Source organism: Cyrtonyx montezumae, unplaced genomic scaffold (assembly GCF_038088225.1).
Source record: "Cyrtonyx montezumae isolate F1298 unplaced genomic scaffold, pur_monq_1.0 scaffold_3, whole genome shotgun sequence".
NCBI classification, from domain to species: Eukaryota; Metazoa; Chordata; class Aves; order Galliformes; family Odontophoridae; genus Cyrtonyx; species Cyrtonyx montezumae.
In genome coordinates, this window is record NW_027072034.1 from 115394252 (window position 1) to 115682609 (window position 288358).

The 288358-nt window shown below is 40.4% G+C and overlaps 7 protein-coding genes across 13 annotated transcripts; 3 read left to right on the top strand and 4 right to left on the bottom strand.

Moving 5' to 3' along the window:
- Nucleotides 1–4497: 4497 nt before the first annotated feature.
- On the bottom strand, nt 4498–20877 carry HCFC2 (host cell factor C2). The gene is made up of 16 exons (XM_065743116.1): nt 20709–20877; nt 19362–19510; nt 19076–19236; nt 17869–18077; nt 17309–17393; nt 16161–16264; nt 15430–15618; nt 13985–14170; nt 13491–13594; nt 12464–12626; nt 11595–11795; nt 10366–10436; nt 9065–9202; nt 6921–7106; nt 5721–6006; nt 4498–4805 (listed from the first exon to the last, which is right to left on the bottom strand). Exons 1-16 carry the CDS (start codon nt 20872–20874, stop codon nt 4780–4782), a joined length of 2424 nt encoding a protein of 807 aa, XP_065599188.1. The 5' UTR covers nt 20875–20877; the 3' UTR covers nt 4498–4779.
- Nucleotides 20878–24883: 4006 nt separating this feature from the next.
- Nucleotides 24884–39521, top strand: GLT8D2 (glycosyltransferase 8 domain containing 2). Its single transcript, XM_065741319.1, has 11 exons — nt 24884–25199; nt 26995–27114; nt 27335–27379; nt 28727–28822; nt 29274–29442; nt 31238–31355; nt 33320–33404; nt 35698–35810; nt 36737–36903; nt 38778–38890; nt 39347–39521. The coding sequence occupies exons 3-11, from the start codon at nt 27361–27363 to the stop codon at nt 39517–39519; spliced, it is 1053 nt and encodes a 350-aa protein (XP_065597391.1). The 5' UTR covers nt 24884–25199; nt 26995–27114; nt 27335–27360; the 3' UTR covers nt 39520–39521.
- Nucleotides 39522–40947: 1426 nt separating this feature from the next.
- TDG (thymine DNA glycosylase) lies at nt 40948–48968 on the bottom strand. Of its 7 annotated transcripts, none has more exons than XM_065743111.1 (10): nt 48947–48968; nt 47012–47105; nt 45985–46214; nt 45426–45495; nt 44699–44834; nt 44514–44596; nt 44343–44437; nt 42945–43116; nt 42687–42815; nt 40948–42128 (listed from the first exon to the last, which is right to left on the bottom strand). In XM_065743111.1, exons 2-10 carry the CDS (start codon nt 47103–47105, stop codon nt 41989–41991), a joined length of 1149 nt encoding a protein of 382 aa, XP_065599183.1. In that variant the 5' UTR covers nt 48947–48968; the 3' UTR covers nt 40948–41988. The 7 variants fall into 7 exon arrangements, with proteins under 7 accessions (XP_065599183.1, XP_065599180.1, XP_065599178.1 ...); XM_065743108.1 differs by having other exon boundaries at nt 47012–47160; nt 48947–48956; XM_065743106.1 differs by lacking the exon at nt 48947–48968 and adding an exon at nt 48841–48929 and having other exon boundaries at nt 47012–47160.
- A 133-nt stretch (nt 48969–49101) lies between these two features.
- Nucleotides 49102–49809, top strand: LOC136051744 (ubiquinol-cytochrome c reductase complex assembly factor 6). Its single transcript, XM_065741320.1, has 2 exons — nt 49102–49211; nt 49603–49809. The coding sequence occupies exons 1-2, from the start codon at nt 49104–49106 to the stop codon at nt 49696–49698; spliced, it is 204 nt and encodes a 67-aa protein (XP_065597392.1). The 5' UTR covers nt 49102–49103; the 3' UTR covers nt 49699–49809.
- A 4670-nt stretch (nt 49810–54479) lies between these two features.
- Nucleotides 54480–64747, bottom strand: HSP90B1 (heat shock protein 90 beta family member 1). Its single transcript, XM_065743113.1, has 18 exons — nt 64471–64747; nt 64052–64151; nt 62879–63020; nt 62685–62801; nt 62069–62400; nt 61226–61337; nt 60477–60596; nt 59887–60003; nt 59289–59426; nt 59129–59206; nt 58980–59045; nt 58436–58705; nt 57972–58217; nt 57646–57782; nt 57199–57277; nt 56947–57102; nt 56348–56443; nt 54480–54749 (listed from the first exon to the last, which is right to left on the bottom strand). Exons 1-18 carry the CDS (start codon nt 64718–64720, stop codon nt 54720–54722), a joined length of 2586 nt encoding a protein of 861 aa, XP_065599185.1. The 5' UTR covers nt 64721–64747; the 3' UTR covers nt 54480–54719.
- Nucleotides 64748–80528: 15781 nt separating this feature from the next.
- NT5DC3 (5'-nucleotidase domain containing 3) lies at nt 80529–98709 on the top strand. The gene is made up of 14 exons (XM_065743114.1): nt 80529–80718; nt 83995–84179; nt 87907–87981; nt 88446–88501; nt 90817–90907; nt 92180–92317; nt 93429–93489; nt 93689–93791; nt 93931–94032; nt 94949–95030; nt 95388–95474; nt 96866–97006; nt 97316–97380; nt 97972–98709. Exons 1-14 carry the CDS (start codon nt 80529–80531, stop codon nt 98231–98233), a joined length of 1638 nt encoding a protein of 545 aa, XP_065599186.1. The 3' UTR covers nt 98234–98709.
- Nucleotides 98710–102089: 3380 nt separating this feature from the next.
- Nucleotides 102090–178871, bottom strand: STAB2 (stabilin 2). The gene is made up of 69 exons (XM_065743115.1): nt 178761–178871; nt 174552–174685; nt 173692–173807; nt 169457–169542; nt 168226–168295; nt 165892–165987; nt 165492–165617; nt 163368–163564; nt 162202–162335; nt 158268–158401; nt 156260–156342; nt 155642–155791; nt 154260–154403; nt 153539–153601; nt 153326–153445; nt 152603–152656; nt 151257–151337; nt 150195–150347; nt 147527–147589; nt 146765–146848; nt 146015–146101; nt 145393–145504; nt 143491–143671; nt 142402–142495; nt 141636–141794; nt 141179–141274; nt 140366–140461; nt 139317–139364; nt 136776–136912; nt 136288–136402; nt 135410–135487; nt 135125–135217; nt 134918–135025; nt 132997–133128; nt 131843–131968; nt 130636–130692; nt 129337–129432; nt 128583–128778; nt 127960–128055; nt 126988–127033; nt 126336–126412; nt 124724–124849; nt 124119–124192; nt 123537–123608; nt 121412–121531; nt 120823–120870; nt 120079–120162; nt 119854–120000; nt 119335–119466; nt 118934–118993; nt 118295–118471; nt 118121–118210; nt 117190–117336; nt 115958–116014; nt 115449–115572; nt 113958–114107; nt 112038–112142; nt 111535–111642; nt 110888–111081; nt 109756–109897; nt 109286–109419; nt 108415–108580; nt 108183–108289; nt 107816–107935; nt 106792–106950; nt 105772–105879; nt 104419–104547; nt 103266–103385; nt 102090–102402 (listed from the first exon to the last, which is right to left on the bottom strand). The coding sequence occupies exons 1-69, from the start codon at nt 178842–178844 to the stop codon at nt 102346–102348; spliced, it is 7659 nt and encodes a 2552-aa protein (XP_065599187.1). The 5' UTR covers nt 178845–178871; the 3' UTR covers nt 102090–102345.
- Between the last annotated feature and the right edge of the window lie 109487 nt (nt 178872–288358).

Consider the following 288358-nt stretch of genomic DNA (forward strand, 5'->3'; position numbering starts at 1 on the left):
AGGGTATTAAGTACTAACAAAGTCTGCTAATCACAGAATTGCAGTGGTTGGAAAGGACCTCAAGAGATCAGACCTCAAGAGATCATCAAATCCAACCCCACTGCTAAAGCAGATACCCTATAATAGGTTGCACAGGCAGGCATCCAGGTGGGTGTTGAATATCTCCATAGAAGGAGACTCCACAACCTTTCTGGGCAGCCTGTGCCAGTGCTCCACCACCCTCACCATACAGAACTTCCTAAGTTCACATTTTAGGCCATTGCTCCTTGTCCTGCCACTACACAGCACCGACCAGGCAACAGCCTGGCCTCATCCATTTGCCTCCCACCTCCCTTTAGATATTTATGAGCACTTATCAGATCGATGTTTATATTAGCTGAGATCAGACTGCTGGCCATAGATCTGCATAGCTTTGCCTGCAAGGCATCCCTTGCCTTTGGCAGCTATCTATTACCTTGTGTATTTTCTTGGACTGAGGGCACAACTTACATCTCTCTCTCTCTCTTGCTTGAACCTTCTGAATGAGGAAGACACCTTCTATCTGACTCCTTACTTTGTGAAGTATCTAAGTCCATTCCTTAGTTGGAAGGGAGCATAGATTCTAGAAAAAAAAAAGACATAGCAGAATTTAATTCTATCAAGTAAGGATGTTAATACTTTTTGTTAACACTGTTACCCATTGATACAACTGAATTTTATTTAATCTGTATGAAAATCTGTATCAAAATTTCCTGACTGAAGCCTATGATCCCAATCCAAATCCCAAGTCTCTGGTAAATAGCACTTTGATTGCAGCTCTGCCTCTGACGATGTTCTAAGATGGATGAAAGTGTGAGGACTTGCACACAAGAACACAAAACCTGCTGGACCGTATGAAGTAATGTCAGGGCCCAGAAGAAGGTGAGAGGCAAGCCCAAGGAGCTGGGATGGTGCACACCCCATAGCCTACTTTAAGAACCACTTGGAAACAACTTCAAATTGATTACTTTCACCTGCAGCTCACAGCATTGCAGTTCTGCCAGATAGAGGAATAACTCTCACCACTATGTACCATTTGGGACACAATGAAGTTCTTGTTTCTCTTTGAAGATACCATATCTGAGCATTTAACGAGCTGCTATACCAACTCAGCAATTATGTCACATATTAAAAGCAGATGCTTGTGCAAAGCAAGAGCTCCCTCAATAAAACAATGACAGCAAATCAAAACCAGCTGCAATTGAGGAGCTTGCATTTGGGGGCTGAAGTGTGGTACTTCTCTCCCCAGGACATCCCCATAGCCAACAACAATGCGAGTTCAGCAGCTTGCCCACAGCCTCTAGCATTTGGAGCACAGTTGGATGGTAGCAGCCTTCTGAGCACGTTAAGTGCATCCTCAAATCCCATCCTTTTCACAAGTTGTAACAAAGCAATACCAAACCCTTTGCCATTCCTTTTGAACACAGCTGCTGTTTAGATGGGGAAAGTCATTTTGAGAAGTCCTGTCACAGGGGGCAGGCAGCAAAGCTGCGTGGCACAAAGGCACGGAAGGGGCAGAGAGCAGGTGGAGAGCACAAGAGAGGGGTCAGTCACGGTGGGGAACTGAGAGATCCCTATGAGATGAAATAAACCCAAACAACTGAACAAACCGTAACGTAACCAAGAAGTCCGAAAGGGAAGAACCAAAAAGCAAGGACCAAGAACCAAAAAAGGAAACGCTTTGGTAACGCTCAGTCTTCCAATGCTGATCAATTATCCTTCTGCACTCCTCCAGGAGAAAAATTCTCTCTTCTCTGCACTATCCTACTGGAAGAAGCAGACGCACACGTCACTGTTTACAATGCGTTTGATAGGACAACCACTTTATTACAAAGAACAAACAACGCTTTGAAGTAAGACTGATCAACTTTAATCGTACAAAATGTCAGTTTTCCTTGCAGAGGTCATTAAGTAACAGGCTGTAAGACTAAGTTCACGTCAAATTCGCTATCCTGAAATATCAGATATCAACAGTAATACTTATTTTATATCCAGAGTTTATGGCATGATCGTGTGCTCTACTCCAAACTACATTCAAAAGATATTGCTATAATTACTTTGAAAGCACAAAGTGTAGGTTAGCGTTCACTTCATTCCCACTTTCACAACAACATTCCGACGGTGAAGCTGCAGCGGTGTCTGCCATACCTGGCACAACATCCCCCACAACTTGAGCAAACCAAGACAACCCTACAACACGGACACTGTCACCTGACAGATTGCAGCTTGCTACACGTTGCTTAGTGACTCGTGAAACAAATGGATAACACAGATCCCCAAGGAGTTGATGACAAGAGTCCTCTTGAAATGAATCGAAAATTGAACAATCAGTATTCGCCTGGCATTAGCTGACAGGCAAACAGGTGGGATTTAGACATGTTAGCAATACAACCCTAAAAACAGACCACAAAGTGTATTTTTACAGCATGTACCACAATTGCGTTGGAAAGTAAAACCGTAAGGAACTGGATTTGCATATGATCACTATTCAACACCACCCGACTTGGACGAAGAAGAGAAAGTGACATCTCATGTCACGTCAGCTGGAGAAAGCACACTTACAAGGAAATCATACTTTCATTGAAAACGCCACAGTTTTACCCTTTGGTAGTTGTGACACACCCACTGAAAAACAAGTTGTGCAAAGCATGTGAAACCAAGTGCAAAAAAACTCCACCCAGACATAACCCAACAGATTTTATTCTTAAATAACAACTCTACGATCACGGCTATCGACCAACAAAACCAAAGCCACAAGTGTTTTCTCTAAAGGCTTCTTTCACAGTACTAATAAGGAAAACCAAGTTATATTTTTTTCTAGTTAACAGCTCATGTACAGTAAAATCTCAATTATCAGTCAGTATTGGCGGTGAGATCATACCTGATGAAATGGGTCATTAAAACACAAGTATTTTAAAGCCAGTTAACGTCCGGAAAAAAATCCTATACATTCATACTATAAACACTGCTTAAAGTGAGTCTGGGATGTCTGTCATTGTCACAAACACAAGGTCTTTCTCTGGAGTAAGACCACACGTTACTCCCGTGCCACAATTAACACTACTAGAACGATTTATGGCCCCCAGCACTTCTTAGATGCTATTATAGCATGTGATGTGTTGCAATAATTAAGGCTGCATCAGCACTTCTGTCACAACCCTGCCTTGCAGGGTAGCTCAAACTTGGCTATAAAACCTGCTCTGGGATATGTGAGCTGTTACATCTCTCACATCTCAGCGATACTTCTCCCACCAAACCAGGCACATCATTTTCTTTTCTTTTTTTAGTTTACTTATTTACAAATGCTCTTAAGACAAATTGAACGGGCAGAGGCAAGCAATCCTACCTTGATGTGTAGTTATTTTGGCATTCAGGGCAAAATTAAAGTGCAAAGTATAAACTTCATTGCACAGGAAAGCAATTTAGATTTAATTTTAAAATAAATCTCATTTAGGTGCCTCCATCTACTCCCCTAATGACCTTGTCCGACTCAGCCATTTTCCCCTACACTTTGGTAAACATAGGTTTATATATAGATACATAAATAGCATTTAAAATGTTTACCTTTATTTCACTACTGTGAACACCTTTTATTTTTTCCCATTTAGCGTAGGAATGGATCAACCTATTCCTAGAAGTAATGCTTGTTGAACTTATCAGCTAGCTAGTTAATGTAAAATGATGCATAGTAAAAGGAGATACGGAACTTGATTGATAGAATATACTGGTAAAGCAAACAAGCACTTACGAAGATTAACTGGAATAAATATGTTGATAGTTGCCATACAATATGTGCAAAATTGCTTACCGTGTATCCTAAACTTTGGTTAAGATTTTCAGATCGAAGTTTTACAGAAACGTGATGGAAGCAACACAAGTGATTACAAACACAGGAATGAGGTAAGTCATTATTAGTGCAAAAAGCAAGCATATGCTAAAAGCAAAGCATATGGATTTAAAAAAAACAAAACAAACAAAAAAAAGAGAATGAATCTCGTGGAAGTCTTAATACAAGACCAGAAAGGTCTCTTGTAAACATTGGTATTTACAAGTTGGAGATTTGTACAACTACAAAAGGTCCACTCTAAATATTAGTAGTGCATTTACAATGAATTTACACCTCTTTTTTTTGCTTTTTTTGCAATAAGAGAAATGATGAAGTTTTATCTTTTTCCTTTTAAATTTTCAGGGGATATATTTCAGAATTATGATATTTGTTACAAATAGTAGAAAAATCATTTTCGTTTTTGTCCTTTTTCTTTTTTACAAAAAGGTATATATTAAAATATTTATATGTTTTAAGTTACTATATAATAACTGGAAAATTTTGCCTTGTACTCAGACACCACAACAAAGAGTTTGGTGTGAGAAAGCGAAACCAAACAGAACTCTCTCACATACCAAACCTTCACAAATTATCTACACAAGATCTGTGGCAACCATGGGGACTGTACCAAATACTACTGCCAATTCATTCTTTCCTTTATTTGAGAGCTGATATACCTACAACATTTTAACTACAGCTATGAAAAAGAGCTGCTGGATAGAGCGTGGTCCTCTTACCCCAGCATCCTCAGTATAGTTCCTATCTGGTACTCAGACCTGAGCAAGGCTATATAACGCCGATGTTTCAAACGTAAAAAAGGTTATATACTTTCAAGATAAAAACAATGCAAAAATAAAATATTTGTAGCATTTACAAATAGTACAAGAGTTACATTAAACACTACATTCGGAACTTGAAATGTGTTAACGCTGTTTCTACTTTGAGCTTGGTGTTTTCATATCTGCAAAAAGAAGGAGACATTGTTAGACATTTCGTGATCCCACACGGATACAGTGGTAGAACACTATTGAAACAACTGCTGCACAGCTCTGGGATACGGATTGTGGCCCAACCCCTTGCCATGTAAAGGGTTAGCATGGCCCTGGAAGGCTATTTGCCAAAAGTGAAGTAACACAATCAATTGATGGCAACCAGAAACTGCCTAGATGACAAAATGGAAACCAGGAATGAAGAATCACTTCAACCCAACCTATGCTTCTGGACTATATGCTGCTGTCAGAAGCCACAGGCCCTCTCTCAGCAGTCCCTTGTGCCTCTGTGCTGGTGCTAGCATTTATGCAGCTGCACAGATGGACACTGAGGAACTGAACAGGCTGAAAATGAAGCTTAATTTCCAGTCGGTCCATTCCCATTCCCAAGTAATCATAAACCTGTACAAATTCAAGGACAGAAATGAGATGATGAAACCTATTCTGAAGAACTCTAACATGGACTTCAAAAAGTATATCAATCACAGAAATGCACCTTACGTGACTTTATGAAAAATATCCTGATACGGAAGGGCAAAAGGTTGAAAATAACTTGGTTAAATCCACGCACGGAACTGGATTCTTAATAATACAAAATTTTTCTAAGCTGAAGTGAAGCCTGGGGAAATCAGATGCTTATTAGGATTTTACTATTTGAAGGATGAGGTAAGGTTCCATAACCAACATTCACTACCCGCTTGAACGAGTATCGTTTTGTTTAATGTAATGCTAAACTGAACAGCCACATAAAACTTGTACAGAACGAAACGATACTTCACTGCTGTGCAAAGTGCAGTGCTGAGCAAAGCAGCGTTGGTTCTAGAGCCATCAACAGCTCTGCCCAAAGCTACGAGCTGCTCAGTCACTGTGCCTGACACTAATATTACCTTGAAGCCATCGAACTTGCGTGGCCGGTCCATAGCCTCGCTCATTCTTTGCAGAAATCCTGAACACTATAGCAGGCCTGGAAGTGTAATCGACGTGAGCATTTGAAAGCTGGGCAGCAGTCACTACACAAGATGTCTTGAGACCACAGTATATTCTCATGAATACAAGCTGGTTTGGGTTTTCCTGCAATTGCGTGGAACGTATTGCTAAGTAGGCAGAATATTCTAAAATATTGCCAGAGGGTGAAGCAGGAGGCTCCCAGGAAAGATGAATACAGTCAACACTCTGGAAAAAAACAGAAAATATGATACCATGCAGTGAACCATATTCAGCTACATACATGACTTATAAAGTATATTATATTTACTACATATATATATTTATTCACACACACACAAACACATTTCTCTAGCGAGCATCTTGAAATTCTATCCTATTCTGTCAGTGTTTCTGTATTCAAGCAGTAACAATTTCTTTCTACTGGTACTTACGCAGAGACAACACAGATGCCAAAGGACATTTTGGAAAACAAGAACACTCATTTTCTGATTCATACAAGAGGGAATAAAAACAAATGGCACTACACTTCCAAAACACAGCTTTTCATGTAATTGTGTACTAGTGAAAGCTCAGTACATCTACAAGGATTTCAGGAGATGACTTTTACTGTTCCATGTTTCCCATCTACCATTAAAACAAATTACAAATCTCAGACAAACAAAGAAAAACCTCTCCAAATGTTTTAAGGTGGAATTTGTTGTGGCAGTGGTTTGTGAAAGGCATCTACTTGAAAGAGAGCAGATAAAGAGATAAAAATGCATTTTAGCGTGTCAATTCATTTCCCAGGGGTGGGCTCTAAGTTTGAAAAAGGTAACTGTTTTCTTCACAACTGTTTTATGCCAAAAGACTAAAACAATCATCCTTGGGAGGCAATAATGTACCTTCTGACTTTTCTTTTCTTTTTTTTTTTAAAAAAAAAAAACACAGTTGACTCCTATGAAATTGAAAGCACAAGAAAATAAATTAATGGGAAAATTATCAGGATTAAGATATACCTTGGAGCATGATCATTAAGTCTTAAAATATTTCCATTTTAGCTTATCACACAGGGCAGAATTCACCAGTGAAGATGTTGACACTCTTCACTAGGACAATTTTCACGTAAAAAATAAAAACCGGCCATTATCTGTATTTCTCACCTTGGTGATTTTGACTGTTGAAGGAGCTCCAGGAAAACCTGGAATGCATGTTTTGAATTCACTCACTTTACTGAAAGGCCCAACACCACAGCCATTAATTGCAGCAACTCTGAACCTGTACACTGTGCCTGGAAAAAGATCCTGCTTCTTCAGTAACCTGTAGTCTGGTACATCTGCATCTTCCATCTGAAAATAAAGCAACATTAGAATACTTTACAAAAGTAGCCTAAAAATATAAAGTGGTAGCAAGAAACATGGATAAGTTTAACTGAAATAGAAGAACTGATTTTAACATTTTTGTACTTTCACTGAAACCTTTCATATAAGGGCCCTGACTGAAGCACACTGCACACCCACCCACCCCCACCCACAGACATTTAAACTGAACAGCATCTCTAGTTTTAATTGGGAAAGAAAAAGAAAAAGCAGCATTTCCAACTGCATAGATTATGATTTAATTAGTATACTCCCCTGTCCTCAAAACTATTTTTCTTTCAATAACAATCATTCCTATAGCTACAAGTTGTAGTTTTATTAAATGGTAATCACAATGTTTCTAAAGAAAAGTGAAGTTAGTAAGTTACAAGCAAGCACATTAGGGCCACCAAGATGAACACAGGGCTGCGGCACCTCTCCTATGAAGACAGGCTGAAGGAGCTCAGATTGACCGTTCAGCCTGGAGAAGAGTAGGTTGTGGAGAGATCTCATCGTGGCCTTCCAATATTTAAAGGGAGATTATAAACACAAGGGAAATCAACTTTTTACACGGGGAGAGATAGTACAACGGGGAAAGGTTTTAAGCTAAAAGAAGGGAGATTTAGATTAAATGTTGGGGTAAGTTTTTAATGAGAAAGTGATGAGGTGCTGGCACAGGCTGCCCAGAGAAGCTGTGGATGCACCATCCCTGGAGGTTTTCAAGGCCAGGTTGGGTGGGGCACTGGGCAATCTGATCTAATACTGGATCTAGTGGCAGGCAGCCCTGTGGCAGCACGGTTGGAACCTGACAATCTTTGACATCCCTCCCAACCGAAGTCATTCTATGATTCTGAAACACCACGTACTAGTGTATTTCCATGACTAACTCATGCACTGATACATCCTTGGACCTATCTACTGAACTATTCTCCTTGCAAAAAACACACAAGAAATCACAGTCTATATAAACACTGTAAAGCATGCTATGTGAAGTCTTCAAAACTGGCATGTGCTTTCAAAAAAGTGTTCTGTTCCTCATCTCAAGAAAATCCATTGGTGTAAGACAGTATATGGAATACCATCAGCAACCAAAAAACATTTTTATACTATCAATTCTACAAATACACTGTAGAAAGATACAGATACCTTACATAACAGGGCACTATAATCAGTATCTACAGAAGTAGAGAAAAGTGCTCAGATTGCCTGATTAACACATAGATACATAGCAGAGGTTAAAAATCCCTCCATAGGTTTTATTTTCTCTCAAATACTCCATCTACAAGCAAGAGACCTAAGTTGTTTGCTAACATGTGAAGTGCTGCAGGTAAAGCAGAGATCTACTCTGGCAGAAAGAAAGCAAGGCTAAATACCAGGCCATATGGTGACTGCAAGTAAGCAACAAGTCTATGCAAGTGAACACTGATTTCTGAGTTTGAAGTTAACTCAGATCTTTTTAAGAGATACAGTCTCTTACTGTAGGCATTTCTGGCTGTTTGAGTGACACAGTAATCAGTTTTGTTTCTAGGCCATAATTTACACTTCCACGCCAAAACTACAGAAGTATTAGTACTTTTAAGAATTTCAAAGTGAAGATCCTTGAGACAGAGAAGAAAGTGACTGAAACATTTCAGTGCTCTATTGAAATCACATATTGCAAAGTTCTCTACTGTTCGGTTTTCAGAGGTTTGAAAGTTTACTGAGTTGAAAATTCCTTCCTAAGGCTACAAATAGAAACATGGGAAGAATTAGCAACAGCACAATAAAATGTTCTATATAATTAGAAGAAAACAACAGAAAAAGATGCGTCTTGTTAGGATATAGATTAAAAAAAGATAAGTAGGCCAAATACATCAGTAACTTGTTGTTACATTTTGTTGTCAAGCATATGAGCACCATATTTGAAAATGCACAAGTGCAAACCACGGCAGGGAAAAATGGGCAGCTACCTTGTTAGAAGCATTCAGTGTTTCCTCTGGCAACAAGTAGAACTGGCTCACTACAGCACTGCTGTTCTTAAAAATTCCAACATCATACCACTGTCGTTCCCTTGATTTCACTGGTGCCATCTGTCTTTGCGGAGTTTTCTAGTATTTGAAGAACATGTTATGTAGACCATCCATACTTCAATACAGTATAAAAAAAACAGCTCAAGATTCTAGAGTATGCAGAATTCCCTTTCATACCGGCGAGTTATTTTTTATACTTCAAATGAATATGAATTTACTATTAACATACAGTTCAAAACCAATAGGTTCTCAAAAATTTAGGAACAGATCATCACTTAAAAAATAGAGTAACTAGCTGGAATGTCATCTCTGACATTCTAGTTGAAGCAGGGAGGGGAAGAAGCTTGAAGCTGTAGAACCAGGTGTGTGTGGCAGCATGTAGTGATGAGTTAACTCTGCTCAGAGATTAACAGAAGTGATGTGACGTGGATACCTGCAGAAAGCTGCTAAACTTACAGCTCAGAAAACAGCCTCTGCTTTGGCATAGGACAACAGCTGTAGAAGGCATGAGAACTGTTTGGACTGACCCAGAAAGACAAGCCATCTTTCTTGTTTGACTCCAGGCACCAGGAAGAGCGCCTGCACGGCCAGTGCTGTCCACCACACCTTATGGTGTTCCTGCTAGTGTGGAAAAGGGGCAGGAGTGTCAGCTGCTATTGGCAAAAGCACCCCAACTCTTAAATAGCTGCTGCTTCTTCCCATCCTTAGCTCCACTCTTTCGGTGGCAAAAATAGCACCTTGGTTTTGTGTATTAAAATGTAAGCAGGTGAAATAGGAGGCATTTACTTTTTTTCAGGAAGTATTTACAGCTTGCATAGCCAGTCCCCATCTCTTCTAGGGAAAAACATCAAGATGTCAGTTCAGTTATGTTTCAAACCTACACATCAGCAGCTAACACTACACCTGATTTAATGCATATCTCAAATTCAGCTGTGCAGACAGAAGAACATTCCACATTTGCACATCATGCAGCAGAAAGCCCACTCCACTGCTCCCGTCGATTAAAATGATTCAACAGCTGAAACACATTCCTGGATCTCCTCCCAGCTAAGCAACTGCTACTTAGACTCAAATCTAACCCACACAGTGCAATTAGTTTTACAACAGAAAATGTTTACCCCTGTGTCATTCACTTCCAGCCCTAAACATACATTTTCCTCTTTCAAAGAGACACAGTTAAAGAAAAACAGAAGAGCTCTTACAGCTAACCAACAGAATACAATTTGTTTTTGCAGACTTACAGAGGAATGTGAATCATTTGCCTGTCCAGCATTGACCTTTGTTGAAGGCATGAAATAAGCAGTTTCAGCAGCTAGAAATAAAAAGTTATATTGAAAACATTTAACTTGTAAGAAAAATTTAAGTGTCCACAAAATTGATCTCAACAGTCATTTACAACTGTTTGCTGCAAAAGTATGTCTCAGAGCTCTTTTGCATGCAGTTCTATTTATAACACAACAACTAATTTTGACTTTCTTTATATTCACATGAACCTGACAGCACAGATAACTGCAGATAATAGAGACAGAACTTGGAAGGCGGGTCTCAAAGAATCCTCAGGTGTGATGTAACTATGAAATCAATATGGAATATCATGAACAAACAATCTATGTATCAGGTTGAGGCACGTGCTGATGGCACCGTACAAACAGCCTAGCCTAGAATCTTAACACATCGTTTCTGATTTTAAGAGTTCAGACTGTATTAATAAGAGCAATTAATCTTTTAACAATACTAAGGAACATAATACTTAAATTTAAAATGTAATCTTTAAAGAATAAATCAAAGCACATGAACAATGCAAGGGGATATTAGTACTCTATACCTGTGTTTGTGTTTTGCTTTTAAAAAACAATATTGTTCAGTAAAAATTGTACTATTCAGTATCAACAAGAGAATACCATTCTTTAGCTAACACTCAAAACAGCAGCAAGCACAGCCTGTTGATTTTCAAGAAAAAATGTGAAGAATTACTGATGTGTTTAGCTTTGCTTTAGACACTTCAAACACACTGTAAAGAGGTCACCACGTTTGCCTAGTGGTGAGCCAGCCACATGAGCTGTCGTGCTCGTTACAGAGGTCAGTTATTTAAAATCAAAAAAATCCAAGGCAACAAGCTATAGACTTTTGCTGACTAAAAAAAGCAATCACCGGATGAAAGCAAACGTCTCACAAGCAACAAAACTGCCCACCACGGCTATTAATAAAACAGGCATCTGCATAAAAGACTTAAAGGACTTTTCACTTACAGAAAACAAAGTGGCTTACAAATGTATAAAAAGAACACCCTGATTTTTAGAAGTATGTAAAAATCATAGCAGAGATCATTCAGGCTGCCTGAGGTCCTCTGTAGCCCAAAGCCCTATCTCTATCCCAGGAACTAGTCAAGACAGGAATCCCACACTACAGGAACTCTGATGGCCTTAGATATATATGGCTCAAAATACAGTATGTGAAACACATTTCAAACCTTCAGATTTTGAATTGAATGTTGTTAGTGAAGTTTCATCTTTAACAACTGCCCCATTTGTACTTGATGATTCAGTTTTAACAGCCTGCTGGGTTACCATAGTTTGTGTGCTGGAGACAGTACTGGATACAGAAGCATCGGGAATTACAGTTCGTTTGTCCAAGTCATGTAATTCACCTACATTTGCTGAAGTCTGAGGACCTTAGAAAAAGAAAACATGAAAGAGAATGCAATCTAGAAGATGTGTAACACAGATCTCAATCTAAAGGCTTTAGTTTCAGATAAAAAGAGATCTAGATTAGATCTGAATATGAAATCAATATGGAATATTGTGAACAAATAAAACAAATGCTTTCCTTATGTACATAGCTTAAGAACCTGTCTGCACAGTCATAACCAGATATATGTACACAATTGTACTAAAATGGCAATTTCATTTGTGTTAGATGAATTTCATATCCAAGTAGTCAAGAAAGAACTGATTTGGGATAAAAACAAAAAAAACCATCCACACAAATGAACATCAGAGTTTTAAAACAATCAACTTCATCAACAACGCAGAAGTTTTTCTTGCTCAGCACCAAGACCCAAAATTTCCACGCAATACTTAAGTCACACTGAAGATAACAAATATGGTCGTGTCAACTAAATGGCATAAAAAGAAAACGTGCTTGGGCCTGGATTCACCGCATCCATCTTCCCTCATGTCTACTAAAAATACATACAGTACTAGCTAGCACAAGGAACTTTATAAACTACAAAGGCATCCACATTGATTTTAAATCGCAAGACAAATAATCTTACTTTGTGTTAATTAGAGTCATTTAACATTTGTTTTTTTATTAATTTGTACTCTATAGATATCTTACTTGAAGTACAAACAGGCAAAAGAGAAGGGGCATTTGATTCTTTGAATCCTGCTGCATCTGCATGGTTTTTCATAGTCTCCTGTGCAGTCTTGTTTTCAGGTGCTGCAACCTTTTCTTTTCCTTCTATTTTTAATAATGAGTTGGATGAAAGGGTAACTTGGACCTAATCAAAACAATACACTGGTTAACATTTAACTGTGCAGTTCAGAAATGTCAGTTGCACACATGGCACAAAAACACTTGCTCAAAAACATCAAATGAAAATCCTCCAAACTTAAGAATCCAGGTTTAGCCATATAAAACAAAGACTCAAGTTCTAAACTGACTTAGAAGTATCCCTATCCCATGCCACATTTTATCTGAGCATGCTCACATTCTTATTACAAGCCCACTAGGGAGAAAAGGGGGGACTGGGGGAGAGCAAAAGGACAATTAGAAAAGCTTTCAGCCATTGCTTTCCTGGTACTTATCTAAGATTCCTACTGTTAGTAAAATTCACAATACTTCTACAAGTGTTTTCAGCAAGAATACATTATGGATTCCATGCAGATCTGAGGGCTTACACAACTCAGAAAAGGACTATATTTCTAAAAATGTGATCCTCTTGCCAAAGATTTTCCTCTTTCCTTCAAACTGGCAAAACAGTGGAATATCTAAAACTGCATGAAAACCCTACCAAAGAAGAAACGTGCACTATCCTTCCTGTTTCCCATGCTAATTTCATGATCACTTTGAAGATGTAAAATATTTCTACCGTTATCAGGCTTCCATTTAGCACTCTGGAGCTCAATACAGTCACAGTTTTCTCTATGCATTACCACAAAGAGGACTTTAAAGACTGCATCAATGATTAAAATCAGGTGAACATAATAAAGCAAACAACCACTTCAGCAGCTGTCTTCTTTGTTGTTGTTTGATTCTGGGGTTCTAAAGATATGCAGTGATTTTAAAAACTGAGAAAGTGTCTGGCATTTCTCTCACTTCCCGCACCACTTTTCTACCTAGGTGTTTTTCAGTTTACACTTACGTTGTTAGGAACGACATTATTTGTTTGGCTGGGATGATCCACCTTCATTTCTGGGCAAGGGACACTAGGCAATGACTGTGGGTTTTGATGCAGAGAAGAGCCACCTTTCAGGTAAACAAAAGCAAATTCCAATCAGTTACATAAAGCTTCATATTATGCTGGGTGGAATCTGTTCCAGTAAGCAAGAATGAAACATGAAGTTGCCTAAAGGATGACTCGGCTGTTAAGACTGCACGGCCAAACAGTCAGTTAAAATCCTCACTGCCTGCTCTCAAACAATGCAGCACTGCACAAATATATTCAGCATTCAGATAGCTAACCAGAACAGAGCCAGGTTAAAGCTGAGTTCTCTACAATTATGACATGTATTTCAGGAATGGTCAAAGAAACAGGGACTCTCAAAATTATCTTACTGTTTTAAACAAACTCGTTTTAATTATTTATACAGGTATCTACTCTGCCTTTGCACAAGCATAAGGTGCTCTGACCACTACCTTGTGAACTCAGCGCTGATGCTTCAGGAATCCCAGTGCCAGGTGTTCCAGCTGCTGATGACAATGGTGAGTCAGCATGTAATTGAAGAAGATATCCTTCAACAGTAGGTACTTCATCCCATTTCACTTGGAAAGAGTTGGTTGTAGCTCTGATCAGCTGTACCTGTGAGGGCGCTGGAGGTTTCTCTACAAGAAACCAGGAAGACATAGATGCCATGTTTGAAACTGCTCTCTTTTAAGAAATATCTATATAATGCAAGCAAAACCCAAGAGTTCCCTTTTCACCTACGTATAATATATAACAAATTAAGCAGGAGACATTGTCAAAAATGTCAAAATAAGTGCAGAATTGCAAATAGCCATCCTAGACATTCAGAAATAATGACATTTTTATGCCTTGGGGTTTTAATGGCTGGGTTTTCTGCTGCTGGCATGTCTTTGGGTTGCGTAGACATCATCACAGGAATTACACACAGAAGAGATCCTTGTCTCCTCCCAGAAGACTGGACACAGCTCTGACTCCTAAAGCTTCACATATTCCTGAAAAAAATTCACAGAAGACTACACCTCTTTTTTGCTTGCTCTTTATAGCTAAAGTGAACTTTCCCTCAAACTCCTGTGCAGGCTGAAGCCCAGGCATGACTCAGTGCCCATGACCTGCTCCCCTCACTTGCCTTGATGCCTGACCCTTGCTACTCCTTTTCTTACTCTAACCTGTCAATGGGGGGAAAAACAAAACAAAACAACAACCAAAACACCAACAAAAACATGTTCTCCACTGCCCTAAACATTTCACAGTCTCCAATAACCATTCCCACACTCCTGTTTGGGTAGATAAGAACTCCCACCTGAAAGTACTATTCCAGCCCCCTCACTCCCTATACTATCTCAGTGTTCTGCCATCAAACAAATATCCATCGCTCCAGCTACTAATGAGCAAATAGTGCTCCAAAAATTCCTTCAGCCCCAGAACAATTTTGTCCTTTCTCTGATTCAATAGTATCTTTCTTTCAACAGCCCAGGAGATGAGGAAGCAGCAGCAGCAGTGACGCCTTGAGGAGAAGGAGTTGGTAAAAAAAATAAAAAATAAAATAAAATAAAGCAACAGTAGAAAAGAACACTCTAAGAAGAGATGAGAGGAACTTCAAGTTTAGCTAAAACATCTGTTAGGACCCTGTATCTATCAACTGTGGCATGAAATCTAGGCACAATGTTCTTGCAGGGGCATTAAGCACAGCTTTTATTAAGACTTTTTTTTCTTCCTGATGGAGCTACAGCTGCAGCCTTCAAACAACTGGCTGTGAAGTATGATTCACATGAATGAGCTTTAAAATTTAAAACACCCTAGTGTTTGCCACAGCTTTGGAGCTTGTGATCACGACAGCTTCCTATACATTAATAAAATACAGATAACAGAACAATTTCCTTATTTATTTCTGACTCACCAGTATCAAGGTACCAAAGGTCTTTGCAGCAAACTTGATTGTTCCAAGCTTTTCTGTAACCATCTCTACCACTCCAGATATACAGACGAGTGCCAACTGCTACAGCACAGTGTCCTGCTCTTGGCCCTGGTAACAGGTTATTTTTGTCTTCCTGGCAATCTGAGATGAGGCCTATCCATTCTGTGGTATCTAGTAAATGAAACTCAAAAAACTTAGTTTCTAGATGTTTTTCAAAACCAGCAATACATACGTTAATACACTTAACTGCTCAGAGAAAAGGGAAATAAATTACCTCTGTTTTTATAATGACTGCATTTGCATTTTTAATACTACAACGAGAAGATCACTTTCCAATTCATCTGCATGATATGTTCAACTAATGCAGGATCAATTTTCAAATACAACATCAGGGACAGTTCTGTCACAATTTAGAAAAAACATTTCAGGATCTGTCTCTTGTGTCTCACTATAAATGAAGAAGCATTAACTATATTCCTAGTACTATAGGTGTATGAACAAGGATGTGCATCAGCAAATCTGCTGAATGTTTAAAAGAAAAAAAATAACTTCTTAAGAAAGATGAAAAACATAGTTATCTTGTGTAGTCAGCTAAGTACAAGATGCAGCTGTACATCTTCTAACCTTTCTCAGCGTCTTCGTAAAGTTCATTCTATTCTGTTAGAAAAGTGTTAATTCACAATGCCCCCTCCGAGAAAGACAGAAGCACTAACCCAAATTAAGATAAGCAAATGAACCGGTACATTTCCATTCACCATCATGAGTAGAAATTTCACCTCCTGCTGACTGTGGAACCCATCCACCAAAAATATACATTCTGAAATGAAAGAAAAGAGGGAAGAGGGAAAAAGAAAAGCCAATTAACATTTCCACAGCTGCTGCATGTGCTCTCTCAAACTAGGACAAAACAGAAAACTTCCAGTGCTTTACAGGTCTGGTTTACATCACATTGTCTGCAACAGGATTCCAATACATCTAGCTTCAGAAAATTTTGACCAAGTTAACTGATTAAAAAACAAAACAGAATAGCCAAACAACAAACTCAAACAACTTCCCAGACACTGAAGTTGATTCTTGATCTTTTCACAAACCTCCAAACTGCTCAGACTCTCTGAAAATCATGCATTTACATGGAATTTCTACACTTTAATTGTAGACCTCTAAAAAAATACTTCTATAGTTAGAAGACAGGTATCTAAGTCAGGCATTGGAACTCAAAAGCACAATGCAAGCTACAACCTAATAAAACTTTCTACATTAAAAAAAAAAAGCTAAGCTCTTAGCTCGGACAACACAGAGCTTTTTCACTTCTTCCCCATCTGCTGCCTCTTTCTTCTCATCCTAGCTTGTAAACTGATATAAAATGAACTGAAATCCATCTTTAGAAGTCCATTCTATCTTGCCAAAACAAGTCATGACAACAAGAAGTGAAGTAATGAAGAACAGAGCACAGAAAAACTGGTCCACAGAAATACAGAATGGTTTTGCCTAGAACTAGTTCTATTCTTTGGGCCAATTAACTTTGTGTAGCTATTTCCTCATCACAGACAGAGAGGGACTGAAGTTGGCTCCTGACGGAGCCAGCTCAGGTCCAACTGATTCTGCCCCAGAATGTACAAAGACACACCAAGAAGTTTGGAAAAATGCCAGTGGGTTGAACAGCCCATCCCGCTGTACGGAAGCGGTGACAATCTAATAACCCTAAATTAAAAATGGTACTTGTAAATTTCCACTGAGTAACAGAAGCAGAAAAGCACTCTACAGGGCTGATGGTTTTTACTCAGTAGTAGTAGTGGATAAGCATCGTCATTCTCCTACTAGGTGTACCTTTCTATAGTTGAGCTTTTAACAACAGACATACTTGTTTCCTATTACATTGGCCGTATGGAGACTGCGAGGAAGTGGTACTGTCCCTTTAGTTTCTGGTCTTGACCAGGTCATGGTTTCTAAAAGAAAAAGAATAAAAATCCTCAAATAACTTACTGCTGTGTATTTCACTACCTGGGGTTTAGGTGGGAACATACCTCTAGAATTCAACAAAACAAAACCTCACCTTTTTTTTAAGGTGTTTAGAAAACAAAGTGCAATAACATGCACTTAAAGCTTCTTTTAAAAATCATACAAAATTCTGAACAACTGTTTTTCAAAAGGACATATTAAACCCATTTTCTTTATGATTATTCACAGCAACAGTCTTTAATGCAATCTAAGACAACAATCTCACACCGTAACTCAAATCGGTGAGAATAATAAATGTATACAACGCTGTATCTGTCTCATTTCAAAAATTACAAAAGGTTAACACCACAGTGTAATTCATGATAGCACATCTGCACCACAGAACGCCACTACTCCTCATATAATTTAATATTTATTCATAGACAGTGAGGCCCCTGCACTTCTACTGGCTAATAAACTTACCTATGTCAAGTTCCCAGAGATCGTTAAGCCGACAGCCACACATCCCACCAAAAATATACATCTTTGGAGCTCCCAAATCTTTTCTGCAGTACACAATGGCCGTGTGCGATTCTCGGGGAGATGGCAAGATCCCTTTTGTCACAGGAATACTCCAGCCAACAACTCCAGATCCATGCTGCAGCTCCAGTTCGTAGAAATCATTTAAATACCTACAGATTTATTGAAGAAGTATGAAAAGTATGTTTATAAACAAGATTATACATGAGCCTAAAACCCCTATCACTTCTATGTGTTACAACTTCTGCTTTGGAAGAGTGGAGAACTTGAAAATCCCAGAACATCTGAAGGCATTATGGACAGTACCTAAACAAAACTAATTGACAACAAAAGATGAACTATGGTAACTTCTTGCCTCTAAGATCGTAGTCTTTCATATCATAATTCACGCAGTATGGTTCAGCAAAGAACAATCCAAACTGGAAAACAACATTCTTAGCCAAAATTACTATGTAAGAAGAAACCAGGAATAAACTGCAGAGCCTTAAGAAACGCACATGGGATGTTCAAGAACTTCTGCAACTCTGAGGCAACAAAAGAAGCTGTTTCTTTTCTGATGTGTTCAGGCTGCCCAACAAACAATGAGCCAAGTGTTGATGCTGGTAAGCTATTTTTAGATAACTTTCAAATCTTGGCACTCGCTCTGGATACCTCTTGTTTAATGAGTTTCAAATTGCTCAGTGGATATAAGCACTCTCAAATGTAGGTGAACACAGTATTAAATTTCAGTGTCATAGAAGTTTTTACTGATAATAAAGGCAACTCCAGCTGTTACTCCGAAAATATTTTAACTCTTTTCCACAGCATTATAGTTGAAAATTCCATTGTGAATTCCCTGATGACCCACGAGACTTCACGCATTTAAGTAATTCTAAATGACAAGCATTCTTAAAAACATCACCCAGGGAAAATAGCAAAGTCTTCTCCGGTTTCTCTCCAAAAAAGTTAGAGCTTGTAGTCCATGCGCTATTCAGTGCAATCAGCAGAAGGAATATTTAAGCTTCTTAGCATGCAATCCCTTTACCCTACAATCAGCACATCGTACAGGACATCCTCCCTAGAATGTTCCTCTTCAAAGTTGTTGCATCTAGTCTTTTTTTTTGTTGTTGTTGCTTTTTTAAGTCATTGAGATCAATCCAAACCAGCATACCTGGGAACATTATTATTTGAATCCTCACTTTCATTTGCCAGGCCACCAAATAAGTAGCACTTGTTACCATACAAAGAAAAGCTGTGGCCAAGTCGAGGACAAGGAGGTGATCCAGTGGAAGGAGCTTGAGGTTTTACTTTCTTCCAGAGCCATCGACTTGCCTTAAAGAAATGAAAAATCAGAAATATCTTCACTCATATCATAGTTGGTAACGTAAAATGTGCTTATTCCTAAATAGGTAAATGTAGTACTCTGCCAAACTGGAACATTTTCAAACATCCCCTACCTGTAACTCATATAAATCGTTACTGTATCTTCCATATTCAACCATTCCTCCAAAGACTAGTATTCTAGTACCATCACAAACAAATCCATGCGCTGCACAGCCTGGAGGAATATCTCCTCTTACAGCCGGAAGGAACCACTGATTTGTAGCTACAGTTGGGAAAAAAAAAAGAGGGGAATTAAGCAACAAAACACAGAGAAAAAGTATATTTTTAAACACCTCTGCTGTCTAAATTACTAATTTACATGTAGATGATTGTGAATGGGCTGCTTAACACTGTGTTTTAAAATACCAGTTAATCGATTGAGAACACTTAAGAAAGAAAACCAAAGCAAATAACAAAACTAGCAAAACAATCCACCAACACTTTTATAAAACCAATGTTACACAATGTATGAGCCTGAGGTTGTCAAGACAGTTACCGAGGGTCAGCAATTTAACAGACCTGCTGAAAAAAGAAGCTAATGAGGAACACAAGTGCTGTTCCACACAAAAGAGACAACTACACTAACTCAGAGCACCAGCCCTAGAAACAGAATTATCATAGCTGCAGCAGCATGGCAGTGTGCCTGTTCTTAATAGCCCTATTGAAAAACTAATTACACAATTCTGGGACCAATGTTTGTACCTACCAAGTACTGCCCTGAAACGAGAGAGAAGAGACAAAGAGGCAGGAATGCACAATTTAGACTGCCCGATACAGTAGCACCTTGTCGTTCAAACTGTGCTAGAACTAAGGAATTACAAGAAATACTGTATCTTCCTTTTCTAAGGCTTTTTTTTCATGAATTAAGAAGAAAACTGTGAAATTCAAAGCTTCCAGCGGCCACTGCTTCAGGGGATTAAGCAGTTCTCACTGTGGGTCATGGCCCCTCCTGTTACTGGAGCAGAAAAATGAAAACGTGATGTTAAGACTCACTAAAAACAGACTTAGCTCTTGCTCTAAAAGGCATATAAAAGCTGCCCCAAACGTAACGCCTCCAATTTTACGATGTTGGCCCACAGCGTCAGAGGTGGATGTTGGCGGTACAGCAGCTGAGGTTGCCACCAATACCCCACCGCACGCTGCCGTGTGACAGACAGCAGCAAAGGGGCAGTCTGATAGGTCAGGTCATATGGTCATAGGTGTCTACGAAGGAAAGGTGCGTCACTGAATTACTCCACGCACAGAAACTCCAGCCAGCGGCCTCGGGGCAGGGCGGGAGGCGGCGGGCAGCAATCCCGAGCACGGCGCCCGAGCCCCGCAGGGCCGTGACAGCGGCACGGCGCTCTCCTCCCCGCCGCCCCGCGCTCCCCACCCCCGCCCGCGGCGGGACCGCGCCCGCCGCCCCGCCCCGCCCCGCGTACCCGTGTTGTAGACGTGCAGCTCGTCGGCGATGCCCTCGTTGCCGCCTCCGAAGATGATGACCAGTTCGCGGATGGCGACCGCGCGGTGCCCGTGACGGGAGCGCGGCACCGGCCCCGTGAAGGAAGACACCCGCCTCCAGCTCAACCCAGCGGCGGCCGCCGCCATCTTAGCGCCGCTCCCACAATGCAGCGCGCGGCCAGGACGGGCCGCGGGGAAGGAGGGCAGCGCCGAGCCCGCGGGAGGCGGCGGGGAGGCCGCCGCGGGTCACGTGATGGCGGCGGGGCGGGCGCCCTACGGCCCTGAGGGGAGCGGCGGGGCCCAGGCGTGCTTCGGGAGCGTGGCACAGGCTTCGCTTCAACTTGGCCAGTGTTTGCCACAGGTCTCCAGATGTGGCCTCAACAGGGCATAGCAGAGCAGAAGGAGCACTCCCTCGACTTCCTGGCCAAGCTCTTTGTAATGCACCCCAGGATGCCACTGGGCTTCTGGGCCATCAGTGCACACTGCTGGCTCATAGTCAGACTGCTGCTCACCAGGACACCCAGGTCCTCTGCAGAGCTCCTTTCCAGTACATCAGTCCTTCACCTGTGTGGCTGCATGCAGTTATTCCTCCTCGGATGTAGCATTCTGCATTGGTGAACCTCATCAGGCTCCTCTCTGCTCAGCTCTCCAGCCTAACTCTTCTGCAGAGTCCTGGTTACTCTCAAAACAGGGCTGGGGCTGCCACTTGCAGTGTCGCATTCTTCCCTCCACCAATCTATCACCACCAAAACATCATGTTTATACCATTTATTTTATCCTTGAGGATCACAGAGCACTCAAACAGGATGAGGTTGCAGAGGAGACATGCTGAATATGTTAATGAATGCCCTCCTCTACAAGAACAAGGGAAAGAAGCAGATTTTAGAAGCTGTGGATCTTGCAGGCATGTTTAAAATGAAAAACAAACAAAAATCCAACCAACCAAACAAACAAAAAAACTCACCACACCGCAAAGAAAAAAGGGAAAAAGAAATATCTGGTGTTCTCTGAAACTTGGAAACTTGTTTTTAGACAAGCTCGGTTGGTATTCTGGGCACAAAAGAGAGAGGCAAGGACACCTGATGGGCCCCTGTGAAGGCACAGCCCAGAGCTGGGAGCTGTCAGGAAACAGCAGTACCAGGAGAAGGGGAAAGGGAAGGGCAGAGGCTGGAAGTGCACAGTGGTAGCCCCAGACGCACGTGCAGACACAATAGCCAAGTGCTGTTGTGGGAGCAGATGGACTACGCACCCTCACTGCTCATCTTTGGGCATGAGCAGAGCCTGGCCCAGTCAGTTTTGTGCCTGGACTCCTGCTGAGCGTGTATGTGAGGCTTGGAGGCTGCATCCTGAGGCACCTGAGTTTGTAGAGCATGTGGCGGCCCAGGTGTGGGGCCAGGAGGGTGTCCTGGTGAGGGACCTGGACATTTCTTCTCTGTACCTGTGAGTGACTGACTGTGGCCTCTCTCCCTCTTTCAGCGTGCAACATTCACACCTGTGGTGCTCCTGGAGAGGAGCTCCTCATCTTTACTCCCCTTCTAGCCACAGCGTGAGGAGCATGGCAGCAGAGCAGGAATGGATATGTCCCATCTGCCATTATGTGCTCCAAGACATTACCTATGTCGTGCTGTGCCACCAGGTGTTCTGCATTGGCTGCATCCTGTGGTGGGGCAAGCAGGAGAGCTGCTTGCTCTGCAGGGGGGTCATGGAAGCAGTCAAGGTTGCTGTATATGATAATGACAGGGACCTGAACTTTTATCATCTGGCCTCTAGCACCATCTGTACCTGCTTATGTCCAGGAAGCTCCCATTTACGGCATATCTGTCCTCTCACTGTCCCCTTCTCTGTCCCCTTCGCTATTGTCAGATGCGGAGAAGGATGAAGAAGCAGAGGATTAGAACTATGATGAGGCAGAGGAGGAGCCTACAGTTGGTGGTTTCTGGTCTCAGGCCTGAACAGAGCTGTTCATGCTGCACCAGGAGGTCCTGAATCCTGTGCTGCCCTGACTACACCAAGAGCTGTGAGCCATTTTTGACATGCACTGGTGGCCAGCAATGGCAGTGGAGGGCTTAATCCTGAAACACTGCCCTGTGTGATGTCAGGCTGTGCGACAAAGAGCTGATGGAGCTGATGTAGCTTGCCCTGGAGGACCGTGGAGATGTTCATCAAGGAGCTTGTTGAAACCATTCCGCCAGTGCAGTGAGGAGGTCCATAGGCTGCTGGGTCTGCAGGGCACCCTTGTGTCGGGGGCAGGAGGAGGGCCCTGCAGTCAGGGGACAGGAAAACAGCTCTGTGGCTACTCCTGGCCCTGCAGCCTCCCCACAAGTGGACTCTATGGCAGCAGTGTAACTCTCAGCAGAGAGGAGCAGCCCAGGATAGCAGAGGCTGATGCTGCACACATGGCAATGGAAGCGAAGGAGCCCCATGAGGAGATGGAGCTGGCAGCGGCAGCAGGTCCCTCTGCCCACAGCAGCAGTCTCTCTGCTCCTGGCCATTCATCAGAGAGGGCCCAGTGGCCCTGTAAGAGAAGGTGACCAGGACCTACACCAGCCCTGCAAGAGGCTGCCCCTTTGACTGCAGTAGCAGGGCTTACACTACTCTTTAATTAAAAATAATTTCTTAAACATTACACAGAATCACAGAATTGTAAGTGTTGGAAGGGTCCTCTGGAGATCATCTAGTCCAACCCCCTGCTAAAGCAGGCTTCTTGCAGGAGGTTCCTTGTAATGCACACCAGGATACCTTTACTGCTGACTCATGGCCAACCCATTTCCCACCAGGACACCCAAGTCCTTGTCTGCAGTGCTCCTTTCCTGCTGGCATTTTTGACACACATTGCTAGATGCCCACTTTTTCAGTTTGTTGTAACGGAATAGCAGTCATTGTCAAACTTCTGGAACTATACACCTGCATTTTAAATATGTAGGTTACTCTGGAAGTGATGCCTCCTATTTATTTCTTTGGAAACTACAACATAGGTGAGGAGCAATATGACACTTTAATAGAGCATATTGTCAGCTACCAAAGACTGCTTTTCAGCACAGTCATCACCACTGGCTATGCATTTTCCCCTGCAATCAACAAGAGCTTGCATGCCACACACAAAAATCTGCCCCAGCAGATGTGACTGTCACTGTCACTGCTGTTGAAACATACCACCCACTGCCTCACTGTGCTCACATCCACTGTTTGGTCCCAATAAACATTCTGCAAGTGTCACTGAATTTCAAGGGGTGCCTTTTTCTCCACACGGTGCATTTCAGTTCCACCCCTTCGCTTCACATTCACCTCCATGACAGACACCAATTTGTCAGACTGCCTCTCTGCTTCCAACTGTCACATTGCAACAGAATGTAGCAGAATATTGGTGGGAAGGTCTAAACTCTACTGTCATACCTCCAACATCCGCCTCTGGCATTGCAAGCCAACATCATAAAATAGGAGTCATTAGTTTTGGAGCAGCTGCTGTACTTCTTTGTAAGTTTTGCACTTTCTTGTGTGAAAAATAATTTAAGATACATTATTACTCCTTTCAACAGTGATGGAAATCTTGTGTTAAAACATACATGTAATTGTAAAACATAGTTCAATTTATGTTGTTTTTATCATTTCAAAACATATAAAAGGAAGGTTCCTAAACAAGAGGGAGAGAATTTGAGTTAAAAAAAAAATGATACAGAACTAAAACTGTAAGAGAATTCCAGGAGAGCTTAGGAGGCTGAGTACCAACATCTGCTAGGTTTCTTAATCTCAAGCCCCTTTGATTCCAACTCAAACCCTTGGGTTTAGATTCTCTAATTTCTCAGAGGTTTGGAGCAGGGGCAGTTTGCAGTGTGCATGTTCAGAGTTGAAGTTTGCAAATTTTGCTCCGTTTTATGCTTGCAAGTACTGTGCCAACAGACACTGGAAAAATGTTGGCTTTCAGTTTGACTTTGGCATGGTGTTGTTTGGCTCTCGCACACTTAGTTATCTGTTCACACTTGCCATAAATAATTACTAGAAACCTAACCTGCAACTAGACAGTTTAAGTAACTTCTGGAATAGTTTGTTTCCTTCTTTCCTCTACCCTCTTAAGCTTTTTTGTCTTGTGGGACTTGTTTGCAATCTGCTAGATTAAGCTCTAAGGCAACTTTGCCAGATCTGGGGCTGCATCATCGTTCAGCACATCTGGAAGTGGTTTATGAGCTCTCTCATTCCTTTAGTGCCGCGTCTGGACTCTGTGCTATTCCTCAGCAGCAGAGAAGAGAAAACCAGCACAACTCCAAAGTAAACTTTGAAGAGCTTGAAAAAGGAATTGAGTCTTGAAACTGTTTCTGTGCCCTTTAAGGCCCTTGTACAGGGGACTTTAAAGGAGGACGATGGGCAAGGAAGCTTTGGCAAGAGAGCTGACAGCTGTGGGCTATCTAGGATCCAAGTAAAAAGCTCTGCAGCTCTTCAGGAGAAAGGAGTCGCGAATACTGTGCTGCTTTGAAGAGGTAAAAAGACTAATTATGCAGGAAATGTCTGAGCAGTAATGTCACTGTTTCTGAGTTTTCCCTTCTGCAGCCCCTCATTTTGTTGCAGATTTTGGCAGCTGAGTTACGGACTGCCAGGTTCTAGGAACCCATGTCTAAATTCAGGAAAAATGAATAAATATTTGAAGGGGAACAAATATTCCTCTCTTCCTCTAGAAATCAGTGGGTGATTAGTCTGGGTCTCTGAAACTTCAGGAACTTTGTAGTTTTGGAATGAAAACTTTTTTTTTTATTTGAGTCTTTCAGACTTGGGATTTTAACATGTAAAATGTAGTTCAATTTAAGTTGTTTTCATCATTGCAAAAGATATCTCGAGGCTGTGATTCTCCAACTGTCATTATGTGGTGATCATCAGTATTATTTGTGACTCTCGTTACCGATTTAAAATTAAAAGGCAGTAGTCAGCTGCATTGAAGTCAGTGGAAAGTTGCTGTTAGCTTGAATGAGGTGACAGTGTTACTTCAGGAGTGGAGGGGTTTTTGTTGTCTCTGTCCTTATCTAAATGAGTAAAATTTGTAATGGCTAATGCTGCAATACTTGTGTAACATGCGAGAGAGAGGCTGTCTAAACAGAAGGCTTTTGTGACTGATAAGTTTGTTTTCATATCTATGTAAATGAATGCCACATGAAGAGAGTGGGTTGCTGGAATGCAGACAAGGGCTGCAGATGTGAAAGGAACCTCTCCCAGAAATATTCCTTTCTCTACAATCTAGTCAGCTGTTGGGACCTAAATATATGCAAATGTAAGTGGCTTGTAAACAAAGCCTCATCTTTGCTTTATGTATATTTTTATTACCATTTTACTTGCTAATCAAAGAGCACAGTCTAATTCACTGTGTTTCCTCACCATCAGCATTAACCAATGGGAGAGAGTCGGGTTTGTGACTCAAGTTTCAAGAATTTAAGCTGTTCCATATTCCTTCTCAGGGAATCAGAATGAACTTCATTTTTATATGTTCACACAAACTGTTATCTATCCTTATCTAAGCTCTTCCTTCCTTCCTGCCCCAACTTCTGGTGCTGTCTCTTTACTGTTGTTTTTTTTTTGCCACAAAAACAGCACTAGTTGTAAACAATACCAGCGCTTCCAAAACTCAAGAAACTGTTTTATGTTCTGCATTTCTGTATTATAGGGATTATGTTCTTTCCTCTTGGGCATAAAGTCATGATCACCCTTAGGCCTTGATTAGAAGAGCTGTTTCAGGGAAGGCTGCTTCACTTTCCTAAGCGTCACAGATACAATCCCCAGATATGAGGGCAGCTCTGAAAGTGATGCCTCCTATTTTGTGATGTTGGCCTGCAACATCAGAGTTGGCTGTTGGTGGTATGGCAGTAGAAGCTGAACCTTCCCACCAATACGCCATTACGTGTTGTTGCCATGTGACAAATGGCAGCAGAAAGGCAGTCTGACAAAATAGCATTTGACATGGAAGTGTGTATGAAGCAAACGTGTGTGACTGGAATTCCTCCATGCAGAGAAATGGGACCCACTGACATTCACTGACACTTGCTGAGCATATATGGGGACCAAACAGTGAATGCGAGCACAGTGGGGTGGTGGTGGCTTGTTTCAGCAGTGGAAACAGAGACAGTCACCTCTGCTGATGCAGATTTTTGTGGGCATAGCATGAAGGCTCTTGCTTATTCGTTGCAAAAAAGCATAGCTAACAGTGATGACTGTGTTGAAAAATCATCTTTTGTAGCTGAGAATTTGCTCTGTCGAACAGTGTTATTGTACTCTTTCTGTCTGTTGTAGTTTCCAAGAAGGTAAACAGGAGGCACTACTTTCAGAGCGGCCAAGCCACTTTGCACAAGTTCCCCTTTTACTGTTGCTTGTAGGACAACTCCTGGCTTGGGAAGTATACTCTGGCAAGAGGTTAGTATTTGTGATTGCTCTTATGTTTTACGTGAGGTCTGAGATAGATGTAGACGTATTTACAAATTGCACTTGATGGTGTTTTGACACTGTTCTGTAAATTATTTTAAAATGTGTTAAAAATGTTAGTTATTGCTGATGTAGGTATTTGGGCTTAATGCATTAAAACATATTTTCCTCTTTTTCTCTCTCTCTCTTTTTTTTTTTTTTTTTACCACAGACCACACTTCTTATCCAACAGAACATATGGCTCTTTTAAAGAAAAGTAAGAGAGACTAAAAGCATTAAAAAATATTTGCATTTTTGAAAGAGGGCAGAGATGTCAAATGCAATTTCTCAAAACTGCTGTAACAGTTTCCTGCAAAATTATAACTCTAGCTTTGCTAATTATACTTAATTTTTATTATCAAAACAGGACTTTTCCTGTAAACTACAAAATAAGTATGGTCATAAACCCCACTAATTTGAGTTGACTCACCATTTTTCTGCGTGATACTTATGGTACTGGGCTTTCCCTCTAAGGGCCCAGGCAATGACCAGTGCCATGTGGGTGTGCCCAAAGCACCCAGCGTGGCTTTTTAACAGAGCTGTGCTCTGTAATGCTGTTCATATTTGCTGTTGAAATGTGAGAAATTTGGGTTCAGCTGTCAGGATCACTGACTGAAAATGGACCCAAAATTCGCTGAACTCAGTGGGTGTTTTCTCAGCTGATTTGAGTAAGTGCAGTTGGTGTTGTGTGTGCACCAATTTCAACTAATTCTCATGCTCTATTCTGGTCAATAACCCCTTTTGAATCAAACAGTTTAAAACTTCGTTCCCTTTGCTCTTTTGTGTACCTTAAATGTTTACCATCACCTTTGTGATGGTACAAAAGTAATGAAGAAGATCGAAAGATCTCCATAGTGTATTTCTTCCCCATTGTACCATTGAGCTGTTATGTACTCACAGTTGGTTTGTGTTGGGTGATTTAACCTTGTATGACACAAACTGGTAGCAAGCTGCAAAGTCATAATATACAGCAGAGCATTTGGTTTTGCATGTTTTGCTTTGATTTTACTAACTGAAGTGTCAAAACATTGATGTATTTTCAAATATTTTGCAATAAACCTTACCTGGTTTCAGTGGCATGCTGAGTTTATCTCTAGTACTGCTAGAATTTTGCTTGAGTATACGTTCAAGATCTGCATGTTGAAAGCAATTCTTTTTTCTTGTGTCTGAAGGAAGTGTGAAGGAAGATGCAGGCAAAAATAATTTGTTCTTGAAGTCCCATGATGTAACCAATGAAAGAAAGTTCCAGGCTTCTAGCATTCAGAAACATATATTTAATAGTAGGGGTAGCCCATATGCATTGGGAGCTTAGTGATTTAGTGGGCAACCAATCAATGAAAATCAGAGGGTTGGGAATAATTGGAAAGCAGTAGAAATGCATTTTGTTTTTATCACAGCATTTGTAGTTTGATCAAATAGCAAGAGAAAGGAGACTTTGGCAAACACAGCAAATGTATGTTTTGGTATGTAATGGTTGCAAATTGTCTTTTTTTTTAATAAAAAAAGTACAGTTAGTACTCTAGCTATTAGAGTGATCGTTAACAAACTCTCCATTTTGTTTCAGTTAACCAGATCTTACTGTTACTTCTTATATTAACTGTGTGTGCAATTCTGTACAACAAAGTTCACAAAGCGCCGTCTGCCTTAAAGAATGAAGCAGGTAAATGACTTCTATTTTGTTTATATTTCTGATTTATGTTTTTTTTCCTCTTCATTTGAGCAGTTTTGCTTTTGTTTTGTTTTGTTTTCCCCTAATTAAACCAGTTTGTCTTGCAATAGGTGAGCCATTTAAGTTGGTCTGTGTGGTCTGGGATGCAAAAGTGTTTTGCTTCTGAATTCCTCAAAGAAAATAGTGGAGGAGTGACTAAGAACTGTCATCCTGCTTCAAATTTTTATCCAGATGTCACTGATGAAGTTGGAAGCTGGGTTCTGGATTAGCGACAGCTCGTGCTTTGTGTCTTGGTGGATGTGGTGTATAGGATGTGGGAAGGAAGTGGGGTGATCGTGATATGATTCCACTGTCTGTAGAACTTTGTGCTCACTCATATGATCCAGACAGGATACAAAAGTTTTTCAATTTTGAATTATAACATGTAGTTTGTTTCTTGTAGTTGACCTGGAGAGTCCTCAGGAAATGGAGGAAGAAATCCCAGTTGTAATCTGTGCTGCTGCGGGCAGAATGGGCGCAACTGTAGCAGCAATCAGTAGCATCTACAGCAACACAGAGGCTAATGTTTTGTTCTACATAGTTGGACTGAAGAACACCATCCCACATATTAGGTGTGTACCAGACTTAATTTATTTCATGCTGTAATTAGGATGAGGTTGTTGTTCCCCTTAGCGTGAACGTAAACTTTAGAGGACTTTTCAGGAAACTGCTTCTTCCTTTTGTTTAAGTTGTGCTACAGTTCCCAGGATTCCCTACATTTAGGAATAAGGATCATTTTGCCCTATTCAAGGAAGTGACTGGTGTAAACGGGTATGAAATAACCAGACCAGATCCATAGCTGTGCCTTTCTGCCTTTTGTATGTGCAGAATATGTAATACTGCAAGTGACAAGCTTACTTGCTGCATGCCTGCTTCAGGGCACTCCACTCATGTCATGTGGAGTCATGTCTTCAGCTTCAGAGTAGCAAAGCCTGCTGCCTAAATCAAATTTCAGGTAAGATGGAGTGGTAAATGTTTGAAATAGAGGCCCAAGGAAGCTAGTAACAAAAGCATGTTTGGATGTTAAATTCAAACATTCTCTCCGAATGGAAGTGTGGTGAGAATCAAAATTAAAGTGGATTGTTTTAGTAGTTCTTGCTTCTGACTGCTTCTGTGGCTTGTGTACTCATAAAATGAGTCAAAGTGAAAAGATGTAGTCATCAGTAATCTAGAAAATAGAATGGAGTATGTTCTCTCTGAATCTGCAGTTGGCATGAAGCTGGAAGAGACATTGAGCAGCATGACGAGATGAAAACAAACTGATGGCAAGTTGGAAAAATGAGCTGTAAAATGTAATGATGTTCAGTAGAGGTGGAAAAAACTGATTGTGTTGGCTCAAGGTGAAGCAAGAATTTCACAGAATCACATAAATGTTAAGGTTGGAAAAGATGACTGAGATTATGTAGTCCAACTGCCAGCCCATATCCACTATGCTCACTGACCACATCCCTCAGTGCCACATCTACCTGGCTCTGAAACACCTTCAGGGACAGTGACTCCACCACCTCCCTGAGCAGCCTGTGTCAGAGCAGCACTTCTCTTTCTGAGAATAAATGTTTCCTAATATACAACCTGAATGGAATCATAGATTCTATTTGATAGCACTTGCCAGAGAATATAGGAACTCCAGGAGCATAGTAACACGAGTGTAATTTAAGATTAGGTGACACAGAAGCTTTACTGTGATCACAGTGAGAGAGCAAGGGTACAGAGGGATGGATGCTGTTTCAGTGTTCTCTTATTATGTACTTGGAGTCCCTATATTCTTTGATATACTCATTTAGAAAACTACAGAGCTATAACTGATAATGGGCTACATTACTGTGTGCAGACATGCACGTGCATATGCTTCATAGTGGAATGTACTTGTGGATGTATATGGCCTCTGGAAATGTGAAGAATTTTTTTCTGATCTCCTTGGCATTGATACCGCGACAGAAAAAGTATAGTATTTAGTTTTGGGTGCTTAGGGAAGGATTTAGAATAGAGATCAGAGTTGAACAACGAGCAATGATGATGAGAAATCTGACAAAATATTGTACAAAAATAGTTTTTTCCTCTGCTAAACTGAAAATATATGTGATGTCATCTTGAAGAACATAAAAGTGTAAAAGGGAAAAAACTAACCAATTCTTTAAAAGCACAGCAAATAGGATAAGAAAAAAAATGGTTCATAGTAAGAAAGACTAGGAAAATGACATTTAATGTTAGTGGTGGTGAAAGATGTGTTGCTGTAGACAGAAATGGTTCTGTCTTGGAGTCGGATAAACCAAGTGAGCTTCCAAGGCCTCTTTTTCTCCTATGAGTCTGATGAAATACTTGCTAAAAGCTGAATATTTCTTCTACTACTTTTATTTTTAATCACAGAAGATGGATTGAAAATTCAAAACTGAAAGAAATAAAATTTAAGACTGTTGAATTCAACCCCATGGTACTGAAAGGAAAAATCAGACAAGATGCATCGCGTCCTGAGCTCCTGCAGCCTGTGAGTAGATAAACACCACGTAATACTTTTTCAGGATTTTAATGCTCATTGCAGGTTTTAGGATGCCCCAGTTCTCTGTCCTATTACACAAGCTGGGTACAACTCAAAGAAGCCTCTTTGGGTCCAATGCTAGCTGTCATTCAAGAAAGAAATGTGTGCCATAACAAGCTCCTTACAACTTTTCTGTCTTGCCGGGACCTCATCTATTTGGTGGCATAAACTCAGTGATTTGAGTGCGTTGTTTAGAAGTGGAAAGGAGTAATAAGTGTTCTTCGTGCTTCCGTGATGTCTCTTGGGCTGCAATCTGCCAATGTCTGGGATTAATTCAGAAATCAGAAACTAAAATACTCCTGGCTGACAAGAGGCGAATCGGATGTTAAAGGATTTATTGTTAAACAGAGAATAATGGCACGATATAAATCCATAATTTTCCCACCACACTAAATACCATGTGCAGATTTAGTCCACTTGTCTCTAAAGGACACAGCACCACTGGAAAAGTTTTAGGTCTGTCTGTTCAGAATGTTCATTCTTGTTGCCCTTCTCTGAGCCTGTGACATTTCTGATGTTTGGAAAGAATTTCATGTGATAATTGAGAGAGTGATTTAATACTCTTTAGTCTAGAAATGGTCTTCTGTTGTGAAAACAGTAGAGATCGACAGAACTGGCATGGAGGTCAGAATAGGAGCTGATTACTTACTGTCTCACATCTGTGCCATCAGTAAAATCATTCCTGTAAGTGGAAAGATGACTACATTAACTGTGAAGTTAACACAGTCCAGGTCTAGGAAAGTTATTCTTCCTCTTTACTCAGCACTGGTGAGATGGAATAGCATTGTCCAGTTCTTAGCTTCCCAGTACCAGAAATTTACAGATTTATTGAGGGCCACAAAGATGATGAAGGGACTAGAACATCTATATGTGAGAAGAAGCAGACAGGACTGGGATCGTTCCACCTGCAGAAGAGAAGGCACTGAGGGATCTTATCAGTGTGTTTATTAAATATCTCATGGGAGGGATGAAGACAACAGAGCTAGACTCATCTCAGTAGTGCCTGATAGTAGAGCAAGAGGCAATGGGCACAAATTCAAACAATAACATTCAATCTCAAAACAAGGTAATCTTTAAAATAATAATAATAATAATCAAAAATAAAATCACTGGAGCAGGTTGTGATGTCTCTATCTGTGGAGATGTTCAGAACCCAACTGGACATAGTCCCAAGCAATCTGCCCTCGTGGAAAGTGCTTGAGCAGAGGGAATAGACTGGGATGGATCTCCACTCTAACATAAATAATCCTGTGATTCTGATGAAGGAGAAACTACTTAGGACCACTTGGTTAGGCCTACAGTAAACAAAATGGGGATATGTAATAATAATGGGGTTAAGACCTTGGTAAAGCTACATGGAGGAAGCAAACAGTAGTTGGCTAGTGCTCAATTATGAGAGAAATCAAAACAGTATTTATAGAGACGTAATTCTGGGCATGCATGATAGGAGCCTCTGGTGGTCTTAGACCCCCTACATCCTCATTTTTCCATCATCAGCTTCATCACAGTGACTTTTGGCTGACTGTTAGCTGCTGCTTTTCCCTGATTTGGCAGATTTCCATTGTTTGTTATGCCATAGTGAGCAACGTTCTGTCTTGGTGCACTATAACCCAAACAATATGTGTGAAATCAAGAAAAAGAGTCCTTGGACACAGTGGATGCAAAGACAGAAGAAGTCTGCTGTAACTTCAATGCTTCTGTGAAGCAAGATCATTGAGAAAAAGAAGGCTGTTCACACAGCAAGAAAAGATAAGCTGGAAAGTTTTAGAGCTAGCATAGCATGCATTGATTCCTTTTCCTAAACTAATATACTGATCCCTATTGCTGAACCAGCTTATACTAACAGAAGCTTGAGACTAATGCATTAAACTGCTATGACATTTAGTATTTACTGTTTTTTTCCTCTTTAACAGCTGAACTTTGTTCGATTTTATCTTCCTTTGCTTATCCAGAAACATGAGAAAGTCATATATTTGGATGATGATGTCATCGTTCAAGGTAAGCTGTCTCCAAAAAGCAGTTTCCAACAGAACTGGAATAAAACTTATTGCAGCTTTCATGGTCATCTCAAAAAACAGGACATAATGAAAAGCGAGGAAGCTGCTAAGAATGTTGTGCTTGTGAAAACTACAAGTTATCTGTTTATTTAATTAGAGGAAATTCTGAAAAAAAACCCCTTGTCTCTACATGTCTGATGAATAGTTGGTTTTGATCAGAATTATACACTCTGTTTTCATTTAAATTGGATTTGGTCGATTGCTGAAATATATCTTGGTTTTCACTTTAGTGCTGCAATATTTAATTGTGCATGTGACTTGTGTTTCCTGCTAGCATTCAAATTCCCACTAATGTTGGCAGCACCTTATCCAGAATTGCTATTTGTTCTGGAGAGCAGGAGAAATTTACTCAGCTAGGAGGGCAAAAACCTAAATACAAAAAATGAGAGTTTGAACATCAGCTCAAACTCCGTAGCAATTTTCAGATCATGACTAAAGATACTAGAGTTCCTAGACAAATAGGAGCAGTAAGCAGACACAAAAATCCTGAAAAACATATACATGTATGTATTTTTCGTACAAATGAATCAAATTAGAGGAACAGTAGCTTTTTTTTTTTCTTCTTTTTTAAAGATGAATTTCTGACCCTCCCACTTGAACTTCATTCCTCTTTCCTGCACCCATACAGACATTCGCTAGAAAGGAGACTACTTCCAGTCTGAATTAACATCCTGGTAGGACTCAAGGCAATATTCCCACAGACAGCAAGGAGGTGGCCATAGGGTTTTCTCTTTCATTAGAGTATGCCAGACTATGTCAGCTGATAGTGCTTCTGGAATCACAGAGTAAGGTGCAGTTTTACATGACAGTTAATGGTAGGTTGCTGCCTACTCAAGTGGCCTCTCCTGGCCTCAGGCAGCTCCTGTTACTTCTCTTTTTTCATATCTACAGCTCTGAAACAAGCTGCTTGGCCTGGCAGAAGACAAGCTATGTTAAAAAACAAAAGAAGAAACCAACCAACCAAAAACATAACAACAAAACACAAAACCCTTTTTTCTACTTGTTTCTTCAGTCAGCTTAGCTTTCTTACCCTTGGGCACCATAAACCTAGGGCTCAGAAGAAGAGAATAAGATTTGGACAAGTGGGAGAAGAGGTGGAGGGTGGGAGCCTCTTTTTTGGCAGCTGCTTATTTGTAATGTGAGCGAGCACTCTGATGTGTCTGGAATGGGAGGGAATGAGAGCTCTGACATGGTAAGGAGTGAATGAGGATTTCAGGGTTTGACTTGGGGTTTATTTGTTGGTCAGCTTTCTGCGGAGCAGTACGAATAAAACATGGTGCACTTTTGGAACAGGATCCAGAGAGGCTGTGTAGTCTCCTCTGAAAATTTCCACAACTCATCCAGACACTTTCCTCTGTAATGTACTGCAGGGAGCCTGCTTTAGCAGGGGGTTGGACTAGGTGATCTCCAGAGTATCCAACACATACAAGCCTGTGATTCTGTGCAGTGTTTATGTATTTATTTTTAATTAAAGAGAAGTGTGAGCCCTGCTACTGTGGCCAAGGGGGCGGCCTGTTGTAGGGTGGATGTGCATCATCATCACAGTTGGTGCTCCTCTTAGGAGACTGCTGGCCCCTCCCAGGTGAGTGGTCAGGAACAGAGGGGATGTTGCTCTGTGCAGAGACCTCAGTCTGTGGCCCTGGCTGTGGCAGCTCCCTGTGTCCCAGCACTCACCCCATTGCCACCCTGGGGGACGTGTCTCCACACAGCTCACCTCTGCTGCCGCATGTGCACTTCACGGGGCCCTGGCTGCCCAAGCCAGGCAGGCCAGGGAAATGCAGATGGTGGTTGTAGTGACAGGCACTGAGAGCCAGTGTCAGCAGTGCCCAAAGCACAGCCCAGCACCCAAACCATCAGTCAGCATGGGGAATGCACTTCCTAAGAAGTGTAAACATAGTAGTATCAGGGGAAAAGGCACTTCTGAGGGAAAGAACTAATGGAATGCATAGCTCCGAAACCATGCTTCTTAACAGGGTAATCAGCTTCTGCTTTAGTCACTTTTGTATGTCCAGACCAAATGATTATCATCAGTATTCAATACATACATATCTAAAGAAAAATACTGGACTCTAATTTGAAATCGTTCCCTTGTTGCAAAATTCAGCCTTGATTGATGCCTGCTGAAACTGTCACGTTTGAATTTAACATATATGAGAATAGAAGTTATCCTGTCATCCTATCTGTGTAGTGGTGTGGTACATTTATTCTTGTGCTCCTGAACTTTCTGTAAACAGGTGACATTCAGGAACTCTATGACACAAAGTTGGCTCCAGGCCACGCTGCGGCTTTTTCAGACGATTGTGATCTCCCTTCCACACACGAGATAGTTAGAAGTGTGGGGATGCAGGTAAGATGCCATTGTGTAATTCTAAACATGAGTGTATCGACTCATAAATGTAGTATGGTTCTATATCTTCCCCAAAGTATGTATGTAGCAACAGGATGAGGGGAAATGTTTTTAAAGTGGAAGAGGGCAGATGTAGACTAGATATCAGAAAGAGATTCTTTACTGTGAGGGTGGTGAGACACTGGCACAAGCTGCCCAGTGAGACTGTGGATGCCCTCTCCCTGGAGACATTCCAGGCCAGGCTGGATGGGGCTTTGAGAAACCTGGCCCAGAGGGAGGTGTCCCTGCCTATAGCGGGGGGTTGGAACTGAATATCTTAAAGGTCCCTTCCAACCCAAACCATTCTATGATTCTATGAAAGAGAGAGCTTTCTTTTAATTTTTTAAAATAATTTTGTTGTGATATGGGGATGTTTGCAGTCTTTTCCTGGAATCATTTAAATCTGTCACTCTTTGTATTCTACCAATTTGATGTTGGCATATTGTTAAACTGGTTTTGACCTCTTCTGGAACACCCAGTGAAGACAGGTTAGATGATGTTTGTATAATATGAATTGGGAGTGAAACTTGGGAAAAATGTTTGAAGTCCAATTCCTGAGTTCAGTTCCACAGAACTGCCCTCTGGCATTACAGCCATACCAGTGTTGTGCTGTGGCATTTGGAGTACACTACAGAAAGACAAAGATGTGGTGAGGAGAGAGCTTTATGGAATTTCCATGGTACAGTATTGTGGAAGGAGTAATTCAGTAGCTGGGAGCACTGTGCCTTTCAACCTCACATCACATGGAAATCGAGACCGGTAATCATCATCCACAAACTCAGCTTTGGGAGAACATGTTTAGTAATACAGAGCTGCACTTACTCATACATTCATTGAGATTCACAGGGGATAACTATATTTCTTTTCTTTTTTTTTTCACTTCCCAGAACACATACATGGGATTCCTGGACTACAGAAAGCAAGCAATTAGAGACCTTGGCATCAGCCCCAGCACCTGCTCCTTTAATCCCGGGGTAATTGTTGCTAACATGACTGAATGGAAAAACCAGAGGCTCACAAAGCAGTTGGAAAAATGGATGCAAAGGAATGTAGAGTATGTATAGAAATTCTGCTTTGCACTTAACTGTAAACAGAGCATTAAAGTGTCACCTTCTGTTTGTAAGCTCTTTAAAGACTGTAACTCTATAAACAGTATTTTCTTTGCTTTACAAAATCCTGAAGTAAATTTCCACATGCTTAAGTCTTATCTATCGAGTAATAGGAAATGCAACCTGGAATTTCAGTCCTGTTTTTAATCACAAGCCACACTCAATCCTGAGGGGCGTTGGGAACACATGGTTCTTGTTTTGGGTAACCAACCTCACCTTGGTTCAAGCCAATCACAATCTTCCCTCCTTGAGGCTGGTTCAGAGAAGAAGGAATATTTCCTTGCTTTTTTGGGTCTTTCCACTTGGGTATCACATTTCTTCAGCACCAATAGAAAACACTTCTTTCTCTGTAGATGAAATGAACCTGACATGAAAGGTAATTTTTTTGGCTTTGACTATGATGAAGTGTATGGGAGCTGTTGAATCACAGCCTGAACCACTGATTGATCACTGAGGTGAGCACTGAGTCAGCTGTGGGAGCACAGGTGAAGGCAATGCACTGTGTGACCGAAGGGGTGGAGTCTGGCTCCACCTCTCCCAGACCCTGTTTAACGGCTGAACACCACTGGGAATGATCTCTTTCTGGAGATTGCTCCTTTGGATTTTCCTACTGAGCCTAGGATGGGCATTTTCCTTTATTTTGGTTGTCTCTTTCCATCACGATACTCTTTCTAACTATACCGTCTGTAAAATATCTCAGCTACAATACCATTTAGCGTTATTCATTCTGTTAACCATACATGAAGTCATGAATATAGTGAAATAGTGTTCCCTTTCAGTTCAACGTTAATCAGTTTGCAAATTTGACTCTTTCTTTCCCTGCAAAGGCTTACATTCAGGAAAGCTCCATTGGAACTTCTGCTTTTGGACTCCATTCCTTATTGGTTATTTTCTGAATTGAACAAAGGAGGAAAGACACAAACACTGAGCATGTGAATGAATGAAAAACTCCTTGCCTACAGAACATTCTGAAAGGCCACTGCTGTGCTGAGGAGCTTGAAAAAAAATAAAGCCCCATGTGCATCACTGCAGATTCGCTCTAGAAAGATGATTTTGTACCACACTAACACATTCATGTTCCTTTTAGCTCAGTATTGAATCCTCAGTGAAATAAGTTGCTTTGTTTGGAGTAAGAAAGAGCTTTTGAAAGTTATGTTTTTATTTGTTGCTCTGTGGCCTCTGAGTGCCTCTTAGCTGGACTCAGCAGGCAGCACAGTGTCCTACAGGCAGTGTGGCTGCTCCAATCTGCTGCCTGGCCAGGCCTGGAGCCCTCTGTGGCCAGACATCTGCCTGCTGCCACTTAAGCCTCCCTTCCCAATAATTTGGCTTTTTTTTTCTTAACTCTGCCTTTTTCACAGAGCACCCAGGAAATTAATATCCATCAGATGCAGGTTTATACTAACTAGTCTGCCAAATTGGTGCTGAAGTTAACTTCAGGCCTCAAAGTTGGGCAGGTGGGAACCAGAGAGAAGACGGACACATGGCAGCATGTAAGTCATCTGAAGAAACCAGGCTGAAATAGGTTTGATTTCTTTACATTGACAGCTTTTTTTTTTCTTCCTAGTGTAAACTTTTTCAGCATCATAGAATACAGGCAGTATGCAGAATAGTTGGCTTCATGTTGGGTCTGACTCCCAGCACGTTGCTTTGTAGCAGCAACCCACGCAACAGTAATTGGAGTTGCAAACACAAGCAATTAACAGCGTTAGAAAGGAGTAACACTGAAAATGAGGCTGCTCAGAATACTTACATTTTTAGCTGATTTTTGTACTAAAGACTCTTTGATTGAGTTTTGAATGTTTTCTTTGTTCTTTTGCAGAGAAAACCTCTACAGCAGCACCCTCGGGGGAGGTGTGGCAACCTCACCAATGCTGATTGTATTTCATGGAAAGCATTCCACTATTAATCCTATGTGGCACATACGACATCTTGGTAAGTTGAACTTTCCACTATTTGCAGCTGGAACTCAATAAACCCAGAGGTTGGACTCCAAGAATAATTGATCTAAATTTTCCTAAATTGTGAAGAATGGATGAAAGATCTGCACATGGACGCAGAGTGAAGAAAAATAAAAAATAACAGCAGTAGTTGGCATTCACCTGACAGTGGTGACTTATCCTGAGAACGCCTCAGCTAGCACAGCAAAACAAACAGCATGATGAAGCTGTATGTAAATCCCAGCTACCAGGATGCTGCTGTTGAGAGGAGGATGAGATTTTTCAGATGCAGAGTTAAAGAGGCCTGAAATTGAAAAATGCTGCTCTATTACACAGATAGTTGCCTACTGACAGGTGAAACCATGCTAATCAGGCTTTAAAACTGTATTTAACTCATTGCTTAGTGTCTTCCAGTATTGAAAGCTGGGTTTTATTCCATGTACTCATGCAGGTTGGAGTCCCGATACCCGGTATTCAGAGCATTTTCTTCAAGAAGCTAAATTACTTCACTGGAATGGGAGATATAAACCTTGGGACTACCCCAGTGTTCACACTGATCTCTGGGAAAACTGGTTTATTCCTGACCCTTCGGGGAAGTTCAAATTGACACGTCCTGACAGCTGATACCAACACTTCAACGCACTCAAACCCTTCGGTTTGCAATATGCAAAGAGTTGGAGGAGTTGGAGATGCAACACATCAAATTGTATACCTAACTGATTGTAGAAAGTTGTTTCTTAAACACTGCCATAAAATGACCATCAGTTTTGAGGGCTTATGGGTGGAGCGTTAGTGACACAGTTCACATTTTTTTTTTCAACTTTCAAATAAGGGAACAAGTTTCCTTTACAATGAAATACTGTCATTAAATATTTCCCGAGGTGAAGTCAGACAGCGTGCTTCAATGTGAGGTCCAGTGTCTGCCAGTAGAGAAAAGAAAATCTACAAAGGAAATTGCAGTAGTAGATAAGGTGCATTTAGTCTACCAGGTGACAAGGAGCAGCTCAAAATTAAAACTTAAGCAGCATTTTAATACGTAGAATTCAGCTGGTGATCATTTTGCAGAGTTTCTCTGCAGAATACTGTATTTGTGCAGTCAGTACATTACATCATGTAGCATATTTTGGTCACCACTAGCAGAATGCAAAAGGACACTCAGACACTGATACAATTCCTGATTTTATTGTGAAACAGAGAGAGACTTAAGACAGATTTAAGAACTTCTGGATTAATGAAAAGAGCACCAGTCCCGAGGGAGTACACAAGTTGCAGTACTGAGTGAAACAGTCATTATACACTTAACTGTATTTTGCACTTAGTAGCTGTCTCTGTTCCAGAAGAGACCTTTCCCTTCAACTCAAACAGGAGAGCAGTACAGTAGCTCTGTATTACTGTGCTGCCTCATCAGCAGTGCTAGTTACATGCTTCTAATTTTGCTGAAGAATAAAATTGAATTGTAACAAATCCCTGATGCGAGGTACTTTGAGCACCCACGGGAAAGCATCCATGTAAACAGCAATATGTGATACAGTACAGTTTAAATAACAGACAAGACAAATCCTATGCTGTTTTAACAACATACGGAGCAGCTTTATGCTGAAGCTAATCAACACAAACATCACACACACTTTCTTGATTTCAGACGCTCAGAATTAAGCCACGTAATCTGGGGAGAGAACTGTAAACATCATGCCTGCCTCACAACAGGATGGCAGCGTGTGAGCTCAGCAGGATTAGTATCCACACCAGCTAATTGCACTCAGTGCACAACAACTGTCAGTGGCTGTGAGGAAAAAGGATAAAGCACCAGTACAGGAACCTCTGACCAGCACAGAGTGCAGGGACACTGTATCTATTTTTCAAGTATGTGAAGCACCTTCTCTCATAAGATCATCATAACGTGAACGTTTTGATCAGCTTATTGCTTTTACTTCACACATGATAGAAGAGGGAAAGTAAATGATGGTTAGGCAAATGCACAGAACCTCCTTTCTTTCTCAGTTGCCACTGTTGGCCAAAAGTGTGTACTGTTTGAGCAAGTTCCTCGAAGAAAGATGTAGTTCCAACAGCTGTCACCTCAATTCATGGAACAGCTGCCCTTGTCTTCAACTTAGTACTTTTTTATGCATAAGATGTGCAAGAAAAGCACCCTCTAAAGTCTTGAAGAGAAATTAACGTAAAAAACTGCTAAATTACAGTGTTCTTTCACCTTGTGCTAACTATACCTGACTCAAATAACAGAACTGCAGTTGGGTTTTTCCAGGGAATACTGCTTATCAATTCCCTGCCACATAAACTGTTGTTCACGTGCTAAAGTTCAGGAGAAGAGAATAATCACAAAGAAGGGACTGACAAATGCCACAGATTTAAGAACCACTTCTTTTTCTTTTTGTTGAAAGGAATTCCAGTTCCTTACACTACAATTTAAGGGAGAAAGAGATGGAATGATAGGAACACCTTATTCTAAGACTAGAATATTTTAGGCCCTGTCCTGTGTGACACAAATTTTCCTAACCAGTGTTGTCTCTGCTCCCTTAAACCTGACTATGGTCCAGTCACCGAATAGACAGAGCTCTCTATTCCTGCCCTGAAGTGCAAAGGGAGTCTTAAAAAGCACCATTTGTTTAACTGTGCACAATTAAAAACATCACTTCATGTAAGATAAGGGTACACTTCCCATTTTCCCCTGTAGATATAAAAGGATTATGAGACATCCAAATATCAATGCATCAATAAAAAGTATACTGCCACTCTTACTCCTACTTTACAGTTTATGGAATAAAATTAACGCCCTAAAGAAGTCTTCACAAGTGAGAAAGCAGTTTGTCAAAAACTGCAAGAAATGGTATACATTAAATATAAAACTCATATACAAAAAAGGGCTAACTTTTTGTTTTTTTTCTTTTAAAGTTTGGACAGTTCCTTAAAATTACCTAGTTCATTGATTCGAGCCTACCACACACTTAGGACTATAATAAAAGAACTAAGGGAGATAAAATACTATTAAAATACTTCAGTTGGAGAACCGAGGTACCAATCTTGATCACTGCATTAAAACTGCAGCATGTATGCATAGCTGAGAAGAAAGAGCTCTTACGCACTGCTTTCCTCTCGTTCTTGTGTCATACCAGCATTGAATTCTGGAATGTGGTCTGCAAAGGACTGTGTCATCCATTGTCCATTAGGAACATCACCAAAAGATGACCCCTCACAGTACTGTGGGTTGGTGGGTGCTAAGAAAGAAACAAAAACAAAGTACAGTTGAAAGTGCAAGTGAGACCAACAACTAAAACCAACACCACATAAAAACATCTTAAAAGTGTACTTGTAGTTTCCATCTTCCCTTGTACTTTTCAGCTACCTACTCAGGCTGCAGTTCAAACTTATTCTTTTTGAATGTCTGCTTTTGGAGTTCCAAATCATCCCCCCTGGTGGGTTTTATTCAGAAATTCTCTGAAGAATGACCTAAGGTCATTATTCACCAATAATAGAACAACTTCACTTATCTGTCACATCATTCTCTGGCTTTGCTTTCCTTAGGAATGAAACTAATGAGGTGTGAAAAAGCATGATACATAAGAGTAAACATTTGGGTTTTTTCAGCCCTCCCTCCCGCAAAGACTACACATTCCCTCAGTTATATGAGAGTCTAGCTGCTGTATAAAATATATTAAATATACTGTATGAATTGTGGAAGTTGCTGAAAGGGCAGAAAATTAAGTTGATGGAATGGTTATAAGAAATTATACAGAAGGGTTTAGAGAATGAATGCCCCAAGTGCCACTCTTTACCAGTTCCATTTGAAGAGAAATTGCACTGTTCGCTTTCATATGGTGCACGATCACAGTAAGCTCCCCCATATGCTGCTTCATAACCTGGATCATATTTTTCTTCTTTGACAGCCATCTTTTTAGCATCCTCTGCAGAGAGAAAAGACCTCAAATATTAAGAACAGAAAGCACTCACAGAACATTTTTAATAGAGACGCATGAAAAAAAAAACCACAACCAAGCATACATTTTATAAGATAATTCCAATAACCACTCTACCTTGTGCAAGTTGTAAGTCAAACGTGTACTGCACTTCCTGCACCTCTGTGTTCGGTGCAATGCCCTTCAGCTGATCCCTTAAGTCTTTTAGCTTTATGTAATAATGAACTTTATCTTGTGCACGAGGAAATTGAGCACATCTTGCACTCGACGATGGCATAACATAGCAGAGCTTAAGACAAAGAGCAAGAGAAATTGCGTTACTGATCTCTGGTATTTAATGCATCAGGAGTAATTCAACAGATAAGTTCATGTTATTGCTTTGAATTTTGCACAAACATCCACCTAAGTGTTTCGGGGAGAAGATAAAAGTTCATTTCTCCTGTCCAGCTGGCTGTCTTGCTCTAAAGAGAAGGGCTGAATATCAGCTGATGAAGCCAAGGCAGTTCTCAGCACTTGTTTACATGCTGTAGGAGAAGTAATACAAATATGTGTTGGAATAATTACAAGCATAAGCCAGTGGGTGAAGCACACTGCAGAGCTCTGTGAATGAGTGGAGCTCACAGCCATAAAGGCCGCAGAACACATGAGAATATGCAAATCCAGCAAGAAAAGCATCGTTGAGTTAATAACTAGCCTTGTTTCTTCGCCAAGCGTGTCTATGCCACACAATTTAACTGAAGCCAACTTAGGTGTTTCTGTTTCTGCTGGCAGCCCTAGCTAAAGGCTTGAAGTTAGTTCAGAAAAAAGGAATCACAGCTAATGTATTAATTACAGCGCAGTATTTATGGACAAGAACTTGTCAAGAGGGGTATTTATTTATCTTTCTTACAAGTGCATTTCCTGCAGAAGTACTTAAGAGCTACTCAAGAAGGAAGCATTTTATCACCAACAGCTCTTCAGGTTCCGATGGCAACACTCCACCATTAGAGAGGGCCAGCTTAAACTGCTTAAACTTGAAGTGCTGATAATTTGAGATGGATAGAAAAACATCCCAGAAGTTTGAACTGAGCACGTAATGAAGCTCTGGATCAAGCTGCCTTGGCAAGCAGTGCAGTAGCCTTTGCTGGGGTTTGTAAGAACGGGTTAAACAAACCTATCTTTGGTGATACATAGCTGGTCTCTTGGATACCTTCCAGCACCAGATGCCTGTGATAAACGAGTACCTTCCAGCTGTAGATGCCCATGATTAGTGCACTCTTCATCAAACTGTTGTACTTAAAGCATCCAATTTAATTTCAAGCTGCAAATCAGCTTAAGATGACTGAGGCTGCCTGAAGTGCTTGGGCATGCTCAGAACAGAAATGCTGCAGTATGTAAGCTCAATCATGGACTTCCTATTCAGTTTTCCCAGCTTTGGTGCCCAGCATCAAAATCCAGTAGTATCAGCATACAGGTAATCAGATGGAAGTGGACGACACTTACAAATAACAAAAGAAGAGTGCTCTCAGTACTTACAGTTTCTGTCTCTGGTACCTTGTGTGGTTGCAATCCAAATTCCAAGTTCTTCACTCTTATTCCAAAAACTTCTCTACTAAAAATTTCATAAATACCTACAATGAGAAGACAGGATGAGTGGACAAAAAAGGCTACTAGTAGAATAAATTCATTCAAAATAAAGATTCTCACATTTTCCATTGAAAGCTGCTATACGAGGTTTATACTTTTGTAATTTCTGCATCAGAATTCGCCCTCCTTCCCGAAACTCTTTACTAAAAGACAAAGTAAAAAAAGAAAAGAAAAAACATTACTCAAAATTATAACCACAACTATTAATGAATTAACAAGTATGATATTCTCCTGTGTTATCCTGCCTGGAGAGGTCTTTGCTTCCAGGTGTTGTCCTCTCCACCATATTTGTAAATCCAATCCCATATTTATGCGGTAAGGTGTGGTCATCCATGTGGTTCAGCTGTTCATTACTTAGACCAGACATGAAGAGACACTTCCCTACAAAATAGGAAGATAGGTATTTGCTTTTAAGAACACACAACAGCAATAAAAACCACCACCTCCAATAAACCTTTGACTACCAGGGCACAGTAACGGAATGCTGCAGGGACAGTCTATGTTAATAGAGCATCAGCTCTATGCTGCATATGCAGTTGGTTGCTGCTTCTTCACCAGGAGGAAGCTCATTCAGCAGAAATGAGTGTCTGTATAAGGAAGAGGACTTGCTGAAATGCTTCCAGGGGAAAACGTGGATAGTTTTGTTGTGAACCAGAAATTGATGCCTACTGACTTCCCCTTGATAACTCAAGAACTTGTTGTTTAATTTTTATTCCTAATGTTGCACATGAAGGAGTTACTTAGTAATACAATCCGCTAAGCTGCATTGAATTGACAACTCTAAACTTTGTATTTTATTCCTTTTTATGTATGCTACCTGTCAGAAGAAGTTATGGGATTTTAATCAGAGTGCTAAAAGCAAAATCCCACTTTCCACTCTTCCTATGAAAACCCCAAACAGCTTAACTAAAGTACCACAAGTTCAAACAGTTCTACAAATCCCATAAAAAGAAAGCAAAAGAGAATACATACAGAAATGGTTTCCAGGTCCAGGGTAATGATGCCCTTTGTAAGCTGCCATCAAGCCAGGGTTTATGCCAATCTGCAAAGCAAGATACCAGCTCATTTTAACCACTGGAACATGGCTCACTGGTCAGGAATAGAAGTTACAGGAAGGAAGCCTATTCAGTTCTCTGAAGTTACTGACAATAAACAAAAGCACATTACTCATATCTTCCATCATCATCCAAAAAAAGTGTAGGGTTTCATTGAGAGGTGCAGTGTCAAAAGAGCAGCCTCCTAGAGTGCTCCACAGCCACTGGTAAACTGCCAAGTCATGTTCTTTCACAGCTACGTACTAAACGTAAAGCTCACACTTCTCAGAAATTACAGTCACGTTACTAGAGTCTTAAGCAGAAAACACTAAGCAGTTGCACACACAGGATGCACTTGAAAAACCTGATGTCAAGATCTTGCAAGGGCTAAGTAATACAGATAAATATTGAAGGAATGTAAATCACAACGGTTGTGGCTGCACTGTAAAAGACAACGTAGACCATTGCTACCAATTCTGTAACCGTGAGTTACTCACTATTACGATGTCCAGATCGAAGGTCAAAATATCAGGTAAAGTCTTTGTCAGCAGCTCAGCTTCAGACACACCATTAAAACGGTCCACTTTTCTTTTCACTTTAAAAGTATCTGTGATCTTTTCTTGCTTCCCTTTTGACTTGGTCGGCTTTTCTTTCTTAGCAGCAGGCTTTTTGGGTTGCTTTGGCTCAGTTGCTTTGGCTTTTCTCTTTCTTCCACCCTTTTTAACTTCTGAAACATAGAAAACATGGTTTTTTGTACATTTCTAAGGCTGCAGCATGAACATTCCGACAGAATAAACTATGCATACGACTACAAAAGAAATCAAACAGAAATCTGCCTTCAAAATTCATGAGATTAAACAATTATCAGATGAATTTCAGTATTCCAGACTCAGCAAGGATCCAGCCTGGGTGCCTCCGCATCACTCACAGGCAACTATACTGACGTGGGATACAAACCAACAACAACCTCAAGGCTACATTATGTTGTTTACACTCTGCACGCAATGATCTTATGGAAATAGTTTCTCTTTGTTTTGGAGATTCTGCCAGAACATGAAAGTTCAGGTTCCAAGAATGCTGAAGTGAATTCTAGTCTACTATGCACTCCTTGGCCTCCAATTAGGAGAGTGTGTTGTTACAGATCACACAGCATACTGAGGAAGCTGACCTGCCTATCAAAGCAACGGGTCTCAGGGTAAGGTCTGAACCTGTCATGACCACAAGCATAGGGACTGAATACTGCTTCAACTGTTCACAGTTTCTTGTTTACAGAACAGACACAGCCCAATGCATCATGCAGCAAGGTAACATAGGAGAGCTTGAGGGTCTAGGGTTTACTTCTCAGCTTTTTCATTATTTGCTAACAAGTGTTATTAGCCAAATACAATCAATATTTTCTCAAAGAGTATCACAAAAAGGAAACCCAGCAGCTCCGAAGAAGGTGTTTATTGAGACAAATCCATACACATATGTTTATTCCAATCAATTTCTAAGATCTTAGCTCTCCTAGCCCAATCGAGCTACCTTTAGGAGGTCCCTGAGCAAGGTTTGGCTCTGGAACGCCCTCTAGAGTCGGCTGCTCAGTCATGGCTTCCACGGTAGGCGGTGCAGTCATCATCTGCTGGAACGGAAACGTGTAAAAAGCTTGAGCTTGCTGGAGATAAGCGTAGTATCTTAAAGAGAGAGAGAGAAAAGAGGCATGATTCATCAACAATTTAGGAATTTAGGGATGTACTAAAGGGGCTATAAACAGCTACCTTTATCGAGACTGTCAAGCACCCACTCAGGTTCTCAACTACCCTATTAACCAGGCAGTAAATTACTCATCTCCATTAAGAAATCCAGCTGCTTAGCAGCCACAAGGTGCTGCTACACCGCACACTATCAGCCCAGCTTTCCCATGACTGCTACAGAGTAGAAAAACCACAACGATTCTAAGGACAGCACAGAGCTTTCCCATAACACTAAGGAAAACTATCTGCAGCCCACATTAGCCAGGTCGGTTGTCTATCAAACATGCTGCCAATTTACAACACAACTGAATTAAAACTCACAGGACTTTTAAGTTTCCCAGCACAAATACTGCACTTACTCTATGTGGAAGTGTCCATACATAGAGAATCAACCTCCATCCATGCACACATTGCTACAAACAGCTTTGTTGTACCACATAGCCCAAAATAAGCTGTTTCATACCATCAGTCCTTTGTAGCTATGCAGGCACTTTGTCCATAGTTTCTATTGCAATACAAATTACAGAATCACAGAACTGTAGGAGTTGGAAAGGATCTCTAGAGATCATCAAGTCCAACCCCCCTGGCAAAGCAGGACCTCTAAGACCATCTAGTCCAACTGTCAGCCCACCCCCACTATCCTCACTAACCATGTCTTTCTGTGACACATCCACACCTCCAGGATGGTGACTCCACCACCTCCCTGGGCAGTCTGCTCCAGCGCATCACCACTCCTTCTGAGAAGAGACTGTTCCTAACATCTGACCTGAGATTCTCAACCTGACAGATTCCTGGGGAGGAGATTTTCTGATCACAGCACATAACTCTGTAGCTCAGCTGCTGGACCGGTTCTACTTTATATAGAACATTCACACAGTTACAAAACTGACATTCAGGTTTACACTAGGGAGCACAGCTGAGACATGAGGACTGTGGCTGACAAAGTAATCAATGCAGAACAGAATCAGCTAGAGATATAATTAACGAGATCTAAACGAGAGGATCTAATTGGAGAATGATCTCTAACGAGGCCTTCTTATGTGTCGTTATTGCATATCGAGAAATCCCTTCCTATAAAGGGAGTAAAGTTCCCTTTAAAGAGAGGATGGCTTGAGTGTATACCAGACATGTTCTCCACCCTCTCACTGGTGAGATGAAGGAGGGCCTTTCCCTTCACCTTTGACACTCATAGGAGTTTATAGATCACTTTTCTTTCACGAGTTCAGGTACTTAATGCCTCGCTAACGCCGAGTGGAACAACAAATAAACATTTCCAATTCCAAGCAGCGATTTAACCCACTGCTTCACCTCAAGCCGCACACGAAAGAAAGGACGACAAAGGCAAAAAACCACGTCCTCCACAACAAAACCAGACATTACACTTCGAAATTCCACCTTCTCCCCACAGAGGCCCGCACCAACGCGGGTCGTTCTTCACATGCAAGGATTCCCCACACGCGCTTCTATCCTCCGACCCCTCACGGCTCCTCCTCGCACAGCCCGAGGCCTCCAGCGGCACTGCCGCGCCCGGCTCAGAACGAGGGGGACCACAAGAGGCCGGCCCCGGCCGGGGGGAAGAGGAAGACGACGGCGCTCCCCCGCGGCGCTGCCCCGCGCTACCTGCCCAGCTCCTCGGCCTCCATGGCCGAACGCGGCGCCCCGCCGGCGGCCATCGGGCTATTGTCAGCGTCGCCCCCCCCTCCTCCCACCTCCGATCCCCACCGACCTGCCGGGCAGCCCCGCGCCACGTGATCAGCGCCGGCCAATGGCAGCGCGCGATTGGGCAGGCGGGGGTGGGGCCGGCTGTGCGGCGGCCGGACGTTGCGCGTCGTCGGCTCTGACGTGTGACGTACTTCCGGCGCGCCGCTGGTTGGGTGGCCGCCATGCCCGCTGGGGTTCCCTGGTCCACCTACCTGAAGACGCTGGCTGCCAGCATGCTGGCCATGTTCGCAGGAGCAGAGGTGGTGCACCGCTACTACCGGCCTGACCTCGTAAGTACTGCCATGAATTAACTAAAAGGTGCAGCGTTTATAAAAGGCAATAGCACCTCTTTCTCAGTCAGCGAGAAGATAAGTATTGATGGGAATGGCGGCCTCAAAGCTATGCTGCGCGTCCTATCAAATGGCCGAGGGCAGCTTTGTGCCTTTGAACAAACTGTCTGTGCTTCCTTCTCCTCCTTTCATTCAAAGTATGCCTCGAAATTGAAGTCAGATTCCAAAAGGACAGTAGGCTCACTAGATAAGTTTAACATGTCCTGCTTGTAAAGATTAGTATGCTCAACAAGGTGCAATGACAGTTTGGATATAATGTTATCTCTCACAGTGCTTTTGTGAGATCAGTTTTTTCTTCTGCAGCAGTGACATCTTTCTTTGCTTTTAACAGAGTATACCTGAAATACCTCCTAAGCCTGGAGAGCTGAGAACGGAGCTGTTGGGTCTGAAAGCAAGATCAAAAAAAGCTGAAACATCACAGCATTGACTGCAGTTTGTTTCTTGTGTTTTGAAAACTACATAGGTTGCCCTAAAAGTAAAGCCTATTTATTATTTGCTTCCGTGGAAACTACAGCTGATACAAAAAGCACAATACATGCGTGAGCAATTCAGTGATGAACCTTTGCTAAATATGCACTTTCACATCAGATGGCAGTCAGAGATCTGCTGTTGTCTTTTGCATGGCAACAAAACGTAGCAGAACACTGATGGGAAGGTTCAACTGCTGCTGCTGTACCACCAACATCCACCTCTGACATCGTGGACCAATGTAATAACACAGGAGGTATTATTTTTGGAGCAGCCCTCATAAGTTGGATAGAACATTTATTCAATTCAACTGCAGAAGTCTATTTGTTGCATACTGAAGCTTTTCTTCTTTCTTGAAATTATTACTGTATGCAGCATACATTACAAATAAACTAATGACAAATACTGTTAAAAGCTGTAATACGCTGTATACCAAAGCATGTATTAATTTGGTTTGATCCCGATTTGCAGTGTAAATGTGCTTCAGAATAAAACACACGAGCTCACACTTGGCTAAATTTAAGGGAGTTTGAAACTCTTAAGCTGATGTCTTGATTTCAGCTGGGATGATCTTCCTACTAGTTGCTATGGTGCTGTGTTTTGGATTTAAGATGTGAATAATGCTGGTAACAGTTGCTGAGTAGTGATTAATACCATGTCCAAGACATTTTGGCTTTTGCTGCACTGCCAACAAGAAGCTGAGAAATACAACTGGGACAGCTGCCCCAGCTGGCTGAAGTGTCAGTGTTTGTTGCACACGATGGGTCCTGCTCTCGTGGAAGTGGCTGTTGGGAGACAGCAAACAAAGCCCTTGTTTTGCTTTCACACACGACTTTTACTTGAGCTGGTGAATGCTTTTACTTCAATCCATGAGTTTCCTCTTTCCAATTCCCTTCCCCTGCACTGAAGGGTGCTGGGCTGTACCAGGGTCAAACAGCAGCTGATTAGCAAGGAGAACAAGTTTAGCCTGTTGAAAAGTCAAGTTCTATGGCCAGGCATTAGTCCTAATGAGCTTATCTGTTCCTCTGTAGTAGGACAGCACTGAACCGTTGGCATTTCACACCTCTGTAGACTATAACTGTTTTGTTCAATGTAATCCAGACAATTGTGGCATTGACAAAATAAAAGTCTCTTCACTAGAGCACACAGGGCTCCTAATACTGGTTAACTGCCAGAACAGCAGCTGGATTGGCTTTATATTATTGATAGGAAACTTATTTTGGGCTACTGTTAGTTAAAACCCCAGATTTACTGTAGATTAACTAAAATTATGTATGCATACTCCATTAAATATTATGGCTGTTTTTGACAGCCATGGGTATTCAGAACTCTGAAACAGCAATTATAGGTTTACTGTTCAGGCCTCATAGTTTCTCAACAGAATTCTTGCACCAAGAACTCAGGAAGATGCATGAAGTAAACACACTACAAAGAGGGTGTACCTACCCCCATTTCTGAATGGTACACAGCAGAAGGGGAAGACTGAGGATTGCTTTCGCATGGGAAGGGTACACCTAGAGAAAGAACAGGCTTCAGCTGCAGTTCCCACTGAGGTTCACTTGGGAAAGAAAATCACAGGCTGACTGACGACCTGTGTGGTTAGTAGGGAAAAAGCTCATGAATTATTTTTGACACATACCTTGTTCTTAACACAAAGGTCTAGAAACAACTATTGCAAGTATTTTTTACCTATATTCCCGCTGTAAAGCTGGAGTATTTTACACATGCTTGTTTAAGTTGGAATCTCCTAAGGAAAAAAGCTTTGTATAATGGTTCCTCCCCACATCACACAGCTGTTTGCAGCTGATGATCCAGAAACACAGCTGAGAAAGAACATTATCCTCTCTTTCCCCATGGAGTTCACGCTGCAGCCTGTGCTACGCATCACTACATCAGTCATCTTCAATAATGAAAGTGGTGTGTGTGGGAGCTGTTGAATCACAGCCTGAACCACTGATGGATCACTGAGGTGAGCACTAAGTCAGCTGTGGGAGCACAGGTGAAGGCAATGCACTGTGTGACTGAAGGGGTGGGGTCTGGCTCCACCTCTCCCAGACCCCATTTAAGGGCTGACCACCACTGGGAAGGATCTCTTTCTGGAAATCACTCCTTTAGGGTTTCCTGCTGTGAGCTCAGGACATGGGTGAGCATTTTCCTTTATTTCGATTGTCTCTTTCCATCACAATAATCTAACTATACCTTCTGTAAAATAGCTACAATACTATTTGGCATTATTTATTTTGTTAATCATACACAGCATAGGAAAAAAAATTTCTCACATGCTGAGCTCAAGTAAAATCAGTGTACTACTTACTAGTGTACTCCTTACAACTTACTAGGCTCAGTTGCTGTGGGACTCCTTTTGTTGCCCCAAAATGAAGGTGAAGATGAGACTGATGCTGCTCACCTCAGCACATCTGAGAACAGAGGAGCAGTTTACTGAAGAAGAGGCAATCCACCTGTATTTCATTCCTGCTCTAGCTAACAGCATTTTCAGTTATCCTTTTCAAGAGTCAGGATTTACTAAGCCTCACCCTGAGTTACAGAACATCACTGCTGTCATTCTGCCATTGCCTTACAGCACGAGATGCATTCTACTTCAGATCAGACTGAAGGGCTGCAGAGGACTTAATCACATTCAGCTAATGGAAACTGAGCAGCACGGAGTACATTTTGCTCTGGGGGAAAAAAAGTGCCCATCCAGTAGCAGCAAAGCTGCTACTTTGGTACACCAGGTCTGATGAGCAGCAGTGGCACTGCCCAGAACAGTACAACTACTGCAGAAAAAGAAGTGGCCTCAGTATGACTGCAAAGCTTTTTCCTGCAGTGATGCTGTTCCACAGACTTGACAGAAATAACTGAAGAAAACAACTGCATGCTCATGCCTATTAATAGCAAGCACTTGTCACTCCAGGGAAAAAAAAGCATCTGGACCACAGCCATGTTGCACATGATATCCTCAGTTGAGGAAGAAGCACAAAGCATGACTATGAAGTGCTCTCTTTATTATTTCTGAAATGCAATCAGGGCATCCTAGAACCAACAAACGCAATGAGAACTTCAGCCACAGAACAGAGCAAAGTTTGTTTAAAGTCTACAAGGAATTAACAAGTTGAAGCAGCAAAACAATCCTATGCTTCTAGTAACATTTGTTAGATCTTTGAGCTGCAGTAACAGACATACAGTAGCCTGAGCCACAGTTGCTACTCAGGCTGGTCAAACACAGACACATGTTTCTTACACATAATGGCTTTTTGTTTGAATTCATATTTTAAGCTGTCATGTTCCAGATGCACGCAGATATTTTTAGGAAGCAGTAAATCAAAACCTCAGAAGCAGCTGACTGTTACAAAGCACAAATGAAGTTGCACTGTGACATACTAAGAGGACTATGCCTTAAGAATAAAATACTGCCTAAAGGACTACTACAGTTGATACTGTTACCTGCTGGAATGGCACCCTGGAACTGGGCCATTCAGCCTCCTGTAAGACACTACTGCTGTGAGCAAAAAAAAAACAAAACCAAAACCAAAAACAAGCCAAAGCACTCCTTCCACTCAATAAATTAAGCTCCTGTATCAGCATCAAGCAGCATACTTACAAGTCCATGCCTCTGAATAAGCCCTAACAGTAACACCTCAGTAGCATATGGCATTTGTACTTACTATATGGAAACAGAGTGCTTTGGCAACACAAATCTCAAAGTAAATGCAAAGATCAAAAGCAACCTCTTCAGCTTGTTTAGTAGCTTCACCTAATTAGAAACTTGACTTAAATTTCAAGACTCAAATTTTACTCTCTCACATGCCTAGTTAACAGCTCTACTTGAGAATTAATTCTCTTTAGACTACTCTGAAGTACTTTTACAGAGCAAGGCTAATAAAGTCCATGTAAACACCATGCACCAACTCTGTGAAGGTTTGTTTCAAATTAGAGGCACTAGTGAGACAATGTAGTGCTTATCTAACCACATAAAGCTAGTCACATAAAGCTAGTACAATTTATGTAACAAAGTGGTGACCCCAGCTCAAACTGTCTATGTTTCACAGTATTTCATATGGTGTTAACAGATTTAGCTTGCATTAGATTAAGTACTTACAGTGGTTTGTCAGAATGGTAGAACAACAGTTAACAACTAACTGCAAAGAACTTCAACATTAAAAAAAAAAAAGGTAGTGTAGGCCCACCATAGCTGTAAAGAAATCTACTTGAGTTAACAGCAGGGTTACTACAGTGGAATATAGTGTGACCTCCCAGACACATCCAGTTGTTCTTAAGACCTTTAAGGGGAATTACCTTTACTCAGCTGTGAAAGCTTCCACTGCCTATGCTGTAAAGTGCAATCAAGTCTCACAATCCAGTATTAGTATTTTAAATGTGTTTTGAAAAGCCTGCTACAGGCAGCACTTGGTTTATCAAGTTCCTTTTCCACACAAGCTAAGCTTCAGTTCCAATACTATTTTTAAACACGCCACCAGCAGTTACGCAAGGTAAATATTTATTCTATACAACTTTCTTCCACACAGCTCTCAGATACTTGGACTCAACAGTATGAGAGGCTTAATGCAAAACCCTGCCTTCAGCATACACTGACTGAATGCACAGCAATCAGAAGTGTGGCTGTGCCAGTGTGGAAAGGCATGAGGAAAGCAAATGATTGTATAAAGGACCTGAACGCTCAGACCATCCCTTTCATTCTTTGTGGTACTGTGGAAGATGGACTTACATAAAATTTAGAGGTTTTGGTGTTTGGGAACATTTTATTTATTACATGACAAGATTTTACACCAAGTCAGTTAAATAATACAAATTTACATTCGTGAGGAATGTTTTTTTTTCTTAGAAAAGTCAACTTAAAAAAAAATCTCCTTTGCCCTTAAACCCCATACCATCCCTCAACCTTTTACAGTGGAAAACAAACCAAAAGCTAATTCACATCCTCTCTTGACCTCCCAGTGCAGGACAGTAGGCAAGTGCAGTTTACAGTTCATCTTTTACATCTGTTGATTCCTATGAAGACAAAAAGAAGAATCAGAACACTGCTTTTTCCAAGTGCCAACAGTTACAAGAGCTGTCTCAGATTAACTGCACTGCTGACACTTTTCAAAGCACTAACATATTATCGATTTTGAGTGTGAAAGCACATTTCTGTTAATAAAAAAATCACAGAACCACTGAACAGCCTGGGTTGAAAAGGACTTCAAAGATGCTCTAGTTTCAACCCCCCTGTTGTGGGCAGGGTCACCAACTACTATAGCAGGCTGCCCTGAGCCACATCCAGCCTTGCCTTGAATGCCTCCAGGGATGGGGCATCCACAGCCTCTCTGTACAGCCTGTTCCAGTGCATCATCAGCCTCCGAGTGAAAAACTTCCTCCTAACATCTAACCCATATCTCCCATTCGAGTTTAAAACCATCCCCTCTTGTCCTATCACTATCAACCCCTGTTGATACTCCTGGGCTGCTCTCCAGGAGTTCTTCCCCCAGTCTGTATAAATATCTGTGATTGTCCCAGCCCAAGGGCAGCACCTTGCATTTGGCCTCGTTGAACCTCATTAGGTTTCACATGGGTCCACTTCTCCAGCCTGTCCAGATGCCTCTGGATGGCTTTCCCTCCCTCCAATGTATTACCTGCACCACTCAGTTTGGTGTAATCTGCATTCAAATGGCTGAACTTGGCTATTTAAAGTGGGGAAAAAAAAGCTACTTTTCCAGTTTGCTCAGGTGTTAGCAGCAGATCTAGCTGACCACTTACCTTCACTATTTCTAAACTACTTTTCAGGTTCAGTTAGTACAGTTAGTAGCTACATTCTACTTGACTACAGCACTGACTAGTCCAACTACTTTCAATCAACAGTCAGAAATCTTTGTGTAGCATGCAAGTAACCTCATCCAATAAGCAGAATATACAGAATCAAAGAATCACCAGGCAAAGACAGTACTAATAGAACAATGTAGTCCTAATCCTATATTAATTCCCTTATTACTGTCACTGCATGTTTAACTGAAAGTGCAGTTTAACAGCATCAAAACCAATGCAACAGCTACAATAAGCATAGTTCTTCAAATGCATTCTTAGACAACTAGTAGTAGCTGAATATCTCTAACAGCTTTGGATTTATGCTGGTCACAAGACAAAGTTGAGGACTCTTTGAAAAGCAACTTCAGCCAGCAGATAGAATAGGGACTCCATAGTGACTTGAAAATTCATGTCACTGAGGAACTAATACTGGAAAGGTCAGCTTGTCAAGATATTAGAACTACAGACATAACCAAAAGTCAGTACTGTTCTTTAAGTCTGTACTGAAGAATTTCAGACCACGCACTGACCTGTTACTGACATTATTGCCTACAAGTTGTAGAAACAAGAGATAGCAGGAAGAGATCTGCTACTATCTTCCCCCTCACTTGCTCCAAATATTGAACATACTTGCATTTTATTAGATTATGTTGTGAAAAATAAGAAGTCCTTTGTGCTGCAATTTTTCAAGAAAAGTTTGGAGAACCCAACATTAGCAGCTGTGATTACAGAAGGTCAAATGAAGAAACCATTTACTAGATACAATTGTACATGAGTATTAAATAAACGAGTCACACTTTAGATCCTACCTTCTGCGTTTCACTATCTTCATCAGCATCCACCTCTTCTTCATCTTGCTCTTCCTCCTCAGCTGCATCTTCAGGCTCTTCAGGTTCCTCCTCCACCTGGAGAAGGGGTCACGAACATTTTACTTAGTATTCAAAGCCTTATTTGCATAGAACATTTACTAGTTGCAGCCTAGCTAAATATAGGCTATGTAACTACTGCCAGTTTGTAACATATACCCCACACTACTTGAAGGATAAACCAGGTTCTCTTCAGCACTGATATATTAACATTTTCTCTGGCAAGACACTCAGCATATATGTTCCTGCACAGCATTATGGAAAGACCTATACCAACTTTTGAATTTCTATCAGTAAAATGAGCACACGTGTTTGGTCTCTAATTTGCTCCCATAAAATCACCACGTAAAGACAGGGGGGAAGCACTTGAAAAGCAAAATGGAAAAGCAGAACCCTGAACAACTACAAAAACAACACAAATGTGAAGCAGACTCATTTCCACAGGCAGGAACTTCAACTGGGCTCCTGAGCCCACGTTAGCATAGGAAACTAGACAGATTTTATTTAAGTCCATTATCATCTGCAAGTTGTAAGCAACTAACCTTTGCATCCAGGTCAATATTTAGACTCAAACGAAGCATCCTTTCTATTCTGTCTCCATATTCCTTTGTGTCTGGTAACATATATCCTGACCTCAAAGTTGCAGTCTCAAACAACACCACTGCAAGATCTGAAACTGTTTTGTCATCTTCATTTTCCTAATGTGGAAGCATCAAAAAGAAATCACAAACACAGTTGATAATTAAGCCATACACAGCTATGCAGGCAATGTTTCACTACTGTTATTTGTTTACCTTGACTCGCCTCAGCATGTCTTTGATCAGTGGGTGTCTGGGATTTATTTCAAATGTCTTCTTCTGGCTAGCATAGTAACTGGAAAGAACAGATTTCAAAACTTAGTGATGTGAATATACCCTTAAATCCATATATGCTAATGACAAGCACACTAACAAGTTCATCCCCCCTGTTATTAGCTAAACATTGGCACAGAGCTAAGTTCATCGTGACATAAGCTCTCAATCAAATGAGAGATGCAAATACCATGGATGAGCCTTGCTCACACTAAGCAGTTTCACATACCAGGTTTTGAAACAATGATTGCCAGAAGTTGTAACCTATCTGTAAGCGACCCTAAAATCATGGAGGATCATCTGAACCAGACAGAAGCGTGGTGTGACCCCACCAAACAAGGAAGGCCATCAACTACATTTCACATCTGGTGGTACACAGACAAAGCTTACTTTGTAGATATGTCCTTTCCAGTTTGGTAAGCTTGAGCCTTCATGATTCTTTCCATGTTACCAGACCATCCGTACTGACTAGCCACAAGTGCACATGGAGACTGTGTTAAGCGTTGAGACAGCACAGCTTTTTCAATCTGCAGAAAATATGTCTGGTATTAATTCACAGAACCACTCCTATAAAGCAAAAAACTTAAGCATTTGTTAACCCAGGGAACAGAAACGTTACTGTCAGCTCTACATCCCAAGAATTTGAAAGGTGCTGTACTTTACAAATTCCCATCTGTAAATTTAGAAGCAAGTAACACACGTAACAACATTTGTACCTTATCCTTCAGAGCTTTGTCTTTCATCCAGTTCAAGAGCGGCTCAAACTCCTTTTCCAAGGCTTCTCGACTTTCCTTGGACTTTTCACTTTCCTCAAACTTAACTCCTTCCTTTGCTACATTCTGAAACCTCTTGCCATCAAACTCTGGCAGAGCCTGAATGCAGTATTCATCTACAGGTTCAGTCAGGTAGATCACTTCATAGCCCTTTTTCAGAAGGCGTTCGACAAATGGGGAAGACTCAGCCTAACACGAGAACAGATTAAGATGTCAGTTTAACAGTGTGGATACCAGCAGCTACTGGAAACTGTACAGCTATTTAGTGAACTTCAATACATGGAAAAGTGAGCAGCACTAGTAATATAAGCATGGAATAGCCATATACATAGCAAATACAGAAAGCCCACTCCATTTAATATTCTTAGAAAACAAGAAGCTGTAACTCTCCCTTCCTTTTCCCATACCTCCTTCCTGCTGGCACCCGCCATGAAATAGATTTTGTCTTGTTTCTCTTTCATTCTTTCCACATACTGGTCAAGGCTTGTAAGGTTACTTTCATGGTGAGAAGACTGGAAGCGAAGAAGTTTAGCCAGTCGTGTACGATTGGAGTGATCCTCAATAACTCCAAGTTTCACATTAGTACCAAACTCTTTCCAGAATGTGTCATTGTATTTTTCTTCTGCAATTTTCTTGATCATATCAAGAGTTTTACGAACAAGCTTCTTTCTGATCACCTAGGGAAAGCAATAGTGTCAAGTTATAGCAATAAGAACCCTCAATTCAGCCTCCCTACAAAGAATGGATTCAAGACACTGCTTCCAAATTAGAACTAAACAGAACTAGTGTGAGCAAAGCTTGGGCTTCCTATACAGTAAGGAGTGTGAACTTAAAAGTACTAAAACCAAAACTAATCAAGCTATTTGTCTCCTAAACCTTTCTAGTCACCTATTTATTCATATTAAATTGGTCCCTTATTAAAAAAGGAAGATTTAAGACCATCTATCTTACCTTTAATAACTTATGCTGCTGAAGTGTTTCACGAGATACATTCAAAGGAAGATCATCAGAATCCACCTAAAAGAAAGAAAAAATTGTTAAGTATTGCTAGCACACTCTGCATAAAAAAAACACAAATGCAAATAAGGTTTAATACTTACAACACCTTTAACAAAGTTAAGATATTTGGGCATCATGTCATGGAAGTCATCAGTGATGAACACTCTTCTAACATACAGCTGAATTACAGAAGAAAAAAGCAATTATTACTTTCTTCACTTTCAACTGCTAATTGTAGCTATAAGCATTTGCTTGTCTTACCTTAATGAAATCACTTTTTTTGGATCCATACTCATCAAACAAGCCACGTGGAGCAGAATTAGGAACAAACAAGATTGATTTGAAAGTTACTTCTCCTTCAGCAGTAAAATGGATGTAAGCCATTGGATCATCATGCTCCTGTAAAGAGGTTTTTTTTTTTAAAATCTATGTTGGCCAAGCACTGGAAAAATCAATACTCTTCCATGCATTACACATCATGTGTTGCTGCACAGCTAGCTGTACTTCGTGAATACAATTCACAGTTCAACTGAGTTGCTTTTTTTTTTTTAAAAGCCAACCAGAGATAACAATAGCTCTGTGACCAAGACATCACAATGTAGTTCTTAACTAATGTAACACTGTATTTACATGTTAAGACAATGCATCTTCTCTTTTACTGTGTAAAACAGACACCACTACTCCCACAAACTTAAGACAAAAATCATTTGTCAATACTTAAATACATCACTAAGCACCACACAAGTTGGAATACCACCACCTTCCCCAAAGACCTCTGTCAGGATCAGCATTATCACTCCATCCTCCTCCAGCAGTAATCCTCTCCTTCAGAACAACCTCAACAAGGCTTTAAGCTTACCTTGGAAAAGGTTTTGTAAAAAGCTTTATATTCATCCTCTTCAACTTCTTTAGATGGTCTCTGCCAGATTGGTTTTATGTCATTCATGAGCTCCCAATCCCAGACAGTCTTTTCAACCTAGATAAGTAAACATCACAGTAAAAACTGAACTAAGCATGGATATTTAAGTCAATTAAAGAAAATCCACTAAAGCTGAAATCACAATAGCAAAGAAAAATACTTGTTTATCTAGGCAATGAACTGGGGATTCCCATTCAAATGCATGCATTAGTCTGAGTGCAAAGAAACAAATTAAACCCACACTTCACTGCACTCTATGCACATTTTGCACTCTAGTACTGTGACTCCTGCTCACGTCAAAATGACAGAAAAGCTTCCTAGTAGGATATATTTTCAAATTAGTTAAGTCCACCTCTCACTTTTCACAATTCACTGCATGAACTCCCAAGTACTTAGAGTTAATTCCAGGACTACTGCCTCACAAGCCTGTTGCCACTCTCACCTACCTATTTTCACAAAAGTCTAATTTACCATTTTCCTCTTACTCCCTCCTCTGTTGGTCACAAAACCTCTTATCTTAGAAACCTTACCTTCTTAGTTTTTGGTTTCTTTTCATCCTCTTCTTCTTCAACCGCAGCTTCATCATCATCTGTTTCTTCTTTCTCCTCCTTTGCCTCCTCCTCTTCAACAGGTTCCTCAACAGTCTCTGTCTGAAGAGACGATTGAAGTGAGAAATGTTTAGTTTCCTACCAGGAATTGTCTAGTATTCTCTCAAATATTTCATCTTTCAGCACTGACCTCCTACAAGCACTTGTCAATAGTCAGCAGGCTTTTATTATTTGCATGCTATCCTGCAGTACACTGGGAAGTCACTGTTCTCAACTTTCAAGACCTTGAGTGTGATTTCAGGTTAGCACCACACCAAGAAAACATCCTAAAAAACGTTTACAAGGCTGTCCTATGATTAGAAGGACACCTAACCATGGCCCTGCCTGAAGGTTTAACAAGCTTCCAGCTACTAAACAAAGCTGGTGGAAGAAACATCTTTTGTAGTACACTGTGCAGTGTTGCTTCTTTGGTAGCACTCTGAAGCATAACAAATCCAAGTTCCTTTGAAGTTTGTGATTTTAGCAGTGTGTTAACCCTAGGATGGCAAATAGCTAGTAAAACATTGGTCACTTCTTTCTTCCTACTGAATTTACAATATTCAAAGAAAGATGAATCAGGAACTAGACCATTACACATTCTATAGCATGATTCTGCTCTTCTTGAAAGATCAGGGCCTTGAAGGCTATGATACACAGCTCATAGCATACAGTGCTTCGTTAAATAGACTTACCTTGCTGCTCCACACATATATGGGGAAGTTTATGAACTGTGAGTATTTCTTGACTAGATTTTTAACAGTATCCAACTCAAGATAATCAGATGCTTCTTCCTTCAAGACAAGGCTGAAGAAAAACAGAAGTTAAAATGCTGAACGAGTATTTTCGATTAGTTATACAGAAGGAAAAGCATCCTTCCACTGTTGCAGCTATTCTGATTGAAATTTATGCAGCTGTAACTGAACTACTCAGTGCTCAGCTATCTCTTAAAAATAAAGTCTCTAACTACTTCAATCAAAAGAGAAATTTTTTAATGCTCATATGGACCTTGATTACTCTCACTGACTTCATCTAGAACCAGTGCACCAAGATGAACTTTTTCCTGCCAACAAATGGCACTGTGAAAGCATCTTGAAAATGATTTCATGATGGAGCTCTAGAAGGCCCAGATGAAACAGATCTACATGCTCACAAAAATGAAGGAAAATACACGGCTTTCAAACCACACCTAACCTGAAACTTGCATTGATCAGTCTGATTACTTATGAACAGCAATCAGTTTTCAAGAGAAAACTCTACAGCCATGCTAAGGACCACAACTTCACTGAGAAATTAAACCTGCTGGCAACTGCAACTGTCTGGAACTGCCTACCAGCAATCAGCCATTCAGATGTCCATTGCTTTCTCCATTCTATCAGATAGAATGATGAATTGCATCTTTTGCATGAAGTTTAGATCTTTCTATTCAACTGGAAAACAAAGCTACAATCCAAGAACTGAACATGTCACAGTACTGAAGTCATCCATTTATTCCAGTTAAAAATACTTCTTGAAATCCAAGAAAACTTAATACTTACGTTATAGTTGTGCCACGTCCCAGAGTGTTTCCTCTTGGATCATCAATCACAGAGAACTCATTTGAATCTGACTCCCAAATATGTTGGGTATCGTTGTTGTGCTTTGATGTGACAATAACTCTGTCTGCTACTAAGAAAGCAGAATAAAAGCCAACACCAAACTGGCCAATTAACTCAGATGTTGACTGGCTATCGTCTTGCATTTCAGTCATCTTGTTTAAGAATTCACTTGTACCAGACTTCGCAATGGTACCCAGGTTTTTAATCAATTCTTCTTTTGTCATGCCAATACCCGTATCTGTAACATGAAGCATATTCTTCTCCTTATCACACTAAAAAAGAAAAAAAGGCAGCCTGACTTCATTTTGAATCTTAAGACATTACAATAGCATGGAAAAGGGTGAAGAGTGGTAGCTATTCAAACACATCTGCCAGCAGGCATGCTATTCAGATCAAAACAAGAGCAGCAGTTGATAAAGCTAATTGCCAGGGTCCTGATATGGTACTGTTAAATATTAAATTGAATAAAGTAACTATGCACCAACTTCTTAGATCCCTGTCACTGCTCTTCAGGTAAGAAAAATCAATAAGAAGTTACATAATTAATATTTCATACCTTGATTTTGACAGTGAGTTCCTCATTACCAGCAAGAGCATTCTCATCAGTCAAGGATATTAAGCGTATCTTATCCAAAGCATCTGAAGCATTTGAAATAAGTTCTCTCAGGAAAATCTAAAATAGAAAGAAGTTGCTAGAAACTCAAAAATGCAAACAGTTCTAGCAGTCCTAACATGATAAAACATACTAACCTCTTTGTTTTTATATAAAGAGTTGATAATAAGCTTCATCATTCTGTTAACTTCTGCTTGAAAGGCAAACTTTTCAGATTTTTCTCTGATTTCTTTGATCTGGGATGCATTTAGGCCATCTAGCTGGATAGCTTCTTCCTCTCTGTAAAAGTAATATAAATCTGTCAGTCCTGCCTACATATCATTAACATTGTGACCTGGCAACAGTAATAGCAGTCTAGCTAAAACAACAAAATCCTTAGTCCCTAACAGAGTGTCAACAACATCATAAAGAGATTCATAATGCAAGCTCATCCCCACTTGCACACTCTCCACCTAAGACGTGAAAAAAAACCATGCATGAAAGGAGGACTATTTTATTTTGAAGAAATTTAGGTATGTTATAAGGACTGCAATTCTCAACACATGGTATGTTACACAGAAGTTGAAGTCATTCACAGGTACAGAACTCTTCTATCAACAAGCACTTAGTTGACACCACTTACATTCAACACAGAACCACAGAATTGTAAGGGTTGGAAGGGACCCTTAGAGATCAGCGAGTCCAACCCCCTGCCAAAGCAGCTCCTAGCCCAGGGTTGCACAGGCAGGCCTTGAACACCTCCAGAGAAAGAGACTCCACCACCTCTCTGTGCAGCTATGCCACTGCTCCGTCACTGCACTGTGAAGAAGTTCCCATGCACGTTTGTGTGGAACTTCCTATGCCTCAATTTGTGGCCATTTCCCCTTGTCCCATTGTCACCACACACTGCTGAGAAGAGTCCACCTTGCTCCTTTGCCTCCCGCTCCTTAGATATTTATAGACATGGATCAGATCCCCTCTGAATCTTCTTTTTCCAAGGCTGAACAAACCCAGGTCTCTCTTACAGTTATGCCTAAGAACAGCCCTCTGTCAGCTTATACAACTCCCATGCAACTACTGAAATTAGACAAAATCAAACAGAATGTTTCAGAAACCAAGCTCTCAAACTCACCACTAAATAGAAGAAACTACAGTTTTTCTCTCACATACTGTATTTCTCAGAACTGACAAGGCATCTCTTTGGAAAGGTGCTACAACCCGTCCACTCCAACCTCTGGGGGTTTAAGCATTACTGATGCTAGAAGTGATCTTCCAAAATCAGAATAAAGCCTTAAGGCTGTAAGCATCTCCACAGACTCCCTGTTACTCACCTCTGAACAACTTCATCATCAGTTCTCGACGCTTCTCTGCTTTTACCCAGATCCTCTTCCACGGTCACATCCGCATCCACCTCCTCAGCGGTCACCGATGCTAAACAGAACGAAGAGCGAGTCCGGTTCAAGTTCTGCCGGCATCAACACCCCGACCTCGATGGGCCAGCAGCCCCACCGGACTGCAGCCTCGCCCCCGGTGACGGCGCATGAGCCGTGAACAGCACTCCCCTCCCCCACTCCCCTGAGCCGCCTACAGCGCCACTATGGGGGCAGCGCCGGTTCTCCTACGCCCTAACAGCCCAACCTTTCTTCTCGAGGCCTTCACCCCCTCAGCGCGAGATGGGTTTAGTGCCGCGAGAGAGACCAGCCCACCCCACCACCCCTCTAGACGCTTCCAGAAGGGCTATAGCACTCACCGGCCAGGAGAAGCGTGCATGCCAGAGCCAGCACCCACGCTGACTTCATGACGCCGCGGTCTGCTATCGATAAAAGGAGAACGGCCCCACGAGCCCTGCCCTGAGCCACCGAAACAAACCGCCGTCCCCCTTCGCCGCCGAGCCCGCTAGAACGGCCGCGGCCCTCCCCCTCCGCTTTATCAATGGGCCCCGACGGAGGGCGGGGGGGGCTCTTTGCGCGTGGCCAATGGGAGCGCACCACGCCAAACATGCAGCCAATCGAAAGCGCGGGAGGGTGGGGCTTGGAGCCTTCTCCGCCAATCGTGGCTTTCCATGTGCGGTTTCCTGCGGACAGAGCGTGGCCACCGTCGATTGGCTGGGCGGAGCCGCTCTCGGCCAATCGTTTCGGCGGGGGGGGTTTAACCGGGACGGCTGGACGCTGTTTTTTAGCAGGTTACCCGTGTGGGGCTGATACTATAGCTGGTAGTTTGCAGCCTCTGCAGCCGCAGCCGCAGCCAACGGCACTGAGGACAAGCTCCACCTGGGCGCGGGCAGGCTTGATTGCTTCCGGGAGCACTCGGGATGTTGACCCTGTTGCCATGGCAACGGCTGTTTCCGGTCGGGACGCCCGCAGTCCCGTGGCAAATGGGGCTGATGCAAAGCACAGCGGCTGAGCGAGCGGCAGGGAATGCGCATGCGCCTGGTGCCGCGGTGCATGCCGGGAACTGTCGCCCTCACTGGGAGAATATTGGCGGGAGTTGGGCACGGGGCGGGTGCCATTACAGGGGCTGAGAGGTGTTCCACATCCCCTAAATACAGTAGGGTTGGCGACAGCAATGCTTCTCAAAATTGTTCAGCTGTTTTAAAGCTATAGACACGCTGTCCAGTAATGCTGTCATTTTAATCAGAGGGCCAGAGTATCATCAAGGTTAGAAACAACTGCTGAGACCATCCAGTTCAACCATGGTCACGTAGTCCAGTCCTTGAATAAATCTCAGTAGAATTGAAGCAAATCTCAGTAGTCTCTTAACTTTTACTTAAAATGCATTTAATTTCTGCAATTTTTTTTTTGCTTAAAAAGGCTCAGGAAGGATTTAAAAATCTTAGTTGCACTGATTGCTACTGTCATTTAAAAGAACTCTGAGTATCACTGTTCAGGGTTTAATACCAAAGCAAAGGTGTAACTTTTAAGAGCTAATAGTACTGCAGCATAAGAATTAGCCACATTGAAGGTCCTGGAAAGCAATTACCTGTTGATCATCTTGATGATTGTGTGTATAATGATTGAAAGAGTATATTTAAGTAGTCTATTTGCTCTTTTATCTAGAAAAGCGAGAGCATGTGGTGATAAGAGAAAGAAAGTACAGGTAATGTGTTTTTCCATGCAAACAGTAGAGCAGATCTACCCAGTGCTCTGAGTGCAACTTTATCAGTTCACTCACCTGTCCAAGGGGAAACCTGCCCATTGAAACATGCTACATGACTGTGGCTTGATGTTGGAACTAGCAAGAAATGGTTGTAGAGAAAAACTGAGTGTCGTTCAGATGGCCTGAGCATTTGTTTTAACCAGCTGAATTAGCCAGCTAATCTTCCTAGGCCCCATCTGTAATAGAGGAATAGTTCTTTCAGTGTACTAGCTGTGACATATGTCAGACTCATTCCTGATCTGATTAAACTCAAGCCCAGCAAAATACCCTGTACTTAAAACAGCTTATGTCAGGTCTAGAGCCAGAGTACAGCATGGTAAACAGCAGGAGTTTATGGCTAGGGGAAGGTGATACCCTGCTATGTAACCTCTCTAGGGAACCTGCTTTAGCAGGAGGTTGGAGCAGACAGTCTCCAGAGGTCCCTTCCAATCCATACAATTCTCTGATTCTTTTGATGATGATGGACCTAGAAGCCTGGGATGTACCTTACGTAGGACTTCCAGCCCTGCCCTAGTTTTAGGAGTGGAAAATCCTAACTAAAAATGTAGCACTTTCCTACCTGTACTGTGAAAGGCTACTCAGCAAAATAATCTACATTTTTATGGACAAACATATTTAGGCCTATTGTTTTGAATATTTTGCAAATAATTATATTTCGGTTTGTAAGTTTTTTCCCTCCCAGTTATAATTAATATCATTTGCTAGATACAGGTGCATTTAATGTTTCCAGAATGCAGTGGAGTGCTGAAGGGGTATTTAGGTCTTGAGGTGCTTTGAGTGGTAGATGTATAAAATCAAATAGTAAGCACAGAGTATTTGCACTTGACTGATGCTCAAACCGAGGACAACTTCACTTTCTTAGTTTGTTTGTTTTTTTTTCTAATTGTTTTACTCATGTTTTTCTGTTTTTCTAAAATTTGTCAGTCTGTGCAACTGGATACTTGTGAATTTTTCTGAAAAGCCATAACGGGTCCACAGATCCTCTTCGTATGGTGCTGTGAATCTGACTCTTCCCATGGTGTAGTACTGTAGTTGAAAAGAGATATCCAGTGTCACATCTATCATTTTTTGATGTGATAATGTATGTGTGTATACACTGTTTTCAGAGAGTAGTAAGCATTGGAGAGCAGTATGAAACGCGTTGTAGTGGGGCCACACATCATGAGCTATAGTGTGCATCTTCATTATCCTAGGGGTGAGTTGTAATGGCTAAGAGAAAGGAGAACACATCTGATGAAAAATTATTACTACATGTGTCCACGAACACATCAAATAGAAATAGTTTTCAGAAAAGCAGCATTTTCTCTGAGCTCTGGCAGTGGATGATGATTGGCTCGATGCTGGGCTGCTGTCCAGAGTGTTGCTTGCTTGGCTGCAGCAGAGGTCAGAGTCCTGGACCCAGCTGGGCATGAGCCCTCTCCAGGTGTCCCTCCTCCCTGAGTATGGCAAAGTTTTCTGCAGCTAGCAAAACTTGCTTGTCAGTGCCAAAATCACTCTTAAAAACAATATTAAATTGTAATGTTTCTTTCTAATTGTTATAGTAGCGTCACTTGCTTTACTTGTTTTACTTCTGGTTTCTGGGGAAGCAATAATGAAAAAGGAACAAAATAATGCTGAAACAGCATCAGACCAGTCAGAATCAAATCTGGAAAGGAGCCTTGGGCACCAAAATGATCAGTCAAATTAATCCTTCATCGTTCACCACAAAAAAGGTGAACAACTGCTATGAAACATTGCAAGTTGCCTGCATTTTTTCAACTTTTTCTTCCTTATCCCCACTGTTTGTCGATCACGTTTAGGGGTGGTGAGGGATAGGAAGGTGAGTACACCAATTAAGCTGAAGTTTATCTCAGCTTGGATTAATATTTTAATCACTGATTTGCTGGACGAAAGCAGGGTAAATGCTAGGGCTACCAGCTGTTCTTTTGAAGCAAGGCAGCAGTCTCCATCCTTTTTGAAACCTGATCTATAAAATATGCTCTCAGCTTCCTTTCTGGACTGAAATCTCTCAGGCATGAAAGAGAGAGAGATCTTTGCTCTGAGGAGGTCAGGAATGAGCTAGGCTTGTCATGACTTGATGCAGTAAGTATTTAGCAGTACTAGAGATTTTCAGTGCTTGGGGAGTTCAGAATGAAAACTGAGTTGCTGATGGCTTAGGTGGCCTTAGGGCTTTGGAATTGTTTCCAATTGCTGTGGAAACTTTTAGAAGCAGCAGTTTTGGACTCAGATGTCTGAAGAGGAGTCTGGAGACCAGCTGTGATTTTCTGTGGATTCAAGCTGTGGGAGTTTCCAGGAGGTCTCTGATGTTCAGGCACTCCACGTGCAGGAGACACGGTGTTCATACTGCTACACAAGTCCCATGAGTCTGAGGAAATATTCACTGATATTAGGCAGGCTGCAGGAGTTTAAACACTTAAAGGACTGGGGTCCAAATCATTCCTTCGGACAGCAGTTTTGGTATAAATGTTTCTTTCAACATAACACCATCAAAATCATATTAGAAAGAGATCTTCATCTGTATCTTCTACTGCTTCTATGGCTTTAGTATTAAACTATGAAAGATATATTACATAGTGACTTCAGTATTATACTTCCACAATTTGTAGTTTTTATTTCTGCCTTGCTATGACTTCAGTAGAAAGTGTTTGTTCTGAATTATGCCATTTCTCATGAGGCTGATGATGGCAATGAAGCTGGAACTTGTGGTGACTGAAGCATGGACTCATGTGGATGATCCAAACCATTTATTTCAGGTTCTAACATCTCTTATATACATTCAGAAGTTTTCTTTTTTAACTTTCCCACCCACTTTTACCTATCAACAAAACACTCCACAAATAGTCCTTAACCCATGCATGCAGGCACTTATCTGTCAGGGTCATCAGTAGTTCCAAGCCACGCGCCCTTCCTCTAGTTGAGGTCTGCCTGTTTTGATCATTACAAAAACCTTCTGGGCTCTGATGATGCTGAAACCTCTGTGAGTTTCAGTATCACTCGAAATCTGCACCTGATGTAATATATTGCTGTGGCTAAGAATACAAAACATTATCTCAGGGCACATCATTGCTTCTGTCAGAAGAGTTAAGCCTTCTTTGGATCTGTAATTACTGTTTTCCACAGCAGAATAAAGTCTAAGGCTGGAGTGGTTCAGCACAAATGCACGAGATGTCTGCTACATACACAGACTGCATCTGCACGCTGCGTTATTGAATTTTGGGGGTCAGCTCCAGCTGAGGGCTTGCGTTAAAAAGCAGCGAAAGCAGTCTCATCTTTGAGGTTAACCACGTGCATTCATGCTATGTCTGACAGAATTTTGTGTGTACAACAGGCGAGAAGGGATAAAGCTGTCAAAGTCTCGGTTTGCAAAACAGAGATAAAGAGGAAAGTAAGGAGGGGAAGGACGCCATCTGCAGGGATTATGGGCTCGATTTGTTGGGCAAGAGCTCGCCCTAGCGGCCCTCGAGCATCGTTTGCATTTCGTAAACCACGTCTGCTGCCGTGGCTTTACGTTCAAACACCGAGCCTTGTTGCAGCTTTTAAGAAATATTTTACCGTCACGTTTTCCATGGGTTTCTGTTATCAGTGTGTGAATTGCTTATGTTTGGCGTTTGGTTGTACAAGAGCTAAATAACAGAGAATTGTTAGACCAAATCAGCAGAGCACATTGCCTTTGTGCACTCGTCCCCATGAGGACAACGTTAAGACTGGAAAGAGCTGTTCCTCAGGTACATCTTTTTTCAAGTGTACTTTACACACACACACACACACACATATATATATATACACATATATATAGATGTATGACCTGCGTATATATTTTTTCTCTACCTCTTTGTAATAGGGAAATGATTTTTTTTTTTTTAGGGGTTATACTGATTGGCACCTCCTTGCAAATATGTCATGACTTCTTATGTCCCAGAAAGAGGCTTGCTGAAATGCTGCTAGGGAAAATAGCAGACAACCTTTATTTGTGTCAGGGAAAATTCTTAATTCTTCCATTTGGAGACAGCATAAACTGTAATAGAGAACCCAACCTGTTGAATTTACAGAAGGGATTACTCAGCAAACAGCCAGAGGTACAGTTTATCTATGATTTCTCTCTTTTATTTCTTTTCTATTATTCAAACCTGGAAAAGAATGCTAATTAAAAAAATAACCTTTGAGCTCTGTTGTAGTAACATAAAATATTTTCTTTCATAATTCATTTTGTAAAATCCAGATCCATAGCAATGTAAAATCTGTATGCCAACTGTACAATCAAACAGGTTTAAGAAGAAAGGAAGCTCTTTATGTTGAAACTGCAAAGTGTATTTGTAGCAGAAATGCTAAGTCATGGCTGGAAGCAGTGTTTGAACACCTGATGGGAAAGCAGGGCCAACCCAGGGGAGCTCAGCTGCATGCAATGTACCCAAGTGACCGGTAGGGATGGAGCCAGGACCCACCCCTACCCAGACCTCATTTAAGGGTTGGCAATAGAGGTGATGGCTTCTTATTTGCAGATAACTGCCTGTCTAAGGAACTTACGGGACTTCTGAAGGTAAGCAGTTTCTTTCTCTTTATTTCTGTACCTGCTGCTGCTGTATCTGAGTGGTTCCTCACTTGTTGTGGTCTGGGACCTCACTGCTCTGCTATCTTGTTTTGCTTTCTGTTGTGTAGCAGTACTTTAATGATAAGCCTATCATTTTCTCCTTAATGAGAGCTCTGAATGGTTCTAGTCCATAGTGACCAGGTGGGTCTCAGTCAATCTGGGATGTTACACTGGCTAAGCCTGAAGTTTGGACTATGCAGGGATAAAGGTACACGTATGAACTTAAATGTAGATCAGGAGTCAAAGGGTGGAAGGCATGGAGGAGGCTTGCCATAACTGTTTTTGCAGCTCAATCTCAGTTACGCAGCTGTACTGCATCAGAACATAGCTTGCCTGATAGCCAAGGCCTGTAGGGTAGGGAAACGAGGGCACGTGGAGCAGGGATGTTGCACTTCTGATGGTACTTCTTGCTTTGAGATATGTGGTATTGTGTGTTTTGTATGTGGTAAATATAGAAGTACCAGGTCTCTTTTGTAGTGCTGTTATCATGTGAATTCAGGGAAGTCCGTTGTGCCCATGCTCTTTCATCACTGTTGAAATGCCAGGCAGTATGAGAAGCTTGGTAAGTGAGCTATCAATGAAAATTAAGCAAATTATTGATTGGAGCAAGGCTAATGCTTGAGTAAGTGAATATTTTACATTAAACTTGCCTTTATTTTGATACACCCAACTCAAACAGCTGCTTATTTATTTTTTTCAGTCCTGTTAGACCATTCATTCTATTTTGGGGTCAAATGGTTGAGTTATTACACGGAGAGTGGAACAGTTTTAACAGAGGTGAGAGTCTGTTTGAATATCAGAACTGTGTGCCCAGATGTTTTGCTAGTGGGCTTTTAGTCTGTTATTTTTCTCTCTTTATAAGTGCAAACTCATTTGACTTTCTGTTCCTTCTTTTGGTGTATGAGGGTTTTATCTGTTGCTACCTTGTTATCTTTTTATTCACTAGTAGTTTCTTTAACCTTTGTTAAACGTGTGTTGGTGGCAAGGCTCTTGAATTTTTTTCTTTGAGTCCGTTTGTAGGTTTAGGAATTCTTTCTTCTGATGGAGTAACTTGTATAAAATGGGATGGGATCTTTAATAGGTCATACCTTTTGTGTTCATGGGATGAGAGTGCCTTAAATTATGAGTTGGCTATGGGTTACAATACTGCTGTGACTTTATGTTTTATATTAAAACTTAATAGAGAGTCACTTTTTGGAAACCAACATTAATCAAACATAGAACTATAGGTATTGAAAGTGACCTCTGGAGATCAAGTCCAACTCCTTGCTAAAGTAGGTTCCCTGCAATAAGTTGCACAGGTTGGTGTGTGGATGAATCTTGAATATCTCTGTAGGAGACTCCACATACACTCTGAGTGCTCTCTCTCTCTTACTGTAGATAAGTTCTTCCTTGTTCATATGGAATTTCCTGTGTTCCAGGTTATTCCCATTGCCCCTTGTTCTACTGTTGGGCACTGCTGGAAGGAGCCTGGCCCCATTCATGTTATTCTGCCCTGGAGATACTTAGAAGGACTGGTAAGAGCCCCTCACCCTTCTGTTCTCCAGACTGAGCAGTCCCAGGGCTTTCAGCCATTCCCCATAATGGAGATGCTCTAGGCCCTTTGTCTTCTTAGTGGCCCTCTGCTGGGCTCTGTAGAAGTTTTCTTTCTTGAGCTGGGGAGCCCAGAACTGGACACAGTGATTCAGATACAGCCTCAGCAGGGCAGAGGGGAGGAGAAGGATCACCCCTCTTGACCTGTTGGCTGTGCTCTTTGTAATGCACTCCAGAATGCTATTGGCCTTCTAGGCCACAAGAACATGTTGCTGGTTCTTGGCCAGCCAACCTTTTGCCTACCAGGACACTCAGGTTTTTCCTTGTGGAGCTCCTTTTCAGCAGGCCATGCCTGTTTTCTGTTTTTTTAGTTCTGTCTGATGAAGACTTAGAAACTATTCTGAAAGGTGGAAAGTTGGCATGGAGTTGTAACACTACTTTTGAGAGCTAAATGCTTTTTTTTGTATGTGTATGTATGACAGATGGGAAAACTGTATAGTTTTTCTTTGATTCAGAGGTAACTGCATTACAGTACTGATGGATTCTACTATAAAGCCATCAAAGTTCTGTTATTTATCCAGAGTATTATGAAGTAGTTTTGAGACTTCTGTGTGACAGTGATTTTTTCCCCCCTTATTGTGCTTTTATCCCATATATTATCACAGGTTGTGAATGGTTATGTAACAAGAGCAGACTAATACAGTTTAGGATAGAAAAGACATTAGTGCTGACTAGATGCTGCACAGGGTAAAATGCTGTCATGTTTTGAGTGAGGCTCATTGAAGCTAAGGTGGGAGAAAAGGTGAGTCATCTGTACTCTCCTTAAAGACTGGAATAATCAAAAGAAAGATGCTAAAATTTGTTGTGATAGCTTTGTATGTGATCCAGAGTTTCTCTAGCTATGAGTCTTGGATGTCATTAAATAAGTGAAGGCTTCTTTCTGTGAGCTTGTATTAATAGCAATGCTAAGTATAGTATTTTGAAGCAGCAGTGGTGAATAATGTGTTGAAATAAGCAATCTTATGAAATTAATGGAAATCTTATGGAACTAATGAACTCTTAAAAACTATAGCCATGGGATTTAGAGTGCTTGTGTTTGTTCTTAGATTTTACTGGTGAACTTCTGTTTAATTAATGCTTTGTGAATAGGTTGCAACAGATTCTTAGCATTCACCTTAGAGTGATATTTTGGAGAGGCACATCATCTGTGTTTCTACGTATCAGTAGGCATCCCACATCTGGAGTACTGTGTCCAGTTCTGGGTTCCCCAGTATAAAAAAAAGACAAGGATCTCTTGGAAAGAGTCCAGTGCAAAGATGGTGAAGGGCCTGGAGGATCTCCCCTATGAAGAAAGGTTAAGTGAACTGGGTCTCTTTAGCCTTGAGAAAAGAAGACTGAGAGGGGACCTGATCCAGGTTTATAAATATCTGAGGTGTGGAGGACAAAGTGGCGAGGCCAGACTCTTTTCAGCAGTGTGTGGAGACAGGACAAGGGGGAACGGACAGAAACTGCAGCACAGGAGGTTCCTCATGAATGTGCGCAAGAACTTCTTTACGGTGAGGGTGACGGAGCACTGGCACAGGCTGCACAGAGAGGTGGTGGAGTCTCCTTGGGAGGTATTCAAGACCCACCTGGGAGCCTACCTGTGCAACCTGGTGTAGGGAACTGCTTTGGCAGGGGGTTGGACTCAATGATCTCTTGAGGTCCCTTCCAACCCCTATGATTCTATGAGACACTGCTCTTTTCTTCTTACCAGCAGCTCAGTTAGTGCAATGAGAATGCTTACTATTGCTGATGGCATTGGCTGTGGGCTTCTGTGAGGCTGTTGTCCTTAACGCAGTAATAGTGCAATAAGGTCTGTAACTTATGGTTTTGCTTCTTTGGGTATTGAGGCTTCCTGGCTGGGTGTCTGCTGCTTCACATATCAGAAAATAGAGAACAAAAGTGAATATGTATCTAATTGCATAGTGGAAACACAGAAGACAAAAATACTGTAAATTAACTGCCATGTACTCTTTATGAAATAGTCTGAGTGCTTTTTCCAATAAAACTGATTATAGGGTTGAGAAAACCACTTAGATAGCAGATCTAAGCTGTACCAATTTTGTTTGCAAGATCACTGTAATTTGAGCAACAGAATGACTGCAAATCACTTAGCCTGTTGCTAAGTGCTGTTATAGGCAAAGTTATGAGTAATACTTTTAAATGTACACTTCCACTCACTGTCTTCTGTGTCAGAATGACATTTGTTACTTGGATGTCACCATTAGCATTACACTGATGCAAGGCAGTATCTGCATCCTGTGTTCACTGAACGACTGCTACCTGGGAAGGCTTAACTAAGTGAGTAGCTCTGTGTAAGGAGGATGCGTGTATGTCTCCAAGAGGCTCCAGACGTGGTCTGAGGATGCTTAACTTAGCTACAAGTTACTGTGTAACCATGTTGCACTGTGATGAAGTGGATTTTGTGTGTGGCCTCCCGCAGGAAAATAGGGAGCTGTGCTGGGGCAGACAGGTGACAGATAATAATCTAATTCATGAAATGATAAGAATATGATGCACCTGTCTTTACCTTTGCCTCAATTAATATTCACCTATTCTTCTGATAATAGGTGGTAACAGCAAAGCTATCTTCAATGGAAAGCTGTAATAGAAATGAATTTGAGAATTTAATTTTATGTATTTTAGATATAGGCTGTGAGAAATACTTCTGTCTTTCAACTAGCAAACATCCCATTTTTCCAAGTCTTAGCATTGTAAGTGTTGTTACACTGCTGGGTGGGAGTCCTTCTAAACCTGCAGGAAGCTGGTGGGATCTCCAGGGAGAAAATGGCTTGCTTAGGGGTAAAGATTCTCATGTACCAGATTTTCTAAGCTCTTCCCTAAGTGGAAGACTTGTGTGGGTAGATTGGGAAGTTCTCGGGAGCTAGTCCCACCTTTCTGAGATGTGGAAAGCCAGATCTGATGGGTTTGATTCTTTGAAGATCAGAAAGGATGTGGAACGGATGTGGTTCTGTTGTCTTCAGTGAGTGCAGCACAAGAGCAGCTGAAGGTTACAGTTCTAATAGCCCTATGAAAACACTGTTGCAAAGCAGCCTGTACCCTTATTTTGGTCTGAGTTAGTGTTTTGCTCTAGGATAGAGCAAAATTCTGTTTACACTGTAAATTGAAGGAAATCTAAAGAGATGTTATGTTTTTACAATACATATATCAGTTTGAAGGCATACTTTATACCCTTACATTATCTTGACTCTGAGATATTTAAAACCACTTTTTTTTTTTTTAAAAGGCTTCTTGGATTTACAAGCCAATCCTCTTGTGACAGGACATGTCACAGACTCTATTTTCAGTTTTACCATCTGGAAAGTTGCTACATTAGGCTTTTTTCTTTATTTTTTAATTTCAAGTAGAGATAGAAAAGTTCTAGTTTAGAAATTGAAACTTGAAATATGAGGCTGTGTTCTAAGTACTGGACATGGATCCCTCTGGAGATCTGCTGGACTTCAGCTAAGCTGCAAGTCTCTCAACTGTTGTTTGCATGGGCTCAGCAGGGACTTGGAGCATCCATAGTGCATGCATAAGCATGGGGCAAGCTCAGTGTGCCCGCTGTGCTGTGTTAGGATATACAGAGCTCATATTAATCTTAAGTTGCAGTGTGATTGACCAGTTAGATTTTTTGGACAAAAAAATGGCCCATTTAGAATAATTATCTTTTGAATCTGAATTTTCCTTGTACTTATGTTTGGGAGGGAGGAGAGCTTAAATAATAGATTTGTGTCTTTAATTAAACCTTTTTGCTTAAGATTTCCTTGGGGAGAAGATACTTCCCTTGTTCTTTGTAAGCTGCTTACCCTTTGCACGGCTGAATACACACTTAGAGGTCATGGACAGCTAGCAGAGTTTTGAAGTCATCTGAACAACACTGAAAAGTCAGGGCTATATATAAGTGCTAAGCAAGAAGGGAAGTATAATTAAATGATTGCCTCACTTAAATTGTCTGTAAAGGAATTAATGTTTGAACATCATCCTCCATGATGATGAAGGAATTCTGAAGCCTGATTCAAGTTTCATTAGACTGTTTATTGGTTGGCAGCTGCTAATTGCTTTTCCTGTGGCTCTTCAAGTATGGCAGCGTGCTCTCCACACAGGTGGATGAATGAGAACAATCCAGTTCTCTGGGTGAGGAGATACTGCCAGCTAGTGGGCTGCAGCCTCTTGTATCTTACCTGCTCATAAATTCATTAAAAGTGAGCTCATAGGGTGCCCACTGAGTTCTGGGCAAGTGGGTGTAATGGAAAATAGCAGTCAGATTAGTCTCGTGACATGGCACAATGTTATGCTGTTAATGAGGCACGTACAGGGGGATTTTCTAGTGGCAGGGAACCAAGAGAGTAACCACTGAGGTCTTCTTTTTTCTTTGCCCTGACGAGATGCAAACCTTGAGAAACAAGTTTCCCAGCTGTGCTGCTGTTGCAGCTCTTTTCTTGCTTTTTCAGAGGAAGGGCAGTGTCAACTGCTTTAGCTTAGTGGAGGACACTCCAGCCTGTGCTTGCTTGTCTGTGCACTCTGGAAATATTCTTTGCTCTTTGAGCTATTCTGGTTAGTAAAATACGGAGATGTCTGAGCTATCTTTCCAGTATTTGTCAGGACTAGAAGTAGTTTAGTGTAGCAGCACCAAGTTCTATATAGGCCAGTTTCCTCTGCCTGGAGGCAGATATTTTGAATGATTAGCTAGGAGCAGAATAGATTAGCCCATTGGAACTCTATGCTGCTGCTGCTAGATTAGCTTTCAGATGACTTGGAAGCAGTCCATGTGCTAGAGACTAGGGCCACCAAACTTTTTGCTAGTTATATATGGGATGTGCTTCTTGTGGAATGCTATTTGACTACAGCATGCTCCCTGGCATTATTATGTGACAGCCAGGGGCATTATGCAGAGCAGGAATTTGTCCCTTCTCTGAGTCCTAGAGAGGGAAAGCACCTACATTAAGCAGTGACCTGCTCTCAATGTTTTGATAACTTTTTTTCTGCTGCCATCTTGGGAATAAAGTCTCCAACCTGTCTTCCAAGTAGGGGATAGACAACTCATTGTCCTAGTGTGAAGCAAGATGAAACTCTTACAGCAGCCATTGGCATGCTGCTTGGATTTCAGACTTACCCTAGCAAAACAAGGATTTATTTACACATAGCGAGATGTTTGTTGTTTCTAATGTGGAATAAATTTGATCATAGAATAGTTTGGGTCCTAAGGGACCTTTAAGATCATCTAGTTTCAACCTCCCTGCTAGAGGCAGGGGCACATCTCATTAGATGTAGCTCTGTGGGGCAGAGCAAAGCCAAGTGGACTTGGTTTAACTGTGAAGAATTGTTAATGTGCTTAGATTACCCTTCAGGAGTGGTGCCAGACAGATGTTTAGGATGTGACCTGTCTTCCTTCTGTGAAGTTTGACTATCTCTGCACTGTAACACTGGGAGTTCAGGTGGACATACCTGGCTGTGCCTGCTCTGTCAGCACAAGCATGTTTGCAGTGTGTGCCTTTGCAGAATTATGGTATGCTGTGTGTCACAGATCTGTTTGAGACATGGCCTTAAACTTAAGCTATCATGAATTCAAATGGCTAGAAATCAACTGAGAAAGATAATATCATGGGATATAGTACAGAATAATTAAAGGTGGCTTATTTCTTGGCTTTGCAAGATCAGACTCCTAGCAGACTCCAGGATGCCTCACATAATGGTTGGAATATTGCACCAGAACTTAGATGGCAAGGTGTCTGGATGGTTGGACTGTGTCTGGGTTAAACTTTCCCTTTTTGCAGGGAGGAGAGTCTGAGAAACTCAATAGGCACAATCAAAGAGAAGCTTCTCTAGCCACTTCCAGTATGGGGAGAAAAACATTTAAAGTATCAGCTAGGGTTTATAGTGAAGTATTTACAAAACAGTATGGAGACTTCAGTTTCTGATTACAATGGTTTCCCTTAAAAAATCTGTGGAGTGTTTGTTTTAGATCTTGATCACATTTTGGAGGCTGCTGCAAAACAAACAACAGTGGGACTTTGAACAGGTTATTGTTGCATCTGATAATTATTTCATGTTGTTTTTGTTAGTTATTAGTTCAAACAAGACTTCATATGGATCTAAGAACTTAATACGTCGTCTTAAGGAGAAATACTGAGAAAAATCATGGCTTAGATGGCTAATTCCGGAGCTTAGAGAAATGTGCATGATGGTGTTGCCAAGGCTTTTCCAGTTCAGAGCTTTTTCAGTTTTGTGAAGCAAAGCAGGGAAAAAGTTCATAGAAGTAAACTGCACTGGAAGGAGAAAGATCTTGAAGAGTAGGTTAAGAGGTGTGAAAAATCTTTAAGAATATGGTGAAGCAATGCTGCCCAGAGCTCAAGTGCTTTCTGGAATCAGTGCTTGGATTTGAGAACTATTGCAGAATATGAAACTACGAGAGGGGAAGGGGGAAGTTTTCCACACAGAAGTATTTGCTGGGTGCCGGCACCTATATCCTCAGTAGCTCAGGCTGCCCAGGGCCCCATCCAACCTGGCCTTGAGCCTCCAGGAATGGGGCATGCACAGCTCTGGGCAGCTGTGCCAGTGCCTCACTGCCCTCTGAGTGAAGAATTTGTTCTCAACGTCTAACCCATGTATCTTCTATTTTAATTTAAAAACTGTTCCCTCTTGTCTTTTCACAGTGAAACCATGTTGGTCTCCATCTTGCTTATAAGCTTCCTTTAAATACCAAAAGACTGATTTTTGCCCGTTCTGTCTGTCCAAGGTCACTCACCTCTGTAATAAATTACTCATATAATCTGTCAGATATTTTTATTGCTTACAGAGCTGTTCTGTTTGGAATGTTGTATTGAAGAAGCCTGAGTAAGAAGACTGTCAGCATTTTTAGTACTGCATTTTAATTTCAACTGATGGGACTTCGGTGAATCTGATGTTAGCCCCATCTTAGACTGAACTTGAAAGCTCCGCTAGCTGATTAGAAAGCTTTGCTGCTATCACTGGTGTGCAGGAGCTTCCTCATTAGCCAAACAGTTCCTGAGGTGTTGAGTGTTCTCAGTAATCACAGAAATGAGTGTGAGCTGACATTGCTGAATGGCCTGCAGGGGGACTTTGATGTTTCCCCTATGTAAACCTATGAGAAGTGAAGAAATGAGATACAGGTGTAATTATAGGTCTAACTTGTAATACATGCTCTATGTGAAACACTGAACAGATTCTCAAAGATGTTGGCTGTATGCACATTTAGAGATCACGTGCTATCTGTGCTCTGAGCCTTCAGTGATATAAACAGAGTTGGTGTTTGTGAATGGAGGATGCTATGTAACCTCTGAATTATTCCTGCTCACAAAATTCAGCCCAAACTAAAACCACTTGGTTCATAAGCATACAGTTTATTTAGAAATTGTATACATTATCCTCCGATAACCATAGCCTTCTGGTGCTATCTTGTGTGCTTCCAGTTGGGACTGGACAATGGTCCTCAGGTTCCTCTCCAGTACACTTATTTTTGCTGCCATCTGGCAGAGCAGGGTGGAAGCACTGATGGTGTCCTTTCCTCAGCCATCTGTTCCCATGGAAGCTGAGGCTGTTGATCCCGTTTCCTGTAAGTGACATAGCATGGGCACAGTGATAGGGATGCAGACTCATTTTGCAGAGCCCTGCAGGGCTCTGATCCCTGTGCAGCTTTTCTTGCCTCGCAGGGCTGTTCAGGGCAGCCCCTGGGGCTCACACCATCTGTGGCAGGCCCCATGTCACACAGGGGTTTCCTGTTGGGCATCAGCACCATGGTTGGGCAAGTCCTTGGGAAGAGCTAATGGACTTGTGGGAATCTGCTTTCCTTGGAAGACTTCACAGATAAGGCTTGTGGTTGCCTGCTCCCCACCCACAGCACCCTTCCCTGTGCAGTGCATCTCAATTGCTCACCTGTCCCCATAGCAGTCTTACTCTTCTCCAGAGGCAATGGGCAGATGAAAAATGCAGAAGTGTATCAAGGCATCTTTGAGATCCAGGTTACCCCTCCTTGGGCAAGATTGTCCCAGGGTGATGTGCAAGCTGAAGGCTTTCTGCTTCAGCCCTTCTGGGACCTTGCTGACCCTGTACCAGATCCAAGTGTGGCATTTAGAAAGGCCAAACCAGCAGGGCAGGTTGGCGGCACGGCGTTCGGTGCTACTTCACAGCTGTTCCTCCAGAAGGACGGGCTTTTTGTCCTGATCACAGAAGCCAGCGGGGGCTTCCAAGCAGCGCCGGGAGCCCCGTGTGCTTCTGCGGCGTTATTCGCATGCCGCGTCCCCGCTTCAGCACCGCTGACAGATGGCTGCGGCGCCCGGAGAGCCGCTCGCTCCCGCCGGGCCGGGGCCACGCCGCGATGCGGCGGCTCCCGCTCTGTGGGCCGGGCAGGAGGGCTGGCCGGTGCTACCTGCCGCCGGGTCGGGCCCGCCTCCCGCCTCGGCACGGCCCCGGGGCGGAGCCCGAGGAAGTGACTTCAGCCGACGGCGGCGGCGCGGCGGGCGCGGAGCATGGCTGCGGTGGCGCGGTCTGTGCTGGCGGCGGGGCGGGCGGGCTCCGGGCGGCGGGGCCGGGCCCTGCCCGCGGCTACGGCCGCTCCGTACTGCACCGTAGCCCCGCAGCGGGAGAGGCGGGAGCCGCCCGCCGATATGCGGAGCTACCTGTGGTCGCGCTACAAGGAGGCCAAGCGGGTCACCAAGGGTGAGCGGGGCGGGGAGCGCTCCGTGCAGAAGCGGCCGAAAGCCGGCGGCTGGGCAGGGTGGGAGCCGGCACCTGGCGTAGCGGGGAGTGCCCTCGGGTAGGGCGGCTGCTGCTGCCCGGGGTGCTGCGTGAGGGGAGGCGGCTTTAGGGTGGGAGTCCGGTGCCTGCTGCGGTGGACTTGACTCGCAGAGAAGTTGAAACGCTGCGAAGTTTTAGCGGTGTTCCTTCTCTTGCCTACGGCTCCGTTAAAGCTCCGGGAAGTAAAATGTGCTGGTGCTGCGTCCGCGATGCCGGCCGGTTGTTTTTGAATGCGAGGATAAGGTAAGGAAGTCCTGCCCAGCTGGGCTGAAAGTTAAGGCTGTGCGGATGCCTCAGGTCCACGGAGATCCGTGGGATTCCGTGCCCGTGTGTTAGCGCCCTGCCCTGGAACACTGCTCCGCTGCTGTCTGCCAGGCTGCAGAAGGCACCGTACAAAGGCAAATTTGGGTGGTGAGGTACTGCCCAAAGCGCCCTATCCCTGCAGGTGCTCAAGACTGGCTTGGGTGGGACCCTGGGCAGCCTGAGTTGCTGGGTGGGCTTTAAGGTCCTTCCAACCCAAACCATTCTGTGACTCCGTGAAATATAGTTTGCGCCCATCTTTGTTCTCACGCTCAGCATTACTGAGCTGCTTGGATATTACCAGTAGAAAGAGGTAGATTGTTTCAGTGCTGTCAAACAGGAAAGCGTTTCCTACGTAGTTAATGCTCATCTGAATATTGCTGTGGTCTTGCACGTTTTGCCCCTTATAAAAGGGAAACAAATGTAATTTGTAGCATCAGACAACCTGAAAGTCCTAAGCCGTGAGCTGATGATGTCTTTGGTCTGGGTGCAAGCAAAACTGGCAGTGTTGGACCAGTGAAATAGATCGGTGCTACAGGTGTCTGAAAGGTACTGTAGGCATGGGGCAGTGGGATAAGGGAAAAGGAGAGAGAATGGTGTTTTTTTTTTTTTCTTCTCTTACTTTTGGAATTATCTTTATTCCCCAGCCCACACCCTGTAATACTTCAAAGCTATGGTAGGGCAGCATAAGGGGAAATGGCAGGCTCCGGGTGGGTGTGGGTCAGTGTCGGGTGAGGCAAATGCTTTTAGAATCAGTCAGAATATATTATTACTGCCTGAACTGCCAAATGTCTTCAAGTATCTGACATTCTGTTTCATTGGGATGCTAAAATGACAAACCTATCCTGATTTTTTGATCATAGGTTGTGTCTGCGAGCCCAAATATTTAATAGCTGTTCATGATGTCTGTTTTCAGGCAGCTGCTAGTTAAAGTGTTGTTTTTCTTTTTTGTTTTTGTGAAATATCTGTTTGCAATGTGTTGTCTCACTGGGCTCCACAGTAGGTGTTTGAAAAATGCATAATACCCATTCCTATGTTACAGTTTAAATAACATCACTTTGGAAGTTCACTTAAGACTCAAGTTGGATCCTCAAGTAATTAAATGATTCATCATCTCTTTTGTAGAATAGGAGTGTTTATCTTAATTGTAGCGTGTCAAATTGCACTTGATTTTTTTTTCTCTTCACCTCAACTGAACATGACAATTATCCACTGTATTTTCATGAGTGATGATTGAAAGCAGGAGGAGGTAATGTCTTGGTTGAGACTTATTTTGTTAAATCCCCCTAGTGATTGTTTATGAAGGATATAGCTTTTCATGTCAGCTCCAGCATGGCTAATTTCTGCCATCTTGGTGAAAGAGATGCTGCACTTCATATGAAACTTGGGAGAAAACCCAGTGAAACTGCTGTTCTCTCAGTGAATAGCAGGTGTGTGTGTCTGAAGTTGAATAGTTTCAGATTACTGAAATATTGACAGTCTCTAAATTCCTTATAGTATCTTCCTGTTAGCTGTGCAGTGATCTAACACATTGCTTTTATGAATGAAATGCTATTTCCCTTCCTGTGAGTTGGCCAAATTTTTCAAAATGGAGCATTAACTTCATGAAAAGATCTGCAGTACCCATGCCTGCCTGTCTATTTTGTTTCCTTTCATGGTGGAGCTTGTAGACTGTGAGTTGTCAGAGCTGGAGATGTTACGTCACTGCTTCTGTGCTTATACATAGAAAATAACCAGGCACATTTCCTTCAAAGTCACCCTTTAAAGTGCAGTTTGATGATGAAAGCTCCCTTTTTTTCCACTAGTAGCAAAGGCTGGGTTATAAAGTCAGTATACAGGAAGGGAAGGAAGGAGAACTTGCTTTTAATAAGATGACAACCTCCTGAAGCTGTTCTTCCAAGTTTTTAAACAAGAAATACAAACATCGTTAATGATGACTTTGGTGTTGGCCTTAGAGTTATGGCTCAGTCTAAAGGGTCTTCTTTCTCAGTATACATTTCAAATAAACATCAAGAGAAATACGCTATTAAAAGCTGAAGCAATTTACACACATCAGGTATGTGTGAAGAGAATAAGCAGAGTGTTTTCAGTTTCTGACTTGCTGGAAGGTAAGCACACATTGCTATGCTTATTGAGCTGTTTTGGGGAAACATGGTAATCACTTAAACTATGCGTATATAGAATCACAGAATCATTAAGGTTGGATAAAACCATAAAGATCATTTAGTCCAACTGCCAGCCCATGCCCACTGACCACGTCCCTCAGTGCTGCATCCACGCAGCTCTTGAATGCCTCCACGGATGGTGACTCCACCACCTGTGCCTCTGCAGCACCACTCTTTCTGAGAAGAGATTGTTCCCAATATCCAACCCATATATCCACGTGAATAGAAGTTGAGTTATGTGGTACCCTTGATATGGTCAAACAAAAATTTTAACAGCATCAGGTTAAAATGATGATAGTTCTGCTTTTGGGGCAGAACCTGGAGCAAATAATGAGAGAAGACAAAGCTCTCAGAATAAGAGTGATAACAACCCTCCACTCCTCAAACTCCAGTATGCATTTTTAAAGGAATTGTTAAATACAAATAAATCAGTCAAGTTGGCAAAAGCAACATATATTGATTCTGGGGTTCTGTGTTAAGCATGATTCAGAAACACATCTTCTGTTTTACTTGTTTGAGGAAAGTCTTCAAGTAAAAACTGTGAGTCAATGGCAAAGTAGGGATAGTATTTTCAATAACGTCATTTTACTGAGAGTTAGATAATACATTAATGTGAATCCAATCCAAATAATAGATTCCATCTTCATTTATCTATATTTAGAAATTGCTAATGGTTTTCTTACATAAACTACGAGGTTGGTATAATTTTTTTTCCCCTCTCCTCTGTTCCCAGAATTAGTTCCTTCAATCATGAGTAACATGCTGAACCCGGACGCTATTTTTTCAAACAATGAAATGAGCCTGTCAGACATTGAAATCTATGGCTTTGATTACGACTACACGTTGGTCTTTTATTCTAAACATCTGCACACACTGATCTTCAATGCTGCACGAGATCTTCTTATTAATGAGCATAGGGTAAGTAAAATTATTGGAGTTGCAATAATTCTGTGATTGAAGAGTATAATGGGTCATTTCTAGTTGAGGGAGATATAACTCATCTTTTTGTGCCTCAACCCTGCCTTGGCTCCTTTGTAACACATTTTTTTTTTTTACAACAGCTAACATACAAACCACAGAAGTCCTGATTTATTTTCAGCTGCAGATTTGAGCAGAGTACAGTCTGGCAACAGTCAAGGAACATTTTGTTTTCTTCTTTGATTTTTTTGAATTTATTTTTTTATTTGCACTTCTGTGAGGGTAGTGATGATATTCTGCATGGAATATTTTCAGCCTGTCTTCTTAAGAATGAGATCTGTGATTGTGCAGTCTGCCTCTCTATACTCTCAGCATTTCAGCCCAGTTACCTAAAGCAGCGGTGTGTGCAGTGACACTGTAATCAGAGGTTGGATACAGGAGACCCAAATAAGTGCTCAGCAGTCCCCAAAGGAGTGTGTATCTGCTGTCTGGCCAAGCAGTGTGTTTGTGTCAGTTGCCCATAAACATCCAGGCAGCTTGGAACTGGGTTGGAGATGGGAGGTGTTAACTGTTTGTCAGGAGGCAAGGAAGGAGATACAGAGAGGTTGCATGGAAAATTGAAGATATTGGAGGGAAAAGGTCTGAAGCAAGTGTGGACTGGAGGAAGCATAAATAACAGCAGTGTAGGAATTGCAAGAAAATAAAAGGAAGAAGTATACGGGCTAACAATGAAACTATTTTCAAGCTGAGTTTGTATAAAATATACAAGCAGAATAACACTACCCATTCATGTTTCAATCCAAAGGTTAGCTATATATAAACATCTATAAATACCCCTTCAAGAACAAACAAAACTTCACGGACACTACAAGCATACACAATTTGATCCCCCTAAACTTGGTGTGCCTTGGTAGCAATTTCTGTAGTGTGTGTAAATACACTTTACTGAAGTGACTTGGTTCTTGAAAGGTCCTTTAGAGTAGCAGTAAGAAGACAAAAGTGTTACTCAGTCATTATTATTTGAATTAATTCAGATAGTAAAGTTATTACTGTTTGTTGTTTTGATGAGTCTCTTGCACTGTAGTGAATGAAGTTCCAATTACCTTTTGAAAAAGCTTATTGAAGTATATAATCTCTTGAAGCTTGAGAGACAACAGTTTTTGTTAATACCAACTTCTGTAGCTGCCTAATGATTATCTTGACATTAACAGTAGAAATAACTTTTAGATAGCATTGTCACTACAGTGAAAGATTTTGGTCATGGCAGTGTAATGTAATTAATCAAAAATTGCAAAATACACTGTATTAAACAAGGAATTTTGAAATATGCCCAAAAGAATAAACATCAACTTACTGCTCATCTCACAGGTGGCAGCAGGTGTGGAATGTAAGTCCTTGTTCTTAGGCTTGTGTCTCCTCTAATTTATGGGCCTTGTGTCCCATTATTTGGACTGCTGTAGCCTATATGGTATATATGTACTGCTACTAAAAGTGGTGCTTGGTTTAAGCAAATGGTGCTATTTTTATGATTATTTTTTTGGCTTGTAAGAAAGCTTTGATTTGTGTGCCAGGTTAGGCTTAGTCTTTTGCTTGCATGTACTGGCACACGTGCAGAAGACGCCCTTCTGTCAGAATACATTGAAGTGGCAAAGTCAAGCATGCAGAAACAAAATTTCCTTGCTTATTCTTGATGTGGCCACTTTAGACACATGTAGTACATTGTGGTCTTTAATTGAGCACAGTCCATATCCTCCTGTCCTCCTGTGTTTTTTCCCTTTGTTTTGCTTTATGGTTCCTGATCAGTTCTGCACATATTTACAAGCAGTTTTTAGAATTTCTATTTTTTTGTTGAAATCTGTGGCGTCCCCCATGTTCTCTGGAACCAAGAGTAGGGGGGTGACAGTTGAGAAGCTAAGAGAAAGGCACCTATAATTAAAGAAAAACAGTCCTTCACTTGGCATGAGCACAGTCTCTGCAACAGTTGCAGAGCAAGTGCTCTTCTGCAGAGATAAAAAAAAAAAAAACTTGTTGGAAAAATTGGGATTTGATTTAAAAAATAAAAATAAAAAAGCTAGAGCCTTCATTGTGGCTGTACAACCTATGTTTTTTTCCCCCCTCCGTCTTGTAAGCCAGCCATGTTATGTGTGGAGTTTTTATAGAGAAGTAGAGGATGTATGTGAGGTGCATCAAGTTCTAAGAGTGCTGCGGTGTGTGAAAAGAAAATGAAATATCATCTTTCAGGTGGTTAATCAAAAAAAGGAGTTTGAGTGGAGCATTTCTCCTTTTAAAAACAAAAGGATATAACCCTTACCTAAGGCATTTGCTGGATGTGTAATTTTTTAATGCTAAAATAACAGTCAATTGGAAATGGGCCAGTCTGATAGGAGGGTGTATTCTCCCTGTGCTCTTTATAAACAACATGATACAGAACCTAACTCTTTTGCATAAAAAAACAAGAGCATATGTGGAAGTACCCCCTCCAGGCTACTGATAATAATTGTTTTCCCACCGATGTGTAGATAAGAGATGAGGAATCTTACTAAAAACAGATGACTACTGCTTATTTGTTTTTTTTAATCAGTGCATGGTTTTCTGGAAAAGCGAGGTTGTGTCTACAGTGAAGCAACTCCCAGAAGTAATACAGTTGGGTCACTGCGATGCTCTTCTTAGGTGACTCACTTGGGTTGTGTTCAACACTCAACTTACTTTGGGATCTGATCTGTGATGTACCCTGAGAGGTACTGGTTCCACAGATGCAGGTCTGATGTTATGCTGTAGATGTTCAGGTGTATCTGTTTTAAGATGTAGCATGGTGAATGCTTGGAGAAGGTGACTTCTAAGCCTTTGTTGAATTGCACTGTTATAATAAATCACTGACTGAGTGTAAAGTGTCTATGGGCCAGGCATATCTTGCTGATGGACAGCTGTGTCAGGCAGTACCATGTGCTGTTTGAAATTCCTGGGGTCTACACTCTTACCAGCTTTGCTTTTTGGAAGTCCTCTGCAAGTGAAAAGGCATAACTATTTGTAGCCGTACTCTTCAAGCCTTGTAGTCTAAAGAGCCAGCAGACATTTTAGGAAGTCTGACATTATTGTATGCTCCAATCCAGTGCCTGGGAAGAATAGTGCTGTAATTTGAAATAGCTGATCTCAAATGTGATCTCAAATGTTTTCCAAAATATTCATTAGAATGAGATTGGGAATCTTGAATTCATAGGCTGAGGTGTCTTCAGTTTGTCCTGCCAGAGTAAAAGAAGCTCCTGGACAACACTCTCAGACAAATGGTCTTATTTGTGGGGTGTCCTGTGTGGAGTGAGGGGTTGGACTCAATGATCCTTATGGGTCCCTCCCAACTCGAGGTATTCTATGATTCTAAGCTTACATTTTTTTGGAAAAAAAATCAGAGTCCAAGGTAATACAGCAATTAAAATTTTAATTTATTTTCATGGGTGCATATATTAAAATCTCTTTGATCAGGAGACTGATGTTTACAGTTGATTAGAATGTGGATGTTCAAATACTGTGCTTGACTTGGGTTTAAAATCTTGGCTTGCCTCATGCTGTGTGTACCTTCCTGTAAATCTCATCAACTTACTTAAAAGCACCTTTAATGGCTAGCAGGAATGAGAAGCAGATAAACCACACACTCTTCAAATTACACAGAAGCATTCTTTCAGATTTTCTTCTTAAAGTAATTTAAAATCAGTTTACTGTTCTCTTCTCTTAGTATCCTGCAGAAATAAGGAAGTATGATTATGATCCGAATTTTGCAATAAGAGGACTTCATTATGATGTGCACCGGGTATGTATAAGTATCTTCATTAAGAGTTATGTAGTGCTGAGAACCTAGCTAAAGAAAACAAATGAGTCTTTGAATTCTTCCAGTCTTGTTCTGTGCTGTGTAAGGATTTTGATGGATTTTTTTTTCTTTTGTTATGAATTTTATTTTTATCTTATGTAAGAAGTGTTCTGGGTGTTTTGTGGGGAGAAGGAGTAAGTTAGAGTGCAACAGAATGAACCTAAAGTAGGCTGCTGTTATAAGAAAAGGATACATCTTCATGATTAAGCTCAGGTCATTTTTTTGCAGGCCTTATGTTGAAATCTTTACTAAAGTATTTTGGAAGCTATAACAGCAGTTGAAGGGAAGGTGCTCAGTTGGTCTGGAGTCAGAATTGTTATAGATGAAATTGGTCTGGTTTTTTTTTTTTTTTTTGAGTTTAAGATAGTTGGCACACAATTAAGGCTGACTTTTTTTTTTCTTATAAGGCATTATTAATGAAGATCGATGCTTTTCATTACATTCAGCTAGGAACAGTCTACAGGTAGGTGAAATTATTGTCTGTATTGACAAGAAACCAAGTATACTCTTGTTTTTCAATCTCCTAGTTGCCTTTATTAGTGCATGTCTTGGCACATATCGGGAACAGTGCACTGAAAAAGCACAGGCATGAATGAGAACTGCAGTCTTACTGGAGGGACCTTCTTTGCACCTCTATGTATACACACAGATGCTAGCACACATTTACCAACTCGTAGCATAGCTGATTTTCCCAGTCCATAGCTGGGGAAGCTGGCAAGCTGGTTGGTCACATAGTGCTGAGTCACTTTGTTTCCGGCTGTTAAATTGTGCTGAAAGACATCTAAAAATACACTGACTTCTTCACTGGTGCTTTCAATGTAAACAATTGCTGCAGAGTGCCTGTTAGCATGTCTTTAGCGTGGCTGCAGATACATTTGAAAGGCTTTGCTGTATTTGCACAGAGCTTTCAAGTTTGGATGTGTCATTCTGCATGGGTGATGTCAAACATACAGCATGACAGAGCATACTGAGTTCAACTCAAATTGGCAGTCTGTGCTGTGCTTTCTTACATGGCACAATCTTAGTGTAGGTGACCTTTTGGTATGAAAGTCTCTAGTGGGTCTCAGCTTGTGCAGTACATGCTTGATTAAACATGATTGATTTAAGATTACCTTTCTCTTATGTTCCAACACTGCTGTTGTCTGCCGTCTATCTAAGCTCTGTAGTTCTTCAGATTTAACCTTGTATGTGCTCTGTGTATTTGTAGGCCAGTTATACTGCTGAAAATAATAGAACTTGCCCAAGCATAAGACCTCACTTGCACTGACAGATTTTAAGTAATTCTGGTACTGTTTTAACAGTGCATGTCCAAGAGCAGCAGTGGAAGCACTACCTTAGATGAACTACGATGCATTTAGTACAAAGTTTTGAGTGGCATAAAATAAACTTAGTAGTTATACAGCTGGACTGTGAACTTTGTCAAGACTGTGGGTCTTTTAGCAAAACTGATGTCTAGCTTTACAGAAAGTCTTCTCTCCTCTCTGGATTTCACAAATGTCTTCTCTCATGATTTGCACTGAAATAGTTCTTTATTCAAAAGAGTATTTTCCTTAGTAGTACTCAAGTACTATTTGGCAAAGCTGTTGTTGGAGTAGAACCTGAGTTAATCCTTGATTCTGGTATTGTTGCTTGGTGTGCATTTTTAACATTTTTGTTGTATTTCTTTCAGTTTCTTGATGCGGAGTAGATGACACTGAATAACTTTTCTATATATATATGTATAAAATATAATGTAGTTAACTGCTCTACTATAGCACTGTACTAACTTGAATGATGTAGTCCTACCAACAGTAGCACAGAATATGTGAAAGTCAATGTCACATTAAAAAGTGCAGTACAGGAGCTAGCCAAACACAAACTCTAATAATGGAAAACATTGGGCTTATTCTCTTGTTTAAAATGCTTTGGGTTAAGACGAAGAACGAGACTTTCTGAAATAAACTGTCTTGCATACAAGACTGCAAAAAAAAAAAAGCATAAACATAAGTAGGTATGGGGAAAAGGACTGAATGATCTGACTTCTGTGTTCTTCAGTCTCAAGCAAATCATCCCTGCCTTCCCCTCCACTTATGTGTCTTCTGGTGAGAATTGCTGCATGTGCACAGTGATTTAGGTGCTTCCACGTAAGATATTTGATACTGTAAATAATTAAAAACAACAACAGAAAGACCAACCCAATCACAGAATATGGAGCCATTAATATTTTAGTAGTTGATAAAGAAAATCTGTTGATATGTCTTTTTTTCTGTATTTATTGTGATACTTTTTTTTTTTCATTACTTGTCAACAATCCTTCCAGTAATTTTAAATTTTGGGAAACTAAGCTGTTGAAGCAGCTTAAACTCTTACTTAAAGGTTGTGTGTGTTCTTCTTTCCCTTGAATCTTCAAGGTCATAATGCAGAATAGTCTGGTTTACACACTATCACATCATCAGTGCTTTAAGAAACAAAAGCAGAGTGAGGAATTACTTTAAGAAGCTGGAAACTTAAACTGCTTTCTACAAACCCTTGAGGCAGAGCTTCAATGGAGGCTAATTACCTTTTTTTCCTCTTAAGAAAGTAGAAGATTTAAATTTGGAATGTGTTTGGCATGCATCGGCCTGTTAAAATGTTACTCCTTCTGTAAGGAGAGATGCCGTTTAAATTTAGGCTAATGTGTTCCTGTGACATTGTTGGTATTTCAGTAAGCTCCAGACTTAAGTGATAATCTGATGGATTTTTATTCAGTAATTACTTCAAAATTTTAGTGCGACTTTTGAACCTTTTGTTATTTTCCAGAGGCCTCAGTGTTGTCCCAGATGAAGAAGTCATTGCAATGTATGATGGTTCCCATGTTCCCTTGGAACAAATGAGTGACTTTTATGGAAAGGTAAAATAAAAGCAAAAGAATTACTGCTGTTTACAAATGGAATGATCTTTGTGGTTCTTTTTAGGAGAGTGGGATTGTATTTTTTGTTCCTCCTGTTATATTTTCCTCAATAACTGGTTGACTTAAGGTGTTAGATAAGAAGCTTTCTCTCTGACATGACAAATACCCTTTATCTCCCACTTAGTGTAATTTCTTTTTACTGTTGCCTTGCCCAGTCACACATACAGAAGTAGAATATTGAAAAGTCAAGTGACTTACTCAGTTGCACAGCAAATCTGATAAAGGCTGGGAAGTGAACCATGTCTGATGCCTTACCTTCATACTGAACTTAAAATTTCCATTTAATTCTTACATGTGGTCTCTGGAGCAGCTGCAACAGCTCTGAATATCAGTCTGGAACTTGTTAAGGGGGTACTTTGGTCTTCAGTGCTATTCTGCTGATCTTGAAAAGGAAGGTGACAGAACAAACTTAGACTCAAGTGCTTCCCTCCGAACGTCAGGAAATGCTTTTTCAAATGTGAGGGTGACCAAGCACTGATACAGGTTGCCTAGGGAGATTATGGAGTCCTTTCCTTTGAGATCTTCCAAAGCCTCTTGGACGTGATCTTGAGCAACCTGCTGTAGCTGTCCCTGCTTGAGCAGAGGGTTGAACCAGGTGGCCTCCAGAGATCCATTCTAGCCTCAATTATTCTATGGTCTTGACCAGTGTGCTGTTTTGAAGAAAGAAATCTGGTTGTTTTACCCTCTTAAAGTATTTATTCCTACAGTGAGATCCTCTACTTAAATGAAAGTGAACTATAGTTACAACCTTTGTGGAGTGGATGCCTGTTCTTACATTAGTTATTGTAGATAGAGCATTTTATCTCTTTTTAGGAGGGTGAATTGTTTTGCAGTCCTAGTTAGCATTTAATTAAATAAAACCACTATTGTTTCCTTTCTCTCTGCCCCATACCAATGCTGTTTGCTTGTAAAATTGTGGACATCCAACAAATGCTTCTTTTGGCTTAGCTGAATGTTCTTTTATGTGTTCATGAGATAAAATATTGTTTTTAAAGCAGTGGTTCTTCATGAGAAATTTTCAGAAAAAAGGCAGTGCTTTTGTTAGTTACTTTCTTGAGTCAACATACTTTCAGTAAGAGTCCTAATACAGTGAGAAGATGGGTAGCAAAGGCTGAGTATTTGCAATTAATCTGAAATTTTTCTATTAAGTGAATGGAAGTGTTCCAATTTGAGAATCAATGTCTGACCTTTTTTCTTTTTTTTCATTTGTAGAGCTCACAAGGAAATACAATGAAGCAATTCATGGATATATTTTCCTTGCCAGAGATGACACTCCTTTCTTGTGTGAATGAGTATTTTCTGAAAAACAACATAGACTATGAGCCTGTTCATCTGTACAAAGATGTCAAGGTACTGACTTTGAAGATCTAGGTAAACCTACATATTTGTGCATCTTGTCTGTGAGCACCTCACAAAACTAATGCTGCTGCATTAATTCCAGTGAAATAACTCAGCTTTAGGTTTCCTGTAGAGTAGTTATTGCTATAAAACCATAAAAACTTAAGAAAAATGATAGAAAACCTTGGAAAAGAGGCAATAACTTCACAGTTTGTTTTAAAAATCATGTTCTGTGGCATGGGGGCGGCTAGGAGGAAAGTAAAGAAGCTCTCACATGTCAGTAAAGCTTCTTTTGCTATTATTAAAGATATACCTTTCCATCTGAACACTTCTTGTTTTTATTTCTTGAGGCCTCTTTTGTTTAGTTAAGTGTATGTGATAGGCCTGACTGTTGAACTTCTCTCTTCTCCAGTGGAGTTCCTCTCATCTCCTCCTAATTTTTCCTTCTGCCTACAGTTATGTAGTCAAAAAGCTAGTTTTTGTGACTTCTGCTGAAATGTTTGTAGAAACTTCCATACACATAACTGCTCAATGTTACCAACTTTTTTGAAACTGCATAAAAGTGACTTCTTAAAGAGTTTATGGGCTGTGCACAGTGTTAAGTGCCAGTATGGCAGTATCACTGTCATAAACAAAGCATTTTTGTTCAGAGCCAGCTCAGAAGAGATGCTGAATGCCCTCAGAGCTCCTTATGGGTCCTGTGCTTAAGGATCTAGCTTCTTTTGTCTGTTCAGTTTTTTTTAAATCAGGGAATATTGGGGTGATGATAATTTAAAGTCTGACTTGTAGCTTCCCCTTGCCCAAGGGAAGGAATGTATTTTGCTCCAGAGAACATCAGAATCCTGTGATGACTTGGCTTCTGCAAAGGGCTTTCACCTACCTTCCCTTTACCCTTCTGAGTGCCCTGTCACAGTTGTTACAAGCCCATTTCATTGTTTCCTTGAAGAACAAGCTTTCTTTGTCTAGTGCTGGTGTATGCATAATGAATACTACGTGGCATTTCTGCGAAGCTGAAAATGTAATTCAGGGAATGCAATTGTTATAAAAGCAAATTATTACTGTGCAGTTTTTCATGCTTGAAAAGATCGTTCAGTTCTTCAGTGCTCTCTTGATTTCTTGACAGGATTCAATCAGGGATGTCCACATCAAAGGAATAATGTATAGAGCAATTGAAGCAGATATTGGTAAGTACTGATGACATCATCTGTCAAGACTTTTTTTTATTTGAGATTGCAGTTTCTAAGTTGTAAAGTTTGAAAGAGATGTTACCGTTTATCTAGAGTGCCTCTATTAAGTATAGCCTCATGCTTGGAAACCTTGGTTGAACACAGAAAACTCCTCTCTAGAGAGGCTTGATTAACATTTTTTCCTTAATCCTCACAGAGAAGTATATCTGTTATGCTGAACAAACTCGTGCAGTGTTAGCTAAGCTGGCTGATCATGGCAAGAAGATGTTTCTTATCACAAACAGTCCCAGCAGCTTTGTGTAAGTGAAGTCATTTTCTGTTCAGCTATCAATTTATGAAGGATGGGGAGGATGAGATTGAGTGCAATTTATTACACTGTCCTAATAATAGTTGCACTTCTGTTATGCTTAGCTGTTAATAACCCTCTGCCCTTTTTAGGGACAAAGGTATGAGATTCATAGTTGGCAAGGACTGGAGGGATCTCTTTGATGTGGTCATTGTGCAGGCTGATAAGCCAAACTTCTTCAATGATAAGCGAAGGTAGGTATTTAGTAAAGACTGTTTCAAGCAGCTTATTTGGTATAAAACAATAAAGCATTTTATGAATTATTTTGACTTGGGGATGATATAAAATGAAATTGTATTTCATGAAATCTTGTTTTAAGGTCATTAGAAAATACAGAAACACCCCTTTTTGAAGTCCAAATATTACCATTTATTACCTGAGAAAGTTCCAATAGCTAATACAGGTCTAGTCTCCTGGACTGAGTTAGTCATAGAGGCTCTTTTTAACACATGTAGTTTAGTTAAACGTTTCTCTAAACTTGGGAGTTGTTGGTACATTTCAGAAGTTGCACTTCATCTGGAAATGTTTTATTGCTTGTGGTTTTGTTTAGTCATATGTAATATTCAAAGGGTGGACTGCTTGTTCAGTCAAATAAATACTTTTCAAATGTGTAAGCACTTCTGACACTTGAAAAAGATCTATTCCTTTAAATGTACTTAAAAGTTTGAAAATGAGATAGAAGTGGGATTTTTTTTTCTCCTTTGCTCTATTTTCCATTTAATTTCACAACCTTGCAGTCCTCAGTTCAGTGCTGCCTTCCTCAACCATTCAGTTGTACAAAGTGAGATATTGGGCAAGATTTTAAATATTTTCATTCTTTTTTGCATTCTTTCCTTAATGGCAGATCACTGACACTTTCTCCCTCTATCTGAGGAGGCTGATTCCCTGCCTTAGTTCAAAAATTGCTCTTAAACTCTGTTATAGATGTCATCAGTATACTGTGAAGAAACATTACATTTACCTGGCTGTATCTGACACTTTAAAACTTTGCTTTTCCTCTTACAAAATATTCAGCTGCTATTAAGCACATTTTCCTTCTGAAAGATGAGCGCTTTTCATAGCAGAATACTTTTAGAAACCACGTAACAATTGTGTGTAATTCTATTCTAGACCATTTCGGAAGGTGAATGAAAGGGGAGTGTTGCTTTGGGACAAAATCCACAAACTGCAGAAAGGCCAGATCTACAAACAGGTGCACTTCAGTAACTTCCAATGCTTTTGGCTCAGATTTGATGCCAATTTCTTAGGGTCCTGAACTTCAGCTATCATAAAGACTTGGAAATAGTTTTTTAAGGTTATTTTAATCATTTAAGTGGTTCAAATTGATTGTTGGTGTTGTATCCCTGCTGTTTACTTGCCACTTAAAGTACGTGTGAAAAGTAATTGTGTTACTGAAATAGCTTGTGAAACTTGGGATTCATAATACTTACACTGAGGGCAAGATATAAATATTGATATAAAAATATTTTAAAATGGGTACTAAATTATTTTATTGTGCCCGTGATAGTGCAAGTTGCATGCTGTCTCAATATATGTGTTGTTTCTGTAGGGCAACTTGTACGAATTTCTGAAGCTGACTGGTTGGAGGGGCTCTAAGGTGCTCTACTTTGGTGATCACATCTACAGCGACTTGGCAGTAAGAAGCTTACTCTCTTGAAACAGGATAAAAGCTGAGCCTTTGTTTGTGTCCTTCTCCCACAGTTATTCAATAGAATGCTATTTAATGAGAAGTTTCTGAATACAGCAAAATCTGAGTTGGTAGTAAGCCATGTTGCTTTTCTTGCATTAAAGAAAACCAGTGCCACAGAAGGCTGATTGTACTTTCCACCTGACTTGTAGCATTTAACTTGCTTACATCCTGGGCCCAGGGATTCATAGAATCATAGAATGGCTTGGGTTGGAAGGGACCCCAAGGATCATAGAGTTCCAGCCTGTCTGCCACAGGCAGGGCCACCAACCTCCAGGTCTGTTTCTAGACAAGGTTGCCCAGGGCCCCATCCAACCTGATCTTGAACACCTCCAGAGATGGAGCATCCACAGCTTCTCTGGGCAGCCTGTGCCAGAGCCTCACCGCCCTCTCTGTGAAGAACTTTCCTCTGACATCTGATCTAAACTTCCCTCCCTCAGCTTAAAACCCTTGTCCTATCACTAAAGGGATGGGAATTTGTACTCCTGATCCAGATACTGATTGTGTCAGATGTCCATGTTTACTTTCTGCTACATCCCAATGTATAGAATGTAGCTGATTTGGCTGATGGTTGATACCAAGTGTAATAAGAACGGAATGAACTTCTGTTTTGAATGGCAGGTGGTAATCCCTCTGTCACTAATGGTAAACTGACATTCTTCCCGAGATCTTGTGAGGTTTGCAGTCCTGTTGTCCAGGTGTCTTCTTACTACCTTACCAGCAAACATGCTGTTTGCTGGCACTTTAAAATAAGTTAATGTCATTAACTCTTCTGCAATTGATTGCGTATAAATACTTTTACAAAAGTGAGTGCTGACAATGTGGTGATAACATGTTTCAGCAGCAGGTGTTAATGTTTTTGCCCCGGTCTGCTTTTGCATGGAAAAGTAACCCTGCACCTTTCAGAGGCTGAGAAAGGAAGGAGAAGACTTCTCTGTTTTTTGTGCTCCAAGTAGCACTTGTCTCATCTTGTACTCATCAGGCAAAACTTGAATAGCTGGAAACATGCAATTTCCCCTAGATGCTTCTGACAGCAGCAGAGGTCTCATCTATGAAAGGAATTTTGTACTGTTTCCTTTAAACCTAATGAATTAGTGTTTATATGCAGCTACTCATGTGTTCTTTCTCTCTGAAAATGTGAGATTTGGAACATACTTTAAGATTAAAACCTATCGCATATTGGCACAATTAGTTCCTGCAGTTTAATGTCTGCTTATGCAGAAAAAGCAGTTAAATTAACACCCTTTGGAATTAAGAATGCTCGAATTCTTCAGTATTTAAGTAGGTGTTAATGGGTTTTTTTCTTGCTAATTGAATTTTTAATTCTTCTTGGTAAATAGGATTTGACCCTGAAGCATGGCTGGCGCACTGGTGCGATTATCCCAGAGTTACGATCAGAGATTAAAATCATGAACACAGAGAAGTACATTCAAACCATGACCTGGCTACAAACTCTGACAGGATTACTGGAACACATGCAGGTTTGTTCTGTGTATGTGTAATCAGTTCTGTATAGCTGAAGGGATCCAGCCATGTTTCGAAATGCTGGGTATTGATGTTCTAAGTGCCTTCTTTCCCACTGAAGTTCTGCAGTTCAACTGCAGATAAATGTAGTTTTTTGCAATTAAAAGAGTTTTCTCATAACCTTAATGCTTTTCTCCACTTAAAACATGTTATTTTCTGTATAGTGATCTTGGAAGCATTGCTCTTGTCCTATTAGCTGATAAGGGTGTATTAACAGACAGGCTCATTGATGAGGAAATCCTTTGTTACCTGTCATCACATTCCAGGTTCACCGTGATCCTGATTCACAAATGATTTTAGAAGAATGGAAGAAAGAAAGAAAGGAGATGAGGTAAAAAATAGGAGTTTTAACTATTTGCAGTATTCTTCATGGTAGCTAAGAGTTTGATGTAGTGTTTTCCACAGGTTTCTCTAGAATTTGAAAGTAAATGAAATTGGAGTAAAGCTTGGTGGAGACTATTAAATTCTTCTTCAAATTAATTCCTGTTTTCTTTGTGTATGTTAATCTAAACTTTATTTTTTATTCTTTTATCTCTTGGATGAAGAGATACCATTAGGATTTAGATAAAGACTATTATTTCATTACCTCTAGAAGTGGTAAGGAAAGTGAAAGCTTGAGGTGCCACCTTTCTGAAGAAGCATTTCCCGTTGTTTTTAGTGGGAGAAATACAAATCATAGAATATCCTGAGTTGGAATGGACCCATGAGGAGAGAATCCAACTCCTGGCTCCACACAGGACCACCTAAAAATCAGACCATGTTCCTGACAGCAGTGCCCAAATGCTTCTTGAGCTCTGTGTCAGAGCTGTTCTATTCTCTGCTATGATGACTATTTCTGGGCCATGCACGTGCAAGTAAAGAGCGTAAAGAGATGTGTGCAAGTGTGTTCCCTTCATTCTTTGTTTTCTCTCTTGGGGGACAGGGAAATGAACAGGAATTTCTTCAACACACAGTTTGGAAGCTTATTCAGAACAGACGAGAATCCCACTTACTTCCTCAGACGTCTCTCTAGATTTGCAGACATCTACATGGCATCACTGAGTTGTCTCTTGAACTATGAGCCTGATTACACATTTTATCCAAGAAGGACTCCTTTGCAGCATGAACTTCCTGGCTGGTCAGACCAGCTGTGCACCGGTACATTCAGAATACCCTTCCTACAAGAGACAGTTCAGGTCAAATAAGCACTTGCCTTGTTCTCTCTAAAATGGGCTAATTTGTCTTTTTTGGAATATAGATGCATTTTAAGTCACTTGAATCAAGTACCTTGATTAAATGTAATTCATACCAGTTCTCATAAGCATAGTACTTATTTTCTCCCCGCCTGCTCAGAGATGCAAAGTCTGTTCTTACACACAGAGGATATGCTAGACTGCCAAAATAGCTGTGGGCTGGAAGGGAGGAAACACTGACATTCAAGGGTGGTTGCCTTTGTTGATTTGAAACTACAGCCACATGATTCAGAGAGAGCTATGCTGTCCCTTCAGAACTCTAGCTGCAGCCTGCAACAGCTTTTGGCACTCAAACACTTAAATCCAGTATTAATAATGTGGTGATGTGAAGTTCCCAGCTGGGTTATGGTGAGATTTAGAGAGCTGGTGTAAGCATTTTAACTTTGTGTTGCTGTAGCTGGCATGTTATCTGGAACTGAAGTAACCAGTATCATCTGTGTGTGCATCTCTGCTGCACTGTGATGGCTGCTGTACAGGTGTGCTCAGGTTTTCCAGCCTGTGTGTCTGTTCTTGGCTGTACGTGGACCTGAGCCTAAACCTGACACTAGCAGGAAGCTTGGCCTGCTTCAGCTTCCTTCTGCTTGCTTTTAGACATGTTTCTTTCTTAGTTTTTAAACAAACTAAATATCCACTCTCTAATAACAAAGCCATTTCAGGAGGTCTCACAGAGTGCATTTTAAAACTAAAGAGAATTCCATCAGGCTTCAGATCGATCCTAAATGCTGCTTTTTACATTTCTAAGTGTCTTACAGTGGCATACAATGCAGTTTTGGAGCTCTCTCGGTGAGAATGTATTTCATGTAGCCTTCAGTGACAGGCTTCTGTGTTCAAAAGTACATACGCACAATGGGCAAATGAGTTGGGGGGGGGGGGGGGGTGGAGAGGTATATGAAGAAAATGAAAACCAGAGTTAACTGATGACATTCTTTTTATCTGAAACCCCCAAAGCTGAGCTGGGGGCAATGTAAAATTTGTATCAAGCAAAACAATTTTGACCGTGCAGGTGAAAAGTTTTTTGAATTACTAAAATGGTAAGTAAGGCATGAGCATAGACTTTGGGTGTTACCTATGTTCCAAAGATTAGAGCTGAAAATCTCTATTTTGCACAAGGAAAGCATCAGTTGATGTGTTTCCTCAAACAGGCACTTTATAGAACTGCTATATGGTTGATTTTGAACTGGGAGGCTTTCTTTTCTCTGCATCCAAAGGAAAGCTTTCTTTTTTTGTTTTTGTTTTTTTTGTCTTAAGTGGTGCTTCCTGCTCCAGTCCTCTTAGAAGGCATATAAATGATTTAATAGCTTTCAAATTTTAGTTAAGGATTCTTCTGTTAAAAGTGTAACAATCAATAAAATAAACAGAGTTTGGTATTTTTCATTTTTAGGACATCACTTGGTTCCTACCGTGATTGTCAGGTAGACAAACTTTTGGTGACCAAAAGTTTTCCTGTTTGTTTTTAGCCTGTCTTATGTGTATGGATCTGTACTGAGTTCAAGATGTGCTATCTTCAGTATCTTTAAAAGCATATTTGCAAGTAATGAATGTATTTTAGCCTGCACAATTTCGTATGAGGTTTTCCTGTATGCTTGAAATCAGTCTGAAAGCCTGGAGATGTGCTTGTAGATTTTCTGTTCATGGTTTTCTTATGCTCTTGTTTCAAACTTGACATGCAACACTCCTGAAGTGTGTGTGTTTGAACAGGTGGGTGTACCTGAAATGATTGAGCTCATCTGACAGTCCTGCTGTCCTGAGGAAAGAGAAAAGATGATTTTGCAGAGAGTTAGTTGGGTGTTATCAGGACAGGTGTTGGTGAGGCTGTGCAAGAGATTTAGCACAATTGGATAATGCAAGCTGTTCTATGAGCTGAGCTTTGGGGATGGAAGCATCTCCAGTTTGCCTTGGGCTCCTCGTCATCATGCTCAGCTGAACTGAGCTTGATGTTACTCTGTAAGCACCTTTCTTGTTCTAGAGATCTCAATGCACTGTTTAAAACGAAGCAAAATGTGTGTTCATCTTACTATCATCTTACTACCTGCCATTAACTAGCGCTGTTACTCAGTTCTGCATTATTGGATTTCATAATGCTTTGGTTATAGCTCTGATGTTGATTTCTTGAAATCTGGCTGAAAGTCACTTTGTTTGCCCAGTTTTCCCATGATCCCCAGGAACAGTTGGATGATGTTAGCCACACACTGCCCATTTTGTTTCAACATAATTGTCTCCTCTCTTACCTTAGAAATCCATCCAAAGTCTGTACAAAGCTACCTGACAACAGTTAGCTGAAATAAACCTTGTTTATATTGCATGACTTCTTGAAATAAACAGCACTGCATGACAACAATCAATTATGGGAGAGTTATGTTCTTTTAAAACTATATACAATATGAGTTTAAGTGGGAGTTCTAAAATGTGATATTTATTTTTCAGTGCTAGAATGTTAGCCTTTTAAAAATGTCTTGCATTTTTATAGTGATTTCAAAGAACTGGAGCTGTGTACCTCTGTGTTCTCTGCATTATTTATTTGAGCCCTTCGTTACTGACTTCAAAGACTTGGGTGCATTGAAAGGACAATGTCTGTTTCTATTCATTTTGGGAGCATAGTTCATTTGAACACTGAAGAAAGAATAATTTCATTTTCTGTTCTATCAAAAATGCTGAAGAGATTCAATAGTGTGGTAAAAGAAGAGTTTAATGAACTGTGGAAACATTTTGTGATGAAAATATTTAATGATTATGACAAAAAATAAATGCTTGGACTTTATCTTCTGGTTCTTGTGAGAAATGTTTTTTTTTTTTTTTTTTTTTTGTAATTTGGGAGAGGGAAAGAGCATGAATTGTACTGCTGCAAAACTGGCTAAGGAATAGTCCCTTAAATGTGTATATTTATGGGTGTGTTTCTTCTGAAGTATTTTTGTCTCCAGGGAAAATCAAGAAGATGTGGCTAAGGAGCAAGAGGAAGTCCTATGGAAGTCAGTCTGTGGCCTTCAGTCATGTATTTACAAATGAGATTTCCTTGGCTGTCCTTGATGTCATCAGTCCCTGACAGGAGGGGGGATATTCTCAGAGGGAATGAATGTATCCCTGCAGGTGCTGTCTTTCCCCTTGTTTCCCCCTCCCCCTTACAGGTATGCTGCATGTGAACATTGCTGCTGAGCAATAGCATCCTTCTTTCCTTGCAGTTTTGTGGTTTCTATCAGGCAAACTTGGGGTAATTCATTTCTAACAGTGAATAGCAGCTGCTATTGCAGTGTTGGCTGAAAGGCAGCATTCATGTGCTTGGCAAAGGTGGCTTCTGTCAGACCTGAAGATCTGGTCTGAAAATGTGGTTGCAGAATAACAAGGTGCATCCATCTTTGTTGGCTGCTTCATCCCCCAAATGGCTCAAGTACAATCGTATTACTATTTTAATGCTCTTATATAGCAACTTCAGCAAGGAGTAGGGTTATGCTTAATCCTGCCCTTTGTAGAGTGATGCGAGATATAAACCAACTCAGAAAAGCTGGAAATGCTGGAGCAGGAAACTGGTGTTGCAATTCAAGGAAAAGACACTGGGACAAAAAAAAAATCCAACCAAAAGCTATGGTTTTTCATTTAAAACTACAGATTTAACACGTTCTGTTTCGCAGCAGCTCGTTGTAATTGCACCGGAGCCAAAACAAAGGCAGAGCTGGAGTAGTAGCAAATTTAGGATACTTGCCAAGTTATCAGCCTTGTGTGATTGAGGCAATTTAAAATCCTGTGTGGAAGAATAAAAGCAGTGAGATAGGCCAGTGAAAGTCCTGCGTTTTTGGTACAGAGATAAGTCCCTCTTTCCTCCTGGACAGGTGGAGAGTTGAGCCTCACTTTGACATTTAGCACTCAGAGTAGATATTTCTCAGCTGATGTTTCTGAGGGTTGGTAACTTTGCAAACCTTGCGGACTGTGTGTTAAACAAGGCTGTACTCCTTTGCTTTGGTTTTTAATTTATAATGAGATTTTATTTCCTGACAGTTGTAGGTGCTGTGTTTTATTTTCCCCACAGTAAATGTAAATAGGAATTTATAGCTGACTAATATCAAACCGAGTCTTTAATTCTGAAGTTCCTCGTAAGGACCGCTCATCACAAGCTGCTGGTCATCTGAATCCTATAAAACAGAAGGAAAAACAAATCAGACTAACATAGTGCACGTGAAATGCACATTTGTGGCAAATTTATCCATATAGATAGAAGTTTGCAACTGCCATTTTTGCACTGAATAAGTCTTTTTACTGCATGCATAATGGTTACTCTGTTCTTTAGCTGCTGTGTGTACATGAAAGTCTTGCTAAACTGGACCATTGAGGCTATCCAGATGCTTCAGCCTTACCCAGATTTTCCTTCTCTTGTTTCCCACCCCTCTCCCACTGCATTTTGGACACTGTACAGAGCGCTAGCATGACACTCAGCTACATTTGCAGCAAAGAAAAAGGAGGACAAAACTGAAAGGCTTTGAACATCACAGCAGCATTTGAAGTCCAACTTAATTTGGCTTTCTTTGAAAGCAGCTGCAGCCTCGCTAGCTGTTACTTAGATTTGTAGAATTACTACAGTTAGAAAAGACCTCCATGGTCATCTTGACTCAATCCCACCATCCCCACTGACCATGTCCTTGGTGCCACATCCACATGCCTCTGAAACACCTCCAGGGATGGTGACCCCACCACTGCCCTGGACAGCCTGTGCCATTGCAGCACTGCTCTTTCTGAGAAGAAATGCTTCCTAACATCCACTCTGAATCTGTTCTGGAACAACTTAAAGCTATTACCTCTTGTCCTACTTGAAACAGACCTATAGACTATAGCCTTAATTAAGCTCCAAGTGATGCTACCCTATTCCTAGCGGGGCTGAGAGAGAAAAGCCAGGAGTCTGAATGATGTTTTTCCAAATACTTTTCCCAAGTGGCTGTTTTTCCTTTATAAGGTCACCCGCTCTTATTATGATCATAGTTGTGTACCAAATAACACTTACTGAGAAAAGGTCGTAAGTAGGTTCTGATGGAGTCAGTGCAGAAGAACTTTCATATGAGGGGTTGGTGATATTTGAAGGCTGGGGCTTGTCCAGTGATGTAACATCAGTGTCATCTTTTGACTACATAAAATCACACAAATATTCTTAAAATCCATCCTCCTCCTGCTGTGCATTAAGTAGGGCACTAACCTTCCCTACTGACCAGTGCAGTGCTGTGAATGAACTCACTTTGTCCTCTAAGTCTGTCTCCAGGCACGAACTCTGCTCTGGGTGTCGTATTGTCTCGGGTCACTTAATGTTGAAACACTTCCCCCCCGTTCTTATTTTTAAGCCACTGTGAAGAATGGGAGAGGAAGTACTGTGCTGGCATTGTGCATAGCATGAAAAGTACATGCTTGTTCTTAACTGTGCTCAATGCTGTGATATAAAAATATAAGCATTTCCCCTGGTTTCTGGCTCCTTTTTTTGTTTCTAGATGACTATATCTATACAGAAGCTAGAATAGGAGGGAGTTTCTGGTTGCTTTCTTTGGGATTGATTTTTATAACACTTTTTTGTCACAACTCTTTGTTTCTGGGCAGCTTGGCTGCTGCTGGCTGATTTTACATCATCATGATGCTCTGTGAGGCTAATGAAGTTAGAGAAGGAAGTAAGCATGGGAGCACAACAGTATAAGAATTCATACTTCTCAGTCTCCTCCAATTTGCTTGCCTTTTAATCCAGCCCTTTTTTCCCTATTAAATGTCTAAACCTCCAGAGCTGTAAAACTATTAGCAGTGCTGTGGAAGGGAAGGGGAGAGGTTAAGTTCACCAATTAGTGGTTCAATTGATCTGCTTCCCTAAAGCTGTTTCTGGTGCAACGAGGCCTTCTGCATTGGTGCTGTTCAGATGTAAGCTTTTGGCCAGGCCTCGCTGCTCATAGTGGGAGCCCTGATAGTACATCCCAGCACAGTGCAGCAGGCAAAGTAACAGAGCTCCCAAGCTAAACATAGGAACCTTTGTCGTGTGTCAGTGTGAACAGTTCAAGCGTAAAGTGATCTGCAACGTTTCCAGCTTAATAAATATGAGGATAAATTGGATCCTGTGCGATCTGGAAAGTGAAGTAGGTCAGAGGAAGTGCAGGCCGCTAGTTTTTCACTCCTCAGCCTCTCACCTTGAAGTGCTGGAAGCCTGTGCTTTTCTTCCTAAATCGGAGGTATGAGTATCCGATGAAAGCCACCACTCCAATAACCAGGCAGATGCCAAAGAATATCCCCGTCCCGGTACCGGCGTGGAGATGAGCCTGGAAGCATGGACAGGGTGAGCTATGGAGCGTGCACTGATTGCCTACCTACTCCCCAGCACGTGTGATGTCTCCCTGAGCTATGCCTGAAGTCCTCAACTGCTTTAGTGGTGGAGTTTCCTGCTCTGTGATCCCCAAAGACCCTTGAATACGACCTTCTGATGGTAACTGCAAACTAGAACTTGGATTCTGCACACTGGATGATGGTTGTGGTGCAGCTTCAGCTTGTTTGTGTTCCGAAATATCCAGAATAGACCATGTTATGTGTACATTTCCTAGAGAAAGAGCTGAAATAAGGGCAGAATTTTCCCAAACTAGTTTTTTGTATCAAGCCACAGGGCTGCAGAAAGCAACCAGACTGCAGTCCTGGAGGGAACTGCCAGTTTTGTGGCGGTGATAATTTTGTCTGAGGGGTACAGGATGCTCAGGATGTAGTTTCCCAAGCACTGCACTCTGCTGGTAATCCTGGGAGAGAAGAGGGGTCTTCACCAGGGAAGAATCCTATGCAGTTAGGCTTTTCCATATGATGCTTCTGTGGTGGTCTGCTTAGAAAAAAGGTTCCTGTATGTATCGTGGCAAAAGTTTATTTTCCTTTATTGTTCTGAGTAATTTTCTTGTTTTTTAGAAAATGAAGCATAGTGCAGTGGTATAGCTAACAATTAGAAAACCTTTAGTGTGTGTGTTACAAAGAAAATATAATATGTGATGCTATAGACTGACAGAAATGATTTTGAATGGGATTAAAGGAACTGAGAGCAGCCCTTTCTGCACTGTTCTATTTTGCCATGTGTATTTGGGTTTGGCTTGGCTGGTCTTCCTAGTGGATGGGATAACTAGATCCATGGCAGGGATTTATGCACGCAAAGGAAGAAAATAATCTGTTTTCAAAACACTTTGTTTTGGAAAGGAATGAGTGCGAAAACCAACAAAGGTTTTCCTTAAAAGCTTGAGAGATGTTTTTGGAAAAATTCAAAGGGAACTTTGTAAAAGCTTGGATGAGTGCAAAACAGCTGGAGATGGACTGGAGTTGGAAAAAGAAAAAAAAATACAGGGAGAACAGCTTCACTTACACTGTTTTTCAACTTCTAAATTTCTTTCACTCTAACTTTTTAAACTGAAACTGTATGCATGGGAGGGAAACTGGGAATATACGAATGTCAGTGATTAATTTGGGATATAAGCCACAGCCACCTCCCGCTACCCCAGAAGTCCCTATGTACTTACAGGTGCTGGTGGAGCTCTCAGAGGCTCTGAAATGACATGGATTATCCCATTGGAAGCAACTATATCCCACTCAACAATAGCACTTCCATCCACATATCTGGTCTCGGTCTACCGGGAGAGAGAACAGTGAGATCTGAGCTCTGACCCTCCTGCCTTTGGAGCTTATTTCCCCAGCGACTGTGTCAAATACTGACACACTGAGATAAATCACTGGTAGGCTTACACCACTGCCCCACTGGACATCTGCTTAGAATGGTCCCAGGATTGTCATGGCTCTCCCATGTGGAGCGGCCTTACCTTTATACTACCTGCAGGCTTTTCTTTCTTTATTTATTTATTTCTTTCTTTTTTTCTCCTCCCTCTACTGGGAAGTTACCAACAAACTTTACAAGTGCCAATGTCTTTCTTTACTGATAAGCTGCTGCTCTTGTCTCTCCTACCCTCACTCTGTTCTCTTTTGTAACCCTGCCTGTCTGAGAGAAGGGTTGACCCAGGGCTGTATCCTTATGCTGCGATTCTTTCAGGCTGTCTGAGCTGAATCCTTTGAGTGTGGCTGCTTACAAGTCCAATCATCAGCCCACCCCCACCATACCCACTGACCATGTCCTCAGTGCCACATCCACACGGTTCTGGAACACCTCCGGGGACAGTGACTGCACCACCTCCCTGTGCAGCCTGTGCCACTGCAGTGTCACTCCTTCAGAGAAGGAATGTTTCCCAGTATCCTACTGGAACCTCCCCTAGAGCAACTTGAGGCCATTACCTCTCATCCTATCACTCTTACTTGGTAGAAGAGACCAATCTTCAAGACTTGTGCTCCAGACCCTTTACAGCTCTGTTGCCTCTCCTTGGACATGCTCCAGTCCCAGCTCTGCCTACCCTGAGATTGCCAGGCTTCTCAGTTCAGCCTCTTCTTGCTACTGGCTGTAACCTTACAGTGTTGCTCTCTAGATTGGTATGTCAGCTGATCAGAGGGTACAGGATGAGAGGGAAAAAAGCTGGGTTTTGTTACAAAGGCACCTGTTCAGTGGTAAAAGCTTGGTATTCTTTTCCTCTGTTGTCTGTAATTAGGAGTTTTTCCCCAAGGTGAGTCAGGAGAGTGGTTCCGTTGGTCAAGTCTTCATAAAACATGATACTGGCATTAGATAAATGATACTCAATGTCTCGACCAGAAAGTGTCTAAAAATCAGAAAGAAATACAAGAAATGTTAATCAGCCTCTTTAATCTGCTGGATTTACCCCCAGCCAGACTGCCTGTGACCTTTTTCCTCTCTGCTATTAACGTTGCAGCAAGTGCAATACAGGACAGGGTCTACTGGGAAAGCTGCATGTGAACAGTGGGTGGATCTTCCAACCCTGCTGGCCTTTGGCTGCTGCAGGCTACATCTTGGCTGTGCTGGCACAAAGGATTTTACTCCCCTTTTACCTGAAGTGGTGAGCCTCAGAGATGCTCAAAATAGCTTGATGCAAGGCAGAGTGTGTAAACTCATAGGAATTGAGATCTCTTGTGTGCTGCTTTTCATAAGTGCACAGCCTTCTACCTGAGTGGCTTACTGCTCTGGGACAGGTGAAGAAGTCATGATCTCATCTCTGGCTGGGATTGCACCTCAGCTGTTGGAGGCAATGTTTGATTGAAGGAAGGAAAATAGGACAGGCACAGAAATGAGGCTAGAAACAACTGTCTTGAAGGCATTTGCAAGACATATCAGAAGTACTGCTTTCTTCAAATAACTGAGCTTAATGATGTCCGGGGAGATTTCATGTCAGACAGACACCGTTACAGCTGGGTGACTAAAATCCCTGATGGAAAATTCTCTGGGGTGACTCAGACTTTCAGTGACTTGGTATTCCTGACTGTAGAAGGAAAACAGAGTGTGAATTCGTCTCTTCCAGAAGCACAGTTCAAACTATATGGGATTACAAAGAAATCATGTCATACGAAAACTTTTTTTTTCATTGAGATTGCATCAGGATACAGAAAGCCATGAGTGGCTGTTTAGAAAGTGTTATTAAAAAGAAGAAAGAAAAGGGAAAGCACTCTTGCCTGATTTTCCCTTAGTCCACTATCATTTGGAGCAAAGAGTGTGGCTTGCACTGACAGGTCAGTGAGGTACTGCAGGAATGCTCTCCCTTTCCGAGAGCTGTTGGAGTAAGCCATGATTTTCTGTGTGGAAACAAAATCCAGCTTCAGTAAAAGGCAGACATGAGCAGACAGATGAAAAGGTGTCATGAGGAACAACAAAAAGGCTTCTTTTAGTACTAAGGTACTAAGGGATGTGGCTTAGTGGGAAATACTGGTGGTAGGTGGACAGATGGAGGATCTTGGAGGTTTTTTTCAACCTCGTTGATTCTATGACAGCATTTGGGTGCTGTGACAGCCCTGTTAACCCTTCTACCATGGCATGCCATACCTCCAGGAAGTTTGTGAGTGTGGGGAAGGACATCAGCACTTGCAGCAGGTTCCCGCTGCAGGAGGAGCCATCCCCCACGTAGCCTGGCCTGCAGGTGCAGTTCACCTCTGGAAGGCACAAACACAGATGGCTGTGTGAGCCAATGCCCTTATCTAGGAGGTTTTGGGCCTCCTTATGCTTGGCTGCCAGAAGTACTAAAAATAGGGCTACTGCTTCCCTTTGCCATTCTCACCTTTTTCCCTGTAGCAGAAGACATCCCAAGTTTCACTCAGGTTGACCCTTCTCCCATAGTCCACGATGCCAACGTATCCTGCACCACAGTTTGGCGAGGAGAAGGCAGTGGGGTAGCCCACCCTTTGGCCATCCAGCCAGCCAGCTGCACACAAGTGGTATCGTGCCTGCAAGGCCACGAGGGAGAGAAGACAGGGAGAGCTGGGTGGCAGGGCCAGGCCTTCCAGTAGAAAAAAGGGGCAGAATCTGACATCCCCCAGCCCACTTTTGGGAATCTGAGTGAGCTCCCTGCCCTGCAGCCTGCCCTACTTTTGCTGCTCCCTGCTCTTCCAGCCCTTCTGTTTCTGTAGAGAGAGGCTGGCTGTGGTCCAGACTCATATTTTGTGAAAAGTGTCTCCAAACCATGAGCTTTTTCCTTCCTTCTGCAGATGGGAAGGAGCCAGTACAGCACAATCAGTCTGGCTAATGAAAACAAGTTTTATAAACCTGAGGTGTGATGATACGCATCTGACTGACATCAACCATGTGTTGTCTACAGCACACTCAAGGAAAAGAACCTGGAAATCATTCTGCTAAATTAACAGTATAGAAGATCTTATAATTAATACCCTCATGAAAACACTCTGTAAGTCTGACTTTATCCTCTGGAAAACTGGAAACAAGAATTTGGCAATTCAGTTGTTTTCAGTGCTGTATGAGTAGACATGAGCCCCATAACCAGTCTGAAATCTGCTCCCAGCCAAACATACCCTGAATTGGCGGAGGGGAAAGGTGAGAACAGGAAACATATTAGCACTAAGCAGCCCCTTTGCTCCATATACACCGTGGCTATATCCACACTAGGGACTCCTCCTGCAGTGAGCCTACATCACCTTCTGTGCATACAGCAGCTGATTGTATGTGGCAATGGTGGCTGACTCGTTGGCACATGCCTCCTTGGCCTTCTCGTATGTCATTTTGTACTGCCCCTGGGGGGATCGTAAATGGAAAACTCCAACTGTCGTGTCTGCAAAGAGAGAGAGGGACCGGCTTTTCTTGATGGGGCTTCCATTTCTGGATTAAAAATCAACATGCAATAGCAAATATCTGTGACTTTTATAAAATACACTTAGAACAGATAGGGAATCATGGGCAATACTTCTACCTGGAATGCCTTCATCCGTTGCTTCAGACATCTGGTATTGCAAAGTGTTTTATGTTCTAAGCTGAGCTGTACTTCCATTTAACTGTTTCCAGTGGACATAGGTAGAGGACTGGGGAGCTTTCAGACGCAAGGATCCCGGCCAGACAGACAGTGGCATGGGGACAAGAACCTTCCCATCCCATGGTGGGCCATACTCACCTTGGAAGTGGAGATCAGTGCAGTCAGCATCAGGGTGGCACTGCCCGTTGTCCTGCAAGCAGCGGTCGAGAGGAAGCTGCATCACCGAGCAGTTCAGCCCATCACCAATGTAGTTGTTTTTACAGTCACACTTGCGTTTGTCCTGGTTTTGGGGGGAAGAAAAAAGGCCAAGCCAAGTATTTCACTAACATAAAAGTGGTATTTCACGCAACACATTGAACTGTTGCAAAGATGTCACTTGATACAGCCAGGAATGGGCAAACAGAAAAGTTGCTACTAACAACCGTGATTCAACAGACTGCAAACTGTCACACTGATGTTTCTTCTTTTAGGCAGAACATTTCTGCACGCACTTAGGTGTTTTGCTAAATAAATATCAAGGCATAATTCTATCCACAAAGCTAGTAACATGTGTTGGGGAATTATATGATATGTAATTAAGACAAATGGATGACACACCAATCAAAATTATATGTAAATGACAGTGTGGAAGCATGAAATGAATTTAGCAGTCCACTGATCATAATAAATTGAGAACTATAAAACAAGGAAGCTGACACAACCAGGGACTGTGATGGTTAGCAGCTGGAACAGATTAGCAGCAAGGATTTTCTAGATAGTTCCTGGAAGACATATCAGGCAAACCACCAAAATGGAACAGACAGATGATTCCCAAAAGCGTCAAGACAAATTCTGGATCAGAACACTGCCACGTGTTTTCCTCAATTGCTTTGACCTCTCCAGAATCATGTGGCTGCAGGAACTATCTAAGGGTTCAATCAGCCAAGAAGCGATGTTACTCTCCCAGCTGTCCCTAGGTTTAGCCACCAATATCTGTATAATTTCATGCCACCAAACTTGTATTGCAGTATGGATAGCCAACAAGGGAGAGCTGAAAAGAGGACAGAAAAACAAGGCATGCAAAACGTTCTGTCTACTGTAGCACCCTTTTCCTCAGCCCTCATCTGAAAGGATGCCAAATGGTTGTGGAAATTAGTCACATAATGATTGTTTTGAGAAACAGAGGGCTCTGGCAGACATAGAGTGTGATCCATCTGGGAAGAAGACTTCTGTTGGCACAGGGAAGAAGTGTCTCAGACTGTCCTATGAAGACCCAAATCATTCAACTTACAGGTCCTATGACAGTGCAAATTGCATGTTCATGGCAGCCTCCATTGAACCCATCGGCACAAGGGTTAACAGGAAGGCATGTGAAGCCATCTCCTTTGTATCCCTTCTGACAGTTGCAAAAGATCTTCACCCCAAGCTGTGTGCAGTTGGCTGCCTTGTGGCACCCGCCATTGTTTTGTTTGCAAAGGTCTGCAGCTGTGCAAGGAAAAAAAAACACGCACAAATAAAGTTTGCTTTTAAAGGGTTTGTTCCTCTCAAAGGTGAACTACCTTCAGATTTCTATTTATTTATTTATTTATTTTTAAGGCACTTAAAAAATGCTAGAACATCTCTTAGGATAAAAATACTATTTGAGTTTCCTGAGGCACTCCTGCAGTTGCACAATGGCTAACCCTTAGGGTTCTGAATCCCTTGGCAGGTATCTTTCCTTTAAGAGACATAGCACCAACACCCAGAGATTCTGCTTTGCCTCTTGGCAGCCTGGGAAAGCTGCCTTTTAGGGACTCTGCTCCATCCAAGGTGAATTTGGAGGATGTGAGAAACCTGTCTTGAATGTAACTGTTACCACAGTGATGCTACTGAGGATCTCCCTTGCCTAAAACCAGTGAAAATGATCCTATCAGGGCAATACTATGAGTGGGAGCTCACCTGTGCAAGTGATTCCATCCCCATTGTAAAGCGGCTTGCACTGGCATGTGTTGTTCTCCATGCAGACAGCGTTGGCAGAGCAGCTTGGAGAACACACTGGTGGCAAGGCTGTGGGGAAGGCAAAACAGCTGGGATGTAGCTGGTAATTGCTTTGCAATACTCTTGTTTCACACCCTCATGCAAGTCTCGCTAACCAGAAAACTTGTGATTTTTTTTTTGTGACTGACAAACTCTTGGGTAGTACTTCCAGGGAGGCGAGTGCTCATATTCCCATCTCATGCAGGGGAGACAGGGAGGTGAGGGATTTGTTCACAGTCTGAAGCAGTGTTAGGGATGCTGTTCCTATCTCCAAATCTGTGCTCTTGGGACTCCCTTAGTCACCAGTGAGAGCTTCGACATTATCAGCACTTTTTCACTCTTGTCTGTACAAACCCTCTGTTGAGTTGCAAATGCTGTCAACCTCTGTATTCAAGTAACAGAGATCAGGGAGCAGAGGCAGATACCTAGCTTGTTTTCACACAGCCGGCCAGTCCATCCCGTCTCACAGAAACATCGTCCTGTTCCTGAATATCCTTCCTCACACTGCCCGTTGTTCTTGCATTCGCAGGCTGCCAAAGAAACACACAGGGATCATTTACAGAATTGCCATTGGGAAAGTGGAAGATATTTCCCCAAAGAAGCCTACCTTAGACTCTCAGTTTAGATATAGTATTATCTAGAAGTAATTTAGCTAACTCTGACCTTACTGCTTTTCACCATGAGTTGAGTCAAACAGAGGACCTTATTGCTCAGGGCAGTTGGACAAATTCCATTCTCAGTAGTTCTCAAGCCCTTTCAGTTCTACTCTGACCTGCATGGTCTGAGCTCAGAGCTGATCCTGCTTTGGGCACAGGTTAGACTGGAGACCTCTTGTCATCCCTTGCAACATGAGTTATCCCCTGATCTTATGGCTGTAGAACTGGCATTAGTTCAACATGCCTCTGAAAATGTGTATTGACTTGCATAGTGATTGGAGTAGAAAACCTCCCAAAGAACTATAGCAGGAAGGAGTTTATGTCTGAGGTAAAGACAGCCTCATCCAGTCCTAATAAGCATCAGCTGCAAGTTGTAGGGAAGCCCTCAGCCAGAGCAGACTGTGGCCTGCAGGAAGAGAGAGTTTGGTTGCTGTACAGGATAAAGTCGGTCTGATCAAGGAAGTAATGAAGTTAGTAAGCTTTGCTGTAAAATATAGGTAAGTTATGTGTAATGTGTTCTTCAGGTTTTATGTGTTTTTGCTTTTGGCTTCTTTAAAATTTATGGTGTGTTACCCCTTGTGCCCTGGAGATTCTTTTAAATCTATAGGTGATGTTTTTCTCCACTCTTCTGGTGCTGTTATAACTTATATACTGAGTCCCTCTTAAAAATTGTTGATAGCTGTCTGTTTTATAATGTAACCAAGAACCATCCTTTCTTGCCTTGTCTCTCAAATAGTCCTTTTTAAAGAGGGTTATATGAGATTTGGTCAGGCTTTGATTCTGTGAAAACCTGTTCCTGCTGTAAAGGAGTTTCAGTCCTTTGGCTTTCTTCCATTTAGTTTGATTACCTGATTCTTGGTCAACATAAGTATGTACTGAAAAGAAAAAGGCAGTAAGACACTTTTTTTCCCATTAGTTACCATAATTTGAGTTTCAGGAAAGCAGTTCTCGTAGAGCTTGTGCTACAATGCACTGTAAAATGGATAAGCTGGTGACATGAGTATTCCTGAACACTGGTATCCAAACAAGGTATGTTACTTTAATCCTAAAGATATCCAGGTTGTAACCTCTGGTCCTATGTGTCTTGTGAGTGCCACAGGTGTATGCAATTAGAATGGAAGAGTTAACTTTGAAGCTTCTAATCTGAAGGCTTTATGTTGGGAAAGCATTTCAATTTAAAGGATGATGTTGATCCTGGTTTACCAAAGTTACATTTAAAACCATAGCTAGGTGGATATGTGAGCAGTTTCTTGGCTGCCCTCCCTCTTCACAAACTGATTTCAATTCAGAGTCCTTCTTCTCTTTTGCAAAAGCAGTGCATGGCCTTGGCCTCCTGTGATCTTTGAGGAGCCATTTTGCTAACTAAAATACTGACCTGTCTTGCATGAGGATGAGTGGGAAAGCACTGTAGGTGAAGCTGTTTGATGACAGAGGCCCTGACTCAGTTCCCTTTTACTTACATACCATGCAAAAAATAGCAGGAGCTCTGCACAGAAAGTAAGAACACCTGTGTCTCCACTGCCTTTTCCTCCCTTTTGAGACCTTGTGTCATCCTTCTGTTTAAAGAGGTGCTCAAGAGAAATGTTAGTGTTGAAAAAAGGAAGCATCTTTTTTGTTTACTCAAAACCACATCATAGAATGGTTCAGCCTTGAGGTGGGCAGTAGTATGGAAATGAGACATAGACATACGCCTGCAGCTCGAGCCGTATCTGCCTGGCAAGCACAGCTCACACGAAGTCCCATTGAAGCCACTGTAGCAGTGACACTCTCCTGTCCCAGTGTAGCCATCATCACAGTAGCCATGGCTATTGCACGGTGTCTCTGGACCCCCTGGGCAAGCTGAAAAGTTAAAAATAATAAAAGAAGGTCTGTAAAACCTTAAAAAATAATGCCTATAAATGCATCTCTGCTAGGGTTTGTAAAAGCAGCTCTGACAGCAAACTTCGTGCTCTGAGGTCCACAATGTGCTTTTACAAATCCTGTCAGAAAGGTGCAGTGTACCCTTCCAGCCCCATTGCTGTTAGCTACAGCCCACTCACTCAGGACATGCTTGTGCCAGTGGTGAGCAGCGCTTCCCAGCCCTTGCCCAAGTCCATGCTGACCCTGTGGGTGCTGGTGGGAGCCTTTATACTGCTTCTCCATGGTGCTGGCACATGAAGTAGCACACAGAACATTAGTGTATGCTAACAAAGAGCTGGGGATAAAACCACCCAAATTCTCAGATCTCCATAAAACCACAATTCCTGAGCTTTCAGCCAAGGTGGGTGTGCTTGCAGGTGGATGAGGAGCACCGCTCAGGTGCCTGCACATCCTATTGCCACAAACCTCCTGTCTCTTTTTTGGGTTGAAAAGACTTTCAGCTGGTGACTGATTAAGACACTGTGTGAATAGTTACAGTAGAACTATCTTTGCTCTTTATAGCATTCACTGAGTTCACTACTAACACGGGATTTGAAACTTGCTGTAAGTGGGGGAAAAGGATACTTTTTGCAGTGAAAGGGTGGTAATACTCTGTTCATTTGTTCTTGTGAAGGAGTCCCCTTGTCTTACAGTTGTTCTCTCCTAAAGCTTCCTATGTTGGAGGCATGGATGTGGGCCTTTTGGAGACACAAAAAGACAGGCTGAGAGAGCTGGGGCTGTTCAGCCTGGGGACGAGAAGGCCTGGGGAGACTTGAGAGCAGCCTTCCAGTATCTAAAGCGGGGTTGTAAGAAGGAAGGGAACACTCTTTATCAGGGTCTGTTGAGATAGGACAAGGGGATGTTTCAAACTAAAAGGGAGGAGATCTAGACTGGATATAAGGAAGGAATGTTTCTATGTTAAGGCACTGTAACATGTTGCCCAGTGTTGGTGGATTCCTGACCCTGGAGACATCCAAGGTCAGTCCGGAGGGGCTCTGAGCACCTTGATCTAGCTGTAAATGTCCCTGTTTGTCGCAGGGAAGCTGGGCTAAATACCCTTTAAAGATCTTTTCCAACTCAAATATTCTATGCTCTCAGCTCACTCAGTTCACATTTCCATAGCTGTTAAGCCACAGGTGCCCACTCCTCCAGAGCGCTGCATGCTCCTCATGGAAAATACTGCAGCTACTGCTGCAGAGATGCTTTTGTTCCCTCCTCCTTCCAACTGTTGCCCCAGAGAAGCACTGGCCTTCCTGTCCTACTTACTGGGTGCTGCCCTACCTTGGCAGTCGGGCCCAAAGTACCCCTTGCAGCACTTGGCCGTGTGGATGACCATGGAGCAGTTCCTGCGGCAGCCATCCCTCCGTAGCCCATAGGAATCATATGTGCACCGGTAGATCCCTTCCTGGGTGTCGTGCACAGCAGTGCAGAGAGGCAGAAAACATAGGAAGATGAGTGCCATGTGGAGGTTTGGTTATTTTTTAATCACCATTTCTGATATGCACTGAATTAAAATATATTGCAAGAAGTTACCATTTTTCCCACATAGCTTGCTAAGCTCGGCTAATGAGGGAGTGCTCTGAAGCACTTGATGCAAGAGATGCCATGTGAGACCAACAATCATCCTATGCCCAGCATGCCTTGGGACAGCATTTTGTTATCACATAAGAGTATGATTTCACTGCTGATTTTTTTCCCCTTTTTTGCCAAGTAAATTATTCTAATTTGCATGTATGAAGTACAGAGCTGAGCAAGTTAGGCAGCTTAAATGCAAGATTTTAAAGTATTACCTTTGGTTTCGTCCCTGGAGGGCATTTGGCACTACTGAAACAGCTAGCACAGTACCCCTGTTGTACAAAATGGAAAGGAAAAAAAAGCATACTGTCAACAAAAGGCTATTTGGAGGGGACAGAAAGTGTCTGTTTTGTGTGAGCAGTAAATATGAGTAGAAAAGAATGTGGGTTTATCACACTGAAAACAGAACATAGCTTTGGAGAAAGGAGAGGAGAACAACAACAAAATAGTTGCATAGATTTATTGCCATGAAATGCAAGAAATGAACGTTTGTCTCAGAACAAATCTAGTCCTGGTCTAAACAAATAAGAAAATGAGATTGTGGATATTCTTCAAATAAATATTCACATGAGGTGCATTAGGTTTGGGTATCTAATTTGAAGTACTAGTAATTGGTTACTTCTTGGGAAGCACTGATTTGATCTGGGGGAATGATATCCATTTCAATTAACAAAATAAGGAAACGAGGTAACTAACTGAAGCAGATGGACTATGAAAAGTTGTTGGTTTTATGACTGAAATATGAATTCCAATAAGATGTTTTTAGAATGTTTACACGAAAGTATATTTAATTCTGAGTGATTTTTTTTAATACATTTTGAATTAAGCTAAAGTAAATTTGGTCTTTCAACCATTTGAAAATGTTTTGGTTTGGAAATAATGAAATTAACAGAAGTTTTAGAAACAAAACCACAATCTGGGGAGCAAAGGTGCATAAGCCTAACAGGAGATCTCCGTTTTGTCACCATCATTTTGTCCACTTCTGTCATCAAATGCCCACCCTCTCAAAAATGCCATCAGTAGGGTATTTAAGGCCAATGATGAATCTCATAGAACTTCCTTCTCCACCTGGAAGCTAACATGACCCTTTCTGGCAGTGCAAGTGTGCCCTGTTTGTGCTGGGAGCATCTGAAGATCAATGGGTTTCAAAACTTCCTGATTTTAGGACATGTTGAAATTCATGGAAGAAACCTCCTCCAGGCTATGACTGTGCCTGTTGAGGTGTGTTGAGTGTTATTTCTGTGAAAGCAAGAAATGTGAGAAACTGAGAACCTGTCTCCAGCAGGTGTGACGGAGACAAAGCACAGGTGAAGGCAACCTGAAGGGACCCAACCTCACTAGTGCCAAAGCTGTTGTGGGCACTGACCCATGTCCTTCTGCAGACAGGGTTTGGCCCACGGGCTGTGTCTTCGGTGAGTGAGAGCGTGACAGGAAAAGATGGACTGACCATGATGTCCACGGTGAAGAAGCTGTCGCAGCGGCCCCCCAGGCTTGGGTCCATCAGCAGGCAGTCTATGCCATATGCAATGCCCCCATCAAACTCCAGCTGCCGCTGCACGATTTTGCATTGTCTGTCATTCAGGAATAGGGTGCCCTGAGAGAGGAGATGGGGAGAGGATGTGACAAATGCTGAGGCTGTTTTCTGTCGGGACAAACTGGATCCAGAACCTGAATGTGAATCAGGGAGGATTCTCTCCCTGTAGGAATGCTCCTGATGTGCAATTGTGTGTCAAGCTGTCCTTAGGTAATGCTGATGGCTGCAGGCTCTTGAAACCAATTTAGGAACTTCTTTTTCTAGGATTCACAGTGCTAAAATATCACTGATGGGAAGATCCTTTTCCTTTCCTCTAGTTGACAGGCTGACCTCAAGTGCATTTTGGCTTGGCTGTATTTTCAGAGGCAGATGCTTGTTAGAGAACATGTGGGTATGGTTGATATGTTTGCAGAGAACAACTGCTGCAGTTTTGGCTTGATGTGTTGTATACATATCTACTATTTCAGCCTGTAAGTGATCACAGACCAGAGTCTGCATCCAGATTCACAAGACTTCTGCAAAGCCAGGTTCATCCTAATAGTTTGTATTTCATTTTAGGAGAAATCAGTGTGCTATTGTTTATCTTTTCAGGTAACTGAGATCTGTTTTGAAGAAGTAGCATTACAGGAGAGAAAATGACAGCTTTGAAAACTCTTGCAAACCAACTAGCATGCGAAAAGGGGTAGGGTGGATGCCCCAGTTTTGTGGCTGTTGATGTGGACTGACAAGAAGCAATTTAGTTTTGGTGTCGCTCTAGGGAGTGTACACAGGCACAGCAGGGTCTGTATGAGCTGGTCTCACGGCAGAGGTGAGGGGTGAAGGTGCTGGCTTGGAAAATACTTACAATCTCTTTGTTATCCCCACAGCTAATGCTGAGGTTGGAGCCCTGCAGAGTCTTCAGCAAGGTGGAGCGGGGGAGTTGGTAGGCTAACACCTGGAAAAGAAGCAGAGAGATGTTTGTGTTCAGGCTTGCTCGTCTCAACCCTGGCAATGCTCCTAAAAAAAACATAGGTCTCACCTCAGCATTGCGGACAATGTGGAATTTGAGATACTGCACCAGTTTGTCTGTGTTGGACTTTTTGAAGAGGAAGTCCTGCTGCTCCTGGGGCAGCCCGCGGATAGCTGCATCCGTGGGCCAGAAGAGTGTCACAGGTTTGTGAATGGGATCACTGATCAACCCAAGCAATCTGTTTTTCTGCAACAGGCAAAATACTTCTCTGTGTGAGTATATTAATGCTCTCTCTGAAATAACACTGACTGTATGAGGTGAATACTGGTATAACTGGGATGCAATGGTTACTGGGATGCAATGGTTACTGGCTTGCAAGTGTTGTGACTTTGAAAACCACTGTAGAGTTGCCCAAGTTGAGCTGTACAACCCAGTTTTCTGAAGTGCTTCAGCTGTCCACCCAAAGTCGTGGTGTGGGCCCAAATTTGGGCTCAGTCACATTTGGTTCAAACACTGGCCATGTGATTTGACTTACTGTAGGACAGAGCTGAGCTGGGAGGTGAAAGCCAGCTGCAAGTTCAAGTTTTTGTCTCAACTGAGCATCATCCTGTCAGTGAGGTGTGCCATGTCTGTGCCTTTTTGTTGCTGTTTTTTTTTTTTAACCATTTTAAACATTTGCCTAATGGCTTCTGATTCTTGTGCACTTACCTCTAGCAAACTGCTGAACAGGACATATCCATGTTTGGCTGCAACCATTTCAAGGCTTTCCTACAAAGAAAGGACTAGCTGGTAGATTAATCTAATAAATACATTATATATGTATTTAAAAAACAGATACTGTCTTGATTTCCCCTTAAAGTATTGTTTCTTTTTGTGATAAAAGCCATTGTAGAAGCCCTGGGCAGAAGTCCTCTTACACTGTTCTTAGCATTAATGCAATTCCTGAATGAATTTGTAATATGGCATGTGACTTCTTTGCCAGGGTCAAACTATCTTTATAGAAGTTCTTCTTAGTATCATTACTTTATTTAAGACTTGCGTAGTAACAACAGTCACTGTTAGATAATGTAAAAGTCCCATAGCAGAGAATGATCATGAGCCACACTTACCCTCTTAGAACCTGGGGGGAAGTCCTGAATATGTGATGGGACCAGGATTTGGTTTATGACATGAATCACGCCATTTGTGCCAATGGTGTCACTGGATATGATCTCAGCTTTATTGTTCAAATACAGAGAGTTCTGAAAAAGCAATTAGAAATATTTTCTGTGGACTCTTTTTGGATGGTGAGGCTGTGCCAAATTTCTTTGACGTGGTGACCCATCTTTATGTGCAACAAGTAGTGGCTTCAGTTTTAATAAATTACCCCTTGACGTTGCAAGCATGATAAACGTGGAAAACAATGGAAATGAAACCCAGGGTTGGAAGGTAAATCTCAAAGCAAAATTGACATAACTGCAGCCTTATTGTGGCAGGTAAGTACCGTGCATTTTGGCTAAACACTTTTTGGACTTTTTAAAATACTGCATTTATTTTTATGCATCAGATAAGATAGGGAAACGATTCATTTTTGAAAAAAGGCTAAATGAGCTCAGCCTGTTCAAACCATTACCTCTTTGCCACATTACCTGAGTGTAGCTGATCTGTATGGGGTCCCCGTGCAGAGAGGTGACATTTGTGACTGTTGTCAGGTCGCTGCGCAGCAGGCTGGCACAGCCCACCATATGGTACCTGAGGATTTGAGCCATCACCCCTTTGTCAAGCCATCCCTTCACCTACAACAGAAAGTAGAGGAATTGAGAAGCAGCTGAGCAAGATGCCTCCATCTGAGCACTCATGGCCTTCTTACTTACTCGCTGGTCGCTGTTTAATACGTTGGTGTGAGGTATGAACACGGTGAAAGGGCCCGGGCCAGCCATATCTCTGATGGACAAGGCCTGCCAGATTGGATGGGACAAAAGCAGAACAGAGTCATCAGTTTGCAGCGATCACTGGTAATATAAAATAAGCAGAGAGTTCTTCTGAAGTGGAATGAATTCACCCATCTACCATGGCAGCAGAACTGAAGCTAGAATAAGTCTTTGGCTAGTGCACCAATATATGTAGATCTGTGCTGTTCTGAGATTGTGGGTAAACAATTGCTCCCGCCATTCACTGGAAAGCAGTGACAACTGGTAATCCACATCAGCATCCTGTGATGTTTCAGACATCTGGAGTTGGTGTAGGAAAATGAAAATTCAACAGTGGTGATAGAAGGTTGATATTCACTCACATCAGAATTTGAGAGAGAAGTGCTTGAAAGTCTTACACTGAATGGGTGGAAGTTCCAGTTTTATGCCTGGTCAGAAGGCCTTACATTTCCCTGGGATCCTAGGAATTTATTATCCTCTTGAGGTTTTTAATAGCAGTTAACAGTTTAAATCAGAGCATGATTCTATGATCTCTGATGTTAATGGTTTGTGATCCAAACCCAGTACCAATTACATACAAGGATTTTGGCCTAGGTCTTTGATATGCATCAGATCCCTGCCCGTTTTCCTCCTGCGTACCCCAAGGCAAAACAAACAAACAGAAAAAAAAGCCAGCACTTTTCTTACCTCTAAATGAAAATAAAATGTAGATGTGTTGGAGTTCCTGAGAAGTTCCTGCAATCAAGAACACAACCATGTAACAGTGCTGCAAATTTGAACCAACACGTGTGGAACGCAACTGTGCAGCATGTGAAAAAGTGGGAACTTGTAGCTTAGAGTTAATGCTCCCATTGCATCTCTTCCACTCTTGCCTTGCTCTATAAAATAACAAGCTTCTCCGAAACTTAAAACTACCAGTAGTAGTGTGCTAGTGCTGCACTTGTAACTATCGTCCATCAGCGTAGTGGTTTTCTCTTGAAGCTCTGTCATCATTAAAGAGATCCCGTAAGACAAACTTTAAGTAGCTTCTTAGTACTGGAGGGCTGCAAATGCACTATCTATTATAACCTTTTTTTTGTTGTTGTTATTTAGCAATACCCAGTTCCTACTCCTGGGTTCTTGGATTAGGTTAATTGCAATTTTTTATAAGTTGGCAACCCTAGCCCAGAAAAAAAATAAAATGAAAATAATAAAGGCATGTTTTCAAGAGATAAGTTTTGTATTCAATGACTATGTGAAGAGCGAGAAAGGACAGCAGATATATGCAATACTTCACCCGGTGGATGTTGCCTCGGCATTTAAACCCATCTCCAATGTAGTTCGGTTTGCAGGTGCAGGTCCGTTCTGTTAGCTCAGTGTCTTTACAGATGGCAAATTCACTGCAGCCTCCATTATTCTTGTAAGATCAAAATTGAAAATATTCCTTTGTTTCCAGGTGGAATAAAATAATTCTGATTCATCATTTTTATTTCCATATGTATTGGTTAGGAAGATTGTTTTCAAAGCAGCTTTTTGAAACCAGATTTTACAGACACTTATAACTGTATGTATCTATTCTTGCAAAAAAACAAAGAGCATTCAGTGCACCTAAGAAGCAATGTAACTCTTCTTTTACCAGATAATGTGCTTTGGAAGCAGAGGTGCACCCCAGCAGTGCTTACCCCTGGGAAGCTCTGAGCTGAGGGGTTCAGGCCTTTGGCTCATCAATAGTCTGTTGATCCCACTAAGCACCTTAGCCTACATTAAAGATTTTATTCTGGACATGACAGCAAATCAGGAAAAACCAAAGCAGTCTTGTTTTCTTTTGTGTGCTTGTTTTTGGTGTTCTTCTCCATGTGGTTCATCCCTTGCCATGGACAGAGGAGTGAAAACTCCTTTGAGAGTTCTCAGCGGGGGCCTGGACATAGGTAGTGTTTGGACATGCTAGCTCTTTTTATTTTGCTAGCTGTAGGCAAATTGTTGGCAATCTTGGGTTTGTCATAGCTTCTCATGAAGCTTTGCTGCAGAGAGGTTTGGCCATATTGGAGCCAGTTTAGTCTCTGGTCTGACAGTAACAAATCTCAAGGCTAATTTTTTAAAATGGCATGATTAGTAATGTGGAAGGTTGCTAGAACATGGCATAGAAAAAAGCATAGGACATGATGACTCATAATTTTGAGCAGTCTTTCCTGTAGCTTCTGTCTTTGCCCTTACTCTTTCATCTCAGCAACCTTTCAAGGTTAGAGAAAGTCTGCTGACAGATCAGGCAGGGAGCATAAGAATTATTGTCACTGTGCTCAGAGCACAAAGAATTAATGTGTATGGGAGAGTGGGTATGTCCTTGCTGCAGCTTGCCAAAAGACATTCAATGCAGCTGGTGCAGAGCACTGCGTTGCTTGAAAATACCATGACTTGCAGAGGATGTGTGAAATGAAAGTGGCTAAATCTCAGGTGAAAGACAGAGTGGGGAATGTCGTGGGAAGGCCTGGGATGCAAGTTGTGAGGGCTAAGAAGGAAAGTAGTTTGCCCTGAGAAGATGCTCTTATTTATTTTTATTTTTAAGTGTGCGGGGCTCTGGTCTTTGCTCCATGGGAGTTTTTCAGCTGAGGCTGGGGCCTCCACCAGGAACTTCTACTCCAGTCAGTTCTCCAAGCAACCATTTGTCCCAGTATGAATTTCACTGACAGCGATCCAGCAATGGTGAGGACTTAATGCTCTGATTTGGATACAGAAACTTGAGCCTGAAAGCAGTATGTATTCGTTGTCACTTCTCTATTAAGCTGGCTGCCCAGATGTGGTCCTATATCACACTGGAGAGTGTAGTGACTAAAGAATTCTGAAAATAAATGTTGGTTTTGACCTACCATAGGGGTTCCTTTTGCTTCTCAATCATCTAGCTCCTAGAACAGCTATAACATACCCCCTGAGCGTCCCCATTATATATGTATTCTTTTTCATTGTAGGTAAGTAATAGTTCACCCTGATTTTTTTCCTCATAATAGCTAAAATATTGGTTAGACCTTTGGGACATGGACACAAATTTAGATGGTGGCTTTTCATAGGAATTCCATCATCTACTGAGAAGGTATGATTCACACGTTGCCATTACAATCTAGGATCCATGTCTCAAGATCTGATTTAAAGTTGTTTCCAAGACTTAGTGATGAGTCCAGGCACATGTATTGTGTCCAGGCTGTGGTCCAGGAAAAACCTACACTGCATACTTTGTTTCCAAAATAGTGTCAGTATGAAAGTGAGTAGTGAAGTGAGCATGTTTTATAAGTAAACAAGTTAACATAAGTAGTTTCTAGGCATGAAAGGGCTGGTTTACCTATCTGAATTAGTTCTGGCTGCATACCAAACCTCAAAATATAATGCTTATAGCAAGATCTTAAATACTCTCTCCTTTAAGTGTTACTTACTTGTGAACATAGATTGATGTATGTGCATCTTTTACCATCTCCAGAGTATCCTTTCAAGCAATTGCAGACTGCCTACAGGAGAAAAACACACACTTTTCACACTTCCTTCCTTGCAGAGCATGCTGTACTTCTGCATGGGAGTCACAGAACACCTAGAGGAGGAGATCCTCATATTCTGTAACTGTTGTATGAGAATTATGATTCTGCCTCTTCTGTTTCTTTGTGAATACATTTGAGCTGGGAGAAGAGCTAGTCTGAAAAATACCTTTCAATAGGCAATTTTTATAACAGTAACAAAAATAATCTGTCAATACTTTGAAAATAACAGTTTCTCAGAGGAAAAACTCCCAAAACCAACTGTTCAAAACAATGAAGTATTTCTTTCACTGAAGTCCAAGATTTCATGTTTGTACAGACTCCCCCTCAGATTTACTTTTGAAGGAAGCATACACATTTTAGAGTCTTTGTTAGGAAATTCAGTTTTCTATTTAACAACAAAGTTGAGATGGGAAAATCTTTCCTTTTTTTCCCACTGAAAATAATTGGTGGACAGTTACTTATGGACACTGACAAAGTACTCACCTGATTGGGTCCTGTCTGGGTGCATTCTGCATTTTTATCACATCCGCCATTGTTCTCCAGACAAGGGTTGATTTCTTTATAAAACAAAGAGAAGCAGTTAAGAATCAGTGGAACTCATTTGATTAGCTGTTTGATATCTCAGTCTGGGTCTTGCTGTTGCTAAAACACTGCCATCAGCACTTTGAAAACCATACCTGGGGGACAGTATGGCTCAACAGTCTCTTCAAATCTTTAAGTCTGCTACTGCCAGAAGAACAGGAATGTATCAACCATTCAAGGTCAGGCTGGAGGGGCTCTGAGCACCCTGATCTAGCTGTAGGTGTCCCTGCTCATTGCAGGAGAGTTGAACTAGATGGCTTTTAAGGCTTCTTTCCAAGTCAAATAATTCTATGATTCTAACCTGCTAATGCTTGGGCTATCTATTTGTCTAGTAGTATCAACTGTGCGGTGCTGCAGAATAGCCTGTTGGGATGCCTTTGGTACGAGAGTCTCCAGTGACAGAAAAATGCACTTCTGGATCATAGCAGAAGACAGAATGTTTTCTATATACAGGAAAGCTCCTGTAATTTTCCTACTGTGATACACATGACACTGGGAATGCTTACCCAAGCAGACTACTCCATCTCCGGTGTACCCAGCTTTGCAGATGCACACTCTGTTTCCGGGTGTTGTTTTTCTACACTCTGCATTGGCAGAACAGCCACCATTGCTGGTCTCACAAGCGTCAATAGCTGAACAGTGATGACAACCCAGATTAAACCAATATGCTTATGTTGACCTTATCTTGTCAGATAAAGTGGTCTTAAAGTTCTAAAGCAATTTGTTGACAACTTCTGAATGTTTCTCATTTAAGGGGTTATAGATACCATTAGTTCCAAATATTTCTTAGCTCTTTTTTATTCCTTTTTATTACTTCTAACTATAAGAGGAAAAGCTGAGGAGATGCATCTGGTCTGGAAGATGAGAATTCATGCGGATTTGGCTTCTGTTAACTTTCTAATTTCTGATCCTGCACATTCTAATCAAACAATAAAAAAGGGCCCTTTGAACTATTCTGCAGATTAAACAGGTGTCTGAAGGTTTTCTTTAGCTTGCCCTATTCTGCACACAGGTCAAATGGCCATCTACTGTGGGCTCCAATACCACCCAGCCCTCCTGTAACAAAAAGTACTGACTGTTACTTGGATGCTTGTGATGTTGCTGCAGTTCTGAATGAGTCAGAAGGTCACAGATGGACTCTTCTTGGCTTCCCAAAATGCAGGGAGAGGGCTTTTTCTGAACTTCGCTGTGTATCAAACCAGCTCAAATATTGCTTTGGTTTTTTCCTCAAAAGACCTCAAATTGCTGTTTCAGCAGCTCTAACAACTAATCTGAGGAGATTATTTTCCTGTAGTTGTTTTTGCCCAGGAGCCCTGTGCAGGGGCATAAGGGTGAGCTCAGAGCCACTAGAGGTGACCTACATCCCCCCAGCTTTTCCTGCACTTGTGAATTTCCTACCAGGAGATTAAAATGGCTTTTGGTTGGTTTGGGTTTGGGATAGCAGCAGTTAAGAGTTCTAAGGTATTCGATTAATATCTTGCCAGCCATTGTCAGTAGACAGATATGTTTCTGTTCCCAAGAACATTAGTATCTTAATGAGCTAGGGATTAGGTAAAGAAACTGTAAAATTATAGTAACTGCAGCCAGAAACAGTCTATCCCATAAATCTTTTTCTCCCAGACTCTTGGAGCCACACACAGGATAAGCTGCTATTGCACTTTTCTGAGGGTCTCTCAGATCTGAATGCCATGAATAAGTTGATTTTATCACTCCAGAAATCTGTACAAGTTCAGAGGGCTGAGGAAATGACAGGGCTATACAGATCCCAACAGCTGAAAGTGCTGTTGTGCCCTGTGTTGATCTCTGTTTGCTGAGCTTTGCTGGATAAAGAGTAAAAGTCATAATCCAGGTTTCATTACCCTGCAAACAATGGGTTGTGCACAGGATGTTCCCTCTCCTCTGTTCTCCCTTAGCACAGTGTCCCACAACTCACAGGCTTTGAGCCCTTTGTTTGCTATGAATCTGCACCTGTTGCACTTTCACTCATTCCCAGAAAACTTGCAGCAATTCCTGTTTTTAACTGATGCACATGGGAGTGCTCCTCTCTCAGTAGCTCCACTGTGACCACTGAGCATTTCAGGCACTCTTTTTAACAGGGAGGAGACCAGGTTTGCTTGCCTGTGCAGAATGTCCCATTCCCTGTGAACCCAGCTGCACACTTGCAATAGGCCATGTCATTCAATAGGAGAAGGCAGCTAGAGACATGAAAGGAGATGGATGTCATTAAAATGGATAAATAAAACATTCAGGTCTTTCATACAGTCCCTATTGCGTAGAAAGAAATGCTTAACTGTGTATTTTGACAGTTACGACCATAAAAATAAACTCAGCCAGACCACGCTTTCAGAATGCATTTTTAGATGTGTCATTTTAAGTATTAACAATGAATGCCTTAGCCATCAAATGTCCTGTTTTCTCAAGCAGAACTCCAGAAATCAGTGCCTGCCCTCTCAAAAGCTGTGCATAAATTTTTGTGCTCATATGGTATTGCCTTCAATATGCAAGTGTAGGTTTACATTTCTTTGCCTATTACATGTAAGACGTGTGTCATTTCCCACTCTTTCCAAATCTCATTTGTTTCCCCTTTCAAACCTTGCATTTTGAAAATTTCATCACTGAATGTAATATTAACGTTATCCTTTCTCTCTGGAGTAGAAAACTTGGGTGTTATCTGCACTGCTGAGAAATCTTCAAAAAGAGAAAGGTTGTTGGTTTTTAAGGGATCCCCATTTTCTCCTCCCTCTTCCAAAAAAGTAGATTTTGTACATACTTGGCACTTGTGTGGCACGTGTTGTTACATGCATCATCTTTGATTTCTGCAAGGGAAAAAAGTGAAGCAGGGATCAGAGCTTTTCAGGTTGTTATTGTTCAAGTTTCCCACTTTTATGTGACCCTCATGCAGAGCTAGAGACTCTGGCTCCTGCACCAGGCAGCCAGCTGCTCATGAGGACTCCAGCCTTCCCTTTGGCTCAATGACTCTGTACAGATCAGTAAGTACCACTTAAATTCAGCTGCAAAGAAACTGCTTGTTAGCATATTGCCTGCAAAAACGCTTCACCTGCTGTCATTTATCTTTATTCTGGTGAGTTTTGCACATGATTAGTTTAATTATGTAAGTTTTTCAAAGTAACTGTAAGTTGCCCAAATTTCATGGAAACCCTGTCAACGTTAGCTATTGGTTTCTCTCATTACTGTTTCCCCCTGAAATTTAAAATAGATATTGAAAGCTATTATTAATGTATTTATATAATTCTTCATTTTCTGCTATTATGCAGAGTTCTGAAATAGTTATTTAATTCATTTTAATTATGTCTGACTAAATATAATTTAATTTGATAGAGGAGCTGTATTAAATCAAGACAGACTGATTTATTTGCTAGTCAATTTTTATTGCATTAGTGAGACCGTAATTTAATATCCAGTGTTGTATAGCTGAATCAACTTATTGAAACCCCTGAGAGTAGTATCTGAGGACCAAAATGTACTTGGTAACTTTGCTTTGCAAAACATATAGCCTTAACCAACAGGATGTTCTAGGACAGAGAATTAGCTAAGTATGGCATTTAAGTCTCATGAACAGCTGACTCTCTATTAGTACAGTGATTAAATCCCTGAGCACAGGCGTGTGGGAAGCTGCTGGATATCTGGTTGTGTCCTTAGGTGCCTGACACCGGTCACTTCTGCAGTTCTGACCTTTCCTAAAATGCTCACTTCTTTACCAGAAAACAAGGAGAGCACTCACCACTCTCACATGTCACTCCCCTCCAGCCAACATCGCATTCACAGGAGCCATCCCCATCGGTCCCACTGCTGCATTTCCCATGGACACATGCACAAGCTGTAGGGAGAGAGATGGGAGGAAACCAGTGTGTAGAATAAATCCAAACTCAAATCTTGCTCTGACCTTTCCTATGATCTCAAATACAGGGACTGAAACTGTATTTTAATGGGAAACATTGGTGAAGTATCAGTGTTCAAGGTGATTATTCATGGAGGATGCTGCACAAAGCCTGCAGAACCCCAGAGCAGAGGTACTGTCTCTACCCAGGGACTTCCCTGAAGAAGATAGTGAGAAAATACAAATACAGGGAAAGATAAAGTTATGATGGAAAGGCTAAGAGGGCTGGCCAGTTAAATCATAAGCAATATAGCTTTCAAGAGTATAGAATGGACACAGATAGAACTAAAGAGGTTTTACCTTTCTCTTGGAGACTTCCCTCAATCAGCTAGAAACCTTATGGACAACACCTTTCTTTTAAAACCAGTCAGGTAGTTAGTCATGCAATCCTCAAAATTTTCCTTCCAACCTCCACCCCTGCATCCCATGACAAGGCCAATAAAGGTGCAGCTCAGGCCACAGAGTACCTTGATCACAGTTACGGCCGTACTTGCCCTCGGCGCAGCTCTCACAGGCCGTGCCCACAAACCCGGTTCCACACTGGCAGATGCCACTGCCATTGATGCCATCTAGGCAGATGCCATTGCCAAAGCAGGCACTGCCTGCCTTGCCAGGGCAGGGCTGGCACTGCTGTCCGAAGAAGCCAGCACAGCACTCCCTGGTCTGCAGAGTAGAGAAAATGGATCAGGATCAGGGCAGCAGGAGCCCTCAAGCATGGTGGTTAAGTAAGAGGCTGCTGGGAATTGTCTCTTGGGTCTGAAGCTGGGTAGAAGGACCTAAAATCCTGGAGTTTAGCAGTGCTTTAGCTCTGCTGTTTTTAGCCTTGCTCCTGATTTTGCTCCCCCAACTCCCCCTGCTGGAACACAGAACCATAGAACCCTAGGATCATTAGAGTTGGAAATGACCTTTAATATCACCAAGTCTAACTGTCAAACCATTCCCACCATGCCCATTCCTAGAATCAACATGTATCACCATGGGAGAGGTGGAAAGACAAGTGCACTGTGACCCTTTCCAAACTGCTTCTGAATCCCACCCCTTCCTCTGCTTGGGCCAGCCTTTAGCCCATCTCTGCTGTGTCTAGACCCTAAATGGATACAAGATACAAGAAGGAATGCTGTCAGGGACCACACGGACAAGCTCTGTGTGTTTAATGACAATTACAAGGAAGATCATGGACTGGGGTTCCCGGCTTCTCTGTGACAGGAACAGTGTACTCACAATGATGGTTTTTGCACACTTTGGCTGGCATCCGATCTGGATGGTGTACAGTCTCATGTTGTTTTCTGAGAAGACGCAGTATTTCTTCTCCCCTGCCTTAGTGAACATTGGAGAAGCAGCTGTACTTCTGAGTAGTACTGATCAGCTGCTTTCAAATGTTATTTAAAAAGTTGCCATTAACTTTCTACACGCTGTGCACTGACTCACACATTTATAATGGAAGCTAATGAAATACAGCAATAACAATGTGTTAGATAAAATGACTTTTGCTGAAGAATATGAAGCCAAATTAATTCAGCACCCTGTGTCTCTGCTCAGAATTGAAGAGAAACTTTTTCTGAAGCTTGACAAGCTTTTTTCTTCCTGCAACATTTTGCGTTCTTCCTAATTCTTCTTGGAAAACCAAGTGCCAAAGTACATCAGAAACAGCCACTGGTACATTATCTCCCACGTCTCAACATAGTTGGGAAAGTTTGCTTTTTGGAGAAGTAGTGCCAATCTTGTTGTACACTTGTTAGGTGGCTGAGATAAGCATCTGGCTGCTTGTTGTAAATTAAATGTTTATGGTTTTGAGTTTTACCCATGAGTGCTTTAGTTGGGCTTTGCCAACAAATTATTTTAATGGAGTGGATAGGACTCTATCTCTTTTGGAATCCTATTAGTGATACAATTAGTCTAATTAAAAATGAAAATTCTCAAGGAAGAAATGTTTATATAATCCCCACAGAGGGTCTTTCCCAGAAAAATTCAGACATCAAGAGACTTTAGATCTCCTTATGGTTGATAGGGTCCTCCTAAATATCCACAGTTGCCATATGTGGGAACTGGGCACCCACAGTCATCACAATCTCCAAGTCTCTGTGTGACTTTAACCCCCAGCACAGCACAGAGCCAGGCTGATTTTTCCCTTCTGTACTTTGACCTGATGGGTAAGAAAGCTGCTTGGTGAGCAAATGTACTCAGATTGTTCTCAACTCCTGCATAGTAGGGAGTTTTGCTTGTTAGAGGTAAATACTGCAGTTGGAGGATGCTTCTCATGACAAAGCACTAACTAGGAACTGGTCTTTCAAGCCAAAACTGTCTTTAAGACACTCCTGATTCTGCTCCCCTGCCCACAGGGTGGCTTAGATCAAGGGTGGATTTATGCAGTTGACTGTAAGAAATGTATGTAGAATATCAAAATAACTATGATGACTTTTATTAACGTTGAGGCTATTATGCATATGAAAGGAGATTTAATGTACCTATGCTAAGTTTTGATTACATATATTTATTAAGAATGTATGATAAAAGACTTACTATTTCTTTTGTTCCAGGGGGGCAGCTTGATGGTTGCGAACAAATTCTGCACTTTTCCTTAAGCGTAATGGAAGGAGAAAATAAGCACATTTAGATTCTTGGCAATACTTTTGTAAAGCAATGCTTCTCAAACACCTCCCCACTCAAGCACAGTATGAAGCAAACCCTGGCCTTGGATACAGTTTGTTTGTGCCACAAGGGCAATGGCATCTTGGTGAAATCTCATATTGTCCTATGCTGTGTGTGCATGTGGATATAACCCAGAATTATTCACGTGGGAAGCCAGTTCCTACAAAACCCTTAGGTACATATTGCAGCCAATACGATATTTAATATTATTCCTAGTAATCATGTTCTTACTTTTTATTAAGGCTTAAATCTCCATTGAAGTTTGTTGCTGCATTTACTGGAAAATAGTATTGCAAGCAAAAGCCAGGGACTGTGTGAAGCCTAGCACCTGACTGAGCAAACCTGGGAAAAGCCTTGTGTGATATATACACAAATATGGGACTATATCCCAAAGAATATAATTAGGTGACAGAAGTTCATGTCTTTTTGATTTGCTTTTGCCAGCACCAGTTACACATTGTCTACTTTGTGTAGCTGGCTACAGGCTCCATCAAAGGGGAAGTTGGATGCTGGTTTGCTGTCCTATCTCCATCACTCGAGAGAAAAGCCAAAATAACCTTTCTCTGCCACAGAGAAAGGTTATTCTCTACACCCTTCTTTAGAGGGATTTAAAACTATTTGGATTTCATATTTAAAAAGAACAGAAGAGGGAGAGTGCTTTACTCTGAGGGTACAAGGAGTTCACGTGCATAGGCAGAGGCAATCTGTGTCTGGAATGAAAAGAAATATTTTTCCTTACTAAAAGTTTTATTTCCCCTTTTCTCTCCACTTTCTGCTCCATTTGACAAACATATCATGTGATAGAACAGATGTATTAAAACAATACACAATTATTTTCTGAAAATTAAAGCTTAGGATCTAGCTTACTCCTGGGGTAATCTAACATTGTCTTATCCAGGTTGTCAGTATACTGATTGCAGGATCAAACCAATTTCAACTCATGCAAAAAACATTGGTAGGAATATTCTTTGTAGAAAATGCAGATATTCCTTACTGGCATGTAGTGTACATTTTAGCCACGTTTGCTCCAGATATCTCTGATGAGCCTTTAGGAATCAATATGAACAGAACCACTTACAGTGATAACAGTATGATTAGTATCACATCTGTTCTTCTGGATTTCCAGGACTTTTCCCAATCCATGAATAATTCCTTTGTCTGTTGCAACATTTGCATAGCTTATCGGTGCATCATTTACAAATAGCTGCAAAAAATAAAAATAAAAATGCAATAAGAAAGCAGCAGCAGAACTCTTAACTCGTTGGTAACTGAACAGTAGTGAGTGAAGGAAGGAGTAATGCACATTGCTCACTTCTGGAAACCTGAAGGGTGCAGTCAATTTGAAGCACTTTTTTGTATCTCGATGCTTTTAGGAGCTTTACTGAACTGGAGGGCATGAGATGGATGCAGCTTGTTGAAGTTACTTAGCAACAGGATCAGTCAGAGCTGCTTTTTCTACCATGGGATACGAAATGTAAACACTTTGAAGAAGAAGCCTGAAGCAAGCCAAGGGCTCTGTTTACTGCCTTGTTGGGGAGCAAGGGTGTTTCAGGGAAGAACTCCTGGCAACTGCTCTTTCAAGGAAGGCTTTCAACATCACACTGCTACCCCACGCTCCCTTCATGCCCTCCTCCACTCCACAAGCAGTTGTTTTTTCAAGAATATGCAGAGCAAGCAGCAGGGCTGAAACTGTTTTGGTGAGGAGCTTTTTGTCCTCTCTTGCATATGCCCAGAGAGCTCACTGGGACAGAGAAAGACTATATTCCCTTCTTGTCTGTGCCACAGAATTGGGTGGGTTTTTAAATCTTTCTGTGGTTGACTTTTTCTCGTGACTGGTGTTGAAAAGTAATTGATATCTGTTGCCAAGTGCTAAAGCTCTTAGGTCTGAAAGTGGAGTAAATCTGCAGAAAAATAGAATTGATGTGTTATAATCGAAGGTAGGTTTTAATAGCTCTTTGGAAGTCAGATTAATGACTGTTTTACAATGCAAGCTTGTGACTGCTAGAGATGCACGTCTACCACAGTGATTTTTAAAATGCAGTACTGAATGTAAAAAGTATAATTGAAATGAAATCCAATTGATGATCCCTTCAAGGGTGACTTTGATCTGAGAGAGGCATTCCAACTGAGTGGCATATTTTGTGCTGTTAAGCCCCAGAAACTATTGTGGGCTGCACAGCTCTTTTTGGCTGCTTATAAGGCATTAAATTGAAGTATTGTGGACTGCAGTACCTGGCTGTTATGTAGGAAGAACCCAACATGGTAGGTGTACCCGAGCATGGTCTCCCTGTGCATGCCATTGTGCAGGTCATTCTTCAGGAGCTTTTCATCTATCAAAATGTGATAACGGATTTGGTCCTCATCCTACGAACACACAGTTAAATTCAGAGTTATGTAGCAAAGCATGAAAAATAATTTGGATAGCTTTTCTCAGAGAGTAAACAAGATCTATGGCAAAACCCATTGCCTATTGTCCCTGTGTTCTGAACATTCATACAGTTCCTTGTTCTTCTGCCCCTTTGAAAGTGTGTGAAAACTGGAAGTAACACCAGGTTGAAAGATTTGTGATGTCTCCTGACTTTCTTCACAGGGTGAAGTACTGGTCTTTGTGTCTCATATGTTAGTCAACAGCAGGGTGAGAAGTCACTCGACAAATTCTTGCTTCCTGAGAGGCCAAGAAATGGGATCTCTTCACTGTGCTGATCTTTTCCCTCTGAGACAAAATTCTTTGGAGGTGTTTTGTAAAGAGGATATGAAATTTGGGAGCATGGAAAAAAAATGGAAGCAGCATACTGGTAAACAGTGAAAATGAAAATGAATTCTGTATGTGTGTAACATAAATTCAGTAGGATTGATATTTGAAGCTACATATGTGTTTTCTCAGAGTTTTATTATACTTTTTATAGAGATGTGGAAATGATGACATTGAAACTAACTAAAATAGAATTCAAAAGTCACTTGAGAAGATTTATGTTGATAATGCATGATTTCTTCTGGTCAGGTAGCAATCAGTATTCTGTTATGAGACAGCTGGTCTCAGTGGTTAATATGGGAAGAGTCATTTGAATGCTGTGCCCCTCAGCTCCCAGGCTGTGGACACTATGGAAATGAGACACTATGGAAGCAGAGAGAGTGTGTCAGGGTAAGTATTTATGGAAGGGTCAGAGAGGTATTAACGTCATCATGAAAGTCATGGGTGAAGCTTCTTCTGAAAGGTATGATTCTTGATAACTGGATACAATGAGGCTGTTTCAGGATGGGGAGCAAATGGGAAGAAAGGTGGTGGGATGACCCAAGAAGCAGATAGTTAACTGAGAAGGCTCTTGGTCCTTGTAAATGTGTCAGAACAGAAATGCCAGAGAAATACAGAAGTTGTTTCAGCTGAAGCATGATGCTGGCATAAGAATAAAGGGATATGAGCTGGCCAGAAGTACGCTGTCAAAATAGTGTAAAATGGCTCTGGGAGTAAGGCCTGAAGCTGGCAGAGGAGGTGGAGTGACCACATCCACGCTGGTGTGAGGAGTTGGTGGCTGGCTTGGGTCTGGGTCTGACATGGGGTTGCTGGGGGAGGGCAGTGGCAATGAGGTTTGCTAGAGAAAATTCTTCTAGCCAGAATATCTTCAGGTATTGTTCTGAACTGTGGGGCTGGCCAGAGGTGCTTGAGTGCAGGTATTAAGAACAGATGGCAGAAAGTGATGTGGGATGGTGTTCTAGCAGGAATGATGGGGACATACGTCTGAATAGCTGTCAGAAAGAGTCATAATATTTTGTGGTGCAACTAATGATGAGGTTGTTAATGATGACGGGATTTGACTTGTTCACCTAGGAAATTCAGTGTTATTCATGGTCATTACTGTACTGATCTCCTTTTGGGGTGTAAGAGGAGAAAGCTTAGTTCAATGCCTTGACTATTCTTAGAGTTGTTTTAATCCAGAGAAGGCCAAAACCCAGAATGAATAGCTGTGTTATCCTTGCAAGCCAGGAAAATGCATGAATCCACCCCTCCTCATGTCTTCTGGTGGTAAAAAACAAACTCTAGACTAGATTCTTGGTAAACAAATACCTCTTCCTATTTCTGTATCCTTTCAATCAATCCGCTTGAAACTGAAATGAGACCCTCAGTTGTTAAGACATACCTGTGAGCCATACATACCAGAGTAACAACCTTTTTATCTCTCAGGTAATTTTCTATGGCATCATTATTTGGGGCAAACACTGTGTATGTGTTTGCAGCTTCTATTTCATTTGCCAGGCCATATTGCTGTTGAAAAACACATTTAAAAAAACACAGGATGATCACTGAAATTCTGATACCAGTTCAAATTCAAGCTTCTATCCTTAAAAAGGTGTGAAATCTTACAATAATGTAGCCCCTGAAAATGGAGTAATCGGGCATTTGCTCCAGGCGGGCCAGCAGCCTTGGCATGATACTGCTTCGCAGGGGGGTCAGGACCTAGAAAGAGAGCAGGTGCATCCCACATCAATACAAATGTGTATCCCACCTGTGTAAATGCTATGGTTTCAGCTGCAAGGAGCAGATGCAGGAGAAAATGTTCTGCTCAAATAATTGGTTAGCAAGAGCCATTGACTATGTTCTGTTGCACTGTGGTGCAGAAGAACAAACCCGCTCTGCTTGGCCATATACCTTGTCAATAACATGTATGATCCCATTTGTGGATGCAATGTCTCCAGTCACGATGTGAGCACCCTCAACAGTGAGGTTCTGAAAGGACAAAAGGAGAGAAGGAAGGGTTTGGCACCATGGTGGCTATGGTTTCCGTGTAGTTTGTGCTGCGGGTTTTCACCGCTTCACAGACTCTGGCCTGAGGCTCTGCCATGGCTCTGCTTTGCACCAGTTTGGCCCAGATGTTGAATTCTCTTCTGGAAATCATAACCGGGAGACTCTGCTGCACCCACCTGCAGACCAGCAAAGCCACATGGTTACATGGTCATTTGGGGCATGTGGGACACTTCTACTGTCACATGCTACTGGGTCTTTGCATCCCTCGGGGACCAGCTGCTTTTTTCCTCAATGGGGAGAACTCTTACCTCCTGTCACAGGACTGATGTGCTTAAATGTGCCATAGGTATATCTAGAAAATCCTCCTCCTCAGAACATGGTGTGCTATATAAAAAGGCTGAGGATGAAGGGCTGTCAGAAGTGGCTATTTACCTTTAAAAATACCTTTGTGTGGTTTGAGACTATTGAGTTGTACATGCAGATATTTGCATGGCATCTCTTCTTCCTATCTTCCAGTTTCCTAAAATAAGTTATTGGGTTTCCCTGAAGTGTGTTGTCTTAGATTATTTCACAGGCTGTGCTGGGTCTGGGTTGCACTTCTGTTTTACTACAAACATTAGGAATAAATAATATTGAATAATATTGAATAATATTGTTGAATTTCAGCTGGGACATGTGGTAATATATGTGGTAATATGTATGGTTTTTTAACACGAGCATGCTGTCAGCAGCTAGGTCAGGGTCTTATGTGTGGTACCACAGTGGTTTGCAGGTCACCTCACCCCATTTTCTTTAGATAAGTGTAGGAAGTTGCTCTGTAGAGATGTTGGCAGTGTATCAGAAGATGATAAATTCTGGAAATCAGCAAAGCTGTAAGCTCCTGTCAACAGATGATACCTAAAGGAAATAAACTGGATTTTAAGGTTTTGTATTTTCTCAGATTATTTTCATGCTTGCCTTTTTTTTTTTCTCAAATAAATATATTTATAGTGTCTAAAACTCTGGTTTAAAGCAGAAATGGTTTGTACAGTGCCTAGTTCAGCTATGTTCTGGTCTTTGCTTGGCCTTTAAACATTTCTGGTATGATACAAATAATGTCTCTGTTTTCAGTGGAGCTGCTACAGAGATTTATAGCTCTATAACTAGAAGTAAAATGCTATGTCCCTCTCTTAAACATACCAGAGCTGTCTTTCTGTTGGGGCTTCATAACAAAGACTTGACTGGAATGAAAAGGAATTTGTTGAAAAATAAAACAAAACCATTAACGTACTTCAGTAGGGTTGGGATATTACTCTTTGACATCCAAAAATCTTTCTCATCTTCATCCATGTTTTCAATTGCTTGAAGAGAAGGCACGAGGACAGTAAGATTTGAGGTGGTGGATAGCACTGAATTTAACTCAGCTTCCTGCATGAAAATAAGGAAAGTAAAATAATTAGTCCTCATTATGACCTATAAATAGCAGCTATTGACTTTCTAACAAGGTGGGGTATGTGACGTGTTTTGTGACCGGCCTGAAGAGGAAAAACTATTATACTGAGCAATGACTTGAACGGAAGTACTTAGAGCTGTACAAAAATGGTAAATGAGTATCTATATTTTACAGAATAAATTGACAGCATTTAGAGGGCAGCAGGAAAGTTTAGGTCAGAATTTATTTTCTTATCATGAAGCATGTGACGAAAGTACCTTCCACCAAAGCTACCCCACCTTTTGGATTCTATTTTTATGTTCCTAGATGTTAAAAAAAATAAAATAAAAAGAAATAATTGGACTAAGTTCTGCTAGTCACTAATAACTTCAGTAACCTGCTCTTGCAGAACACTCCTCCCTACTAGATAGGAGGATTATGATCAATAAAACAAGAAATCCGTGTAACACAGTGTTCACATTTGGAGTAAGACTATTAGACATGACTGGGATTTTTCAAGATGTATACCACTAGCACGTTCATGGGTTTTGCCACTCTGATAGCCATGATTCTGGCTGGGTGATGTAGACCCTGTAGTATACATCATCCCCCATATGATCATGTCTATGTTAAAGACAAAGAGAATCTTCACTGGAGAGGATTTTGCCACTTGTGTAGATTGACTGATTGGTTGTTTGGTTGACAGCATTCAGTTGATCGATTGTTTTTTGTGGGGTAGAAAATTGATTGTTTTTTGTGGAGTAGAAAAAGGAGAGCTGAAGACTTGAATGGAACGTAATCTTGCTCAATGTGTGGTTCTGCAAACTTTACACAGGCTCCACAACTCGCCATTTTTGATATTGCAAAACATGAAGGAGCTCTATGAATTTCTCTTCTACCCTTCTGTGGCTGGCGTGCTGCCTGGCTTATCTTGGAAGATCCTTCACTACCCGTACTGGTTTTTTAAGTCAAGAAGGGAATTGGTTCCCTTATGTAGCTGGGAATTTTGTCTCTGTTCAGATCATCTTTCCTTCTAGCCATCATCACTGTTCCCTTCCAAATATTTAAGTACAAAAATAGCAACAGGCTTCCTTTTCTCATCTTTCTTGACTAGCAAGAAAAATCTTTGGTTATGAAATGTGATAAACATTACATTCCTGTTTAAAACCACACAGATGGATGTACCTTCCTACCTTGCTCATGTTTTTAGCTATTGTTATTTAAGGGATACTATTTCATAGAAGGGTAGCAGAAATTTCCACATTTCTGTTTCAGTAAATCATATCTGCTCCCAGGAAGGAAATTCTGCTTCTTTCCCCCCCACTTCATTATCTAAAGAGCACGTTAGCAGGTGAGCAGCCTTTCCTATCGTGCCCATTTCTTTAATTTCATTAGTTTTGCTCTTTTTCGAGCTGCTGGTGATGCAGTCTGAGCCTGGAGCCAAGCAGATAACTGATTTAAATCAGTCACACCAGCCTTGCTTTCAAGTAGCTCCCTGAGCTTCCTTTTGCAATTGCACGTTCTAATGGTTCCCAAACTGCTGAACTTTGAAAAGCATGAAAGCAACTAATATGCCGTGACTGTTGCTTCTTAGGCCACTTATTAATATATCACTGTTCCTCTCACGTGTTCATGTACTTGCTACACACTTCTTATATTTATGTTTTAAATTCTGTAGAAGAACTGTTTTTGATCTTACTCGCGCCAGTGTCCATCTCAGTGGGGTAGGATTTCTAATACTACTGTTGCCCTAGTAATAGGAGATACACATGGAAATTAGAAGTTGTCAGTGTTAATCAATCTATCTAGAAATTCTTTTTAATAATATTTAAGTTGTTCCTTTCCTGATCTAAAGCCAAACAAGTTAATTCACTTCTTCATTTCCTGCACCGAAGTCAAGCCTGGGTGGAGACTAAGTTTTTCCTTATTGCCTGATGTAGCAGCAATACAATGATCAGCCATATAGTCATGTTTTCCTGGCACTGGACTCAGTGAGAATGGGAGCAGTAAGACATTGCCTGCCCTCTCAACTCGCTTGCAGTTTAAGTGAATGAGGAAAGATGAGAGGATCTGCTAGGGCATACGCAGGTTCTGCTTCTACCATGCTGCTACAGAGCGGGTCGTGACCTAGGTAGACCCTGCCTCAGAAAGCAGGCTTGTAACTAACTCTTCTACATGTGGAGCTTTCTTGCCAGCTTGAATCTGGAACCAGGAACTGGTTTTCAGAGAGAAACCAAGAATCAGATGATCAGTATGGCTGGTGACTATTTCTGTCCAGAGCTGAAGTGTCTACACTGTGATGGAACATTGCTTTGGGGCTCTCAGTTCTAAAGGCTAGAAGACTTAATGGTTTTCTGTAGACTTGAACATACTAAAATATCAACCATAAAGTGTACTTACATTAACCCATTGGTTAAATGCTGTTGCCTCTGATATTGTAGATAACTCCTGGTTGGGAACAGAAAGAGAGAGCAATGACTATGTAAGCTCCAACTAGCTGTACCAAGTACTCTTGCTGTAGCCTGTGGAATAACCCAATGTGTGTGGCCTGGATGATGTGACATGGAGGGGAAAGTTTTCAGTATCCATGGAAAAGGGAGAGCATTTATGTTTTCCAGTTCTGATGCTTTCTGGGAATGGGTTTGGTGAGTTAACAATGCTTTTGATAGCTGAACTATCTATTGCTTAGGTGTAATTAGATGCACCTGACCTCAGCGCTTAATGTGCACTGACCTCAGGCTGCGGATTTATTTTCTGGGAATCTAAACTTAAGGCTTTTCTTAACTTAATGCAAAATTAATTGAAGGAAGATAGTTGTTTTGTCTGGTATTTTTACAGCACCTCACATGTAATTTTACTTTTATTCTGCCACAGTTCTTGTAACAGAGACAGATGATTGTATAAGCAAGGATGGCAGACAGTGCCAAGAGGCATGTAAGATTGCTGCCAATGGCTCAGGCAGCTGACACTTCCATTTTTCCTACACTGTTAAATGCATATTTATTTCCCCAATTACTTGTTTGGATTTTATTTGTCTGTCAGTCTGTATGGTTTGAGTAATGTGACAAATTGACCATCTCTACTGAGATAGCTCAAGGCGGAATATTGATAGAGGTGAGAGTTTGCCAGTCCCAGGTGGGACATGAGTGCTTAGCATGTATGAAGTTAGGACTGCTTAGAATATATGAAGTTAGGGCTCTGATTATGGCACTTTTTAATTTGTCTCAAAGAAATACACTTATTAGCTCTCTTTCCAAGGTAGATTTTTGAACACAACAGTTAATTTCTGTATCAGACATGAGCCTCCAGCAGAAACACTGTCTGCAGTTAGCACTGTAGGGCACCACTTTTTTTCTAGCTGTTTATAATGACTTTGCTGTCTGGTTAAGATCTGGTGTAAGAACTGTCCAGTAGGTCCTGTACTTGGAGATGATGAACATCTTACTTACATCTGCAGCATTTCCATAGCATATTCTGCCATCTCCTTCATAGCCCTTGGGACACACACACTCCCAGCCATAAGAAGGCTCAAGTTGACAAGTTGCCTTTGGACCAGAAAGAGAGAAAAAGTCTGTCAAATACTCAGGAGGCTACTCCAGAGCAAGAATGGCCTGTAATCTCTTCCCAGTATGCATTCATATACAGACATTATCTAGCAAAAGATCTGTTCCATCTTCTTCCATGACCTCCTTACCCTCTATAAGTTTATTTTATAGAAGATAAACTTCACCAATTGAGGGCACTAATTCCCTTCCCTGTACTAAATTTATGAGTCAGAGCCCTTTCTTACTTCCTCCAAATACTGAGCCCTGACTCTTCATCTGACCAATGTGGATCCATCCTCTGCTCCTCCCTACTTTTTACTTTAGCTCTTTCCTTGCAGAGCCAGAGGTCCTTTGAACATATGCAGCTACTGGTAAAACTGACAGATGTCCAGCTAGAGATGTGTGGCTCAGGTAGATAGCTCATAAAACTATTCCATCCAGATTGTAGCTGCTGATAGAGAAGCAGTAGGCATTCACTCCAGGCTTGAGATAGCCCCTCTGTGAAGGTGGAATCAGAAGCAACCCAATGCACGTACCATATTGACAAACCTTGTGCAATGTTTTTGGTGGCTGTATCACTGCTTGGATTGGAAAGGTTTGTTTCGTCTTGAGTAAAAATTGCAGGTTTGAAATGGCAAGGAAATTCTATGGCGTATGCAGAAGATGAGGTGTGATATGTATCTGAACACTTTGTTCAGAGAATGACTTATTACTTACCAGATGATGGCATTTTCCATTTTGTTCCAGGCATGAGTTTATGGGTGTGCATTCAATTCCATTTCCCCTAAATCCATCTTTACACTTGCAGTCATTCTGTTGTTCCAATAAAACACAGCAATATATTATAATGATTAAAACTGTGTACATATTCTAGACATGGCAGATAAGTCTGTTGGTGTTTCTGCATAGCTCCAGTGACTTCAGTGGAATGTGACTGACTAATACCTCCAGCAGACCTTTATGCTCAACACCTAATGTACTTTACAGTATTTGTTCCTGGAAAAATAACACATAGCAAAAACTGGAATGGGATCTGTGAGAGGCTGCTTTTTGTGGAAATGGGCTTGTGGCCTGGAGGGAAAGGAGAACCTGAGGATAAGCAAGGGTAGGAAGTTCCAACAGGACAAAATGGGTGAGAACTGATGCAGAAAGCAAGAAGACTGTGAGGCCTTACCTGCCCAGGTCCAATATATATGCAAGTGGCATTTTCATGGCACCCAGCCACGGAGGGCAGTAGGCAGTTATTGATGGCTGAGCAGTCCCATCCATTGCCTGTCCATCCTGCCTGGCAAACACACACATGCCCTCCTGGGCTTGTTTGAATGCACTCAGCCTGAGAAGGGGGCAGAGGAAAGAAAAAATAATCTCAATTTGTACAGGCAAGAACACGCAAACCTGGCATGGAGCAGTTGGGCCATGGAAGCTTGCCCTCCTCTGCTGGCAGAAGGATCACAGTGAAATCTTCTGGGTAAAATTGTCACTTGGTGCAAGAAGTGCAAATGCCAGCCTGTGGGGGACATCCCATGCATGCAAACTTCTGAATAGATCCCATGAAAGAGGCTAATAATTAAAGATTTTCACTTCCTTACTCGAGCACATTCCACTTCAGGACTTTCTTATAGCTATTTCTGAATGGAAGGTGAATTCCTTTTTATCTTAGCTTTGTTTACACTATGGGATAAAACAGAGCTGTGTTACTGTTGCTTGGCTGGAACATGTCAAGGCTTACCTTGGCAATGCCATGACACTGTTCAGGACAGTTAAGTGGTATCTACTTTTAGGTCTAAGCAATAGCTATGTCCCTGTCAGAGAAAGACTGTGAAACTTCAGTGAAAATTGTGAGGCCTCCTTTTGGAAATGTTTCAGCCAAACCTTGCTTATTACTTTGCTTGATGCCTGCTTTTCTGTGGTGCCAGGCTTGGGGGAAAGCCCATACTTACATGTATATTGCAGCCACCTGAATTTAGACTAGCACAGGGATCAACTTTGCTGCAGGTCATGCCATCTCCCTCATAGCCAGCCTTGCAAATGCAGCTATAGAGACAAGAGGAGAGGAAAATCACTAAATGCGTTAGGGTAGCTGTAAAATTAAGGAAATGTTTTCCAATGTAATGTGTTATTTACAGGCAACTTAAAACTGGTAACCTTGGATTCACGATGCAAATAGTGCATACATTGTTTTATTCCGCCCCCCACCTTAAAATATGTGACTGGTTTAAGTCAAACCAGGGATCTGCTCTCTGTGTATGGGACTGTGAGAGAAATTAATTCAGATAACATTAGTACTTTGCAAATGTGAGGTAATACCCCTAAATTTTTGTTCTTTCTTTTACTGACCCAGAAGATAGCTTTCCCCTTGAAGTGCATGCAAGACCAAAAGCTCCTTTGTCTCCCTGGTTCCTTCCTCTCCAAGAAGGGGGAATTTCTGAAGCACAGTTATGCAGCATACAGCATTCTGCTTACTGCAGTGACTCATTACTAGTGCAGTGCAGCAAGAAGCAAACTTGCTGTATGTGATAGCCAAGGTGAACGTAAGCAAGTACAAGACAGCTGTTATGGGAACAGAGTTTTGTGACCAGTCCTGTCAGGCTTGGATAGCCTGTGCTGAAACTAGTAGTGCTGCAGCATCTGAATTATACCTGGGCTGACAAGATCAAGTTATTTATTTCCAAACTGCAATAGGAGTTTCATAGTTTTTCAGTAAGGCTCAAGCTGCTAGTTCACTAAGGGAAGGTCAGAAATAAAGAGCCTTTGTAGATGTTAGAAGGAAAGCAGCCTTCTAACAATAATCAGCTCCATATGCATCTGACTCATCAGTCTTTAAGATAATGTATGATATGGGGAACTGACAGTTCTTAATTCTTACCAGGAAATGAAAATGGATGTGGTGTGTGTTCTTGCTTACTTGCTGCATAGCTGCAGTTCAGTGGCTGAGGTTTGTGTACTGCTACAAGGTGTGGTTTTGATCAAGAAAGTGGGATAGTGCTGCATCGTATTTAATATTAATTAGATGGAAATAGCTGACTTACCTCACTGCACCATCACTAAGCTGACAGTCTGCATGCTCATGGCAGAGCTGCAGAGTGGGCTCACAGGGAACAACTGCTTGATCACAGAATTTCCCAGTGTATCCATTTCTGCATGATCCAGGAAGACAGATTCCATCACTGTCTATTCGGTTATCACACTTCCCATAAATGCAGAGGCACTCTACCAGAGATAAAACACAATGTGCAGTTCCATAGTGGCAAGAGACATCCATCCTTACACAGCATTTGTTGTGAGTCAAGACCTTTTATTCTAATATCTAATATTTTGTATTTTTTCCTTTTTATTGGAGGGGCTCACTGTTTATTTATCATATCCAGGTCTTTTCAGGTATCTTTCACAGATAACTACTTAAAATCTATTGTAGGGCACTTATCGATGACATTTACAGTATTTCAGAGATGGCCCCAAAGTATTGTGTCCTAGGCTATTAAGGCAAATTTTTTTCAATTGCACAACTTCTGATGCAGTTTCAATGGTGTAGGAAGCCTTCAAATAGCGTGTCTGCAGTCCTACAAATTTCACAGTGCAGAAGTACCTGGGTCAGTGCACAAAGCAGCAGCTTAATGAGCCATTATTGATGAATGGTGGGCTGTTTCACAGCAAAAAAAAAATGAAGAGAGGATTATAAAGCTGGGGAATATATTTATATTTCATGTCACCTTTCTATAGACTTTCAAATAAGTTGCATTAGGGCAGATACAAGTTGGTTATTAGGAACAATTTCTTTTCAGAAAGAGTGGTGATGCATTGGAACAGGTGGTCCAGGGAGGTGGTAGAGTCACTATCCCAGGGAATTTCAAGTAGTGTGTGAATGTGGCACTGATGGACACGACTAGTGGGCATGGTGGGGATGGGATGAGAGTTGGACTAGGTGATCTTAGAGGTCTTTTTCAACTTTGATGATTCTATTAAATGCAGCATGGTTTGACACAGCAAGATTAAATCTTTCAGTGTACGGAAGATGGCTGCTAGAGCTATAAACCATTCAATGGATTATTCAGTAGGGATGGTTATTAGGCAGCCCTAAGCACAGTCTCTTTGTAGATGTAGTTGTTCTTAGATTGCATATATTTGTCATTGTAGGCAGATTCTGATCTGTGGGCAGCAGCAGAACAGCAATGAATAGAAAAGATTTTCATTTCTATTACTCATGTGAGGGAGACAGAAAAGAAAGAAACAATAAATTAAAATTAAGTGAGATATGAGCCTTACAGAAAGCCCAGTTAAGCCAGTGTGAATATTTACTCTGTCTAGACTTACATTTATTCCTTTGAAATAAGAAATGAACCTGCCTCAGAAACACCCAGCTCATCTGCCATACAGACTCTTTATCTAGCAGTTAACACCTGTCTTAGTGTTAGAGTATGAAAGAAAAATCCCCTTCTCTCCTAGTACAGGAGAGACATGGAACTGCTGGAGTGCATCCAGAGGGTATGATTGATTCAAGGGACGGAGCACCTTTCCTATGAGGATAGGCTGAGAGAGCTGGGAATGTTCAGCATGTAGAAGAGAAGGTTCCAGAGAGACCTGAGAGTGGCCTTTCAGTATCTAAAGGTGGGGCCGTAAGAAGGAAGGGAGCAGATTAATTATCAGGGTCTGTTAGGGTAGGACAAGGGGAAATGGTTTCAAATACAAAAGGGGAGATTTAGACTGAATACAAGGAGGTTTTTTATAATAAATGTAGTGAGGCACTGGAACCTGTTGCCAGAGATATGGTGGATGCCCCAGCCCTGGAGACATCCAAGGTCAGGCTGGGGAGGCTCTGAGTACCCTGATCTAGCTGTGTCCCTGTTTATTGCAGGAGAGTTGGACTAGATGGTCTTTAAGGGTTTCTTTTAACCCTTATGATTCTCGGGCATAGGAAGTGTGGCTGTACTTACTTTTGTCACACTGAGGTCCGTATTTGCCAGGGTCTGAGCAGAACTGGCAGAGAGAGCCTTGAAATGCCTCAGCACAAATGCAGGTCCCGTTTCCATCCAGGCCATCCATGCACTGCAATATGGAAGAAAGGTGATTTCTATGTGTATATGGAAATAAATCATTATATCTCCCCTGAAAAGAGATTATAGATTTGTTCATGCTGTGTTTGTGAGAAGCAACTAGAGCGAGCCTCATCTTTAATGAAAAATATCTTCTAATTCAAAGGCTTTCCTTGTGCTTATAGTCACACTGCTGCTGTATTGTACCTTCCTTTGCAGATTTAAAATAAGAATAGCAACTTATTACTCTCCTGCAGTGTTCAGAATAAAAGCATCAGAGGGAGTCATTTAACCCCAGCTTTGCCCCTGTGTTGGGACCAGGCAAACCAGCAATTCAATTATCTGAGAGGAGACGGATTCATTTTCCCTCCTCTTTTTATCTGAACTCTCAATTCATGGCCTTCACTGGACTGTGTAGATCTTGTAATAATCCTGTAATGCAGAAATGATTCAGGAGCTTTCGGAACACACTCCATCCTTCCCAAAACAGAGAGAGCGGGATGGGGTGGGAGGCTCTGCTTACCTGTCCATTTCCTGAGCAGGGTTTGGAGAAACCTCCTGGGCAGGGACTGCAGCTGGGGCCAAAGAAGCCTCTGCAACACCTTGGTTCCTACAGAATTAAACAAACAGTTCTGCCTGTCATCTGAACAAGCGGTTAGACCTGAGTGAGACAGATGCAGCCAGAGTAACCCAGTATTTAGAGGAGTCTGGATGGGGGAAGGCAGCAGCCCCTTGCACCAGGACCTAACTAAGAGCCCTGGGAGCCAGGAAAGATGTGTCTTCCAGGCAACCAAAGGCTTCCAAGAGGACTACATGCAGAGCAAGTGAACAGTGACTTTGGGATTGTTTGTCACTCATTACTACTGAATATTCTGTGAAATCTTGTGGCAGGGATAGCTCGGACCAGGGATCCCACGCTGTGCTTGGGACTTGTGCTTCAGGGGGCAGCTGAAAGGGGCCATCACAATGTTTGGGCTAGGAGCACAGTTAGTGCAAGATCACTGTTGTCAATAACATGGAAGCTGAAAAGCCGTCTTGGAAGTACTGGTGTGCACATGTGTTGTAGAGGGGAGTTATTGCATAGGAGAATGGATACTGGCAAAAATTTGCCTGGTATTTTGCTCTCATCCACCTGTAGAAGGGTTGATATAGAAAGTGGATGGACATCTATCTGCATGTGTATCTTAGCTTTGAAGGACAGGCCATAATGAGCAAGACAGCTCTTTGGAAAACTTCTGCATACATTTCACCTTAAGGAACTATAATTGTATACCTTTATTGTTATGTTGCAGTATCTAGTACAGCCAGTTTTTGGAAAGGCTGGGCCTTCAATAATGCATGTCCGCTTTGAGAAAGGCTGAAAAATACACAAAATAGAAGCATTAGTATTTATAAACAATGTATAGTAATGTGGTACATTCTTAATAGTGGAACGTAATTTAAATCAGATAACAAAGCACCTTGTCATCGTGTCACATATTCTCAATTTTTTTTAAATTTATTGAATTATTCATCATGATGTTTTCTTAATTTTAACTGTGATTATTACTGAATGTGGCACATAGGACTAACTACCAGTGAATTTTTGTAACATGGGGAAGAAAATTCCTGCAGAGTTACTTCTGGGGTGCTTAATCAAAAGGAAATTTTTAACAGATCTGTGGTATAATTTAAATGCACCCCTCCTCTATTTTTCATTTATGAACTCCCAAAGCATAATCATGGTAATTCTAATTCCTCACCTCTCTCTCCTGCCAAACCCTATCCTAAACAGATCTTTGCATGAGAGGAGAGTCATAACTGCTATGAAGTCTGAGGGATCTTGTTGAAGCAAATAAAGTAATGTTAAAATTACCCGATGCTATAATTGATACAAAAAAAAAAAGACTAATCTACTGCTTATGTTAATATTCTTATGCATTTTTATGCAATACAGTCTGGTTCTTTTCCACATTGTATTGGAAGAGAAGCAAACAACACACAGGGATATATACATTTTGTATTGTGGGGGAATCTGTCAGGAAACATCACTTACGATTGGCTTGGAATCTGGTGGACAGAAAGACAATGCATGTGAGAAACAACTTGCACAGATGCCCTAGATGGAAACAGTAAGGATTACCATTTGACAAAGCATTATACCAACTACCAAGACACAAAGTTCTGGATGATAGACATTGTAAAATTGGCTCTGGTAATTTTTCCTTTCTCTTTTTCATCTTCAATTTTCAGTCCTCCACTCCCTTCTAAAGACCTGGCAGCTTCCTGTACAGAAGGCAACCATGGGCAAAAACTATCTGATGTCCTCTGCTTGATGTCATATACTGCATTAATGAGGACTGTCTGAAGGACTGGTGCAGGCTATACTTAGGTAAGAGTTTTTATTTTTTCTTAGGAAGACCACGGGTTAGTTGACTCTAGTATATAGATAATGTGTTTCCTTTATAGATGATGAAGGGAAATGTATTCTCTGCTTCCATGTGCTAGATCTGTGATTCTGCTATGGTCCATTAGTATGAAGCTGCTTTTGTCTTCAGCTCTTAGTTGTCTCTCCCCAATAGCTAAACCAACCACCAGATTGTGGTGAGTCTGGCAATTGTAACACTGAGGATATATAAACCACAGTGGCAGTTTCAAAGGTGAGTCCTCAGACAAGCTAAGCATGCAGTATCCTTGGAGAGGATGAGCCTTTCAGTGCATGGATATGGAGTTTGTCAAAGCCATGAGGCTCATGTCTGCTAATGTGTTTTGTCTCAACCAAACTGGAATAAATCCTAGAGCAGGAGTCCAAGGCATTACTTTGCTGTTTCATAATGATTGGGCGAGTGAACATGAACCTGAATTATGGTATTTCCCCCACACACTTATCGTTGGGGCTGGTGGAGATAGAATCAAGTACTGGCTTGGATTTAGTCCTCTCTCTTGTCATACAGCACATTAAGGAACAAAGGACAAAAGCTTTTGTGCATCACACTGCTGCACATCACAGGCCCACAACTGTGTCCTAAAAGTTTGTGGCTCAAAGGTATTTTCACAAACACATTATTAAAATTCTGTGATAAACTGTGTAGTTATGACAGAAATTGTTATATGCTTCTACTTCTGTTTAGGTTTCTGAAAATCCCTGCAAGTGCCTCCTTTCTCTTTTGGAGCTCAGAAATTCGACTGATAGATGTGGAAAGCCTCTTCTCTGATGGCATTGCTGTCCCTGCTGCTCAAGGCCACTCAGCATCACCCATTGCCCCCTTTCTCCACCTAGGATGTGACCTAGGATGTGGCACTGATGGACATGGTTAGTGGGCATGGTGCGGGTGAGCTGGTGGTTGGACTAGATGATCTTAAGAGGCCTTTTCCAACCTTAGTGATTCTATAATTCTAACTTTTTTGTACTGTTCCAGTCTTCATCTATTTTCTGCTTGCTTTGAGCCCTGTAGTTATGACCAGTTACATGTGTAATGTGTATATTAGTGTAATAGTTCCATGTTTAGGCAAGAGCAGTTGTTGTAGATGTGTATAAGCTGTAGTTCTGACAAGCCTTGCCTTTTCAGTGATAACCACAAGCTGGGTTTACGAGCTGAGATTGTTCTTGTTTTCTGAGAGTAATGAAGATACAAAATGTCTGCTAAGAACAGCAAAGCCATTGCTGCATTCTGGTATTCTCCTTCACATCAGTGCTCTGCTACAAAGCCTTGAACATTAAATTGTATTTTAACTATACATGAAGATTTCAAAGCTGACAAAGTGCCTAACTTCAGTTTGAAGAAGCATTCTTGTGCCAGATGCTACCTATTTTTTCTTTAAATCATTTTTCTCACAGATTATAGGAATTCGAAGTACTGTAGCGTCCTGGGTATGCTCTACCTGATTTATGGACACATTGTGCACCTGGTACTTTGGAGTCGCTGCCAGAGGTAAAAGCTCCTTGCTGCCAGCTCTTGTGTTTTCCTCATTAAATTTTGATGCTGTTCAGCTCTGCTGAGAATCTGTTTCAGGGCAGTGGTTCTGGGCTCTTGTAAGAGCTCAGCTGACAATTGTTCTTCATCATTGTACCAGAACTGTTTACTGGCCCTGATATGTGCTTGAATGCAATCCAGCAATAGCCACACTTACTGCAAACTGAAGGATCAGCCCGATGCTCAGGCTTCTTACCAGAAAAAACACCTGAGTTTTACCAGGTGTAAAGGCCTGCACCTTTTTGAAATCAAACTTAACAGGATCTATCAAATTCCGCTCACTGAAATGCAGAACAGTTTTATAAATCATGATTTGGAGAAGACTGAGAAAAGTAGAAGTCTTGGCTTCAGAAAACAACGTTTTTTTGTGTAGTAATTTTCAGTTCCTTATTATGTTGACAATGTAACTAGATGACTCCATTTCCTGCATAGTCATTAAAAATGAAAATACTGTTCTGAACTATCTTTTCTAGGAATTAGCGACTTCATTGCTGAAGTCGTACTTGTATGCACAAATGGAATGCAGGAATTGGAGGAGAAAGCTTGACTGAAATGACAGTATATTTAACAGGACTAGTGCAGAAACTAAATGAGTCTTAGTGTGGTATAGGATGTGCTCAATGGATGATCTCTGTTGCACTGCTAACCATGTGTGGCTGTATTTCACTGACATACTGATTTCCCATTTTGTGTGTGTGTGTGTTGCATGGAGTAGTTGCATCTATTGTATTTTACTGGTGATTCTCTTACCATTACAATTTGGCTTTTTGTCTCATCACACCGATGTGGAAGAATTGGAACAATGGTGGGTGGTATAAGAACTCCTGAAAGAGTAAAAATGCGACCATTTTTTGCAACAATATCGGTTTCTTCCATTTCTTCTCCACTCACCACAACTTGTCCCTGTGAAGCAATGAATTATTAGTAGTAATAGTAAAACTTGCATAACTTTTCAATTTTGTATCTTTCAGTTAAAAAAAACCCAAAACATATATTTTCATGCTTCTCCTTTTTAATTGCCTATCTGGATTTTCTTGATGTATTTCTGGAAGAAACATGCACGTGTTGCCCATTTTCTTTATAACATTTGACAACAGAGGTATTTAATGTTTTCCTCTTTGTCTGCATCATTATCCTGTAGAAGCGCTGACTAAAAGCCTGGCCAGAATAGGAAGGCCACTAATGGCTTCAAGACCCTGGTTTCAGCAGACATGGTCTTGGGTTCTGTGGTGCCCTCTCTGACAAAGGAGCTGAGAGGGGAGAAAATGGGAGACAATTTGAGCCACCCCTGTCCACAGGAAAAGAAGTAAATATTCTTTCTGCATTTACTCATGCAAATTCTATGCCTTTACAATATTTTTCATATATGAATCTTTTCTCTAGAACATTTACATTTGATTACAGTACACAGAGTTTGATATATTGATGTCTAGTTTATCAAAAGCACTAATAGACAAATTGACATCTTTAAGAAAATATTCACTGTGTTCATCGAGATCAGAGAATATAGTATTAAAAGGAATTAAGAAATACTTAGGTATGCACTGAAAATTTTTTAACTAAAATATTTGAAATAGTATTCTCCACTCCTCCCCCAGCCCAAAACACACAGAGCATAGATGTGGACCATTCCTGGACTTTGGCTAATCATAAGAAAAAGGAGACCGTAGGCTATCCTCACATAGAAGACATTTGTCCTGCATCTTTTACAGTATCAATTTCTAAGAAATGCTGGAAGTGGTGGGATGACATATTTTGCCTCATCTTAGCTCAGAGAGAGCTGGCCACAAGTGAAAGTTGCTTTGGACTTACAGTGCTGGTCGTGTTAAAGTAAAGGAACTGCTTCGCCATGCTTCGGATGTGCCCTACTGAGATGAGGCTGGCAATCTCTAGCTGAAATGAATATAAGTCAGTTGAAATAAATGCAATATCATTATTCCTTTCAAATTATATTCTAACAGATTTCTCTCAGACCACCTTTATTCTGGATGAGCAAATGACTCTATCAGTTTTCTCTAGCTCCATGGGCGGCCTTACACTATCTCACCTGTTAGCGTAGTGAAGTTAGAGCTGTTATTTTAAACTTCAACAAAGCTAGTTGCTTGCTGCTTCTTAACAGCTTGTTGGGCTGAGGTCAATGGGATGAAATTCAACAAGACCATGATCTGGGTCCTGCACTTTGGCTACAGCTATCCCAGGCAATGCTACAGGCTTGGAGATAGAAGAAATGGACCTAGGGATGTTGATCAACTCTTGGTTGAACATGAGCCAACAATGCACCCAGGTAGTCAAGAATGGGCATCCTGGCTCATATAAGAAATAGTGTGGTCATCAGGATCAGGGAGGTGATTGTCCCCCTGTACTCAGCTGTGGAGAGGCTGCACCTTGTATTCACTTTTAGGCCTGTCACTGCAAGGAAGACACTGAGGCCCTGGAAGGTGTCCAGAGAAGGACAATGGAACTGTGAGGATTCTGGAGCACGAGTCTGATGGGGAGCGGCTGAGGAAACTGGGGTTGTTTAGTCTGGAGAAGAGCAGGCTCAGGGAAGACCTTATTGCCCTTTACAATGACCTGAAAGGAAGTGGTAGCAATGTGGGGGTTGGCCTCTTCTCTCATGTAACTAGCAATAGGATGGCAACTTGACGGAATGGCCTCAAGATGCACCAGGAGAGGCTCAGGTTGCATACTAGGAAAATTTTCTTGTCCTAAAGAGTGATCAGATTCTGGAATGGACTGTGCAAGGAGGTGGTGGAGTCACTGTCTCTGGAGGTGTTTAATAAACATTTAGATGTGGTGCTAAGGGACATGGTTTAGTGTGTAAATATTGGTGGTGGATGGATGGCTGGACTGGTAGATGATCTTGCAGGTCTTTTCCAACATTAGCGATTCTATGATTCAAAGGTCATTAATTTATGTCCTCCTCTGTAGGATCCAGTTTAAGCAAAGTTATCACCTCTCTCTAAATATTGCTGTGCTTGCAACCTTAAAGAGCTGAGGAAATGTCTGCCCTTAGAAAAGGCAGAGGCACTGCCATCCTCCTTTGAAGCCTTTCTGTGGGGTGCACTGAGAGGAGGTTGTTCTTGGAAGACCCCTGCCTTTAGAGTGGCAGAGTGCCTTTAAGTTCTCGAGCTCCCAAGCTATGAAGCATCCACACTCACCTCAGCATTGGAAACAGTGTGGTATCGGACCAGCTCCAGCAGCTTCTGTGAGCCCTGCAAGAAAAAGAAAGAGAACTTTTTAGCCCAGTGTGAATAATGCAAACCCAACCTGGTCTGTGTGAGAGTGTGGGGGTGAGAATTCTATCACTACTGAAGATGGAAACTTCTGTATCAGTAGTAATGCTTAACTTGCAGCTTGTGCCCTGCTGGTCCTTGCCCTTGCTCCTAACTCACCTAAGTGCTGTGAACCACCCCTGGTATACCCAGGGGTACACCCACCTCTCAGCCTGCAAAGACTTGTAAGTCCATCAGCAGTGGTAAGGAGGTATCCTGGGGACACGATGTTCCCAAAATCCACAGGATCCCACAAGTGGTAATCCCCAGTTTGTAGTGCTCCTGTGATACCCACTCATATCAATCATCCTCAGCAGAGGCAACACTTCCTAGAATTGGGTTTGGGTCTTTGCTACGTGGCAGTCAAGGCAAGAGAAGGGGAGAGAGGACGTGTTGTGGAGCCTCAGAATCACTTCATATATGATACCAGATCCTATTCCTCTCTAGGTGTCTTCTTGATCTTTTTTCAAGATGGCTTGAAGCTTGGTTATAGGAACTTAGTGTATATTAACACTAAAGATAGAATAACATGTACTTGTGAGTCTACTATACATTCTACATATATTTATATATTCTTTAAGAACCATTTATGCTATAGAAAGGCTGTACCTCTGCAGAAAGCAGGTAATCCAGATCCTCACTTTTCATATTACTCAGAGCATTGTTACTTGGAACAAAGACTGTGTAAAGTCTGTTATCCTGCTGTAAATCCATTCCCAGGCCAGTTTTCTGTTTTGATTTAAAAATAAAAGTAAATTTTGTATATTATTTTTGGAAATCATTGTAACATAGCTTTATGGAATTGCTTTTCTTGATCCTTACCTCTATCAAAGATGCAAATTGGCTGTATCTTTCGTTGTCTTGAAGTACTGACATTATGGTTTCCTGAAATAGGATAAATATAAGATATATTTTGGATAGATTACATAGAATGCATTCCAATTTTCATAATATACTTTCTGAATTAGTTTGAGTCTCAGTTATTACTGATCTGAATATATTTGTGTTTCTTTAATTTTTGACTGACTGTGGTATCTGTAAGCAGCTGAAATGACAGTGTCTTGTACTCATTGTTTGGCTGGCTTAGAGTTTGTCATAGTTCTGAAAATGATTAGGCACAGAACATACAAACCAGGTGTATGTGCTTGACAGGCTATTATTTCTGTATTATCAATGGAAAAGGACAGAAAGAGAAAACATTTGCACCATCTGAGAACTCAACACTATGCAGAGCACCAAAAAACCCAAAGCATTCAAAATGATAGGTTTTTGAATTTTAGTCCTTGGGGTGTTGGTGATTTGAATACAAGTTTTGCCAGGAATCTATGCAAACATTCCTTGTTATAGTTTGTTTAGTTAAGTTATTCTGTTCAGTTGAATGCACAGAGTTCTACTTTTCACCTTGAATGTTGTCTCTGACTGGATGCATGCTGCCATAATGGAGTTTCTCTAGCTGCTGTCAGTCATTCTTCTTTGCATTAAATGAATGAGAAACTATTGTAAAAGAAAATCCAACATCACACATACATAGCTTACTCCCTACCTCTTTGTTACTTTGAAATGCTGGCTCCATGTTGTCCATGGCTTTGTCAACAATGTGCAGAATTCCATTGGAAGCAATAATATTGCCCTGCAAAAGTTTTCCTTTCCTTCTTCCTCCCTGAATTCTAATTCGTAGTTGATTATCCTGAAAGAAGCCAGGCAGTGGGTCGTGAGCTGTTATTATGGAACAGGAGTATGCATGTTGAATAATATCTAACATCCCCTTCCATTGCCAACACCTGGACAATCTAAATTTGAGGAGCCTAAAGATTGCTTCCAACACCTATAAAGGAAATGGAAAAAATTCCTTTGACTTTGGATTGGGACCATGTTATTTTGTTTCAAAATAACAAAGTTAATAAGAGAAGCAAGGACAAGGGAATGAGTTGGAAGCAGTGTACCTGAAAGGGCTCTGATGACTGCTACTAATAGAAGTCTGTCAGGAAATGGTTTAGATTGTGGTTGTAGTGAATTGGTCAAGTCCTGTAATCTTAAGGGACTACAAACCATTTCCTTATATTATATGTATATTTAAAACAATAAAATGTTGCTGATGGTGCACTGTACTGAAGCCTGCAGGAAGCTGATGGGCCTCAGACAGCAATATTTTCCTGTTACAAATGGAATGCATACCCAATAAAGAAAGAAAGTAGATTTCTTTTCTTAGATGTCACTGATTTAATAGAAAAACACAAGAAATACTTGATTTCAGTCTTCACGTAGGCTCAAGCTATTAAAAGACAATGGACTACGAATAATAGTTCTAGAGCATAAGATCTGTTATATCAGCTGCAAAGATAAACTGTGGTATCAGACTGCCCCAGTTTTTGCTGATGTTGAATAAAGTGGGTTGCAATGAACTTTGTTCCATATTTTTCATGATAAACTGCAATGTGAATTTTATTTGTGTTGAACACCACTCTTTCCTGCATAATTCAAGGGATGTCTGGGCTGATGTTCAGAGGAAGGTAAGCCCTGCAATGCAGTTGCTATTTGTTCTGTGTGAGCAGTAAGTGCAGGTTTCTAGCATAAACAGTGGGATTTGGGAGGTTATAGGCATGGGTTGATGGTTGTACTAGATGGTCTTTTTAGTCATTCCAACCTTACTGATTCTACGATTTTTCCCTTCCATACCACCTCTGAATTTACTTGTGCTCTTAAATCTACAGGGAGGCATTCAAAGATCACTTAGACTCAGAGCCTTCTGCAGTGGTGCAATGCCAACAGTAACTTTTGTTTTCACTGATATTTCTGGCAACTTTGCCAGTGAGATTTCAAGTTTCTGCAACCTTATATCTCAGTGAGGACAAATCTTTTGTACTCCTTGTTGATCTAAAAACATTAACTAGTATCCTTGCTGACGTAGGATGGAAATTCACCTACCTTTTCTCCCCTTGATATCTCTCCTGACTTGCCAGTCAAAGTATATATTTTATCAGTATTATTCAAACTAGTGGTATTCAATTGACCAGCAATCACATGGAGTTTCACAAAGTACTGTGCTTTCAGGTTGTTATTTAGAAGTTCCTTTATCTAGAGAAACAGAAGAACAAAGATTAATCTCAATACAGACTCAGAACGAATGATTTTGGTTTTCCCTCCAATGGCTAAATTCTGAAATGACATGTTTCTTCTGAAGTGAAATAATAGGATCTGAACCAAGAAAAGGTCTCTTGGTTTAAGTTCAGATTCTACCTATATGCCCCTGCAGTAAGTGCCTCCCTGTCCTGCCCTTAAGTGGAAGGTATTGGATGTTAAGCATTTTAAAAATCAGGCCACTTTTTTCTTACTCAAAGCATGTCTGCATTCTACTTTGATTGACCAAACTGTTTTGCTTTTCCTTCAAGTAGGAAAAAGGCAATCTCTGTTCTCTAGACTTAAATGGTAAGCCAGAAGTGGACTAGAGAAAAAATTTCTTCAGAATCTGTTGAATTAAAAAAAATGAGATTTCTGAAGGAGCTGAATTCCTCTCCTTAAAAACCCTAATTATTGTTTACTTACATTTGTACCTTTGAATCCCCTGTTTGTTGGTACAAACACGGTAAATGGTCCCAGGCTGCTCAATGGCCATTCATAGACATTTTCTGATAAGGAAATAAGAAAAAAAGATAACTGAATATGGTTTATGCAAGGATAGAATAAGCAAGAATAGTATCTGTGATTATTAAATGTTAATATGAGATTCTAAAATCTGAGTTGTTAAGATTGTAAGATGAAAAGTAGTCGGCATATGAAATCCAGGTGCTGCTGCGTGTGTGACTCCGGATGAAGCAAAATGCTCAGAATGTTTTTGGTACCTGGGAACTCATGGAGTAGAACTCATCGAGTAATGGCCATGAGAACAGCACATCTTTAGAACTGTGCCTTTGTAGGGAAACAGCTGCTTGCCTTGTATCAGTTCAGACTCTGTGGGGTGAAGGATCTGCCACTGACAACATGCTGGGGATGCAAACAACTGCAAACACATAGCTGGTAATAGAAGCTGATGCACTGTGAGTTCATTTGAATTTGTTTGTTACCCAGATGGTATTACCATTTCCAAGACAGTCTTATGAGACTATTGAGTCTGTAGATGAAGCCATTACATATTTTTAATAATGAGATCTTTTTCCAGAAGATTACAATTAGAAGTGAACAAAACCTTCATAGACATTATGGATATGGTATAACAGAAAAAATATATTGAAATGATTGCTCTGTCTTACAACACAAAGTGGGCTGTTCTGTTCCATATTCTTAGGTTTTGACAGACTTTAATGTGAAGAGAATGTACTGTAAAATAACCTGTGTGCTTAATTTATCTATAGCTGCTGGTTTGTAAATCATATGGCATATTCATATTCAAAATTTAACCAAAGAACATAAAATTTGGATTGTTGTTTTAAAAATGGTGATATCTAGAATGCCAGGCACTTTTCTGGCACTAATGGTGAAGTATAGAAAAAAAAAAACAACCAGACAAACTAGCTCTCAGTGCTGAGGCAATGGATTTCTGTTTTCTGTACTAAATATGAAGGCAATTGCCATGTTTTGCCCTTGGCCAGCTATGTAGGATTCTTACTCTAATTCAGAGATCCATCTTTCTTCTGGCAGTATTTGTTCAGGTCTCAAACTTTTGACATTGCAGCAGATGATAGTGAATACAGTTATGTTCTCTCCAGAAGGATTTCTTTTTTTATATTGTGACACAATTACAAACATATGCAAAAATCTTTGGCAAGGTGAGTGAGTCAGATAGCCAAATAAAATAATCCTTTTTTTTTTTCTCAATATTTTTACCCCTCTATTTGAGAGTTCCTGAATAATTTGCTTTTCATATCCCAAGAAAGGCTTTGTGCACAAATGCACAGCAGTCTGGCCTGATTTCCAAAGTGTTTGTCTTGTTATCATCACCTTTTTTCCCACTGTCATCATCCTTCCTGCTTACTGCTTTCTGGACTGTTTCCTGATCTTACTCTCCTGGTACATTTCCAAACCTCATACATACCAGGGATTTGCAGTTCATCTGATTATATGATTGTATTTATTCTGAATAATAAATTCAACAGCAGGAAGTACTTGGATCTGCATTTGAACCTTGATTGTACATTTACAATCTAATTTAAGTAGATTTTTCCCCCATCTCCTGAGTTTCACTGGTTTTATCTGATATGTTATCTATAATCTGTACAATTAGATGCCATGCAGCATGATGACAATGGACTTGGTGGCTTTGTGTCTTATGGAATGGTGACTGTAAATTCATTATTAGATAGTGTGGGATAATACAGGTTAGTACCTAAAGCTGTATACCTAAAAGTATCAATGAGTGAGTGAAGAATCAGCTTCTCCCATCCCTTAGTTTGTTACTGAAATACTTTCCTAACAGTGGAACAAGACGAATTTATGCTGGAGAAGATAATTGCACTGAGTTTGAAACATTCATATTGGGGGATCATGGATCATGGTTTTTTGTTGAATACAAGCAAAACCACCCAACAGGAGGTGACTGCTGCATGTGATCACTTACCCATGAGTGTTAGTGCAGATGTCAGCTTGCCTTGCCACCGTCCTCCTGCTTCTGTGTTCAGGTCTTGGAGGCGCTCCATGATGTTTCCATAGCACACAAACCCATTCCCCACAGAACCCTTCTGGCATGTACACCTGGGAAGGGATTGCCATTTCAGCTATGTGTTGCACTGATTCTGCCCCACAGGGTCAGTGGGGCTCTAGCTAAGCATGCTAAGCGTGGTTACTTCTCTGAAGGCATAATCAGGAATCACTGTTTTAGTTTTGCATCTTTGCTTCAGCATACAGTAAGTTACCATTCAGTGATAGGAAGCTGTATGTATCTTATCATTTATTGGATAACTATATTAATTTGTTATTTCATCACTTACTAACTGTAGACTCCCCTTGTTCTTGTAGCCTCTTCCATGGATTTTAAGAAACCTCAGCTGGGAAGCATAATGAATGTGAAACAGCATCCCCTTGCAACAACGATACCCTTAAACCCCTCCTGATTAGTAGTTTTGGCTGTGTGATCCCAGTGTGCTTGCAGATGTGTAGGTAGTGTGGTGGCCACTTGCCTGACAGGATGTCCTTGGGGACTTCAGTCTCTGAGAGGTGCCAGTGCCATACAACAGACTTCTGGGGCAGCATCAGTAGTGGTGCCCATGAGAGTAATCAGCAATGCCTTGAGATGGGCTTAGCAGCCTTGCTATCTGGCCATGATCTGTGTTTAAGGTAACATGCTGCAGCCAAGGCAAAGTCTAAAGGAAATTTATGGAATTAGAGACCCAAATGCCAACATAACATTTTACATCTCAAGTGTGGAGGAAAACTGTCTCATGAAAATTGGACTTCAAGATCATGGAAGTCTCTGTGTGACAAGACAGGTGGGGAAGAATTTGCTGGTTGTCAGCAAGGATGAAAAGTGCTTGCCCTTAAGTGATGATGGGTACAAATGGTTTTGATTTTCAACAAGCAACTTAGATTTGCTTGTGCATTGATCTTGTATCTGTCTCAACACCTACAATTTTATGCCAATCTCAGCAATTTCTGTTGCACTCTTCAGAAATGCTGAGCCTGTGGGACTGGCTGGAGGTGTCAGCTCTGTGATCTACTCATCTTCAGAGCTAAAATTAAAGCAGGCACTTGTCAACATGTAGCACGCACAGAAATTACGACTGTATTTAAGAGGCTAAACAGCTATATGTTATGTGTTGGCAAATACAGGCTTTTAATGGTGTTCTTCCTAATCATGTCTCCAGTGTATTTAGTATTCATACAAGCCCCATCAATAATGATTCACCTTTCTACCTTTCTAGAGGGTTTTTTTTTTCCAAAGGCATAATTAAAGAAGGAGCATTAACCCATGCAACAGGAAAAACTTAATATAAATAATGACCTAATAATTTCTGTGTATTGACTCCTACATACACAGTTTGCCAATCATACCCCACACTAGTATCAATCCAATGCCAGATCCTATTTGCTATCTAGGTATCTTATGTCTGGACAAAAAGGGTCATCACTATACTTATATTCTTGATGATAGTGATCATATTCCACAGTTCCTGCACCCTGGTAGAGTTGCATTTAGATTCAGAGGAATTTTAGATGTGATTTTGGCCAAGAGGTTCAAGCTTTGGTTCCTCCTGGTCCTATGTAAAAATAGTAGTCTAAAATCATTCTAAATATAGGTGACTGACTATATGAGTTTTATCTTGCTTTATCTGGAGACTGGTTTGCCACTGACTCTTCATATTACTGAGTATATTTTGCTTTGAATGCACTGTGTACTACTACAAACTTGTCTGACGTTCTCATGATACAGCGTATGGACAGTATAGGAAAAAAGCTGTCATGACAATTCCCCAGACTAGCTAGGACAGGAAGTAGAATTGCAACCCTTCTGAAGAAGGGAAACTCAGCTTTCTATATAAGATATCACTTTATGAAGCTTCTAATCTCTACATTGAAAACAGAGGTAAAATAAGTGTGGGATTAGGAAAGAAAGTAATGGAAGCTGGCTGAGGGAAAGACAGTTCTTCATGGAAATCAGAGATGTTATGGTCTCACATGCAGTGTAATCCTGCACCAGCCAAAGCTTCATAGCTTCTGGGCAAGGCTGTGTGTAATTGCTTGCTGAATCAGTGTTTTAAAAAATGTCAGCAGTCACTCAGAGAAAATCGATTTGGGAACAGAAGTAGACAGTCTTGATTTTCCATTAGGTTGCTCTGTTAAGTTCACAAACCATAATTATTTGTCTTTTCTACATCTTTGTGTATGAGATTTATTCCTGTACAGATCATTTAATTCTGGAGAAAGCAGAGGTAGTTGTCTGTGGGAAGCCAACAGTGCAACTGAGTCTTTAATGAAAAAAAAAAAAAAACGTGGAAAGGGAGAAACACAGATTTGTGGACTTTGTTACAGCTCTGTGTTTTAGAAGAAATAAAAAATAGAAATAAAAAAGCAAAAAAAAAAAAAAATACCCCAAGCCCCATCCCTACTCCTAAACCCCAAATGTATTTAAAATCTTGAGACTGGAACAAAAATGCCGTCACATGTATCGTGGAGAATTTACTGTGCCCACATTTTATTTTCTTTGCAAAGTTTCTCTTTCATAAATGGATTCACCTTAACTGAAAACTATTCGTGAAAGTTTCACTTTTTGCCCAATAGATAGGAGTGGGATACAAATCAAATCAGTACTTCCTTCAGTATTCTTTTTTGTTTGTTTGTTTGTTTATTTTGCTGTTAAAGGTCATGAAATGAATGACATGCATAAATTTTAATTTTCCCATTCTGGAATCGTAAATATGTAGCTGTTAAAATATGAGTTTGTGATAAACCAGGAAAGAAATGAGCTGATTTATGTCATGCGGAATTTTGTTTTAAATTTTTAACTGAAGAAAATTTGCATTTTGGTCTTGATTTCAGATAGAAATACTCTTAAATCTTTGAAGTTTTACACCTGGTGCTGCTGGTGTGCTGCAGCAGCAAAGTGCTTTTTGAGTAGCACAGCGTGTTCCAGAAATGAAACTTGTTGGAAATACACAATAGCTTACACAAAATTGATTTTAATTTTTCACTGTAAGAATAAGCTGGGTAATGAGGTAAGAACTGGCAATAAGGATATTCTCCCATGCGAATACTTTCTGACTGTGAATTTATAAAATGATTTGTTTGCCAACTTATGACTAATATTCTGCCTTGCCTTTTACATTCTAATTCTCCTTTCCCAAAAGTTATCACTTTTGGAGCCCTTGGATTCATATAGCATTTTAAAGTGTTGCATTAAAACCAACTTTCCTCGTAATATCTGCAAAACAAATTTCTGTATAGGAAAACAAATTCTGCTGTAAGTTGTGCAGTTTCTCATGTGTTTTGAGGAATCTACTGAGGCAAGTATTGCTTTCGCAGCATGGGGGACAGAGGCCCTGGTTAGTGCACTAATAAGGGCCAGGGCTCTGACACTGTCCTGTGATAATTAATGCTGATTAATTTTTAGCATGCTGCCCGACATGGTTCTGGCCCACACAAGACTTTCCCAGGCAATGCCCAGGCACAGCTGAAGGGATAGCGTGTGCCAGGGACCTCTGCCAGGAGGCAGTTACAGTGATTTGGAAGAGGAAGAGTCTTTAGCTGTGAGCCAGACCATGTTGCTTGTCCAGAGGAACAGAAAACAGGTCTCGATCCTTTTTTAAAACTAGTGTAGAAATGACTTCTTAGAACTAATAGAAATAAAAATTAGTAGGCGTTAACTGTTGGGCTGATGAAATCTAAGCATGTGCAATCTTGTTGACCCTAACTCTACTAAATGTTGTCCTTTGTCCTTGATAACAAAACTACTACTAATAACTTTGGAAGGTGATCATCTACTGGATTTGTTTTAAGTGTTCTTATGATGGGGAGGAGGAAGAAGCTGGATGAAAGCTTTAATAAGAGGAAATACTTACATAATTTGTCCTGGAGCAACCATAGAGCATTTAGCTTTTCTGTGGCATGTATTGTTTGTTTCACAGATGTCTGCCATGCTGCATCCTTTCCCAGGGACAAAGTTTGTATAATGCTCCTTGCACTCACAGTGGGACTGCAGCAAAGGGGTGGGAGAGGGTAGAGAGAGATTAGACATGCATTAGAGATTTTAGCATACTGTCTGCTCCTAGGATTTAAAGACCAAGAAATTTCAAAGCCTTAGTTAATCACCTGATGAGTTCAGATGCAAGTTATAAAGCTCATCCATATTTATACAACTTCCTTCAAGGCTTTATTGACTCCCGAATATTAGTGACTCCCAGATAAATTTCCTTTAGATAAAGCCTTTAGATTCACTTCTGTGATGAAGAATATTTAAAGTCAGTGGAGATAGCTTAGGCTTTTTTCCTCTGTTCCCACAGCCCTCTCTCAAAAAGAAGTGCCAAAACATGTTATTAACTGGTGAGACATACCAGCAGTACGTACAAGCCTGTGCATGCTGATCACATGTAACTTGCTGAGTAAATCTTGGGTTAAGAAATTGGGTTGACCATGAGCTTCACAACAATCCTGGGTGACTGATTCCCTTTTCAGCTCTATAGAGTGTCCAGGAAAAATGGGCACAGCCTTCTGAAGTCTTGCTTTTTCAGTGACAGAAGTAAAGCACCGAAATCTGAGCAAGTTCCTAACAACACGAATAACGTGCAGCCTATACATTGATGCCTTTCATCAGTAGTCCTCAAAGACTCAGGTTACACTAATTTCAGGTATATTTATCTATGGTACCTATGCAAGGACACTACTGGTCCTACAAGACCCTTGCAGTCACAGAGAGAACATTTATCTGTGAGAGGTTTCATTTCAGTGCTTCCACTTATGTGAGACAAATCTGAGCCAAAATGTTCTACAGAAAATACCACTGTTTTCATCCCCACCTTCAGAGGGTGACACACACTTCTAAATAAAGAGTGAGAGCGAAAGGGGATACCTCCTGGCCATCTGCAGAGCTTATGACAAAGCCAGGAATAGGCCTTGTCCTCCCTGAAGCCTGTGCCTGTACACTTGTGGGTCCTTTATGGAGATGAAACATTATTTGTCTCTAGGCAGTTGACACAGGAAAAATTGGGGGCACCAGTTCAACACTAACCTTTCCTGGACCATCATATATGCAAATGGTAGACTGTGCAGGGCAGTTCCCGTATAACGCTTGGCAAGGGTCAATAGGTAAGCAGACTTGACCATCACCTCTGTAACCTTCTTGACAAGTACATTTGTGTCGATTTGGTCCAAGGTAAGTGCAGTTGGCATTAGGATCACAGATTTTTTTAAAGCATGGATTGATAGCTTGAGGAAAAAAAAAAAGGTAAATGAATTAATGCCCACATTCTAAAAACTGAATACAAGGATTTACTGGAACATCCCCATGCCAAATGAAGACTGCGTAGACTAAACTTCTCATGACAACTTTTCATAACATCCAAGTCCAAAGTATTGTGGCAGCATGAGACAGAAGGGAAGAATGTGTTTGTACTAACATAGCAACCATCTGTTGTTGCTTTTGTACAGAAATGATCTCTTAACTTGGCAAATTAAGTTATAAACAGATATAATCACGTAATGTGCTCATTAAAATATCACAACTATTTCCCTGTTCTCTGGTGGATTTTAGCTGAAGGAGGCCAGGTAGGTGATACAAGGTCAGTAAAAGCTTTAAGTGCATGTTAGATCAGTTGGAAACTATTTCTCAGTATAATAGGCCTTCACTGTTTTCCTTCCGGTAATTAAACAATATAATGTCAACCATGCAGGTATATGGAAAACTGGCCAACAAATTCTTTATTTGTGTCTTCCACAGTGCTGTAGATTCAGGACTGGAATAGAAGCTCACTATCTATTTCCAGAAGTCAGTGTTGTACATGCAATGGCATTATTTGTTCTTGATCATAATTCAGCAATGCTTCTTCACACATCTTTCTGTCCAGTATAGTACACACTGAAGCCAGAAGGCAGTAGGCCCCTGAGTGAACTAAAGGATGGTGGTACTCACTGTCTTCCTCTCTTGTCATCCTCTTCATTCCCCTCAACTGGGCAGAATTGCCAGTCAGCTTCATTCCCTCAAGCCTTTTCTTCTGATTCAGTGCAAAATCACATACATAGACGTTCACACCCTCAAACTGACCATGAACAACACCACCCCCAAGCTGAGTGTGAAGCAGCTACTGCTGTCCTCTATTACATGCTTAGTCGAGCTAGAGCTGCTTGTCTTCTGTTTCCCAGCTAGTCAAACCTAAATCACTGACTTAAGCCACAGATGACCCCAGTAGCTGAAGGCATTGGGGCAGAGTGACAATATTGTCATGGGCTGCATCACTAAAAGTCTTGGGAGGCAAGTATACTAGCATACTTCTCTGCTGATTGCTTGTCCATGTTGTCAATTTAATAGGACTTTGTATTCCCTGATGAGACACTTTATGATGTCTTGCTCAAGAGTGCTTAGAGAGGATGGTACACATTCAAGACCAAGAGGACTGAATACGTGCTGTAAATATTCCCAGATAGAATAAGGACTTCTGGTTTGTTCCAAACAAACATTTGCTAAATAGTGTTTCCAGCCTCAGATTCAACATTTTCTTCTTCACTGAAATTTATTTAGAAGGAAAAACTGATGCTTCAGGATATACTGTAAGCAGAAGAAATAAAGTCTGGGTTCTTGCAGTACAGTTGAGTATTCAATGGCAAGTTGAGGAACCCATAAAAAAACTTTATGGCAGACTTTTTATTCTAGCTGAGTTGTCATTATCTTTGTTTCATGAAAACAGGAAAACTAAACTGAGCTTTCCCATAGAGTGTATGCTTAATGACAAAACTGAGCCAAAATATGATGGATAGTCAATCAGTATACACCCTTGCTTGCTGTTGTTGACTTTTATGGAAAAAAAACAACCCCTGAAGTCAGACTTTAGCAAGTGATGTGATAGGAGTGGGCTTGTAAGCAGAGATGACTTAGTATCCACACAATGCACTTCAAAGAACTATGTCTTACTGGCTTTCTTTTGATTATTGGACTGATGTGTCTCTGGAGTGTACTTTAATGCTTAGTTTGATCCTGAAGGAATCTGGTTTGTGCACCTGAGATTGCTTTGGGAAATGCACTGAAGAACAGTTAAGTCATGATGATAGTGAGATTTGTTTCAAAAGCACACTCAGTATGTGAACTAAAATATTAATGTTGTTGTTTGCAAAGAATGTAGTGTAGATGAAAATGACTCACGTTCACACTGTGTACCATCTCCATGGTAGTTGGGTAGACATGTGCACTGCAGTCTTCTGCCATCCTTGCCTGAGGTAGTGCATCTTGAGTTTGCAGGGCACTGCAAGGCGTCACATTCAGCTATTGCTGAGGGACAGAGGGTGACAGATTAAGCTGTGTCTGCATATTGTGCCAGGAGACACTCCATCCTTCAGTTTACTAGCTGAAAATGCTCCTGATCTGCAGACCATCAGTCCCATGCTATTGTCATTCTTATGGTGATTGAAGGGATGAGATGATGGTGGTTATGGAAGCTCACAGGCAGGATTTGAGTTTTATTGTATATTTGGTTGCTTGTCTTTACCAATTCAAATGTATCAGAGCAATTAAATGTATCTTACGTAGAAAATAGCCTACTTACGTTGATCACACCTGAGCCCTTGGTATCCAGACAAACAAGTGCATCTTCCATCTCCTGTAATTCCACTGTTGCATACTCCATGAACACAGTTGCAAACTAGACAGAGAGATGGATGGATTTACTGAATAAGTATGGTGTTTGGAAAGATATATTTAGTGGTTACCTGTAGTAAATAGTGTCCTGGTCAACAACTGTTAAGTATTACAAAGTGCAATTTTCAAAACCAAGCTTTGACTCGAGTTCTTAAATTTATAGTTTTATGTTAATGAGAGAATCAGCTGCATAAATCAGCAAGTAAAAGATTCTGATTCCTGCAGTCTGATAATAGCTTGAGGGCCTGAAACACCAAACTGACCTGTTGCTAATACAATAAGGCTTGCAAAATTCAACATAATATCTTGAGCCCAAATTGAATATAATATGTAAAATACACCATTTTTATTACAGTTATCAAGTGGATAGAAAATAGCTAATTTTTTATTTAATTCTGTTTACCTGTCTTTCAAACACTTCTAGAACAAATGAATTATGTGACTTTTTTTTTTTCCTAAAGAGAATTAATCTTGTTTAAGGATAATTTGTTTCTGCTTGGGACTAGGTCTGAAGCACTTGGTTCGGTTCTGTTTGTTCCTATATTCTGTTATTTCTGGTTACAAACCTTGTGAAAATAGGCGCACATAACTGTATTCAGAGTCCAGTGTACTGTGAAACCCTTTTACAATTTGTTTTTGAAACATCATGTATACTTAAAAGCCTTATAACTGTTTCAGTTTCCATTATGGTACTTAAAAAAAAAAAAAAAAGCCCTGTACAGGATCACTGGAAAAGAATAAGAAGTACGAAGTTGTATTAGTGACTTTGTTTAAGGCAGTGATTCAGTTTACTCCCTTCCTCAGCAAACATATGCTGCGCTCTTGCTAACCACCTACCTTACTTAATTGATAACACTTTACCCAATTTACCTTTCCTGCTATAATAATTAGCAGCATCTAAGTTATTGTGGAAAAGCAGTTTGTCACAAAGGTACAGTGTTTATAAATACTTAAAAAACCTGAATGAGCTCAAATATCTGAACGTTGAAGTGAAAAATGATCCTTAAATAAATAAGCCATTAATCCTTCAGTAGCTGCTCAGAAAATAATTACATTTTCAATACTGAATTCATTCAAGTACCCTATTTTTATGAAAACATTGGCTTGATTGCATTTCTGTGTATCAACACTGGCATCCAGTGGACAAAAGTACCTTTGAGTCAGTTGAGTATAGGATTAATGTAGAAAGGCCAACACATTTGAAGTGAGCCTGTTTGTTACACTTTTTAGGACTAACTAATGGAAATCTTAAGAAAATTTTACCTAAGTAAGTATTAGCACTTGGGAAAGAGGCCTTTCTTAATAATTTCTTTTCTTCAAACAATTTCTTGAGTATGTCTAATGCTCAGCAGGGGTAAGAAAGGTAAAGAAAAATAAGAAACAGGCAAAATAGGAGAATACTATGCAAACATATTAATTGGTGATCTATTATCATACTAAACAGTCCAAATATCTCTGACCCTTCACTCAGTGTTCCACTACTTCTAAGGGAAATATGGCCAGCTAGTGAAACAACAAATCAAAGAAGCACTATAGAAATCAATAAACCCATGCTTTTTCACACTTTTGAAAGAATTTGGAAGCTGTGTGGCACAGAATATTTTGGAGATTGAAAGTGGAACTGGATCTAGTGATAAGGTAATTAATTTTTGGAGATGAAGGTCCATCAGAAATGATTAATTTAAATATCACATGGGTGTTTCCTGCCTTGACACAGAAGTTCTAGTTAGTAGATGTATTTAGAAGTCGTAGTAAAACTCTATAAGCCACTGCAAATTACACATTTGATATATTCCCACCCAACATTTTAAGTGCCAGAACAACTTCCTGTATTTAGATCAAACAAATGCAAATTCATCATTTAGGATGAAAACTTGGTAACATGTCTGGATAACAGGGAGGCCTACTGTAGTAGTACAAAAATGATTCTAACTCCTAGTGGTTTTTGGTTTGTTTTGTTTTGGACTATTAGCTGAAACAAAGATATTAAAGAAAATAGATATCGTTGTACTTCTACACTGACAGCACTATCTGCACAACTCTGAGTTAAATCCAGCCCCTTTCTGAACGAGGGAATCAGTAGCTGCCCATTTTCTTTTCCTGCTGTGTTTCCTGAAGCAAAGAGCATCTCTTGATGGGAAACCTTGGTCTCCCTTCCCATTTCACTGTGATTTTTAAGTGTCTGTGTACAGCTTCTGCTCACTTGCTTATCCTTATTTCAATATAGAAAGCTCAAACTCACCTGATGTGCACTGAGGACCAAACAAATTTTCTTCAGCACATTTTTCACAGGCTGTCCCAGAAAATCCTTTCTGGAATTATAGAATGGAAATTAAAACTTAAATCTATCATCTGTATACAGATGACACATGGTTAGCAGCCTGAAAGCAACAGCTTTAACCACAAAACAAACAAACAAACAAACAAAAAACCCCTACAACAACAAAAAACAACAAAACTACACCCACCACTCTAAAAAGGAAAAAGAAAATAAATCAGTCAGCAAATTAAAAATGACTGCAGTGTTCAAGAAAATGTTGCATTTTGAATAATTTTTCTCTCTACGTTTTTTTTTTTTGTTCTCTCAAGTTAATGATAGAGAACAATAACCAAGCCTAATGACCAAATCATTTTTATAATTTTTAAATTGTATTTCCTGACTATTTTTCACATGTCCCCAGAAGATATGGCTTTTTTTGTGTGTAAGGGAAAGATTAATCAGTTCTGGGTGAGGTAGAAAAGATTGAAATGTGTTTCTATTTTAAAATATTTTTGGCTGAAATTATTACACTCTCAATGAAGAAACATAATTCTGATAATACTGTCTCTAAGATACATTCTTCCTAATTAGAGCCAAAAGTCGTAAGTAGTTGCACACAATAAAGAACAGAAGAGCTCAAAATACATGCTTCAAGAATCAGAGAATCATAGAATCACTGAGGTTGGAGAAGATCTCTAAGATATCTAATCCAACAGCCAGCCCATTCCCACCATGCCCTGACCATGTCTCTCAGTACCATATCCACACAGTTTAAGAGCACCTCCAGGAACGGTGACCTCACCACCTCCCTGGGCAGCCTATGCCACTGCAGCACCAATATCCAACCTGAACCTCCTCTGGTGCAATTTAAGGCCATTAATTACCTCTTGTCCTATTGTTGTTACCGGGGAGAAGAGGCCAACTCCTACCTCTCTATAACCTCCTTTCAGATCATTGTAGAAAACAATAAGGTCTCCCCTGAGCCTAAACATGGAAGAGTTCCTTACTAATTTCTCCTGAAGCTATCTAGGCCTATAGTAATAATGCTGTCAAGTTTAGTGCAAAGTATGCAAAATGAATTCTATGTGGTCTACCTCTGCTATTTCTGAAATACTTTCAATACAATGTAGTGTGTAATATTTTCTGTACTTATTCCTTAGCTGCACATATATACTGCTGTTGCATTTTTATTACTCTAAAAGAAAGGCTGTACCTGACAAATGCATGTTCCGTTTCCATTTAAGCCCTGGGAGCAGTGTCCTCTCTCGTTGCATGGCGATGCAGCTCCTCCTGGACACTCTGGAAATGACAGTGAGCAATCAGTCACTTAGCTCTGCCCTTCTGCTCTCCTTACATATTAGAGATGAGGACCTCAAAGGGGTTTTGGGCTAGACAGAGGCCTCAGAAGATGACTACTCCTTTGCATCCATGCAAATCTACCCACAAGAAATTCAGCTTCAGCAGAAACCAGCATCCCTCTTTAGTATGGAAAGTTTATTGAATCACTTAGTTCTGTAATGATAGGATAGCACAAAAAATAGTTTTCTTATTCCAAAATACAGCATTATTTTTGTCTCTCCAAATTATACATGTTCTGTCTGCAAAGTAATTAACTGGTACCTCCTATAAGATCATGATATTTGGTTCAAATCCTCTTGGAAATTGAGATTTGGGTTACATGTGATCCACTTGACTCATAATGGGCTGTGGCCACTGTAAAATTTAAGTGCCAAAGATTTACTATGTTCTTCAGATTCCTAGATGCTAAAACCATAGTTACAGGTGTTGGTATGTCGAGTGTGATGATGTTGGTCCACAAAACCAAGCCAGACAGAAAGGATGAGAAAGAGCAACTACATCTCCAGATCAAAGTTGTTTAATGTTTGGCTGAGATTTTCCAATATCCACTTTTTTTTTTTAATGAATTATTACCTATAGAAAATGCATATAATGATTGTTTTTAGTCAGATTGTTCTGCCAAGATTTCCTCCCTGTAGGAATATCCTTATTTTTATGTTGTACAGCATTTGTGGATTCAGTTTATTAATTTCTTTACATAAGCCTTTCCTTCCTGTAAGCTGTCAGCCTAGCTAGAGTTCCCATAATCCCAATCCAGATGGTGTCTAAGTGTAGCAAACTCCCATTGCCCTTGAAGTTGCTGTGCTGTACCTTTCTGGTAGATTTATTGGTTATGAAGAGCCTTGGTTAGCTCTGTGTGGGTTGAAGTGGGCAGCACTGGATTTATGCTCCCACTGAGGGACTTAATCCTGATTTAGAGTGGTTAAGTGACATGGAAATTCACATGAAAATAAATCTGATCTGGGTGGAGCGATAAAAAATTAAGTGGATGAGCATATGTATACAAGAAATTTTAGTGAGGACTTTGCCTTTGTATCAATCTGTTAATCTTTGTCTTTTTTTTTAATGATACTTTCTGAGATCTGCTGCATCTGAAGATCCAGGAAAAATCCTATGCTTCTCAGGAATAATCAGTACATTTAAAGGTGGATGCTTGAGTTTGATTTAACTTACACTTGCTGAAATAGAAGTGTGCATTAAGAGCTGAGGTGAAGTAACCAGAAATGAGTTAAACTACATGTAAGTACAATAAGTACATGTACTTTAATCTATAAAGTGGCTTTTAGTAAGTCTGGTTTTCTGGGTACTGTATGACAGGCATATCAATCTTTAGGACTCACATGAATGCAAACTCTTTAATGTCTGCTATGAATGAAAACAATTTTAACTGCTCTGATGCTTCTATTAAGTGTGCAAAGATAGAGAAAATGCAGCATTTATGGTACAAATTCCAGGAAATTATACATCAGAACTGCTGACAGTACAGTGTTTACTATTTGTATTCACTCCACTTCCCCTTGTCTTCACTACATCTTGTCTCCTATTTTGCTGCCACCACTGAGGGACAGCTTTATCAGAAGCTTAGCAAATTACCACATTTTTCAACAAGTTTGGCCAGACAGATAAAGCACTTCCTCTCCCCTCAATCCCAGGACTGCAGGAGGCAGCACCAGAATTCTGACATGGGACACAGATGGGACACAGAGTGATTCTGGCACTGTCACCTGGCCCAAGCCCAGTGTTTAGGTGAACTGAGAGCTTAATTCAGCTATCCGGAGTGTTTTCAAATGCAGCCTCTTCTTAGGTTACTTATTTTCACTTGGATCCCCACAGACAGAAGAACTGAGGCATGCAAATATGTGCTCAGAGTAGAAACCTGAGCTGAGGTAGGTGTAGCTCACCCTGAGGCCTATTGCTGACTATGCTGGGCACAGAAATTCCACCACCTTTGGCTTCTGTGGCTGGATGAGATGGACAGGACCTCTTACTGGAAATGACTTTCTCTACAAAGCCATATTCTTGTGGCCTGGTGGTGTCACTTTAGTTTCTGACAGGGCACGTGCAAGATGGCAGTGCTAACAGGCTGTGCTCTTATCTCCTGTGCTTTTCCCTTTATTCCTGATGCCTTTTAACAAAGAAGTGGGTCATTTCTTGGGGTTCTTAGGAGGAAGGGAAGCAGACAAAACATCTTTCATTCATGCCATGCGTAGCAGTAAAGGCTATCATTTAAGGAAGTCAGAGCACTATTTAAGATCTAATTTTGTCATTGCCATCAGATGTTAAAGGTGAAGTAAACTCCTAGTCAGGGATTTTTCTTCAGCCTCAGGAAGGATCTGCTTTCCTCCAAACATTTCAAGACGTGCTGTACGTTCTTAGAGAGATTGTGATAGTACAGAGCTGTCTTCTTCTTCCAAATGACAGCAGAAACAATGCTGTGACCTTAATGTTCAGAGACATTGATTTTTGGGGCTAGGAAGTTTGCCTGAAGGAAGAGCAAGTCTCTTTGCCTCTATGGCCTCCTTGCTTCTGTGACCTATATCTGCAGCAGAGGAGGGCTCATCATCCACTCTAAAAACACCCATGCACCTCACATGGCTTCATGCAACACCTTAAAGCACAGGCTGATCAAACATTCTCCTTCTGGGCAGTTAGGTTGCATAGGTACCATTGAGAAAATGATAGATCAGTTTTAACTGCACAAGCAGTTATCTTCAGAGGAGGACTGCATCACTCACTACGCTCCTACTTCTTTCTACAGAAGCAGCTGTGTAAATGGGATTTTTTTTTAAATATTTATTTATTATTTTGCTTTAGTGGATAAATGTCTGGCATTTAAACCATAGTATGGGCCATGCTAGGACTGTTTATCTCTTCTGTAGACAGAAAGAATTCACAGATATTGAACCGGTCATTGACTCCTTTTTCTAAAGGAGGAAATACTTTCTGTGGGCAGGGAAACATCCTCTGCTGGTCTTGGTGCCTGTTTTAGTAGCCTGAAATTTGAAGTACTTGCAGAGATGCTGAAAGACTTTTCCTGAGGAAGGGACTGCTGGAGGAGAGACACTCCTCAATGCCACTACTTGAGTAATGGCCTTGAACTTCTGCTGGCTGTTCAAAAAAAAAAAAAAATTTAAAAAAAAAAGACCCTTTCAGATAGGAAGTAAAGAGTTAAATAAATATATAGAGAAATACTTCAGATTCAGAAAAGGGTATTTCTGACCTAACACTAAAACTTGAAAATTGCTGTTTGAAAACTTCCATTTTCAAAATCTATTATGGGGTTGAAAGGAATCAACACTAGCTAAGCCCCAGCTGGGGGGGTGGGTTCAGTTCTAGGTCCCTCTGTACAAGAGAGGCAAGGGAATGCTCAAGGAGTCCAATGGAGGAGCACTAAGATGATGGAAGGATGTAAGCACCTCTTAGGAGAGGAGAGGCTGAGAAGGCTGGGGCTGTTCAGTCTGGAGAAAAGGAGGTTCAGGGGGAATCTCATCAGTGCCCTTAAATACCCCAAGGAAAGATGCAAAGAGGACAGGGCTAGGCTCTTTTCATTGATGCCCAGTGCCTAGACAAGAGTCAGTAGGCACAGAATGGAACAAAGAAGGTTCCCTCTTAAGATCAGGAAAGGCTTTAGTACTATAACGACGCTGGAGCACTGGCACAGGTTGTTAAGAAGGGTTGTGGATTTTCCTCCTTGGAGATCTTCAAAAGCCACCTGGATGTAGTCCTGAGTGTTCTGCTCTGGGTGGCTGTGCTTGAGGAAGGGTTGGACCAGATACCTCCACATGCCCCTGCCAACTTCAGCTGTTGTGTGATATGCAAAAAGTTAACTTTTTAGCCATTGACCAAAATCATTTGTTTTTGAATATCTCAAAATCCATGCATCTCCCTGATTTTTTTTTATTTCTTCCATTAATTCTTCTTTTTAAATGAGTGCTGTTTTTTTCTCCAAAACCTTAATTTTTGGATAAATAGCATTATTTCTGATCCTCTAGTAAACTCTAAAAGGCATAATTCTTGTGGAAATAGTTTCTGAAAGCAAGAAAAAACAATTCTTTATTCCTATTCAAATTCTATCAGAAAAGAGCTTACCCATGCAGTCTGGGCCCCAGTATCCCTGGCAGCATTTAGGTTGTTGAATTTCCTTTGTACAAGAATGCCGGCATCCAGGTAAAGAAAGACTGTGTGATCTAATTTCTAGATAGTACCTGAGGAAAAGAAATTGGAGCAATGCTAAAGCACATAAAATACTTCTGTGGGGAAAAGCAAAATTCCTAATCTCCTTCCCTTAAAATATCAGAGAAGACCCATTCAGATTTAGTTGTATTAAGGGTTTTTTTTTTTTAAACTAAAATATACAGGCATATCAAGGGCTAAAAACATTCTTGCAGCTGTCTTTTACATCATATATTTATCTTTTATTCACTTTGACAACCTTAAAATAACAATTTTATCTGTTTGGGTTCGAAGTAGCATTTAATTTTAATTAATTTGTTTATTTTTAATATCAAGATTCTTTTAAATGCTAAATAAGTTCAAAATAGGTATTTAATTTTCCCCAAATGGTGTTTTTCAGGCAAAATTTCATATTTCTTTTGAGATATATCTTCCTGCTCTGTCTACACTTGACATGATATCTGGCAGTTTAAAAAATCTCTATCGTATGCTACCATTCATCACAAGTATGCAGAATAAATAAGGAAGTCATTTTTTGATACCACCCAAAGCAAAATCTCATAGGCATTGATTTCACTGCTTATCTTCCTCTGATGCAATTTGTTGATTAACTTCTGACATAGATGCTTGAATTCTGGAGGTGTAAACACTGTCCGTAAATAAGCTTCAATGTTCCTTAAAAAATTGCATGGAACAGATTTTTCATAATACAGATCAATATATTCTGATCCACAGAGAATGATATTAATGGTGAAAACCTCTGTCAGAAGAAATACCTGCAATCTGGGATCCCAGTCCCATTGGTAATTTTGGTGTAGCCAGCAGGGCACCGGGTTTCGAGGTTTAGAGAGCAAGGCATACATTCAGTTTTCATTTGAATGAGCAGCTTTTGATCACACCTCTTCTTTGTCTGTATTAGGAAAAGATTAATTAAAAAGGAGAAAAGAGTCTCTCAGTTGATCTAACTCTGCCCCCAGTGGCTTTTCTTACAAATGACAAACGTAGCTCTGCTTGTAGCAGAGCTGCAAGCTCTGTCCCGATCCACAGATACAAACCTCAGCTCTGGGGCTGAACTAGGCAGTATACCTCTCACCAGGGCTTTCCAGAAGCGTTCTCTTCATGAAATGCATTCAGTATACCGACACAGGATAAATCCTATTTATATTAATAACACTTCACCCATGAAGTGCTAAATCAAGCTGTCTTAAAAGGGAGATTACCAAGAGAGCCACAGTCTATGAATTACTAATTCCAAAACTGCCCCAGTCCCAAAGTAAGATGGAAAAGACATGTGCTGCCCAGTGTCTCCTGTATCAGTGGTGAAACCAAACATGAGGTATGGAAAAAAATGCTTGTGCTTCTGCACATACTGAACAAGGCATAAGCCTTTGGTCTTTCCAAAAGACAGATGTCTTGTTATCAGCACTACTATATTGAATTGGAGGATAAGGAAGGAAGGATGGTATTTTCAAATTGGCCCCACTGGAATACACTGGGAAATGCAACCATATGGTTTTTTTGTTTTTTTTTTTCTTTCCCTATCTAGAGGAAACCACAAATAGCTCAGCTTACGTATCCTGACCATAGACTTCTAGCTCAAATGCTGAGGGCTCTTGCTCCTTGCCTTAGAGTTTCAAGAATGCCAAACCTGGCAAATGAATTGAGATGATGTCAAAAAGGAGAGAAGGCTTAGGGCAGTGTCACAGTGGTGGTACTGTGCCTCATAGCTGTAGAAATGGAAGTTTTGAAAACATCTATATGCCGAAAACAGTCTTTGCTTCTTGCTACTAAAACAGTCAGTCTGTTTTAAAGTAAAAGACTTTGCTGAGCCTCACTTCATGCTGGTTTCCCCTGCTGTCTTTCTGTTGAGTATTTCTTGAAGTGAGTTCTTAATTCACAGTGAAGAGAAGTAAGGTAACACAAAATGCAGTTTTTAAGAGCCAACAAAAAGTAATAAATGAAACTGTCATTATATGAGAGGAGGTACTGTAAAGTACTCTATATTCTTGTACAAGATACCAAGCAGTCTTAACTCACTGAAGCAGTACTGACCATGACAGCCTTCCTATCTGATCTAGGATGACTGAAGTGAACTCTCTGAATGGAATTTCAATTAACTAGTTGCTTAATCAATTATGACAATGTCTGAATGACTGCCAGATCAACCCAAGGAAATGCTTAACGTTCATCTTGAAAAACTGTACCTGCTCACTCTGTATGTGTGTGCTTATGTGTATTTATGCATGTAGGGGACAGTTATAGCAGTGTCACCCATTCTGAAGTTTTTTTTGTAAATTAATAGTAGTCTGTCAATGTTATAAAGTAACTTCACAGATTATAAAGCCAGAAGGACAATTACACATAAGAAGTATAATTATGACAGGACATGGGAGGTTCTAGCATGAAATTTAGCTCAAGCAAGATCTCTTAGAAAGCATTTGTTTGATTTGGGAATAATTAATTCTTGAGAAAAAACAATGTGGTATGTTGTGTCTATCGTAATTTGTCTGTTAGCATTGTTTTGCTTCAGTCTCTAGTCATTGCTCCTCTGTAGGTTGCATGACAGTTAGGAAGCTGCTCTGTTACCAATTTTCTGCTTGCCCCCTTCCTACAAATATGTACAGCCTGAGATCAGATTACACATTCTTCATGCATTTATGTCAATAGCATTTCTTGAATTTGCTGTTATGATTCTTGTTTCCTGAGTCATTCCCCAGCTTTCTTCCAGACCCAGCCCAGTTGGATGGTAGCCCTCCAGCATCAGACTCAGCATGGCTGGGCAATGCAAGTGCATGTGAATTGGGCCCGTGCTCCTCCCTGACAGGTTTTTTCTGTTTCCCACCTTAACAGATTGACCATGAGCCCTTGGTACAGCACCATCACAAGAGCTTCTATTGTTTTCTATCCAGGGTCTATCGCAAATCATTACTTCCAAGGACAGAACCCACTGCTTAGTGGACAGTCTCTAGCATTTCTCTCAAGGAATTTCCAAATACCAGATGTGCACATTCAAGCCTCCTCTGTCCAGGTCCAGATACGGGGACCTTCTGTGCACATGTGGGATTCTGCAGAAGCTTGCAGTTGGCCTTGGCGGATACACTGGCAAACAGGGTAGAGTTTCTGTGTATGCTGCACCCTGGAATTCTACATGAAGCCCTCACTCCACAGACTTCCCCTCTTTGTTGGTTATCCTTCCTATCCTTGTGATAACAGCACATTTCAGTAATGAAGATTGTGAGGATGTGTCTCAGACACTGATAAGGAGATTTAATTACACAAGCTTTGAGGAACTTTGCTTGATTCTGATCACCCAGTTCTAAGTACATTTTAAGATCTATTTAGTTGTCAGTTTTCAGTCTTTATAAGCATATTACGGAAATCTGATTTGGGCAGCTTTCAGGTCCAATTTTACTTTGGTGGTAAAACCTCTTACTGCAGCGCAGAGGCATTTCAGGCACCCCTGAGTTAAAAAAGGAGACTCTTCACATTTTTGAGATGTAATGCAGATACAGCTTGATGAGACACTTGGCCAAAGTAGCCGCAAGCTGCACTGTGCTTGATTAACTGAGCAGAAGCCTTTCAAAGCCCTGATTCTCATAAGGCATTAGATGGCCAGCCTCAATGAGAGACTCCTTATTTACCAGAGGAAGGACCAATACCACATAAAAACACAGTCCAGACACCTCAACTCCTTTCCACTGAGTTAAAACAGTATCATTAATGGTGAAGAATCCTTTGAAAATCAGAGCATTGGCTGACTTTTCCAAGCCTTTAAAAAAGTACTACTTAAATCTGGCTCCTCACAGATATTTGGGGGAAGCCATCAAGACTTTGAGGCTATGTGAACTGCTAGGCTTGTAAGATAATACAGTTTTGACTTGAAAATCCGTTGGTAGGACTACCTACAATTATCTTACTGCATCAGTTTTCATCAAAACAGGATTCCCCAAAATTTAGTTTTTGGAACAAGGAAATTGAAAAAGATATTATATAAGATAAAAGGTAACTAAAAATAGGTTATACCCTTTCCCTGCCACCAGCTATAAAAAAACCTCTTTTTTCTGCTTTCTCCCATTTACTCCTTTTCTCTTTTTTGCCATTAGGGAAAATGAAAAAAAAAAAAAAGATGTATCAGTTGTCAGAGAAAGAACAACACAGTCCCACATACTTGTCTATAGTTAGCAAAGTACTTTTTCACTAAAACAACAACAACAAAACTGAATGGCTTTTTTTTTTTTTTTGTCCACAGTTTCTCCCTGTCCTCCTGTTTGCAGTTCTACAGGTTTTTTTTTTTTTTTTTCCAAGAATACAGTAATTTAGAGTTTAACTTTTTGAGATAGTATAAATGAGTGCATATTTATCTCTAATATCTGCTGAACTCTTGGGTCAGCTTTGTAAAACAACTCTTTCTGCCTCATTATGACGGCGGTGAAAACAGATTTTGTGAAATTCCACAGATTGGTAGGATTTACACATGAAATACCCACCAGCTATGCAAAAGCCTACAAACCCTTTATTTAGATTTGTAACATTATTTTCAATGGCTGAATTCCCTAACACCTATCTGAAATAGCATTTTCTCCCTGTATTTGGTAGACCAACTAATACTCACTCTGGAAAAATTTCTGCTTTCATTTTCTGACTAATAAATTCAGTTGGTTTTCTTCTGTTGCTTATGTTGAATGCCAGCTAGAATCTTTTGCTAGGTTTGCTATTTTTAGAGATGTTCTCAACATATTTGACATGTCCTTTGAGTCAAACTCTCAGCCAGACCAAACAGATACATTTCTCTTATTTCAGAGGGATGAATTACATAGCTATTGGTTTGAAATTCTGTGCCTTCAGTGACTGCTGAAGTGGTAATTTTTCTTCCATAAGGTACAGAACCTGATAACTGTTCTCTCTATATCACTGAAACAACAGCCACTCCCGTGGTGTAATAGAGACACAAACAATTCGTTATTTGAATAAAATCTGCTTCTTACCTGATCTGGGACTTGTGATGTCAAATGCAGCTTCATTGCAACCAAAAAAGCCAAAAAGTATAAAATTAATGGATTGTTTTCCATTGCGAGGAATTTGAACTGTTTTTCTTCAGATCCTTTTAGACATGAGTACTAAAATTAAGTTCTAAAGCGACTGCTACTTCTTTGAGACTCTTAGGTAAATAACATAAGAGGACACTTGTCTTCCTGATGGAAAATGAGTGAAAGATAGAGCATATGCAGCTTGCCTGAAGATAGGAAAAATTCCAAAATGCAGGGTCTTTGTTGAAAGTGTTCACTGTGAAGCTGGAAAACCCTTCCTAACTGAATGACAGGATATCCTGACAGGGCTCAGTTCATTTATCCCTCTCTCTGAAGCTGTTGACAGTACAAAATCAAGGACACTGAACTGTTATGACAGAAGATGTTTTCTTCTTTTAGGTGGGCATGAACAGGAGACTGGAGCTACTGCTGTGCTTGTTATCATTCCATTTGCTTAGCTGTTCTTAGGCAGAGCAAAGCTCTCTGGAAGTTGACTTATCAACTAATAATACAAGGGTGGGCCCCTAACTGTAGTTGGGGAAGAAATGCTGACTTCAGCTCAGGAGGCCAAAGGAACACCTTCCAGCTTTGGTTAGCTGGATAAAAAAGGGGAATTTTCCTTGTTGCTTTATTTGTTAAATTACTTTGACTTATTTTCTGGAACTAATCAGATGAAAATTAATTGTATTGCTTGCACATGATTAAGAGGATCAGTAGATGCACATTTTACAGTGCCAAAAGTGATTTCTTTGGATGTTTTCTAGTGATGCTCTTTTCTGCTGTACTGTTGATATTGTAGGTGCAGTCTTTCTTGTTTCTCAAGTTCCTGATGATTTGGATGACTCTTGTTTGCCACTTTCGTATATCATTTGGTTTTTGAATATTTTGAGTCAATTTGGAGGTGCGCTTTCATACAAAGCTGTGTTTTAAGGTTTGGTTATGTTTCTGAATGATGTACAGTGGCTGTAAGCACAGCATTTTCTCCTGCCTTTCTGCCAGATTTCTATTTGTAGTCATGGCTAGATGCTGCATTCACCTTCAGGCCACAAATGTAGTGCCTGATGCAGTTGTAACCTATTATTTGAACAATAGGATTTTTTTTTCTAAAGAACTCAGTGATGATACATATATTATACACAAACTGATCTACTCATGTTACATTCTCTGAGTACTTCAAAATTACTGGTAGAAGATGGCAGGGCAAGATGTTAATGCTCAGCAGATTCTATTCCATTCAACTATATGGTAAGGAAAATAAATCATTTCTTGTTTGTGTAGAGAAGATAGCAGCCAGCAGTTGCAATGTGTATGTTGACTGTATGTACAGCCCTGAGCCCTGAAAATGCACGATGCCTTACCCTGAATGAAAATACCCAGATGCTAACTTTTCCTCTCTGCAAGAGGATCCCAGGTTCCTTGTTTAACTTAAAAACTGTAAAAGTGGGAATGCAACCTGTTTTTCCTCCTGTTCTTGAACTGATGCTAGAAACCATTTTTCAAGGAAATTTAAATGTGAAGTTTAGAGTTAAAAGCTGTTTGTTTTGCTTCACCGGGGCAGTTTGCACCAGCCTGGGCAGGGTGACAAACTGGGCAAGGCAATTTACCTGGTCGTAGTGTATGTCACATCAGGAGCTGACAACTTCTGTAGCAGCTGGAAGGCAGTAGAGCTTCTTGCCTGTTGCCACTACAGACAGCACAGCAGTGAAAGGAGCTGTAAATCAAGCATGTCCTTTTCCTGTGCTGTAGCTCAAGATAAAAACCAATGCAAGTCAGCACTCTGTTATCTGCTGTTACCTCACATATAGGCAACTTTGTGAAGCAACTCCTTTTTCTCTTTCCTTCCTCTCCATTCAAGTTGAGTGTGGTTTCTGCAAGCCCCAATGGTGACAGCTCGCCCTGTTGCACAGGGCCTGCCCACCATTTCCTGCTACAGATGGTAAGAATTTTCCTCATTTGCAGGGATTAGACTGCCAGGCTCTGGACACAACTGTGTGGCTGCTATTGTCCCACTCTGGGCAAAATATTCAGGCTAATATGTCTTCTGGCAAGCACAAGGCCTGAAGCAGCCTGTGCAGTGTGGCGTTGCTGCAGATGACAGCCTCGAAGCCACATCAGTGGACTGACTGGTGATAAACCTACTGGGCGGCTCCTATCTCTGATGCTGTTGTCTGTGCTGATGTGATGTTGATATGGACAACTGCCTCCTGTCTCACCCCTTGCTTTTAGAAGTAGTGGTCTGCTGGTGGTCTCTGCAGGCTGGAGTCCATGTTCTTCTCTTTTTCTGTGTATGCCTGGGCTCCAGAGTGCTGAGGGGTCCAGGCATCTCTTGGAGGCAGCATCTACCTGTGCACTGTTGTTGTCCTCACCATCCTTCAGCTCCTGCCGTTGTGTTCTTGTGCTGACCTGGTGGCCAAGGCTCATGTTTCTGGGTTTGTTCTATTCCAGAGTCACAGCAGCAAACTATTGCATTCTCATTTTCTTATAGCTCGTATAGCTCTGCCGGAGCCTTCATGCTCTTGCAGTTCCTACTCTGCAATATTCCTGACTTTACCAGGACTTTTTATTTTAGTTTTGTGCTTTGCCTCTTCCTCTGTCCAGTTGGAGTGGTGAAGAAAATTTGGATCTCTTCATTTGCTAGAGGAAAGTGAAGATTTTGAAATCCTCAGGCTACTGATGTCAAAATAAAAGTTTCTGGAGTTGCCTCCCTTTTATGTAGATAATACTGATATCAGTGAGGGAAACGAGCAAGTATGTGTAGTGACAGTGACTGCGCACAAATGCACCTGAAAGCTGGGATCAATCTGACCTGGAGGAACCCAGCCCTGGGGACATCAGGGACACTCAAATGCTCCCTCTCAGCTGCTCATCACCCTTGTACCTCTGAAAGCCTTCAGGCTGAAAGAGCCTGGTGGCAAAAATCAGTAAGATGGTTTGAATGTGCTGTAATGCTGCAAATGCCTGGTACTGTGGCATACATTTGTGTGTAACGCAGGTTATCACAGCCATCCTCTGCTCTGCTGTTGTGTTCCTATTTCAAGTAGATATGATCTAGTTGCCTTTTTATTTTCTGCATCCACCCACTGTCTCTCTCCAAGTAGCTCCTTCTATTTCTGATGTGAAAAATGTCAGTCAACCAGAGAAAATGCAATGGTTTATTTGTGTAGGTGGCTTTGAAAATAATATTTCAGCACTCACAAGGAGGTGTCTCCTCAGAGCCAGGCATCTGATGCATGAGGTCAATTTAAAAGTGAATAGAATTTAAGGAAGATAGAGATGTGAGGGTCCCAGCACTCACCTGCAGCTCTACAGTTTTGATAACTCCATCATAACTTGCACTTCAAAAAAAAAAAAAAAAAGAATATTAACAACACGACTTGTGTTGTCTATTGCTCTTTGAACTTTCTGAATGTGAAGCAGTAGGTGGCTGAACAACACATCATGAGTTCTTGGGGCTTCTGCTGAGGAAGCCACCATGTGTCCCAACTTCTCTCCCTAGCAGTGAAGAGAACATCTTCACTGTAAGGTCTTAGAGGATGAAATGAGGAGCAAGTGCCAAGGGTGAGAGCAATTTTGAGCTAAAATTAATTTGTAAGTGATCACCAGAAAATAAACGAATCATCATTTTTTGCAGTGTGTAGCCTCAGTTTTTGACTGGTCACAGCAAAATTGTCCACAAGGTACCTGAATAGCTGTGATTTGAGGCTGCACATGTCCAAGGGAAGTAATTTTTCTCTTTGTTTGGAAACTGACAAAGCACCTTGCAGAGGGTAGGAAAAGATAAAGCATGCTTAGAGGAAGAAAGCTTCCTCGGGGAGGGAGGCCCAGAGGAATGTCTGAATGCTAATTGTAGGTGGGAGGAAGGGGGTGGACAAGCCACCAAGTTGCCTAGGAGGAGGCTTTGGGAAAGAGGAGGGGGAAATACTTGTGAAATACTGCTTTGATTAACACAGCCTAAAACAAAGAGGTTACAAAAAAGAAAAAGATTTGGCAAGTTGAATCCCACCAGTGCCATATATCTGAGAAAACCAATGATGGCCTATGGAGACTCTGAATGGGCAATATAGAAAATTTTAGGGGTGTGTAATTTTATCTGCAGGGTTATGACAGGCATCATTTTGAAACATGGTGACTATCAGAACTAATTAATTCTCCAAGCCCGTAAGATGCATTAAGATAGAACCGCAGCTGGTATGCTGAGGAATGCCGTGCGGCCGGCAGAGGCCATCGCTTTTATCAATGTTAATGAGGGAGAAGGCACAGGCAGCTGATCTAAACCCAAATACGTTCCCAGTGCATACAGCTGATGGCAATGCAGACTGCCAGTCAAGTCTCAGCCATAGATTAGATCCTCATAGTGGCCTCTTCAGCTTTCTTTCTCTCCCCTCTTTTTTTTTTTTCAGTCTCAAAAGAGTCTTTCAGCTGGTGAAATTGTAAACAAAAGGCATTCTATCTAAGGCCATTGCAGAGGGGGCTTTGCTAGGGAGACACTGAGGGAGCAGGATATGTGGCATAAACCTAGACAATGTTATTTACAGTGCATTTTAAGGTGGTAGGTGGGTGAGCTGTTAGGCTGAGCGCACAGCCTGTTCTGTACTCTTCAGGGAATGGCCACAAAATCCTATTCTGCTTGGGGCTACCTCTGCTACCCTTTTGTGCCTGAATAGCCTGTTGCCTAAAAAAATGAAAGTACAGCTCTATCCATAGGTAAAACAATATATATATTTGCGAATATAGAATGTGCAAATAAGTCTCAGAGTTGTAGAAAGCATCTCTCACGTTCAGCTGAGTGGCATATAGATGGTATGTACATGGGACTAAGTCTGCAGGAGTCCTTGGTGATAATGCTATGAGCATGAAAGGAAGGACTTCCTAACCCAGACATGATGGTACTGGTGGTGTAAAGAACTATTGAAGCCAGCTTTGTGTTCCTGTGTCTGCTCAGCATCATTTTCTGCCCTGTGGTTCTTCAGACACCATGCATGGACCACTATGGACCCATGTTGCTGTCAGCTAACAGCTTGGCAAATGAGGAAGATGTTGCCTTGGAAAAGTATCTTGACTTTTTTTTGCTCTTTCTGGCAGCACATTACTCTTCAGAATCATTAAATCTGATATTTAGTGGACTACAAATATAACATGTACTTTCTCACAAAAGAACTTGGAATGAAGTGAATCACAGCTCTGAGATGATGGATAAGCATACCAAAATAAACTTTTGGGCTAAATCAACATCTGCCTGTTTGCATAATGTCAGCACATAAGAAGTTTTAAGATGTGATCTGTGACTCCATGTCCAAGAGGAGACCAGATATAAGTGGTGTTCCACAGGGGTCTGTCTTGGGGCTGGTGCTCTTCAACATCTTTATCAATGACATAGACAGTGGGATTGTATATACCGTCAGCAAGTTTGCTGATGACACCAAGCCAAGTGGTGCAGTTGACAGAAGGAAGGGATGCCATACAAAGAGACCTTGACAGGCTTGAGGAGTGGGCCTGTGTGAGCCTAGTGAGATTCAGTAAGGCCAAGTGCAAAGTGTTGCACTTGGGGTGGGGCAATCCCGAGTAAGTCTACAGACTGGGAAAATAACTCATCAAGAGCAGTGCTGTGGAGAAGGATTTGGAGGTCTGGGTGATTGAAAAGCCTGACATGAGCCAGCAGTGTGAGCTTGCAACCCTGAAGGACAAGAGTAACCTGGGCTTCAACAAAACAGAGTCAACCAATATGGAAAGGGAAGTGATTGTCCCCTCTGCTCTGCCCTTATGAGGCCCCATCTGCTGATGCCAGTGCACCATTCAGGCCTGGAGCCCCAGCACAGGAATGATGCAGAACTGTTGTAGCAAGTTCAGAGGAGGGGCATGAAGATGGTTAGGGTGTGAAGAAAGACTGAGTGTGCTGGGCTTGTTTAGTCTGAAGAAGGCTCTACGGGATTTCACTGCAGCCTTCCAGTTGGAAGGAGCATATGAACAGGAGGGAGGCATGTCTGGTATTTCTGTGATGCTGCTAGAGTTGCTGAGTGAAAGGCCAAAAGACCAGAAAAACCCTGAGATTCCAGAATTCGAAGTGGACAGAGCTACATGGAAAGTGGGTCAGGCAAATGGTGAGGCAAATGGTACACTAGTTTCTCCAGCCCACAACAGACAAGCAAGGCAGAGAACAGCATGTAACCTTTAGACCTTAGCAGTTGGCTATTAGAACTAGGGGTGTTTGGAAATCCCAAGCACTGTAGCATGAGGGAATTCACGCTGTTTGGGGAAACAGCAGAGGCTGTGTTATTACTGTGGTTTTATTACCTGCTGATTTCCTTCCTCACTCCAGACAATGTAGAGTTTGCTATTATTTTGGCCTACATCTAGCTTGTATGCTTTCATAGTAATGCCTTTGTTTTGAACAGTCAGACAAAGTTAGCTTAATACAGTTAATAATTTACTAGTAATTGAATTGAATTGCAGATAATGATAAGGAACAATCAACCTTTGCTCAGTTTTTTTTCTTCCTTTTAAATGCAGCCTTTATAGCATTATCCGAACATGTGTGTTTATGGTTAGAATGAATTTATTTCAGTCCGTTATCTTGCTTTGGGAAAGGCATATTAAGATTTGTTCGGGAAAGAAAATCACACAGAAAACAAGCCCACAGATGGGATAACACAGTGTTATCTTTCCTCGCCTTCGTGCCGAGATATATAAACTCGGCGGTGGTTTTCATCAGGCTAAGGGGGGTCTATTTTGTGCTCTGAGGGTGAAACAGATTCTACAGCGGCTCTTCAGCCGGACTCACAGCAACCCGGGTACATAGGGTAGCAGAAGAGTCCCAGCGTTGCCACTGGGAGGCAGCAGAGCCCAGGCCAATTGCACAGCAGCATCAACTGAGGTCCCATCTGAAAGTTTGCATGTTGAAGGCTAAGTCACTCCAGGAAGGTTACTGTCTTCTTCCTGTGTTGAAACAAAATACAGAAATCCTTTCATTTCACTCTTTGGTTATGAGCAGACACCTCGCCTCGTCCTCATCTTCAAATATGTTCGGAGTTTAGCATATGTCTAGTGTACAAAAAGAAAATGGCAAATCGTTTTGATGGTTTTGATGGAGAAGTTGAATAATGAGAAGCAGGAAGAGACCAGATTTAAATGTACTTCCCCAAAGGATTACTCAGTTTAGCAATTAGACAATGTAATAAAAAGTATTCATGAAGAAAGAAAAATTAGGTTATGGAGCGTTTATAAATTAGAAATTTTCTAGTTTATGAGTGCTCGGCTTATTTTCAAATTCAGAAATAGAAAGGCTACTTTCTGGCTTTTGGAGATGTAATCATGAGGGCCATGAAAATGTTCAAAGGGCTGTAGCACCTCTCTTATGCAGAAATAGGCCTCATTATGGAGTTTCAGTACTTAATAGTAGTGTATAAGCAGGAGGGAAATCAACTTCTTACAGTGGGAGAGTGATAAGACAAATGGGTATGGTTTAAATCTGAAAGAGAGATTAGACATCATGGGGAATTTTTTTACTGAGAGAGTGATGAGGTGCTGGCACAGGCTGCCTGGAGAAGCTGTGGATACCCTATCCCTGGAGGTGTTAAAGGCCAGGCTGATCTAGTGCCTAGTTTAGTGTTTGGCAACCATGCACATGGCAGGTGGTTGGAATTAGATGACTTTGAGGTCCCTTCCAATCCAAGTCATTCTGTGATTCTATGATATATATTAAAATCTCTTCCCCAAAACTGTACTTTCCTTAGCATATCCTCTTGTGCAGTGATGTCAAACTACCCAGAATCTAGAAAACCTGTGATGAATTGCATCGTTTGTGTTATTGTATGTGACAAATGCTGACTAGTAGTGTATAGTTATGCAATGACAAGTAATAGCATTGCAGGACAAAGCTTCAATTTTTTCTTGTTTACATATTTATTTTTAAATTTTAGCCTGCTTATGTGAAATTTCTTTAAAACTTCAGACATCAGGTGGGGAAATGATATTATTACAGATGAACTGTGTGATGTCTTTTCACGAACTTCCCTTTATTTGATAGCATTAATAACTTAAGGTTAACAAAATATTAGATTCTCGTTTAACCTCTTGAGAGGATCTCTTCTTAACAGAAGATCAAAATGGTAATTCAAGATATGGCCTGAATATTTTAGTAGCAGTAATTCTCAAATTGCTTTGCTGTGATATATATCAGTGGAATATTCTTCTGACAGTGATTTTTGATTCTGATCTTCCATCCCATGAAGGAAATAGAAGAATTTGGAAGTATCTGAAGAATGAAAATGGCAATGATTAAATCATGACAGCAGCAAAAGCGTGTGCAACAATTAGCTAGATGCAGAAACCTTTTCCTTCCAGTAGAAAATAATTTGATTTTGAATAACATTTTTTTTTTCGTTTGAATTCTGAATGAAAGTCCCTACAGGTCAATTTGAAGAAATTGCACTGCAGAAAAAAATATATACATTTTTTCACCTTTGAGTCTTGCTTACTGGGTAGAGCATCTGCCTGGCAACCTGGACTCCTCAGAGAAGTAGCAGCTTGTCCCAAAATCTGCTGATTATGAACAATTCAGGTGCTCAAACCTGAATCTAGTGGCTCTTTAGCTGTCCTCAGTTTTTCAAGGTTGATTAGTTCTGTGGCCCACTGGAGCAGTAGCTGGCAGCTACTGGGATGTCAGGAGGAATGGTCTCTGATACCTGTAACACAAGCCAAGGGCATAAGGACCTCACTGAAAACAAAAAGCACGATTAGATGCAGAGTTTATGGGAATACTAAGGGCTGGGCAAAGGATGACCACACATGTCTTCTTCTCAAGTTCCCACTAGACAAAATTCTACAGATGTATAACTTTTAAGACATGGGTTTCCTTTCTGTCCCCTAGTTGTTTCTGTGGATACACAAGCTGAGATGTACAGGCTGCCTGGACATCCTGGTAGATGCAGAGTGTGGAAATTATATTCTGAGGGAAAACCAAACTGATGCTTCAAAATCAATATCTTCTCTCAGGAAAGGATTTTTTGGAATGCAAGATTCCTGTTGAGAAATCACTATAATGGAAAAATCACATCTGGTTGTTCATCTGATGCAGATAGAGTCTAGATACTTGTCCGCTCCCAGCAGCCACCACTAAGTATTTCAAGAGATGTTATGATGCAAGTTTCCTGTCTGAAATCCAGCCCTCACTGGTTTGGCACTCTCAGCTGTGAGTAGTTATTCAAAAGAGCTCAGTTCCCATTGTGGCTATTATGACCAGATTTTCAAAAGATTTCAGTACACTGAGCACTGAGCTCCTTTGAAAACCTCCTAATAATTATTTAGGTGAGTAAATAGCATCTTAGTCTAGTCATAAAAGCTGACTCCTGGAAATTCTTACCAGAAAGCAATGTGTATTATCAAACTTAATTTTTTGTGTTTCACATATGTGGTTTGCCTTTATATTTTCTCAGTATTTGAGCTCCTTTAAATACATTTTTTGCAAAAAACAGTAGCAGCTATAGTTTGCACTTAAGTGTACTGTTGTTAATTCAAGATGGATACAATGCAGTCCTTTTCACATGATGATGGATGTGCCATATGAAAACTTAGAATGATTGCTATTATTGAGAAAAGTTTCCAGTTTGCTGTTAAGTAGAGGAGATAATGATCAAAAAGTGGGGATGAATTCTTTAAGAGAGGTTCTTCAGTTATTATCATACTTCAAGAAAAACACAGTAGAAGGAGATTATGCTGATGATAGTCCTGCACCTGCAGACAGCAGCACTAAGGACAACAGTACAAGTTTTAAGCACTGTGTCCCTTACAAAGTCGGATTTAACTAATACCTGTCACAGTGCTTAGGAGACAAAATGCCCAAATCCTTGTTCTTGGCAAAACTGAGCGAGAACAGAATTCTGCATTTAACCCTTAATGTATATGAAAATGCAGGAACAAGGCAATAACCCAACAAGTACAAACAAAGACTCACATAGTCTGGTATCCTCTTTCTGACAGTGCCTACTGCTGGATGCCTAAAAGACAAGTACAAAAAACCAAGCCAAATATAGAATACTATTTCTAAATTATTTCCATTGATTTCCGCTTGTAACCAGCTGTATTTACCTGTTTCATATTCTTGCTTTTGTCCCCATAACATCTAATGGCAATGACTTCCGCAGTATAGCTGTGTGCTGTGTGAAGAAAACTGCCTGTTTTACTTCAAAATTGCTATCACATACCACTGTTGGGTGTCCCTACTTGTTGGGGTGTGGGAAACAGCTACCAGACTCTTGTGACTTTGTGAAGTCATATCATATCCCTCTGCCTCTGTTACTTATATTTGGGTGCAGGGTTTATTTAGTTTCTCCTCATATGGGAGATATTCTGGACCTCTGACCTGAGTTTTCCTTTATTTGAACTGAAACATTTTGAGATCTTCATCTCTTGCTCTCGAAATGGGCTGCAGCAACCCTACAGCATTCATGATGACTGTGCTTTGTAGATTTGTATGTCTACATAACAGTATTTTTTATTAACAGTTAAGAATTCACCAGAACCATTCCATAACCAATGTGTTTCTTTGAGAGATATTTGTCAAGGGCTCTGCACTCCAGTTATCTGAATCTCATCAATAGGTGTAGGTGTGAGTTGGGGAGCATTTCTTATGCATCTTGCAACTGATAAATAAGAAAGTGTATTGTATATCCTGATAGCAATATATATCCTACATATCCTGATACTATATATCCCGATTGTGGCCTTTCAGTACATATAAAGGGGAGCTCCAGGAAAGAAGAGGGCAGACTCTTTAGCAGGGTCTCTGGTGATAGAACAAGGGGAAATGGCTTCAAGCTTAAAGAGGGGATATTTAGATTGGATATAAGGAAAATGTCTTTTACGGTGAGGGTGGGAGGTGATGGAACAGGTTGCCCAGAGATGTGGTTGATCTCCCATCCCTGGAGACTTCCAAGGTGGGGCTGCATCAAGCCCTGGACAACCTGATCTAGCTGTGCATATATCTGTTCATTGCAGGGGGAGTGGATTAGATGACCTTCAAAGGTCCCTTCCAATTCTAAGGATTCTGTGATTCTATGATTCTATGATATAAATATCTACAAACATCTAAGGAGCCAGAGGCAAAGGGATGAGGCTGGACTCTTCTCAGCAATGCATGGCAATAGGATGAGGGGAAACGTCCGCAAACGGAAGCATAGGAAGTTCTGCACAGATGTGTGTGAGAATGTCCCAGTGCAGTGACGGAGCAGAGGCACAGCTGCACAGAGAGGTGGTGGAGTCTCCATCTCTGGAGACGTTCCAGACCCGCCTGGACGCCTACCTGTGCAACCTGGGCTAGGGAGCTGCTTTGGCAGGGGGTTGGACTCAATGATCTCTAAAGGTCCCTTCCAACCCCTACAATTCTGTGATTCTGTGATATCAGTTTCTGGGACAAACAGATATGTCATCATCTTGCCATAAAATGCTTTGTATTTCATCAATCATTTTTTCATCTGAAGCAAAATGTTTGTGCAGACTTAGCCTGCTACTTACTTTTTGCCCTTTGAAACAAAGAATTTAGAAGTGTCTAGTAATTTGGGACTGCAGAATTAAGAATAATATGGTAGTGATAAAGTAAATCATGTATTATTTTTCTTTAGAGCTGAGTAAGGCTACAGAAACTGTGGCTTGTTTATTTTTATTTTTATTTTGTAAAAGTATCCAGTGAGCAGCATATTACTCTGTCCTTAGAAAGCAAAAATTGCACACTGGATAGAATTACAGTATTATTTTGAGCGGTCTTTGAATAATTTGTTTTTTTGACTGGCTCATTGCTATAACATCATGCTACCCCCAGTGTAATGTTTTAGATTGGATGGAAATTAGATACCTGCACAGAGCTGCAAATATCAGCTGTGGAACATGAAGTAGAAAATCTCAGATGTATTTGGAGTGAGACTACTCTTTATATTACATGCAAGGAAGTGTTCTTTGAGACATAACATTGTGGAAGTTGTATTTTATTCTTTCTATTATTTCAGCCACTTGAGCTTGTCTTTCAAACTTAATAACACTGTGGAAATCCCTTGGTGAAACTACAGTTTATGATACTAGGTAAGGCGTATTTTATTCTCCATTTCCTAAATTACTATTTGTCAGCAAGTGCTACAGATTGCTTGTCTGTAATTGCCTTTCATGTGATAGATGCACTGAGATGTTTTGTCTCTTAAGCTCTTCATCATGCAAAGTCTTTTTCAGAGATGTACATAATGTTCTGTGATTTTGGTTATTGCTGACTTCAAAAGGGTCTTGGATTTTGTTTTCTTTACCTTGTTAAATTTTAGGACATATCATTGTATCATTAAAACTCAGCTGTGAGTGAAGCAGAAGACACATATACATAGGATCCCAAAACAGTGGTGCAATAGAAATTGTGAGAACCACAGGAAAACCATGCATGATGGGCACCTGCTTTTTGTTCCAAATCTTGAGGAGATCCTTGCTCGTTGCTGACCCTGGCAGCTTCCCACGGCCAAGTGCTCACCCCATTGCCACCTGCCTAAGCCAGGCAGGCCAAGGAAATGCAAGTGATGGCTGTAGGGATGGGCACTGAGAGCTGCTGCCAGCAGTGCCCAAAGCATAGCCCAGAACCCAAGACAAATGCTCACTCCATCTCCAGGCCTTGCACATCCTCTCAGCAGGAGTCCAGGTACAAGACTGACTGGGCCAGGCTCTTCCTGTGCCCAAAGATGAGCAGTGAGGGTGCTGCTCACTGTGCTTCACCCGGTGATATCACAGTCTGTCAATCCACATTGTCACAGTTTTTCTGCCTCCACAGCACTTGCCCCAGCAGCACTCCACATTCATGCGCCTGCATGTGTCTGGGGCAACTGTAATGCCACTTTCAGCCACTGCCACACCCTCCCCTCCCCTTTCCCCTCTGGTAGTGCTGTTTCCTGACAGCTCCGAGCTCTGGGAGGTGCCTTCTCAGAGACCCATCAGGTGCCCTTGTTCCTTCTTTTGTTGTGCCCAAAATACTGGATGAGCACATCTAAAAACAGTTTCCAAAGTTTCAAGAATACCAGACATTTCTTCTTCTTTTTTTTTTTTGTCTCATTTTTCATTTAGAACATGCCTGCAAGTTGCTTGTCTTCTAAATTTTGCTTCTTTCCCTCACTCTTGTATAGGTGAGTGCTCATCAGTAATGAATTTAGCACCTCTCCTCAGCAACTTCATCCCATTGGAGTACTCTGTGTACTTTAAAGGCAAGATAAGTGGTATAGACAGGATGCTTTGATACTGATAGATTGATGTGGGGGGAGAAGGTGGAGCTGTGTATGTGGCAGTCCCATCTCTGTTTGGCAGATAGTTGTAGGAGAAGTACAAATATATGAGAAGTTGGTTATAAAACAGTAGTTTTGTGTCCAGTTGGCTTAGAGATGTCATAGGTGGGAGTACAAAATAATTAGTCGGGTTGCATGCCCCTTAAAATCAATTGTAAAACACAAAAAGCTGTACAGTACTGTGATGCAGTTTTGAAAGGGTGTTTGAAGTCTTAGTTGTGTCAGGAAAGTAAGCAGGGATCTGAGAAGAAATGCTATTACAAACTGTCAAGCTTTTACCTCCGTATGGCCCTCTTGTGGAAAAACTTTTGAAACTTGGAAATTCTACTGTTGGAGCTATGCTTAGCTGGATGAAAGCCTGAAGAAAACTAGGACCTACTATGGTTGCATTTCAGCTGTCGCTAAATGTTCTCTATTAAATGGGTAGCTTTTGTAGAGATATAAAAACAGGGCAATTATATAATTAATTAATTTTAAAATTCAACAGTAATTATAGGCTTAGAATTCAGACTAAGCAATGTGAACTCCTAAAAAAAACTACTGATTGTGAGGTCCACTGGCACTGCTACTTCCTCTCAAGTTTTAGAGGTATATGCTTTGACATTAAAGACATCCAATTCATACTCTAGCAACCTGTGTGATTTGGATCACTGTAAATCTATCTCAAAACTTTTATTTAAAAAGAAATAGTGGTAGCTGTCCCTAAAAGCTAACATTCTGTTTTCCCCAGAGATCAATTAATGTAATATTTGATAAACACAGTATGTTGAAGGAGTGTATATAGCCCACTTAGATTGAAAGTTAATTTTCTAGACTAAATATTCACGTGGATCATTAGACCTACTAAATACTGTGTCAGAATTTAAAGGAGCTGACTGAGCTTGAGTGCTAGAAGGAGTCTGAAAAGAATCATATCCTGTCAAGATAAATGATTGAACTATTCAATGAACTCTTTGACTGGCATTGGTTCCAGTCATGCCAACTGAAGTTCAATTCCTCTTTGTATGTGTGGTCTTGTTTTCACCTTGCCTGTGGGGTGAGAGCAGTTTGATGTGACCTCCTTGCAGGCTGAAGCATGAGTCTAACCTCTATTTACACCCTGTCATAATAGGGAGCTGGCAAACACCATGGCTTGCTGCAGCTCTCCTAATTTTCTCTTCTTTTTTTGTCAAATAGTGAGAAGTTACACGTTCTAATAATAATCTAATTAGCATAGCGGGTTTATAACATCTTGTTTATGTTGTCTGCTCTATTTCAAACAAAAAGAAGTGGAGAAAATATGCTCCTTTGTATGTGTTAAGTACTGCCTTAGGTACTTCATATGATACAGAGCAATATGGTATCTGAATGATTTATATACAGGCTGTTTTTGTTTGTTTGTTTGTTTTGAAATTAAAATTTGAAGTGCAAACTGATTGCACTGTGTACAAAGCCTGGCACTTGGACTTAAATTTGAGACAGTACCCAATACCTGGTGTGTTTTTTTGACATTCAGCGAACCTTCTAGCAAGCTGAGCTTTTGCTAGGGCCGAATGTTTGGACGGACTTGCAATACATTCATTTTCTACAACTGTAAAACTGTTGTTTAGCCCTTGTTCTTTAAAAGGCAGATTTTCTATGTCCCCTACCACCTCACTGCTCCTTTCTGTCTCTTCAGTGAGTGCTCCTTGGGTCAGACCTAGGATGGCAAAGCGGTGATGTCTCTGTGGGTCTTCACACATGGTGCTGTCAGTGGCTGGTCTGAAGGACTAGGGCTCCTATAGTCAACAGCAGGAAATGTGTATCTCCTCTGGGTAGTGTAAAGGATGAAAGACTTACTGGGAACTCTTCTGGAAAATAACTGCATTTTAGGATTTTCAGGTAAAGTAGTGTGTTTCAGATCCTTTTGTAGGTGTTGCTACCTTAGAATGGATGGAGTCCTATTTAGTGATACAGTAGCTGCCTTCTGACAGTGATGTATCACCTCAGTGCATATCAAGTTTGTGACCTACAGCAGTGACTGATAGCTACCCTAGACTTCACAAAAAGGGGGAAAAAAAAGAAGCCTTATTCATAACCACAAAGGAAAGAGGTGATTTTAAAGTGAAAGAAAGATAAAAGGACTTGATTAATCTCCTTAGAGTTCTGAGGGATCATTTCTATATATAGAAGGAGATAGATATGCATATCATGGTTCTGTTGAAAACTTTGCTTTTATTGCTGCATTGAAAGGAAAAAGCAAATAAAATTGTGTAGTGCAGTGAAGCACCTAGAAACCTACCAGAGAATACATGCAGGTGTAATTTTAGAAAATAAGAAGAGATCCTTTGTCAGTAAACAAAATAAAAAAAAATCTTTTTTTTTTTAATTATTCAGCTTTTCATTCAGATTAATACGTTCTTTTGAAAGAAAATCCTGATGTGAGAAAAAAAGCAAGAGGGACCAGTTAAGTTCACTCTTGGATTTCCTCTTGAGAAATTACAAACAGGTGTATACCAAATGGGAGATCTAGTGGCAGTTTGTGTTGAAGTGCTGTTTTAACTGTGCAGCATGTTGAAGAAAGTCCCTATAACTGAGGCTGTGGAGAATACACTAATTCAGGTTGCTGCAAAGGGTAAAATCCACTGACTACTCCAGGGTGTTCCTGGACATTGAGGAGATGGGTAGATGAAATTGTCGGCAGTGCTGGAAGGGAGCCTTGGTAGCTCCTTCCCGCAGCATGCCTAGTCTCTGCCCTGCAGGAAATGCTTAGTGGTTTAGTGATCGTACATCTGATGACTGGTATCAACAGTAGTTTCTACATCATAACACCTCAGAAGGGAAAACTTCTACTTCTGTCCTTTCTTTTTCTTTTTCTTTCTTTTTCTTTTTCTTTTTCTTTTTCTTTTTCTTTTTCTTTTTCTTTTTCTTTTTCTTTTTCTTTTTCTTTTTCTTTTTCTTTTTCTTTTTCTTTTTCTTTTTCTTTTTCTTTTTCTTTTTCTTTTTCTTTTTCTTTTTCTTTTTCTTTTTCTTTTTCTTTTTCTTTTTCTTTTTCTTTTCCTTTTTCTTTTCCTTTTTCTTTTCCTTTTTCCTTTTTCCTTTTTCCTTTTTCCTTTTTCTTTCTTTTTTGTCACACATTAAATCTAAGAAGGAAAAGTTAAGCAAATTAGGTAGTGAATTTTAATCTGATTTTATACCTGTTGCCATTTAAGCTAGTAATTTCATACTGATTCCCTTCTTTGTTTGTTTGTTTCAACTGGGACTAGGTGATCACAAGTGATCCTTTCCCACCTCAACCATTCTGTGATTCTGCTATCACTGGTCATTAGTTATGTGAGCTGTGGGAAAGAAGCACTTCTGCTGTGACAGTGTTGTACTATGATACTTGACTTGTGTGAATTAGTGCTGGCTGAAATATCTGGAGTCAATTGTATATGGTTGTGCTTACTATTGGGCTAATTACAAAATTCCATAATATGTTGGCTTTATTTTATTGTTTATTTTTTATTTTTTTCCTTTCCTGGATTTAATCTCAGCAAACACTGTTTTCAGGAAAAGACAAGTTCTTGGAACTGTGCAGTTAAACCTTCTCTAAATGAATTTTTATTTTTATTTATTTTTATTTTTATTTTTATTTTTTGTAGCTCATGGGAAGAAAATACTCCTGTTGACGTTTTGCCTCACAAAAATGTGGACATAGCTTTGCTAATCATTTGCAAACCTTTTTGGGCTTTTGTATTTTCCTTCTATTGGGACAGAAACCCATTTTGGATCTTCACACCTACAAAGGAGAGGTAAACTGCTCAGGATGGGCCCCACACCTAGTCATGCTGTTGCAGGGGTTCACTTACTTGGATGAGATGAAGCCTTGCACTACATTGCCTTGTCTGTCTCTGATCAACCAAGGCACAGCACAGTGAATCAGCCAGAACATCCTGTGGCAAAGTATTTGCTTGCTAAACTTCCTGCCTTCAGCAGCCTTGTGCCTCAAGCAAAGCCTTTTTCCTTGTGTTTTCCTCCACGGTTCAGGATTTGTCTTTACACTGCGATCAGCTTCCAGTGTTTCATCCTTCTAGGAGCTACTTGGTTTTGGGGTAAGCCGTGAACTTAGAGCACTGATTGCATTAATTGTTTTCATGCCAGCATATTTCCATTGTGGCTGCTATTATCACTGAGTAATGTTTCTTCTTTCTCCTCTTTCATGGCTTTCTTTGCCTTGACAGGCTCAGTCAGATTCCCTCATTCACATCTGCTAATGTGAATGCTGAATAGAATAAATCTATGCAATGACAGCCTCCAAAAAGAAGGGAGGAGGCTGGGGGGAGAGGGAGCTGTCTCAAAAAATAATTTCTACTTAACAGGTGGAATTTCAATAGATAGTTTCAATTAGTTTGTCCAAAGCAAGATGCTTATGGAATGAATGGTAACAGAGCCCCAAATCCAGAAGTCTTTCACCACCCCCCCCCCCACCAGCCCCTTTCCTTTCAAACTTAAAAGTCACCCAAGCAAAGAAATAGACAACGTACATCTATTTATACAATAATACATTACTTTATTTGACTTCAGCTCTGCCAGGCCAGGAGTGCTCTGCCAAGCTCTTCAAGACAAGCTACGCAGTGTGCTTGCCCTTGTGCCAGTGTGAAGACAAAAAGAAATCAGGAGCCTTGAAAAGAAGCTGGTGCAGCACATGGCTCTTTCCCACTCCTCACAAATGATGGCTGTCGTGCTCGTTAACCTCTGCTAGGGCTCAGTCAGCTCACGCTGTGTGGCAGCAGAGTGCTGAATGAAATAAAAGGCTCTCAGAACCCATAGAAACGCCATCACTCCTTCATTCCCCACACACAGGCAAATGGCACCTTCCACACAGAATACCAAGTGCCCCTCCTCAGCCTCCTGTAGGCCAGCCCAGGCACCATGTGGCAGTGACAGCTCAGATGCCACCACAGGCAGGACCAGACTGGCCGCTGCTCCTCTGGCAGCTTTTCCCCTGACTCGTGCTCAGCTTGGCACTGTGCAGCACTCCGGTGGTGTGTTTTCCAGCTGCACCTTCTGCAGGCTATGGTTCAGCTTGGTTGGAGCAGGCCAGTTACTGCATGCAGGCCAGCCCTGCTCCACACCTCAGCAGGGGTCTTGGAGGAGGCACATAATGAACCTATAAGATCATTAAATAACTGTAACGCCCTAACACGGCGCATAAAAATTTTCTTTTTTACATGAGTGGTTATGGTTCTGATAAATGAAAGGGAATCTCTTCTTTGTGGTTATAAATGAACAAAGGGGGCTGTACAGGCTCATCCAAGGCTCACGGAAATAAAAGGAAAACCAAAGACTTCAAATGTATGTGCTTCTAACTAGCAGACTTTGATTTTAAGGATTTTTTATCTCAAACTGAAGAGGATAAGGCTGCAATTTAAAATGAACTATGAGCAGTTGAAAGACACGATAAACTCTCATCTGAGGATGCAGAAAGAATCTGTTGATATGAGCTATAATATTTGAAAAGGAAAAGAGCTGTGAAACAAAATATAAAGCTAATTAGAAAAAAAATATATATATATATAACCAGGAAAAATAAATAATTTTCTCCATGATAGTTCAATTGAAACAGGGACACATTTGACCACAGTGGAATGTTTCTCATTAACATTTTTACAGGCAATAGCTACAGAAGTCACTGCAGAAAACTGTGTTTTAAAACAAGGGAAACACATCAGTTGTGTACTACTTAATGAACTGCCTTGTAACCTCAAAATATAGCATTACCCAGAGCTTCAGAGGTCTCTTCCAACTGAAGCCATTCTATATGATTCTTAGACCTCATTAGGTACAGAACAGGGAGCTGCTTTCCTTGTCTTCTGAATCTGTTGCCTTTCTGGATGATGGATTATTCCTTAAATTATCCTTTTCCTTTTTCACTTGCCCCAGGTCCGAATGACCTCTGTATCCTTGAGTTATACAAGCTTTCAAAGGGTATCCCTTCTATTATGTCAATGACTATGTCATTTGGCTGCCACAGACTGAAGGAACCATTCTCTTGAGGCTTTGGTCAAGCTGAGAGAGCTCTTCAGGCTTAGTATGCAGTGACCAAAGAACCAGATCAGGAATTTTTATAATGATAGTTCGCAATTTGTAACCTACATCAAAACTAGAATTTTAGTTTAGTAACTGTATGTTGTTGAAGAAAATGGCATTGGAGATCTAACTTGTCTGACCTGCTCTTGGAGAGAACCACATATATAGTTATTTTTGTTTCAGTCCAACTTCAGTTAATTAACTTGTGTGTGTTAGTCTTATGCTTATCTAAAGACCAGAAAGGGAAGCCTAGTTAGGGAAAACAACAACAAAATGGTATGAGTGTTTCTAAGGGATGATAAGTGTGTGGTCTTCATTCAGATTTCAAACAGGTTTGACCCCATGTCATCCTATTGGCTATAGTTATTGTCCTGGTTTAGCACAGACAAGAGTGGGATTAGATATAAGTGTGGTAGTCCATTGTTTAGAATAAATTTTTCTTCTTTTTCTTAATCTCAGCCACAAGAACGATGTAGAACTGAGTTAAGTCAGGTAGCAACAGTTTTCTTCTAAGAAAGTTTATAGGACCATCTGCAGGTCTGTTCCATGCAAAATTTAGGATTAGAGATTGAAAAAGTAATGAAAAAAAACCTTTAATTCTAGGTTATTAGCAAAACATTGTTAGATAAACTTCTATTCTCTTTATTTCAGTAACTAACACAGACGCAAAGATGAATTTTGCAAGTGAACTACATAACTTACCAACTGCAAACCCTGTAAAATTATACTTTCAGCAAGTTGGACCCAATTCACTGAAGAATGCTTAAAAAATGCCCTATACCTTTTCAAGTATAACTAATCTACCCAAAAGTTGCACTGTTACTTAAACCCACCTGTGTATACTTAGACTTGTGAACTTTTTGAAACGGAAATCCTTTATTGGTTACAAGCTGAATATAGAACATCTCTGCTTTAGCTTTGTTGATACAAAAATAATAATAATACTGTTAAAGTTGTGTCCTCATTTGTGAACAACCCTATGAGCAAAGGGACTGGCTGAAAGCTACTGGGCATAGAATGTGTCTGTTACCATAAAGTCTAATTTTAATTTAAATTGGAAAGCAATATAAATAACATTAATCATATCTGTATTCAGAACCTCTGAGCTGATGAAACTAGATGTACAAGCAGCAGTGAACTGAGAACATTTAGGTGTATGTTGCACTGACTATCATGAGTCCAAGGAAATATGTGTCAGTAACATGGTAGAACATGTAGACTGATGTGAAGTTGGCAGGGAAATGTCTTGGTTAAAAGGCAAACAGGCAGAAAACTTTCTTACATATCATGGAGTTATTTCTGTTAATTGAATGTACTAGAGCCTTCTGTGGTAGCCACCAATGTTACTTGGTTTAATCCTGACTTTATTGGAAGCAAAATGGGGCCAAGATTTTCTGTACTAGGCGTTGCATCCTTTATCTTCTTGCTATCTTCTCCATTTCCTGCTGGGTGACATTTCTGCAAGATCTCTTCCAAAGGTGCTATGATTCTGGGTCAGGCCAGCCTGCTCTGATACCCGCTCTCAGTCCCAGAGACATGGAGAACAAGAGACAGGACAGGAGAGCAGTCAAAGATGTAAGGAGTGGAGAGAATAAAGAGGAAAATGGGGAAGAGGAACAGTGTGTCTTGGGCTGGGGCTAGATTTTGTGACTTCAAAGGATGATGTGTTTCCTGTGAACAATGCTTTGTTGAGTCCTGCTGTCAGACTGATATGAGACAGTGATGAAAGGAAATTTACTGTTCTATGTTATCTCAAGTTCAACACTTTGCCCATAAAGTTTTATAGGAGAAGTTGTGTATGATACAGTCTTAAATATATGGCTCCCCAGATAATTGTACTTCTGCCTCTGGGGTTTACTCTTCTGTTCCTAATTTCACATAAGTTGTTTTAAAATGCCACATCAAATTATGCTGAGAACATTAACATTGTGAAAAATATGTTAAGAGTCAAGAAATGCTGAAATTGAATCACCTTCAGCAGTCTCCTGCTGAAGTATATGTGTTATCATAGAGCTTTTATTACAAGAATGACAATCTGGTTTGCAACAGAATCCCACTGGAAATTCAATGGGACATTTTAAAAAGCTTTTTAAAAATACATTTAGGATTTTCTTTCTGAAAGATTGGAAATAGAGTTTTAATAAATAAGTGGCTGAAAAGTCTTGCTAATCTGATGTTTAGTGTGGCTAAACTGCAATGAAATTGTACGAATGCTGAGATGCCCCTCAGCTAACTGCAGCAATCACTACTGCTGTTTAGTTGTAGCAAGCATATAGCTGTTGAAATGTGGTTGAAGCATGAGAAAAGAAATGATTGCTTATCCTGCTTCTGAGAGAGCTCTGTGGCTTACATCCTATTTTGTTCTGCTGAAATGCAGTGTGTTTCAGTGCCTAAATTAGCAGAGTAAGCTGCAGAGTCCATGGTGACCTGCAACTATTGACTGTATAGCAGAGATAACCTTGCTGTCATACACTGAATTTGAACTTGATTTTTATAATGAAGTTGGTTATCCCCTCTCTACTTTAAGAATTGTATGTAGGGAAGGATGGCCACAGAGCTCACATGACAGTAAGAGAAGACAAGATATTCTGGTATTTTAGAGTCCTTTGAGGATGCTTCTTAGACAAAAGTATGGGTACTAAGAACCTCATGTCCCTGAGTGTTAGGAGGTAGACTGAATAAAGCAGAGTTCCTGCAAGAAGAGTGAATTTCCCAGCCAGTATTGTACCAGGAATAAAAAGAGAAAATAGCAAATAAATAATACATTGGTGAAATTCTCCATAAATATGGGAGACCTTGAATATGCATCATTCTGCACTTTCTAGCAGTGTGTGTCTCTAGAGAAGTAGGGCTGTAAAAGTGTCTTGTTATTTCTGTAGGCAGCAGTAAGCTCAGTATTTTAGTTTCAGTTAAATCTTGGCAGAGTAGGCTAGGTGTGAACTCTCTCTGAGGCGTATTGCATTAGATCTCTAAGAGAAACCAAAGAGAATGATGAAGCATTTTTGAACAAGTTTAAGTCTTTCATCTTTGTGGGAGATGACTTATTTTCAGGGAGTCAAGTCCTGAGTACGGCATGAATTGGAACACCTCAGATCATTGAGCAGTTCAGAAACCATCTTGAATAGCACAGCTAGGCTCTGCCTAGGAGCCAGGGAAGAGGAGGCTGGTGTAGATGGCCAGCACTTTCCAGTGGGTACCATGCTACTCACTGGTGCACAAAAAGACAGTAGAGCATAACCCAGAGTGTTGCCAGCAACAGGGCTCTGCCCTGCAAAGCTAAAGGCATTAGAAGTACACAAGAAATTAGAACTCCCTCTGAACTCATCTTTGCTCAGGGATGATTTGAACCAGACACATGGGTAGTCTGGGAGAGAAGAAATTCTCCGTTGATGCAAAGAGAAAATGGCTGTTGGTTTAAAACAGTATTGAGCCTAGTGGTTAAGATTAGATAGGTTAACAGAGTTGGAAGATAATCAGGGAAATGGGGAAGCTCTCTGTTCATGCTTCTCTCAGTTCTGATCCTTAAAGCCTCTCTGGAAAAAAACCCCTCTAACCCAAATGAGGGCTAAGAAGCACACTGGAAATATCCATTGAGTCTCCTTGCTACATGATTCTCAAAACAATGTAGCAAGCAGCTTCCCTTGTAAAGACAGAATTGCTGGGTTATGTATGCTAATTAGGGCTCTGATAGACATTGTCTATTGATTCGTCTATAAGCCTTCTGATTAACATTCATATTTCTAAATCAAGGAAAACATTGAAAACAGGGCTGAGTCTTTTTTTCCTGCTGTCAGCTGGCTGAAAAAAAGAGGAAATCATTTCTATGGGTGCTTGCCTGGCTGCTGGGTGTTTCCACATATGACTTTCCTGCTCTCTTAACTACTCATGACAGCTTAATGTGATTTTTTTTTCTCTGTCATGTTTAAAAACATATCCATCAGCTGATGAATCTAGAACAGTACTTATCTTAGTCTGCTTGTGAAGGATTATTAATCATAGGGTACCCTGACAGAAAGTTGCTCAAGGTGTTTTGATGGGCAGGAAAATAAGAAAGAGAATTCTACAACCCTTAGCAAATGTTCAAATTAAATGCAAAGCAACTGTTTAGGAAGTGTAAGTCACAGCTGGATTTTGTTAGACAAACACTAGGCTATACCTACCGCCAGCTTTGTTTTGATCCTTGATTCTGAGTCCTTGATCTCTCTAGCAACAGGGTTTAAGAAAGTTTATTTCTGGTGGCAAATAGGAGAAATTAAAAAATATGACCTTTTTTGTTCGTTTGTTTCCTTTTTGGCAGTGCTACTGTAGAGGAAGCTCTCCTCCATAAATAAAGAATTCCCTTTCTGTCAGCTTATTTTTCTACATGGTTTTAAAGCTCTCCTATAGCAAAGACGAGGTTTAAAATTTCCATATGAGCTTTTGCTAGTTCTATGACAACTGAAGAGAGAAACAATTCAGGGGAGAAAAAAAAAAGCCCATACAATGAGCAGGCAAAGGGTAGATGCAGGAAACCACTGAGCAGAATGATGTACAAAGGAAGAGTAAAGCAGTAGGAAAAACAAATTAACGGAAGAGAAAAAGACTCTATCTAAAATTAAACACTAGATAAACTGGGCCAAAAGACAAATCCTGCAAGTGCAAATACATTAATTGACTTGGGTTTGTGAAAGATGAGCTGCCTGGAGTCATTTTTTCCATTTTTATTCTGCCTTTCCTGAAGAGGCTATAGTTATTCTTCCCACTGATATTGATGAATGTTATGGAAATCTTGTTTTTAAATAAGATCATTTATTAGATAATTGAAAATGAAAGTTATTTAAGCTTTAGCACTGCTATTGAGTCAATGACCACAATAGGCAGGAGAACTTAAAAACAAAAGCAATCCTAATAGACTGCAATAATAAGACAACACATATTTAGCTGTGCAGAATCAGCTTTTAATAAACACACTAGCGCACTGACTTTTACATTACTATTATTTTTTAAGAACTCAAAACCTTGTTGCTGCATACCCTAGTCACTCACACGTGTGCCCACTCAGAACCAACCAGTAGTGAATTGGGGTCACCTGTTCTCATGAAAAATGTCAGGGTTAAGATACATTAATCATGGTATCATAGAACTGTTTGAGTTGGAAAGGAAGCCTGCTCTGTCCAGTTTACCTGCCTAGGTCTTCCTTTGAATTGCACTGAGAATATCACCATCATCTTTGTGTCATTTCTGCAACTTTCCCCTTATTTTCACTTTGTCCCCTGATATATCCTTATTTGTCGGCTTATTTAAAACCCTATGACTCCTTCATTTTATTCAGTGGTGCTGATTGTGACAACTGGGTCTCGTGTCCCCAGCTAAGCTTCTCTGCTGCTGCTTATTGCATATAATATATATTTTTCCCCTAGGTCTCCTCCTGCTTTTCTTTGTTGAAATCCTAGCTGAGAGCAAATGACTATTAAAATAATTCACATGCGTGACAGCCTGTGTGCAGGTGGCCTGGGCAACTAGGATACCTTATTGATGTTACCTGCATCTGTTTCGCTTTCTTGTTTGTGTTTGTTCTTTCTTAAGGTACATAGACTTAAATTGTTGTGTCATAAACTTGTTTGCACCAGTAGTTCTTTTTTCTTCAGAGATAATAGTACCCAGGGGAGACTTGGTGTTAAATGAGCCCCTAATTTAGCTTAAACAGTAAAGCTCCTGATAAATATGGATGAGCAAATCTATACATTTCTGGAGGAAGTATGGGAAAATTCCCATTCAATTGCTTGTGCTATCAGCAGGATATCCTGGTGATCCTGGTGACAGGACAAGAGGCAATGGCCCAAACTGGAACACAAGATATTTTTTCTGAACACAAAAAAGCACTTATTTTATGATGAGGGCTGCCCAGAGAGTTTGTGATGTCTCCCATTTGTGGAGATCTTCAAAACTTGACTGGATACAGTACCAGGAATCCTGCTCAGTGTGCACAGCTTAAGAGAGGTTGCTCTGTGGATCTCAAATAGTTTCTTCCAGCTTCCATTCTCTAACTCTGAGACACTTCATGACTGAAACATTGAATTAGGAAATTGATTATGAGAACAGCTAGCAACTTTCTGTCAAAATGGTGTCCCAGGCTAATAGTTAGGTTCCATAAATCCAGTTTTCCTTTGCATAAATTTTACATTTATTAAATTTTTTCAGTACTGCAAGAGGAAAATTTAAAGACATTATTTCACTTAGGATTTTTTAATCTACAAAGTGATCTACAGATTTCTAAACTAATGGCTGTGTTTAATCTGAAGCATATTTGAAGAAAGCGGTGCTGCAATGGCCCTAGGTACAGTGTCTTGAAAGAGATGCCATTTCAGCCATCCCATAGAATCATAGAATGGCCTGGATTGAAAAGGACCTCAAAGATCATCTAGTTTCAGCCCCCTTGCCAGAAAGTTGCCTGCACATTCAGTTTGGCCCATGACCACAAAAATATTATTTTGAAGGTCATTTTTCTTTCTGCATCAGTTGTCCCTGTTCTGTAGTTTTCCATCATAAGAACAATTTACATTAATATTTAAACATTATTTTAACATTATTTCCCTTAGATAATTCTCAGAATAGAGTGCCCATATTAATAAATTACCTTTATCCATGCAAGAAAGTTCAGTACTTGTACACAGCCTCTGATCGGAAGATGGATGGTAGGAAACTCCCAGTTCAGTCTTCTGCACAGATTTTTCATGATTGGTCCAAATACTTTCAGATTGTCCAGTCCTGTTACCTCAGCAGGTCTTTCATTGCTTTGACAAAGCATCTCATCACTGGCAACTCTGGTTTGAGAAATTAATCGATAAATCAACATTTGTGTTATCTAATGCATGCCAAGTTCCTTTCATACAATGCTGCTTTTCCTCAGGATGTTATGTTTTGCCAAGATAGATTCTTGTATACATTCAAATGCCTGTATCAACATAGTCTGTGCAACAAAAATGTCTGAGGAACTCTAGCAAACAGCACATTCAGTTACGATATTCATTGATTTGAATGGGTTATATTCTGAAATGCACAGAAATGTTAACTCTGCTTCCGTTGTGTAGAGTAGGTCTGTCTGTTTGAATTTCCAAGGTGTGGGCTGGGAAATGTATTCAGTATCTCATGTACTAGTGGATGTAGTCTTCTAGATGTCTTTGTGAGTCTATGCTTAAGGGAGTGCTTTAATATTAGAAACAGTTTCTTTGTGTAAACCAGAACAGTTCATTAGCTTTCATTCCCAATGTTTTTCATCTTGAATTGTAAATAATGAATTAACTGAAGTATTTTTTTTTCTGGAAAAAAACAAGGAAACAAACTAGAGATACAAACTATTTTCCAGGGCAAGTTTTTGAGGGGATTGCAGAAGCTGCACTTTACACATTGCCATGAGATGTGTGCTTTATCTTTGTTTCTCCATATTAGTTGTCTATCTATTGATTTCAGATTTCCTAGAAGTGATTCTTGCTATTCCTTCTGCATTTTCCTTACAGTTTATGCAATAACCTTTTGTAGGCTTGGAAATATGTGTTTAAAATAAAAGTAAACTCAGAATGTAAATATTCCATGTTCCTCCTGCGGGGATAGCTCTGATCTCTAAGTTATGTAATATAGGAATAATGCTCTTTGTAACAAAATTTCCATCTTAAAGAGCCTGTCTTGTCGTTATTGATTCATGCAAGCAGTGAGGACTATTAGCTGTGACTCCTGAAAGCATGTACATACTGTGCGCTCAGTCTGTCAATAGAAAACTCCATTAACATTTCTGAAATGGAAGTGTAGCATTACATGAAGAACTACTTCAACAGTGATTTCAAACTAACAAGAAAACACCTTTCTCCATCTTGATAGATTGCCTATCTTTATGGTTAGATTTAATTACTTTGAAAAATTTTCTGTAGTGTTTCAACAAATTTCATTAACATACAACAGTACCTAACTGTATTGTTAGGTACACTAAGTAGCCAGAATCATCTTATATCTTTATAAGTATTAGGTTGGTAGGTGTTACTTTGCCTTAGAAGGATGAGTTAAGCACCATCCTACTGACTTATGGTTATTGAAACTGTGGTAGAAGATTTACTGTCAACTGTGACCTCAGCTTCTCTGTGTTCATGCCCCTTGACTGTGCTGGGCAGGAGATATTTCTAAAACTGGAAATAGATGCTTGGCCCTCCTTAGTTATAGCTTTGCAATTCATAACAATATCCAAATACAGTTGCTTGTATTGAATGGAGCTGACAGTTTTTCATCTAAGGAATTTTCTCCCTGATGAGCCATGTCTAAAGAGGAAAGTTATTTGCAAGAGTTGAAATTTAACTCAGCTTCTCATGTACTCCTATTTATGCATCCCCTCTTCCTTGCCTGGATCTTTTATTTGGTGTTAGAAAAGTTTAACAGACTTGCTAATGAGAAACTCAGTGGAGCAGCAAGGTTTGCCAAGGAGTTTTGTTAATTTGCTTATTATCAAAAGAGTGTGATGCTGTTCCAAGATTCTGGTGGTGCTGACTTAGAACTCTAACCCCACATGGGTCCTCTTTCACTTCAAAGGATGAGGAGCAAAGTCCTGCACCTGCATGGGGGCAATCCTGAACACAAATACAGGTTAGTCGGAGAATGGCTAGAGGATAGCCCTGAGGAGAAGGGTTGGGGGTTTTGGTTGATGAAAGATTCAACATAAGCTTGCAATGTGCACTTGCAGACTAGAAGGCCAACTGTATCCTGGGTTGCATCAAGAGAAGCGTGACTAGCATGTTTAGGGAGTCGATTCTGCTCCTATACTTTGTTCTTGTGAGATCCCACTTGGAGTACGGTATCCAGTTCTGGGGATCCCGATACGTGAAGGATTTTGAGTTGGTGAAGCAGGTCCACAGGAAGGTCATGGAGATGATCACAGAGCTGGAGCACCTTCCCAAAAGGACAGGCTGAGAGAGCTGGGCCTCTTCAGCCTGGAGAAGAGAAGGCTCTGGGGGAAGCAGTCTTCCAGTACCTGAAGAGGGCCTACAGGTAAGCTGGGAAGGGACTTCGTATAAGGGCACGTAGTGACAGGATGAGGGGAAATGGTTTTAAATCAGAAGAGGGTAGATTTAAACTAAATATTAGGAAGAAATTGTTTATTGTGAGGGTGGTTAGACACTGGAACAGGTTGCCAATTGAGGTTGTGGATTTCCCCTCCTTGGAAGCATTCGAGGCCAGGCTGGATGGGGCTCTGAGCAACCTGGTGTTGGAGGAGGTGTCCCTGCCTATAGCAGGGGTGTTGAAACTAAATGTTCTGTCCAACCCAAACTATACTATGGCCTCAGCCCACTTTTGAGAGAATATGCTTCAAATACACTGTCTGTAATCAGATGCCATAACACCGTTACTCTGAACGTTTGGGATGGCTTTACCACACCTGTAACACAAGTGACCATCGGATCCTGGCATAGGAACTTGACTGTGGGAAAAGGCGGATGCAAGGAGTCTTGGGAGGATGATGTTTGTAACCCTATGTATGTGTATGCAAACTTGCAAATATGCAGATATATAAAACTCTCTACAGAAATAGGACCTCCTCTGAAGTCAGTGAAGTTATATTGCACAGAACAGTGCAGGAGCAGACACTTCACAATGTTAAATATATTCAAAGTTATACAAAAATCAAACCAGGGCTGGTGTAGCTGATGCTGTTGCATAGTGGGAGGCCTTGCATTCAGCCTATGGAAATGCAGTGATTTTGTGGTGGCATTAGCATTACTTAGCAATATTCTTGCACTCTTTCAATGTATTCCTCTGTGCTGAACTTTCCTTCTGGGGGGATGTGTGAGCACTTGTGCCTTGCTTTCCTTTGGTGGCTCTGGCAGTGACGTGTCTGGCTTTGCAGGGACCCCTCTGCTGCCCTTTCTTCCCTGAGCAGCTATTGTGGCAGGCTCATTCATGCATCCCTAAACCCAGCGCGTGTAGCAAAATGCCGACTTCCAGGAGCAGGAAGCGCCTTCCCAAAACCACCGTGCTGCCTTGAAGCACCCTGGTGGTTTTCTGCCCTCCTCTGCCCCTCCGCTGGAAGCTGCCATGCCCCAAGGAGCGCCTGGCCTCCCACCCAGACCGTCCAACCTCCCCCTGCCCTGCAGCACTGGGACAGCCCCCAGGCGGGCCCCCAGCCCCCATAATCTCCCCGCCCGCGCGTTGCCCAGCCAACAGCCCAGACAAGCAGGTGATGCATTGACAGGGAGCAGATGGTCTCCCACTGAGGTAAGCGGGGCTCAACAATGAAACCGTATTGATCATATTGCTCCTTTTCTCTTCTTCTGCTTCAACTTTGGTCTTGAGGTTTTGCTGCTAATAACATCCCCCTCTCCCCTCCCCACTTCCCCTGCCGCCATCACAGCCTGTCTCAACCTGCTCACAAGCAGAAGAGGCTCTGTTAAGAGGCCTCTTCTGCTGAAAGGCCTCAGCCTGCAATGAGAGTCAAAGGGTGTCCATGATTTGCCTTCTCCAGGGGCATCCACCTCCCATTCCACCCTACCCTCAAGACCCTTTAACACTGCTCCCAGGACCACCATCTTGCCCTCTCCCTCAGCACAGAGGCTGAGGAGATGAGGAGGCCCCATCAGCTCCCAACTTGACCCACTCAAGTCATGGCAGCCTTCTCCAGCTCACTGAGCACCTCAGTTCCTCTTTTGTTCTGCTTCTTAACCTTGCTTGTGCATATGCATGTAAGAAAACAGTCTGAGGAAAGAACAGTTTTACTCCCATCAGTCCTGAGGGGGCAGCTAAAGGGCCCCCTCTGACTCTTTTGTTTTCTTGAATGCCTGTCCTCTCTTCTACCTTCCTTTGGCCAGAAGGACCTGCAGACTGCTCAAACACAAGTTCAAGTGAAATCAAAAGCAGAGGCCTTCTTCTCTCAAATTCCCTCCTGGTTTACACCCACTTCTCCAAGTGGGAAAAACTGTCCCTTTACTCATTTATCTCCACTTTTCCTTAAGCATGCACATATAAACACATAAGGAGCTCCATTTCACTATTTCTATCGTGTCCTGTCTTCCTCTCCTTCTCTCCCCCCACCTTCCATCAGATGCTTGTGTACAGATAAATAAGAGAAAGAAAACCCCAGCCATCAGCATGCCGTCCCCCCCTTGCTCCCCCTACTCAGCAGGCTCAGCCCTGCATTCACAGCTGTGTGAGGATGCTAACACTGAGGGCATGAGCACTGTCAGCCACTATTCACCATTTTAATACTAGCTTCATAGCTGTCACATAAATTCATTGGCAACTTTGAGCTTAGAATGGCAAGAGGGAACTCAAAAATAGAAAACCAAGTAGCATGTGAGGAAAAAGAAAAAAGAAAAAAAGAAATCGTAAGGGCAGTTTGCTATGGTATCTGCATTTGTTTGCAGGTGGCTTTTGAAACTATAACTACTGTAACTCCATGCAGTGTTCTCTAAAGTAGCTGTCACATTGTAGATTTTTTTTTTAATCTATTACTTCAGCTGACATACTTTTTTTTTTTTACAGTAGATAAAAATGCCTATAAAGGCTTTACCCCTCCCTTTTTTTTTTTCCTGAGAGAGTTGAAAAACAGAAGGAAAGTAGAGAAAAAAGGCTTCTGAATGAATGGAAAACAATACAGGGTCACAAAGCTGTCGCAACCAATGTCATAGTGGTGCTGCTGGGCAGGCTTACAGAGGACTTCTTGTTCCTTGATTTTTATGGTGATCGGTAGAACGCATGTAGCACTTTGTGAACAGGTTTAGAACAAGTGGCAAAGAAAAGGCTCTTCACAATAAACTCTTTTCTACAGCATTGGGAGCATTATGCCTGCAAACACCTGTGGTTTGCAAAGAAGGAGCTGTAAAGGGGACACACAAGAAATATATATAAATAGAGGGGCAAGACATTGTTTTTGAGTTACACTGCATGTCAAAATTGTGCACAGTAGTGTTTTTTTAACTCATCTGAGACTATGGAACTTAGAAAATCCTCAGAAATATTACTGAATACAAATGCCAGCATTTAGAAGATGCTGAGCTTGAGGGAGAGAGAAATGAGATGAAAAGAGAAATGGAAAGATCAGCCTAGTAATCTGGAAGGATATCAGTGCTGTTCTGAGGTGATGTGGCAGAAGCTAAGACTCTATTATTCCTCCTCAAGTGTGTCTCTGAAGCAGCTTCCACATCCCCATGCCCTGCAAAGCAATGACCTGTACTGAAGGTGGAAGAGTAGGCTGATTTGTATCACCTAGCCCAAGAGTGCCAGCTCCTCAGGTCTGGGTTTTTTAGATGCCTATCTGTGGGAAGGTTCAGCCTCTTCTGCCATACCAGCAACATCTGCCTCTGAAGTCATGGACCGACATAATAAAATAGGAGGCATTACATTTCAGAGCGGCCCTTGTATAGTTAATAGTACCTATAAAAATGCTCCTTAGCTTCACCAGCTGCAAGTTGGAAAAGCATGCGTCACTGCTCCCTGAGATTTCTACTGCCCATGGTGTGCTGTGGGTAAGACATATATACAGTAAAAAGACAGCAGGTCTTCAGGTCACATGAAAGTGGCATGATCTTGGTGTTTCTCCTTTTGCGGTCTGTGTATTGGTTCTAAGGGGCTCACAAAGAAAATGAACATTCAGTGGTTTAAGGTTACTGTGTTGAAGCCTGTGTCTCCTCCAGATGACTACAGATAGGAATGAGTTGGGAGCATTGTGATTAAAGAGGAATTTATACAATATGATATATTTTATTCTTAAGTTACAATAAACAAAATCTTCCTCTCTGTTCTCTAAGCAATTGGAATGTATTTTACTAAAAACACACCTTTATTCTTTCTTTTTCTTCTAAGATATGAAGATATGTCAGAGCTTTTCACTTTACTGTAAGCACTCTGGAGATAACTGCACAAGAGTTTCAACAGAGGGAGAAGAATTTAGTGTTGGAAACTTAATGTTGCTATCACACCTTGCAGGGATCTGGCTTGCCCTCTTAAACCTACAGCTCAGACTTTCATTTCTTTTTTAATTTTTTTTTTCCAGTAGAACTCAGTGGACTTTGGTTCTTATAATTCTTCAGTGAAACTGCTGAGCAAGGGCATGCTACTCTGATTATATATATGGATTTTCAACCTTTTCAGCAAGTCTAATTGTCCCTGTTCAGTTTGTTGCATTTATTACTGGAGGATGTTCAGAAAAAAAGGTTGCAGCTCAATCTCTGACAGCAAGATATGGGGAGTTTCGAATGTTTTTCAGATCAAACATAAATAAATTTCTTCCTCTCCCATTCTGAGTGCTAAGAGTTAGACATGCTTTTCTCAGAAATGGAATCACTATTACTTACCTTGAATTAAATGGCTATCTGATATTTTTAGCTAAAACGTAGTCAAAAAAATATTGGTTTGTACTAACTTTGGATTTTTTTCTTCTAAAAACCTGATTGTGACTGTGTGCACAGGTGATAACACTATCATTCATAAACTTCAGCATGTAGCTTCAGTTGGCACAGGGGAATTACTGCTGTCCCCAGTATCTGTGGGTTTTGCCAGAATGGGGTTTTAAATAAATGGTGTTTTCTTGCAAGTCAGAAGAAATAGCAATGCCATGTCAGGGACTTCAGCACCTTATATACATAACCAATGAAACCATGGTTCACTGATTCTTGAAATGCTGCTGCTCTTACCTGTCCTCTGTGATAATGAAGTTAAATAATTTTAGCAGAACCATCAGAGCACTGCTAGAGGAGTGATATTTTGCCTGAAAGCCCTTGAGACTGATAGCTTGATCATGCGGGATGGATCTGCTTTCTGTATGCTTTCCTAGTTGTTGCTTGAGCATTGGCTGAGATTAACCTATTTTCCTTGCCTTTGGATCAGTTCCAGGCACTTTTTTTTGGATATCCCCAGGCCACTCATCTTTCAGAAGTCCAAAGAGATGTATACTGTGGCCTATTTTAGTCAGCTTGTAGTAGATTAGACAATGAACTTCAAGTTGAAATGGGTGTTGGCTAGGACAATTACAACATAATCATTAATGCAGTTTATCCCTTTGTAAATTACTAGTTTGCAGCCTGATCCAAGAATTCTTTTTGTAGTTCTGTTAATACAATCACATGTGAGATCTTGAAGCCAAAACCTTTCAGGAATATCCATCATATTTTCATACATATTTTCATACATAAATAGCATTACCGAAGTCAATGGGACTTATATATATATATATATATATATATATATATATATATATAAGGCTGCATGTGGTAATGGTTGCAGAATTGAATCCTTAATTTGCCTTTGTTATCAACTGCTTAGTGTAGTTTCACATACATTCACACATGTAGTCATATATATATATACATGTGCACATAAGATGAACCATCTTCTAGTAATTCTAATGTTGAACTTTGCTTTGCTTTACGCTTAAGAAATTAAGGTTTTTTTTTTAATTGTCGAAATGCTATTTGTACTTTGTCATTTAATTTAGAGTAATGTCCATAGTAATATATTTTTTGCAGTTCTTATTGGCTCCGTGTAGTTTGCTGACTGAGGAAAGACAATTTTGGTTGAGATAAATTCTTCCTGACACTCAGACCTACTCTTTGACGTATATCCTCTATTTCTGCTTTATTTTGCACACACTCTTCCTTTTGTTCATGACAAGGAAATGAATTAGAAAGATAGCAAGGTAATGTGAATTTTTAGCTCTGGCAGAACTTTGTATCATCATCAAATAAGATTACTGCTTGAGAAAGGCAAGCAGTGTGCTTGACTCAGCAGTCTGACAGCATGTACTGATTTAGTCTTAAGGATACTTCCCTGGGGAAGAACTGCTACGATTGAGCTGAATTTATCTGAGTAAGGAGGACTGGAGCAGACATGACAGAGCTATCTACTTTGTGAGTTTTGGATTCAGCCAGGTTTGTTTGTCAAACACTGTTTGTAAGAAAACAGTATTTTAGTTTTGAAACAGGGCTCTGCCGCATCCCTGGTAACTGAGGTCATTGATTTCTGCATGGCGACAGCGGTCTGGTTGCATGAAGCAAACTGAAGAACAGGATCCCAAGTTTCCTAATTGTTTCCTCACTGCACAGAGCAGGGAGCCTATGAAAGAGCAGAGATTAAATCTTCATCTGAGCAAAACAAACAACCATTTCTTGTACAATGAAAGAGACAGACTGGGTCTACATTTCAGCTTTCACATTATTGTCACCGTGCTACGAACACCATGGCTGCTTCCTTTGCGCTGACAATTGAAAACTCCAATATTCCATACCTTAAAAATCTAGTGTTATAGTTTGTTGCATGGTTTTCCAGTCATTCATGTTGCTCCTCAGTAACTTAGCAATGACTAGTCCAGATATGCACACACCATATTGTTTTTCATGTTTGACTAGAACACTGACAGATTAATAGGAAGCGTAAATAGCTATGCACTCTGTGGTGGCTCAGTGTGGGCTGGCAGGATTGACTGCTGCCAGACTTTGTTGTATTTGCACAGAGGAAGCTGCAGCAAAAGCCTGCTGAGGCAAGGTGACGTGGGTCATGGGTATTTGTTTCTCATCTCTATAGAAAACAATTGTCCTCTCAATGGAAGACAGTGTTTCGAAACTATGTGGTTTCACTAGTGGGGAAGCATTTGTACTTCCAGAGCATTAAATAAAATGTATCTATAGAGTGGCAGATGCATTAAGTGTCCTCAGTACACTGCACACCATGCACACGAGTGTGGGTTCTGATCAATTGTTTCCAACCATTTTACTGACTTGTCAAGCTTAAAAGAAAAGAGTATTGTTCAGATTTTCACTGACATTTTTCTGTCAGTTTCTTCTATGCTGAATGTTTTTTTATGATACTAACTTAAGTAGAGTGTGAAAAGACAAATTTGTACATTAGATAACTATTTTAGTTATGACAAAAGATCTTTATTTTACCAATTACTAGAGCATCAGGTAGGAAGCTCAACTAAAATCACATCTTCTCAAAATGAGATGCCATAAAACCAATGGCATCAAGATTTTGAAGTGGTTATAAGCTAGATAGACACCTGAAGTAGTATTTTTTTCCCTATTAGCCAGTAGAAGGTACGTTACAAATATAGTTTTAGACCGCTCAAGTGCGTATCTGAGGTTTTGATTCAGGAACACTGCATCTTCTGCAGTGGGAGGGCAAATTGGGATGCTCGCATTTGGTTCCTTGTGTAGACAGTATTGGTGAATCTCCAAGAGATGGTGGTTCTTGTGAAAAGCATGAGAATGTGTACCACCTGGATGTACATTAAGTATTTTACGTACTTTTAATGTTGTCTTAGCAGAACAGAATTCAGGGAAAGCTGAAAATGGCCATTGCCAGTCTGCTCTCCCTCCCCCCTTGCAGTACCCAAGCTGGGTGCTCAGAGCTCACTGGGGTATATCTGCAGCTGTGCCATCAGTGAAACCTGGTGTTATTTCCAAAAGTTATCCAGGCTGCCCTGACTACAGCAATTTTAAGCCTTCTGAAATATGGTCTTAGCCTCCCTCCTTTCCTACATTAGCTTTGACGATAAACCAGGTTTTGCCATGAACTGCAAAGGTGCATGGACTTCCCATTGTGTCTGACCACTGCAGAGTGCTAATTATATAGCGTAAGGAACTTTTCTGTGTATAAAGGCTTGTGTGAAGTTCACTGACAGGATATCCAGCTATCTATCTGGTTGCTAGATATGATTTCTCTCCAGGTATGGTTGTGGCTGCATGCAGTGCTTGGATAATATCGAGCTCGTGCAATGTGAACATATGCCCAATGCAATATTGTTTTGTCTCACATTTGTACGCTTCATTTCTTTCAGGCAAAAAACCCACAACACCAGCCCCTTCCCCTCCTCCCCTCCTCAAGCCCCAAGAACAGATGACTCTCTGTAAGTTAACACTTGCTTGAATTCATGAAACTCACCTAAAATGTTCTGTGGAGTCTAGAGAGAAAGGCTGCTTATTACTTATGCATCATTCTCAACAATGTTGACGCCATAAGAAAATCAGTGGGGGAGTCAACCCCTGTTGTTAAAATAACGGAAATGCATGACAAAGAGCATTAACTTCAAGACAGGAGGAAAGAGGCAATTCCTCTCCCTCTTTCCTGCAGTGTTTGCCTTTCTCTGCTCCAGTGAAGCTATTTGCACTATAGCAAGGTGGCCATAAAGTACCATCAATCTGAAAGCTTGATGGCATGAACAAGCTGCCGTGGGGTGAAGCGACGTGTGAGGCTGCAAAGACTTCACCACTCCCTGCTGAGCTCCCCTTACTGCCCACTAAATACTAGAGGGCTTGATTTTCAGAAGAAACTGCAAAAAATAGTTTGCTTGGCTTGAAGGGTAAAAGATCAAGCATGAAGGCTGTAGGCAGTGATATACCACACACTCAAGCTCTAGGTTGTATCACTGTATTTGTTTTGCATAGATGTGATCTGATTTGGTACTGTTTTATGACTTTGTAGCAGTTGAAAGGACTACAGAAGACTCAGGGATCCAGACTGGGCCCCAGACTTTTTTCTCCTCAAGTAGAATATCTGAATAGGTTAATGGCCACAATAAACCTGTGGACAGTTCAGAACCACATCATGATGTGACAGTGATTAGTGGCTGCCATTTGGTAATGGAGACAAGACTCTCTTTTTCCCTCATTTACAATGACCTCGCCAGCTGTCACTGCGTCTTTTCAACACATGCAGGAACACTGTGAGGCCTCTTTCAATGGAAGAGAGTCTGGTTTTGGGATGCATTATGTTTTACTGAAACTTCAAATTTACTTTATATATATATATATATATATATTCATATAGTGCTATCACAGGAGGAATAAGTGCGTTGCTGCCTTAAATATTTTCGTTCAAGGTTTCTTTAATGTATATATTCAACATCTTTAATGGTTTAAAGGCCCAACACAACTGCATTGTAAAGAATCCTTACCTTTATATCTGGAGTGTGAGGCTTGGAGGTCTGTAGTGTCAATAAAAGGGGAAGCAGTGTCCGGCATGAGAATGTCCATAGTTCCAAACTTCTACATATGGCCTTACACTGGAAAACCTTCACAGATGTAATGATGTTTGGTGCTTTTTTATTTTCTTGTGCTCAGAATGTTGATCCCTCTGCCTGTGTCTCAGTAGCTACTGCAAGTCTTTCTTTTCAATGTCTTCTTCCTGTGAGGTGGGCTTAAAACTTCTAGGAATAGCAGTGACTGATGGATCAGTGCAGGGAATGCATGGTTTTAGGTACTGCTGAAGTAGCTGAGATAGACATCTTAACTTAGGAAAGCAGAATGCCCCCATAACAATCGTCTATGCTATATGACTTTATACATCAGTAATCACAAAGGCCACTGAAGAGGCTGCCCATTAAATTACTGGGGAGTTTCATGCTCCCCGTGAAGACCTTTTTGTAACTGTTAGTAGGGCCTGGTGCTGGCCCATTGCAGAAGTGGCATTTTTGTCCCAACTATTTTAGTGTCTCAGATGCTATGTATTCAGCAAGACATAGCTGTGCAGAAATTGCCCTGGTGCCTTTGGCTAGACAAAACATTGGATTCAGTTTAAGCAAAGAAGTTACAGTTGTAACCTTAGAGCTTTAATAATTGTCTCTTTCGAAGCACATAAATGGGTGCAAGAGCCCATATATCCACAAGTGTGAGACATGGAAAAATGAGACTAGATATTCATAGGAGGGCAGATCTGAGATTATAGGGAAAGTGGACTCATGAGGGATCATATTCTCAGCTCCTGAGGTGACTTTTGATTGTCAAGACCTGTACAACAGGATTGAACAGATGTTTTTAATTAGTATGCATCATATTGACCTGAATTTTGTATGGTGAGATTCATCTACAGCTGTACATGCATGATGGGTAAAGAATGAAAGAAACAGAAGTTGTATCAAATTTTACTGGTGTAACTACGTTTTCTTTACAGGATGTCTGCTATGAAGTTAACTATTTTTAATGGACTTAATAGTGTTGCCACTGATATTTCTGGAGAATCCACTTTATTGTACATTTTTGAGGTACTGCTTTCTTGTTTGTAGAATCAGACAACACAAATAGGTACTGTCAGTGGTATTGCTAGGAGTTAGGCTGTTGGTCTCCACAGAATTTCAATAAAAGGCAAGAAAAATATCTTCTGGTTTCTCTGAGCACATTAACACATTGTACAATAACAGTTAATAAAAAACCTGACTTCAAGTAACCTTTTTTAATGATCTCACAGTCCACAACAACACAAGGAATATTATTGTGTGCTGCAGTACGCAACCTCAATGACTGCTTCCTATTGTACTTTTAATCATTTAAGGCCAATAGAATTCCTCGATAGAAATCTGGAAGAGTCCAGAGAGGCACTGATGAGTTATGGGAAGGACTGGATCCATCGTATCAGTTTAATTGGTTTATTTATTTTTTGCTAATTTGGTATTTTTGCAAAGTCTATTCCAGGATGCAGGGAAGTGTTAAATTGATTATTTTAGTATCACTGTCCCAGTCTTGCCTGAGCACATATTGAAGGAGTTGTGAGGCACAGGATCCTGATTCTGGGACACTCTGAGAGCAAGGGGGACTGTCAGGGATACATGCTAGATTGCTGGAGAGAGAGAGGAAGGAGGGAAAAATGAGTTTGAAAGGGAAACAAGTGCTGTCATAGGAGGAGCAACATGGTGTTTATAAGAATATGAGCTGTACAGGCTTTCAATAGGAGTTAGCCAGGATCACCAACATGTTTTTCAAGATTCCCAACTATAAAGCACATGTTGCAATTAAGATTTGCTTTGGCATTTCACAAGTGCTTTTAAAAATGCAGGCAGTCAGAACCCCCCAGGGGTCAGTTCCGTTCCTTGTCTGCTCTCACTGCTGGGGTAATCTCTCTTCCTTGTTAGTAAGGGCAGCAGAAAGAGGACCCAAAACCTGAAGTTCCACTTGAATGAATGACAGAATGACTGAAATAAAGTGGATGGCACCTGAACAATTCAAAAAGTAAGCCTACAATTCATGTATTTATGAAATCTAGAATCCTGGAGGAGAATCCTTGAGAATAACAAAATGATGCATATTTCCCTCTGTCTGAGACATGCATTAACCTTGTTCTTTTATTTTAGAGGGTCAACTCCATTTATCCAAACAGCTCAAGGAGACTGGGCTCTGATGAGCTCTTGCACCCTCTTCCCATCCCATGCAGCGGCAGCCTGTTTGCTGCTAGCCACAGCACGACATCACCTGGCCCTTCTGTGCTGTAGGGACACCTACCTGTGCAACCTGGAGCTGCTTTGGAAGGCGGTTGGACTATATGATCTCTAGAGGTCCCTTCCGCCCCCTACAGTTCTGTGATTCTGTGATCCAAGTAAAACTGTTGGACAAAAAAGCCTCATAGGGTGGAGAATTAGTCTCACTTCAGGACAAAATGTTTGGCCCTGTTGTCACAGTTTGACCTTGCTGGAAAACATACATGTGAGCTCAGGTGTTGGAGCAGAACATCAGCCCCCAGACCCTGCCATCAAGGATGCATGTCCCTTCTAGTTCTGGCACATGGTTGCTGTACTGTGTGCTTGTCTGTCGCTGGAGACTTGTCCTTTTCCAGTACCTTGCAGTGCTCCAGGTTTCATACAGATCATCCCAGTGCCATTGCCCAGCCCTTTCTGTCAATATGGTGGTAAATGCTGGCTGCAGAAGCACTTGTATCTTGAGCCTTGCTTAGAAAGGCAAAAGTAACCCTGCTCTTTTCCTGCAGAGCAAACATTATTGGTAGTTTTCTGCCACAGCTGTTTGGATGAGTCTTGGAACACCGTGAAGATTTGTTAAAGAAGGTGTGTTGCTACCCTTTCCAATTCAGGAGACTTTTTCAAGAACTTTTGTTCATTTCAATATGCCCCTAAGAGAAGAGGCAGGACAGGCTACAGTTTTGGAGTATCTGTATGCTAGCTGCTGTCTTATGGCTGCAGGGCTTGCCTGCTCTGTAGGAAACAGAGTGGAGATAATAGTATGACTGAGGGGAACATGGACCTGCAGGGTCTGAGGGCTTGATTCTGATTTCTGCCTGAAACTCTCCCTGCTATTACTAATTGTAAATTTATAGTCATGATATAAAAGTTGAAATTTCATCAAAGTAAAATTGCAGTTGGGAATTTAGGCATTTTTTTTCCTTTTCTCTTTTTACAAAAGGTCTTCAGTTTCTTACTGTTTTTGAGCTGCTTAAAGAAATTGTTTTTTTCTTTCCTGGTGGATGTCCCTTTTCTTTAGATTTAAAATGCTCACAAATAAAATGATAAAAAAACCCACAACAGTACCATTCATGATATATACAAAGGCCAAGATACAAGATCTTGTTTCTGCATTGCCATATTCTTGCTAACAGTAGTGGTAATACAAGGAATAATTTTCTGGACCATATTGTGGCTCACAGTCATTGTTTGGTGTCTGTGGACATGGTAGTCATCTTACATGCTGTCAAGTTCATTTCTGCAGGATTTAATTACAAGAATCTGTCTAGACATTGGTAGGGTCTAGGAAATTCCTTAATTTACATGAAATACCTTAGATTATATACATCTTTATTCCATTCAGGGTTCTTTTTGTCAGAACTTCTGCATTGGAAACCTGCCTCACACACGCACGCTTTGGGCTGTGGAGCTGTGATGAGAGCTAGTTATTGAGACAGATCATTCTGTCTAAAATGTTGGTGTTCTCACCTAACCACTATCTCCTAACAACTGGAAAGTTTAATTCAGCGTCCAGAATTTTTGCCCCCAGTTAGTTTGTTCATTATTCACTGATTTTTCAGACTAGGAAGTTTGGCCATTTCTCAAACAAAAACTTGTTTTTTAAAAGGTGGAGATGATGAAAGTCTCTACTGAACTCAATATCCCCCTTTATATATTTTTCTTTTTTGGAAAAATGTGGAAGTGAGCAAGAACCAGAGTAGCTGACCCTCTTTGCTCCAGCTTTCTCAGGGAAGTGGAACTAAGGACCCTGTGCCTACAAAACTCTGACTCTGAGCTGTGTGCTTTTCCTCCCCTGAATTTACCCAGCGCAATGTGTGTACACATGTCCCTCTGCAATTGGTCCCATAAATGCTAGGTACAGAAGCTTCCCAGCTCCTCAAATGCCTGAGTCCTTCATTTGCCAACTACTGATCAAGCACCAGGTATGAAAAGAAAGGAAAACAGAGAGAAATTACAGTTGTTGGCTGATTTTCTAATACTGGAAGGACCTGATTGAAATTTCTCATCTGACTGTCCTGAAAAGAGGAGAAATGCTTATCTTAAAAATTCACGATCTGAGCACCTGATAGGATCTGCCGTTTCCATAGAGCCAGGCCCTAGATTTCCCTTTAATGTAATTAAGCCTGAAGATTTATGAATACAACAGGCGAGAACTTGATCCATGTTCATTTGCAATTACTGCAGTGAAAGGCCTCCATCCAGATGTCTCTATTTACAGCATTCACACGGGCAGGACCAGGGGCCTGGGGGGGAGGGACCGCAAATTGTCACACTTGTTAATTCTTCACTGAGGACACTCAGCAGAGGTCTTGGCTTTGACCCCTCCACAAAAGGCAGGGGTCCGCTGGAGCAAGTGCATCAATGATGAGGGGGCTGACCCACCGACCTGCTGAGGTCGCTCCCTCCGCTTTGTAGGTATTTGGATAATAATAGAGGTTCATTCCTTATTTTTATTTCTGTTACAGTGCTGGGGCATGGAAAGAAAGAGAGGAGCTCTGATGTGAAAGACAAACATACATAATGAGAGGATCAAGCCTCCCCTGGCAACAGTAACTACTATGAAATGCTACAGGGGAAATACACAGTACTTAGTGACCCACATAATCAGGCCTATTTTGGTAGCATTGTTTTATTTTCCTTTTGAAGCCTTTTTTTTTTTTTTCTTTCTTCATGTTCCCAGATCCATAATCTAGTTCAGGGAGCAATATTTGGACATAGTGTCTTTTCTCTGCTACTGGACCCAGCCTAATGCCTTAGGTAGGCTTTTAGTCATGCACGTGGTTCCTGGTACAATGCTGAGTATTGTGCTGCCTGTATGCATTTTTATTCCAGCTCCTCAAGGCTTCTGACAAACTCATACCAGACTTTTTTTTTTTTTCTTTAAAAACAATAATAAAGAGTAGTTGAAGTGTCAGTGTAAAGAGAAAACGGCACCTTTCAGATATCTACACAGAGCTCTGTGCTTTGTTCATGCTCAGCAAGGCTGTGAGACACTGTGTATTTCTAAAAACAACACTCTCTCATAACAGTGTTTCTATTTTCACAGCACAAGGAACAAGGCTTTGGCAGCCTAATATTGGTTTCACTGAATGAGAATTGTATGTCATAAATTAAAATACCTTCACTAAAGCAAAACCTTTACAAATATTCCAAAAGATTTCTTGAAATGGCAGAAGATGTTCCCCTCCATTACTGATTCAAAGGGATTTATGTATTTTGCCTTCTGAAGCTGTATCTTTTTTGTGGGTAGATAGGAGTAAAGGTTTCCAGGGGGCCTGAACAAACTTTGCCAGTGTGAAATTATGAGCAAAATCAGAAACCCAAAGCATCTTCTTCAACATCAGGCAGTGAATAAAGGCTCTGTAAATACTTCTCAGGAATGGTTGCTGTATAAAACTAGTTGGAAAAGCAAATTAAAAGGAGACAATTAACAGCTGATGCCATGAAAAATATCATTTAAAAAAATCATTTGTCAGGATCAAATTGAGAGTTACCTAGGAGTAAGAAAACAATTGAGAACAACCCTAAAAGAGTGGACAACACTAATTAGAATGCCCATATTTTATTCTTTGTAATTCACGTTTGAACCTGGTTAGTTGGCTTCAGAGTAAGAATCTGAACGTAATTTATACTCATCTATTGCTCTCACCATCAGGTACACCTTTGTTTCAGTGTTAAAACCTATCCTAGGCATAGAGTATCTTTTTTCTTTAAGTAGAGTTTTCACCTTGGACTTACTAAGCTTTGTTTCACCTGTGATGAGGTTCCTTGTTTTTCCAGATGGATTGCACTCTTGCTTGGTAGAGCAATGCACACTCATTTCAAAGCTTCTATGCTGGGACTGATTCCTTCTTTCTGGAAAGCCCTCTACTCATACTCCACTCCTTGCAACTGCTCAAAAGGAGGCTAAGGAAAGCAGGTACAATCAGCTATTATCAGTGGAGGTCACAGTGATTTAAGAGGCTGAGCAACAGTAAAGAGAAAAACAGATAACATATTTTTATAAGAGAAAATTCAAGACTTTTGCTTCTTTTTATGCCTAGAGATGAAAGATCAGAATCATCAATAGAAAAACATTTGTTAAGCTGGTCCTGTGCAATCCATCATGGCAAAAGGGATGGAGACAGTGATAAGAAGGAAGGAGAACAGAAGTATCTTCTCATTGTGTTCTTCAACAGCTAGTGATGGCAAAGCTTTCTGTTCAGCTAATAAACTCTGATCATATCTTACAGAGCACCCTATACAGGTCCATTGAGAACGAGGTCAATGCAGAAGACCCTTCAACGGTCCCTGAATAACAGTTGTAAGAGTGGAGAAGTTCCCTGAATTGAAGTATTTTAGCAGAGGATACTTTAAATATCAAGTGACTTAATATCATAATCAAACATGATTACATTATTACATTTTGAATACAGTTAAATTATAGCCACAAAAAAAAATCACATTTTCCTGTCATGGATCAGTAACTTTTTTTTCCTCAGGCACAGAACAGGAAAAGTGCAGTTCAAGTTCCTCTTTGATGGAGGAGGGATTTCAAGTGTAGAGCGCAACTAGTAAATTGCATGGCATTGTTGAAAGCACCCTTGGTCTGCTCTCTCCCCAAGACTCACTTGTATTAGTGTTAATTGGACCAAAACTTTATATCAGATTCTCACAGAAGCATGGCCTTTGTTGAGGTAGGTAGAGAAGCACTGATTTTACTGTCAGTAAAAAATCCTGTCACTATTGTTTCTTCTTCTGTAAGTGAAAATGATTTTGCGTCTGAGGAGTTCAAAACATGCATTGAAAGACCTGATGTTCAATTAATTTCATATTTATTAGCTACTGAACATGAACTATCATTATACTGTAATTGCAAGAAATATTCTGTGGAATCTTTCCATCTTTTCATGGTATACTGAGACACTTTACACTTATGTTTATATTACATAGAAAGATTTTTAAAGGTTTTATTCTGAAAGATATTGCTCTTGGGCTCTGATTTTAAATGCTGTGGTAGGAAATGTAGTCAATATTCTCTAACCCTGAACTTGTTGAATGGGAGGTGTTCTGCTTAGTCAGGGCTTGGAAAGTCAGACATCCTAAAGTAACATATTTTAGGAAAAGGACTTGTCATTTGGGTAAAACCTGGTGGAAAAATAGTTGATGGGAGCTATCTAGTGAATGTTGTTATTGTGTGTCTTAGGCAGAGTAGCTGACGGGTGTGGCATTGCTTCTGTATTTGAACATTTTTAATGAGATGAAATTTCCCTCAGCTTAGAGAGTGGAGGAATTTGTATGTTTGACTTCCTGGTCTCATCCCACACCCAATTTACCTGCCAGCATTCAACACTGCATCCTGACAGATCTTCAAAGGGACATATCAGTTCTTCTACCCTCTCCTTCTGAGATTGGTTTACGTTTTGGCACCTCGTTGTTACTGATCTGTCTCACCCACGCCCTTAAAGAGGGCTCTGGATTTTGCTTAGTGTCTGCTGGGAAGACTTTTACTTCAAAGAAGGAAAGGGAAGTATGGTTGAGATCTGAAGTGAAGGAAAACTCTTCTTATTCTATCTCCTCTTGGCCTCTGAGAATGTATCAGTATACCTGTGCTGCTGGAGCCCTCATCAGTATTCCTTCCTTCAGTGAATAGTCAGAGTCCCACGCATATCCTGATTTTGTGCATAGGCTCAACCTGGTACTCAGTTGGTTTGGCAGCAAGATCTCTCCTTTTAGAGATGGAGATGCACATATCGATTGTGAGTTTAGAGTCAAAGCTGGTGGGTCCATAATTTTATCTCTTCCTTGCACAGCTGAATTTACCATTTGGCAAAATGACCAGAGATGATGTCACTTGCCTCATAAAGAAGACATAAACCTGTCTTTCCCCCCATACCCTCTTGAATTCTGCTCCAGGGATGACTGAGTTCATCCTAGATAATCTCAACAAAAAGGATCTGCTTGCTTAACTCTTCTTGGAAAGACAGTGTAAAGGCCCAAGAGTGGTAAGAAATAATGATTTCCTGCTAGAATTTCTGACTAAGGCCAGTACATAGTCTGTTTTCCAAATGTTTCCCTTTCTTCAGGAGTCACAAACAATAATGGTATTTTGAACTGCCGTATAGTGAACAATTTTGATCTGTTATTTTACTGTGTATTAGTTTCTATTGTTTATCCTTTAAGCAATAGGGCTTTGTGCCTATAATCATGTTTATTGACTTTTGTCAAGCCTCAGGAGTATATGTTCCTCATTCAGTTTATCATTTACAGGGTGAGCCCATGCCCTTGTTAAAAATACCCAAGGTAAATCACTTGGCTACCATTAGCATCTTGTGGATAATGTTCAGACTAGCATTTAATTATTTCCACCACTGAACTTGGCCTTTCCCTGAAGGTTTTGAACATTATATCTTGATAGATCTAAAGAAGTTAAGATTTTGAAGTACCAGCAAAGACACCTATTTTGTTTTCTCAGACAAACCATGTCAAGTAATCTGCCAAGCAAGGTATAAATAACTTTCTATTGCAGGGAAGATGAATGATGCTTTTTTTTCAGAGAGGCAAGACAATTCTTAAACTGACCAACTGCTCAGTATGGGAACTTGGTCATTCATTTTAGAAAAGTGTTTGGAAGTAATTCATGCTAAAGAACTCCACTTTAAAAGGCTGAGTGTGAGCTTGAAGATTGCACTTACTGATTCAAAGTACTCTAAAGGCCAAGATATTTGTAAGCAACTTTAAGTCAACCTTGAATGAAAACGTGAAACGCATTTTCCTATCTTCTATGATGAACTGCACAGAGCAGTAGAAGACTGATTAGTCTTTCTTTTTTCTCACTTATGCTTGTTTGCTATTTTTTTCCAAAAAGTATTTTTAATAAAAAATACAGTAGGTAGAACCGCAAGTACTCCCATTTGTATTCTGTGACATTAATGTAATATAATTGTTGTCATGAAGATGATTTCAGCTTGTTCTCTGAATAGATCTGGGACTTTTTTGCTATGTTGGTATAAAATAGATGTGAGGGCTCCCTTCTATATTCAATTGTATTATGAAAGTAAGAGCTAGAAAATTAAAGTAATTAAAGTTGAAAATCCCAAATGCAACTTTAGCATAACTGGGAAGCTGCTGATCACTTGGATTTTGTTTTTCTCATTGTAGCTTTGATAAATGAGGTGCTTGTTGCACTGTTAAAATTTCAAACAGTGTGTTTTGCTATGTGGTTTCAGACTTAGTTTATTTGCTGCCTAGGTAACAAATCCAGATGTGGCACTTGTCTGTGTATTTTACTGAATTATGTGGAACAAGCTGAGGACAAACACAGGAGGCTGTACTCAGTTAAAGCATATGCTGCTGTATCCCAGTGCGTTACCAGGGAAAACAAATATTGTACTCGTCATTTGTATTTATCTGGAAATGAAACCAGAAGCTTGGCATTTAAACATGAATAACTGCCTGTATGATTTCCATTATCTTTTGCTGACCTGAGATTGTTTTAGTTTAGAAGTAATTTGTGTATTGATTAAAGCCTCATGACTATAGTGTTTCAGCAGAAGAGAAAATTCAAGCACAGGGATGAACTGGATTGATTGCTGCTGTAGAAAACTGACTGCAGTTTGTTTTTTTATCTGTGATGACTTTAATCTTGAAAGTGGCTTTCTGACTGTGAATCACCAAAATGTGTGCTTCTGAACTGCGAAGCTAGGCTTGAGGGTGGAATTTATACAATTATTGATAAGTTTTGTTTTTTTTTTTAATGTATATTTACACATTGGGATGGTATAAAATTATACCCCCTTGGAAGAGTAACTGTGTTTTCCAGAGAGTAATTCACTTGGCAAAGAGAAGTTCAAACACTTTGCGACTAAAACGATTACTGAGAAGAAGACCCTGGTATAAGATATCTGACTTTCTGATCTGAGCTGTTGAGCATCTTAATGACCTTAGATTCAATACTAAAGACATGAAAGATATTTTCTGCATTTAATGAGGTTAGAAATGAAGTCCACATTACAGTATGAATACAATGTATTCCTAATGTAACTAAAATCATACTGATTTCAATGTGAGATTTTACAGTGCTGCAGTGAATTATCCTCCCATTACTTGACCTCTCCTCAAATTGATTAAGTGATCTAAAAGGGAGTAGAACCATCACTTAATTTTTGATGAATAGCTTACCTGCTTAAAAACAAATACGATTTAGTGGCTAGCATGGTGCTTATGGTGATGGTGGTCTCAGGCTCCCTCTCTGAGCTGAGGTTGTCTCTTCCCTGCCTGCTCCAAACCTTTCTGCCTCTGTGAGCAGAGACATGGGTTTCATACTCTAGAAAGCAGATGGATGGATGTAGGAATCAAGAAAGGATGAACCTGATTTCAAGCAAAGAGCTGGGGATTGGTCTAGCCTGGCAGAAGTTAATGAGAATTTTGTCATGGACTTTCAGGGGGCTAGAATGTTAAGTGGTGGGGATATGTATCAGCAAGGCCATGGATGGCATCCTGTGCTGGGTCTGAAGGAAGCTGCTGGCAAGTTTCCTATGATAGAAATGTTTAATGGAGGGCAGTTTTCTGTGCAGGAATGAGACAGTGGAATTCTCCAAGTCACAAGGGCCAATAGGATAAGATGTTGAAAAGATTAAACAACAACTAGAACAAAATACCCACATAAACCACTTTGCATCTTCTCAAAAAATACCAGAAATATTAGCTCAAAATGTTTAAAATTCTTGCAGTCTAAAATGATTAAACAAAATCTGAAGGTTCCAAAATCTGAATAACTCCATTTTAGCTTATCATCACCCATTAGTAAAATTAATTTGAGAGGCAATCTCATTCATATTGATCAAAGTATTTTAAATGTATTATGAGGTGGCAGTGTAACAGTAAGTGTTCTAAAATCTTTGAAATTACACAAGCTTTTCCCTTGAGCAACTTTGGTAATAGCAGAAAGTGTAGGCCATGTTTGCTGTGACCAAAGTAACCTGAAGAGGATCCTATTCAGTATTGCTCTCCATACCGGTGAATTAAATATATATATCTGTTATGATATCTCTTCTAGAATGGCTTGGAAAAACACTGAGGACACATTATATATTCTGCATGGATACATATCCTGAATTATCTTCAATTTCTAAAGATGTTCGATTTAAAGGTTGTGTGTTTGAGAATCTCCATGAGGTAATACAAGATTTTATAAAAGTGTACATCTCTCTACTCTTGACAGCAATGAATCTTAAGTAGGTTTGCAAGTTATTTATGGATATCAAAGTGATGTTCCTATTGTAGATCAAGAGCCATAGTGTGCTTCCCCTCTTTCCTGCTTTCCCCCTTGCAGTGCTGTAAATTTAACTTCTGCCCATCCTATTGTTTGAAGAAAAGCAGCCATATTGTGCTGATTGCTATTAAATTAAAGCAGAAAGGGATGAAGACAAATGTGGAAGCCAATCTTACCAGCAGGGATACTGCTATCTTTTATTTTGCCTTTTGGGGGTCACAAAGTCATGGCAGGCAGCTGACCTCTGATAACCTTTTCAGTGCCACAGCATGCAGTTTCTTTCGGAAGAACTTAATTAAACACAACTGAAGTTCCTGGCTAACATTTGTTCCTGAAAAGATTCTTCTTTGATTGGTGTTTTCTGCTGAGGGCACAACAGAGATGCTGCTTTTGTTCCTAGGAGAAAAGTCAGCATATGTTAGTTAAGGACTTGTGGTTTCCTATAGCAGCACTGGTTCTTTCTGAAGATGCATCAGTGTTAGCTAGCATTGAGACACCACAGCTGTGGAGGAAAAACACCCTGAGAAAGTCTAAAACAGTTCTGATAAATATGAAATGAGTTTACTACTACTTACTGAGGGCTGTGTGCAGTTTGGGCCGAGGTAAATAAAATTATATTCTCCCTACGTAGGGTGATGTGTCTGTGGTAGTCTTTATCTTTGACATGAACTATGCTGTATAGGAACATACATCCACAAAAGCTTGGTTGTGATCCCAGTCAAGACTAATTGATGAGATTTTAGTTCTTGTGTTGTAGTTATATGCATGCAGCACTAAAGAGAATAAGCAGGTTTGGTAGTACAGGATACAAAATCCAGAACAGTGGTTGAAATACCTGTCAGGTCAACTGTGTGCCGTCATTAGTAAATTTCTTTCATTTGCAGAAATAGATGGATATAAGTCATCGTCCGGATGCTATTTTTTTTTTTTTAGTTCAATCTTATTGACATTTTGTAAGTGGAATCAGTGGCAGCACATTTGACTCAAGAGAAGGCCTGGAAATGCATCTGTACCTTGTGTTTGCTGGAAAGTAACGTGAAGCATTTTTGTTAGTGTCTTGATCTAATTAAGGATGTGCAAGTATCTGTATCTTTGATGAGACAGAATTAAAACCTTACTGCACTAACATTAGCCAGAGGGGAGTTCTTTGCTTTTCTCAGTGGCATGTGTTGGGTCTTGGCAGCACCCTGGTGAGGGCAGGGAGGAAAGTCCAGATCTCAAGCAATGTCCTGGCAGAACAGCTCTCATCAGCTGACACTTGGAGCAAGGAGAGGGAAGAGAATGTGGAAAGGAATAAAATAAAACTGCAGGATACCTCTTCTTTTGCTATAAGAGACCACCTCCCACCTTAGCAAATCCTAGCAAAACATGATTTCTGTCTACTTGGGAGGTAAAACAGACCACTTGTATGTTCTGATCTTTGGGTGGTCATGTGTGGAAGCCAGGAGTTGGACTTGACGATCCTAACTGGTCCCTTTCAACTCGTAATATTCTATAGTTCTATTATTTTTTCTCATTATCTACTATTCAGTCTTTTCTTCCCTTAAAGATCCCTTGATCTTTAATACTATATGCCCTAATCTTGCAAAAGAGACATGCGGACAATGTTTGCTGAGGCTTTTCACAGAGTTAATGCATCTCTGTACAGGCGAAGGGTAGAGGAAGCATCTGTTTGCAGGGCTGGGGCCACACTGAGCAGAAGAGATGCAGTCAAAACTGCCTGGAAAGATCAGGTTACTGACTCATTAGAGGGAATGCATCCTGGTAACTGTAAAATGAGCTTCCATATTCCCTTGTTTCTAGCATCTAATTTGCTAGGTGGTTTTGTTTATTAGCATACATTCAAGTGTGTGGGCACTTGTGTGGCTCTTTCTTTAAGAAACAAAAACATTAACCCACTAGTACACCACCTGTTTGCACTTCATTGTCAAGTCTGAGGGGTTATTTTATTGACTTCATTGTTTCACTTTTCATTAACTTTTTTCTTTATTAACATGCAGTCTGCAATCTGCTTTCTTTTTGCTAGAATTGGATTTTTTTTGTCATTAATACCATACTTCTGGCTATATTTCTTTATTTAAAAGAAATAAAGCTTTTCTTTTATATCTAGTCTTTATATCTACCCTTGGTCTGTGTCTCTGTCCTAGTGGCTTTCCAAATGTACTTGATTTAACTTTTCAATACGTAATTAATGCCAAACAAGTTAATTGCTTTACAAGTGTCCAAAATTCCCTCATTTCATTTCTATTCATTTATCAACCTTCATTATACAGCCACAGCTCCACATAAACACAAATGATTGTTAATGAATGCCTAATGTCGTATTCATTAGAAAATCAGGTTAATGGCTAGTAATGAATATCTGTGCTACTTGTTACTTTCAAGTATGTTTTTTTTCCCTTGTTAATTACAATGCTTCTTTAATCTACAGAGAAATCGTACCTGTATGTTAGACCAACTGAAATGTGATGAGGTCAAACCTTTGCAACACCCAATAACCATATTGCAGGTGGTTTCTCTTTGGGTGGAATACTAAAGACATTTGACAAAGACAGACACCTGTAACTGTGTTTATCCTCAGTTTGCTCATGTAGACTACTCATGTAGACTGCTTTAGGCTGGCTGGGGTGATGAAGAGCAATTTCAGATCCCTTTCTACAACCATAAGACATGTGAGTATGCAACATTTTTATCTGTAGGTGGGAACATACTGCTCTTGCTGAGACAGTAATTCCAATGAATAGGGTATTTCTCATTGTGGAAGTGTGGGGTGCAGGTCTTAAAGATTCCAGCCCCTCACCCATTCACCCACTTTTGCAAGCCACTGAAGTTCAAAGCAGTGAGCACTCAAATGAAAAGAGGGGCTAAATTTAATATTAAATAGATTTTTACAAGCTGGTACTATTGCATGTATTTCTATACATCCACAAGTTTGAACTTATCACAAAGACATGAGACCCTGCATTGATCAAATTGTGTTCTAGCTAAGAACATTCTTTTACTCTATCGGAGGTAGTCTATTTTAGCTACTCGTTTCTATAAGTGTTGTACATAATGATAATTCCTTAGGCTTGTTGGTATCTCCCAACAGAGAAGCTGCTGTATTTTGATAGCTGACAAAATTCTTAAATGTTAACTATAGTGAAATGTTTTTAAGTGTTATATTTTGTCTTAGAATATTTCAGTAATCCTGACTATACTAGATTTTCCTAATACAAACATATGTATGTAAATTTACAAGTAGTGCCTTTTCACAGATGATTTACAGATAAGTGATGCTGAATAATATCTCGTCTTGCTTCATAAGGCTCTGCCTGCCTGCCAAAAAGCTTTGGCTATTTGAAGTTATATGTTCATAATAACAAGGCTATATTTCATATTTTGTTTTATAAAACATTGGCACGTCTTTGTTTGCTATCACTTCTACTATGGCAACATCAAGGCCTAGAGATCCTAAGAGCATTTGAGTTGAAACTACAGTTCTTCTGAGGGCTCTAGAAATAAAATATTTTGTATTGACATCTATCAACAGCTTTCCTGTTTTACCTTATTAGACCTTTAAGGGACTTTATGAATATACTGAACAATAATAGTGATGAACATGGTCCTGATGGACACTTCAAGCACAATTGCTCTTTACAGTTGTAAAGAAATTACTCCTTGTTGGTAACTAAACCTAGAAAGAACATATTTGCCCTAATTATTAACAGTGTGAAGAAGAGTCCCCAGGGTGACTGTGTGGGTTTCTGTTTGTCAGACATTGAAGACAATAAAAAAGCAAAGAAACATAATATAGTTAAAATGCAATTGACTCTTTATAATGTTCCTTTCAAACAAATTGCAACATGAAATAAGATGTGCAGTGAAAGTCAGCAAACTGCATTTATTACTTAGGAATGCATTTAAGTGACACTGATGCATCAGTGACCGTTGTCTGCTCCCAGCTAATGTTGGTAATTTGGTAGTAACCGTGGCCAGGAGTAGGGTCCTATATCAACAAAGCAGCTAGGTGTGTGTCACATATGTTGTTTGACATGTAGCAGCAACACTCAAGTGTTTATGGTCAGAATGATTCCCTTGGATATTGCTCATATATTGAAGGAAAAAATATATGCTGTGTACTTTTTTTCCAAATCATTCCTACTGACATCCCAGGTTTCATCAGTCCTTTCTCTGTCTGCTCAGTAATTTGCACAAATAAACTTCAATAATTGTGCCAAAATGTAAGCATGTGCTGAGGTTGCTCATGAGACAAAGACAACTGAAACTGTTGCTAGATGCAGAACAGAAGAACATTTTGTGGTGTCTCTGTGCAAGTTGTGGGTGGTGGTAGGATAGACATATGATGTGTTCCTGGGTTTGGCCTGGAAAGGGAAATGTGACCAGTTTATCCTGATGTAGTGTTTTAACGTACTAAGATTAATTGTGAGATACATCTTAGGTATTTGATTTTATTTATATATTTATGATTATTTTGGGCAGATCAAGAAATTCAGCCAATATTTGCTAGAGAATTTTTGTGCTTTGTCTTCCCCTTGGACTTCGGGAGTGGAAACTGTAGTTCAAGAAGTCTAGTTTTAATGCATAGTCCTATATTATTTAATTTCTGAAAAAATATCAGTTGAGTATTTCATTTCAGAAACTGTTTTCTAACATCACATTTACAGAGCTGAGAGACCAAGTGAAGAAGTCTGAGTATGACAGATTATGGCCAGATTGCAAACCTGTATGAGGCAAAATTCAATTTGAGCTAAAATTTCTATTGTGCTACATGAAATTCTACTTAGAATTGTTATTTCTTTGAAATTTCAGTTTGAAATCTCAACTAAAAGTGATGCAGCTCACCCTGCAAAAATAAAATAAAAATAAAATGCATTGCAGCCTGTCTCTTATTGCATAACCTCTGTGAATGCAGTGATCTCTTGGGAAGGAGGTGTGCACTGCTGCACCATTAGAATAGTCTCAGAACTGCTGTGTTTCATTCAGTGTTGTTTTGTGTACTCTGCTCTGTTGCTCAACTGTCACAATTTCTCCATTCATGCAAGGTTATTTGGCACTTTACTGTACCAAATTCTCTTCACCAGAGACCATACTGCACAGGAATAGGGATGACATATTTTTGACCCTGCCATTTTCCTCTCCAACAGCAAGAAGTGCTACTTGCAGACTCTAGACAAATGGCAGACTTGATAACCTGGTGGAATTGTTTGTAGCTGGAGAAGATTGCTGGGGTTGGGGATGGGTGACAGAGCAGAGCATGCTGAAGTTTCTGGACTGATGGACAGTTTGGCACTTAGCACAGGGAACACATGGAATTACACAGCTCCTCTCAGCCAGGTGAGCCAGACCTACAAACTGACAGCAAGAAAATATCCAACAGGAAACACCTTAGCTCTTTTTCCACGCACAAATTTAGCTAATTTTTAACAAGTACGATTGCCATATCCAAAATCCCTACCACAACTGCTAGGGATGGGTTTTTTAATGGATAATTTATATCTCGTTTATGTGTAAGTAATTTCTGCTTTGGTTGGAATGAAGCTAGTATTCTCATACTGCTGGATAGCTCTTGATCTTTTGACAGATTAAATAACTCCTTTTTCATACATAGGGATTATAAAGCATCACAAAATATCAACAAATAAAGCCTCGCTTGGTATAATTTTTAGAACTAATGCTAGCACTATCACGTTTTGCATTCAATGTGCCATTCAGATGATTCTATGAAGAATATTTTAGGAATATGTAAATGTCAAAGCATTGATTTTATTATTCATCTGCTGTGTAAGAATCAAAATCGGCTTTATAGGTGCAATTTTCCCTTCACTAGGGGCACAAAGCACAAAAATTGCAAGAATAATCTCATCTTTCTCTTTCAAATAAAAATAAATAGATGAGTTCATCAAGGAAATTGCTGGCCTGTGATATTTATTATTTCATTTGCTAATGATCCCTTTTTTCAGTGAATGAAGCTTGAGCCTGATGATTTTTCCTGAAATGTGTGCATGTGTATCTGTTAAATTAATGTCAGTGTGCTGGGAAAGATGGTAGCCATAGGCCAGGGCTTTTTGTTGCCATGGATCCATTGCAGTCCGCTTTGATTGTAGCTTGTTAGGCTTTTGTTTAAACAAGAAGGAACTAGAAGAAAAAGGTTTTCAGCTATTTCTGTCATTTACATTTTAACTGTTCTAATTGTCCTAATTTCCTTTCTATTTACAATGAATGGTTAGGGGAATAAGACTTCAGTGGTGACTACTGTGCTCTTCAAACCCAGGCCCCACACACTGTCCATGCTTTTTTCTGACACAAAGGGGGTTTAACTGACCTAGGCCTGTCTGTAGGAGAAAACATGGTGTGCTTTAGTTACGTACATACTCATCTCCTGTAAAAAGTCTTGTGAGAAGTCGCAGTGCTCGTGTAGTTTAGCATGACTGAACTGAGAAATATTTTCTAACTTGGTGAACAGCAGCACTTGCTTCAATTCACCACTGGGGTGATTGTGGTGACACTGTGTGGACACTGCTGAGCAGTGATAAAATGTCCTAATGTTTCTTTCCATTGTGGCCTTCCCTGTTGTGAAAGATGTGAAAAGCGTAAAATTCTGCAAGAGTCTGAAGAATGAGAAATTTGGTATAACGTTTCCTGCTGGTCTACCTCCACTGATGGGTTGGTGTGACCTGCATGTTTCTCCTCCATGTCAGCTATATTTGTGCAGAAGTGCTTGCTCTCTCCTGACGTGTGAATACAGATAATTACTAAGCAGAGGAGATACAGACCTTGTTTTCTTTGCAGCTACCTTATTTTCTTTTACAGTACAAATAAATAAATAGTAAGATGAATGAACATGCTTTATATCCAATTTACCCTTATCTAAAAAAGAATGTTTTTTACACACCAGATGAGCATATTTGCTTTAATCTAAATCATTTTCGATTTCTAAATTTAAGAGGGCAATATTTTATATTCATTGAAAAATGAGAATTGTGACCTTGACGTGGCTGGAGATATTTAAGGTTGTTACACTTAGAAGCAATATTATTAGTGTCAAGACAAAGTTGGTTTGTTGCTGGTAATTAATACTTATATTCTACTGGCTGTGAATAAGGGTGTAATTTCAACAGTGCTAATAAAAAAAAACAATTTTTTGGCTGTTTTTTATTCTCATTATTCTTATTATTACTATAGTCTGTATGAGCTGCAAAGCAGAACCCAGCCTTACTTTGTTCAGAAGTAACTTGCAGCTCATCTAGTGACAGCATCTAACCTTTTTAAGACTGCATGTAACCCAGAGGTTGGCCACAGAAAGCTCTTCAGCTCTTCAGATCTCAGCACTATAGAAAGAAGAGGCAGGAGTAGGGATACAGTCCCTGTTGCCAATGGTCTATTCTCTCCCTCTTTGTTCATAACAGTCTAAAACTGAAATAATCTTCTGCTTGTCTTCAGCCTGGAGATTAGCAGGACAGATACAGTCAGCAGATAAAGCTAGTGGAGCAGCTGATGAAACATCATACAGGATGCTATACCACTATATTTTGCAGATGTTGCTGTTAGCCTTACCTTACTGGACTACTTACCAGTAGTTGCTGTTGCCTTACCTTACTAACTTACCTAGTTGTTTCTTTTTTTGGCCACAGACCTTTCTCTTTGACTGTATTCTACAAATATACTGCAAGGTTTTTGGGGTGGGAATAGTCACCTTGTTTTCTGTGCATTGTTGCAGTTGGTAGATCTTGGTTCTTGGCCTTCAGTTCATAGTCACAAAGAAGACTATCTCTGTGGGAGTTGGAAGGGTACAGACTCATAATGTTCGGCCTAAGGAGTTATCAAATGAATAATTGCCTATGTATGAATCCACAGCACTATCCCCTGTGGACTCACAGTTTTATTTGTCCAACACAGGGAAAATTCCCCACCTGAAAGAGTGGTCAGGCACTGGAATGGCCTGCCTAGGGAGGTGGTTGAGGCACCATCCCTAGCGCTGTTCAAGAAGCGTTTAGATGAGGTGCTAAGGGATTTGATTTAGTAGTTGGGTAGGGATAGTGATAGGAGGATGGTTGGACTAGATGATCTTGTAGGTCCTTTCCAACCTTATGAACTTATGAAGAGTTATGAAGAGTTATGCCTTTCTGTCACCATGCCTTTCTTTCCTCTGTAGTGCAAACAGAATCCTAGAATCATTAAGGATGGAAACAACCAGTAGGATCATCTAGTCCAATCATTAGCACATCCTCACCATGCCCACTAACCATGTCCCTGAGTACCACATTCATTCACATGGTTCTCCATAACTTCCCTTAGCAGCCTGTTCCGAAAAATACAAGTGTTTGTGGCAGCATTTTCCTCTACTATAAATTACTCTTAGAGCAAGACAAAGCATTTTCTTCAAAAGTATAGTCCACAGTCTTACAGCTTTGAGACACGCAAAACACTACTAGAGTCAGCATGTGTGCAGAGGTTTTTGGGAACACTCTGGTAATTCAAGACCTCTTAGGACTTGAATAGGCTCTCTAAAGCACCTAAACCAAAATGATTTCTTACTTGTCAAGATATGCAGGAACTTGCAGCCTCTCACTGTATTTCCCCACAATGCTGTAGCTTTGGAATGTCATTCAGACTGATTGAAGAACTGCAGGGAGTCTTCTGGACCCTGATGGGCAAAACCTGCTGATTTTGGTACAAATTATGATCCTGGCAGAAGAAGAGGAGAGGCAGGTGTTTCTGGTGTGTCTATGGCAATATAAATATACTGGTAATACCCCCTAGTGGAGACATGAGGCCTGACAGCAAAAGGAGGTGGCTTGCTTGCAAGTTCTAATGCAAACTTCAGGACAGATTTGTCAAAGAACTGTATAGCTGCAGTAGGTCAGTGTAAAGGAAGTATTTTACAGATGTATTTGTACTGGTTAGAAAATGTAATTTATTTCTGTGTCTCTTAGCCACGGCTTTTAGGTAGGCAACACTGTGCAGTGTAAACCGGTCTTTTGCTATATTGCTGGTATTATTATACATTTACATGAGAATCAGGAATTGTACTTCTAATATAGTGATCTACAATCAGTATGTATTGCAAAATGCAAAATATGGAGGCAGTTAACACTTTTTTTTTTTTCTTTATTACATGGTGTTTTATAGATGACTGCAGGTAGCAGAGGTGAGAATGAATTAGTGTGCTGTTTCTCTTCATTACTCCTCCTTTTCTCTGTCAACTTAGTGGAAGCACAGAAATTTCTGCTGGTGAAATAAAGAATAATAATTAAATTCAGCAATGGATAGGTAAATAAGTGAACACCACTTTCTTTTTTCTTTAGGTCTTTATTTATATGTAGAAAGTGGCATGGCATTCTGTTAAGATTTATAGCAATGTTATACTGGCATGATAATTATCAATCTGAATTATCTTGTAGGAACTACAGTTAGGACATGCTACTGTACTATGATCTCTCTCTTTTGTTATGAGAGTGTAAATTTCATGAGAAACCCTCAGGAAAGGGCCAACATACAAGAACCAAAAACCATGTAGTCTCTGGCTTTATAGATAAATCACTGAAGTAAGGGCTATTATTTCAAATAGGGATATATTATGTTTGAGAAAAAAAAATCTCTTGGACATGTATACTATTTTGCTTCTCGAGCAGTTTGCAAGTTAAAAGCTGTGAAAGAAATCATTTAATACCACAGGAGACAATTTTGATATTATTTTACAAGATTTTTATCAGTGTTGCTGATATGAAAGCGCTTCAGTATCACATAACCCAGAAACCAGATTATTTTAAAAAATATAGAAGTGTTTTTCAAAATGCTGTAGATAGAGAATCAGAAATAATGGAAATATGGGGAACAATGCTTATTCTTCTGTACAAACATTTGAAGTATCAATGTTTATACTCTAATCAGCCTTATGAATTAACTACCTTGTTAAGAAAAGTGTGGAAAGCTTTTATAACTTTGAATCTTGTATGGCTCTAGAGGGCCATTTTTATTTCTGTTCATGTTGTGTGGTTTTGCTCACAACTAGAAAGAATAGGATGTACGATCTAGTTGTTCACACCCTAAGGTAGTACAAGTCCAAGTGATTTTGAGGTTCACTTTCCAAGCTTGAAGTAGCCAAGATTCAGCTGAATCTGGTGCAACTTTTCTGACATCTCATGAGTCACACTAGATTTTACCTCTGTAAATGACACGAACAATTAAGCGTTTTGTCTTTTCTATTTCAATTCCTTTAGGTTCTGATTTTCAAATTGCTTCCCAGGGTTTTAGTCAAATGCAAACTGTGGAATTTATAGAAAATTTTAGAGTTGGTTTAATGCTGCTTTCCTTGAAGTCAAATGGAAGTTTTGAAAATCCCATCAGCTCTGTGTGATTGCTGAAGGCAACATCATCAATGATGCATAAGTGCATTGGCACAAGGTGTACAGCACTTTACATTTATGCAAATGCATAAAAAAAAGCCAAAATTACTTTCTAGATAGTGAAGTAGTTACACCAGATTAAGATGCATCAATTAAGACAATGGCAAGTTGCTGCAATGCAGGTTGAGATATGAGTTCACATATGGTTTGTTTACTGTCTGTGGAAAGCTTCTTTTCAAGGGAAAACCACACCTCTAAAGATAAAATGATATAAAATTGCAGTTTAGGATTGTATGAGGCCATTATATATTATACGGTGTGAGGAGGATAGACAGCAGGGAACAAGATGTGCAACAGCAGAATTGTGTAATCTTCCCTCTGGGTGTAAGTGACAAATTCACCTAACAGGCAGGTATTCTGAGATACTGCATTCAGAGGCAGTGCTCTGGAAGTTGTTATTTATTTCAGATGTGTTTTGAAAGACAGACAGCCTTGCCAGGTGCTGCCTGGCTGTTGGCTCACACATTTTTAGCACAGTGTTAGATAGTTGGATAGAAATAATATTTCCTACCTGTGCATTGAAGAGGAACCCTGAAAAAGGAAGGTCACACTTATTGAAAAGGGAGGGAGGTAATTCTGAAACACCGAGAGGGTTAATGAGAAGTTAGTAGAGTTGAGAGTTAATAGAGGTGCCGCAAATTATCCACATTCATCAGAATTCTACATTTAGTTTCTGGGTATTTTTCTGCAGGTATTTTGTAGGTGTTTAGTGTGGCTCAGTATCATACTCAGGGCAGAGGTGCATTTGCTCCTTCATGAGAAATATTATTCTCTTCTTAACTGATGTCACCCTAATTTCCACAGTGTTATTTATCACAGAGAGATGAAGTAGTAGAAACCTTATGTTCTTCTTATCATTAACCATACTTGAACCATCAAGTAGTAGAAGGGATGAGGCAGAAACAAAATAAGGGGCAAACCCTTTCATTTTTTTCTATTTTTTTCATATTTCATTATGGTCATCCAATAGTACTGCCATGAAGCACGCTGTGTGTCCCATATTCTGAGCCTGTTCATGGTTAGCAGGAAAACTATAGAGTCAATAAGGTAACAAAATGTCAAACTTGAACAGTGTCTGAGAAATCAATAGCTGATTAAAGACGAAAAAAAAATCTGTTTATTTACTCACTAAAGAAGAGTTACACTTAGACTTCAGTTCATCAGCTGTAAGAAAATCCCCTGAGGACACTGCTTGACAAGATGACTTCACTAGTTCTGCTGAAAGCTACATGTATGCTTCTTTATAAATGACTTCAAAAGTGTTTCTGAAGGAAAAGTACATTAGGAAGGGGTACAGAAAGTGTCAAAAATTCTCTGTGTCTTAACAAGTCCTGCAGCATTCACTCATCTGATACTAAGCATCTCAAATGACCATTAGTATGGACTGTTCTAACTTCTCTTTCTGCAGGCAGTCTCGTTAAGAGAAACTGTGGCCATGAACTGAACAGATGGGTGGAGGTGTGGAAACCACTCTCTTCCAGCAAGCTCTTGGATGGGGCTGGGGCATGGCTGCTGCTTTGAGGACCACAAATGGGAGTGAGGGCAGTGACAAGGATGTGGGGGGAGTCAGTGCTCATCACACCACACAGTGATGAAAATTTTTAAACTAACTGCAGTATTCAGACTAAAACACAGAAGATAACAACAAACAAAAAATCCAAAAACCCTGAGACTCCTTTTTCGGTATATAAAATGCAAAAAGATTAGAAAACCATGCTTTGTTTGAAGCCAGCTGTAGAGAGAAAAATGCATTAAGTTCTCCTGGTGTTTTTCTTTCTCTGTGTACAAAGGTATGTTTTCTCTCTCAAGAACAGTCTAAATATCTCATTAATGCCTTATGTGTAATATTAGCAAAGCCCCTTTCAAGATAGATTACAGTATTTTGATTCGTTACTCATCAGCATGTATAATTATCGTTTAACAATGTTATGAAGGACTGATGAAGGGAAGCAGGTGTTTAAACATGCGGTACCAGTAGTTTGACACAGCATTTAATTCTCTTTATTTGCACTTTTTAAAGACATCCATTCAAGGAGGGAAAACAATGAGCCACTATATAGTTGAGAGTGTTTTCAAGAGAAGGAAAAAAGATGTTTAGTCAATTTTCAGGGCCAGTATTTTTCAATTAATAAGGGTGTGGTTTTATATGATAGTATAACATATGAAGATAGTGAAGTTAATGAGCTATGTTTTTTAGTTTGCAAGAGAATGATATCCTCAAATAGTCTGTATTACCCATAAAATGTTTCTAAGTGTCAGAATAATGAAAATTACATCTTGATCCCGAAAACAAAGTATGATTTTTTAAGTCCAAAGAAATGACTGATAAAAAGCCTGTCCAAGGCAACTCTAAACACTGCCATATCTGTTCTTTTTGTATTGACATCTCTACTGGAGTCCGTTCCTGCAAACACTGAGTCACTTGGGTCATGCACATGTTCTCTTTGAGAGTGGTGAGACCACCTGTAATGATCCAAATGACCCATCTGCATGCCAAGATGTTCAGCATTTACCAGTGCTTGAAGTTGCATGGTGCCTGCTGGAGGTGCATGAGGCGAGGATTTCTTAACTGGCTGATGATTCTTGGTGAGACCATCACACTGCTGCTCACCATGGGATGATCAGGGTCTTGGGGGACCCCTGGGATGTCCCCTGGTTTCTAGTTCCTTGCTGGAGGGTATCACTGCTAGGAGATGGCTACCAGGGCCATAAGAAGAGTTAGTATGCCACAGGGGTGATGCCTATCCTACCTGTCCCATGTCAGGCCTAGCTGAGTCCATCACATCTGAAGGAATCAACAAAACACTGTCTGAAACTGAGTGAATATTGTGTCAGTGCTTTGCATTGACTGCTTGAAGGAAAGATTTTCCTATTTGCTGATGGAGAAGCATCACTCAGTCCTGTTCCAACTCTGGTGACTTAATATATCTTTTTCTTTTTAATCCCTCTCCAACTTATATTCTGGTAGCTCTGTGGCACTTTGGTTGCTTTGTTTCTCAAGAACCACAACCTCTACATAAGAAATCTACAGTTGCAAAAGCAACAACTGCTTGTCTGAGAGGGAAAATGATTTTTTTTTGTGTTAGGAATTGTGCTATTGCTATTATGACTTGCTTTAAAAGTGCCAGATCCATGCTCTACCTTATGATGAAAGTCATTGTAAATGATTCCTGTCAGCCATAATGTGTACATTAAACAAAAACAAAAACAAAAGAAGATGATGTTTCATCATTACACCTGTTTCTTTTTGCCTGTTAATTTTGTTTTTCCTCACACAGTATTCTATTAATCTTAAAAACTTTGTCTTTTTAAGGTGACTTACATTATGGGTAACCTTGATATTTCTTTTCCTCAATTTATCTCCTACTTGCTGATATGTGACATTAACAGTGCCATTAGAATTATTGCTCCTGCTGGAATGCATAAACTGATTTTTTCTTCCACTTCTCATTGATGGCCTTGTTCTTGACTAGCTTGAAATGAATATAAATCTTCCATCTTACTTGATCTTTGCTTTCATTAGGGAAATTTATTTTTAATTTCAAGGATAATGCTCATAGTGAACTGATTTCCACTTCATGGAGATGTGACTGTTTATATTAAATCGTGCCCTGGACAGAGCCACTTCAGAGACTCTGTGTTGTGTATTATATTTTTTCATGGAGACTCCTCTCTCTTGTCAGTTAGCATGATACACAACCTGGGAAAGGTGTTATTCTACTCAGCCATTAGCCCCTTTTACTTCCAAAGAGCTCCATGCAAGACCCCTACTGATGAGGCTGTAGAATTCTTCAGCTAGAGTCATCATGACACAGACTATCTCCCTAACATCTGCCCCGTCAGAAATAAGAGGAATTAAATATAACAATATGGACTAGTTGTATTTTGTTAATGCTCTCTAGGTATGAAGGATTTTTCCTTGTTAATGTGATTGTCAAATGGTTTTGCCAGGTAGATTTGCACTAGTCAGCTGTCATTTTACTTCTGATATACATTGCACCTGACCAACCCTTTCAGCTGTCATAAAGCATGTAATGAATTTGCACGCAAATGCCGTGCAAATACCAGCTCCTTTGGGGACTATAATCGGGCTAAGGAAGGGGTTTGCAGCTAAATTCAAGTGATCAGTACCTACTTCACTCAATGGATGGATCCACCTCACAGATCACTGGGTGACTGGTGTGTGGGGCCGGCAGATCTGAGCTTCCTAAACCTCCTGAGGTTCTGAGGAAACCTGCTGCTCTCCTGAAACTCAGCAGGAACTCAGCAGAACACAAGAACAGAGTTGCCTGTTGCTGGCAGCATGGCATCAGGAAAAGGAGCAGAACTGCCTCCTTTCCCCATCTCCTCCCTGCCCTACCCTATTCACTGCTCAGTCCCAATTGTGAGTGTTAATATTCTCCTACGTTATTTCCCCATGGTGTAGGTCTTGGGGCTGCTCAGGTGCCGTGATTGCCCCTCAGACTCTCAGGACTTGTGCCCAAGCATGGCTCAGCAGACTCATTTTGGGGCTCGGCTGAGGGTCATTTTAGGGAAATAGATACTGTTACACAGGGGAAGGTATTCGCATCCTCTCTCTTTCTGCACATCACTTGGATAAGAGACTCTTGAGGTGCCTTATACAGGCAGGGGGAGAGGCAAATTCAAGTGTTCTAGCCATGTCCCTGCTCTGAGTCCTCTTCCAGATAAGTCTGTCTTTTGGTTTACAATATAAGTGAGTTTAGGAACCTGAGCCTCCTAATGTGGGCAGCTAAATACAAACCCTGCTGCTTGCTTTCTGTCAGATCAGAAACCCAAGGGCCTTTCCTTCCCCTGCTGACTCTCAGCTTATCAAAAGAAAACTTTAAGTAGAAATTCAGCTCCTTGCTGAAGCCATCAGTGGGCTTCTACATGTGCATGTTCACTGGGCTGACTGGAGTGGGAGTGTGTGGCCAGGAAGGCCTCAGCTCTTGTTTGATTTGAGGAGAGACTGCAGGACAGGCTGGGCATCTCTTTAATGAGGCTTTTGTATCCAGATAAAAAATGTAACTTCTGGTATCAGTTGCATGAGAGTTATGTTTAACTTTTTGGCCTTTAAGAAATTATAATTTGACATTAAGTTTAACTTTCCCGGCTAATGAAATTACCATGATGGAGCAGCTCAAGTAAATAATAAATACAATAACTCTTCTTTGCCCGTTGTGTGCTTTTACTATTCATAATTTTTAGGACCACAGATATTAGATACACTTACGTAAGACTTAACGAACAGTAATTATCTTTTGGCTAAAGAAAAAGCCCAAACGAATGCTAAGCTGCATTATCGCTTGGCTTCTGACATGAGCAGATAATCAGATTTTCTTGCTTAAATCCATGGTGCTTGAACAATGCTACCCACTGTCTGTCCTTCCCGATATTACCCTTAATTAGAAAGAACAGAAACACAAATCTGAATTATTTCAAAATCTGGTTTCCATGGTCAGCAGTTGGAAGGGCTTAACTTTATTACAAATAAACCTGGCTTTATTTACTAATGAAATCTGAAATGCTAGGCCTGTAATAGTAGATAGCCTAATAGTATGGTGTTTACATGCTGAAAAAATCTTGTGTGGGCAAAGTATTTTGTAATAAATCGTTAAGTAATTGAATTATGATTCTTTCATCCAATTAATAAAGAAGAGAATACCCATAAGGAAGCTCTATGCTACAGTTAAGTCAGGCAATGACACATTGTTCTCTAGCCTCATTCTTTGTGTGTAAGACTTTTTAAAGATGCGTTCAGCAAATGCCTATTTCTGTCATATATTTGAGGTTTTTATTTGCCTTATTTTCCAGTTCCTTTGTATTTGCTTACTACTTTTTTATTTATTTTTTTCCTGAACGCTCAAGGGATTAACATTTCATTATTATATATATATATGGCTGGAAAATTATCGTAGTTATTTTTTTCTTTTTCTTTTTTCTGTGGCTGCAGGACTGGAAGGTCCTGTTTTTAGACTAAAATCAACCTTTCAATTTGCAGTGATAATTTTTATTTTCTACAAATCACCAGAAAGAATATTTTATCTACCTGAACTCTCTTACTCCATTTTGATATAACTGTAAATCTGATCCATATTTAATGTTGTGGTTTTCTTTTAGGAAAACATAACCTTAAACATTTCACAAGAACAGAAGAGTAGGGATATCTAAGTGATAGTAAGAGATAAAAATTAATCCAAATCTTTCCTTTAGTACCTGCATTTTTTTTTCCATAGTATATACATAACGCTTGTTAATGTATTAGCATACACACAAACCCTATACGTTAATAGCTGGAATTTTCTGCAGCATTTTCAATCTATCCTCCTATTCTAGTAAAATACTGTCCATCTTGAAATAGATAGTTTGTGCATAATAAATTGTTATTTAAGAAAAAAGTCAGTCAGAAAACCACAGTGTTCCTGGCAAGCTAACAATTAAAAAGTACAGGTGCCTAAGAGTAGACATAGGCCTAAAGTAAATAGTTGCAGTCTTTTTTTTTTTTAATCAAAAGGCTACCTTTCATTCTGAGAAATTTATTTCTTTTAAATATTTGTAATCCACAACCAATAGCACATAATGCCACTTTTCTTTATTCCTTGACAAAAGGAATAGCTTGTGGTAACAAGCAGATACTTGAGTGGGCTGTGTGGCATGAGGTGTACCATCAGCCAAGAAAATCAATATTTACTGTTCTAGTATCTTTGTAGTGTGGGAGTTCGCCTTGTTTGAAAAGAGGATTGTGTATAATATATAAGGTCTTGCTTTTAGTTAATCAAAAGAGCTGTATTATTGAAAAGAGCACATTCTTTACAATGAGTCACACTTAACCCTCCAAGTCCTTGTCTGTTCATTTACTGTGCAAAAGTTAAACTGAAATCATCTGAACAGTTGCATCTGAAAAATGCTTCCATTAGTTTTCTTTCTGAAAGGTATTTCTTGTGACATAATAATTATGCTTAAAAGCAATGGTAGAAGTGATATGTATTTGCTCGCAGCAAAGGTGAGCACGCTACCATCAGTGGAGGCTCTCAAATGTCTGTTTGTCAGAGCACAATCCTTCTGGCAAGGGATGATAGCAAGGGCTGATGGAGACTGCATCCAAAACACAGTACTGAGAAACACTGAAGTGCAGGTCCATGCGCTACTGGGGGAAATAAACTGCCCTCAAGGAAATGTTTGTAATGAATAATACAATTAAGAAGTCTCATGAATAGTTTTCAGTAACAATGCTTTACTTCTTGAGATTACATATTTACAGGGGACTCAGATCTCCATTTTGCATTGATTTTTTCCCCCTCATTTCACTTTGCATTATGAAAAGAGATTTTAATCCCTTATGATAAATTTTCAGGCTGGCTTTTCCTGCACTGAACCTTTCATCTGTAATTTTTTAATTCATTGTGGGAGTGAGTATAAATAAGGAAAACAGATGCTAGATATGGCTATAGGGAAACTATGAAGTCTTTGGGCCAATTTTGTGAACCTGAAAGGTACTTACTGAGTAGAAATTATTGTTCATTTGATTATTCAGCTTTTTTTTTTTTTTTCTTTCTTCTTCCACCACTTATTAGTTAGATACTGTTTATTATGCCGCATTCTAACTTCTGGGTTTTGCTTATGAAGAAACATAAACCTGTACTTTGAAAGCTCTTGAGCCCATGGAGGGCTCTCAGAAACTGTGACTTCTTTTTATAGATTAATGAAAAAATAGAGACTTTGTAAGAGTTCCTAAATCAACTATCTTGCTGCTTTTCACTGCATTCTGTTGCACTCCCTTCTGTTGTCTTTGCCAGGATTGAAGTATTAGGAAATCCAGAGTGAAAGATTCGGTCTGTATACAACTAGACTGTGGAAATGGTTTTGAACACTTTGTATGCTGAGAACTACAGTCTGTAGTAAATGGTTCTGAGGAGCTTGGAATTGGTGTTACCTCAAGTACTGAGCCCAGCTTATAAGATCATTGAGCTCCATTCTCCAATTAACATCATAGGATCCTTACCTCTACAGCTGGCAAAACCTCCTCCTCTGGCTTTTCAGGGTGTTCACTGACTTATACAGGAGATTGGGGTTATGTGCCTAAGGTAAATACCTTAGAGCTACTGTGCGTAAGATAGGCAAGGAATTCCAGTCACTGATGTCTTTCTTGACAGCTGATCAGCTAAACAGCACTAATGGATGCAATAGGAGATGAAGAATCAGGCTGGAATGCACAGGAGGCAGGCCAGCATGATAGATACTTATCCAAAGCTGCAGAGGAAGAAGTCTCCCACAACATTCTTATAACAAAGTTGAGGAGGTGTGGAATAGATGAGTGGATGGTAAGGTGGGTTGAGAATTGTCTGACTGAGAGAGCTCAGAGGACTGTGATCGGTCACACAGAGTCTAGTCGGAGGCTTGTACTTAGTGGTGTTGTTCAGGGGTCGGTGCTGGGTCCAGTCCTGTTCAACATCTTCATCAATGACCTTGATGAGGGGATAGAGTCCACCATCAACAAGTTTGCTGATGATAAAAAGCTGGGAGGAATGGCTGACACACCAGAGAGATCTGGACAGGCTGAAGAGTTGGGTAGAAAGGAACCAGATGATCTCTAGAGGTCCTTTCCAACGTCTACAATTCTGTGATTCTGTGAAGTCAGTGAGAGCCATGGCAGACACGGGAAGGTTGATGTGCAAAGTAAAATGCAGAGTTACTATCCATCTGGTAAACATTAGTTCTGTAAAAACCAAAACATTTATCATGCTATGCCATCTAATGGCTGTGTAGTTTCTGAGTACCTGCTGGCCTTATCTTGCCCAGCTTGTACTGCTTAACCTTAAATAGCCTTGATTAAATACTAGAAATTAAGTCACTTGCTTGGAAATGATTAGGAAAATCCAAGAAGTAAAGGTGATTGGAAGTGCCTGTCTAAATTTCAAACTATTTCAGAAACAATATATGTATTTCTTATGTTCTCTTTAGAAACTCTCCATCTGCATACATCAAGGTGACAATATATTATGCTGGAAAGTATTCCATGCACCTCCACTTCAGTGTTGTGCTGTGGGGGAAGGAGGATGGTGTCTCACACAACATGTACAGAGACATGTTGAAACTCACTCATGCTTCACTTCACACAGTGCAAACACCACAAGAAGGTAACTAGGCTGCCTGGCCCCATACCTGTATCACCTCTGAGAAAGTTGTGTGGTCCTGGGCTCAGCACCAAACTCCAGCTCAAAATGGGAGTCACATCCTGGGGTGCTCTCCTTTGCCCTCTCAGAAGAAAAAATGTTGAAAACTCTTGGTATTGTATATGTGTTTTCAGTCAAGTGAGGCTTAGGATGTTGGAGTTGTCAGTGTTAAAACTATGGCATCTGTTGCTATCTGACTTCTTTGAAGGAGAAAATAGAATGTCAAAAAGTAGTTCATATGTGAGCTGGTAGTGTTGGCACATGGATACACAATGTACTCAAAACTGTTCTCTGTTATTTGCCTAACAGGACTCTCTGATAGAGATGAGTTGTTATAACTACACTTGTATAATAAAATTATTCTTATATGTCTTGTGGTAGCATTATCTTATGACACAAATCTTCAGTAGACTCAAACCACATGGCCTCTTCATAGTAAACTTTTCAATTTCAGAAATTGTGAATGAATAAAAAAATAATAATGAGGAAAGAATAAAGAATAAATTCTTCTATCATGTTTGTTATTAACAGCCTGAAAGCATCACGTGTTGCTTATTACATAACTGTCTTGCTACCCTTGCCTTTTTCAACAATGTTTATAATTTGCCTATCAGTACATTTTTTCATGCTGAGAAGAAACATTTCAGTTATCTTGTTTAGTTTTCTGCATAGTCTAGAACACATCATCTGTTGATGGTAGAATTGGAGCTGAGCTTAAGAACTTAAAGAGTTCACAAGAGTAGAAATGTTGCTGCCCTGTTTTTCCCAGGATAACTGCCCCAGCATTTATGCTAACCTCAGCACCTTATACATTTCTACCTCCATCTCTCTACCCCTGGGTAATAATGTGCATTTATTGATTCGTCTTAAAAATAATTTGTTCCAGATTGGAGTTTTAGACTTTCTCTCCTGCCATACGGCAGCCATCAGGATGAGAAAGCGTTTAACGTTATTTCTCTTTTTGCTATTGTTTTTTTTCTGTATGACTCTGAAACAAAATTCCACTTTTTTTCCCCCATTTTTCTTGTTTTGTTTTTATTTTTATTTTTTTTCTTCAAGATAGGCTGGAAGCGCACCAGGGACATGTCATATTGATTTCCATGAATGCTATATTCTGTGTCTTGGGAAGAGCCATGACGACACCTTGGCATGCAGAACCTACTTAAGAATATTGCCTGGAGTTGTTAAGACTCAGCAGGAGGGACTGTGTAACCTTTTAGCTTACTCTGAAAAGCAGAAGGTCCAGTTTGTTCCTTCCCAATAGTCTAGGGTCAAATGTTTGCTCAGTGGGGAGCAAGATGTTTTCTGTATAGTCTTCAGCTTCAAAGGAAGATTGGTGTGAGGCCAAATGCCAAGTGCTTTGAAAGTTTCTCCCAGTAGACTGAGGGCTACAGTTTATCTCAAATTATTACTAAGAGAGGGCAGAGATTCATCATGGGGTGTCTTTATAAGAAGATCAAATTTAGGAACTACTTCAGATGCTTAGCAATAGGTGTTTGGAAAGATGTGCTGAGAATAGAGGGTGGGGGATATGTCTCCAGTTAGAAAGTCAGTTGCCTCCATAAGGCAGTGTTGAGTTCTTATGTCTTATGAACTGAGAGATGTGAGAATTTTCTGAAATGTGTTTTTCAAAGTGATGGAACAAGTGTGACCTAGGCGTACAATTTCCAGCAATACTTGATGCAAAATCCCAAAATGCTTTTTTTCGTTAGGTTGCAAGATTATCTGGCATTAATTCATAACATACTTGAATGTTCTCAGACTGCATCAATATACCTTGCAAGTTGTATGTCTGACTGAAAGAGGGCTGACATAATCAAATATGAGTAACTGTTGATTCAAGGGCATACAAAATATTGGAAAATAGGGAAGTTGGAGTATTGTGGGTCTTTTAAACATTTTTATTTGTTGTTAAAATATTTCTCCCTCTGTGAATTTGTAAATCAGTTTTACCAGAATAAGAAGGAAAAATATTTTATGAATATATTGATTATTAGACACTACTGCTGCAATTTTTGTTTCCATGCGTTATTATGAAGTATGGATAATGCTGTCCTACTCTTTAAATTATGTGCTGTTATCAGTGATTGAAGGCACTAAGGACACATCGTCAAATGTTCATGATGCAAGTTTAATTTTTCCTTATTTTCTGTATACTTCAGGCAGAGTGCTTTTAATAGTTTAAGAAGCAACAGTGACAATTCTTTTGCGGATAGTGTCAAGGAAAACAAGTTTACTTTGCTGATGTGGAAATGTTTGGACTATTTCCTTGAGAAGCACTGGTGTTTCCTTTGCCTTTTGCTAGAGCTCTTGAATTTGTGTTGTGGTTTAAGCTGGGCACCACGTCGTTGATCACTCATTCCTTCCCTTCCCAGTGGAATAGGGGAGAAAACTGAAAAATACCCAACAAAGTAGAACTTGTGGTTTGAGAGGAAACTTTTTATTAAGATAGAGAAAAGGACAGGATAATGATTATGATGAAGAAATACATAAATAAATAAATATAAGGAAATATAATAAGTGATGCACAAGGAATTGCTCACCGCTCCCTGACCAATGCCCAGCTAGCCCCCCAAACAGCAGAAGAGAGTAAGATGAACTCTCACCCCCTTCAAAACTCCTTCTGTGTGATGTCATGCAATATGGAATATTTCTTCGGTCAGCTTCAGTCAGCTGTCCTAATTCTGTCTCCTCTCAGCTACTTGGATTCTTTGCTGCGAATGTTGTTGGCTCTGTGCAGCACTGCTTAGCAGCAGCTATACACGCTGACATATTATCAGCATTGTTTTTCTTCTAGAACCAGAACACAGCATCATACCAGACACTCTGAAGGAAACAATTCCATCCCAGCTGAAACGAAAGACAATTTGACATGTTAATAATTAAAAAAAAAATCTCAAATCCATGCTTGGAGAATGATCAGGTAGCTAAAATCTTGGTCCCAAGAGCTCCCTCCTGTCCCATTTCCCACGCATCCCACTGAGCCTCTCAGTGGCTGTCTGCTGGGCAGAGATGTATTGGTATGGGGCTGGCAGCCTGGGGATCGGTGACCTGTTCAGGTGGTCTCATTACAGCTGTGAGCCAAGGAGGTTCCTGACACTGCTCAACTACAAAGGCAATGCAGGAGGTTGCAGAGCTTCAGTGCAGATTAGTTACAGCTCTTCTTCACCAGCTGAGTCCTGGTCATGCCCTGGGGTGCCTTCTTCCCTTTCACTACATACCACCCAAAGGCGCAGCATTTCTTGTAGTCACACGTGCCTGACATCTACTTGCTATTATTTGGTGCTGAATTAATAAAGTTTCTCTTTTTGGCATGCAATGTATTTCATAGCATTAGTTTCTTTTCTTCATTCCAAACTGAGAAAGGTCATCTAGTTGCCTAAAGAAAAGCACAGCCTAAGGAAAAAACAGCAGGAGCAGGGAGAAGCTAAGTCTAACAGGTGGCAAAGAAGTAAATCACAAGTGGATGAAGAGGGCTGATCAGAGCCTTAGGTAAAATTCTGAAAGAGCCTACCAGTGGCTTTGAGCAAGGCTAGTTAGGCTTTAGACACTGGCATAGAAAATGAGCTGCCAGAGTATTGGACGGAGTTTACTAACTTTTTAACACTTCTCCTTCGATGCTTGGCAAATAGATGGTCCTCTGAATGTATGTGGAATGGTTCACTTGCAAACAGAACCTGATTTTTTTTGTTGGACAGGCTAAAGGCTGGACTTCTACCTTCTAACTCAGATTTTGTTACCAGGAAACTTGCTCTTGCAATCACTTTCAGTGCAAGGAAGTGAAAATTAAAGCTTTGTACAACAAAACATTTAAGCATGCCACAAGTTTAATGCAAACCAGTTAAGTCTGACTTTGACTTTAACCATAAGCATAAACTTAAGGATTTTGTCAGGTTCCATGTACGATGTCACAGTCCTTTGCCAACAAAAATTCTTCTAAACTACATTGTGTTTTGTACCTCTACTCCAACATAAATTTTGAATGTAGCCAGTGTTCCTATTTTCTGTCTACTTATTATGCACAGGTACGTGCCTGATTTATAGCACGCCCACTCAGCAGCATGACTGGCATTCAGGATTCAGCAGTAACAGCCTTCTATTATCCGACAGTAGTTTGGTTTCTCGAGGGCAAGCTGCAGACACAAACAAGAGACGGAGCCCTCAGAAACATTCACGAAGCATCCTTCAGGGAGGGAGGGGAGGTTATCCGAGTCCCCATGCTGCTGTACTCATATAAATGCTCCCTCTTTTGTTGCTGCTGCACTCCAAAGAATAAAACCAAAACACAAAGCACAGGCGGCACTGCTGAGCGAATGCCACAGTGTTCCCTTAATCCATGTGGATCAAAAACATGAACGTTTTGATTTTGTAAAGAATCTTCCTCAGCATGCTGGATTAATCACATGGATTAATAAAACACTGTTGCACTCGCTCAGTGGTGCCTCCTCCGCTTTGTATTTTCTTTTATTATTCTTTGGTGCCCTGCAGGAAAAAAAGAAGGAGCGTTTATAAGAGTGCCATAGGCACTGGGAATTCTATAAATCTCTCCCTGTATAAGGGATGTTGTTGCTTGAATTTTTCTCCATGGATCATGCACTGGAGATTTGTCTGTGTCCTAAGCCCTGTGTTAGTGTTCCCCTCTGTCTGAAATGCACCCAGTTTAAAACCTGTGCCTTTTTCTCTCCTTGTGTTTCTATGAAAAGAGTGGGTCTAATGGCACATGTGGAATGCTCTCACTCAGCTTCTTTTGTGGGGCGAACACTTTTGTGTATCGTTTTGGTGACAAGCTGGAAAGAGGAGCAGGGGCCAGCTTCAGAGAAATCTTTAACTAACTGCTTTTCTATGCAAGAGTGATTTGGGAGGTATGGACTTGCACTTTCCATTAACAAATACTCGCATGTAAAAATATATGCTAACATTAACTCTGTGAAGCCATGTGATAAGCTGCTAGTGTCCAGCACCTCCAGCATCTGACTGTTCATCTTTCTGTTCACTGATTCCTGCTCTCTATTTTCGACATCTGCTTTCCAAAACCATTCTTTTTTTTTTTTTTTTTTGGCTTGTAAATGTAAGGCTGACCCCTTCCCCTGTAGGCACCCGCTTCTTTTCATTGGTGCAGGATGTAGGATGAGTAGCAATCAATCTTACATTATAAATAGGTTAAAGGTCTGAAATCTCAGGGTTTAGCAGAGCTAAAACTGAAGCTTCAAACCTCGCGCAGAGGTCACATTAGGGTCACTGGATGACCTTATGGAGTTGATTTCAAAGGTGTAGGATGTGCTTGAAGTATTTCTGATGCAGTTACGTTTATTTTTATCCCACAGAGAGATGTGTCTGTAAGTAATAAAAAGAGTCCTAATCAAAAATAATGTAAAGGCTTTCTAAGGTATTCTCTTCATGATTTTGTATATCTAGATTTATATACATAACAAGGAGACCCTATATTTGATCCTATGTTTATTATTTGTCCACACTAATTAGAAGTTCTGACCTTTATCTGCTCAGTCTCACAGCAGTTTCACCTTTCGTGATCTCCGAGTTACATTGAGCCTACCAAATTACATTGCAATGCCTGTTATAATAATTTAACATGTGTATGAACTCATGCCCTCTTTTCTAGACTTTCCAGACATGACATTATCTACTCCATGGTTATAGATCTGTTATGAAGAATATATGTTCTGTGGCAAATCAGTTCAACACAGTCATTTTTGTCAAGCAGTGAGTTTCTATACATATGCAAAAATGGATATTTTCTCATTCCTTATATTCCTCACTGTTTCTCAGACTGGTGTAACCTGAGTGTCCATTGTAAAGCTTCTTGCATCTTTCTTTTGTTTCTTACAGAGCCATAGAATCATTAAGGTTGGAAAAGAACACTAAGATCATCTTGTCTTACCATCAGCCTATCCTCTCCATGCCTATCCACACGGTTCTTGGACATCTCCAGGGATGGTGATTCCATCATCTCCCTGGACAGTCTGTTTCAATGCATCGTTACTCTTTCAGAGAAGACATTTTTCCTAATATCCAACTTTAACCTCATAGGTACTGATCAAAATAACAAACAGCTACAATTTGGAGTGGCTGAGATTATAAGCATAGTTTGCCCAGCCAGACACAAGATAGAGTCTGTTCTGTTCAGCCATGATCACTGGGATGTTTTGTCAGCTTGGGTACTAGAACTCAGTAAAGATGTGGCACCCATTCTGGAACAGAAAGGATGATAAGAGTTTTGGCAAATTAGAGAAGACTCTTCACTAATATATAATGCAGTTGCAAAGGAGAAGGCAGTAATTTTTTCTCCATATGCACGGAGAAAGCTATTCTCCGAGAATAGAAAGACTATTCTGAGAATATTCTCTCTGCTTTTGGAGAAATTTATCAGGAGTAGGAAAGGTACAGCTGATTCTTCTTGAATCAGGGAATAGAATAAATGACCATTGACCTCCTGTGATCCCAAAGAGATTAATTTAGAAGTGATCTTGAATCTCTTCCCATTTCCTACCATAAGGGAGTAAGAAGCATTCTGCCTCTCATCGGGCAAATTTAGAGTTTAATGTTTTAGAGAACTAGGCCTTCTTTGAAGACTTAAAGATCTGGGGCACAAATAAGGACTTTTTTTGTTTGTTTTTCTTTAGCTGCAGAGAGCGTCATATTCTAACTTCATACTTCTGTGTCCAACTGGAAACATATTCCACAGCTTTTGAGTGTTTACCAGTTACTAAGTTAGTTCATAAAAAGAAAACTAAATATATTTATTCTAACATAACAAAGACATATTTTGGGTGGTTTGACAGAGGAGTGGTGAAACATCTTTTTTCTTTTTTTTTTTTATTTTTAATACTATTTTTGCAAATCAATGTAGCTGAAAGGAACAATAGCAAGATTATTGCCACAGTACGTTCTTACAGCATCTCTGGTCTCATTGCCTGAAGTTAGTTTGTGTGCTGAATCACAGAAAGCAATAAAGCGGATTTAGTTCAGTCTCAACTCTCAAACTCTAAAGGGCAGTCAGTTTAAGCTACTACCAAAGTGATTTTCTTGATCTCAGACATATTATCTTTTGACTTATAGGTTTTGTTTGTTTGTTTGCTTTTTTGTGTGTGTACTGCAGGACTTGCCTGCTAATTCAGAGCAGTTAACCTGAAGATTACTTTTGTATTTTTAGTGTATCTATGCTGTACATTCTGTAGATTTTTTTAGGCAATGATTAGAATCAAAGTTTGCTCTGGCTATCCCAATTACTATAAGTGAAAGAACAAAGTAATATGTTATTTTCACTATTCTTAAAAGAACTATGGTCAAATTCTTGGCATACATTCGAAAGCAACTGAATGTAGGAGGAACATATCTTTCCTTTTCCAAGTAAGATTTTGAAAAAAAATTAATCTTTAAAAAACCTCTGTGATTTCCTAGCAAAATGAATCTTGAAAATACACTCCAAAGGCTCAGAAATGAATCAGCTCTCAATTTTTATTGATATGGTGATTTTTGTGTGGTTCTGTGTGGAGCCTGCAGGACTCAATCCTAGTGGGTTCCCTCCAACCTGAGATATTCTATCACACTATTATTCTATGATCTGTATAATTGCAGTTGCTTTTAGCCTTCTTCAGAAATCTTGGAGGCATAATATATGATTTCTAGTGTATGGGATAAATACAATTGTGGTTAAATATTGAATACCAGCTGGGATAAGCAAAAGATGTAGTGAGAAGCAGATGCACCAATCATTCAAGAAAAGAACTGGTACAGTACTGAAAGTATTGTACCTTCCAGCAGAAGCTTTTGATAGGACAACTGGACACATATGTAGCTAATCAAATGTAAGACTTTTTGTGAAGCACAAATATATATTCTACAAGCAGGAAGGGGAGAACAGAATGACAGGTAGGCCTCTGATCAAGAAATAGATCCGGAGAAATCCTAGGCATCCTTGTTGCCACAGAAAATCTTCAGTAAAGAAAATCTTCAGCCCCTCACGAGCCCTTCGTGCGAGAATGAAGAGGTCTAAAGTTAAGGATGCTGGTCTATCAGAAGGGTATGTGGACTCAATGAGATAGTAGAATCATAGAATCGTAGAATCACAAGATTGGAAACGACCGACAAGATCGTCTAGTCCAACCGTCTTCTCATTACCACTGCTACCACAAGCTACTAAACCATATCTCGCAGTTCCTCATCCAGATGCCTCTTGAACACTTCCAGGAATGGCGACTCCACCACCTCCCTGGGCAGGCCACTCCAGTGCCTGACCACTCTCTGAGAGAAAAAGTTTTTCCTCGTGTCCAACCTAAACCTTCTCTGATACAACTTGCGGCCATTTCCCTGGGTCCTGTCTGTTGCCTATGAGAAGAGGCAGAACCCCTCTTCACCCCAACCTCCCTTCAGGAAGTGGTAGAGTGCAATAAGGTCTGCTCTGAGACTCCTCCAGACTAAACAATCCCAGCTCCCTCAGTCGCTCCTCATAAGACTTGTGCTCCAGACCCCTCACCAGTTATGTTGCCCTCCTCTGGACACACTCCAGGGCCTCAACATCCTTCCTGTAGTGAGCAGCCCAAAACTGAACACAATACTCGAGGTGCAGCCTCACCAGAGCTGAGTACAGGGGGATGATCACCTCCCTGCTCCTGCTGGCCACACTATTTCTGAGGCAGGCCAGGATGCCATTGGCCCTCTTGGCTGCCTGGGTACACTGTCAGCTCATGTTCAGCTGAGCATCAACCAGCATTCACACTTCTTCACAGTCATCCCAACCACTCATGCCCAAGCCTATAGAGCTGCATGGGGTTATTTCGGCCAAAGTGCAGGGCACGACACTTGGCCTTGTTGAACCTCATCCCATTCACCTCAGCCTAGGGATCCAGCTTACCTAGATCCCTCTGGAGGGCCTCCCTACTCTCTGGCAGATTAAAACCACCTCCTGGCTTGGTGTCATCTGCAAACTGACTGAGTATGCACTCAATCCCTGTAAGAAGACCATTCCATAAGAAAACAGAGTAATAGAACAGTTGCTCTGTCTTATTCCTTTGCTTTTTCTCTTACCAGACTTCAGATACACAGAAGCAAGGCAATTAATCTAAACTAACTAATTTATCTAAACTCTTTTTATGGACAGAAGAGAATGTCTGAAGTGATCCCTTATTTGTTCCTTGCACTCTGTGTTAGATAACAACCTTAGAAGGAGTGGTATTTTTCTCCCCATTGACCCTACTTGGCTGCCTTGTCAGAAAATCACATATTCACAAAATGGTTTGTGCTGGAAAATACTTCAAAGATCACCTACCTCCAACTCTCCAGCCATGGACAGGGACAATTCCCTCTCGATCACATTGCCCCAAATCTCATCCAACCTAGCTTTGAATACCTCCAGGGTGGGGCATTCACAGCTTCTCTGGGCAGCTTGTGCCAGTGCCTCAGCACCCTCACATAGATTATTTTTTCCTTGTATCTAATCTAAACCTACACTTTCAGTTTAAAACCATTACCCCTTGTGCTGTTGCTATACTTCTTGACAAAGAGTTTCCATATATGCACCTACAATTACATTACATAGAATTAAACCATACACAGGATATACATTTACATGCTCTGGATATGAGAAAATAACTGTATTGATGGATTAGAAGAAAAATGCTTCCAAAAATATGTTATTCTGTAAATTCCTCTGAAATATCTACAGATGAGCACTGTTGAAGCCAGACATATACCTGAGCATCATCTTCAACCAAATGGTTCCTATGCTCACATACTAGTAAAAGTAACTGTGTTCCATGAAGATTCTCATGATCTCCTTACAGCCTATATAACGTTAGCTTAGTCTAAAAGAAAAAGACATGAATCTTTGATGTAAAAAAAAAAATCTATCTGCACTTGCTAATAATGAATAGTTTTTCTCATGCACTAAGCAAATGTCCAAAAAATTAGACATGTTTTATTGCTCAGTCTGCCATTCTATTTGTATGTACCTGTGGATATATGTGATATCATCTTCAGTGCAGTGCTGTTTCCTGCTGTCTGTTTCCCTACCAGATATTATTTTCGTGTGAATGAATACGTTTCACGTTAATAAATCTAATTTTTTTATATCTTAATATAAGTAAAGCCAGACGTGATTTTCATTATTAATTTGCAGCTCAATTATCTGCTTTCAATCTTCATTTTACTTTGTAAGCATCAAGAACAACATTGCCAAGCTTTCAAACTTGTGTTTTTAATGCAAGGCTACGTTTTATTTTACTCTCTCTCTCTAAAAAGATTCAGATTCTCTGAATTGTTCTGCATTTCACTAAGGTTTTAACAAGTCACTTTGCACTTTCTAAATGTTGTGACTGCAATTATTCTCACTTTTTCATCAATTCTCAAAAGGGCTTTTACACTTTCAATATGGAACCACTTCTGACAGGGTACTTTAACTTAGTTAGATGCAGAGGATTCAGTCTCAAAACTGTCTTGAATTCCTCAATAGTAGTTTAAAGAAAACATCTTAAGCATCTGTACATCTGCTACATTTCCCTACCCATAGCATAAGGGTTGGAACTAGATTTTAAAAGTACCTTCCAACCCAAACCATTCTGTGTTTCTTCACATCTGCTGCTAGACAAAGAAAAGAAGTGAGTGACATCTAGCAATTTGAAATATGCTCTCTCTGGCTGCATGTCTTCCAAATGATCTTATAGAAATGTAAGGTAAATGTTGAGTAAGTTTTGCTATGTTGCTTGACTCACAGTGTTTTTAACAGTAAAATTGTTCAATGTTTTTAGGAAGTTGAATCCCTTTTGTAACAGGAGGCGGTCTTTCAGCACTTGAAATGCAGGATGATTTCAGATTATCATTGACACAGTTTCAAAGCATGCTGAACCTGCTTTTGATTTGGCAAGCAACTTTCGAAGTAGAGTTTGTCAAAGCATTACAAATATTCTTTGATTTATAAAATATGTGAGACACTATGTTTCTGCCTTTTGAAGCAGCTATGATTTGTAAGAGAAAGATTAACAAGGGGAAGGAACAGTGAGACACTCAAGTCCCACCCTGGCAGAAACTTCAATGGAAATTATTTCTTCTACAGTAAAATACCACAGTCCTTCCATCTCCAATTGCTCTTCTTCCTTTCTCTGCTCCAACATCTCCTTCTTTTTCCATTAGTATCTCTTTGTAGTTTCTCTTCACAATACCTACCATTACCATGTTCATTGCATCACTACCACTACTATTTTGTCACAATCCAAATTGGGAAGTCTCTCTATATATATATATGTATATATAATTTTTTAAGGAATGTCTGTAGTTGCTGAGATGTAACAACCATACAATTGGTTCACTACAGAAAAGAGATACAACAGAATCTGGTAAAACTCTAGATGTCTTAAAAAAATGTCACGTGAAACTCCATTTGGCACAGCTCCTCACTTTCAGGAAGTCATAGTGCATTGCTTAAGTAGCAGACACAACTTCCAAAGAAATAGTGGAATTGAAGTTTCCTGTACTAGTACTTAGACATTGCAGTATTGTTATTTTTAGAGCCTTGGCTCTGCATTTTATTTACGTTTTTGTGTTTAGCGATGGAAATATATAAAATGTTCATTCCCAGATTAGAAGTCACACTGTAAAATGTGCGCTGGCCACATGCTGGCCATATGCTAGCCATGTGCCATCCATGTTACACTCACATGACAGCCACCTTAAAGTTTGTTTAAAGCTATTGCAGACTGAGATATGGAAGAAAAAGAGAGAGAGGGGCATGAAGTTTCTTTGCAGAAGTCAGAGATTAATGTTCTTTTAATAAATGACAGCTTTGCATCTTCTGTTATACATGCCAAAAAGTGAACAATTGTCTATACTGTGTATGGCCTCTTTTACTGCAGCAGTGACTATGTTTGGTGTAGCAGCAAGTACTGGTTAAGCTAATTGCTGGTGCCAAGAAGGAAAGGGAAGAGGGCAATTTTGCTGGGGCTTTGTTCTGAGATAATGTGTCTTACAGTAGCAAAGAACCAAGCCAATCTCTTGAAGGCACATAGCAAGATCATACTGACATACTGCTAAGATCAGCTCTGGTTACTGAGAATTGCAGCCTGTGTCATTTTGCTCAGCATCTGTGACTGTGTTCATTTAACTTCTTGTGATGTAGTTGTCTGTGCACTTCTTCCAGCACTAGTAAATAAGTAGGTTTTTGCCAGTCAAACAGTGTGTAGGATGAGGAGTATGATGAGAAATAATGCAATATATCTTTTCTCCACTGGAAGTCATATCAATAGTACTGAATAAATTAAAATGAAGAATTATGTAATACAACAGGCATCTTGTGGAAATCTTGAAAACAACATCAAGAAGATATCTCTTATTGATGAGTGTGAAAAACTGTCCGTATGATCAAAATAATAATATCCTGATGCAATTTTTCAAGACTTGTTCAGAGCACACGTACAAGCATCCTGTATCTATCTTCAGTGATTCCTGTGGTCCTGATGGTGACAACAAGGAATGATTAGCAAGGGTTTTCCGAAGCCCTGATTCAGGAATTTTTAAGTGCTTTTAAGAATGTGTTGAGTTGTATTCTCTTCCAGGAGTGCATCTGAATGGGATTTAATCCTATTCTCTAGCACTTTTTCTGAAAGTGGTTGTCTTCTGCAATCAACCTTCATTTCCATTTGTGGTCTAGTGACAGCCCCCACCTGGATTTGAAATGAGGTCATTGGACCTGAAAGGTGGGGGTAAAGGTATCTAAGTAGCTTTCATGGAGACTTACTCTGTTGCCTATAGCTACTTTCATCTTAAATAAGGAAGTGTGGCATGTTTGTATTCACAAATCCCATTGTGCAATGCTCTGTCTCAATTGGGGCTGTCTGTGTCTCCATACTAAGTCTTAGGGCAGCTGCAATTTCCTCCATTTCATGCAAATTGCCCTCAGCCTTAAAGCTCCTGGCAAGTCGCCAGCACAGCCCTCTTTGGCAAAATTTGGATTCATCTGGGCAAAGGTATTAGCCTTTTTGCTTCAAAGCCCTTCTTCAGTGAAATATTTCAGTATTTTAAAGACAAATACTTAGGAATATCTGTTCTTTTAAAAACAATACATTCTTAAACCACTAGAATATTCCCAAAGATAGATAAAGACATAACAAATAATTAAAATAATGTTAGATTGTTGCTTATCTTGAACGTTACTATAAATGCCACTGCATCGGTTCCATTAAAATGCATGTCAGGAATTTTCCTTGGCTGCCTTTGTGCAGCCTTTTAAGATCATTCAACTACATAATGACTTTTAAAGATATTCTTTTTGAAATGGGTTTTTTGAAGACTTTTTTTTTTTCCACAGTCTAGCTGAAAAAGATATTCTACAGATTTTCAGTGCAGGTTTTAAAGATATCTTAATTCCATCTCTTTTTGTGAAAACAGTTAAACTTTTTAGATTAAACAGTGATTTTTTTGTGTGTGTGTGGTTCCTACAGTTATTGTGGGAATACTTGAATAATTAAGGTCATCATTAATGCTAAATTTTGTGTTTTATTCTGGGAATGTGGTATTCTTTTTACAAGCCGGATTTTATTTTATTTTTTCCTTTAACTACAGTAGAAGTATTTTGTTCCTTTTTCTTCTGTTCATCTCACAGGATAGAGTGGCAATAAAAGAGCACCAAATATTCCAGGTTCGTTGCACCGATTTTGAATGTAATTAGTTAACAAATAATACTTATCTTTTCCAGATATCCCTGCCATGTAGTTTCTTGGACTCTTAGAATCAAGATGTGTTCCTCCTGTATGTACTGCTGTTAACAAAAGTAAAAATCCTGCAGGAGAAAATCAGGGCAGTGATTCAACTTGTACAGGCATGTTGTTTTTACCTGATATCCTTATGTCTACGAGCTTTCTAAAGGACAGTGGAGTACTGCAGGTATTACCAAGATCACATTCTCAAGACAGTACAATTTCAGGATTGTCACTGAAATTTCTGACTTACTTCTTTCTTACTACTCTTGATGTGCAAGATGATGAGATTCCTGGTTATGCTGCATCAGAAGTGTTTTGAAAGGCTGATATTTAGAAAAATATCTCTATATTTGTACTGTAGTAACTGGAGATACTTTTCAAATTACCGTTCCCTTGCCCTTGTAGTTACTGAGCCAACATTTGTAACAGCTCCCTATATTTAGGACATCTATTGTTGTGTGCACTTGTATCTTATCTGCTCTTAGCTCCTTGCTAAGAAAGACCACTGCAATCATTTCAGTTAGAATCATAGAATCCCAGAATGGACTGTGTTGGAAGAGACCTCAAAAATCATCTAGTTCCTGCCCCTGCTGTGGGCAGGGCTGCCCTGCACCAGCTCAGGCTGTCCAGAGCCCCATCCAACCTGGTCTTGAGCACCTCCAGGGAAGGTGAGCTGGACATTTATTTATCAGACAAGTAATTGTACAGGGAATTATGTAGTGGTTTGAGTGCAAATGCTATCACTTTGATCACAAAGAAGCAGAAATTTATTTAGATACCATATAAGGCTTTCAGAACTTGAAATACTGAAGAATAACTGTTGACATATCTTCCCACTGTATTTGTATAGGTAAAAATCCTACTAATGCAAACAAAAGAATACTTCTATAAGTCTTTGACCAGATGTGCTGTTGTTAGGCATGTCTGTTGCCACAGTTCATCTTTTTTTTGAATGTTGTCATAGTACACCTCGTGTTCTAGCTTATTACAGTCTGAGGTGGAGTTTTAAGTTATTTTGTCTTTTTAAAGTCACTTTAATGCAGAATATTTTCCTGACAAGGCACAGCTGATAGCATATTGGAAAGACTTTGAAGACAGTACAGCAGATGAGCACAGAGGATGGGAATGCTTTAAACTGATAGTTCTTAAGTCGTGAAACTGTATCGTGGAGCCACCAGCACTGAACTCAAGGTTGGCCTGAAACCTGAACTAAAGATTCATATTTGAGTCCGGGGACAATATGTAGACATAATTCTTGTCTGTATTCTTTGTATATTGTTACTACCCATCAGTCAAAATTAAAATATTTTTCCCAGAAGGCCCAAACCACTGAGTAGGGTTCAAAACACTCAACAGGTACACTGGAAGAAACTACTCACGTATAAAATATGTGAGCATTTTCTATATCAAGGTGCCACCAAGGAACTTAAGACATCAGTTAAATCATCTTTACAGTTCTGCAGCCCTCTCTCCTTCAAATTTAAGTCTTGCAGCAGAAAATAAATATAAAACATAGTCAGTAGGTGCCTTATTCTGGGCAGATGAAATCTATTTTTTTTCCATAGACAATACCACTATATTCTTACACACCATGACTCCTACTTGATCAACAAGATTTAGTGGAACATCCATCTATCAGATAGTGATTTCTCCATTCAGTACTTGCACAGATTAAGTTGAATGGTCACTGCCTGGGACTGCACCAAAAGGAGTTAAATCTGCAATTTTTATCTTTTCATAGGAATGTGAAAACTCAAATCCATAGTCTCTACCCATGCATGTCATCTGTGTCTGAAGCTTGGGTTTCTCCTGGAAAAACATCTGCTTGCCTATTGTGCAGCCTGAACGCTTGATGAGGCAATATGTGCAGATGGAGGTTTCAAGATCCGCCTACTTGAGAGATCTAGAACATGAATCCAGATCTGTGCACAGCTAGCCTCCAGATAGACCATGTGATACAGGGAGACCACAATTTGCCAACGGTTGAATGGCAAGGTTTGACTGGGACTGGGATAGGATCTGACAAATAATAGAATCACCAAGATTGAAAAAGATCTCCAAGGTCATCCAGTCCAATCATCCTCTCATCACCAATACTTCTCCACTAAACCAAGTCTCTTTAGTACAACATTCTTGGACGCAAAAGTATCTGGATTTTCTCTGTGCCTTTCCCTCTGTGCCTTTCATTACTGAAATGAAGTTTTCGTGAGGGAAACTGAGGTGTCCTGTCTGCCTCTACTGTCTATTGTCTTCTGAAGACATCAAGCTGTTGCTTAATGTGTTTTAATCAGGATGCATATTACAATGTGTATTTCTGTACTATACCAAGTGCATCTGCCAGAATTGCACTTAGATACTTACAGACCAGTTTGTAAGTTGTTTCTTCTATTTTAAAACACATTTGGAATGCATTTGCAACCTCATTTATGGCAGAAAATAGCCAGAACCATCAGCTTTCCACTATGTGGTCAGAATGTCTGCACATCATGGGGCTACTTTGTCCTATTGAGTAAAACAGGTAAGATCTCTTTTTAACTAGAGGAGTAGAAAAAGAAAAATCACCAGGTAGTGAAACGTATTTGGTGGTCTTAGCTGAGCTGTTAAGTCCATTTGGTAGAACCATCAGATGTATTTACCAGTCTCAGCCCTTGGAGGTGAGTGTTTGCTCAGAGGTCTGGGCACTGACTCCTCAAGGGGTTTACACAGTGCAGGTACTCAGTATAAATTCATGTGTATCAAGCACTCAGACAAAGAGGAGTGTGGAGGAACCTGCTTCCCACCTATGTACACAGTGCACCTTGGTTGCCTGAGAACAGAAGGCTGTCTGAGAGCTCTGAGTTGCCAATCCTTTACATGGGTTCAGTTCATCATTTTAAGAAAGAAAGTGGCAAGATAAGAAGAGCGTGGTGGCTTATTGCAAAGTTGTTCTAGTGTTTGAGAAATTTGGTTGAATTGTGGGCTTCAGCCATGATTTGATGCTGTCCATCACTCAGTGCCTTACAAGTCATCGGGATTCTTACATTGAATGCAGCTCACTGCCAGAAAATCTCAACATTTGTTAATGTATAGGCATTCATCATCTGCTGTTCATTAACACACATATTGCTAATGCCTGGCAATGGAGCGAACATTTTTCTGGAGTGGGGTCGAAAAACTAATTATTCACCATATGGTGGCCGGCTCAGCAACAATTGCTGAAGCCATGGAAGCAAAAGGATGTTGGCTGGTTGATTTCTTTGGGCAGTTTGCACAGTGATGACTCTCTTGACACATGCCATTCATGTGGCCGCTGAATAACAGATGGGCTAAGGCTGGGAACTGTGGAAAAATCATGGCAGAGATCTGGTGGCAGCCTCTGTCTTTTTATCCTTCAGAATGACTTTGGGTCACGTGGGCTGTGAAAATAACAAGTAGGGGATTGTGCTCTGAGGATTTCCCTGCTTCTTTCATAAAGCCAGAGCGTAATTTTGACTGCCTTTTCGTATTTTGTTTATTAAAGGGATCAGGGTTTTAGATGAAAGAGATTACTTGGTTTGTGGTAGGGGGCTGTGCGGTGCCCATGACACTCAGCTCATTGTTAGCAGGAAAAATGCTGGCAGTTTGATAAGGGATAAGAAAATGAAGGGTTTTTAAATTAAAATTTAAATTAATCCTTATTTGTTCTTTTCTCATTTGTAAATCTCACATAGGCAAGTTAAGATAAGAGCTGTTTTAGATTCAGAATACTCAAACCTGAAATGAGTTAGTGTTTTTTCCAAAGGAGCCTAGTAAGGGAGGATAAGATTAATTTAAGCATGCTGCCTTTGCAACTTGTATGCTTTTTGGATTTCATATCATCCTGACAGTGCCTGAGTGGGGAAGGCGGCGAAAGTTTCCAAGCTGAGATTTGCTGAGCTTTAGCATCATTCAAAATTAAATCGACTCAGTCTGAGTTATCTGCAAATTAAAATTAAAATGATTATAGCAAATTGTGGCAGATCAGAATTCTCTCATGTCTCTTCTCACAAGATTTGGGAGGAGAAGTTGACAAGCAGAAAAGATGTTGCTGGATCATTTCTGAAGCTGTTCAGCATTCCCAGATGGGCACTGGTCAGGTTGGGCATAGGGATTAGGAGGAGAGATGAAATGAGAGTATGACCATGCATCAGGTTGCTTTATGTAAGGGAAAATTTACACAGAACCCATTCATTTGTGACTTGGGTCACAAAAAAAGAAAAAAAGCCAAAATACAAAACATGGTATTTGAAATCTTAATTCAGAGTTTGCACTAAGTAAACATTTCTTTGTCATTTTTTATCAAAACACACACAGGATCAACCTTCCCCTCAGAACTAAAGCAGAAAGATAAGTTTATCTCCAACATAGCAAAACCTGACTGTTTTTAGGACTTCTTTTTACAATTAAAAGGGTGCATGCAGTTTATCATTGTGACATTCTTGTTGGCTGTTTATGGGAAACACTGTAATTTTTGTAGCTATGTTCCAGAGTCAGGACTGTGACACTGAACAAGCCATCAGGTAAACACCTCATGTCCTAAAATGTCCTCACATCAGCTCTCATGCAAACCTCTCTTTCCATCCTCCTGCATCACAACCGACCTGCTGCTCTCAGAAGTGGTGGTGGTGGTAGGGACCTTTCTGCAGGCTGATGTTCAATGTCAGTTAGTGAATGTACAGCTGTGTCTGGGGCTCTGGTTTCTATCACTATATTTTTTCAAAACAGTTGCATCTTAGATGTCCACATCTTCCACAGAAAAGCGGAGTTTCCCTTATGTAACCAGGGGAATACATTCTGACTTCGATAAATGTTCACTGGCCTATAATAGTACTGGCAGTACCGGAGTAGGAATAAACCAGTGCATTTTCTTTGATTAATTTTCTTCTCCACTTTTTCCCTGGTACTAATTTGAGCAAGCAAACTGTGGAGATGCTGCACTTCCCTTAGCCCTGTCATGCCAGACCTGCACTTCTGGGTTCTTGTGACCTCCTTTGGAGCATGCTGGCTCTTTCACTCAGTCAGTGTATGCCTCACCTCTCCTTACTGCTTTCCCTGTCCACTTTAAAGGGAAGGATTGTTCCTTTTATCAAGAAGTGAATTCAGAGGAAGATGACCATCATCCTCCAGCAGATGTTGTAGAACATTTCCATATCTCAGTGCACTTCTAGGGTTAGAATGGTGGGGAAGCTATAGATTTGATTTTCCTGTCACTGCTCCTCTTTAGCTTTATAGCCAATCCAGACCCCAAGTACCTAACCTATCCTCTCCTCACCTGGATGGAAAAAAGTCCCTTGGATTTTGCATAGATATTTGCAAGGAATTCTTGTGATTGCAACTTACAAGCTTGAATGCCTGCCAAATGTGATGACAAATAGTTTCTTTCCTTATGAGAAAAATCTAGAAGAGGATAGCTTTCTTTTGCAAAATTCAACAAAACTCCTAAGGCCTCATAAGTTGTGTAATGGGATTTTGCAGATTTGAAGATGGGAGAAAATGATGTGAATGTATGTCTGCATACCCAAACATGAATTATATATATATGCACACCACATACATGCATTCTTCCATGCTATTTTTCATCCATCCATATATATGTATACAACTGTATATTGAATAACGGTATCATTTATTTTAAAAGCAAGAGGTACACATGAGCAGTACTGAATCACGAAGCACAAAAACAAGTAACTTCAGTGTAAAAGCAGTCCTATTTTGTTTTGCAAAGACAGACGCTGCCCTAAGACAATAACAGAAAGACACTGCAAACCAGTTTCTTCAAAAAGTTCTGCTTCAAACTATTTTGTCTGTGATTTCATCATGCATAGCTAATCATATTTTTGTTTGTTTTTATATACTTATCAACATGTTTTTTTAAATGTGTGTTCTTTTATTATTATTTTTTTTGTAGTGCAACTGGGGAACTGTTATTTTTGTTCTTCCCCTGCTTAGGAAACATGTTAAACATGCAAGGTTATTTTTTAGACTTTAAAATCTTAAAAAAAAAGAGCCTGGTGGGAAGGAAGTAAACAACCCAAGTATCTGTGCCAGGGTGAATATTCCAAACTATGTTTCAGTTACAGATGACATAAATTAATTTTCAATCATAATAGCTAATGAGTTTTAAATAACACTTTTTTTTTTTTCTATTGTAGTTAGTTGCAACATCATGCATTATGGGAAGCTCCATAGGACTGTATACACTGACAGTTTCACTTGATGTGGTTCAGAAGATTTAAATTTGGCAGAAATGGTTTTCAGATCAGAATTTGCTGTTATTTGCTCAGGTTCCTATAAAAAGTGGAGATGAGAATGAGATGTACAATAACTTTGCATGTAAAAACTCATCCATTGCTGTACTTTGGTGGTTTTGATAGTTGCAAAACAGTCCAGGCTTTTAAAAAAGATGACAGATGAGCAGAATGTTTTGTTTTATAAATAAAGATGTGTTGTGGGAATAAGTTGTTTAATTGTTAATTTGACCTAAGTATCAATGCTTGAAACACTTGCTGTAGGATTTGATGCTAACTTTTGTTTAACTCTCCCTTATATGACCATCAGAAGGGAACTTTTAAGCCCCAGATATAACAAAAATCATTGTTTTGTCTCAAGACCCAATATCTTTCATAACATTCATCCAAGGAAATGGTGAATACCAGTCTAGGAAAAATCTCTATAAATTGCCATAACTTATTGGTACAGATAAAGTAACCATTTCCAGCTGGACTCAGGAGCCTGGAGTTTGGTACTTTATCCACTCCTCTTAAATCATAGCAGTCCTTTGCTGAGCTAATGGGCTCATCCATTTGGATAGGATATGCTGTTTGTTCTGTTGCTAGGCTAAAATGCCTCTTATTTTAAGAACAGCTGAATCGCGCTGCTCTCATCCTTGTTTAATACACATCTTATGTAGATTATTTGAAATGAATTGGCCTAAGTGAGAGATTAAACAAGAGATATGCAGTGATTATATGTGCCTCTACGTGTTAGGTTATGTATTTAAAACTGTGCTGTGTATATTTTTCTAAATCTATTCACATACCAAGTATTAAAAAATCCCTCATCACAATATAGGGATTTTCCCAAGAACAACATTTTAAATACTCCTTTAAGTAGTTTTGTTTCCACTTTGTCAGACTTCTTTGCTGAATCATCACAAAAGTTTATTGGATGTTTTTACAACTTTTGGCTTTGCTACCATCTCCACCCTGACGAAGTGAGCCATTAAGTCAGTATAGTTTGGGAAATATTCCACTGTCATTCTGTCAGACATTAGCAGGTTTCAGGGCTGTGAACAATGAAAAGAAGGAAAAAAAAGAGAGATTGGATTTCTTTTTCTATACTTCTGTGTGTTTTACTTACACAGTATGTTTCCATCCTCCTGCAGTTAAGCTTAAGCAGATGGTTTAAATGGAACATTAAACAAGGAGTGTACAACCCCTTCTTTGGGGTGGAATCTCAGGCCAAACTCTAGTGCCCAGGAAGCAATTTAATTTGCTTTTAATTAGATTAGGGTGAAGACTAAACCTCCTTGCTGTTAGGGTGTTTGGAAGCCCCTCATTTGTCTCACTGGCTGGTGAAGGTCTCTGTAGGTGAGGGCTTTACAACCCCCTAAGCAGTGTGTTCCCTTGCATGTACCTTCCTTGAACAAGACTGAATTCAATGGGTTTGTTACAATACTTGAAAGCTGTCTGGTTTGGAGTCCTGGAAGACTTTTGGATTCCAGGCAGCAGTGTCTGGGCAATCAGAGTTTAAAGCAAGTTGCTTTAGATGAGCTACAAATAGCTTGGCACAAGGGATGGTTTTTGTGACACAAATAAGGTTAATCCTATTACCATGCTATCAATCCTGTGGCCTCATAAACCTGTGCTCATCCTAGTGCCACAAAATGCCTTGCTGGTTATTTGATCTAGCCACTGCTACATGTATTTTATTAGACGTCTGTGTCAGACTCAGCTTTTTGTATCATCTGTCAGCTAGAAGATCAGGAAGATCAATAGTAAACAAATCTTGTGGTTTTCTTCTATTTGCCAGAGTGTGTGTAATGTTATTCCACTTATGATAATGTTCTCAGCCTTTTGCTAGATGAATTCTTTACACCTATGAGACCAAGTTACACAGTACATTTTTTTGGCAATGCGTTTCATCCTGGCTTGAAGTTGACAAAAGCACAAGTGACTGGTAAACAGATTACTTTGTAAGAGTAAGATGGCAGAAAAGAGGTCAGAGACTCGTACGTACTGCAAGAGTCTTTCTATACATATCCACACAATTAAATGGAGTAAATACTTGCAGTAGGTTCGTTTTATATAGTGAGCAGGTAAAGTTGCCAAATGCATGGCAGTGATAGAGATTACAAAAGCATGAGCAATGGGGATGTAGTCCAGGGGAAAAGAAGAACAATGATCAGGAACAACATATGCTGTCTGTGCCTGGCATGTGCCACAGCTCTCGGTCACATATAGCTTGTATGGCCAGGAGCAAGTCAAAGTCTCTGTTGGCCTCACATCCTGTGATGGTTTTAATTTCTCCTGGAGATCTCTGGTTTTGTCACAGAATTATCTGTGAAAAATGGATAGCATCAGTAGAACTTTAAGTAAATATGGATTGACTGATCTTGATTTGTTTCCTTTTAAGTGTAGAAGAAGAATGAATTATATATAATGCTATTTTGCACAGGGATGCAAAATTGAATTTCACTGAGCAGACAGGCAGAAGTACTTTCAGACACTTAGTTGAAACATAGTGTATGAATTATATTTAATTCTAGATGCAGTTGATACATGTTATCTGTACCTTATGTTATTCTGGAGATAGCTCTATGCCAGTAAGAGCACTAAACACACATGCAGTGTATGGGGTACAGGAATACAGACAAAATTTTTGGTGTCCAGCACTGAGGGCACAGTGGGACTGAGCCATACTGTCCACATAGAGTGTGCCCAGCCAAGTGTACAGAGAAATTTTCTCATGTTTTGGGAGTGGATCTTGACAGTTAGCAGCTGAGTCTCTCAGCCACACTCATTACAGAGCTAGTGGAAGTATTTCTTGAAAATGTCTCAGGAAATATTTTGTTCTGTGACTCTTGCCATTCTATTTTGCCTTTCTGGGGAATGTGGTGTCATCCTTATCTTTGCATTGTGATTATGGAGAAAAATTGTCTTTCAAGTAATCTTATGCTGACATGTCCAAATTTCACTCCAAAATTCACTAACTTTTGCAGAAAACAAACAAACAAACAATTGAGCCTGAATTCTTGGAATATGATTATTAGGAGCACATATAGACTTGTTGAATTTGGTCTTGCTTTAACTGATCCAAAAACTTCAAGTTCTGTTTGTTTTTCAAACTCTGAACTGAAGGTATTTAGCATTTTTCTTAGTTTTCTTCTTGAATGGAACATGTAAGATGTTGTACTGGAAATGCTAAGTCATGGCTTGAACCAGCTACCAAGCACTTGGTGGGAAGGGAGGGTCAACCCAGGAGAACTCAGGTGCAAGCAAGTACCTGAGTGATTGGAAGGTGTGAAGCCAGATTCATCCCTTCCCAGACCTCATTTAAGGGTTGGCAGTGAAGGTGAGGGTGTTTTGCTTGAGATCCTGTGTACCTGAGGCCTTCTGAAGGTAAGCTGTTTCTTTCCTTTGTTTCTGTGTCTACAGCTGCTGAACATGAGTAAATCCTCACTTGCTGTAGCCTGGAACCTTGCTACTCTGCTGTTGCTGCACTTTCCATTGCATTATAGATAGGCAGGCTGGAGCTAAAATGGCCTTAACAAACTAGCTTTCACAGTGTCTCTGACGTTTTGCTAGTCTGCCCCTCCTGATGCCAAGGAATGCACAGCAGATAAGGCAGTTATGAGTCTGCAAGCAAAGAGTCCAACCCTGTACTGTTCTCAGAGCATGTAGTTTATTAGAACAAGGGTAGATGCTGGAAAAAGCCCTGGAACAAATGTATGCTCTGCTGCCTGGGTAGCCATAAGCTGGGCCAAACTTCTCCATGCTGAAAAATAGAGGTATTCCTCCTCAGTTCTCCAATAGACAGTAAGCAGCAGAGTAAAGTGCTTCACAGGGCATGAGGCTGGTGGCAGTCCATCCACGTCCTTCTTGGTGTCTGCTGAAGAATTCTGGTCTGTGTTAGGGTAAAGCTGTAAAAATGCCCTGGAAGGTACGTCCTTCCTCTTAAATGCTGAGTTGCTATTTAAATGCTCTTCTTGATTTAGGAATAAAATATTCTATACAAATATGATGTATTCTGTTTCTCAGTTTAAATATGCATCTGTACAGTTTGGCTGAACAGCCAACTGAAGCAAAGTTAGAAATAAATGAATGCGATCTTTCTGGCTTCTAACTGTTTAGTGGGGCAGAAGATGATTAGGAAGCCTGTATTTGTTCAGTGAACAAAGGAGTCAAACTATTTAATTTAACTAAATGAACGAGCACTGATAATGGAGTCTTGCTGTCATTTATTAATTTTACTATAGAGACTTCTGAAACATTTGTAATGGTTTTGTCCCTTCCATGCCATCTAAGGGCCAGACTGTGAATGTCATATCCTGAAAAGCAGTTGCTGACATAAGGAATGCAAATGGTATTTAACTGGGGTAATGTCACTGGGATTTGTTACAGATCTGCTGAAGGATCAGTCCCAGATTTTAGCCTCCTGTGCTATATATCCTTTTTATTCTGATTTTCAAATGTCTTCACAAATGAGAAGCGCACTATTGAGTCTCCAAACTCAAATGCTGTTGCTGGCTGCCTGCTCCAAGTTAGCAAAGGCAAGAGCTACTGTGGGATCTCTACCTTATGGAAAGAACTGCTGTTCAGCCTAATTATTGCAGATTATTAGATTAATTTTTTAATTGAGTAGCCTAATTAAAGTAGCCCCCCTACTAGCAGTTAAGAAGAACATATCTATTATCTTGTGTTCACTTTTGCTGCTGCTTCTGTGTATTCAGCTCCTTGCAAAGTGGCTGCTGAGAAGGAGGAGGATTGCTCAAATGGTTGCTATGCTTGCGTCAGTTGCTGGCTACTAGGCGCATTCTGACAATAACAAGTTTTGACAGAGTTTTAAAGCATTTTGCCCCCCTGTTTTGGGGCAATGATGAATGTGCCATACAGATGACCTTTACACAAGGCTGCATGTTAATATTCAGAACCGTGCTTTTGTTTGTCTTGAACAATGCCTGTCATTAAAAAAGCTTGGTTTGCCAATATGCCCCCCTGGTCCAGCACTGGACCCTTCCTGATTGGACACTGGGAAGCATCATGTGCCTTTGACTGAAATGACATGGAAGATGTATGGTCCAAGTGCTGTCCTCGGCACCACTGCTGTGATGGGAAGAAAACTACTCTGACCCAAATAGACCCACGCTCAAACAATGTCGCACCAAACGAAGACGACATATTGGGAAGAAAAATGCTTGTAAATTGTGTGTGCTGGAAGATGTATTGGCCAGACGGCCATAGGGCAATCTTTGAACTATTGAAATCTTTAGAAATATTGTTTAGTTCTTGAACAATACTTACAAACCTAATTAATCAAGCATAGATGGTTATTTTCTCTCTTTACATACTGCATCATTTTGGAACAAGAATAGGGCTGTCATATTTAGTTTGCTGACCACTTCCCAGGTGCTTGCAGCAAAAGCAAGATTTAAACACAGATTTCCTCATCAGTCTTGAAGTAACAGCCCTAGCAGAGTGCCTGGCCTGCTCCTAACCCCTAATGTGCTTCAGAACTTCCTCTTCGTTTCTGTTTTTGTTTCTGCATTTCTTTGGCCATGTCACTAGGAATATAAAAACAATCTAAATAAAAAAGAAAATTCTAAGTATTACTAGGAATAATTGTGATGTTTCATCAGGAGTTATATTTTAAACCTGACATGACAGAGTAGGGTAGTAGCTTAATTTTAATATCTATTATTAATAGTTCTTTATTTTTTTCTGCTGCTTCTACTACAGTCTTTAATGGAGATCATGGGAAAGACTCACACCATGAATTCTTCTCCAACTGAATGTAAACTGAGAACTTTGAAAGAATCTGAATTTTGGAAAATGATCAATCTACATTCATACTGATTTCTAAATTTCAGTATCTCTGCATTTAGATTATTCCTATTATAATAAATGCTTACTGGTTTCAAAATTTTCAACATATGGCTCATGGACAAAATCTTCTGGAGTACTGAAAGTAAAGAATGTTTTTATGTTTTGAAATGAATTTGCACAGACAGTAAACAATTATCAAAGAATTTTAATACTCGTCTCTAAACTTAATGTACAGCAGGAGCTATAAAACACTGAGGTTCTTTTGTAATGATCAAAGTCTCTGAAAGTACATTTTAATTATGAAATTTTCAATTATTGGTTTTTTTTTTTGCATTTGATATAATAGTAATTCTATGACTCAGTGTCCAAGTGCAGGTGGCCTAGCACCCTAGCAGAGACAAGTGATGTTCCTTAGGGACCTGTGATGAGATTGGTGCAATTTAACATCTTTGTAGGTGGTATGAACTGTGCACCCTCAACAAGTTTGCAGATGACACCAAGCTGAGTGGTGCAATTGACGCACTAGAGGGAAGGGATATCACCCAGAGGTATCTGGATAGGCTTGGGAGTTAGGCACATACCAGCCTCATGAAGCTCAACAAACCTGAGAGCAAGGTCCTGTTCCATTGGTTGAAGTAATCAGTGGCTTGAAAACAGATCTGAGGAGAAGGATTTGGGGGTGTTTGTTGATGTAAGACCCAACAAGAGCTTACAGTCTGCGCTTGCTGACCAGATGCTTATGGTATCCTGGATTTCATCAATAGGACCAGCAAGTCAAGGGAGGTGATTTTGTCCCTCTACTTTGCTTTTCAACACACCACTTGGAGTACCTTGCCCAGTTCTGGGGCCAACCTAAACAAGGAGAACCCTGAGCTGCTGGAGTGGGTCTAAAGGAGGGCTTCAAAAATGATCAGAGGGCTGGAGCACCTCCTCTACAAGGACAAGCTGAGAGAGCTGGGGAAGTGAAGGCTCAGTGGGGACCTTTGTAGTGACCATCCAGTACCTGAAGGGGGACCTACAGCAAAGCTGGAGAGGGGATTTTTATTAAGGGCATGTAGTGACAGGACAAGGGGAAATTGCTTTGAACTGGACGAGGGTAGATTTAGACTAGATATTAGCAAGAAATTCTTCACTGTGAGAGTGGTGGGACCCTGGAACAGGTTTCCCAGCAAGGTTGTGAGTGCCCCCACCCTGGAGGCGTTCAAGGCCAGGGTGGATTGGACTGTGAGTAACCTGGTCTGGAAGGAGGTGTTCCTGCCTATAGCAGGGGGGTTGAAACTAGATGATCTTAAAGGTTATTTCCAACCCAAACCATTCTGTGATTCTACGTAGAAATGGTCTTCTAAAGGAAAATACCATTCAGAGAAATGCATATTTTACTTCTTTTATGATCCTGGGCTTGACTTTAAATGGATGATTAGGGTTAAAGGCATGCAGTGGCAAAATTTTCCTAGTTCAGGGTTGCTTGCTGTAGGAATGGAGCTCATTAAGCACGTGTTTTGTTGTACTCATATGCAATGCAGTCAGATATGCTTAGAAAATATTGAACTGTTGCATGCATCCAGTATCACTTGCAGTTGTAGCTATACATATAAATTAGCTATTTCCTTTTTAAAAAGTACTGTTTATAGACCACTACCCTGTAAACCTATTTTATGTTTATTTGGTATAATAAGAAGTTCATGTAAAGCATTGCAATCCCAACCAAGCTTGAGGTGTTATGGGAAAATATTCAACTGTTGCTTTTCAAGGAGTGCCCTGTGCTGGAAGTCTTCCTATTTGCAGAAATGAACAGAAATAAGCCAAATGAAATTCAGTGTTGATTAGGCTAGGAAGACTGGATTTGTGGGTAAAATAAAAATCAATTGGAGGCACTTGAATCTTCAAAATTTGCACATGCACCATGATAACAAAATAAGGATAACTTTGCAGATCTCCAGGCTAATTTTAAAGATGCTGACCAGCTATGTCCAAGCAGCATCCCTGTTTTCAGTACTCACTTGGCATTCAGAAACTCAAGATCTTTAACTTTATTCTGAAAGGACCAGAGATATAGTAATTTCATATAAAGAGGAAGATGAGTACTGAATTTATAGTGTGGTTGCAACAGTGTTGGCTTCAGAGACAAGCCAGTGATGTGAGGCATTCACCATTGAGATAGTTGCTCACACAGCAGGTTTTGTGCTACTCTAACTTAGTGACTGCTACTCTGATACACCATGTTTTTTTCCCTTTTTCTTCATCCGCTTTCTCCTATTTTAGAGGAGAGGGCAAAATCTGTGTTATTATAAATCTGAGTGTGGCACTGCCAAGCTGCCCTCTCCCATGGACACTTCCTCACTGTACTGAGGGAAAGAGAGAAATCAAGTTGCTCAGACCCAGGTGTGGATGGAGATGCTGCTTTAGGTGTCCTTGCAGGGCTTTGAGAGTCTTCTCCTCCTTGGTGAGAGCAAGGGGTTCACAGGAGGACAATGCTTAGATTAATCAGCTGTTGGATGACACTCATCTCTCTTTAATTGAAGAGCAATTTAAATATTGATTATACTAGGAAATGGAGATTTCTGTCATAGGGAAATTTGCGTCAGATTTAATGCAGAAGAGGAATGATGTTTTACCCAAAGCAGTGCAATTGTGAAATGTTGCTGTGGCTGAGCAGTGCTTGGTCCTCAGTAAAGTGCTAACCTGTCTGATGAGCATGTGCAGTGCAAATCAAATCCTGAACTTTTGATTACAACCTCCATATATCCCTGTGAGAATGATGGTGACTTCCTGGCTCTGCTATGACAGGAAAATGTGGTGGCCTGCAGGTACCCACTGCGTTCTCTTTCGCCATTCCCAAATCTGTCTACATCAGTCATCAAGGTGTTACGTATCTCTGTATACAAGCAGGGAGCACATTATGCAAAACTTTCTGGGTCTTTTGGTGTACACCTCTATATGTTGGCTCAGTTGTTGAGCCAAATCCTCACTTACAGATCTTTTCCATAGATTAGCTCAGCTTTTTCCACATCTGCTGAAGCTAATGCAGGTGGGAAGGGGCAGTGGCAGCAGCCAGGCCTGCCAACCCATGCAGCATAAAGACTGTGCCTGGGTGGTGAAGAGTGTCTGTGGTGCTGGCAGCCCAGCGTCCCGTTACTAAAGCACTGTGGATATTCTCTGGGCTTCTTCATATTCTGTGAAAAAATGCTCGGGCAAACACCTTATTTCACAGAAATTTGGCATGACTGTCTCCTTCGCCACTGGCCTGTTCTTCCACCCATCTCCCCACAAAGAGGTTAATAAATGTTTACTTTTTTTTCCTGTTTCCATATGGCTCATTCACAGGCTTTTGCTTGTGTGTGTATGAATGCTCACTTGCATTGACTGCTGTGAGGGAATTGTTCTACTAATGCTGGCCATCTTCAAATCAATGCCAGCACATAACAACAGAAAGTGCCTCAGATGTAGTGGTTTCCACAGGCCTATTGTTAGGCCTTTGTTAAGCATTTTTGAACCTAATAAATAATGTCAAAAGTCCCTATCCTAGCCAAAAATGTTCCTTTTGAAACAGTTCTAATAGTATTTTTGTTCTGTGATGTCTCCCAGTGTTGTGAAGAATTTGTGCCTCACAATAGGAATCTGGTATATCGCGTGCCACTTCATGATTTTGTTGAAAATTTATTTTGAGATAGGAACTTTTTTTTCCTGTGAAGGCATTCCTATTTCTTTGTATAAACATTCCTTTTTCTTGAATGGCCACGCTACTTGGAACTTTGATCATGTAAATGCTACTAAATTTTGCAAAGTACGGGAGGATTGAATCTTAATGATGATGAAATGAAGGAAAGGAAAACAAAATGCTCAGCTTAATTATGTTATTTCAGTGAACCTCTGTTGTATGTTGTTGTGTAACTCATAATTAAATTAAGACTAAAGCAAGGTTTTAACAATTGCTTTATGCACTGAAAAACAACGATAACGATGGTCAAAGATGATTATAGTAGTCCCCTCTGGCTGTAATATCTATTCATCTAGACTTTATTGACTATTTATTCTGAGAGAAACTCCAATTGGTGACTCACTGTGATTCATTATATTTTATATAGTACCTATTAACAATAAACTTGAGCTGTCCTTAATCTGTAGTTTAATTTGTGGATAATGTTCCTATTTCTATTGTGCAGATGAAGCTAGTATGAAGCTTATTTGCAAGACATATTTTTATCTCTGTTCAGTTTACTTTGCTTATTTTAATTGAACTCTGGGGAAGGATGTCAAAAACCACAGTTCTGTGCATTTATATTCTCTGTGGCACCAAAGCTTTTAGATGCTATCTGTATTAAAATACTCTTTAGGCTGTAGGTGTTTTCAGACATCTAATTTCAGTTTAGTGCTAAAAGTGGCACTTAGTTTTGTTTTTTTTTCTGGCTACAGTTGAAATAAATATGAGGGGATGTACAGTAGGATGTGCTTAGTTGGGTGTTATGTGAGAGGGCCTGAAAGAAATTTCGCTACAGTTGTAGAGGATGAATCCTCATTTTGGGGCACAGGCTTCGGTAAATTGAACTGCTCATACTAAGTATACTGGAATTATGTCTTTGTCAATTTTGGTCAATGTCAGACAAAAAAAAAGAAATGCCCTTGCACACAGTTGCAGCGTTCTTGGCTGCTGAGCTGTGACAATGGCATGAGAGTGGGGAGTGCCAGCTGTCCAGGCCTCCCCTGGAGAGGGGCTGCCAGAGCCTCTTGGTATTTGTTGTCTGTGTAGGAAAATGGGGATATATCCTAGTATGTGGAAAAACCACTAGAGGAAGTTCTTCAGGTAGTAGAGATGTGTGTAACCTATTCAGGGAATATCCATTTTAGCAGAAATTGTAGTGATACGTTTTGTTTATTTTTAGTTGCCATCTTCCAAATTTGACTTGTAATCTAAAATCAAAATTAAAATCTCTTTGAAGATTTTAGCCAGGAAAAATGGTTTTCAGTTAGAATTTAAATAAGATTAGTATCAAAGTGCCTACCACAAAGGAAAAAAAAATAACTAAAATTAAAATGTGTGGTTAAAAAAAGATATTAAAAAGCTCCTTTGACTATTGAATTACAGGGCAATACTGGGAAAAAAAAAGAATTTATAGTGTAGGATATGCACAGTAGTACTTTTTGGATATGGATGTTTTATATGCCACGGTATGAGGGGAGGAGGAGGGGGTGGTGGAAAGGATGTTGAACTTTTTCCTAATCTTTGAACCACCAATGTATTTTCAAACAGAAGAAATAAGATAGAGACTGACTTAAGTCTCTGTGCACAGTTATTAATCCTCAAGGTGTGTGAAGTGCCGGTCTGTTGGTTGCTTGCTCAGTTGCTAGCAGCTATGTTTTTCATAGTTTATATTTAGGAACTGTATGATGCAACCAAAAAGATCAGTTGATTTGGTTTAAATGGTCCAAAGAAATAGTGATCTCTTGGCTATCAGAGTACGTAGCAGCAAAATTTTTCCTTTCACAAATCTTTTAATAGGTTTAGATTGTAAGGGATCCCGAAAGATTGTTTAGCTACAACCCCCTGCAATGAGAAGGGACACCTCCCACTAAGCTCAGGTTGCTCAAAGGTCTGAGTAGCATCTACAGCTTCTCCAGGCAACCTGTTACAGTGTTGAACTAACCTTCTTCTTTCTATCCAGCAGTGCAATTGTTTTATTGTTGGAAGAATAATCTTCCCCATCCTCTGGGTTTCCATCTTTCTTTTGTCTTCAAAGATCTATGACTTTCTATCTCTCTTATTTTTGATGCTGAAAGAAATATCTCAGTGGCAAAGAGCAGATGCATAGGAGTCCTTCTGTGGTGGGCAGAGGCCTAGTGTGTACAAGTTTCTAATTATTGAATAAAATCTCACATGGAAGTTAACTGGAATTTGCTTTAAACTATGACTTACTGCTTTTCACCTGCAAACATAAAATTATATTTCCAAGAGCATGATCACACATTTCACTGTAGTTTTCCTTTAAATGAAATAGGATTCCTGTAGGAAATCTTTACTGATTCTGCTGAGATATTTTTGGTGTGCTTTCTTAGTGTGTAAAACCCATGAAAATTTTAAATTAAAAAATGCAACTGTTGTGATGGTAATGTGATAAAAACCTAAGTTTATTCAGGGATTTTTGGAGATGGGTGTTTTTGGTGATCAGTATTAACTGTTCCTTCTGCTATGCATATTTCTGCAATTTGTACTTCCTTTATTTTCATAGAGACTGCAGAAATCAAGAAGCCACTTAGTTGTCACCTTTCCTGTCCTCATTTCTCCCTTCATTACTGTAGAATGCATACCTTAATAGTATGACTGCCATCTATCCTTCAAAGTTGCACTTTTCCCTATTTGCACTGCTTGCAGTGACCCCTTATACGTCTCCTATTTTGAGAGCCTTTGCCTCTCTTTGGTGTCTATTAACATTGCTTGTCAGCAGAGCCATAAAGAGGTGCAGGTGATGCTGATGGTGCACCCTGTGATGTAGCTCATCCGTCCTGGGCAAATGTCTCAGTCTTCCCTTTGAGACTGCAATATAAGAGCATGAGCCTTTGGCTGGTGCCTACATCAGCTCTCAACTATGTGTTTTTCACACCCCAACTTCTATGGCTTGTCTGGGAAAACCTTGCTGTGTGCCTCTGGTCTGGCTGCCTTTTGGGCCTGAGATATGAGGGTCATTGTTTGGGACTGCAAAGAAGAGACTGTGATTCTTTGGTCTCTTTAGGGAATAGAAAGAAATTTCTTGTGAGGAATTTCCCTAGAAAATCCAAGCCTTTGGTAGAGGATTGAGTGAAATAATTGACTTTCAAGCAAAGTTTTATGATTTTTGGTACTGGTATTCCACATCATAACATCATGTAGTGCATTTAGAGTTAAAGAGTTAATGCTCTAGCTCTGTTCTGGGTATACCTGACCGGGAATCGAACCCGGGTCATGGCTGTGCAAGCACCGGCTCCTAACCATTACACCACAGCATTAACTCTTTAACTCTAAATGCACTACATGATGTTATGATGTGGAATACCAGTACAAAAAATCATAAAACCATGACAGATGTCTTCTAGACAACCTTTTCACCTGGGCTTTCCTGTCCATCACCAGGCTTTTCTGAGAAGGATTCCAGCTTCAGATCAAACATCAAATATTAACTGGCTCATTAGTCTCATGACAGAGTAGGATTTTCCTTCTGCATCTTGAAACAGTGCCATCTGCACAGCTTTTTCATCTTTGATAAACATCTCAAAGCACCTTCAGCCTTTACGGTAGAGCCAAGAGGAGTGAGAGCGTGTAAATCTTCAGATCCAGGCTGCTTAGGTTCCAATTTCCTGTAAACAGTCTGTGAAAGGACAAAGCTTACTTGTGAAAAGTTAGAAGAGCTTTGTCCTGTCTCACAGTACAGTTTAAACACTAGAATAAAGTATTTTTCCAATCATCAATATCAGTGCTGTGCTTGAAAGAAACTTGAAATTCAAGGCAATGTTTTTTGCTGTTAGAAGTTCACATTTTCCCAAAAGATCCTGGAATATTAATTTAGCAAATCATGTAGATGATGACGCTTGAAAGAAGACAAAGATAAATTTGATCTTCTAATGACAGTAAGTGAATTGTGCTATGTAAGTCAAGTGTACGCTCCTGCAATCAGAAGAAATTGAGATTTTTCAAGAGGAAAACCCCTATGTCTTATGAAAGCATTGGAGACAGCTATCTTTCTATTTTTTATTTTTTAAATTGTCCGAAATGCATTTGTGCGCCATCTTGCTAAATGATTCATTGTAAATACATTGTCAGCTGAATTTAGCAAATTTGTTCCTTACTTAGTAAAAGAATTTAATTTTTAACTGTTTACTACCTAAACATACTAAAGTTTGTTTTGCAAAACTTCTACCTTTATTCTGCAGGACTTTTTACTTCTTATCTGCTGCTACTCTTGATTAGTGGAGTATAATGGTTTTTCTAAGTCACAGGTGATCACCTCTTTCCCCTGATTTGAGGACTGGATCTTACTACATAGAGCAGTAAAGAACTGAAATTAAAGTTTGTTCTTGGGCACAGATTCACATATGGATATGGGAGAATGCAGATTCTGAAGAATCATTTTCCATGTTAACATGGTACTAATATATGTGAAAAGCATAAAATTGTGACAAAGATTTAAAAAATCAAAAAACGAAAAAATACAGAAATTCACTGACCAACACAGTCTTTCACAGAGGCACGCAAGCAGCAAATTTGACTCAACATTTTTTCATTATCATAGAATCATAGAATGACTTGGGTTGGAAGGAACCTTTGAAGATCATCTAGTCCAACTCTCAGATATAACAACAAATTGTACTGAAATCTCTCGTGCTGTCTGGAGGTACTATTATCCACAGAATGATATCAATCACATGAAAAAAAACAACTAATTAAACTTTAATAAGAAAAAGAGACAAAACCTGACTACATTTGTAAGAAGTCTTGATACTTGATACTATATATTTGATATTTATTCTGCTGTTAACAATATCTGCATGCATTTATCATCACAAAACCTTTTTTCATGCATGTCTCTTAGCTGATATAATGTTAAAGCTGAAGTGTTTCTTCCAGGTGTCAATGTTAGGATAACTTTTTTTTTAAATGCTAGCTGATATTTTTTTCACAATTTCTGACAACCAAAATAGATGGAAGGCAGATCATTTCTTTTTCTTACAGTGGGAAAAAATGCAGTGGATCATGAGAGAAAATAGAAAGAAACTACTACCCCAGTGGGCAGTGGTTAATGGAGTTAAGTCCAGGGTGTCCTCCAGGGGTCGGTACGGGGGCCCATCTTGTTTAATATCTTTATTGGTGACCTGGATGAGGGCACTGAGTGCACCCTAAGTAAGTTTGCAGATGACACCAAGTTGGGAGGTGGTTTCAATCTGCCAGAGAGTAGGGAGGCCCTCCAGAGGGATCTAGGTAAGCTGAATCCCTAGGCTGAGGTGAATGGGATGAGGTTCAACAAGGCCAAGTGTCGTGCCCTGCACTTTGGCCGAAATAACCCCATGCAGCACTATAGGCTTGGGCATGAGTGGTTCTGTGAAGAAGTAAGGGACCTGGGGATGCTGGTTGATGCTCAGCTGAACATGAGCTGACAGTGTACCCAGGCAGCCAAGAGGGCCAATGGCATCCTGGCCTGCCTCAGAAATAGTGTGGCCAGCAGGAGCAGGGAGGTGATCAACCCCACGTACTCAGCACTGGTGAGGATGCACCTTGAGTATTGTGTTAAGTTTTGGGCTACTCACTACAGGAAGGATGTTGAGGCTCTGGAGTGTGTCCAGAGAAGGGCAACATCACTGGTGAGGGGTCTGGAGCACAAGTCTTATGAGGAGCGGCTGAGGGAGCTGGGATTGTTTAGTCTGGAGGAGTCTCAGAGCAGACCTTATTGCACTCTACCACTTCCTGAAGGGAGGTTGGGGTGAAGAGGGGTTCTGCCTCTTCTCATAGGTAACAGACAGGACCCAGGGAAATGGCCGCAAGTTGTATCAGAGGAAGTTTAGGTTGGACACGAGGAAAAACTTTTTCTCTCAGAGAGTGGTCAGGCACTGGAGTGGTCTGCCCAGGGAAGTGGTGGAGTCGCCATTCCTGGAAGTGTTCAAGAGGCATCTGGATGAGGAACTGCGAGATATGGTTTAGTAGCTTGTGGTAGCAGTGGTAATGAGAAGACGGTTGGACTAGATGATCTTGTAGGTCGTTTCCAACCCTGTGATTCTAAGGATGGGAAACATTTTACACTTCAAAAAATGAACTTGTAAACTCTCTAAAATGTTTGATTAATATGCTTTGATTAATATTTTAGCAATAGATTGCTTTGATTTAAATAAAGCAGAAATATAAGCAAAAAATTTAGAAATACTTAAGAAATTTAAGTGAAAGTAGCTGCTTTTTGTAATGGGAAGGAAAATAATGACAAATGTTTTGTTACATTCATTATTTCTTAACACTGAAGAAATGGGTTCCCATTACAAACCTTGATTCTAAATTTAAATGTGAATTTCAACTTTCTCAATTCTTTTTTTCAAGATCTTCCTGCCTTGATGAACAAGGCCATTTTATGCTGACTAAAAGAGAACACCATAAACCATGTTCTCAGCTACTGAAAGCTGGTCCATTGACACTTGTGGAGATACGGCAGTTACACCAAATCAGAGGCCAATTCTACATCTTAGCATAGAGTTATAAGAAAGTTCAGTTCTAGTTTCAGGGATTTTCCAAAATGTAAGGACCCATCTAGTTCTGTTACACTCTTTCAAAAATGTTTTTCTGTTCTACCTTGCCTGGAGGCTGGAAAAGCAAGAAGTGAAAAGCTATCACATAAACAAGTATAAACTAAATATAAATATAAACAATATGCAAGTCCATGACTGACCTAAATCAGAAGTACAAATGTGAAAAGAGAACTGACTTCTTGTCTCTACTGATGTTACTGGAAGGTCACTATCTTCAGCAGAGTTGAAATTTCATGCTATTTTATTGCCTGAATTAGTTCATAATGTTCCTTTGCTAAAAATGTAGAGGCAGATAACTCCACTTAAATTCATGAATGATTCTGCTGAATTGAGACATTTCCAGGGTTTATGCCTATATTCCTATATAATACTGTGTACTGTACTATATACTACTATTCCTATGTTGTACTCTAATTGTCAGAAACAAGAAAAAAGAAGATGGACAGGAAAGTTAGATTAATAATGAAAGTAATATCTAGTTTTAGATAATTAAATGGTTTTAGATGCATCTCTTATTTCACAGAAGATTTTCTCTAGAATTATTATTTTTTAATTAAATCTAAAATATTCTTCATAATGGTAACTTTCATTTAGATGCAAAGAGGATGTGCACACTAAGATGTTTCAGTGGGTTGTAAAATTGTTGAAGAGATAATTTGCATGTAAGCAGAAATATTTTTAAGATTTTCTGTCTTCCACCTTTAAACAGTTGGTGGTGACAAATGATTGAAATCCATTTTGGTACCTTAAGTGGATCAACCCCCTTTAGTGTTGCAAAATGCAGTACTTTCTGCCAAAAAGTAGACAGATGAAAAAGTCAGGGGAAAATAAAATCTGTTTCTCTCAAAGTTTGTTGTTTTTACCTTTGCATGTAAACCTGTATCCCTCTTATCTTTTCCATATTTTGAATGCATGTTGGTAGACACTGCCATTTGTCCGTTTGTACCGCTGTTTTTTTAATCTTCATTCCTCTATGAGATTACATCAGTATTTTATGTTTTTGTCCCCCACACCCCCCATACTTTCCCAGTTTAAAGACGTGCTCTTTTAGATTTTTTTTGTGTGTGACTTTAACAATGTTCTGTTCACATTTCCTTGGATAGAACCAACAATTGCTTGTTGACCCATTTTAACCCCTTTTGAGCATCATCTTCAAAGTGTAACTGTCCTTGACAATGAAAGAGACCTTCCTATTGTCTGGTCCTTCCAGGCAATCTTTAGCATTGAGTTAAATGGCTTTCAGATGGAGGAGTTGGCTGGAAGGGAGGAGACAAAGTGGTCTGTTGTTTCTGAGTGACTTTGCTAGACTTTCTCTTTTTTCTTTTAGAATGGTGCATTTCTATAGAAGATGACAGACGTTTTGACAGGTGCAATATGCTTTGAACTGTTGTGTCAGATAATTCTTTTGTCTTGGTTTTTCCCAGCAGAGTGGTACATCTCCCTAGGATGTTGATATGCATATTGTTTGCTTTTCATTTAGTGTGGTGAAGCCTTCCATCCTCCTGTTCTCTTTCCCTCTCTCATTTTTTTAATGGCCCTTTGCATGTATGTAGCTAACCCAGATGGGAAGGCGGAGTGACCATGACTTAAACCTCTCTCTCCAACCTTTTGATAGTGGCAACTGACAGTTATAACTCAGGAAATGATAATGGTAATAGAGAAGGAGCTGTCAAAGACGCTCAAAAGCATGACTTTAAATAAAATCATGTTGTAGTCTCATTTCTGGCTGCAACAATCTATGCTTATGCAAGAAAAAAAAGTTTCAAGACTATTACTTCAGAACGAGAAAGATTTAGCTTTGCTATCCTACAGATTGACCTAGGTTAAAACAACATGCAGTTCCATCACAAACAAAACTGGTTTTAGAGGAAAAGAGCACCAAGTTTCTCTGCCTGCCCACCTGTTTGGGGCTTAAGTGGACCTTCTATTACCCTTGATGCTTTCTTTTTACATTTAGAGTTAACACTTCTTTTGGGTGTTACTCTCGTTCATTGTGGCATGAATTATATCCATGTTACTGAAAGATAATTTGACTCTGAAAAATTCGAAGATATTTCTATTTTTTTGCAGTTTCATCACATGGCATAAATTCAATGAAGAAGAGAGATTTAAAAGCTGCCAATCAAGTAGAGGAATGGACAGCATAACTGTAAATGTTACTGTTAACAGGGAGAGGTGGCCTAGAAAGCTTTACTTTATGAATCCTTTCAGAACATTTGAGAACTTGATTTGATATTTCATGGTGTATGTGATTATTATACCAAATATTATAACAAGATTATTAAAAACTGGGGATTCACAGCTAAATCCCTGTAAGTGAAAGTTGGGTGACCTGATAACCTTATTTCTGAAATAATGGTAAGAACACATCAACTTTGTGGTTTTCATAGACATCTGCTTCACAGAATGCTTTAGAGTTTCTTATTCTACTGTTTCAGGCTATATAGCAATTTAAAATCTCTACATGCTATAAAGGCACCTAGTGGGTAATCTTGCATTTAAAAAAAATGTACCTCTTCTGAAACAGTGAATTTTATGGAAGCTTTTGACTGGTGATTATGATACCCTCAACAGTGAATGGCTATATTTATTTCTTTACTGCAGATGCTGTACTGCAGCAAAGTGTTATACAGCAGATCTTAAGCATGTGTTATCAATGGGATATATAGCTAAACTGCTGTTTGAAGTCCTTCCAGCTGCCATGGAAGGGTCCTAATGAATGTTATATTCGATTGTAAACATGTTTCTTTGCATCACTGAATTTTTCTGTACCTCCAGTTATCTTTTCAAGTAATTCTAGTTTATATTTCAACTCTTTCTTTGATAATTCAGTCATGCAAACAGGATACTAAGTATCAATTTTAAGTAGCTCTTCTTCTGAGCTGAAAACACAATATTTTTGCCCTCTATGGTCTATACTCAACTACTACCATAAGTCCTTGGTTACAAATTTACCGTATATTGACTGGTATTGTTCTGAAACTCATGTCATAACAGAACAAAATATATTTGCAAAACTCGAAAATTCAGAACACATTTTTGTAGTTACATGCCTCAGACTTCTGAAACTAGGTTATGATGAAGGTTGCTGGACAGTCTTACTATGAGGCCTACTTAGTGACACAGTCTCTTAGTATCTGTCAAGCAAAGCTCTTGTCTTAAGAGATTTGATGAATTTCAGTGAAGAACCAAACGAAACTCATGTTAAATTGTTTCAGGCTCTTGCAAAACAGTACTTTTGAAGCTGGGAGAATTTTGCTAAGGGAATTGCAAAGCAAGACTTTCTTGGGATGATGCACATCACATTTGGTTTTATGGTTTCTCTTCTACTGTTTGAAGACATTTCATAGCTGAATAGGCTGAAGGGAAACCCACGCCTTTTTCAGAGGAGTCCAGTGAAAGCACGGCAGAGTCCTTGTTATGGTCATCAGTGGGCTGGTTATTTATTACTCGATCGGTATCTGAAATTTCTATAGGGTTCTCTTTAAAAAACAATAAAGATGGTTTCTCTTTTGATCAGGTCTAGTAGGAAGCTATGCAAAGAGTTCTCACAGGCTGCTGATGTCTCAAAATATGGCCACTGTAACAATTCACAGGCTGTACAAACGTCATGGTTGTCAAATGTTCTGCTTGCCCTTGCTGTATAGACTTCATGGTTGTCACTGGAGATAGAGAGCTGTACCTCCTGCTCCAAAAGCATAGACTCCCACTGTCAGGATTGGTATCGTGTTGTGAGAATGGGGAGACTATGCAAATTGAATAACATAATGCTGCTCATATGCAAGCTAATTCCCACGTTAATCTTGTGAGCAAATGAACAAGCAACTCGTAGGCTCCAAGACTAGTTGAGGCCAAGCTGAGTATTCTTGCCATTAAGAAGAGCTCTCCTGAGTGATAGTCTATATATAAAAATAGTATCTGCCACCTGGCTTCCCGTTGCTGGTGAAGTGCCGTGTGTGGAAGAATCTGTAAGGGATCCATTGATGAAAAGCCAGTTAAAATCAACTGTGACTTTTTCCTTCAATGTGGCAAAAATGTGGATCATACTTTTTAACTGGAAAGCCACATTGAACATGCCCTTTCTTATGGGAGTCTCTTCACCTGTCCAGCAGCACAAGAGGTTTTATTAGAGTAACAGCACATGAGAAACCCTAATTTTTTCCCCAGTGGGCATTCAGGCACTGTTTCAGACCTATAAGACAGGAAGAGTACCACTAATGAGTCTTCAGAAGGAGTAGTGCTTTGAATGAGCTCTGGAGAGCTGAGCTAAGGAACAGGCAGCAGCTTCAGCATCATTGTGATTTTGAACAACTTCATACCTTTTCTTTAGGCTGATTGAAAATATATTCTCATCTGTTTCCCTTTATTTATTTATTTTTTGGGGGGAGGGGGAAACCAATTTGTTCTCCAGAATTGTACTGATATTATTACTACTTTAAAATGCCCCAGTGATTTTTTTTCACAGGCTCAAATTATTTTGTTCCAGGTTTTCCTGTTCATCTTTCTTATATCTTATACAAGATACAAACCAAATTGGAAATATTGCTGTGAAACATTATCTATGTCAATACAAAATCCATAATTACATGGATGTCTCCACAATAAAATTTTGTTATGCTGATTTGATGGGAAGTATCAGCATAATTTGTTGCAAGTCAGAAGAATACTGTATGCTGCCTGTCACTTTTCTTTACGTGTTTTTCTTTACAAGTACAGAAAATCAATGAACAAGCAGTAGGTACTTTCTCTTTGTCTCACTGAGATTAATTTGTTGCTGAGTCAGGATTTCTTTCTTCTTGCTTGACTGAGAAATGAAGTCAGTCACTTGGCAAGGGTTTAATCTTCCTGCTTGTAGTCTTAGGGTGAATCTTCCTGCTAGCATCATTAGGGTGAGTGATAAGTAAATGAAATAAATTATTTCTCTTTAACTGCAATTTATTTTGATAATATTATTCACTTTAACGAATGGTAGTCCAGATCAACTGATCCTGGAGACAAGCTTTAGCTGGAATACATTTTCTGGTGTCGACCCTAGAGAAAAGCATCGGAGAAGTAATCTCAGTACTATGTTGCAAAAGAAATGCAACAACTGTTTGCCTTATATCAAAAACCTGTCAAAGAAACAACATAAACAATTCTAGGGCTTTCTTACTTCCATGTTTTGAGTCAACACTAAGCAGTGTTGGAAGTCAAGCACAACA

Bases quoted from the DNA above. Each gene is read 5' to 3' on its own strand.
- HCFC2 (XM_065743116.1), bottom strand. From the start codon at position 20,874: ATGGCGGCGGCCGCCGCTGGGTTGAGCTGGAGGCGGGTGTCTTCCTTC. The intron at 6,007-6,920 runs GTGAGAAATACA...GTTTTTTTCCAG, and splicing joins CAACAGTCAAAATCACCAAG to AGTGTTGACTGTATTCATCT. The intron at 4,806-5,720 runs GTAATATTAGTG...TTCTTTTTGCAG, and splicing joins GCAAGTTCGATGGCTTCAAG to ATATGAAAACACCAAGCTCA.
- GLT8D2 (XM_065741319.1), top strand. The intron at 33,405-35,697 runs GTAAGCTGTCTC...TTCTGTAAACAG, and splicing joins TGATGATGTCATCGTTCAAG to GTGACATTCAGGAACTCTAT. The intron at 36,904-38,777 runs GTATGTATAGAA...GTTCTTTTGCAG, and splicing joins TGGATGCAAAGGAATGTAGA to AGAAAACCTCTACAGCAGCA.
- TDG (XM_065743106.1), bottom strand. From the start codon at position 48,893: ATGGCCGCCGGCGGGGCGCCGCGTTCGGCCATGGAGGCCGAGGAGCTG. The intron at 45,496-45,984 runs GTGAGTAACTCA...CTTGCTTTGCAG, and splicing joins TCGATCTGGACATCGTAATA to ATTGGCATAAACCCTGGCTT. The intron at 44,835-45,425 runs GTATGTATTCTC...CCTATTTTGTAG, and splicing joins TGGACCTGGAAACCATTTCT to GGAAGTGTCTCTTCATGTCT.
- LOC136051744 (XM_065741320.1), top strand. From the start codon at position 49,104: ATGCCCGCTGGGGTTCCCTGGTCCACCTACCTGAAGACGCTGGCTGCC. The intron at 49,212-49,602 runs GTAAGTACTGCC...TGCTTTTAACAG, and splicing joins GCTACTACCGGCCTGACCTC to AGTATACCTGAAATACCTCC.
- HSP90B1 (XM_065743113.1), bottom strand. From the start codon at position 64,720: ATGTTTGGCGTGGTGCGCTCCCATTGGCCACGCGCAAAGAGCCCCCCC. The intron at 60,597-61,225 runs GTAAGTCTATTT...TCGTCTCTTCAG, and splicing joins TATATGTGTGGAGCAGCAAG to ACAGAGACTGTTGAGGAACC. The intron at 56,444-56,946 runs GTTAGTTGCTTA...CCCCTTCTCCAG, and splicing joins ATATTGACCTGGATGCAAAG to GTGGAGGAGGAACCTGAAGA.
- NT5DC3 (XM_065743114.1), top strand. From the start codon at position 80,529: ATGGCTGCGGTGGCGCGGTCTGTGCTGGCGGCGGGGCGGGCGGGCTCC. The intron at 90,908-92,179 runs GTAAAATAAAAG...TTTCATTTGTAG, and splicing joins TGAGTGACTTTTATGGAAAG to AGCTCACAAGGAAATACAAT. The intron at 93,490-93,688 runs GTAAGTACTGAT...TAATCCTCACAG, and splicing joins AGCAATTGAAGCAGATATTG to AGAAGTATATCTGTTATGCT.
- STAB2 (XM_065743115.1), bottom strand. From the start codon at position 178,844: ATGGAAAACAATCCATTAATTTTATACTTTTTGGCTTTTTTGGTTGCA. The intron at 165,988-168,225 runs GTGAGTTTGAGC...CTCTCTGTCTAG, and splicing joins TGGTCCTCAGTGCACATCAG to TTTGCAACTGTGTTCATGGA. The intron at 140,462-141,178 runs GTAAGTAATAAG...TCTGGTCCAAAG, and splicing joins ATGGAAAATGCCATCATCTG to GCAACTTGTCAACTTGAGCC.